We start from the raw sequence: 288358 nt of genomic DNA, 5'->3' as shown, positions 1-288358 counted from the left end.
AGGGGAGTGCCTGCTTTCTTCTGGCTATGGAGGGGCAGCTGTTGGCTCTCTTAAGCACTGTCCCTGCAATAGAGACATTGGGGATGGGTAAGTAATGCCAGGATTTAGGAGAGTTTCCTTTGCCAGTCTCATCAGCCCAGTGCTGTTTCCATATGTTGGCCTGCTGGCTCTGCATTATGAGTGCCCCACAGGGACCTGTTTATTATATTTCCCCCCTTTAAATTGGATCATATAATGTTACAGAATTAGTAGGGGCGGGGGTCATCCGTATGCTTCCAATTGCGCCAGGTTAGTTTTCTTTTACACGGCTTCCTGCACTTGTATCACAACTCTATAAAGGCTGCAATCCAATGCATTGAGCACACTTTGCTCAGAGAAAGCCCTACTGAACACAGGGGGGGGGGCTACTTCTGAGTTACCACGTGTACTGGATTGCACTGTTAACACTTCCTTGATATTAAGTGCACTCCTTGGCAGACTTGCTTGATATTAAAATATTAAACAAAGAATAGTAACCTACTTGGAAGTAAGTTCCACTGAATTCAAGAAATTAAAAATGAAGCCAGCCAGGGGTGGAGCAGGTCTGATTCATTTCACTCAATAATTTACAATAATTGTAAACCCAGCTTTGTGCTTACCAAATATGGGCCTGTTTGGAAACGGAATGTTGGATGAGATGGACATTTGTGATCTAACCGGGCTCTTCCTAAATCAGCTATTTCACAAAACTCTGAGTGGCAGCCAGATCAAAAAGTAATTCAAAGTTGGGATGCAGCTCAGTGACTAGCCTGTGACATTGCAGAAAGACTGAGATGTCAAAGCAATGAAAGCAAGGAGGGATCTTTTTCTTCAGACGACTTCAGTCTGTACTACAAGTGAAATCTTGAAAGGTGGGTTGGGATTGGGAAACACCTGGCCTCGCCTAATAGCCTGCTCTTTGGTAGGATTAATTATAGCCCAGTGACATGTAGTGTCAGGGAATTAGGTATTATCAATGAACCCAAAGCCACTCCTGTGTGATCAGGCCAAGAGAAAGCTGGAACAAGCAGAAGGAGTGTTGGGACCACACCAATATAAAAAGTTTTAAAAGATTTATTGAAAGATGTCCAATTGACACAGCCAGAGGTGCTCTTGTGAGTCACCCATTGCAGAAATGCAAAATTAGATATGCCCAGTGTTGGAAGTGGGGCAAGAGCAACTCCTGTTTTGTTCTTTTGTCTATGTTCCAGAAGGGAGATAGACCTAGGGTCCTCCAGATGGATAGGCTTGTTTACCTTTTACCTGTGATGCTCTGACTGACTTCCTTCCGTGGCTAGACTGATACGTCTTTACAGAAGCTTACCTGCCCCTCCTCCTTCTGCCCTTTCCCTTCCTTTGTCCTTTTCTCCTCCGACTGTCCTGGAGAGGAGACATCCCTTTGTCTCTGCTCTCTGCAAGCCATGAGGCTAACCCCTACGTTATGTCTCCAACTTAGTTAGTTAGTTAGAACTAGGTTTGCTTTTCTATCTATGTATTTCTATAAATAAAGTAGCTTTTCTTATTTTACTAAGTCTCAAGTCTCAGTGATGCTGAAGCAGGGTAAAAGCCTGCTTTCTTAGGTAAACGCACACACACGCTGGCACACTCGCATTTCAACATCTGCTGTTACTCTGCTGCTGTGGTGTTGCTTTAAATTAAGCACACAAATTACACACAGCCAACACCCTGATCTTTCATGCTCACACACTCATACAAGTAGCTGGTGGCCAACCAGTACTGTAGCGAGGACGAAGAGATTTGGAGAAGGAGGCATGTTCACAGGGTCTCACATGGTAGGCTGTGGTAGAAAACTTGTCAAATCTTCTGGTGAAGTTGTGGTGTCTTTATAGTCAGATAATGTTTTGATGTTCTTTTGATATCTTCACTGAGCCCCGGTATCTCATCCATCAATCAGTCAGCTGACACTTGTAGTGATGTCAGTCTCCTGGCACATCTGTGTTCTCAGGATTGCGTCTTCTCTTTCTCATACCAGCTTGGTGCCTATCAAGGGCTCAGGTCACAGGATCTCTTTTAAGATACTCATATTAGAATTATAACATTTGTTTATTCCAGACAGCCCCCAGTTGTAATCCTCTTGATAACCTTCAGTGCTTCCAAGCCTCCAGTTTCAGCCATAAGCCCCAGAAAAAAATTCATTCATACCCACATATCCACTACATTGTTATCATAACACAGACCACTCTGTCATTGGTGACTGGGTACCTAGCTGGTTTCGTAGCACACATGAGCAATGCAACAGACACTGTGCAAACAAGATGGAGAAAGTTATAAACATTCCTGGCTTTATCTCAAACACTATATTTCTGACATTTTCAGTACTAAGAGCATTTCTTATATGTATTTTAAAGACACAATCATAAGTGTGAATACAGTGAGAATATTTATAGCAAATGCATTGTTGGAATGTATGAGGTTCAACTCCAGCTTGGTGGGTTGAGGCTGCATGGGGTTAAAACGGGTAGCTAGGGAGGAGACCTCTTTGTTGCTAGGCTATACCTGTCCCTTGATCCTTGCCGTCTCTCCCCCTCCTGCTAGACTGATATGCAAAGGATGTTGATCCCAGTTCCTTCCTGCCTTCCCAGTTTTCTTCTTCTCTCTCGAGAGGGGAGCAGACATCTTTCCTTTGTCTCTCCCTCTCAACCAGCATGAGGGCTGCTCTGGGACCAGTGCAGACTGCTCCAACATAGTTAGTTAGCTAGATATAGGACTCTTTCCTGTCAAGCATGTACTTCCAGAATAAAGTAGTTGTTTCTTATTTTACAGCTTAAAGTCTCTGTCTGACTAATTTGCAGGGAAGGTAGAATCTTAGCAAAGATTCAAACACACACACGTAAGCTCGCTCAATACTCTCCGCTCTGCTACACAACTCAATAGAATTCCGACATGCATAGCAGTGCAGAAGCATATAGAAATATTCCAATGGCAGTATCAATAATAAATGGCATGAATATATAAGTACATAGAGGTGTGCAGGCATTGATACATATAGGAAGGAGACAATATACAGCAAATATACTTTAATTCATGTTACTAGACCCTTTAGGTGAGATCTTGCCTGAGGCAAAGGGCAAGGGGCACCAAACTGAGGGTGGCTGTAGGGCAGGAAGATTTAATACACCTTTTGTCCCACATGGCTCAAGCAAGTAAGCCACTCTGAGGGAATGGTGACACTCTAGCAGGTTCATCCAACAGCCCTGGCTCCACAGCAGTTAGTGCTCCTGGAGGGCGTGAATGCGCAGCCTAGCCAAATCTCTCTCTTTTTAGCACAAGGCTTTCTCTTTTTTTCAGCTCAACCACTCACCTTCCAGTATTTTTTTCATAGTGAGTAGTGCTGTGCACACTTGATGTTACAAATTAATATGTTTAAAAAAATCTAGGCAAGGTAAAACAAAACGTATTTTGGGTGGCTTGTATAAAGAATGAAACACAAGCCCAGTGGCATCCAATGGCGCAAATGGGCGAGGAGGGGGGAAGAGATGGGAATTTCTGTCAGAGAGGGGGCTAGCTGGGTATATTGTAACATTTCTCCATCAATTCCACAATTGGGGAGCAATTGGAAGAGAAAGTGTATCTGTCTGTTCTAACCAGGGGAAAGTAAACATGTCGATACAACCAGAAGCTGCCCTTTAATATCTGTCTCAGGGCAGGAGCCCACAGTGTATATGAGGGAATATTATTTTCTAGTCTCAAAACATTTCACTTGGATTAAGGATTTAAACCAGTGGATTCAGCCCAGGCAGCTAAAATTCTATTGACACAAAATATCATGTTATCATAGGATGGCCACGGCCATTTTGGCTCCCCAGGCAAAATAACTAAATGCTAAACATTAATGTTTCATTTCTAAAATGAAAGATGATGGGGCAGAAGCTTGTCTAAAAATAAATCACACCCTCTGCCTTGGAAGCTCTTGGGTTCCCCCCCCCACACACACACACCTAGAACAGGGGTGGAGAAGCTGTGCCCCTCCAACTGTTACTTGTCTACAGCTCCCATCAACCCTGACCATTAGCCATGCTGGCTGGGGCTGAAGGGAGCTGGAGTCCAGCAACATCTGGAGGCGCACAGATTCCTCCCTCCGCTCTCAAAGCTTTCTGTTTTTATCTTTAACAGCTACACGAGATGGAGATGAAAAAAATTCCCCAGCGTGAGGATTTAGTCAGAGGGAGATTCAACAATGAACCTCTTTCCCCATCTGCATACTGGAGGAAAAAAGACCTTCACCTGTAGAATGTCTGCATATCATTTTGTTAAAAGGCGTACAGTAGGACCTCAATGTTTACAGCATAGCCCATTAAGTCTGCTCAGAAGTAAATCCCACTGAATTCAATGGAGGCCTACTCACAAGTAAGTGGCTATTATAGGGCTGCAGTTAGATGAAAAACCTGCTCTGCTAAACAGGAATCCCTGACAAACTGGGCAACACAAAACAAAAATGTCTGATTTAAAGAATAAATACTGATCAAAACTGCATATGGTAACCACTATCTTAGAATGTTGTCCTGCTGTGACATACATGCACAGTTTAAGAAGGAAGTATTTTTCTTTACAACTATTTCCTCTTATCCAGATTTATTCAGATTGAATGAACTCATTAATAAAACCAGCACATCACATGAGATCTCCCTTAACTGGCTATGAGCCTCAAGGTAGTATCCCTAACAGCAGCATGGAAAAGTCAGCAATGAAGTCAGGCTCAGCAAATGAAAACTCTTGCCTTGCCTGCACCCTTGGTAGCACTTGATGTGAAACTTAAAAGACAAAAAGTAAAGCATCAAGAGGCGGGTGCAGGCGGGTCGGGGGGGTAACTCTCACGGTGATAACCTTTGTCCAAAGAGGAATCAAAAATCTTGTCACTTCAGCTGAGATGTGTGGCTCAAGACTCCTGAGCCACTGTACAGGATAAGAGAAAGGAATGTCATGTAAGGAAGGTGAAGAGCTGATCTGCTTAGCTAAGCAGGAAGGAAAACGTTTTAGCAGCATTAAACCTCCTGTACTCAGGCAGGGAGTGCCTTCCTCTCTAGAGAGATGGAAATGAATTAGCTTGGTTTGGAGCAGGTGCCCTGCTTTTAGATTTGCTGTTTGTTGTCTTTTTTATTATTATTCTTCTGCTGCTGTGGTAGGAGAAAGCTGACTTGCAGGAATTAAGCACATGAATCTGGTAGAGAGATATGAAAAGAGGAGAGAGCCCCTGCACTTTTACTCGTGTAAAATAAAGGGTTTCAGCAAGGGTGAAAAATGGAAATGGACTGCCTTCAAGTCGATCCCAACTTATGGCTACCCTATGAATGGGGGTTTCATGGTAAGCGGTATTCAGAGGGGGTTTACCATTGCCTCCCTCTGAGACTAGTCCTCCCCAGCTGGCTAGGGCCTGCTCAGCTGCACAAGCCAGCCCCTTCCTTGTCTGCAACTGCCAGCTGGGGGGCAACTGGGCTCCTTGAGACTATGCAGCTTGCCCACGGCTGCACAGGTGGCAGGGCACGTAATCCCTGAGCCACTCACTGTGGAGGTGATCTTTAGCTGGCCCTTGACACCCAGGAGACAGGAGCGGGGATTTGAACTCACAGACTCTGGACTCCCAGCCAGGCTCTCCTCTCCACTGTGGTAGCTTACTATTAAAGGTGCAGAAGCCCTGTCCTAGGTTCATCTGGCCACTCTGTCTGTCAGGTGTGGGGAGCCTTTGGTCCTCCAGATGTTGCTGAACTAAAACTCCCATCAGCTCCAGCAAGCATGGCTAAGGATGATGGGACCTGTAGTTCAGCAACTTCCAAAGGGCCAAAGGTTCCCCACTCCTGCTATACACGAAGCTTTCCCCATCACTTTTATCTCCAGCCTGGGAAAAGATTGGGCTGCAATCCCATGCACACTTACTTGGGAGTGCATCCCATAATACAGTGAGATACTTCCCATAATTACACATAATTCTTCTGCGTAAATGTGTATAGGATTTTGCTGTGACATTGCAGCAGCTTAAGTATGGGCGAGTCCTGGGCAGGTGAAAAATTGTATTCATTGGCTTGTGTCCACACTAAGTGTGCCATGTGGGACTAAAAGTTAGCCATGGCCAACTTGCCCCATTCATTTCAATAGGCCTAAAGCATGTCTGGCTTTGCTGAGAACCCAATGTGGGTGTTTAAGGTTCTATGAAAAAATCAACACAACCTTTCCTGGAACAGCATAATGAATCCATTCACTCTATGCTGCTCCAGTTCAGGAGGACAAAACATCCAGCTCAATCCTATGTGTAACCCTCTACACAGATTGAGTCCCATTGATTTTTACAGGGCTTTCTCTTAGGTGTGTGTAAGATGGCAGCCTTAGTTAGGGTGGCCAGATCAAGAGAGGAGAAGCTTTCTCCAGCTTTAGTTGTTTGCATGACAAGCTATACTTGCTGAAATTCCCTCTTCTCCATAGCTATTAGAGGTGGAGGAGCCCTGTCCTGTTTTGCACCTGGCCAATCTGTCTGTAGATTATGAATAGCAGAATTGGTGGTTTTGGACTTCTGGACCTCTTTTCAAAAATGGTTCAAGCCACATTATATGAAAACTATCAAAAGTCCTATGCATAACTCGGTTAGTTCAAAGCACTTGAATGGAATGTGATTAGTCCTCTTCCTGGCTTTGACAATTTCAGAATAGCTGCATTATGGATCACTCAGGCTCTGCATATGTGACTGTGACCTTGTGGAAGTACAGTCATCGTGCACTGTGAATATTCTCATGATGGAGAGGGTGGCAGCTCTGGATGGTGTCTTTATTTATGTTTAATGAATGGGGGGGGGAAAGGCCAGCTTTTGTGTTAACAATGCTGCATGCATTGGAGAATGAATAATATTTAGACGTAGTAGGGTGTTAATGTGCTAATGCAATACAGTCTGCAACAGATGGTTGCAAGGATACTGCCAAAGCTGTGATGGGCTCGGGGAGCAATGCTGCAGAGTTTCCAGTTTCAAATGAGTCCATCATACCTCCCCGCCACCCCCCTCTCCAAGCAATAGGAACTTTGGCTGCCCTGAAGGAGGCCTAACAAAATCCACTCATACAGGCGTCTACACAGCTTGCTGGTGATTATGACAGGACAGTTTATATAATGGCCTATGCCCTCTTTCCTGGATAGGTTGGATTAAAAAGGAAGACACTGTTCTATCAAAATATTTTTGGGAAAGCACAGCAAATTCAAAATGTCACAAAACCAGCCATGATTAATTATAAGGCTGCGATTCTGTGCACACCTGCCAAGAAGAAACTACACCCTGTCAACTTTGAGTTCTAATGTGGTCAGCTACACAATCATTTAATGTGTATAGTTCTAGGTATATCATAATATGTATACATACACCAATAATGAGACTATACCTAGGATTTGCCTGGCATTGGAACCTCTGGGAGCTGTTCTTGTAATTAGCATTTTAGAAAATTTCATTCAGATACTTAGAGACCAGTCCATGTTAGAGGAACCACTGAGAATATCCTGTTCTTCACTGTTGATGATTTAGGCTGCAATTCTCACCCCACTTACATGGGAGTAAGACCCAGAGAATTCAGTAGAACTTACATCTGAAAAGACATGGTTCAGATTGTGCTGCCTATCTCACAAAAAGATGATGTTTGAAACAGAGCTTTTTATGGAGATCTTGAAAGGTGAAGTGGAATCATACAAGGAGGGTACTTTCCAAGAGATGTTGATCCCAAGCCTCTCAGATTGTGCCTAGAACCTTCCAGGTCACCAGTGCAGTGCATATAGAACTGGCTGAATATGTTCTTACCCTCAACAGCAGGTGGACCACAGCATCCTGCCTTAGCTGCAGCTTCTGAAACATCTTCAAGAGTATCCCATTGCAAAAGAGGACAGGGCTCCTGCACCTTTAATAGCTGTGAAGAAGAGGGCATTTCAGCAGGTGTCAATTGTATGGCAAGTACACCTGCTGAAATGTCCTCTTCTACTATCAAGGAGCCCTATCCTCTTTTGCACCTAGTGACATAATTGTAATAGTAAAACCCTTGAGGTTACAAAAGCATGCACAAATTATTGCCTGTGTGTATATGTAACCAGCAGAAAACACTGCTGGCCACTGCATTGCATGTTGCCCATGGCTTCAGCATCCTATGAGCCAATCAGCATGAAAGGGGAGTGTGTTAGCCACTCAGAAGTGTCTTCCAAAGCAGTATTCAAGCCCGGCTAGATTATTCTATCATTTTAGAAGGTTGTATAATCTTAGAAGGGGGCATGGCTGTGAGGGGGTGTGGCTGTGACTATCATGAAGGGACCCTGCACTTGTCTGGATTCACCTTGAGCTTGTTAACTGTCACCCACCTGACCACAGTTTCCAGCCACTGATTCAGAAGAGTAACACTTGCTCCAGGTCATTTGAGAAGAGAAGACTGAGGGGAGATAATTATAGCACTAATACTTGAAAGGCTGTCACACAGAGGAAGGCCAGGATCTCTTCTCAGTCATCCCAGAGTGCAAGACACTGAACAATGGACTCAAGTTACAGGAAGCCAGATTTCGACTGAACATCAGGAAAAACTTCCTAACTGTTATAGTGGTACAGCAGTGGAGCCAGTTACCTAGGGAGGTGGTGGGCCCTCCAACATTGGAGGCATTCAAGAGGCAGCTACCTGTCAGGAATGCTTTAATATGGATCCCTGCATTGAGCAAGGAGTTGGACTTGATGGCCTTATAGGCCCCTTCCAACTCTACCCTTAGTTAATTAGTGATTTAGTTTAAAAATAAAGCTGGGTGTCATCAGCACACTGAAAATATCTGAATCCAACATTCTTGTGATTATCTCTCCCAGAAGCTGCAGACACACTTATACTTACATACGTGACAAAACAGATCCTTTTTGGAACCCCTTCTCCCATGGGGCAAAGGAGGCTTATGGGATTGTTCAGACAAAAAAGGGCAAAAACTGGCTAATGGTAGTCCACACACCCCTGCCAGATTTACTTCCTTATTAAAATTATTTATATCACACACTTTCTCCCTCAGGAGATGAAAGGAGTGTACACTATAAAAGATAAACAGACTATAGAAAACAGTAAAAATCCCAGGAGCCCCATAGGATGTTTCTGGGGTGCAAGGGTAAGAGACCATGGATCACAGTGTCAAATGCCAGAAGAGGTAGAGGTGAATGGCAGCATCTGCCACTGCCTATCTCCAGACAACAATCATACACCAAAATCAGTACTGTTCACATCAACTCACAGGAAAGTCCTGACAACTTCAGTGGGACTTATTCTCATATAGGTATGCATAGGATTGCAGCTCAATATAGCAACTGGGTAGAGACCTGGATTTTATTCTGGAAAAACTCAGTCATCTCACCACCATCTGATCACCATGTTACTCTATGTTTACTGATTTTATGCATCCCTAAACTGCTTCCTAAAAGCCCGTGTTGTTAGGATGATCTGGTGCCAACATTCTGTCATGTGAAATTAACTTTGAAGCAGAAGCGCCAAATATATACCTTTCAGGAGAATCTGATCCTCCATATTTTACAGAGGCAAAATTCCCCTGACATTAAGTGGGTTTCTCTTTGCATGGTTTGGGATGGTAGAAGAAAGAGGCACCGGATGTTCTGTGGCAAGGCAACGAAGAGCTCTGAAACTCGACAAAATAATGCTGTGCCCATTTAATATGTCATACATGTGTGCTTGGTAGGATGGTGCCAGCTATTGTCTATCTGTGAAGACAAATATTTCATGCATTAGGAAATGTTATGGGCAAGTATTTAATTCTGCTCTTGTAACTCTGACCTTCATTTTATTAAAGTGTGTATAGAATCTACTCTGCAGACAATGTCCACAAATGTCATCTGACTTTTCATATGTCCTCCTGGTGCTTTCCCATAGCCTCATTCTTGTTTGTTTATTTTATTTATAAAATTATTTATATACTGTCCTTTCTTATGTTGTGTTCAGCAACATAAAAAAACCTTTAAAGCAGTACAGAACAATCATTAAAATGGCTGGCTATTAAAGAAAAAATTAAACTGCATAGGCCTGTCCACATGAAAAAAAAGTCTTCAAGAGACACCTGAAAGTCAAAAGCAGGGCTGGCACCATGTCCCGGTCCCCAGCACCCACTGCCTGCCCCACCTACCTTTCCCTTGAAGTGAATGCTGGCCGTGCTGTGTGCACATGCCTGCCATCAGCCAAGATGGCAGCAGGGGCATCAGCCCCTTAGGGAAGCCTTGACTGCCATCTTGGTTGATGGCCAGCATTTACTTCAAGGGAAAGGTAGATGGGGCATGCAGGCAGGTGTCATGGGCCTGCATGATGGTAGGGGGGGGCATGGGTGCTCCCTGTCTGAGATCCAGGGTTGGGAGCCAACACTGCCACAGATTGCAGAAGGGAGTGTTGGCGTGGAAAATTTCCCCTCTTCTGAGGTTTATGCTTGTTATAAAAGAATGTATCTCTCCCTAAATTTTTAGGCTTGTGCTAAGTATGTGTTAATTCTCAGCAAAGCAATGACGTCTATGTTGAAACTGCCTTACTTTATCTAGGACGAAGGCAGAGAATGTTCCTTTTAGAGACGCATTTCAAAGACTCATTTAACCACTGGTCACAAAGTGTCTGTTTGAAGGGGGTGATGACTTTAAGAACAGGAAGACAGGAAGAGTGAAAACGCACCTTTTGTTCCTTTATTACGTCTGTTTACAGCTTTGTTTGATGACTCTGTCTTACTGTTCACCGTGCCCTAGTAGTCTATAAATTGTTGCTTCTTCCTAAATAAAGTTGTCTGTCAGACCAAGGCTGCATCTCGGTTGGACTGGGAGCTTCTTTGTGCGGGTAGAACCTTTGATCAAAGTCACTTCTGTGTTAAATGTGTTTTCCTTCCTAATCCAGATTCAGGGTCCATTCCACTCTGTGCCTTACCTGGGAGAAGGTGGCACAGTGAGATTGATATTGAATCTCACCCAACAGGAGCGCTACCCACCCACCCATCCTAAGGAGGGGCCCTTCAGGGGCCCCTCAGCCACGGCCTGACATTGCCACCCTCTGGTGTCGGCCCTGGTCAAAAGCGAGGATGTCTGCTGAATCTGTATTGGAAGATTGTTCCACAGCCTGGGACCAACAACATAAAATGTCTGACCTGATTGAGGCTGGTTGGGCGTCTGTAACACAAGGGACAACTAACACTGATCCTCCAGATGATCTCAGTAATTGGACTGGGATATAAGAGCTTGTCATGTGAAGGCTTCATAGGTCCCTTCCAGATCCCTTTTTATTGCGCATTCATGATAGTTTGTGCTCATGATATTATCGGGGTGGTTACATGTAATCCCACTTTCAATACTGTTTGCGCTTGCAAAGGTTTTAGCATGGACATACTGCTTTGTTTCCAGTTGGTGTATTCCTGTAGCTTCCTGCTGAAATCCTGTAACTTTTCATACTACAAATGTTCCGGTTTATTTTATTTTTTTGTCTTCCTTTTATTGCACTGTTGTTCCTCCAGATGGCAATAATGTGGTAACGTTGGGGAAGCTATTATGGAACAACTAATTCAGCAGAATTATGTGTGGACAGTCCAGTATAAATCTACCACAAATGCACAATTAGTGCATCTATTATATGTTGCAGAATATACCCACACAGAAAAATCAGTCTGTAGGGGCCCATAAAATGAACAGCATGTTTTGAAAGATTATTTTGGACAATTGCTACTGTTTCTGAGTGTACAATTACCAGTGCCTTTTTAGGTGGAAGATTTTGGGGGCACCAAGTGCTTGGGAAAAAGTCTGTTCCCTATTGTCTGAACATGTTTGGTAATATTCAGAAAAGTTAGTAGAAGATCTGGATAAATAATATAAGAAATATGGGAAAAACTATGGAAAACTGGATGGGACAGCTATTTAAACAGCAGCTGTGACTGGGTAGAGGCCTTTGAGTTTGCCATTTTCTAAAATATATTGAGTGTTGTGTTTAAGTAGTCCTCATTTGATCATCCTGCAAACATTGTCTATAAATTGGTCAGGTCACTACCACAGCTTGTGACTCTCAGCCTTCCTCCTGGAAGTATTGGCCCATCAATCACCCTCCATTGTCATGATTAATTTTTAGGGAAGTGCCATTCTCCAGCTGGCCAAAAGCCACGTCAGCCCAAGAATCTTCACTACAGGGGTGGAGAAGATGTGGCCCTCCAGATGTTGTCGGTCTCCAACTCCCATCAGTCCCAGCCAGCTCTACCAACATTTTTTTACTGGCTTTGGCTACTCTGTCTTTAAGAACAGATAGATCTGTAGACATTTGCAAAAGATCATGTGGATCTCAATACCTGATGAGGTTCACCTGTTGATTTCTGCACAGCAACTGGCTGTTAAAGGCACAGAAATTGGCCAGACCGGTTTTGTCTTTCTGGTCAGTTACCAGACCTAGTGACTTCAGTTGACATAGTAAGAGCAATTAAGAAGGCAATTACATTTTTAGACTTTTGCATTGGTCAAGTCAGCAAGTTAGAGCCATGTTAGGCATATTCCCAAACAGCCTTAAATAACTGTAGCCCTACTGAGAAGTTCTTCCTGCTATGCAATTACTATCATGATTCTAAATTGCAGAGGGAGCCTACATGAGTACAAAAGGCTTCTCACTGCAGAGGTTCAGATCCCAAGAGGTGGAGAGCTGCAGGAGTGGCACTGGTGATGCAATTGGGGGGGCAGGGCCAGTGAGTATAACCCTACTCTTCCTGAAGAGGGCTCATTGTTGACCTAATTGCCTTCTTTTGTATTTTCTCTGATTCTACAAATAAATAAATTCCAAACACATGCTGCCTCCTCAGCTGGCTATTCCCAGATTGTCCCATGTGTACTTTTCTTGTTTTCCAGTTTTTCTTGTTGGAGCTGTCTTACATAAGCAACCCTATCAATCTGGGAAGGAAATTTTTTATTACATCCTCTCTCTTCTTTTAGTGATGGACCAGACCCTTCCAGGAGGTGTGGCACCAGCTTACTACATGGTAACAGTTAAATACACCCCATGTGGCATCTCTGTCCCTGTAGAAAGTCTATTGTCTGTAGATTTTGGCCAGAGCACAGTGATCGACTGGGTATTTAAGGGGTAAGATGGTCTTTCAGGAATCATGGTCCCAAGCTGTATAGGGCTTTGTACACCAAAACCAGAACCTTGAACTTAGCCCAGCAGCTAATGGGCAGCCAGTGCAATTCTTTCAGCAGCGGGGTGACAGTTTCAATATCAGAGAACTTATTGGCATGATATGTAATCTTGCAGCAGACTGACAGCTGTTAAGCTCATTCATCCCCAGAAGCTGGAAGGGCAGGAGAAAAGTGCCTTCACATGATGTCAAAAAACTACCAATGAGAGAAACAACTGTAATTCCAGCAGAAGGGAGTTCCACAAGTAGAGTGGTACAACAGAGAAGGCCCTGCCCTGCAGCACTGCACAGTGGGCCACAGCCATCAGTGGGCAGGCCTCCCCTGACAATCTTACAGCTTGGGTGGCCGGATATTGGAAGAGGCAGACCCTCCTTCATATTCTTGGGTCCCAAGCTTTCCGTATGAACTATATAGTGTGTTTCTTAAATAAACAGCCTTCTAGCCTAAAGGATGATAGAAGCATTCTTTTTTTAAAAAAGAACATTTCTCTGGGGGGAGGGAAACATGAATGTGTGTGGCATAGTATGTAGGTGGACAGATATATAGCAGCAGGCCTCATTATGACCTTTCAAAAGCAACAACTTCTGTTAATGAGGACACTGGAGCCAGAATTTGATTAAATAGATAGCTACATATTTATTCATTCAAAGTTATTTCTTTTTTTACATAGTTCTTCTAAGCTCTAAATACTTTGTAGAACACATTAATATGATATGATATATCTTTTGAAAACTGAGTTCTTTCCAAAGTTTTGATTCCATTCTTCCCCATGTCCTGATCCTCAAAAAAAGATAGTTATAAATGCAAAATAAAGTCCTTCCCCCACATCCCTTCAGAGGAGGGTTTATCCTTAGAAGTTTTGTTCTGCCATTTATCTTAACTTGTTGGAGATGTTTTGACAAACTCTTGAGAATTAATTTCCCATCAACTTTTTGCTGTTTCTTCTTGAACTGGCAGGTCAGAACTTGCCATATGCATTTGAAGGGGCTATCTGGATGGGCCATCCGGTCCCATTGTCCCTTCACACACATGTCCTGACACCAGCAGGAAGCCAGTGGAAAGACCCCTAAGACAAGAGACTCCGACTCTGTGCATAAGCAGACCTCAGCTTCCCAGCCATCATCAATCATTGTATTCCCCTGCCAAAACCAATACAATTGGATCAGGCCCAATACACAAGAGTGCTCCTTGAAAGTAAGAAGTGTGCCTTTTAGTTTAATATATTCTAATTAGATCCTGTTAGAAGAGAAGGAAATCCATCAATGTCACCAGACATTACTGGACTGCAGATTGATCACAGTGTTGGATTGTCTGAGAGTTTTACAGATGCAAAAGCAATTGTCACATTCTTATTTTCAGTAAAATGTACATCTTTAATTGAAAGCATTGTCAGCCATGTCCTTTTGATTTGGTTACAAAGCTTTGCTCATATTCTACTCACAAATGGGGAGAACAGTAGGGCTGTCAACCCATTACATCAATGTTTAGTCAAGTACCTGTCTTGAATCTGATGCATTGATTGATTAACCATTTATAATAAATGTTATACAGTAATATTTCTGTGGCAAAGGCAGATGCCTAAATTAAAGTGTGCCTTTAGATTCTCTACCACAGTGGTATTATTAACATCAAACACAAATCAAATCAATTTTTACTCAGTTGTTAAAATCTGAATTTTAATGTGATTTCCAGGATTATTTTACAGCTCTAGCAGTTGTAGGCTTTCATCATATTAATATCTGTGGGGTTTTCTGTGTTCAGTTTCAGCTATACTACTGACAGGAAACAGTTTCAGTGATCTATATGATTGGCTTCAAATTTATGATCACCAGTTTAGTTATGGCTGGAGATACATAAGGTTGTATAAGGCTAGAAAGAAAGTAGAGATGGTAGCAAATTAGCGTAGCTCCAAATTCAGGTGCTACAGTTGCCATCTCTTCTAAGGGATGTTTCAGGTAGTGGAACTGTGAAAGGAAAACTTGCTGCAGTGATTTACCACATCCCCAGGCAATGCAAGTGATAGGGAACACCCATGCAGATTGAGTGCACTCCTTAGTACAGGGACAAGGAACCTGTGGTCCTCCAGACATTGTTGGGCTCCAACTCCCAACAGCCCCAGGCAGCAATCTGAATGTGGGAACCAGCAATGATGATAGGAGCTGGAATCCAACAACACTGAGAAGACCACAGGTTTCCCATCCTTGCATTAGTCAGTCATAAGAGAGACTGGTGAGGGTAATAAGGTCAGTGCAGTGAAGCAATCCATAGAGAGGGGGAAGACATAAAAACCTTTATCATTCTTGCCTTCATTTTTTCTGTCCCTGCTTTACACCCTCTGAGTTCTGTGCTAAAGTATCACACCGGAAGAAAGGGAGCTCTCCTGAACGCATGCCCATTCTGTCGGTAAGAAGAGCCAGAGAGTTCTAATATAAAATTACTCTTGGTGTAATGCATTGTTTTCCCCATTGTATTCTGGTGAATCTGGGGTTCCTTGGAAGCTTAGCAGGGCTTCCTCAATGAGGTGATTACTAACAGTGGACAACCTTTCCTAAAACCTTCACCATTACTAATCTGCCCATGCAATGTGAAGCCAGAAGGAGAATTTGGGTGTGCACTGACTGAACACCAGGCAGTTGAATGGCAAGGCCTAATTGGCCACAACTACATGAACCAAGTCTTCGCCCAATAACAGTGGTGCAGTTAATTAATTTTAAAATCTGCACTTGGTGGTCTTATGGAGTCTCCTCTGCAGCTGGATGGTAACCAGTATTACTTCAAAACAATGGCTGCATTTGGGGGCTCTCCTGCACATTCTGCTCAGTGAAGCCCTGGACTTCTGCCCTCACATCCTGCCCCAATGGCACCACTATTTAACCTTCATCCAGAGTAGGGATGGGTGTGAGAATTGGATTCAGTTCACATTTCAAGCCAAATTTATCATATCCGCACTTTGTAAAACAATATGAGAACTGAAATACTGCTGTCCTTTCAAATTGACACTCGAATTTTGAGAAGCAGTTCGCCAACTAATAAAAATGCATATATTGGGGGAGAGTGTACATAAAAATGAATATAGAAGTGAAAATAACATGAAAACATGGCATAATATTATGAGAAATGACTTGCAAAAATGTGTACATCAGTCAAAACTCCCTGCAAAAATGTGTTTATGAGGAGAAATACGTATAATTTTCATGAGGATTTTTTAAAACAAAAAATCACAAATTGCTGCAGAAATGTGGAGAACTGAATTCAAGACTGGAAAAATGAGAAACAGAGAACCAAACTTGACAGATCTTTCCATCCCTAATCCAGATTTAAAAAATCACACTGGCTGCCTTTGAGACATATTTGGACCCCAATGAGCTTTCCAATGGAAGGATAGGGTAACTCATCCTTCCATTGAACTCTGAGCTCGAGAATAGCTCAGAGACCATTATTGCCTGTGTTGTCAGCACAAGTGTGCTTGACAATACCAAAGGACCTTGAGCCAAAAAACACTTATTCAGAGGAGGTAGACTTTTTCTGAGCAATAACCACTGGCCCTTTTCCCATGCATATTGATTAAACAAACAATTTCTGGGGTATATTTTGTCCCCAAGTGATTTTTTTGTTTCCAGGAGAACAGTAAGTGGTAACTGGTTGAAATTTGGGGACATTGTACAGGTTAAAATTTGTGACACTGTCCTAGAAGGACAATCCCATAGGTCTACCGATGTATAAATTACACAATAAAAGGCAGAAATGAGCCCCCAGAGCTTTTTGCTGTGGTGTTTTGGACCCCAGTGGGTTTTTTTTCCTGAAGGAAAACAGTAAGCAGTATGTGGCTGAAATTTGGGACATTGTACAGGTGATGGTTTGTGACAATGTCCTGGAAGGACAACCCTGTAGGTCTGCTCATTTACACTTATTTAAGTCTACTAAATTACACAATGAAAAGTGCACCTGGGATCCAAATGGACCCCATAACATTGGATAAAGGGTAAGAATACACCTTGGAATCATAGCAAAGTCCAGGGGGTTCCATTGTAAAGGTTCAGGAGTCCTTCATAAGTTGGTGGATAAGTTGATGAGGGAAATATCTGAACACATTTTATGTAATCCTTTGCTTCTTTTTTAAAGCCAATTCAAAGAAATATTCATTGATGACCATAATAAGAATTACATCATTTGTATTGGTATCATTTAATGCTGGTAATATTTTGTATTGTACTTTGTTTTTAAAGCTGCATTTTTGTTGGCTATTGTGGTCTCTCTTGAGAGGAAGAGTGGGATATAAAAGATGATGATGATATCTCTGTTCTTCACAACTCCAACCATTCAAGTGTACTTTCCTAGTGTGACCTATCTATGGCTCCGGGTTATTTTCTCTCTCTCTCTCTCTCTGTGTGTGTGTGTGTGTGTGTCCCCATATGCAAACCCCAGCCATACTCTAGAATTAAATAAGGAGATTGTTTTGCATCACCACAGAAAATAAAATGTGTCGTCTTGTCTCACAGGAGAAAGAGTACAGGGAAGCATTTGGATACATGAAACAAATCATCATTTGTCATTTCTAAGGTGCTTAACATCTATTATTTTCACAGTTTTTTAAAAATCACAATCCCTGTCCGCAGGTTTACCATTTGTTAAGAACACATTGCTGTCTTCCGTTATGTAATGTGAGGGGGAAAGTTGCATAATGGATCCATGGAGCTTTGGGTCTTCCCACTCATTTCAATGAAGCTTACACAGAAGAAGTATAGGGTGGTTTGTGACCAGACTCATTTGAAAGAAAATTTATACGTTCTTAATTTCAGGGCATTGATTTCAGCCATTGGTTATTATGTTAATATAGTGCCATCAGGGTTCACTTTATAAGCAAAAGATAGATCTTTGCCCCACAGAGCATTTATTTATTTATTTGATTGATTGATTGATTGATTGATTGATGGATATCCCACACTTCCTCCCAGTAGGAGCCCGGGGCAGCAAACAAAAGCACTAAAAACATTTTAAAATATCATAAAAACAGACTTTAAAATATACTAAAACAAAACACATTTAAAAACATTTTAAAAAGGTTTAAAAACATCTTTTTTAAAAAAGAAAAGGTTTAAAAACATTAAAAAGCAATTCTGACACAGACGTAAGGTCTACTCTCAACTTACAAGGTAAGGGTAGGAAATTCCAAAGGGTAGGTGCTACCACACTAAACGTCCTTTTCCTATGTTGTACAGAACGGACCTCCTGATAAGATGGTATCTGCAGGAGGCCCTCACCTGCAGAGCGCAGTGACCGACTGGGTATATAAGGGATAAGACAATCTTTGTCTTTCAGGTATCCTGGTTCCAAACTGTATAGGGCTTTGTACACCAAAACTAGAACCTTGAACTTGGCCTGGTAGCAAATGGGCAGCCAGTGCAATTATTTCAGCAGCGGGGTGACATGTTGGTGATACCCTGCCCCAATGAGCAGCCTTGCCACCGCATTTTGCACCAGCTGCAGCTTCCGGACCAACCTCAAGGGTAGCCCCACATAGAGCACATTATAGTAATCCAGCCTGCAGGTTACCAGCGCATGGACAACAGTAGTCAGGCTATCCCGGTCAGAAACAGCTGCAGCTATCTTACCTGCCAAAGCTGGTAAAAGGCACCCCTAGCTGCTGAGGTCACCTGGACCTCTAGCAACAAAGATGGATCCAGGAGCACCCCCGGACTACAAACCTGCTCTTTCAGAGGGAGTACAATTCCATCCAAAGCAGGCAACTGATGAATTATCTGAACTTGGAAACCAGCAACCCACAGCATCTACGTCTTGCTAGGATTGAGAGTCAGTTTACTGGCCCTCATCCAGTCCACCACTGAGTCCAGGCATCAGTCCAGGGCTTGCATGGCCTATCCCAATTGAGAGAAATAGAGCATGCAATCTATATAATAATATTATTAAGGCTGCAGTCCTATACACTCTTACCTGGGAGTAAGTCCCATGAAGTCAATAAGGCTGAGTAGGCAGGCATGAGATTGCAATCTAAAGCTGTTCTGATTTTCCAAAATACCAAAGAAATAAAGAAATAGCCATGTTCCTTGGTTCTTTCTATCATAAAAAGCAATGTTTTAATAAGAAGAATATGGCAGCGCAGCACAGCACAGCACAGCTTAACAGTTCTTTCACATTTATAAATTAATGCATTGAGAGACTACATTGTTCACAATGTATGAGGTCGGCTTCTTTTTTATTGTACTGTCACTAAGAGAGCGATGATGCCTTGTTTGAAAATGCCCTGGGTATAAGCTATCATTGTGTAACTTAATTGAATATGCTACATGACTGTGTGAAAGACATATGTCTATTCACGATGACAAACATCAAGAGGCTGCCACATGCTTGTGCAATGCTGAAATAAAGGCAGAGCAAGTGCTCATTCTCCCAAGGACCTGTAGCCCCAAGCAGCTTGAACACAATCCGGCAGTATTCACTGATTAGTTACAGTTTATTAACAGCCCATACATTTCTCATCTGCTCACAAAGACTTGTTAGGATTGTCACCTGCAACTGCCAAAAGTAATTTTTCTAGAAATCACACAATTGATCTCCAGCAATAATTATTTTCATAATTATTTTTGTTTGATTCTCTCTAGTAAGTGATGCTGAAGCACTACAAAAAATATTTGGATTATCCTTTTCGTTACCTTAAAAAGAAGTATTTCACTCTTTAGAATTTCATTTAGTTAATATTAAACTGCAGTTCACCGTGACGAAATTATGAATCATGAGATTGCCAAAACACAGCACCAATACCAACCAGGCCTGTTCATTGTGGTGGATCCTTTTTCAATTGGAATTTGTTGTCCCATTTTATGGTCCTCACTAGTATTGAAAGTGGGATGGAGTACCACCTCAATACCATCATGAGCACAAATCATCATGAACATGGGTGTAGTTGTCCAGGGACTCAGGGGGTCTTAGTCCCTTTACTTTTTTGGGAGCAGAGTCCCAGCAGGGTCTCTATATCTTCAGTATCTTACAAGATAATCAGCATAAAAGGGGAGCATATTAGCCACTGAGAAGAACCTTCTAATATGCTTCCTTCTCCTTTCCTGCTGATTGGAATCAATCAGAATGAAAGGAGGCGAGTCAGCCACTGAGAAGACTCTTCTCAGTAGCTAATACTCTTCTTTCATGCTGATTGACTTCTAGGGATGTCTGTTGTTCTGGAAGAAGGCATTAACAAGGATTTCATTCTCAACCCAGCAGCACAACAAAACAAAAGCATAGAAGGGCGTGGTTGTGACTATCATGAAGGGACCCTGCACTTCTGAATTTGCCACTGCACTGCTCATCATGAATGATAAGGATGTCCGGAGCAGTCCTTGGACTACAGCTTGTATAAACTCCAGCCAGCATGGTTGTCCTGTGGAGTTTCTATATGGACTAATATGCTTTTTCCTGTATATGAATTGTTTCAATGTTTCCCTTCTTGTCTGCATCAAAATACATACTACTTTTTTAAAAATGCATGTCTGTGGTCTTATCTTTGTCTCTATTTATTTATTTATTTATTGTATTTATATACCGCCCCATAGCCGAAGCTCTCTGGGTGCTTTACAGTAACTAAAAACATTAAAAACAAATATACAAATTTAAAACACATCTTCTAAAAACAATTTAAAACACAATTTAAAACAATTTAAAACAATTTAAAAGCACATGCTAAAATGCCTGGGAGAAGAGGAAAGTCTATCGAGAGAAAAAACATTGTATGTCAAATAGGTCACAATTTGGATGGAGGAAGAAGGCTCAGCAGACGGCACACAGTCCCCAACTTCTTCGGAGCCACCATCTGCTTCTCCCTGAAGCGGGCAGACATTTCCTCATAGTCGCTCCAACTGAGCAGGCAGGTGCCAGGCATGACTGACAATCTGCACTTCACTGTGACGTTGAGGACTCCTGCCTTTTCCCCATTTTCAAAGAGGTGCTCCTATGATAGGACAGAACTTGGGTCAGCAACGCAGCCATAACAAAAAGTTGCAGTGTAGAATGCTCCTGTTTGGAATTATAACCAATCCTGTCTTCTTCCAGGATGCTCCATTCCATTCCCCCTCCCAGATTTTCCTCCCCCCTTCCCAACAATCAGCCACATTCCATGGCTCCTGACTACGAGATGGAGGAGAAATTTCATTTTGCTTGCATTTTTATTTTTATTTTATTTTTTTATTATTTGATTTATATCCCTCCCTTCCTCTCAGCATGAGCCTAGGGCGGCATTTTTAATGAGAAACTCCCTGATTTGGACTCCCTCAACCAATACATGACCCGAAAGCTATCCTTCAAAATTTACAGTCTTCTGATTTTTGTGATGCAGTTTTTCGACCAAGCAATACATACAGAAATGCATATATTAGGGGCAAATGTGCATCCAAATGCAAACAGCATACAAAAGTGCATTATATTGGGGAACATTATTTGCAAAAATGTGTATATTAGTCAAACAAGCATAGAAAAATGTGTTTATTAGGAGAAATTGGCAGTAAAATGCTGATAAATTTTCCTGAGGATTTAAAAATAAATCACAAATTGCTGCAGAAATGTGGAAAACTGAATTTAAAAATGGGAAAATGAAAAACATAATGAACTGAAACTGACAGATTTGTCCATCCCCACTTCTGAGAATGCCCAGTCCCTGTTGGTCTGTTGGTAGCGGTTCCCCCGCCTCTTTAACTTTTTTTATACTTCTGCAAACCTTGGATTTTTTTCCTGAACCTGTTGATTTGTGTGTGTGTGATAATAATCACAAATAGCTGGCAGAGCAATCCTACATGCTAATTATGTCTGGGGCAAAGGAGAGACGCCACTACAACACCTGCAGAATGGCCATCCATTTCCTGTGCATGCTGAGTCCAGGAGACAAGGGAAAACCACACAAAGCTAGAAAAAGCAGGTAAAAAAATGTTGCCCTGCCCCTAATGTCCCTGCAAACATGGACAGGCAGAGTTTTGTCCCCATCCTCCTCCTCCCTGCTGAGATCTACAATGGCAACTAAGGAGGAGGAGGAGGTTGATAGCCAGAGCCACCCTTTGGACTGGTTGTAAGTAGGAAGACATTTATTTTATTTATTTATTTATTCGATTTCTTAGTCGCTCATCTGGCTGGCTACCCAGCCACTCTGAGCGACGTACAAAGCAAAAAACATATAAAACATCAAAAACACCAAACACTAAGCAAGAAAGCTAAACAATAACATAAAAACTAATTCAGTTACAATAAGGCTTCTCATCTGTATAGTCCAAAATGTGCGCCTTCAGATGGAAACTCGTGATGTGAGTCTTCCCACCCTTGCACAAAGACCAGTGTGGGTGATAGTGTATATGCAAGACCGAAAAACAACATCCCCTCTTGACAGGCAGTGGGTTGGGAGGAATCACCACTGGGGTTGGTGGGACAGTGCCCCATTTGCCCTAATGCACTAGTCTCCACTGCACTAATAACACCCTTTCATCGTAAGCCATTTTTTCATCTAGATTACAAGGTGCTACAAGAAGAGAGACGAAACAGGTAAGGTGAATCGCTGCACAGGAAATGTAATGGATTTACTAAAATACACTTAGATGGTTCTAGCAAGGATGTTTTGGCACCCACTCCAGGGGCAGGTGAAAATCACACAGCATCAAAAGCCAAGCTCACTCAGGAAAATTCCTTCTTGATCACAAATACTGCAACCAGAATGTATTTATCTCAGGACGTAGAGGCCAGAAAATATGGGAATAAAGCAACAAACTTTGGGATGGCATACTAGCATACAGTTCTTTCCCACCATTTTCAGGGGGGAATCACGGGGGAACAGAAGAGTTCATGTGCGGAAAGGGTGCAGAAGTAGCAACAGATGCCCATTAGTGTGAAAGAAATTTAGTGTGACATTGCGGTATATCAGTCAAAAAGCCACAGTTCCATAAGGCAACAGGTGTTGCAGTGTGAAAGGAATGTCAGAAATCAGGACAGAAGCGCTACCATTATAACCAGTGAAACTAACACAATAAACCCAATGTCTGAATGCACCCTTAGCAAGGATAAACACTCCATTTCTAAACATGTTAAATGGAAACAAGTTCAATTGATTCAAGGTTCATATGGGTCCGTTGGTTGTACAATTACAGGGTTTCATCACCTGGCAAACATAGAAGTTTGATTCCAAGCTACTCATGGGCCAAATGACAATACAAATTCCATTCATTATGTATCATCCCCTCTATTTATGAGTGCAATTGCTTATGTAGCCAAGACTGTTGCACGCACACACCGGCCGCACACACATGCACAAAGGGGAGAAATCAGCAGAGCTTCAGAAAGACCCAACGTTTGCAGAAGTATATAAAAGTCTTTAAAAGTCTTATAAAAGACCCAGGGCCTGCAGAAAGAGAACATCGCCGCCCAGGGAAGGAGAGTCTGCTGCTGCTGCTGCTGTGGGATCACCACCTCCACCACCCTTCCCTGTGGGACTTCTGCCTGGCAGACCTGCATCCTGCAGGACCAGGCCCCAGGTACCCAGCCACCTGGGACTGATTGCTACCACCTGTCCCTCTTTGGAGGGATACATAAGCCGGCTGGCTGGGGTGGCCTGGGAGACCCAGGGCCTGCAGGAAGAGAACATCGCCGCCCAGGGAAGGAGAGTCTGCTGCTGCTGCTGTGGGATCACCACCTCCACCACCCTTCCCTGTGGGACTTCTGCCTGGCAGATCTGCATCCTGCAGGACCAGGCCCCAGGTACCCAGCCAGCTGGGACTGATTGCTACCACCTGTTCCTCTTTGGAGGGATACATAAGCCGGCTGGCTGGGGTGGCCTGGGAGACCCAGGGCCTGCAGGAAGAGAACATCGCCGCCCAGGGAAGGAGAGTCTGCTGCTGCTGCTGCTGCTGTGGGATCACCACCTCCACCACCCTTCCCTGTGGGACTTCTGCCTGGCAGATCTGCATCCTGCAGGACCAGGCCCCAGGTACCCAGCCAGCTGGGACTGATTGCTACCACCTGTCCCTCTTTGGAGGGATACATAAGCCGGCTGGCTGGGGTGGCCTGGGTGTTTGTTTGTTTGTTTGTTTTTTGTGTGCTGCTTTTTTTTTTTTTTTGGTGGGATTAAGGAGGATTAATTTTATGATGTTTTAATTGGAAATTGGTTTTAAATTGTTTAGGACTGTGGTTTGTTTTTGTATATGTATATTATGTATAGCTTTTTGTTATTGTAAGTCACCTAGAGTGTCCACTAACCTGGACAGATAGGCGACCAATAAATAAAATATTATTATTATTATTATTTAGAGAAATCCCCTGTGCTATGCTTTGAAGTCTCACTAATCAGCTGATTGGCAGGGCTTTAGAAGCCCCTTTTGGCCAGTCACCTTTTAACTTGCCCACACCTGATGTCATATATGATATCAGGTGATTGGCAGATATGCATGGCTTGGCCAGAATGGGATGGGGAGGCCTGGTGGGCCAAATTAGGCTCAAAGACTGGAGGTACCCCACCCTAGCCCTAATCGGGAGGGGAAACCACAAAACAGTCCAGTGCTCAGTGACCATGGAATGCTGACTGACTGCTGGGGAGAGAAAGGAACTGAGTGGCTGAAAGCCTGAACAGCAGCACTCCACACTGCAACTTCTTGTTGTAGATCCCAATTGTATTTATCCAGTACAGGCTGCAACAGACTGCCACTCATTCCTTTCTGCAGCTTCCATCCTTCTTGTTCTCAGTGGTTAAGCAATTGGTTTGGGGAACTCACTGTCAGCTCAGGCGCTGGAGCAAGGCATCTGAAGGAGTAGCTGAGGGACTATGCAGCGGTTTTCAAATGCTGCAGGGAAAGGTAGTTGGCCCATAATGACAAGCCCCAACCCCTGATTACCCTCCCATTTGGGGGGGCAATCCAAAAAGATTAGCTGGGGGAGATCATGAAAGAGAAATCTGCCGTTAAAAATACCTCAGCCATAGATTGCAATTTACATAGTTTCTTATGGGCATAAACATAGTCTGCTTATTCCATGCCCGAATCGTCTATGCCAGCACTGGGGAGAGTTTCAGATATACACTGAATGCACATTATTTCCCGCAAAGAATCCTGGGAACTGTAGTTTACCCCTCAAAGAGCTGCAATCCCCAGAACCCTTAATAAACTACAGTTCCCAGGATTCTTTGGGGGGGGAATAATGTGCTTTCAGTGTATGATAAATGTGCCACAGCTGGAGCCTGGTGCAAAAAGACAAGCATCTGGAATTAAAGAATCCCGAGTCCAGTTTGTTTCAAGGATCAGAACCGAATGGAGCTCACAGCCCTTCCACACGCAAATCCATTCCTCCTGATACACGTCCCTCCGAGCTTGCGCTTCATTTCAACAGTATAGTTGGGAGGGAGGATTCATTTTTGTTGTTGCCATTGTTAAACTATTGGGAGTCAGAAATCCTTATGGTCTACTTCAGATCACCCAGAGAGACCTACCAGTAGATCCCAGTCTAAACTTCTGCCAAAGCCTCTCCTATGCCACCAGCCCTAAGGAGGTGCCCTGCTCTGGGCAAATAAATGCAGGGTATGTGCCTTAATACTCTCCAGAGGAAAAAGGAGCTGGAGGACAAGGAGAAGAGTGGGCAGAAGAGGCAGCAGCCAGCAACATGGTTATGAGTCATGGAAGATGGTACACCTGGGAGGGTGGTCTGCTCAGAACTAGGCCACATCTTAGAGCTTCCTAATAACCACTTTAGGTGGGTTGATTGGTGGTGGTGAGGAATGTATTGGAACATATCGGGCATGGAATAAACAGTACAGCCTAGGATAAATTCTCATTAGCCATTTGCACTCTTTCTCTCTCTTGCTGATTGAATGGTATTTTATGCAGAAGGGCAACAGGCATAGCTGTTGCATTCATTGATAAAGACTTTGAGCCAATGGCAGAGGGATGATGTGAGATTGGGAACAGTATCCCTCTGTGTCCACTGTAGGCCGTCTGCTTCCAATAAAGAGAGAGCTGCTTGGTCCCTTAAAGCCCCTCTGTCTTTGCAGGTGTCCTAGGAACTTGGCCATGGCACTTCAGCTAGACACATTTATTACCTTTTGGATGTGATAAATTTATCATTCATGCCTTTCCAAGGGCAAAGAATAGAAGCTGAGCATCAAGCTGCCCCTGCCTTCTCTCTCAGGTTCCTCTGCCAGTACATTTGGATGGTTTGTTCTCTTTCAGTCCTCTTCTTCCTGTTGCATTCTGCCTATTCAATGAAGAAAGAGTCAAACCGGATGGCTGGATTCAGTGCAGGGAAATGACTTCAGAGCTACCTTTGTTCTCCCTGTCATTTCTTTGAACACACTTGGCCATGTGTTCTTATGAAAGGGTTTGTTTTAACCATTTGGAACATCCCATAAGCAAAGCTGCATCGGCCAGAATAACTCACATCTTTTGAGGTTGACTGAGACTTCGAGCTAAACTGCCAGGGTTTTGTCACGCAAAAAAACTGACCATGACATTGGGCACTGGGCTATAAATCAGCCACAGCCGTCCAAGCAAACTGTCCCTTTGATGGCATCGGGGAGAGCCCTCTACAGTGTTAGGCTGAAGTTGCCAACTTTAGAATGGCTCAAAGAATATAGTTATTTTTTTCCCTGCAAAGAAAGCCAGCTCTTTGAAATTGATTTTATAGACCTGTGTGTGCAATTTCTCAGCACACTGAATCACACTGTTTTAAGACAGCTTGGCTGTTTTATACACAAGTCCACTTTTAAACCTATTCTGAAGTTTGAAGTGAATACTTGATTGCCTATTTTAAACCCATTTATAAAGAACAGGGAAACAGACATTTTTTCATTGGCATTTCCCCCCATTCTGTATCAACAAAAGTATATTGTAATTTCCCTCTCATTTGAAACAGAAAGGAGGTTCTTCCATGGGCTTAATAGATCAAAGCAAAGGTTTTAAAAAAATAAAAAAAGCTAGAAAACTTGTTGCTCATGATTCAGTATCGTTTTTCTTATGCTTAACAGTTTCAGCCAAAAACATTCATCTGCGATAAAAAAAATTAGCTGTTTGTGGTAATAGTTTTCAACAAGTGTGTTTTAATGTGTTTTGTTTAAAGTGATCAAATCAAAGTCCTTTCTGTTTCTCTGATGGCTGAGCTCTCTCTCAGGCATCTAGTTTGGTAAGCTAAACAGTGCAGTTCACTTTAAAGAACAATAGTTGAAAAGGGACTTTTTGTTTTTTTAAAAAAATACTTTTAAAAAAGTATGTTGCCTTTGAAAACATTGATGTCCTCATTACTAAGATTAAGTACAAACATTCCATCTCATCACAAGAGTGCAGAAAGCCAAGCCACACTGACCGAGGGAGCACCAAAAGCTACTTATTGCAGGAAGATATCCACAGTCAGAGTCCAGGTAGGCTCAACACAGTGGACGGAGAAAGGAAAAGACAAGGAGAGAAAAAGGAGGTGGTAGCCAGGTCCTACAAAAGCAGAACATCCAAGAAGAGCAACCTACTTTTGCCCCTCTTCAGCCACCCAGGTGCCAGTCACCAGTCCCATTGTTTTTAGGCACCAGTGGCTACAGCACACTGGATATTTGCACTCCTATATTTCACCTTACTTATGAATGAGACGAAAGACCAACTTAATATGGTTAAAGGGATCATAAGTGTGTATAGAAGCTTATGAATGTTTAATTTATTCATTTATGTATGGATTCAATTTATATCCTGCCCTTCCTCCCAAAGGAGCCCAGGGCAGCAATATAATGATGTGGATTGCCTAACTCATGTTTAAAACAGGCCAGCCCAGTATTCAGTCTTGTCAAACTGAGAACATACCTTTAGCCCACTCATGCACTTGGGGACACACTTCTTAATATTTTATCCTATATTTGCATGCTGGTTGTGCCGCTGTTGTGACCAACTTTATGTCAGACAGTGACCCAATAGTGTGTCCCGACCCATCAGCTGAAAATGAATTGACTAGCGTTATACACCACATGGAAACAAACCTTCTAAGACACATTCTCTGTATTGGCCTTTGCCCAGCATGGGGATGGACCTATCCCAAGATCTTTCTAGCATCTGGGTGGATGTGGAATTATTTACACAGCTTCAACATTTGTTTATTCCTTATATAATTGTTGGTTTAGCCCTCATATAAATATTCCTCATATTTATATTCCTTCAAGAAGCTCAGAACACAATTCTAAACACATTTGCTTGGGAGTAAGCTCAGTTGAGCTCATTGGGGTATACTTCTGAATGAATATGCATAGGCTTGTGCTGCTAATGACTTGGTTTGCACATAACACTATGGTTTGTCTTGCTCCAGACAAACCACAAACTGGAACCAAACTGTTTATTCTTGGTTTACTGCTTGTGGTTTTTCTGGAAGAGACAAACCATGATTCAAGGTCTGGATGACATGCCAAGCCAAACCATAGTTTAGCTCACAGCAGCACAGTGGCAGGAAGACCAGAAGAGGAGCAAAGTACTTACAATCTTCTCTCCAGGAGTTCACAGATTCATGCTACTCCATGGTTTGGTCTAGTGTTATATGTGAACTGAGCCAGAGTGTCATATAATTTATGACTCATATAACTTGTGACTCATAGTAGATGAGCATAAACACACTGTGTTGCATGGCAAGCTGCATGATTCAAAAAGCAGTTGGTGATGAGTCATGGGGAGCAATTCTTTTACATTTAAAAAGCAAAAAAACCCTATTATGTACACTTCAGCTCTTGGGCATTTCCTAATAAAGCTTCCTGAATTATGGTCTAAATCTATGAGAACATAGGAAGCAGCTATGTCAGCATACCTTTAGCACACAGTTTTTAGGTTCAATGTATATTGTAATCTCAACTTGCTTCTATCCCCAAGCCCTTTTATCTAGTTGTAAACCTAATTTATGAACAGTCACTATTTCAATAAAAGTCTTACTGCTTTTCAGACAAAGTGACCTAGAAATGAATGACTGAATACCAAGATAGTTAATAGCTGCTCCCATAGTAATCTATGGTGAATAAAAATAAACTCCAGGTGACCATGCTGTATAAAGGTTTATTTATTTCAACCACAAATAACTATCATAGGTGTGTACGGGCCTTGACGCCTGTTCAGAAGCTACTGTTGATTCAAAATGCCATGATTAGATTGCTGGCTTGGGTGGGAAAATATATGCCAGTTCTGAAACAACTACACTGCTTTCTGGTTCATTTTCATGCACACTTCAAAGTACTGGTTTTAATGTTTCAATCCCTAAGGAACCTGGCTACTTAAAGGCTCACCTGCTCCCACATGACCCTTTCCAAGTATTCAGACGGCCCTTAGAAGCACTTATCAAGCATTTATTATTTTTAAATTATAAACACTTCACAACAAAAAGTTACCAGAGCAGTGTACAATACAATATAATAAAACAAAGATAAAATACAAAAGATTACAAACAGTACACTAAACAGTAAAAACAAAACAAAAACAGTACACTAAAAACAATAACACAAAAAAGGTAAAGTGGTGGTGACCAGCGATAGGGCTTTTCCAGTTGTGATGCCTTGACTGGAATTCCCTCCCCTTGAAAGTTCACCTGGCATTGTCTCCATTATCTTTTGTGGAGCCAGCTGAAGACTTGAAAAAAAAACCCCACAGGCCTTTGTGGACATGGCCACTTGTGCAAGCATTCTGGACACAAGTCTGTCAAGAAATAAGAGATGTAAGGCAACAAATTTAAATGGACCCTCAGTTGAAATAATGAACATCTTTGCTTAACACAATATGGATTTGATAAGTAAGGACCTAATTGATCACTTCCTAGAGACTGCCAGGTTAATGGTTGCAAGGTTTCGGAGGGACATGACAGGGGCCACAAAGGTGTATTGGTGTTAGAAGGTTTGGAACATTGTGTTGGTAGAGAAATTAACATATACAAACAAAATCTGATAGACTGATCTCATACTGCCATGATTTTATTATCTATGTTAACAAAAAAAGACAATAAGAGAAAGCCACCAATTCAATGTGCTCTCATTGAACTCTTGACTTTTTGTAAATGCAGACATAACTGACACATACTAACTGCTGGGTACATCTAAAAAAAACCCTACAGAATATAATTTTATTTATTTATTAAATTTATATCCTGCCCCTCCCAGAAGGAGCCCAGGGCAGCAAACAAAAACATGAAAAGCACTTTAAAACACCTTAAAAACAAAAGACCTTTAAAACATAGTGAAACAAATCATCTTGAAAACATCTTTTTTCAAAAATAAACCAACTTCAAAAACATCTTAAAAAGCAATTCCAGCACAGACGCAGACTCGGATAAGGTCTCTACTTAAAAAGCTTGTTGAAAGAGGAAGTTCTTCAGTAGGCACTGAAAAGATAACAGAGATAGCACCTGTCTAATATTTAAGGGGAGGGAATTTCAAAGGGTAGGTGCCACCACACTAAAGGTCCGTTTCCTATGTTGTGTGGAAGAGACCTCCTGCAAAGTGCAATGACTGACTGAGAATGTAAGGGGTAAGATGAATTTTCAGGTATCCTGGTCTCAAGCTGCATAGGGCTTTGTACATAAAAAACAGAATGTAATATTATTTTTAATAACTCACACATATACACCACAAGTTATGTGTTTGAAATTCTTTATCTGTTACATTTGGTTATATACAGGTTGCTACTATAAAATCAATTATAAAATAATAATAAAAATACAGGCCTGATCCTGACAGTTTTAATGGGTTTTAATGCTTTAATTGTATTGTATTGTTGTTTTATCATGTTTTATTGCTTTGTATTGTCTTTGATTTTATTGTATTTTTGTATCTGTCTTCTTTAAAAACATTTGGTTATTATGGTACCCTAGACTTTTGGTTTGCAATTCTAAGCACGCTTATTAGGGAGCAACACCCATTGAGCTCAGTGGAGCTTCTGAGTAAAGATGCTTAGGACTGCACTGTTGTTTTTATTGGTATCAAATGTTACATTGTATTATTTCTTGCTGTGAGCTGCCTTGAGAACTCGGTAACAGAACTGGCCTATGAATAATAAATAAATATCTGAATACAAAATAAAACACCTTCAGTGATAAGCACAGCTGAGACTGAGCAAAGCCATTCTTGAAATATGGATGGAGGATCATGGTGAATAGCCATGTTGGTCTTTTGAAGCAAAACCAACAGAGAATCTTGCGACACTAAAGACTAACATGGGCAACAGTCTACTTCATCAGATGCATGAAGTATTATCCTGAATTGTAGGTGAGTTTATACACATAGGGGATTTGGGGGGGTATAAAAATGAGACTAGAAAGAAATAAAATGCAGGAAAGTACAGACAGTGATAATTACATACTTAAAAGTGGTGATTTGCAAAATAGTTCTTGATAACACAGATCTACTAGCATTGGTAAGCCAATCAATACATTCAATGTACTAAAAGTCTTTTGCTTTATTTCAAAGTTTAATATTTGTAAACATGTGTTTGTATAAATGCACACACATACCCTTTAAAATTCCATTTCTCTATGTGATCTGAACTCTCGCCTTTTAAAAAGGCTTGTTTTTAACCAGGGGTGAGGGGACCAGGTTATTCTTTTAAGATATTTTAACGGATGACAAGAACAAGGAAACCAGACACCACTTTGTGGTTTGAAAAATAGAGCAGTTTACAAATCCTAGCCCTTTGACAGGCGTTAATACTCCTGCAAGGAGTCAAAATGCAAGAGGAGAAGGGACTAGAAACATGAGGGACAAATAAGAGTGTTGCAAGGATGAGCGGAAAAGGAGTCCTTGTGGAAGTTTGGGCTCAGGAACCGCAAAAGCAAGCCTTAACAATAAACTTCTCGTTTTGCCAATTGCAACGTCTCCCCTACATGTCATATGACACCCAATGAACGCCTCTCTCTACCTAGATTTGCATTCCCATTGGCTGCCGTCTGTCATGCCTTTGCTCTAACGCCGAGTTGGATTTAAAGGAGTTCCGCAGAATATCCATTTCCTCACATCTCACGACAAATTACGGGAGCGTCTTTTGTTTTTGTTTTTTTAAACATCCCTCCCCCTTACCCTCCAATTTCTGGGCGCCTTTAGCGAAAGTGGAGTTAGAGGAGCTCTTTAAAAACAAACAAACCATTATTATCCTTCTTTAGCTGGCTGCAAAGCCGCCCATGCCCGTGCCTGCTGTTTTACCTTTTTCATGCCTTTTTATACCATGAGAGGTTTTTGCCTGATCTGAAAGCGCAGCCTAAAGCGATAATGTTGAGGCAACAGCCTTTATACGAGCTGGTTGGCTACAGGCAGCCACCCTCCGCTTTACTGCCCAAACAAGCTCCTGACAGGCCAGAATTTGCTCCAGAGCAGCTACAGGGACCGGGGAGTGTTAAGGCAACAGGCAGCAACGCCAACGCCGCTACCAGAAGCGACCCGAAGACAGAGCAACAGCAGCTGCGGAGAAAGATCAACAGCCGGGAGCGTAAGCGGATGCAAGACCTCAACCTGGCCATGGACGCGCTGAGGGAGGTGATCCTGCCCTATTCGGCCGCGCACTGCCAGAGCTCGCCAGGGCGGAAGCTCTCCAAGATCGCCACGCTGCTCTTGGCCAGGAATTACATCCTCTTGCTGGGGAGCTCGCTGCAAGAGCTCCGGCGGATCATCGGGGAGATGAGCGGCTCGGGTCCCAGGCTGCTCCTGGCTGGCTTGCCCCTCTTCGCCGCGGCCCCAGGCCCGGTGCTCTTAACGCCGGGCAACGTGAACCATCACCATCACCACCCGCACCCGGGCGGCAAATACCTCTCGGTGGCCCTGGAGGATCAGCCGTGCGGCCAAGTGCATCTGTCCAGCGGGGCCAGCCTGTGCGGCTGCGCCATTTGCAAATTCCCCCACTTCGTCCCGTCGTCTGGCCTCAGTTTGGCTGCCGTGCAGGCGCAGTTCTCCAAGTAACTGCCCCCTCCGGACCTGCAGAGGAGGAAGCTGCGGCCGGCAGCGAGGGGACCAGGAGGGAGGGGCGAGGAGGACACGTGCACAGGACTGACAATTGAAGTATGAGGTGGGGGGGCAGGTTTATTACAGGTCGAAGCTGGAGGGCAACACTGCGGGCAGCTTTAGCTGAATGAATCTTCGAGCCTTCAAAAGACAACTTTGCATGCTTCTTGTTAGTGTGTCCCTTGCCAATCACAGGCGAAATCGCTGCAGGAAAAAAAGTCGCGTGTGTGTGTAAGAGCGGGAAGAGGGGAAACTTTGCCAGGGAGAAAACATTTTAAAATAAACTTGCTCAGTTGTTCAGAAAACTTGATCTGCTGCAATTTTATAGGGGTCAAACATCCACCAAGCTTAAGTACTGTTAAGATTGCAAACCTATGGCGAATAATTAGGAGTAAGCAGAGACTTGCTTCCAAATAAATGTGCATAAGCTACTTGTGCCATTGATGCCATGCATCAATTAGACAAATTCATGGAGGACAGGGCTATCAATGGCTACTAGCCATGATGGCTGTGCTCTGCCACCCTAGTCAGAGGCAGCATGCTTCTGAAAACCAGTTGCCGGAAGCCTCAGGAGGGGAGAGTGTTCTTGCACTGGGGTCCTGCTTGCGGGCTTCCCCCAGGCACCTGGTAGGCCACTGTGAGAACAGGATGCTGGACTAGATGGGCCACTGGCCTGATCCAGCAGGCTCTTCTTATGTTCTTATGCTCAATTTTCCCATAATGGGGCTTAAGAATGCTTAACTTTAGCGGAATCATGCCTCTGTAACTGTTTGACTTCACACAGTGCTGTAATAAGCAAGTGTTGCAATTACCAATGACCTTGGCAATCTTGAGAGGCTACCCCTTTTCCTGTTATCAAGCTATTTAATTCTAGATTGCATAGTCATTAATCACCAGCATTCTTGTATTATTTGACGATAATACCACCATGGTTATCAAGACGTGTGGAGCCCAATTCTATCCATGTTTACTCAGAAGTAAGACTCATCACTGATTTTAATGGGACTGACTTCCAAGTACAAGTATGCATAGCATTGTAGCCATGCAACACAATCCTAAACTTGCTTACTCAGTAGTAAGTGTGCCTAGGATTCCTGTCTTTCTTTACATAAAAGATTGTGAAGAATTTGTAAAGTTACTCTGAGTATATAATCCACAAACTCTAGAGTGTAATTGTGATAGATTAAACAGGAGAGATATATTGTCTTAGAAACAGAAAAGACAATAAAGAAATGCCTGTAATTTCATTTTATAGCTCCTTCTTGGGTTCTCCTACTGCTGCTTTTAATATTTGATAGATTCTATTTCTATCCTGGGTATAAGAGAATATTTTAGAAAAATATGGAACTCCAAATTATATTCTAATGTGTTAATATCACAATATGTTACGGATTCACGACCACCTGAAGTTTTTCTTCTATATATTTCTAGAAACAATTGTGTTTTAAATGCATTTATGTCTTGAATGGTTTTATTCTCATTTTTGGTGGTCTTATTTTATGTTTCAAATGATTATGAGTTTATCATTTTAATCTGCAAAAATAAACACTAGACTATCACATCTCTTCGCTCACATGCCAGTGACGGAAATATTAGTACATAACAAGCTGATGAGTGTTTGAGGCTTTTCTAAACAACATTGAAAAAGAGAGCCTGATGCATTAGTCACTTTGCCTATTAGAGTGGAGTGATAGTTGGTTTCCTACTTACATTAATGCCACCACCCTCAGCCCACTTATTTAAGTGAAATATTGCTGTCTTAATAGAGTAGTCTGGAGTAAAATAGTGTGTTGTATAATGCAGCTTTTTTCTTTTCTTCTGTAAAAACCATCAGAAAAATGTAGCTGTATCAGTCACGTTAATACAGTAACCTTACCAATTTAAGCTAGTCGACAGTTATGGTGTGTCATACCATGAAGCTACATAACCAAATAACCCTACAGGACATCTGAAATACTTGATGATCCAGTGTCTAGATTTGCAAAATTAAAGAAGAGATTCTATTGCACAGACTACATTTAAAAAGAATAGGGGCTGCATAGAACACAGTTATGTTCTAGATTAGATCCTGGTCATTTCAATGTAACTTGCTCCAAAGCAAAGCAGTTCCTTGGGGATTGTGTCCATTAGATCTCCAGTTAATGGAATGCATTATACTGCAGACAGCTCCTTTGCATGATGCATCTGTATTAATGAGAGGCAGGATATGTTGTCTTCAGGGCTGTGGAGTTGGAGTCGTGGAGTCGGAGTCGGGAGCAATTTTGGGTGGAGTCGGAGTCAGTAGAAATGTACCGACTCCGACTCCAATTCCGACTCCGACTCCTTCATAAATGGCAAATGTATATGAACTAGTAATAACAAATTTACTGTAGTAAAATGGTAGCACAAGGCATTTCATCACCACCACGTGAATCCAGAGCTTGGAAAAGTTACTTTTTTAAACTACAACTCCCATCAGCCCCAGGGATTGGGCTCGTGGGAGTTATAGTTCAAAAAAGTAACTTTTCCAAGCTCTGGATTCACGTAGTGGTGATGAAATGCCTTGTGCTACCATTTTACTACAGTAAATTTGTTATTACTAGTTCATATACATTTGCCATTTATGAAGGAGTCGGAGTCGGACAGTAGAAAAATAGAGAAGTCGGAGTTGAAGGTCTGGCGCACCGACTCCACAGCCCTGGTTGTCTTGTTATAATCCACTTATGCTGGAGAATGTTCTATAATTCACTTCCATCTCAAATGGGTCTAAAATGAATTAAAAGTAGAAGCAATCTAGTATCAAGGAAAAGAGCCCCAGAATAATTAGGGATTCAGGCTTGCCTCGGGCACATAGCAAAATCTTGGGTAGAGTTTGCAATTCGTTGTAACCTCATGGTGATTTCAGAATAACTTCCTAGGACTCATGATGGCTAAAACATGGCAGAATTCTTTAGTGACAGGAATTAAATCTGGAAAGCTAGGTCGGGGGTGGGGGAGAGGAGAGATGGAGAATAAATGGCGCCCTTAGAGCTTGCCTGCTTCTCTTCCACTAAACCTAAAAGGTTGATTGTTGCTGGGGAGTTATCAGATCTTGAAGCATTCACATTCTTTTCTTGCTGCTAGGCTGAAACTGAGAGTATTCTCTGTCTATGGGACTTGGCAGGAGGACTGAGGCTGGTACTTGCCTTGCAGCTCAATCCTATGCCTGCTAACTCAGCAGTAAGACCCCATGTGTTCAGTGGGATATTCCCAGGTAAGTGCACAAACTGCACCTTTGGTGTCCTCTGTTCACTTTTTATTCTCTCCAACCACCAGCATTGGTTTTCCCCATCTTTGAATTCTCAGGTTTGATTCAGAATGAAGGAAAGAGCTCCTAATTCTCCTGCTCAGATGGCAGAATAAACAAGCACCTGGAAGACTGTAAGTGAGATCCACAGTGGAACCCACTTAACAGATTTCATCTGTTTAACCTGAATGCTACATACATCTCTGTGGTTTGAACAAAGGTTTTTGAGAAGTTGGGTGTGCTAATTTAGGTGTGTGGTGTTTTTTTAAGGCTTTGGTTGTCTGTACAAAACAGTTTCAGCAGAACAAGCGCTAGCACAGGGATAGCCATTTTATTCAGAGCTTGTATGAATGAGGATGGCAGGGGGATGCAGAAGAGAGGACTGCACAAAACATATTGAATCTGGAAAACTAGTCTAGAAAAGACCATGAAGAAATCCAGAGGGATCTGGTCAAGGTAGTGAAAGGGACACCTGAAGGCAGATGAAATAATATTGATGAAATGAGGGCAATATATATGAAAACGTAATTACTCCTGTATTTTACAGGGGACATTTTCAAACTGAGGGAAAAAAGTGACTTTCACACATTGTAAAGTACATGCCTCTTCAAACACAAGAAAAAGGAAGGTGAAAAGCAATTCAGAATGGGGGGGGAAGCATACAGATCTGAACTGAAGTAAACAACTGTGAGAGCCATGGATACAAGTTATATACATTTACTTAACTGTGGACAATAAATGATTTAACAAAACAGTAACATAAAATTTATTTATTTATTTATTTTATTAGATTTATATACTGCCCGACTAGCATTAGCTGTCTGGGCGGTGAACAACAAAATATAAAAATACAAAACGTCTCAGATCTCATAATAAATACAGGATAAACATATATAAAACAATAAAATTAGAATGTAGTAGTTCTCAAATTTGGCCAAGAGTTCAGAAAGGTTCTAAGGAATAAATGGAGTGGTCAGAATATTAGTAGTTATCAGCCCAAACTATGAGTAAGTTAAACAATTGCTGTTAATGGGGACAGGAGGGCCATAACATTTGCTTTGCATGCAGAAGGCCCAGGTTCAATCATGGACATCTTCAGATAGGACTGGTAATGGCCCCTGCCTGAAACCCTAGATGAGCTGCTACCAGTCAGTGTGGACCATGCTAAGCTAGATGGATCAGTGGTCTGACTCTGTATAAAGGCAGCTTTCTGTGTTCTCATCCTCCAGGATAGAGCATCAGAGAAGCCATCACTCATTCCCCTTCCTTTGTAGCTCCTCTCTAATAAGTAGGCATTTAGCAGGTGGCTGCTTGCAAAAAAATAATTGTCCTATGAACAGTTTTTTTGTCTGGTTATTTATGGTGTGGTATAAAGCTTTGGTTTGTTTTTTTAAAAAATTGATTAACAGATTTTATGTTAACAATGCCATTTTTCATTTCGTTTGGCCTCTTTTATCCCTCATTTAACTGCTTTAGATTGGGGACAGAAAATCTATGGACATTTTGGGAAATTGCTGTAAGCTGATTGAGTCCATGTGACTGAGCAGGCTATATGTTAAATAAATAAGGGGAAAGCACCGCATGTAAGTCAGATAGTATAATAATGCAAGAAAATTCAATGAAATTACTTCAAAACTTTTGGGATATGGAAGACCCAGAGGAGTGGAAACTGCAAACAAGACAAAATTGGATGGGTGCTATTGTTTACCATGGGACATTAATCTTTTTACTTGACATTTTTGTTTAGAGTTCTCTAAATTCACAGAGGAATCCTTCACTTTCACTTAATGAGAGCCTACCTGCAATAGCAAAGTTTTTAGTGGCTAAGAAACTGCTTACTTTGTTGTAGTGCATAGAGTTGTATTTTTAAAATTATAGTTTACTTAGATTGTTCCATACAAAAATCCTCACAAACAGACACAAGTTATGTCAACACTAGCTTGTCTATAGAAAACACACAGTATGGTTATATACCCAAGTGTGTGATAACAAGGACTGTACTAGAAGAAATATCCTTTCCATAGACCTATATGGGTGGATGGGGGACCTGTCATGGAATAATTTTTGTGGACAGAGCTCGTGAATGGAAACCAAATCTGAATTGTACTTTGAGATGCCATATATATGTCTTCCAGTGTATACAAAGTAAATGTTTGCTGAAAATGCTGGACAGCAACCCACTGGAATCCATTGGAAACGTAGCAGTCTTAATTAGTGAACGAATGAAAGAATGAAAATATTGTTTAGGATCCATGTGATTGCTACCCCCCCCCAAAAAAAAGGACCGAAATGGGAACTGCTGATAATAAATCATCAGGAGCTCACAGCCATTTTTCAAGAACTGGAAATAAAACATCAGGAGCTCACAGCTATTTTTCAAGAACTGGAAATAAAACATTATTAGTTATTTAGCCCCAGTATACTGATGGTCATGGAAAGATTGGCAATTATATAATAACTGCAAGTGCCTCAGATAATAATAGAATATGCAAAACAGAATACAAATTCAGGACAGAAATTTGGCTATATTTTGGACTTCATTAAAAGTTGTTACATTGCATTATTGGAGCTAAAAATGAAAGTGTATATTGCATTATACACAGATCCTTTACAACCCCACAGAGTAGAATCAGAAAGTCACTGTAATCCTATACTTACCTGGGACAAAGTCCCTTTAAACTTAACAGGACTTATTTCTAAGTAGACATGTACAGGATGCCATGTCTCTCCTTCTTCAGAAAATGCAGTATTTTGCAGACAGAGGAATAAGACAGACTGGGAATGTAACAAATGGACAGATGTGAGATGATTTAATGGAACAGTAGGTTGCTAGGCCACTGCTAGGTTGTTGGCTTTTTGTTTGTTTTATAGATGTGTTTTGCCTTGTTTTCATAGCAGTCAAGAATGGGGGTTGTCAGAGTGAGCCTCCACAAGTACAAATTATGCAGTCAAGTTTCCCGCATTTGGGGAAATCGCAAGGGTCAGCACACCTGGAATGCAATGGAAAATACAAAAAAAGTCTCTCTAAATCTAACAAGGGTGAAACAAAGGCAGATAACTCAGATAGTTTTTGCCCCTTCTTATCCCAGACCTGAAGCTGACCAAGAAGTGCCAAGGCACATAGTGAGGCTCAACTAATGTGCTATCCGTTCAATAGCAGCAGATCCATGAAACACAGGGAAACATTATGATGGCCTCAAAACCATAATTCAATGTAAGTGTGGAGAAGTTCATGTCTCCCTTACTAGCTGCTCATGCTGCCTCAGACAAGTCTATGTCAAACTTGGAGAGGCACCAAGTTATGAGGATTACTTCAAGGGTGATTCCTAGCATATGTTTAAAAGGCTTCTGTCAGGTACCACTGAACCCAACTCCAGGGACAAAAGCTTGGATAGAAAGAAACTTGTTTATTTATGTTATGTTTATTTATGTTAGTGTTTATTATCCTTAAATATGATGTTTTATCAATTATCTGTTTCATGGAAATCTACTCAGTTAACCACTAACAGGCCATAATAGTTCAGCTTTGCATTTCTCTTCCTTTTAATAGCTTTGTTAGAATCCCAAGAACTTTGTATCAGCCATCATTGTGGCAATTAAATCAATCGGTTTAGATATCCTTAACTCTGAATTGGTTTGTGGCCATTGTGTGGAATGGTGGGGTTCATGGAGTGCCCATTCATAAAAATGGGTTCTCTGTGCAAGTCCCCCAATATGCCTGGCAAAACTGCTATCAGGTGGGGGAAGTTGCCATGTACATTCACTCACATATACATTAAATAACTGACCAAGAACATAAGCAACCTGGATCTGTGCCATTCATGTTTATGAACCATGAGTGCATTCGGAAGTTTGGGGGGGGGCTGCATTTCAATGGCAATGTGATGAAAAATTATTCAGTTCCTTTCCAACTCCAAAAGGAATGAAGACACATTTTTTAATTTCCTAGCAAGTGTTGTATATGAGAGAATTTCACAACTGACGCATGAAAGATCAATGGAAGAATTGTGTGGCAATGCCATTGATCCATCTGTGGTAATGAAAGTGTAAATAGAAAAAGAGCTGGTGGAAGACCTTGGTCTTTCACATGAAATGCACATTTCTGCCTTTTTTTTCAGTTTTCTGAGTAGAAAAGTAGCCTCAGTTGTCAATCAGCTAACTTGCAGTGCTAATAGATTCTGATGGTTGGGGAAGAAGTGGGGGGAGGGGTCAGTGCAGAATTTAATTTAACAACTTACAATACATCCACATGCCCAGAAAATGTGGACAGCTTGATAGGGTTCACTGAGCCAAAGAAGTAAGACCAAAACAGTGCATTAATGTATAGGGGAAGAATAGTTGCAATCAGTTCTCTTGTGAATTGGAAAGAGAACTTGGAGATGAAGCAATTATCAGCCATCGGGGATTAATAGTAAAGTGTGAATGCCAAGCTGTATATGTTAGGGGCAGAATATGTTGCCTATAGAAAATAACAAAGAGCGTTTCTTACTATTAAGTGAGATTAAACGTAATGGCCTGATTTAATCACAAAGGCAGAATTAAATTCAGATGGTAACTTCAAAGTGGACACATGCACACAAGCTACTGCATACATTTACATATAGCTGGCATAGCTTGGCTTGCATCACAATAGGATAAAGTTTCTTTGGCCACTTAAACAATTTTCCATTCTTTGCATTTCATTAAAATTCACTGTATTTATCTCTAAATTGCTTTTAGTTAATAAGATGGTGCTAACAGTTATATTTATTCATGGAAGTCCATGAATAATTCCTCCAAGTACATTTTTAATTCACCAAGTTAAAAAAAAAGCAGCACGAGGTCAATGAGAATAGAATGGATGTAATCAGGTAGCCACAAAAACCTGCTTGAAGTAACCTACAGTCCTGTTTTTCATCTCCCCTCCCCACCCCAAGGTATCAATATTCCTAAGTATCCATCCAAATTCAATACCTCCCATGAAAAGTGCTTTCTTTTCATCCTACTTGTGGAACACCCATGTTTTAAAGAATGCCAAACTAACTCTAGTGATTTGTTGTTGCTGTTGTTGTTGCTTCTGTTTGAAATCAACTAAATGAACTAGTTTCATCTTGCACCTACGATGCTCTGAGTAATTTTGAAATGCCGTAAGTTATTTGCTTCCAAATGTAACTCCACTTGATGCTATGAGAGTTCCATTCCATAAATACAGAATGTTAAATACCTTGATCCTAAACACATTTACTTGGAAGAAATTCCCACTGATTCTTAGTAAACCTAAGAAACAATACTTAGGTTTGCTGCCCAAGTGTACCAAGGTTCAAGCCATTATATTTGTTCATGAATTGGTTGAGTTGTTTGGTTAATAGCTCATTAACTACTAAATAAACTCCTGAAATGAAGGGTTTATGCAGCACACATTTTCAAATGAATGACAACAGGTTGTGCTATAAAGGGAATTCAACAGATGAAATGCTAAGGCTTTCCCCACTGGATTCCAAATGCTACTTTTAATAGTTTATTTATTTATTACATTTATATACCGCCCTATATTTGAAGAACATAATTTATTAAAAAGATGCTAAAATGACAGCTCCTCTAAGAAACATTTAGATACCTAAAAGACTACTAAAAGCCTTTTAGAACTCATGAAAGGGAGTCCTGACCAAGAAATGCAAATGCAAATGCAGCAAGTGGTATTAAGAGGCATACTGCTATCTCTAATATTGGAGGTAATGGACAGCCATCATGGGGAGTACCCATTGATAGCCTTATTCTCTATGAATTTGTCTAATCCTATGGCACAGCCATAGCCAAGTTGGCAGCCACTACTACATCTTGCAGTAGCAAATTCCATAATTTATCTGTGAGCTGTGTGAAGAAGTATTCCTTTTGTCTGTCCTGAATCCCCCATCACACAGCTTCGTTGGATGAGCCCAGGTTCTAGTATTACAAGAGAGGAAGAAAAACTTGTCTCTGTCCATTTTCTCCACACCTTGCATAATTTTATACACATCTGTTTTTTAAGAAATTTTATATACCGCGTAATCACTAACATTTCCATCATGGCCCGCAGTATTCTGCTGTTTTCTAAACTAAATAGACCCCAACCTAATATTGTAACCTTTCTTGCAGGGCAGTTGTTCCAGCCCCATGATTTGATTAATGGTGGTGTAGCAGTGTTTTAAAGAATTTTTTTTAAGTATGTTAAATTTTGAATTTGAATTTCAAATTTGAAAGAAATTTGAACTGCAAAAATTGAATTTTGATGACATTTAAAATATTTGTAAATCTTCATTTCAGTTCTACCCCTTTCCCATAATTTTCACTTTTGATCATGGATGCAGAAGCTGATTTTCTAAATGGTTTGTACCATGGTACAGTCCATACATACCACCTCCCCTGAGTTTATAGTGTGTTATCATCTTCATAAAATCAGAGAAATCAATTCTATCACAGTCCACAAATTACAACTGATAACTGTAAGACACTCTCACTTTCCTACATTTCTTTATTTTTTAGTTTATGATGAACTGAAAAATCTTTTTTTTACCTCCCTAAGAAGCATGAAGGCCTGTCTCAACCATAATTTAATCTTATTTTAGACTTAATGATGTGCAAAGAGAAGTCTCTCCCCATGAAATGTGTTTTGTTTCAGGGCAAAGAGATGGCTGTAACACTGTCCAAATCCTCTCAAATGAAAAGAGGAAGGCCAGTTTAGAGGACAAAAGATTGAAGTCCTAGTGTCATACTTCACTAAATACTATCAGCCACTGCTATGGGTTAGACCATTGTAGGCAGTCCTACTAACTAGCACAGAACATGTAACAAGGCCTTAGCTATGCTCTGTACCCGAGGACCTTTGATTTAGGAGACCAAAGAATTTCAAGTGAAACAGAAGGCTGGAAGGATGCCTATTTGAAAATGGGAGGCTGGAAGGGTAAGGCCTATTATTCACATTGTTTCTCACGCAACCAAAGGGGAGATGTGTCAGCTATCATAGATGACTTTTGCCTCAGTAGGATGTAACTGTTGGCCAGTGAATTCTATTATTTATTATTTATTTAATTTATATCCCACCTCTCTTCCCAGTAGGAGCCCAGGGCAGCAAACAAAAACCACTAAGAATACTTTAAAACATCTTAAAAACAGAGTTTAAAATATACTAAAACATCTTTAAAAAAAAGCTTTTAAAAAAGCTTTAAAATCTGAATAAGCAATTCCAACACAGATGCAGAGTGGGATAAGGTTTCTACTTAAAATGCTTGTTGAAAGAGAAAGGTCTTCAGTAGGCGCTGAATAGATAACAAAGATGGTGCCTGTCTAATATTTAAGAGGAGGGAATTCCAAATGGTGGGTGCCACAACGGTAAAGATCCACTTCCTATGTTGTGTGGAAGACCTCCTGATAAGATGGTATCTGCAGGAGGCCCTCACCTGCAGAGTGCAGTGATCAACTGGGTATATAAAGGGTAAGATGATCTTTCAGGTATCCTGGTCCCAAGCTGTATAGGGTTTTGTACACCAAAACCAGAACCTTGAACATAGCCTTGTAGCTAATGGGCAGCCAGTGCAATTCTTGCAGCAGCAGAGTGACATGTGAGCGATACTCTGCCCGAGTAAGCAGTTGTGCCACCACATTTTGCACCAGCTGCAGCTTCTGGATCAACCTCAAGGGCAGCCCCATATAGAGCGCATTACAGTAATCCAGCCTGGAGGTTACCAGTGCATGGACCACTGTGGTCAGGCTATCCTGGTCCAGAAACAGACACAGCTGTCTTACCAGCCAAAGCTGGTACAAGACACTCTTAGTCACTGAGATCACTTGGGCCTCTTGCAACAAAGATGAATCCAGGAGCACCCCTATGAACAAGCTCTTTCAGAGGGAGTATGACCCCATCCAAAGTAGGCAACTGACCAATTATCCAAACTCGAGAACCACCAACTCAGAACTCCTCCATCTTGCTAGGATTCAGACTCAGTTTATTGGCTCTCATCTAGCCCACCACCAACTCCAGGCACCAGTACAGAGCTTGCACTGCCTCTCCCAATTCAGATGTTACAAAGAAATAGAGCTGAGTATCATCAGTGTACTGTTGACACCTTGCCCCATATCTCCTGATGACCGTTCCCAAGGGCTTCATATAGGCATTAAACAGCATTGGGGACAAGATGGTACCCTGTGGCACCCCACAGCACAACTGCCAGGGGACCAAAAGACAATCACCCAATGCTATTCTCTGAAAATGACCCTAGAGATAGGATCAGAACCACTGTAAAACAGTGCCTCTGATACCTGTCTCATCAAGTTGGCCCAGAAAGATACCATGATCAATTGTATCAAAAGCTACTGAGAGATCAAGTAAGAATAACAGAGTTGCACTCCGCCTGTTCATCTCCCAATAAAAGTCATCCATCAGGGCAGCCAAGGCCAATTCAGTCCCATAACCAGTCCTGAACGCAGATTGGAATGGGTCAAGATAATCTGTTTCATCCAACAATGCTTACAATTGCTGCCCCACAACCCTCTCAATCACCTTCCCTAAAAAGGGGGTATTTGCAACAAGGTGGAAGTTGTCACAAACCAATGGGTCCAGGGTGTGCTTTTTCAGGAGCAGTTGGATCACCACTTCTTTCAGGGTGGTTGAGACCACTCCCTCCCACAACATCAATCAATCACTCAATCATACCATCTCAGCAAGCTTTAATAAGCCAAGAAGGGCAAGGGTCAAGAGGACACGTTGGTGGCTGCATTGTTGCAAGTACCTTGTCCAAGTCATCAGACTGCATCAACTGAAACTGGTCCCAAGAAGTTGCAGCAGCAGATATTGCACTGGACACCTCATTGGGAACTACAGTAGATGTGGATGGGGCATCAAGATTGCTGTGGAGGCAAGCAACTTTAAAGTGCATTGCAAACAATTCACAGTGGGCCTCTGAGGGGTCTAAAACTCCATTTCCTGGAGCTGATGTCAACAGACCCCTGACAATACAGAAAAGCTCCACTGGATGGCTGCTTGAGGATGATGCAATACAGGCAGAGAAGTGGGCCTTCTTCACCACCCTCACCATCACACAGTAGGCACAGTTATGGTGTTTTATTCGTGCCTGATCAGCCTCATAGCATGTCTTTTGCCACTTGCATTCTAACTGTCATTCAGCTTGTTTCATTGCCCTTAGTTCACTGGTGTACCAAGGTGTAAACCGGACTCCACAATGTCGGAGAGGGCCCTCAGGGGCAACTGTATTAAGAGCCTGATGCATCTGGTTGCTCCACAGTGTGACAAGGGCTTCAACAGGGTCACCTGCTCTATCTACTGGGAACTCCTCCAAGCCATTCAGGAATCCAGTAGATTCCATTAGTCTTTCCATCTTAATCTGTCCACAACCCCTGTAGGGGGAGGACTGGAACTGTAAATCTAAATACTCAGTAATCAAAGCACTGGCATGATTGACTTATTTCTTATATGTATTAAGTTGGATCAAGTAAACAACAGCAGTGATAGCAGTGTATTCACATTTCCATAGAGAAACACACTGAAAACGATAATGAGAAAACAGTCCCCAGATCTTCATGATGTCACCAGCTCTCCTGCCAAAATCTATTACATCCTGTTGAAGGTTTAAATCGGGAGTGGTTAACCTCAGTCACTAGTGGGAGTGCGGGTGTGTGTGCGGACCTCTGGTGCGTGCCCTCCCAGGGGCATAGATAGGGGTGGCTGGTCTTGTGTGTGCACGCCCTGTGCGCACGCGCTACAGGCTGACAGTGGAAGGCCCGTCCAGGCTTCACCGCCAGCGAGCAGGCACCTGCTTTTGGTGCGCACTGGACCGGGTACCAGGGGGCAGCGATGTCACTAGCGGGAGTGCGAGGGGGTGTGGCTCTGGGTGTCACCCCCCTCATGGTGTCACCCGGGTGCAATCTGCACCCCCCGCACCCCGGTAGTGATGCCCCTGGTTAACCTGTGGCCCTTTAGATGTTGTTGGACTCCAACTTCCATCAGCCCTAGTCAGCATAGCCAGAGGTCAGGAATGATGAGAGCTGTAGTCCAATGACATGATTTGGAGGGCCACAGGTTCCTCACCCCTGACTTAAATCCTAAACACACTGATGTAGTTATTACTAATGAAGTCCATTAGTCAACATACTTAAGCACTGTAGTGTGAGGGCTGTTCACAGGAGCTGGGACCTAAAGGCATCAATTCACAGTACTTAAACAGCAAAGCAGTAGAAAATCAGGCAGATTCAGGTTGAAGATAGATGCAACAGAAAAAGAGTCCATGATGTGTCTCTCAGCTGAAAGCCTTGCAGCTGAAAGCATACTAGCAAACCAAAAACTGGCAGTCTTTCCCAGTTCCCTCTTGTGTCTGGTAGGTTGTCAACTCTTTTAAATAATTTTTAAAAGTGCCACATGAACCGTCATACATCTATGTATTTATTGGTAGTATTATTTGTGTGATAAAAAGTTTTTTGAAAAGTGCGTAACCGCTTTGGGAAATAGGGGAGAGGATGACATCATGGAAGTGCAGTAGCACAGCCAGCTTCTGCTTCACGCTTACTATGCCAAGACATTTGTCTTCAAAACATCTAAGAACCAAACTAGGAGTGATTTAGGAGATAGATGGAAAAGATCTCTCCTGCATATCTATCTTATACTCACACACTTCACATTAGCAGCCAGGGCTCCTAACTTTATCAAGGAAGCAGAATTGGTGGAGGGGGTGTTAACTCTTTCTTCTTGAACCATTTCCCCAATCTGAATCACTTCCTGAAGCTGCTTTTAGACTTACGGTGGAAAAAAGACAGAAAGAGCATGCAGGGTTGGCATCAGGGACTGGTGTTTCCACCTTGTACCTGTTGGAATGGGAGACAACACTTGTAATTAGTTATCTGAACCAGTTGAGGGTGATAGACAGAAAAAAGTAATGTGTGTGTTCCTCTCACTGACTTTCTTGCAACTTGTTTGTTTGTCTGGTTTTTTTTAGCCTCTCTTCCTCCTCCTTTTCAGACTGCCTCTCTCCTTTGTTCTCCATTCATGTGTAAGGACATGCCACCCTGAGCTCCCGCTCAGGGATGGCTTTGTACGCTAGAAGTAAAAAAAACTCTAACTGTCTCAGGTTACCTGTGGTCTTAACAGACTGTTTTGTTGCAATTGCTGTGTAACTTTGCTGAGTTCCATTAATTTCTACCTCTGAATTAGGGTTGCCAGGTTCATGGCCTGACTGATCCTGTATCTTTAGGAGAAGAGAAAGTCAGCCAAGTGCAGGTGTTCTTGCAACTCTGTAATGAGAAAAAACACAAGGTGGAATTCTCCCTTCCCCCTGCACAACTTTTAAAGATACAGAAGACCTCTTGGTTGCCAGGCCCAGCCTCCAAGAGGTCTTTTGTATCATTAAAAGTTGTGCAGAGGGAAGGGAGAATTCCACCTTGTGGTTTTTCCCATTACAGAGTTGCAAGAACACCTGCACTTGGCTGACTTTCTCTTCTCCTAAAGATACAGGATCAGTCTCAGGCCATGAACCTGGCAACCCTACATATATCACCTTTGGTAATGGAGAGCAATTTAGATTAGGGAAACTGTGGGAGGAAAGGTTAAACACTTCCCCCTCCCCCCTAGCACTGCTTTCTTGATCAAATCAGAAGATGTTTTGAAGTTTTTTAAAAAACTTAGTAGATACTAGTCAATAGAACCGCTGCATCATGTCCAATTGAGCCTTTAAAATGCCTTCAAGCTTGTCAGGTTTTTAACTGAACTAACCATTTATTTTTAACCATAGTGAAAGAAAAGAAGGCCATTCTGAATTTTCTGTGATACATTGATGATAGAAAATGGCCAGAGAAAAAAAATCCTATCATTTAAGCAGGGGATAGTAGATCTTTGTCCAACTCCTGACATAGTTAAACCATCTATCCTCAGTGTCCTTACATTCAGCCTTTTCTAGGATTCTTGTCAATAAAGCCACTTCCACAATACTCAGATTAAGCTTGCTAAAGAACCTGTTAGACAGGATTGTTGCTTGCATTTCATAATTTTCCCTGCTTCCAAGAACCTCAGGTATTTTCAGAATTGCCTGGCCTGGAATTTATGATCAGTTGAACAATTATGCATGTATTATTATTATTATTATCTAAAATTTATTCGACGCCTATCTGGCAGGACAACCTGTCACTCTAGGCGACATACAAAGGAATAAAAATACAAAAACAACATATCAAAATATAAATCAACAGGTACATAATAAAAATACTGTTCACATAAGACCCCAAAAATCAGACCACCCCCTTTGCCAGCTAACTGTGGCATGTTCATTCATCTGACTGTACAAAAAGCCATGTCTTCAACTGCCTCCGAAAACACAAAAGTGAAGGGGCTAAGCGAGTATCAACTGGTAAAGTGTTCCATAGTGTGGGAGCTGCAATGGAGAAGGCTTTAGATCTAGTACCACTTAATCTGGCCGCTCTGATAGATGGAACCACAAAAAGTCTAGCGGCTGAGGACCTCGTACGCCCATCTGCTCCAAGAGAGAGTTTGTTCTTCAAATAGATTGGACCAGCATCAAAAAAGGACTTATAAGTTAAAGCTAGTATTTTAAACTTCACCCGCAACACTATTGGGAGCCAATGAAGTTCCCGAAGGATTGGGGTGATGTGTTCTCTCCTATGGCAGCCCTTAATGAGTCGTGCCGCCGCATTCTGGACAAGTTGAAGCTTACGCAAAGTTCCCAAAGGGAGACCAGCATATAGAGCATTACAGTAGTCCATTACAGTAGTATATGCTGCTACCAAGCTGGAGACCAGAACACCAAAATCAAAAGGCCCAAGTTTCCACAGAAGGGACTGTGGATGTTCTACCAATCTCTTTAAGTCAATATACTGCAGTCAGAGTGTTGATCACCCAAGCTGTCATTCATGTTCTTGAGCCCAGCCAATAGGAATGCTGAACTAGCATTTTGATGCATTCCCCAGTAACAGCCATTGCATATAAATGAAGGAACAATAAGTAGATCTTTGCACTAGGTCTAGGTGTGGAACCTAACAACTGGATTTAAAAAAAAAATTGCATACCGAAATACAAACATCCAAGGCTGGCACTCAACTAGGAAGAACACATGGACCTGCCGACTGATATACTTAGGTTCTAATTACTTCCCAGAACTTACTCTCAGCTAAAAGGCTTGCACATTGCACAACTAGTACCCTGCCATTGTCTTAAGCCAGGGGTGGGGAACATGTGGCCCTCTAGACATTGTTAGACTGCAGTTCCCATCATCCCTGATCATTGGCTATGTTGGCTGGGGCTGATGGGAGTTAGACTTTGACCTCATCTAGAAGACACACACACACAGAGAATCCTAAACCCAGTCTTGGGAAATTTGTATTTGGTCTCCACTTTTCCTTGTTTTCTCAGCTTTGGAGAAAGTGCTACAGGCCACATAGCTCTGCACCTGCCTGGGGAAGTCTTTTGGATGTGGGAACCAAAGCAGCACATGAACCACTTCTGTGCCTCTGATCCTTTTCTACTCCTAAATAATTATAGAATAAAATGGTTCCAGCTTTCTATTACTGAGCATTCCTAGAGCAACCCTCTTTAGAGGATTGTCAAGGACCCATTAATGTATATTCTTGATGAAGAAAAGACTGCAACCACTATGTCTGTGGATAGATTTAAAGGGGAAATAATACAAGGCTGTTGTTAACAATTGCCTTGCAAAGCAGCAGCAGCAGCAAAGACTCTATTTCACTAATGGTCATAAACACAAAGCAGCACTTTCTGTCCCATCTGGCTTTGTTTCTGTAAATACAGTCCATGCAACATCTTGATGGTTTCTCTCTCCCAATAGGTTGTTTCTGGTGTTTTGCCAAATGTGTCAAACAGAACCATCTGGGTTTGGGAAGGTTCTAAACTTCCCCAGGCTTGGCTCCATATGCACAGCACTGCAGGCATCCCCTGCCCTCTCCAGGCCTGCTGTGAATCAAACTGATTGTTATTCAGGTGGGATGGCCCGGTCATGAACTGCGCTAATCAAAAAACAAACTGCACCAAAACACTGAGGCTCACACGCTAGTGAAGGCCTCCCCCTGACCTCTGTTCACCAGCCCCTTCCAATGGAGGCAATTTAAGTTGTGTTCTCCTTCTGGATTTCTGCACCTTCCACAGTTACCAGACATCTGTGTAAAATCCTCATCTCCATCCAGCCCCTCCCCTTGCCTTGTGCTGGGCAGTAAGGTCAGTTAATGCTCAACAATTCAACGTGGGAAGTCTTCCTGAGGAAGTACCAGGCCATAAATTTCACCCAGCAAGAGCCACTTATCAAGTATGGCCTTGTTAAAGAGCCTCCCAGATATTAATCACAAAAAAGTCTATAGTGCCTGTAGAGTGGTGTGGAAAGACTGAAATGCTCAGAGGACACCAAAAAAGGAGGGTTTTTTTTAAAAAAGAAACCCTCTTACTATTTAATATTGATTGGCTCAAGTGTAATGTTGCCTTTATAGTAGTCTTGATGTGAGACAACACTCCTGCCTTTAAACTAAATATAGTGAGAAAGTGGAATGGACATTATAGGCATACCCTTTTTGTTTACCTACAATAGCTCTGAGTGAATAACAAGACCATACATTGCATCTTTCCTTACTGAATGCTATAGGGATGAATAGTTTTCTGTAGAAACTTGAAATAGTTTGTAAACCCCTCTGAGCAATAGTGAATGGCACCACCAGGACTGTTTTTATTATCTAAAACTGTCCTGGTACCTATTGATTAGAGCAATTAATTCATATATGTGTTTGCAGAATCAAAATCCAAAAACTGTGTTCCTGTTCAGCAACAGAAGGCATAGATATAACATAGTTACATGGGGTGACAACCTTTTTGGGCCATTGGACACATATGGAATTTTGAGGAAATGCGGTCTGTGTCAGTCACAAAATGGCTGCCATGGGGTGTGTGGCATAGGGTTGCCAGGTGTCCGGTATTCGCCTGGAGTCTCCAGATTTTTGGTGTCCTCTCTGGGTGAGTCAGCTTAATCTCTGGACTCTCAGCTTTCATTTTTTTTTATCATTAATTTTTATTCAAATTTTCAAAGACAAGAAACAAAACAAAACAAAAACAACCAAACAATAAAATAAAATGTTGACTTCCGATTTGTCGCAGATCAGTTATAGGTCTACAATATATAACAATCCTATCTCTAAAATTATATTATAAAATCACTTTCCTCCAGTAGTTATCTTAATTAATCATCAAATCTCATAAACATTATTTTATTCTTTCCACAAAAAGTCCAAGAGAGGCTTCAATTCCTTGAGAGATATATCTTTCAATTTTTCTCCAAATAAACATATCGCTTAATCCATCTAATTCAAATCTGTTAGGCCCAATAATTTCAATAGTCATTCTTCCATTATCTATATTAATTCCATCTTCCATCTTCAATAATCCTGTTAAGTCCAGTAATTTCAGTAGCCATTCTTCCGTTATCAGTATCCCATAATAATCTTGTTATCATAGCCATAGTCCAAGTAAACATATCAATTAATCCATCTCGTCAAATCTGTTAAGTCCAATAATTTCCATAACCATTCTTCCATTATCAATATTAATTCCATCTTCCATCTTCAATAGTCCTGTTAAATCCAGTGGTTTCAGTATCCATTCATCCATTATCAGTATCCCATGATGATCTTGCTGTCATAGCCATAGTCATATAACAAGAGTCTGATGGGAATTTCCCCCATCACAAATATGTCCTTGCCATCAATTCTGAATATGTTGTTGAAATATTGTTGTAAAGTCACATCTCTGCTCTGGGTGCATCTCTGCTCTGTCACATATTTGTAGTTAATTCCATAACTTTTTTCTATGTCAAGCCCCATCACATCATTCCAGTCAAGAATTCTGAATATGTTGCTGAAATATTGCTGCAAAGTCATATCTCTGTTCTTCTTTTTTACAAAATGCACTGGCTCATTTCTTAACAGTTTCTCCACTGTCACATATCTGTAGCCAACTCCATAGATTTTTTCTATGTCAAGCTCCATCACATCATTCCAGTCCAGAAAATTATCCAAGACATTGATAACTTTACAACCAAAATCTTCATTAATTTCTTCAGAGACAACGTTGAATTCCAAACAGTAAACTTTATTTCTAACATCCATAAACTCCAAATCTTTTTCCAATTTCACATTTGTTCCAATCTCCAGGGCTTGTAGCTTCCCTATCCCATCAAACTCCTCTCTCACAAAATCCATTGTTTCTTTAAGCTCCTGCGTCATTTTGTTAAATTCAATTTTCATCTCCTGTCTACCCTGTCTCAGGGTTTGTTTCGTTATCTCAATCTCACCCATTATTTTCTGAAACATAATTTCTTCCATGGTCTCAATCACTTTCCTGGTTGTCTTTCTTAAAACCACAGAAACAAAAATTATTTCAGCCACAATTGGGTTAATGTTCCAGGCTTGCTTATATCAGTGTAGACAATACAGCCTGCCTTATCTCTATGTATTCAGGAATACAAAAACAAACTTAGTTTCCAACATCAAAACAATTAGTGGCGTCGTGAATAAGCAGATTCGTCAAAATGAAATAGACCAAAAAAAAAGTTTTTGTTCCCCCCTCCTCGAAATAGAAATCCCTCTTCCGTTGGTATCTTTAGAATGCACCTCCAGGACAGCTTTTTGCAATAAAAACAAAGATAAGCTTTTTCGATTTCTTTCCTCCTTAATTTCGTTAGTGAAAGAGGAAAGCCATAATCTCACCTAGAAGTTCTTCACAGCTGATTAATTGACAAATCTCTTTTTTGCTACACCAATTTAAACCAAGTAAAAAAAGAAAATAGAAAGAAGGATGCTTATCTGCCTGTTGAAGTCCGTTTTTCTTTAAAGAAAAGATAAACGTGTCGCTGTAATCAGCAAGAGCTTGATGAAAGTCCGTCCGGCATTGCAGTTTGAACCTTCTCTCATAAATAAATGAAATCCAGTCCTCCCCACAAAAACAGGCTTTATGGTTAATCTCTACGTTTCTCCCTGACCGGGAGAAAATCTTTATCAGTCAAAAAGAGCGTTGTGACTGATTTTAAAGCTGAAAAAGCTTCTTCTGAGACAAGAGCTCGTCTCAGAGGCAGCACAGGCAAAGCAACCCTTCCCGGAAGTCCAACTCTCAGCTTTCATTTTTTAAAAAATTAAGTTTCTAGGTGGTCTGGTTCACGAGATATACACCAAAACATCAGCCACCGCCCCCTGCAAATGCCATGAAATGATCTCTTAGCTGCTGCTCTAACCCCTCCCTTTCAGGTTTATAGCCAATAAGTGAAGTCAGGGTTGTGGTTGACAAGGGATTTCTGGGCCTCCAGGCAGTACCTAGACTCCATTGCAAAGGTAGAAAACTATTGTTTTTCCTATTTATCTGAAAATCTCATAAATTGAGTAAGTATATAGCTTTCAGCAGTACCAAAAGTCTTTTTTCTCGTGTTCACAAGTCAAACAAGTTTAAATTTTCCTAAGCTGTTGAAGATGGCAGTGTTTTGAAAACCTTCCCAACATGAAGTTTTAATCCAATACTTGCTTTTTTGGGAGTAAAGCTGCAATGCTAATCCCACACACCCGGAGTAAACTCCATCAAATTCAATAGGACTTACTTTTGAGCAGACGCTGTTGGATTGTGCTGTAAATTAATGGGACTTTTGAGTGAACATAGCAAAGGATTGTGTTTGTGTTGTAAATCTTTCTCCTTTCAATCCTATTTTTTAAAGCAATTAGGCAGTCTTACATAGATATCACTGCTTTTATTGTGTAGGAAACTACTACTGATTTAATTTTTTTTAAAAATGTTCTGCAATGACCAAATCATTTTGACAAACTATTTTATGGGGTCTATGTATTTTTACATCTTCAGTGTGTGTGTGTGTGTGTATGGAATCTTCCCAAGAACCCTGTGAGGTAGGATTGCTAATTGGAAACCAAGGCAGCTCACACCAAGAAATAAATTCCTTTAAAATCCAATAACCATAAAAAGCATAAGTTGCAAACAGCTTAAAGTGGCACGATTCTGAATTTTGGGTTCGGTGAGTGTTCCTTACCACTTGTGGCTTCAGTTCTGTGCACACTTCCCTGTTTGAGTACATTTTAAGTGTGCCCTTCTTTTTGGGGGTTGTCATGGTTCCCCTCTGTTGTTTTCATCCTGAGGGGCAGATTAGACTGAAAGATGATAAATAGCCCATAGTCATCTATAGTTATTTTTAAAAAATAATTAAAACAATTTACATGCAGGCAAAGTTTATTAAGTAGATTCACACAATACATTTAAAGCACATTCAACTTGCATTTAAAGCACATGACTTCCCCTAAAGAATCCTGGGTAGTATAGTTTCCCCCTCAGCTATAGTTCCCACCACCCTTAACAAACTACAGTTCCCATGATTCTGTGGTGGGATTCATGTGCTTCCAATGTGCGTTTAGTGTGCTTTAAATGAATGATGTGGATCTGCCCTAGGTATGCAATGCATTCATTAGTGAATTGAAAAGGATAATTTTAAAATAAACTTTTTTAAACAAGGTAAGGGCTGTACCTCAGTGGCAGGGCATATGCTTTGCATGCAAAGGTCCAACATTCAATTTCTGGAAAAGATTATTGCCTTGAATCCTGGAGAACCAATGCTAGTCCATGACATCAGTATTGAGGTAGATGGTATCAAATCAGTATAAGGTAGATTCCTTTGTTCCTAAAAGTGGAAAGAGACCCAAGGGCCACAGTGACTCCAAAATTTATTTATGTATTTTATTTACAACATTTATATACCGCTTTATTGTAAAAAATCTCAAAGTGATTTACAGAAACAATTAAAACAATAAAATTATTGGCAAAAACAATTAAAGACAGGTATTTAAAAACATTCAAAATAATAAAACCAACAATGAGTTAAAAACATAAAAAACACAATAGCCTCTACATGCCTGAGTAGGCTTGCCTAAACAAGAATATTTTAGCAGTTGCTGAAAAGAGTACAATGAAGGTGTCTGCCTAATGGAAATAGGCAGGGAGTTCCAAAGCATAGGTGCTGCCACACTAAAGGACTGATTTCTTACACGAGCAGAACAAGTACTATGTGGCACCCGTAACATGGAAAGCACACCTTGAACTTGGCCTGGGAGCAAATCAGCAACCAGTGTAGATTTCATAGCAGAGGTATTATGTGCTGACAGAGCCTCACTCATGTCAGCAATTGTGCCACAGCATCCTGCACTAACTGCAGCCCCTGGGTCAGGTTGCTGGCAACCCGAGGTTTAGGAGCTGCCAGCCTACATGTTCTGTCACAATCTTATAGTTGTTTGTGAGTGGCCATTGGGCAGTACTTTCTTTTCAGCATGTACATGCAAAGAGACGCATAAATAGATGCATACATACTTTTTTATATATAAAGACAAACACAAAAAGCCAGAAAGGTTTGAATGCAAGCATACAGAATAAAATATCATTTGAAATATAAGACAAATATCTAATGCTGGATTCATTTCATACCCATAATCAGCCACCTGGTACCCCTTTGAAATCCTAATCAAGTGAAGGTTGCTCTACATGGTAGGTGGATCATGTGTCCCATTGGCCAGAAGGATCCATCACTTTTGCCATGTCACTGCATCACTGCCAACCACCTCAGTGCTGGTCCCCAGTAGCATGGCAACATGGTTGGCCCCTACAGCAAGCTGTGCACATGAAGGGCTGATCACCTGGAGCAGCCTCCATTCATGGTGGATTTTTACTGGCTGCATGTTCGTGTGATTTAGGCCTCTCCCCAGGAAAGCCCTCATTCTCTTTTCATTGAAATTAATGAGATACAATCAGACTTGAATATTCCCAATGCTAGATTTGGGTATCTTTATTCATAACAGATTACCATCAGAGTAGTTAGTGAAGTTGGGAGACTTCTCATCCTGTTTAGAGTTTGCAAAATCTAGTCTTTAAAACAAGTTAGTTCTCTACAAACAAAACAGAACAAAACCCTCATAATTCTTTCTTTTTGTTGTTGATGTAGCATCCTAGGCACAAACATGCATCTGCCTGCCTGCACTTGTCTGCTTTGCATTGCCATATAAGGATGGTGTGTTCCCAAGTACCACTGGCCTGTGTAAGTGTCAGCAGCAAATATCCCACACTGGGATTTTCCATGCTGACTCTGGCCCAAGGAGAATGGAGAGAATTAAAAACCTTCCCAGTTTCAAAGAGTTTAAAAATATGTTTGGTCTCCTTAGCGAAATGAAGGGGGGGGAGTGTGTCTGTGTGTGTGTGTGTGTGTGTGTGTGTGTGTGAGAGAGAGAGAGAGAGAGAGAGAGAGAGAATGTGTTATATACTGACAAAGATTTCTCAGGATCATACTAATACCAGTTGTTAAGACATAGGTTGGGGTAAGCTCTTAATTGTGTTTGGTGTGATGTACAAAACAATATGTCTTGATCATCTGAATGGCAAGCTTGTGTTAGAATATTCCTGGCACCGCTATAAAGCAAAGCTTTCCTTTTAGTTAACCGGTTAAGGAATGTGGGTTAATGCAGCCTACCCTTTCTACCCCCACAGCTCTGTTTTTTCTGAGGTTGGCAGTAACTGACACTTTTTCTTTTGCTTAATTAAGTTGTTCAGAAGAAGGCTGGTCAAACAGTTGCATCTATGTGGGGAGTCTTGAAATACAGAGAAAGCCGTGGGCGTTGCCAACATAAAAAGGGGGATTCTGTTATTGTTTGGGTGTAGACGGGTCATTTTTTCAAAGTTACTGCTGCCTGAGTGACCACAGCCCTTCAGCAGCAGCAGCAGTGAAAGCACATTCAGCTGCTGCTTAAATGCAGCTACCTTGGGGGTGGTGAAGGAGAGTCAGCATCCATAAATATTTTCTGTATCTTCTCTCACTCTCTCTCTCTTTTCCTTTTTAAAGACAAACAGGAAGTTCTCTTAAACAGTATTTGTCAATAGATTATGAAGAAATTCAGCAGGTAGGTTAGAGATCCCTCCCAATTCTCAAAATGGAAAAAATCAGTCAAAAATCTTATTTGTTTTTAACTGTGTAACACTTGCATTGATTCAGTCAATTTATACCTGAACTGCTTGATCCCTGACCTGAATAATGCAATCTTTAGAAATTTACAACTTATGTATACTGAATAAGGCAATCTTTAGCATTTTCTTTCTTCACTGTTTGACACAGTGCGGAATTCCAGCGTGGTAGTTGTCTTCTTGCAATCAAAGCAGCAAATTGATAACCACATTTCAAGGAGGAGAGAGAGAGAGAGAGAGAGAGAGAGAGAGAGAGACTGTGCCTGTGCGTTCTTTCAAGATTTTCTTTGTCCCATGGAGCTTCTCAAGAGTCCTGTGAGTCTCAGTGGCCTTCCTGAAATTCTACTGGGCCACTTGTTTGCATAGTGTTAACGTCTGTCATTTGGCCATTCAAAAGGGAGATCCTGAACAGAAGAAAGAAGATTTTACACCACCTTAACATGGAGTTTTATTAATTGAGGGAATGTCCTCCAACTGCTACTAGATAAAGCTATCCAACCTGGCTTCTGTTGACTTAGGACACCACCTAAAATTAATATATTTGCTAATATAAATACTGCCTAGTTTCCCTTGGTGCATGTTTTCCACCCATCAGGGAACTTGTGTGTTTCCCCTAAGGATGGAAGCAGACCCGGGTAACAATCAGTTACTGGATTTTCAAAGATGGGGATGCATCCATTATTATGCTTCTTGTTCCCAGAAAGCCATGGTACAATCTGATATCTCCATGGCACCTAAAGAAACACATTTGAATGTCTGCTACCCTCCCCACATTTTGAGACTGTGACTGGTTACAGACTCCATGGCTTCAGTGTCAGCCAACATTTTCCCTCTTCCCTCCCCTTCATTGCTCTTTATATCATCCAGCTTGATTCAGAGTTCTGGAGAACTAGACAGTTTATACACTATGGGTTGTACCGATAGCTAATTTGAGGGTGAGGAATCGATTTTAACGTGAGTTTATGCTAAGTGTGCTGTGATGTATTGCATCATCTCTGTTTTTTATCTTGTACATTTTTTATTATTATTTTTATGCTGGTCTACGACTGTATTAATAAATTTCAATTCAATTCACTATGGGTTGTATCCGACAGCCATCCCATTACACAAGGACTTCCACCTGCACAACTGGACAACCCCTCCTCCTCTCCCCTCATCCCCTGTGCCCCCTCAAATCTGCTCCAGAGGGTTGGGGGAAAACCCAGAACAGATTTGGGGAGCTCAGGGACATGAAGACAGGAAGTCCTGTTGTGCAGGTGGAAGCTCTTGTGCTAACAGGATGACTTTGTGGGATACATCCTTACTTTGTGATATTTTGGTTAACCTAATCAAAGTATTGCTTTATGGATTTTGGAATCTGTCTGTCAGTTCAATTCAGTTAGGATGAGTATAGCAAAGATGAGAAATACCAACGCATTTAATGTTTTTACTCCCAATTATATCCAAGTAACAGAGTAATGGTACATAACAATAGAGTTCTACTCCTTCAGGACTTCCGTTCTACTGGAAATTCTCAAGCCATTTGCCTAAAAAGATGCCAAAGCACCTTTGATCAGCTGACAATCAAGTATAGAACAATATTCTAAATTAGGAGGGTGTCATGTATTCACCAGAAGCTTACATTTTTTAACAGCCTAAACAAATCATGGGTCAATGGCTGTCAGTAAGTAAGAACATTGTATGGGGTTGTCAAGTTCCTTTCAGTGAGTTCTGTGGACTATGTGGTACATAAACAAGCCTAGAGACCTTATCCTAATCTGTGTCTGTTTTGGAATTGCTTTCTAAGATGTTTTAAAAGATGTTTGTAAGATGTTTTATTTTTAAAATGTTTTTTAGATGTTTTAAGATGTTTTTCGAGTTTTGTCCTTTGTTTACTTCCCCAGGCTCCTTCTGGGTGGAAGCGGGAGTGGGGGAGATAGAAGTTAAATAAATGATAAATAATAAAACAGGCTGCCTCTGAAGCGCAGCAACTGACTTCCAATGAAGAAAGCATTAGATTGGAGGATTCCTTTAGTAAATGCGTGGAGAGAGCCCTAGCCCCAAACGAGACCATTACAAGGTATCTCTCCCTCCGTGCTCATTGGACTTGAGGCTGGTGGTTTGTTTATTGAAGATGGAGGTGGTTTTTCCCCCAACATCTGACTCAAAAAGGTTTCTGTAATTTGGGGTTCGGTTACAAATTATGACCTAGTTTTTTTGCCAGAGACTATTCATAAAACATGTTCTCATGGCTTCTAATGATCTTTTTAAAGCTTATTCTTCCATGTTGATACATTTTTGTCCCATATTCCTCCCCCCTTTCTTTCTTTGTTGTCTTTGGAGAGGTGAAAGGGAAAAGTTGTTGTTTTCAAATTTTTCTGTTTTCCCTCCAGGCCTTCACTTCTCTAGTTGTCTTATCTGAGGCTGTAAGCACACTGGTCATCTACAGCAAAGGGTTTCCATTGGCACATAGTGAGAACAGGTTGATCTGTAGATCAGTTGCAAAATCTGTTTGAAGCTGAATTTTTAAAAAATGCAGTCAAGCTGCTCTCACCAAGTTTTATAGTTAAAAGGGGCAGGGTTCGATTAGTGTCGTGTACCACGTTTTCAGAAAAGAGAGGTGGAAAAGCACTGGAACCGGCAGAACAGTAAGTGTGCCTCTACCATGAGTATTTATATTTAGATGGTAAATTGGTAAATTCCTGGAGTAAAAAAAATGATATTTCTCGCTTAGGGTAAGCACTATAAAGTACCGTGCCCCCTTAGTGGTGCTATGTAATATTACTAATATTACTTATAATAACAATATTAGCCCAACCTTCTTTTATTGCCTTTAGTAACTCCCTAGATATAACATGCAGACATATAGTCAGGCCCAGCATGAATCTCTGGGTATTACAGGCAGAACCCCATATTTTTTGGGGGGAGGAGGGATTATTTGCTATTAACATTTCTAGCTGCCAAGAGGTTCAGGTTAAAATTGTTACTTTTTAAAAAAAGTATTCAAAGTGTTTTGCAATTACAATACATCAGTCTCTTTTGGTTTTTTAAAGTAATGCAAAAGCTTAAAAAAACAGATCTGGACAAAGTATCCTTAGACGACAAATTGCTGAAGATGTAACCTCTGGTACTCTGTATTGTTATAAATTATGTGTCAAACAGTTTAGCTAGCACATCAGCCCCCTGCCTATCTTCCTTGACTAGCTGATGCAAATTGTATGCAGATTTTATGCAGCTCATACAGTGTTCTTAAAAAGCCCCAAAGTTCCAGCTGCTCAATTTGCTCAAATGAGCTCTCTCATTTTGTAACGACTCAGCTGGGAGGATGCCTTTACTCCCAGGAAAACAGAAGGCTTCTCTTGACATGAGTTACCCAGCAAGAGTTCAAACACTGAAATGAAGGTCCAGAAGACAGAAAGTCAGATTCATGAGGGTTGAACAGAAGCCATTTCACCATTCCTGGCACTTGCAGTCCACATGGAGCTTTGTTGCTCATCAGGACAAAGAGGAATGCAGTTTCTTTTCATCTCGTATTTTGCTGACAAATGCATAATAAAACTGACAGAGACCAAGCAAGATTTCAAAAAAACCAGTGACACAGGCGGTATGGTATTGAAGGACTGAGGATGGTCACTTTCTGCAGGTGTTCATCCACTGCCCTGGATTTACATATATTTGCATGCTGTCAAACAGCCAGCTGACAGGATGTCTGAGAAGGTCTGGACTGAGCCCAAACCTGTCAGTGACTTTCTCCTTGCCAGTCAAGGTTGGCTTTGGGTGCAATTAAAGAAAGGAAAGAACTACTTTTGACATTGCACAGAAAGAAAGAGACACAGATGGGGTGAGGCAGGATAGCGTGTGTGCGGGGGAGGGGAACACAGCATTGGCTGCCTAAACGCCAAACGCCTAACAGGAAAGTATAATACAGTAAAAGTTTTTGTTATAACCCTTTCCCTGCAGGTCAGTGGTTGCCAGTGCTGAGAATGTGAGATTGCACATAATCATCGTAAAACAGGTCTTTGAAAAATACCTCAGGGAGAGAGAAGAGAGTTATGTTTTACTGATCCATAGTTTGCTATTGTCCATTTGTACTATCGGCCCATGATGACACACCCAAACTGTGGATAGGAGATATTTATTATTTAAGAATGTATAAGACACTTCCCAAAATGAAAAGTTTCCACCGTGGTGTATGATAAAGGTTTCGAATAACAAAATATATATTAGAAATAAATGCATATACCGCCATTTAAAAGCAGATCTTAAAAATATCAAGTAACACAATTTCAGCATACACTATAAAATAACTGCGGGCACTTCCAGTTTATTGAGCATTCATCCTGATTTGCTTGCAGGGAGATTAGACAATGTTGGCTATGTATTCAGCATTTATCCTGACTTGTTTGTGGGGAGGTTAGATGACATTGCATCAAGCTGCAAGCGTTATTCCTCACCTTCAGTGCATGTTCCCATCACTTTCCTTATCCCCCAAAGTCCAGTCTTTTGAGGAAGCAGGCTTGTTACACATGACCTCCCAATCAACTGTAATTAGGCAACCCAAATTTGCCAGTATGTGATTAACTCCCACCCAAAAATAGTGACAGTCTGGAAGAGCTCTGAGTCACACTTCAAGGATGATCCTCTTGCTATGGAACTGCATTAATGTGTACTTCTAAAATGAGGTGTTGACGTTCAACTTTGTAAGTTATGCTATTTGTCCTGGAAATATTAATAATGATCTCAGTTCTCAGAGTGCCAGTCCTTATATAACTAAGGAGGAAGGTACCAGCTGGCTTGGAAGAACCCCAAGGTCTGCAGAAGTAAAAAATCTTGATAAGAAAAACACGCCCCACAACAGTCTGTGTATGCGCAGTGGGCATGGAATGCTGGCTGACAGTGGGCCTCTCCAAACTGGTGTTTTAGCATGAATTTATTCTGCAACATGTTCTTGACACAACGATAGTGCATTGGGGGTGGATTCTGCTTGATTAGTTGTTCTATGATACTTCTCTCATGCCACCATGATATTGCTGTCTGCAAGGGCTATAGTGAAACCAAACAAAAACTCCCCAGAACATTTGTGGTATGAAAAGTTACAGGATTTCAACAGAAAGTTATAAGGCGTGCACAGTAGAAATGAAGCAGTATGACTGCCCCCAAAATTTTACGAGTCCAAATAGTATTGAATGTGAAATTGTGTGTGACCACCCCAAGAGCATCATGAGCACAAATCCTCAAGAATGAACAATAAAAAGGACATCTGGAGGAGCCATGTGTGTGTAGGGGGTAATAGAATATGGAAGGACAGGGGAGAAAGAATGGAATGAAGTATCTGAAATCCTGAACAGGAGCACTTTGCACTGCAGCATATTGTTGAAGATCTGACACACACAACATCTATGTGAATTGTGGAGGGATGGTCATCTAAGGCTTTGGAGTGCAAGTCTTCTCTTCATCTGAGGGAGACAGCAAAAGTATTAAGTGGGTGTCTTGGAGCAGTAAAGGACAGGATGAGGGTCAAAAATGGATGTTAAGAAAGAGGTATTGTTGGTGGATAGTTTGTCTGCCCAAAGAGGTGTTGTGCCACCTGCTGTTGCCACTAAAGGAGCCAGTTTGCATTCTGGGAGTGGTCATGAGTCTAGCTTTTTCACTAGAGGCTCAAGTAGCCTTTTTGACACAGAACACTTTCAACCAGCTAAGAATGATACATGAGTTGTGACCTCTCCTCGACAGGGATAGTTTGGCCATGGGGACCCATGCTCTGGTTAGATTACTACAATGTATTATATGCAGAACTGCCCTTGAAGATTGTCCAGTACAACAGTTATTTCAAAATATAGTTACTTAGTTGCTAACTAGGACCAGGCAACAGAAACCTATTTTGCTAGTGTCTATATAACTGCATTGCCTCCTGGTCCAATTCTGTGTACAATTCATAATGCCTGGGCTACTGCACCTTAAGGCCTAGATACTTAAAAGTTTGCCTTCTCCAACATGAGCCTTGTATAATCAGAATCACCTCTGGGTGCCATCACCATCTGAGGTGAGTTGGGTGACAACCGGAAGGTGCACGTTTTCAGTTATGGCACACAGTTTATGGCAGCTTTCCCCAACCGGCCGCCCTTCAAATGTTGGAGGGGCTGATTAGAATTATAGCCCCAAACATCTGGAGGGCATCAGGTTGGTGAAGGCTGCTTGATGCCATATGCTCTCCAGGGAAATTTGTGATGCTGACTCTGCTAGCCGTTCAGCACCAGGCAACAAACAACAAATGGACTGCCTTCAAGTTGATCCTGACTAGAGTTGCCAGGCCCGGCCTCCAAGAGGTCTTCTGTATCTTTAAAAGTTGTGCAGGGGAAAGGGAGAATTTCACCTTGTGGTTTTTCCCATTACAGGGTTGCAAGAAAACCTGCACTTGCCTGAATTTTCTCTTCTCTTAAAGATACAGAATCATTCTCAGGCCCTGAGCCTGGCAACCCTAATCCCGATTTATGGCGACCCTGTGAATAGGGTTTTCATGGTAAGCGGTATTCAGAGGTGGTTTACCATTGCTTTCGACTGAGATTGAGAGGCAGTGGCTGGCCCAAGGTCACCCAGTGAGCTTCATGGCTGTGTGCAGATTATTATTTTCTCAGGCTTTTAATGTTTTACATTTTTAATCTACAGTGCAATTACTTTAACTGGTGCTTTTATTTTGCTACACATTATTATTAATTATTAGTTAATTTTATTGTATTTTTAATATGTGTTTTGTAAGCCACTGTGGACATGTTTTTTCATTAAAGGGCAGGGTATAAATGAAATAAACAAACACAGCAGTAAGAAATTATTCTCTCCCAGCCCCTTGTAACATAAACATGGAACAAAGATCCATGAAAGTTGACCATGCTGGTAGGTGTCTGGTAGCTGGATCTTTCTGTAGGCCCAAGAGACCAAGAGTTCATGTACCAGCATGGTTGTTTCAGCCTCTATAGAAAGTTGCTCCTAGGTTCTTGAGAGGTACATCAGCAGCACATTATACAAATAAGGAAGAATGGTGTCCTTACGTGTACTCAGACTGGTGTGGGGGCAACTGCAAAGGTAATGCTGGTAACCACTGGTAGGCTGACCAAAGACATTTTGATGCCTGATGCAAAGGACAAGATGGTGCTCCCTCCCATTCCATGTACAGAAGCTGAGCAGGCTGACAACTGAATCTTACTTCAGCACTAGCAACTGAGTAACCTCCTCCTCTACATCTGAAGGCAGCACGCTGCTTTAGGGGATGTATCATCTCCAAGAGAGAGGAATGGCTAGGTGGTTCAGGAAGAATGGCCACGAGAAGGGATGCCTCCAACATCTGCCACCTAAGGTGATCACTTCATACTGCCTCATGGAAGGGCTGTCCCTGATTACTGGTTGACATCACCTTTGCAGTTTCCTCCAATCTACAACACTGATAAATGGGACATTAGAAACTGCTGGACACTGGGCTTTAACCACAATTAGGGGAGGGGGTCTAGAAATATTTATATTAACAAATTAAAAAATACATATTTTCAAAGCCCACAGCTCTCCCCTGGTAGTTTTGCATATTCTCACCAAGGCACAACAATTTAATAGCTCATGCTTAAACAGTGAGGGGCACTAGAGTTGCATGAGTAAGAGACAATCGGTTCTGTTTATTCCCCAACAATAAAGAGACTGTTTAGCTCTGGACTGCAAGTGACTGAGCCATCTGGCCCATATCTTCACAGTAAAACATTGTCCATGACACAAAAATGATTGCATTCCCAGGACAAACTAATGTGACCTCCAAAGAAAGCCTTACTCTGAAGCTATGATATCATACTGCATAGGAGACACCAGCACAATTGAATCTGGTCACCAAGGGCACAAGTGAGATAGGACTATTGAAATCCAATTTTATAGGAGACTTTTTGTCCTCTGTGGCAAATCATCGAGATCCAACGACAGCATTGAAACATCTTTTTTTATTCACTCGTAAGGCAACAGTGCCGTTCTGTTGTATATTGGCAGGCCTCTTTAGCTTGTGCTCAGTGCAGGAAGTACACATCTATTTGCAGAATTAGCACCTGCAAGCTTGCCTTCCAACAATGTTTTACTGATGGTTCACCACCTGCACCAGCCTTTTTTCTTGCCATCCCAGAAACAAGCAGCCCTTTTTCCTCATTGCCAACTGGGATGTCCAAAGTCTGCCACAGTCTTACAAATAGTTTCTTAGCTGAAGAAGCCGCTTACAATACTCCTTTACCTGAATGGCTCTTCATAAGGAAGGGGAGGGAGGATGGGGCGAAACCTAAAGAAAGGCCCATCTCAATGAAATAAATGTAACTTTCTAAATAAGGCAAATTTCTCTTTCCTGATACAGTGTTGGCTTTACGGTAGCCTTTTAAATAGAAGTTCAGTTAAGAGGAACTGCACATGCCATTGAAGGCTAATCCTTTTAATTAATATGAATCCAAACTGATGTGTGGGAATATGGCTTGTGTTAATTGTTCGAGTTCAACTAACATCTCTTTTATGACACCAGGATCTCTAGTTTATTAGACATGGCTTTGAATTCCACAATTTTAAAGGTATCAGTGTAAGTAGTCTCATTCTAAAAAGATTAGCATTGTGTAAGTGCTAATTATCTCCTGCCTTTGGTACAAAGGACCTCATTAGTTTTCAACCTGAGCTTGATACATTTACAAAGCTTATTAGATGATTAGTTTTGCCCTTTCCTTTGAGATCCCCACAAAGAGGATATTGGGTGGGAAGGGGTGGTCCCTGTTAAGAAAAAAGTCACCTACTCAGCACTAAGAAGATGAGCTCTCCTTCAGAGCTCTCCTTCTCCAGGGCAAACTGATTTACCCACAAAAATATTCCCTAGGTAATCCTGGAAGCTTTTTCCAGGATTCCATTTGGCATACCTATGCTCAGTTCCAGCACCTGTTTTAAATCCCAGGGTTAGCTCAGTTGTAGAGAGTACATGCTTTGCATGCAAGAGGTCCTAGGTTCATTCATTCATTGGCGATCACTCGTGGCCGAGTAAGATTGTCTTCCAAGATAAGGTCTTTAACAGTGCGTCTGTAAGTGACTGTGGAGGTCAATTCTGGATCCACACAGCCTCCCACAGTGAGGACATAGGTTTCCAGATGGATTTGCTTGGAAGACACCTGTGCGTGAATTTGTTTTATGTGGGGAGATAGGCGCACAATGATCAACACACAATCTTGACAGAAAAAGTTTTTGATCCAATGGCATGGATACCATGACGATTGGAAGTCTTTTATCTGCTGCAGCCTTCATCCACCTTCACAGTCGTTGTAATGTACACATTGTTATCCTCTGCCTGTTCTGCCGTTGAGGACTTTCTTGGATTGTTCTTTGTCTGGTTCCTCTCCCTTGACCTTACCGCCATGGGTGACCCTGCTGGGAGTACATGACTCCTGACGGCATCACTCACAGGGTTCATTGGAACACGCAAGCCCACTCACCACTACAAGGTGACGATCCAGTGAGGGGACCTAGGTTCAGTCCCTACTATCTCAGATGTCAAGTGAGGATGGGGAAGGCTCCTGTCTGAAGCCCCATTGGCAGTCAGTGCAGCAGATAATACTGGGCTAATGGTGTGACTTGGAATAACGCAACCTGCATTTACCTTGTTCCTTTGCAAGTTGCACAGAAGGGGGAAATTCCTCTAGATGTGTTTCATCCCCTCATTGCATATTATGGGGATTAAAAAAAGCAGCCTAATGGCAGTCATCCTGTTATGCAATCTGTGCAGCATAATCTTTTCCATGTCTACTCAGAAGCAAGTCCTATTAAGTTCAATGAAACTTATTCCCACCAGTTAAGTGTTTTGAGGATTGCAGCCTTAAAGGTACACAATCCCTTTTAGGGTCTGGAGTTGGCAACTACATTCAGAGGATAGGCCAAGAAGTAATTTCCATAATCCAGAGCATTTTCACGAACTTACTTTGAGGAGTTAGAGAGTGCTCCACATGTGCATTAGGCATGACTATGTTTATGCCATGTTTACATACACACACACACACACACACAAATGCACAATTTGATAAAAGGCCCAGAATTCAGTTTCATTTACTTAAGTGTATTGCTAGCCTTTTATAGCTGCATATTGAAAGAAGTCAGATGTGGGCATTCACTATGTAGTAAAAATCTGAGCACCAACCCTTAACTTGCTTGCAGGTAAAGCCAGTCCCAGGTCTTGGGAATGATTGTGGCTAGAATGATAAAGTAGTACAGTAGTAAGTTTAATCCAGGGCCAAAGGCCAACAGCATTATACAAAAAACAAAAACAGACCAAGATAGAATATTAGTAAAAACACAGTGCTGTCCAACATACAAAGTTAAAATGCTGTCTAGTGGGGAACAATCAAAGTAGAGCTTGAAACTAGACATCTATAATTAGCGAAGATGGCGATCGAGTCAGACGTTATGTCTAGGAGCTCCTTTGTTTTTCTCTGCTAAACTGGTAAAACTTTTGCTTTGCCTCTATAAAGTAGTACAGGCCACATGGCATACCTATATTATATAACCAAAGCTATATTTACAGTAACAGCCCCAGTGTCACCATGTAGTACCCCTGGGCAGCTACCAAGTCTTTAGCACCCTCACAGAACCCATCACTGACACTGCTATGTTATCACCAGAGGAAGGGGTGGGGAAGAACTACCATTCTCATTTTCCACATTGCCCCAGAGCATTTTCCACAATGCCTCTGCTGTCACCTCTAGGTAAGCCTGCTAGGAAAGGCAGAGGCCCACTTGGAGGGAGAGAAAGAATGAGCCTGCTTGGAGGTGGGAGGAAGAGGAAGAAGCCTCCTAGGGATGAAGCAGAGAGGAATCCAGCTGAGAGTCCCCACCAAAGATGGTCTTTGATCTAAGATGGGGCCCATCTTGCTAAGGGCTCCCTTGAACTTGGAGCCAGCCCTGTACTGTAAGATAGACTTACCAATAGAATAAATCCTTCAAGTTATATTTTAAAAAAAACACAATTCAGCATTGACAGATGAAAAATATACATATTATACCCCATGGCAAGACTTAATCTCAGATATGAACTATAAATGTAAGTTTTAAATGCTAACAGCAAGGTATACTTATCACAGGAAGGATTCTAGGAATTATGTCTCTGCAACAAGCTCTCCTTTTTCTTATTTTCTACTTCTCTGTGTGTGGATGATGCACTTGCTTCCTGGTCAAGGGGATTATGCAGTTACCAAATTCTCTGGAGAAGCTACACATCTCCTCAGCGACAAGGATCTTTTCTCTTTTTAAAACTTCACTCATTTTCAATTCCTTTGTTTGGTCCTGTGTTCTTTTCAACGATTTAAATCAAGCCTCCCAAAACAAATCAATTCATTGAAATGCAGCACATTTTGACTTACTTTTACATCAATAAAATTTAGGCTTGAATGTAGGCTAAGTCAGCAAACAAGTATTAGCAAAACAGGAGAATACTACTCTATATCGTTTTTTAGGGGATATGGGTATCTTGCTTCATGCCAAAATAGGCTTCTAGATAGGCTTCAAAATAGATCAAATAAAGGTAGTGATCCTGGATGTTGGAGGTGAGAGTAGAAAAACAACTAGAGTCAGGTTCCCTCACCTGGAACAGTGATAAGCACTGCAAGAGCTGACCTCACTGAGCATTTGCTTGACAGTGAACCTGGAGTTCATATCCAGCAAAAGGCACCATGCCATGTAGCATCCTTTTGCATTGCATGGGTAACCTGAGTCCCTCCAGCTGTTGGTGGACTCCAACTCCCATCAGCCCTGACCATTGGCCATGTTGCATGGACTGATGGGAACAGGAGTCCAACAACACCTGCAGGGCTGCAGATTTCCCATTCCTGAAATAAAAGGTCCAATTTAGAGGGCAATCTGTGCATGGAAGACTTTCTCCATGTTGATCATTTTGGCAAGATCTAGGAGAGGGGGAGCAAGAGGAATGATCTAATTGTCAAAATTGTTTTCCCAATCAGACAATTTCCCCATGAGTTTGGATAAAGTAGACTGAGGGAGCCATGGCAGGGGTCTATGAAACTTAAGTATAATGATGTGGAGATTATAGACAGAAAAATGTCCCCTTCATATTAGAACCTGATATCACTCAGTGAAATTGACTTGCAATAAGCATGGGAGTAGCAAAAGTACCACTTTACAGGACACCTACTTTACCAAGAAAATTCATTATTACAAGAGGTGGTGATGGTCTCTCGTTTAAATGGCTTTTTAGAAAGATTAGACCAATTTATGGAACATAGGAGCATATGAAGCTACTTTTTACCATGTCAGATTATTGGACCATCTAGCTCAGTATTGTCTATACTGAATGGCAGTGCCTCTCCAGGGTTTCATATTGGGGTTTCTCCTAGCCCTACATAGAGATGCCAGGCCCTGTGATCTTATGCATGCAAAACAGATGCTCTACCAATGAGCTATGGCCTTTCCCAAATACATCCTCACATTCAAAGAGTGTATCTCTTATTTCCAGATACTGAGGCAAGCAACAGTGAGTGGTCATCTCCATCGTGCTTGACTTGTGACCTTTTCAGGAGCATCCTGAATGGCTACTGGTGAAGGCAGTATGCTGGCCTAGATGGATCCTTGATCAGATGCAGCATATAAGCTCTTCTTATGTTCTTCACATCCGGTGTGGTAGAGGCAGCCTCACTCCATTACACTCCCTCTGAGCGTGTCACATTTGACGTAAGCCTGAGCCATGACTCCTTCTCAGATGAAGACCCTGAAGACACAAAGTTTGAAGACCTTATGGGGCCACTGGACTCCAACACTCTCCTAAACATCATTACTATCTCCAGAGAATCAACACAAGGCCCATCTGTAGCAAAAGACCCAGAAGGTCAAGGTTCCCAGCTCACCTGTGGTAACTCCCTCACCTACAGAATCAGAGGGCAAGGTTGATCAACTATCCAGCCCCAGGGAATATTGGCTTCAGAAGGTGCAGGGCCAGGTGGCTAACTGTCAATGGACTGCACACCTCCAGGCCTAGAAGAAATGGGCTCCTTGTGAGCAGGGAACATTCAAGGTTGGGCTAATCAATTGCAGCTGGATCTGGGCAGTATCTGCATGGCAGGCTACCTTAGCTTCCAGTTGAAGACTATTAATTGATGGAACAATACATGTCCTTCGCTCTCGGTATCCCATCTTCTTGCTTTGCCTGCCTACCCACCACTAACTGTTTCACTCTGTTTAGCCTTGCCTCACAATTCTGCTATTGGACTTTGCTTATTTGGACTGCCCCACCATGGTTAAGACCCTTAGCATTTCTGGATTGCCCTGCTGCCTGACTGCTACTGTAACCCTCTAGAATTTGGCCAAACTCTGACATAAGGCCTAGCTTCCCCCTTGCCTCTGGCTCAGGGACTGTCCTGTTTCAGGCCAGGTCCTGGCTGGAGAGGACCCACAACCAAGCCTACAAGAGGTCCAGGAACTGGGCACACAGCTAGCAGTTCAAGCAAGTGCAAAGGCAAGGTCAAGAGGCAGTCTGCCATCTGGTCACACTCACACAGAAGCATCAGTTCAGCCAAGGTGTCCACGCTACAGGGCTGGTGGAAAGATGTTGTTCCAAAAGTCTTCCAACATGGTACTGAGACTTTTGAAGTGGAACTACTGGAACCACACATAGGGTCTAGCAGCATTCCATCAGCTGACATCAAAAAGAGGTCTTGTGAGAAGGACCTTACTCATGAGAAGACCTTGATTCCCAAGGAGTCTTTCCATGAAAGCTGGCACTTCTTATGGGGTGGTTTCCACCTGCCATTTAATGTGCCATCACTCACACAGGCTCAGAATCCATTCAGCCTCAGCTTCTGGCCATCTGCCTCAGTGCCTCCAGTCAGCAAAAAAGGTCAAGGACTCTTCTCAGTGGCTAACACACTCCCCTTTCATACTGATTGGATCATACATAGGGACCTGGCTGGGACCCTGCTCCCAAATAAGTAAGGGATCTATGACCTTGTGCCCCCCGATGACTACACTTCTGGACCTGGGGCTTAGCCATCCCTGACCTAATGGGATGGCTGAGGATTTTAGCCGAGGGTTAGTCTCTGCTTTTTTGCCACTTCTCCCTAACCAAAAAACATCTCTCTTCATGCACAATGTTTTAAGGGGGGAAAAGAAAATCAGAACAAGTTCTAAAAGCTGCACAGTTTGCAGGGAAATGTAATGTTTATAGGAGACAATAAAATGTAGAAAGACTGAATTTGCCCTATTTAGCCAATGCTATACTCAATCACTGGCTCACTTCATATTCTTAAAGATAAAGTGCAAAACATTTGTGCAGAACAATACCAGCATTTCCATCACATCACTATTTTTGCATGGCTAAATATCTGTCTCTAGATATTTGCTGTGCTTCTCTCCCCCAAATATCCAGCACAAGCCGGATATATCCATTTAATATGTCCAGCAGAGGCAGCTAGCTACTGCTTTCAAAGGACTATCTGACAGATCCTATTCATTTTCAAAGTAGCTCACTACGGTTTGGATAATTATCTTTCATTTCCCGCTTTCTGACACTTTTCAATGATTTGCTGACATCTGAAGAGATATATACAATCCCATAAGAGGCAGCTGGACTTTCCACCCAAAAGATACAAATACACTTAGAAAGGATTCCCATACCAAATCTGAAATAACCATGTGCTTTGCAAATGGTAAGTTGCATCTGCATTTTAATAGGACTCTTTAAAAAAGGAAGAATTCATGAATCAGTTATGAGTTTTAACTTTTTCATTGCCAGTTTCAAGTCATACTTGCATGCAAACTAGATCCAGGCCAGTTTGACATATTTACAGAACACTTTCCCCCCCTAGGAATATTGCTTTATTCCTAGATTGCTGAAAAATAATTATCCAATTATATCCTAAGCTATGCTTTTTAAATGGCAATATGCATTGCATTATATGCAACATATCCAGCCCTACATGATTGATCTTTCAGAACTGGTAAGCAAAAGGTTCTCTTTGAAGTACCTGTCCAGCTCATTTATTAAGTATTAAGTTGTTCATAGCTAAATTCATCTAGAGCTACATAAAGCAGAACTTTTCATTCCCTCTAGTTCTAGTGTTCAGGTTGTGAGTGTTACTTCTCAGTGTAGCCAAAATGGTACCCCACACACACAAGGCTTGGGGGAACCCCACTGTATGCAGAAATACAAGAAATGGGAGGGTGGGGCTAAAGTGGGGAAAAACTCACAATGAGGACTGTGCTTACTCAGGGACCATGGAATGCTGATTGTGTGCATACACACACCATACATTTAAAGCACATCCCCTCCCCAAAAGGAATCCTGGGAACTGCCGTTTATCCTTCACAGAGCTACCATTCCCATCACCCTTAAAAACGACAGTTCCCCAAAAAATTTGCAGGAGGGAAATGTGCTTTAAATGCATGGTGTTTCTGCAGCCTGACTTTGGCAAGAGAAAAAGGAAAATGGAGGAGGTGGTTTAAACAGTTAATCATACACTGTAATATTTTTTTAACAGTCCCACTTCTATGTACAGTGCGTATGACTATAGTCTCCTCCTCTGTGCAGTGGATGTTCAGGGCCAATTTTACAGGGTAGTTTACTTTGGAAGAAGAGAATTGGACACTGAGGCTGATTCCTGTGCACACTTACTTGGGAAAAAGCTTCCAACTTAGTGAGTAGGTGTGCATAATGCACAGTGTTATTGTATATTTATAATAATCTGTTTGTTTGCAATTTGAAATGAACAGCAACCAATTGAGATTTAGGGAAGCACAGCAACAAGCATATACACATAGAGAGGCATAAGACAAGAGCAACTTTATCTTCTGCTCTGTCTCTTTCTCTCTCTGTGTCTCACTTCCTTCCTCCAAGGAACTTAAGGGACCCATATAATTTAATTTAATTTTTGGAAGTCATTTAAAGATGGCAGCTGTCCTTTTTTGGAACACTTGCTTGTGTGCATTACCAGTTCTGAAATGAGACTGCACACAAACCATCAGAAAATATCTCTTCTTTTGCTCTCATTTCAAATATCATGAACAGAGAGAAAGATTCATTAGAGGAACAAAAATGAAACTCTGGAGGGGGGGGAAGAAATGAGGTTTGATCAGCATTAATACTTAGTGATAAATCAGATCATGAACAACAAAAGAGTCTTGTGATTCTGTCAGTTGCAGGAAGTGTTATCCTTGATGCACAAGTCCATATATACATGCACGTAGAAGAGGGAAATATGGTAAATAGCGGACTCAAATAGTAATGAGACGCGAAAAATACAGTCTCTGACAATTCAATTAAAGTTTAAAGTTTAAATGTATGCAAAGTCAGTACAGTGATAACAAAAATAACTGCTGGTACAAACTTGAGAATATCACACTGCAATTTGAAAATATGTCAGTAACTTATGATTAGATTCCCACAGTTGCAAGAACTGGTATATGTTTTCCATTTTGCAGTTTGAAGAACAGCACCTTATATTTGTGTGTGTGAATCAGTTAGTCCGTGATGAAAACTGGCCCCTCAGTTACTGACTGATTACTGTAGTTCTTGTAATCAACAGTGCCCCTTACTGGTCAGACAGCTGAAAGAAGAAATATTTCTTTTATCTACAATTCTTCCACGCACCCACCCACTCACAAATACAAACAAATAATAAAATCTCCTCATTGTTTTATACCATTTTGACTGTATGAAGGAATAAAAAATGTGTACAAAAATGCATATACTAGTGTAAAATGTGCACTATAAATGCATATATTAGTGAAATAACATACAAAATGCATTATATTAGGGGAAATTGCTTTGTAAAAATGTGTATTTTAGGCAAAATTGCAAACGTAAAGGTGTGTATTAGGAGAAATGTGCACTAAAATGCTGATGAATTTTCATGAGGACTTTAAAAAACTAAATCTCACACTGGTGTGGAAATGTAGAGAACTGAATTTAAAACTGGAAAAACAAGAAACAAAGAGAAACTGAAATGGTCGTAATCACCCATCTCTACCCAGATATTAGGCTCCCTTACAAAATGGATGTGGCAGTTATATCTCTAACTAAAATAAATTGTCCCAAATCAAACATTTCAGGTTGAGAATTTCTAAAGTGATACAGCTGAGAATACCTACTATTAAGGATGGATCCAAATGGTAGGTTCCACAGCTATGCTGGCACTGAACAAGAAGCCGCAGAGAAAGTATCTCACAGAAGGAGTACCAGCTAGCATCATCCACTAAGAGTCAAGGGTCCTGCTTCAGCACTACTCACATTGATCTTCTGACTTCATTCGGGTCAGCAGCAATTAACAGGAATTGGTATTATTCTCATGTGGATTGCATGGAACAAATTGACTGTTATACCACGGGCCTTTTCAGGGCTTTAGCAGCCTTAGTTGATCTTAAAATGTTCCACCTTCATAGTTAAAATGAACAAGTGTCAGTTGCAGTGATGCAGCAGAGCAGGAAGCACAGCTTCAGTACTTTTTTCACAGCAAGAGCAAAAATGACATTATCTGCTGGAGCAGTATTTGCCAGTGTTTTAAGCTTGGGAAATTGGAGGAGAGATCTGGCATGGAACATAATCCTTTTGTTAGGTAGGCTAGACTCAGACAACAATGTCAGACAGAGAACTTCATAGCTGACCAGAGATGGTTCTCCAACCAAAGTAAAACATGCTAATTATTAGAACAGCTTTTGTCAATTCACTATTCTATGAGGGAGAGAGTGGTGGATAGAGTCAATCCAGAAGTCTATATTTCTGGACTCTCCTGAGAGGCCTGGTTATGAGCTTCAGCACTTCAGCACTACCATAACACTGTTCTGTTGTCTGGGCTCCTCAACAAAAATTATTTCTGTTTGAACCATCAAAGCACATAGACATCCTGTTCATCTTGACCTTTCCAAGATGGTTTTTAAAATCATTGTTCATTTTCAGGAAAAAACTCCCAGTCTCTGATACTGAGAGGAATTTGCCCAGAATTAATAAAGTACAAATTTTAAAGCTCATATACATGTTCTCAATTGGAAAAACTGCTATCAAGGAAAAATGGAAACAAAGGCTCCCCCTCTTCCAATTTCTTCCTTAGAACTCCTTAATCATTTCTCTGTCCCAGGAAAAAAAAAATTCAACATGCCAGTACAGTATGCCAGAGATGACTGATGGCACTTCAAGCATCAGGAATCTCTGGAACAGACAAATCCCAGCCCATTGATCTTAAGCCTTGTTTACAGTGGGACTTTGCCCTGATTTCAGCCATCTGTGGCCAGCAGTCAATGCGCTGTGCCAGAGCAAATCTCTTAGGGCAGAACAAGGCAAGCAGCAACTGGCATCAGTGAAACCTGCCCTAGCTTTTTCATTTTTATTCACAAAATATTAGCGATCCACATAGCCTGAATTATCCAGGCAAGCTCTGTATTAGATATAGTTTCAGCTAATCAGTTGCTTAAATGTGCCCATATGGCCATTGAACTATCTAAGCATGAACTATCATAATTTCGCTTTTTTTTTTTTTGCAGACTTCCTAGTAAGATGGAGGTGGAGGATGATTATATTTATTTTGCAAGTGCATTTTTATGAAGAAATCTGTTGAATGCCTAGTCCTAGGATCTAGACTGAAACCAGTACAAAGGAACAGATTCCAGTGGTATACTTACAGTACATTTTTCCTTCAAGTATCATGCTACGGAGGACTGACAGGGCAAGGCAATGCTGGCAGCTATAGTAACTCCACCTCTACATCCTACTACACTGGTGGAAAATCTCTCCAGAAACCCAAATTCCAGTCACAATACCCTCTTCTTTCTTCCCGATCCATCCCTTATTCTTTCCCTTCCCATCTTCTAGACCTCACATGCTACTTAGAAGCTCTGTGTAAGGTCAGTGCATGTATATTTCCCCATGAAATGCTAGAGGAACCTGTCCCTGCACAGTCCAAAGCTAAGGATGGGGGCTGCTAAGGACCATCAAAACCCATTCATTTCACATGAACCAAGTAGGAGAAAGTTTGGCTTGCAGAAAGTGCAGGAATAAATCTATCACTTAAGAGAATGTGATGACATTTTTTTATATGCTTGCTGTTGGAACTACCAATCCAGCTCCTGTTAAGGCCTTCCTTGGCACCCCTCTGGCAGCCAGGGCCAACTGGCATCTATGGATGCCACTGCGCCAATGAGTGGTGGGTTGCCAACCTTCATGTTGTAGATTATGTTATAGATATGTTAGAGCAGTACAGAGCAGTTGCTGGAGCTGGCTGGGCTCATGTGCTTGCACTCTGTTTGTTTTGGAAGGGTTGATGGGGTCAGTAGAAAGGATGGCTTCTTTGCTCATCTCGTGGCCCATCTGATTCGGCTGTTTGATGCACACCAGCCATGTGGAGCTAGTGGCGGGGACTTCACTTCATGGAGGTTTTTTTTAAAAAAAAATGTGGGGGGAGAGGAAGGAGCAATTTGTTTAGATGATTGTTGCCCATCAGCCACATGGAATTGGCAATAGGCACTTCCTTCACCAGAAGATTTTTTCTGAATGGGGGGGGGTCAAGTATGGTGTGTGTGTGTGTTAGGGATGGGATTCAGTAGCTGGTTCCTATCCATTTGAATCCGACAGTCTGGCTTTCAGTACTAATCCGCCATTTTTTGCTCCTGATTGTTTTTGCAATTGCCAATTCATGGTTTTTTTTCAGCGAAAAAAATAACATAGTAACAAAAATGCTAATGAAAATGTTTATCCTGTAGGCACTTGTTCCACTGATTTGCATAAAGGAAAGCTGATTACAAAGACAATAATGTAAAATTCAGAGCAGTTTAAAAAAAACAAAAACCCATGCCAATGACAGCAGCAACACTCTGTAAGAAATTGGTGCTGGTCTGAAAACAAGGCAGATTGTCGATTTATGTCAAAATCCGGTAATAAATCCAATTTAGCAAATATTCTTCCCCATCCCTAGTGTGTGTGTGATTGGGGGGCGGGAAGCCTGTGTGGTCGGGGGGGCAGGAAGCCTGTGTGGTCTGTGTGTGAGAGAGTGGGGAGCTATGTAGATATGTGTGGAGAGAGGGAGAATGTTGCATGTTGTTAGGCAGCAACATTATCTTTATTTATTTACTTACTTACTTACTTACTTATTTATATCCCGCCCTTCCTCCCAGTAGGAGCCCAGGGCAGCAAACAAAAACACTAAAAACACTTTAAAACATCATTAAAAGACTTTAAACTGTATTTAAACAAAACATCTTCAAAAACATTTTTTTTAAAAAAATATGTGTGGGTGTGGTTCATTATTATGTGATTTTTACAGCCAGGACCAGAAGAATATAGCTGACTACCTGTGACAAGTATGAGGTTGTCCAGGAGTGAGTGGGTGGGATGGAAACAGAAATGACTGTACTATCTCTCATTTTGTATCATGCCATACTCCCATAGCAGCCATGTTGTGTGTTATTGCACACACTCCAAGGCAGCCATTTTAAAATGTGACCACTGGTCCAAAAAGGTTGGCCACCCCTGGCTTACTAAAATCAGCATTCTAGAAAAATATAAAACTCACCATGAATATTGTTTTTCTGTTCTGTCAAGAAACTTTTGCTGACAAACTGGATGACAATAAGAGAGCGTTTCTGACAAACAGGAGAAGAAGAAGAAAATCCAACCATTCCCCCCTCCCATGGCTTGAAGAACCAAAAGTTCATTTTCAGGGTTTTTTTTTTATTGTGCCTAATTTTAGCTTCCTGCACCTCATTACTGTGTGGTAGCTTGTTTCATGCAAACAATTGTTGGTTTCCAGAATAACAAGAGGACCTGTGCTGTCTGTGTTAAAGGCATTCCTTAGAGAATACAAAACCTCCAGTGGAGAAAGAGGCGGGTTCTTATTAAGGTTGCAACTGAGCTGAAATGTAAATGTGTATCTCTTTCTTACAACATGCCTAATTACCCATAAATGTCATTAAGTCAAGAAATGTTTTCCACCAAATTAACTTCAACTCGTCTCATCTAATTAGCTGGGGATGCTGAAAGGTAACAACTTAGCAGTCACTGTTGTAGAAAACATGTTTAATGGTTGACTTTTTTGTTAACTGCCATCCTAAACCAGGTATTGCAGCTGTCAAAACTGAACATGATCATAGCAATTATATCCAATACTTCCATGCTGTACAGACAAAGGTAATTTGACAGCTCAATCACAGGCAAAAAACGTGGCTAGCCTATATGTTCTGAAGGCAGTTCCAGATGTTAGGGTGTTTTTTTTTTTAAAAAAAGTTCTGAATATGTTATAATTTGCTTGATCTAATGGTCAGTTTACAGTACTTTTTCCTCTCTGCTACTGTGACCGGCATTTCAGATTTTATGGATTGTCAGAGCACTGCAGAATGGGCCTGTGAAAATTCAATACTGCTATTGAACAATGTTTCATATAACTTTGTATTGTTGCTTCAACCCTGTTAATATTAGGAACTAAATTATAGATCCCATCTCATTCTGCCTACACTGCCTAATCTCTTCCACAGCTATTTGTGAATAGCAGCAACATTTTTTTTAAAAGTGTGTGTGTGTGTGTGTTGGGATTGTTCACATATCCAGAAATCCCCTGAATGAGTGCTTGGGACTATGGTGAACTAGTGGGGGTATGCTGGGGTGCACATCAGCTTGAGGGTGCATAGTTTTAATTTTTTGAAAAAAACCCTACGTTAATTAAAATAAACTAAGGCAAAGGGGAAGAACAAGAGACAGAAATAAAGCACCCAGTTTTGTAGACGTCAACATTAGTGACAGTGACACACTGAGTTTTCTTTTCTAGTGTTTTCTTTTTCCCAGAAATTATTTTCTTTATTTTACTTAAATTAAATCAATTTTTATTTTAATGTGATTTTTATGATTCTTTTCTTCTATAGATTTTCTAGTGTAAATGTATTAATTATGATTTTTTACTATGATATATTGTATTTTATCTTGTTTGTTCACCGCCCTGAGAGCTATTCTGCTAAGGGTGGTATATAAATTGAAATAATAAAATAAATAAATAAATTTAGTGGTTACTGTAAATTGAAACTCATAGAAGGAGAAGTGTATACTAGAAAATTACAATTTAAAAAAATTACTGACACTCTCACAACAAAACAAAAACAACAATTGCCCCTTCCCCCAAATCTATCTATACTTTTCTTGTCAATGGGTGTGAATGGAAAGAGTGTAGCTTGACAAGACATATTTGAATATATGCAGAGCTGCCAAAGCAGTGGGGAGGGAAAGAGCACAATGAAGGCTCCCGACATGTCTGAAGAATGTATTGCATCCTGTACGGGGGGAGGGAGGGGGGAAACTTCCAGCATGTCCATGGCACAAGGAAAAAGACAGAACATCTTTTTCCTGATCATTGTTTAAACATTATATACACAGAGGGTGTTTGGGAGGTTCGAAAATGGCATCCCTTCTGCTATTTGAAGCACCTCTTTAATGTTCTTTCATTGTAAGGCCAGCTTGGGGAAGGGCTACACATGGATGGAACATATTACCACACACACACAAAAAAGAGGAAATGCATCTTCCCAAAAAGAGTGCAAAAGAATGCAGACTTGCATAAAATTTGCATATGCTACTTTAAATGTAGCATTTACACATAATTCTTACAATTTAAACAGAAGTACAATATATATCACCATTGTGGGGAAAATTGTAGATGGTCAAGGCCCCTGACTCTCCCTTCCTTAGGTTTTTAATCTTTAAATGGACATGGACCAGAGAGTCTCTCAATTAAAGGATGTCTTCACATAAAGGATTCTTCTCTGTAAAACAGGACAAATGGCCACTCTAACAGGCAATTTTCAAAATACAATGAATTTTAACTCTTTTGTTCACGTATCTGCTGAAGATTCCCACTGACTTTGAAGCTATTTTGTTGTGTCTACTGGGACTGGTAGGGTGGAAGTCAGGGAGACCAAAAGTAGGCGGAGTCAGAGCCAGCTAGATCAGGCTGAGAAAAAGCTTTGCACCTGCATCCTCCCTCCTCTTCTGTCCTCCCTTCATGCACCCAGTCACAGCAGCACCAATACCCTGACCTGTTGAACCATTACATCCATATTGAGAAGCTGTGCTATAAGTACTGCTCACACAAACCAGGGAACCAGAATCAGCACAATCCTAAGCATGTTTAATTAGTAAGTGAGTAATAGGTTTGCAGGTAAGGGAGCATAGGGTTGCAGCCCAAATCAGATAAATTCAGGAGGGGGGAGAAGCAGAGGGAGAAGATGGGGAAGAGATGTGCATAACCTGTCCCATTCCTCCTGATTCACCCTGACCCTCCTCAGCAATCCACTGGAAGCTTGCCCCCTCCTCCCAAAATTAAGGCTCACTTCCCATTTCAGAGAGCAGCAGGAGGATATTTGCAGAGGGGAAATCAGCAGATGAAAGAAGTGTTAAGCACCTTTGCCCAGCACACCTGGAATTGTTGTTTATAAATATGCACAAACAAACCCTGCACAACTCTGTTGTAACATGAATGATTTTTTTTTAAAAAAATGCATTGATAACCATGTCAATCCATGTTTTAAAAATCCAAAATGTATCATAGGACAGTGGTTCTCAATCTAGGGGTCAGGACCCACAGGGGGGTCATGAAGTCATCCCAGGGAGGTCACAAAGAGACAAGAGACGAATTATTTATTGATTTAAAAAAAAATTAATGGTTGGTCTGTGCACCATCAACTTGTTGCCTCCACCTCTCCTTCCCTTCTGGCTGGCACAGGAAGTTCCCACCACACAGAGAGCTGAGCAGTAGAGCACTTAAGCAAGTGCATCAAGAGAAGCGGCCAGCTGGGCTTATTTCAGCTCCATCACCTCTCCCCCACTTTTTGTCAGCAGCACTGTGGAAGACTGATCAAGCTGATTGGCTCTGGCTATCGAGGCAAAAGGACCTGGGAGGGGGGTAACTGCCAAAAAAGTAACAGGGTGGAGTCCCGGAGTGTCCCTCCACAAATACACATCTGGGCACTCATGAAACATTCACTATATAGTTAACTTATAGTACAATGTATATATGTCTATTGCCTACTCAGAAGTAAGTATCTTCATATTTAATGGGGCTTACCCCCAGGTAAATCAAACTGCAGTAATCAGATGACGATTCTGTTAAAGCTTTGAAGCCGTACTGTTTTTGGAGGGGGGGGGACATGGGATTTTATAGTACAAAGATGCATCATTCTGGTTAAAGGAAGTAAGAATGTATGTACAAGGACTTAGGTGGCAAGCCTAACCAGGTCTACTCAGAAGTAAGTCCCATAGAATTCTATGGAGCAACAGCCATATGAGGTAGGTAAGGCTAAGAGTTAGTGGCTGACCCAAGGCAGTAAGTGAACAAAAAGTATGATGGGTAAAGTAAGTCTTAGAGCCAGTGTGGTGTAGTGGTTAAGGCAGCCTTTCGCAACCTTTGGATCCCCAGATGTTGTTGGACTACAACTCCCATCAGCCTCTGCCAGCATGACCAATAGTCAGGAAGGATGGGAATTGTAGTCCAGCAACATCTGGGGACCCAATGGTTGGGAAAGGCTGGGTTAAGGTGTTGGACTACAACCTGGGAGATCAGGGTTCGAATCTCCACATAGCCATGAAGCTCACTGGGTGACCTTGGGCCATTCACTGCCTCTCATCCTCATGAAAACCCTATTCAGAGGGTTGCCATAAGTCGGAATCGACTTGAAGGCATTACATTTACATTAAGGTAAGTCTTAAAAATGTGAAATTGCATATGCTCAATGTATATTTGTTGCTCTCAAGTCTTTGAGTGTTTTTGTAAAGTTGTTCGTGTTCATTTTAAATATATTTTTAAATATTTTAAAATAAGTTGCCCAAATTTTGTTGTTTTTACTCTTAACTTGAGTTCTTTGCATGGTTTAGGGTTGGCATTGTGGGAGAGCAGGGCTCTTGTGCCTTTAACAGCTGTGTGGCAGGCAGAAATTAAACAGAAATTAAATCAAGCCTTTTCTAGTATGGAAATACAGTTATGGGGAAAGCTTCATCTGTTGACATTTTGACTGTTAGACATATTATTATTGTCATATGGAGCTTCCTGAGCCAAGTGCTAAAGAGGAGGCATTGTTGTATACAGGCAGAACACTTAAAACCAGAGTCCAAATGCCCTGGTATCAACCAGGTTCTGTTTACCACTCTGGATGGTTTACTTTTATCTGCTTCCTTTTATTTCCTTTGTTAAAAGTTGTTTATATTGCTCTAACCTGCCCTGGGACCTTCTGGTGAAGGGCAGGTAATAAATATCATCATCATATTTGTTTTTGTGATGAATAAGAGAGGAATATTTCTAAACTTCAATTTCCTGGAAAGGCCTTTGAAGCCCTCCAAGAGTCCCAGTCCATCTAAAGTTAGTAATGATGCTTAAGAATCATTGACATTAATGGGACAAGTTAGACTGCTTTCACACATGGGGCTGATTGCGTTAGTTTAAGAGATTAAAAAGGTAGCACTTCTGTCCCAATTTCTAAAATCCCTTTCACACTGCAGTACCTGTTGCATTAAGGAAGAGCAGCTTTTTCAGCCAATATACCGGCATTTTGCACAACTGTCTTTCACACTGCTTGTTTTCCTCCATCCCCCAGGAGCATTGTTCCCCACTGTGTAGGAGGTCTAAGATCTCATTCCATTGCCATGCAAGCTCTCTCCCTTTAGAATCTGACTTTTTAAATTGTTTTAGTTGTATCAAGACAGGGGTGTGTGTGGGAAATGCTGCTGCTATCTGCGCCAATGCCGGAATACCAGTACAACATTCATCAGGCAAAAAAAACCTTCACGCGACAAAAGGGTGGGAACGCACTGCATGCTGGGATGCCTGTCATGTGAGTGGCTGCAGCTAGCAAAAAACTCCTGTACTCTCTCGGGTTCCCAGCCTTGCTAATGGATTATTTCTGGTATCATTTATTACGGAAATATGCGCTAAACTTCCACTACATTCCACTAGAATTCTGAAGCTAGCTTGTGAGATGTGTGAAAGATCAAATATAATGTGCAAATTACCAGATAAGAAATCATCAGAATAACAGAATAAAGTGCAGCGTGAAAGCAGCCTTAGTCATGATGACTAGCTTCAGCTCCATTGATTCAAAGGGGCTTACAATGCAATACATAAGAACATAAGAACATAAGAAGAGCCTGCTGGATCAGGCCAGTGGCCCATCTAGTCCATCATCCTGTTCTCACAGTGGCCAACCTACTCATAAATCCTACTAAGTTCAATGGGACTTACTCCCATCCTGGGTAAGTGTGTATAGGATTGCAGCCTTAATCATGGCTAACCTTACCTAGTCCAGTATTTTGCTATCATAGTGGCCAGACAGATGCTTATGGGAAGCCCACAAGCAGGAGAGGAGCACATTGCCCTACTCACGTTTCCTAGCAACTGATATGCAGAGACATACCACCTCCAATACTTGACGTAATGCATAGCCATCATGAGTAGAAGCCACTGATAGCCTTATCCTTCATGAATTTTTTCTAATTTCCTTTTAAGGCTATCCACATTGCTGGCTATGCTGATTGCATTTTGTGGTATTGAATTTAACTATTTATTTACTGTCATTTTGTAGGAAATATAACATGCCAGTGTACAACATAAAAACACAATACTATAAGAATAATATCAATAAAAACATAAATAGCTTATTAATAAACTGGTTGGTAAAAAAATTTAAGTTCCAAAGGTGTGTTGGACTATACCATTTTTAAAAAACAACTGAAAGAAAACACAGATGACTCCTGCCAGACTTCTATTGGCAAAAAGTTCCTCAGGGGAGGACCCTCCACACTAAAGGCTCAGTCCCTGGTAAAGGCTGACCAAACTGCAGTGGCATGGGGAACCACCAAAAGTGCCCTATCTGAAGATCTTAGTGATAAGAAATCAGGTGGTGGTCCTTAAGGTACTTTGGACCCAAGTTGTTTAGAGCATTGTGGTTAACACAGGAACCTTGAGCATGGCCTGGTAATTGATAACCAGTACAGCTCTCTCGCAAAGCAGTAAAATGTTACCAATAGCATGCTGTGTGAAGAAGTACTTCCTTTTGTCTGTTCTGAATCTCCGGCTCACCCCATTCAGATCCACAGGATGAACCTGGATTCTACGATTATAAGAGAGAGGAAAAAACATTTCTCTATCCACTTTCTCTACACCACACCTCTATCATGTGATGTCCTCCCCTTTCTTGCCTTTTCTCCATAAACGAAAAAAGCTCATTTACTCATCGGGGAGTTCCTTCAGCCCTTTGATCATTTGGGTCACCCTTTTCTGCACAACTGCAGAAGGGCCATTTTCACAGCGCTGGTGATACCTGTTGATTAAGTCTCTCTCCCTCTCAGTTTCAGGTCTTCTGTTGCTGTTGGGGACACATGTTTCCTTGCTCATCAGGGCTGGCCCAGCCTCATTAGGAAAGGATTTTGTGCATGTTCATTAATTGAGTCCCATCCTCACCACCTGCCACTCGCAAGTCTCATCTGCACACTAACTGCCTCTAATTGCCATCATACGGCTGGCTCATGGCAACAACTTGAGAACAGATCCCTAGCAGTACGTGTGCCGTAGGGCTCTGCAATCTTCTAGGGACCAAAGGTGTGGTGAGGAGCAGTAACTGTAACAATTTGTCAAGGGACCAGATGTTTTGAGTGGAAAGGCACCCTGTGCTAACATCAGGCACTGAGGTGGCTATGTTTATTACCATGTCAGATGTTAATATAGAAGTCTAGTGCTATCAAGGCTTGCCAAGACTCCAAATGACTAGATAGCGCACATCCTTTGCTTTGTCGCTGACAACATAGATGTAAACAGGGGGACCAACTACAATGATTTCTACATAAGTGCAGTTCTACAGCTCATTAGTCTGCAGTTCAAAAGCTCAGGGGAGCCTCATCGCTGGCAACATTTAGAGCCAGAAATGTGCGGTTAAAATACGCTATAGAGAGAAAATGCAGTGTGGGCAAGCTGGCACGGAAACAAAGGCATGGCCCTTGGACATTTATATTGTCTACAATAAAAACCAGTGCATAACATATAAAGCGAATGCAATCTTTAACCTCAAATTGAAAAAAGATGGCAGGAAAAGTAATGTGAAAAATAAAGTGTTTGAAAATATACAGCTTCTTGTATAGCTTTAGGTGTAATACAGAATGTGGTGTCATGTTGCTTCTTTTTCTCAGTATACATTGACGCAACCTGTGGTCTTTTTGTACTGAATATAATCTAGTATAATTTGTTTGCAAAGAGCTTCTGAAATCTCCTTCTTAACATAATGCATTATCCCTAGCAAAAACATTTTCTTGCTTTTCTTTTTTTCTTTTTGTGCATATCTGGAAGAGTTCTGTGACACTCAAAAGCTAGCTCATTGCTTGTGATTTTTTAAAAATTGGTCCTAAATAAAGGGATTGTGTAACTTTCCCTATTTCAGTTGATAATGTAATTTGTTTATTGTTCTTAAGTGTAGAACCCCAAACCTGCCAGATACTGTCTGTACACATTTGAAGATAAAACTCTGCAGAGCATATATTGGTAAAAGCCAAAATATCGACTTTTTAGAAAAGAAAAGAAAAGAAAAGAAAAGAAAAGAAAAGAAAAAAGGAGGGTTTGTAGCATAATCTGCTCTCGGGGGGAAGATGAAAAATGTTTTCACTTCTAACATCTGGAGATACCCCTCCAGGTATATCTTTCCTACATTATGTGTTACTTCGTTGTTACCCCTTTGAAAGGAATACAGGCTTTGCAGTGATAAGCAAGCACTTAATATCTATCTGTGTTCCAAACAGTAACAATTAAAGAGTGTCCCCGTAGTTGTGTCTCGTAAGCTTTTTTTTTTTTGTCCATTTGACTCATATTTTAGGACTCAAAATATTACATCTCTCATTTTCTTGATGGTTGCTCTCTGCAACCAAACTCTTCCAGTCCCTACAGATTACTGGTACAGTATCTGACTTTCTTTTTCTTTCTGCAATTCTTCTGGGTTCACCTCCCTTTAGGTTACCTCATCAGCTGCATTAACAGCTAGGGAAATGTTCTATTTCTTCTTCTTCTTCTTCTTGACTTTGGAGCAGCTGCCTTCAACCCTCATGACATAGAACTTGTTTGTTTGACCCTGGTCTGGTCTCAAAGAACAGTCTAGGATCTTTCTGCATGGACATCTTCAGGACACCATCATAGTTATATAAATAGATTTTAAGGTAAAGCATCCAATTTATTTTATCGACAAAAGCCTTCTGCACTGTGCTCCTTAGAATGAGAAAAAATACTGTGGGGACAAAGGAAGGTTCAGGTAACTCCTGGAGGTACAAACTCCATCTCACATGTGCACATAGTTAAGGACACGGTGTTCAACAAAGGGACGAATAATTTCAAAATAGCCCCTGCCCCTATGCCAGAGGTAGGGAGCTTCCAACGGAAAGACTAAATGTGGCCTCCCAGGTCATTTTATCGAGCCCATGGGACTTTCCCCAGGTGATGCCCCAAGCTTCCTGAATGCGTGTGCCTGGCTGGAATGTCTCAAACTGTGATATTGTCTTGCCTGGATGAAGACGGGTGTGTGTAGAGAACTTTGGCTCTTTCTGTGGCTGGGATGTAGCCCACCATACAAAGGTAAGAGTCACGTCTGTTGCCCCACTACCTTTTGCTTCTGGCCCTGCTCACTGGCATGTGGTGCTGAGAAGGTCCTCAGGCTGATAAAAGGTTCCCCACCTCTTTCCTGTCCATTTGTTCAGAGAGGGCAGAAAAAGTGATAGGTACTGCCTGTGTATTTCTGGCACTTCCTCCACATGTACTTGAAGTCAGTTGTGAAGAGTTTAGGTTAGGCTAAAAGGATCCTTTTTGCCATTTGAAAGACACAGGTTGAGTGGCAGTCAATCGGTGTAAGTCAGATTTTACTTACAAGCAGTGAGTTGCCGACTACATATACCTGCAAATCAGGTTAATGCTTCATGTGTCTGACAAAAGGGGACTGTAGTCCATGAAAGCTTGTGCCACAATAGTTTCTAAGGAACCCAATGACTTTTTGCTGCAACAGACTAAAGTTGTGAATACACTAGTCCTCTACAGCAAAGCATTTCCATTAGCTTCACATGGAGGGAGAAATGGGTTGATCTGTCGATCAGTTGCAAAATCTCTTTGACCCTAACACAGGGTAGAAACACACTCACTGTTCTGCCAGTTCCACTGTGTCTCCATCTCTCTCTTCTGAAAACAGGGGGCCACAATGATAGTCAAACCCTGCCCTTTTTTACTGTAAAACCTGATGGGAGCAGCTTGAGTGTTGTTTTTTAATTCAGCTTCAAAGAGATTTTGCGGCTGATCAGCAGATCAACCCATTCCCCCTCCAGGAGTGGCTAATGGAAATGCTTTGCTCTGGTGACTAGTGTGTTTACAGCCTTGCTGAGTGGGTGCAATAAGACCTGCGCTAGCAGTTGGAATTTCCAGGAGGCTGGGGAAGAGGATTTACCCGCATTTCCATTTTTTGCTGCTGTTGATCTCCTCTGAGGGAGCCAGCTGTATGTCATCTAGCCTGGGGAGAGGACCCCACCCCTCTGAACTGTATTTAAGCCACACTGCTGAGGTTCCTTGGAGAGCAGCAAGACAAGCACCTGGATCTATTGTTTGTCAGCAGTCTTTCTTTGTTTTGTACTTAGGTATTTAAATCTAGATTTTATAACATTGAATTTATTTTGCTTGTTAAATTGTTGGTTTTTGTCCTATATGAATTGACTGTTATGTTCTGTAAACTGACTTCTGTCCCCGCCCCAATGCTTTGTATTTTGAATGTTTTGTTGTAAAATGCTTTGGTCACAGCTTGCTGTGGAAAGGTGGTATACAAATAAGCTGAATCAATCAATCAATCAATCAATCAATCAGGGCTGGGATTCGGACTGACTACCACTCCCAGCATTCCAAGCAGAAATGGGCTCAAATAGCATCACTGTCCCACTAGGGATGCTATAACGTCTAGTGTTAGCTAGAGATACACTTATTGTTCTACCTGTTCCAGTGCATCTCCACCTCTCATTTCTGAAAACGGGGGCATATGATGATAGTCAAACTCTACCCCTTTTTACTCTAAAACCTGATTGGATCAGCTTGAGTGTTGTTGTTTTTTAAATTCATTTTCAGGCAGATTTTGCAAACTGATTGGTAGATCAATTTGTTTGTCTTCCAGGGCTGCTTTCAGACATGGGGCTTATTGCATTAATGGATTAAAATGATAGCACTTCTGTCCCAATTTCACACAACCTGTTGTGTGAAATGCCTGTATATCAGCTGTAAAAGTGACTGTTCCTTAACACAACTGTCTTTCACACAGCTGCAATGAACGACGTCTTGTTTTAGTCCCTCACCTGTTATACACATGTGCACTGTAGTTCCTCACTGTGTAGGAGGTCTAAGATTTCATCCCATCACTATGCAACCCCTCTTCCTTTAGCATCTGATATATATATATTTACTTGTATAGACACAGAGGAGTGTGTGGGAAATGCTGCTGTTACCAGCACCTATGCTGGAATGCCGGTACAATTTTCATCAGGCAAAAACAAATTTGCACCTAAAGGATGGGAACACACTGCATGCCTGCTGAGATGCAGCTAGCAAAAAACTCCCATGATTTTCCAGGTTCCCAAGTTTGCAAATGAATTATTTCTGGTGTCATTTATCATGAAAATTTGCACTAAACTTGCACTATATTCCACTAGAATGTCGGATGTGGAATGCTGCCCTGGGCTCCTACTGGGAGGAAGGGCGGGATATAAATCAAATAGATAGAATAAACTAAATAAATAATAGAATTCCAGAACTAGCTCGACTGTCATGGGAAAGATCAAACATAATGTGCAAATTACCAGCTAAGAAATCATCAGGATAATGGAATAACGTGCAGTGTGAAAGTAGCCCAGGTGTGGCCAATGGAATTGCTTTGCTGCAGGCTCAGGCAGACAGTAATTCACCAATGCTTTGCAGTAGGTGGTCCTTAAAGGTCTGAAGTCAGCAGTGGAGAATGGAGGTGTGGCAGGCAGAGGGCAGAGTCACTTCAAAAAACAGCCAGAAAAAACATTCTGGCTGCTTTTCGAGTGACTACTGTGCCCACAGTCCCATCGCCAGTAAGAAAGGGACCCTTCACTGGGATACTAGAGCTCCCTCTACTGCCTCCTTCCCCTGCCCTTGGTAAGGTTTCTGGACCATTGGGGGACAGGGAAAGGGGGAAGAGACAGAAGCCATGGTAGGGCTCCAAAACCTCAGAGGGGAGCCCTTTCCTATTCATGCCTCATTAAGGGAGGGAGTGGTCCTGGTTTCCTTGCAGAAGGCAGTCATGGGACCGCTCCTAAAAAAGCCTTCTCTGGACATGAAAGACTATTCCAACTGTCATTTGATCAAAAGAATCTTCTTTGGGGGCCATTCAACTCCAGGAGACCTTGGATGACACTAGATCCATTTTAATATTTGTTCCAACCTGGATACGGTCTTGAGGCTGCCTTGGTCACTTTGATGGGTGACGTTTGCTTGGAGAAGGAAGGGGGAGCTAGAAAATGAAAGCTCTTTCTAGATAACAGAAATTGTCACTAGGCAGTTCATCTGACCTGGGAGATGGCTATGTTCTCCTCTACTATGGGAAGCCATGTGCTTCTGAATATCAGTTGCTAGGAATCAACACTGATGTTGCCATCTTGCTTCCTTTAGTTATTTACAGTGCAATCCTGTATGTATTCACTGGATTACATGGAGCGTATTCCCGCATAGAGATGCAAGAATCTGTCCATTTTAGTTCTCTCCGTTTCTCATTTTTACAATCTTAAATTCAGTTCTGCAGCAATTTGCATTTTTTTAAAAATCCTCGTGAAAATTCTTCAGCATTTTAGTGCAAATTTCTCCTAACAAACAGTTTTGCAGACGGCCCTACAATAAAGGTGAATTAACCAGCTACCTCGGACCTCATGCACTTCCAGGGGCCCCCTACGGAGAAACAAATACGTGGCTCTGGCAAGCGGGCAGGGCAAGGGAGGGAGGTTGGCTGGCTGGTTGGTTGGTTGGTTGGCTGGCTGGCAGGCAAGCAGAAGGGGGGGGGAGGCCAGCCAACAATGACAACTATGCTGTTTCAGCAGAGGCTGAGGAGATGGGAAGCAGTGGGAGAGTCCTGACTGTTTCCCTGCAGCTTGCCTTGGCTGGCCGCCTCCCTCCTCTGCTTCTGTCCTCCTTGTTAGAGAAGTTCTAAAGGGGGAGAGAGGAGAGTCAGCGGCAGGTGAGGCCATGCAGGTCTGCAAGTGGGTGAGGGAGGTTGCCTGTCCGGCAGGCAGGCACACGAGCAAATAAACAGGCAGATGGGGGACAAGTACTCCTCGGGAGAGAAAGGGAGAGAAATATATGCAGGGTGTGGGGGAGATATGCTCTTCGGCAGAGACAGTAAAAGGCAGAAAGATGAGGGAGAGGTGCTCTTGGGGGGGAGAGAGAAAGGGAAAGAAAAATATGTTGGGGGTGAGGTGAGATATGCTCTTGGGTGCAAAGGACACTGGGGATGCAAATGAGAAGTAGAGGGACAATTGCAAAAGATTGAAAAGATCAGCTCAGGGTGGGCTTTGCAAGTCTTCCTGTGCTCCTCCTTTCAACCTGTGATGTTGGGATTTTGACAGGTGGGTGGGGCAACACCTAGAGGGGGAGGGGCAGAGCTTGGAAAAGTTACTTTTTTGAACTACAACTCCCATCAGCCCCAGCCAGCATGGCCACTAGTTTGGCTGATGGGAGTTGTAGTTCAAAAAAGTAACTTTTCCAAGCTCTGCGGAGGGGACAGGGGTCTCCTGAAGTTACACAAGGCACATAGGAACCCGCTGCTTCTGAAGTCAGTATGGCATGAGGTAGTCTTCATGCCTCTCCAGGCACTGAAGGAGGACTGAGGTTTGTGCTCTCAGTACAGCAAAAATAAAAAAATAAGTTTAAAAATAAAAAAATCACTAATTGCTGGCAAAATCATGAATACTTTTGTGGACCCTTTTGTTTCAGAACTTTTTATTTTTTCCAAATACATATTTGATCCATCAACTGATACTATTAACATATGTTTAACCAAGTCACTTTAGTTATACAGTAGTTATAGTTAAAACTAATCTGTAAATCCAGTCTGGCAAGAACATAAAGGTGGATTCTTATACATGCTTGCTGAGGAGCAAGCCCCATAAAAAAAAAAGGGTTTGATTTCTGAGCAAAGGTATATAGGAAAAATTATCCCCGCATCATGGAAATATCTTGTAGGGGAAATAGTCCTGTCTAAGGATTAGTAGATGCCACTTCCAAATGCAATAACCATTGCTCATTTGAATGTGTTACATTAAGGGAGCAATCATGTGCCACATATACTAGAGAGGACATACTTTTGAAAGCAGTGGGACTTGCTACTGAGTAATTCTATTTACATTTTCAATACATTTTGTGATCCTACTATGATGTCTTACTTCACTTTAAAAATCTGCACTTTTCTCCCCATGTCAAAGGGCCCCATGTGTGACTTTTGTCTAGGGACTCACTAACTCTAGAGCCGCCTCTGCATTTTTGTATGTAGTTTTAACCAATGTTCACAAAGCAATTTTTGCTAATATAGTGCCTTTTTGTATGTTATTTTCACGAATATATTTATTTTTAGTCACACTTTAAACCAATATACACATTTTTGTAAACATTGTTTGGTTGGAGAACTACATCACAAAATGCAGGTAAGTGTGAATTTCAGTTTCAGTTCCCATATTGTTTCAGAAAGTGAGGATTCGATCGGTTCAGCTTTAAATGTGAACTGAATCAAATTTCTCATGCTTCCTACTCACATGTAAGTGTACATAGGATTACAGCTTTATTTGTGCACTTTTTTAAACTATTTTTTAGATTTTCTAACTATTTTTTAGATTTTTTAGATTTCCCCCCCTGTTGTGTTAAAGCATTGTTCTTACATTGAAAGCTGCCTTGGAAGTTTTTAAAATGAAATACAGGACAAAAATGTTTAAAACAAACACATATAATATAGTATGGATCTTGGTTGTTTGAAATTATTAACTTATCTTAATATCTGTTCTCTCAACCAACTAGCCTTTTAAATCTGTTTCTATAGACACCTATGCCACCCTGAAGCAATGTTGCTGCAGGTTGCAATATATAATGGCTCACAAATGCTTGCTGCTGATCCCTTAGCAAACAGAACCACAGTCTCTTGAATGAAAAAGATCTATAGAAAATATACTTAAAGTTGCGGTGCTATTGCTTACCCACTGCAATCCTTTTCTGTGATCCCTTTGCTTAGCCTGTCTCTTTATTTTCCATTTGTTCATTTGTGTGTTTGGTTGCTGAAGAAGATTACCATGTCAAAGAAAAAAATTAAGTTCTCATTGTATGGAGCCTTTATAGTGACATTTTAGAGAACTTATAATGTTGCATTGTTATATATACAGTCCCTACCATATGCACACAAGACATTAATGGACACAGAATGACAATCCAAGTTAACCCTCTCCTCTTGGACAAAAACATAAATATCACAGCAGCAAGTCAAATTTGGATTTTAGCCAAACAGAAAGAGATTAAAAAATGTTAGCACTTAACAGTGCAATACTATAAATGTCTACTCAAAAGTAAGTCCTATTAAGTTTGGTGGGGCTTACTCCTAGGTAAGTGAGTATAGGATGGCAGCCTTATCACCCAGGGCTGATCTGACATGTTTTGTTTTTGTAAAGTTCATCTTATTATTTAACCAAGAAGATAGATTTTTCCATCTTGGTTAACAACAGACAAGTTTGCATAAATTGGTTTTCTCTCAGCATTATACTGCTAATTATGGCTGAAAACTAGAGTTTCTATGGCAGACAGTACATTTATAACATTTTAGAATTGCCATTTTGTACAAAATCAGAGCATTGGCATTGTTGAAAGCATTGGGAATACTGAAATAACATGAAGCTAATAATCTTAAATTCAAATACATTGCTTGAAACTTTAGTCCCCATCTAGTTTGATGGACAAGCTTTCAATTATTTGAGTTTGGTATTTGTTACTTAGTATTCTTCATGTAAGTACTCTTAATTGATTCATTCTTACAGAATGAAGAAACTGTTATTTCCAAAAAGTAACTTTGTTCTGTATTATATTTTTGTTTAATTGAAAACAGATAAAAGTAAGTGTTTCTTTTTTAAAACCAGGGCTCTTCCATTTACAATAGATTTAAATTTGAACTGAAATATGTGCTTTTTTATCCCTTATCCTGTGAACTTGAGGCTAGGGGGTTGCTGCTACAAAAATATGACAGATTTAAAAAAAACACAGCAAGAATGGCAGTTTGACAGTGTCCTGTCACAGCTAAAATGGGTTCTTCATGTGACCCAGGCTTGGACGCTGATGCTCTGTACCCATTAACAGCTGAAGCTGCATCTGCCACAGTTCGTGGTCCCGCCACTTCATGCTGTGCAACCAGCTGCTTCTGTTTATGTTAGTCTCATTGTAGCCTTCTGACTGGGCAAGAGAAAGCAAGAGCCTAATATTCCATCACTGGCCTTTTTGTCTCCCTAAAGAAAATGCTGGTTATATTGCTTTGATATGGTGGAATAAAGTCAAGTTATGTCTTCAACCGACAGCCTCTGCTGGTAATTTGCATTCCAAAAACCCAGTAAAGGAAAACTACTTGATGCAAGTAAATTTCATTGGTTCATATCTAGATATAGACACACACACACACACACACACACACACAAGTGAGTGATCAATCAGACATAGGTTTAACAGTGTTTTGTTAAAGTGGAAGTTGACATATTCAGCTAACCTTTATCTCTCTGTGACCATTCACCTAGTTGCATATATCTCAACTTAGGCTGCAATCCAATACACACTTACCTGAGAGTAAGTCCCATTGAACCCAATGGAGCTTACTTCTGATTGGATTGCAGCCTTAGTATTTGACAATGTTGTTCTAAGATCCAAAGCCTACTTGTTTCCAGAGCTGCTCTATTGCTTTTAAGTTCCCCACCGGAACAATAAAACAGGGCAACTGAAGTGTGGAGTTCTAACTGGTTACATTTTATTTTATTCAGAGGACTTATAAACCACCACTTAATCAAATAGTTCTCTAAGTGGTATACAAATAAGACTTTAGATAAAACACAGCTAAAATCCACAAAACAGTTCTTGAAAAGATATACACAAAACCATCTTCATTAAAACACAGTTTAAATCAGTAAAACTTTTAAAACAAATATAGATAATTAAATTATATGTCTGAGTAGGCTTGATGAAGCAAAACATATAGGGCATCTACCTAATGTTAATAGGTGGGGGGGGGTTCCAAAGCACCAAAGGATCAACTCCTTGTATATGCAGAACAGAGTAACTTCATGTGCACTTTTTTTAAAAATGCAATTCTTTTACAAAAATCAGCTTCTGTGCCTTAATGACATTGATTTAATAGTTGTAACAAACTGAAATAAAATCCATGTGACTCTAAACGAAGGAGAGTTTTTGAGGAAAGTTTTTTGAAACCTGTCCACAGGTTTAACATGTATTATATACAGAGTTCTTTTTAATACAACTAATGTCGTTGTAGAAGTACTCATGATCAGGCCACAATCATTGTGTACAAATGGAATTTATAAAACTTTTCTCTGGGTGTTTAACTGTTCAGTGAAGCAATATTTGCATGTGTATATAAAAGCAGAGAGAATAATCCTCTTTTCAGAAAAAGACTTTAGGCACAATCCATCAGTATGGCCCCCAGGGCAATGGGCAAACTCCAAAAAAAATGAATCAGTTTCAGCAGGACTTGTGCAGTAAAACTTCCTGATGGATTGAGTCTTTTTGTGAATGAAGCTGATTACTCAAATCTTTTCCAGTTTAGGCCTGGTTTGGGGACAGAAACAGTCTTGATCACCTTGATGGATGACCAGTGCCAGGAATGAGACAGAGAGTGTCCCTGTTGCTTCTGCTGGACTTCGACTGGCATTTAATATTATCAGTTGTTGTAGCCTACTGAAGTGTTTGGACAGCACAGTACTAGGGGGCATTATTATGATCCTACCTGGCTGAACACTTCCAGAAGCTGATGCTAGGGAGCTATTGTTTGGTTCCTCAGCATATTGGGTTCTTCAGGCTCAATTTTGTCTCCTATGGTTTTCAACATCTACACGAAGCCACTGGGGGAGGTCATCTGGAATTTTAGTACTGGGTGACATTACTATGGTGATGATACTTGGTTCTATCTCTCTTTTTTAACTGATGCCAAGGAGGCTGTTAGGTTTTTGAACCATTGTCTGGACACTCTGAACAGGTTAACAATTTGAGGCTGCTTTTGGACCCAGCATTGCTCCTAGAAGATCAGGTTGCTACTGTGGCCAGGAGTGTTTTTGCATAGCCTTCAGTTCATGCACAAGCTGTGCCCCTTCCTGGAGAAGGCAGATCTGGCACTAATGATCTGTGCCTTAATCACCTCCCATTCAGATTACTGCAATGCACTCTATGTGGGGCTGCCCTGAAGAGTGTTCAGAAACTGTAATAGTGCAAAATGCAGTGGCCTTTTTTCTTTCTGTTGTGTGCTTTTGTTTACCATAAACCAGTCTTGTACCATCTACACTGGCCTCCAGTTTGTTTCCAAGCAAGGGGTTTATTTTTACTTATAAACCTCTGAAACTGCAATATCTGAAAACTGCCTCCCCCCATATGCTTGCAGATTAAGATCTGCTTCAAAGACCCTTCTGTATGTCCCATCACCAAAACAGGTTAGGTTGCCGGGAACTTGAGACAGGGCCTTTCTGTGCTGGCACCCTGACTATTGAAATCCCTCCCTAGGGAGATTACCCCCCTCTTAATGTGAACACACACTTGAAATTATATTCCTCTTTGTTAAGTTTTAGTTGAGCCATTAACACTTTTTTGTTCCTCACAGTTGTTTTGCGGGTGATTTTAGATAGATTTGTTGGTGTTTTTTTCTTTTTTGCTCTTCATCTGTTATGATATTGTTTTTAAAATGTTTGAATTCTGTCATCTTGGGGGCCTGTTTTAGACAGAAAGGCAAGTTCATGCAAGATAAGGCTATGAGTGGCTACAGGCCCTGATGGTTATGTTCTACTTCAACTGGCAAAGGCAGTATGCTTCTGAATTTCCCTTTTGTGCTCAGGTCCTACCTGTGGGCATTACATAGGCATCTGGTTGGCCACTGTGAGAACAGGATGCTGGACTAGATGGGCAACTCACCTGATCCTGCAGGCTCTTCTAATGTATACATAATTTTATAAATAAATAAATGTTGACATTTTATACAACCCTCAATTAAAGAACAATTGAGTTGAGTACTTATATAAGTCCCAAAATTATCTGTCCCATTATCCTCAATAAAATGTTTAACTGTTACCCATTTTTTGTATGATTAAACTAACTGGTTACTAAATGTCCCAGGGTTGGTGTCCCTTATTCCAAACATCATGGTGGTGATTACGTTCTTTATTAAGTGTCATATACTGTAGATTCCTACAGCAATTTACATCCATCAAACAAGAATTAAAATACAAACAAATAAATACAACCATAAATGAAGGGTGATAACATGGTTGTCAAGTGTCCCTTAATTTGGAAATATTGATCTAGCAAGGCAGCAACACAGTCAACATAGTGAATTTTTCCTCTATTTTCTCTCTACCCTCACTGATTACAACTGCCGCCCCCCATGTGAACATATATTTGAAATTCAGGATAACAGCTCATTCATCTGATGAAGTGGATTGTGTAGCCCACAAAAGCTTATGCCATAATAAATTTGTTAGACTTTAAGGTGCCACAAGCTTCTTTGTTGTTTTGTTGCAACAAACTAACATTACTGTCCCTTTTGAAATTATTCAAAATTAGGCCCCATTAAGTTCAACAGGACTTACACCCAGGTAAGGGTATATAGGATTGCAGCTTAAATCACCCAGAGCTCAGCATTTTACAGCAATACGGTAATTCTATAGGCAAGGCCTAAACATCACATAGAAAGTGATGGTGAGAATAACTTTGAAATCAGGATACTGTAGTTAAGCAAACAAAAATTTTCACATCAGATTCCAGGACAGGATAAAACCCAACACCTTTTTCATACAAAATGGCCACTTCTATGTGTAGGCTTCTTGAAACTGCATCCATGTGGAACAGGCTCCTCATGGTAAGCATCTGTGTGCAGTGGCTGGCCTCATAATGGATTGGGTCAGCATCTCATAGTTTGTCTCTGCATTGTTGGAAAGCATTCCTGTCAGCTCTTGACAGTGGCACATCCAAATCTATGTGACTATGGCTGGTCAAAAAAATTAAACATGTAAAATGCTTGACACATGGCTGTAATTTTAAGCAGCCTCTGCTCTCTGTGTTGAAGATTAAGTGAGTATCCACCCATGACATCTTTGGAGAACTAAGAATCTACCGGTAGTCTGATGCAGCATTTTCCTCACAGAAGAATACAGATGGATTTTGAAAGCATGAACAAGAGCTGGCAGGAATCTAGTGTCCTGCTTGATGATTTTCCCTGGGGATGCTCATTCTAACCTCTTGGTTGTATTTTCCATGTGTATTCTTCTGTGGACCAAAAACATCACAAAAGAATCTTGAAGAAAGCCAGATCAGAGTATGGATAAAGGAAGCAAACTGGGCCTGTGGACAGATGGCCCCTGCTAGGCAACTCTCCTTAATTAACCAACAGGATAACTTGAAGGCCTTAAAACTGAGGGGTGCAATGGGGGACTTACCATCCCACTGGAAATGTGTACAGCCTGAGCAGTCAGATGTTCAGGCAAAAGGATCTCTACTCAGCACAGCAACAGGAGAATGGCAAACAATTCAGCCCTATCTCTTGTTTCCACCTTCTCCACTACTTTTTTTGGTCCATTTTGGGCTGCCAACAGAAGAGTCCACTCAGCAGAAAAGATTCCTTTGCAACAGGCCAAGGATATTCCCCCTCAGAATACGAGGCATAAGGCATGCTATGCTGTAGGGCAAATACCATCCACCAAGTTTATAAGCTATCAGTAAACACCCCCTCTCGGCCCATCCAAAATGACAAGCCACCCTTCATCTATTTCCCTAGCTCTCTAGAAGTCAGAGATGAAGAGTTAATTGGAAACTGATCAAAGACAGATCAGTGCAGAGCTTGGAAAAGTTACTTTTTTGAACTACAATTCCCATCAGCCCCAGCCAGCACGGCACTGGTTGGGGCTGATGGGAGTTGTAGTTCAAAAAAGTAACTTGTCCAAGCTCTGGATCAGTGCTTTCCTTGCCTTGTAAAATGCATAAAACGGTCTGTTGGGATTGACCAGTTAATAACTTCTTCAGTCTCAGGCCCACACATGCCTTTCTGTATTAGAGTACTGTAGCATGTAGTAAATTGCCATCACACTGACTACAATGTGAATGTCCACTCCAACCACCCATTGACACATTTGTTTCCCTTTCCATATGTCCTTCATTGCCCCAGTAATCTTCCTTATTGTATGCACTTGCTCCTCTCCGGACTGTGGGCTGGCTGGCTCATTTTTAAAAAAGAAACAATAATTTAATTGAGAACTTTCACCCATGCCCTAGTTCCTGCGCCAAATCACTTTGTTGATAAGCAAAACAGAAGAGGAGACTTTTGCACATCTCTATAAGATAGTAAATTAGGACCAATTTATATGTTAGACAGGCTTTGGGTTTAGCACTGATTCCCCAAGTAAAACCTTCCATGTCTCCACCCCCCATCCTGTTTAAAATGCACTTGACACATGCATCTGACTACTGTAGGGATGAGACTGCGCTGGGACCATCGAGGGGCTGGCTTTTCCACCTGCTTTGCCCCCTCACCCCTGCTCTTAGTGACATTTTTCTGGGGACCGTCCTTTACCAGGAAGATGAATGCTTTTGGTTTTTAGCTGTTGTTGCTTTTTAGAAATGCCAGGATTTTGTCGGCTTGAATTTTTGTAAATCATATTGTTTTTATTTGTATTATGTGTTCTTCTATTTGTGTATAAGTTGCCTTGGGGGCCTTTTTGGCCAAAAGGCGGCCTAGAAATAAACCATAACATAACAGATCATTTTTTAAATTTAGTGTAATTTATCATGCACACTGGTATATTTGTGTCTAGTGTATGCTGATTAGGGGAACAATCTAAAAATGCACCAGGTCCTCTCAGGGTGGCAGTAGGGATGAAAGTAGGAACTGATATCTCTGAAAGGTGTAGTAAGACTTTTAAAGTCTTGGCAGGGGGCACCATTTGGGCTCTGCTTCAAGCATCATTTTGATGTCTTGAGATGGAACAGCTGTCCTCAGCATTTTTTCAACACCACCTCATACAAAAATGAGCTGTAGAGACATATGCCAAGAAGACCCAGTTAGAGAACTGTTTAAGACTAAATATTTTCCAGTTATAGTAGTTTTGGTTGAGATTATGGCCCCATCTGCACTATACATTTAAAGCAGTATTATGCTACTTTATACAATCATGGCTTCCCCCATAGAATTCTGGGAACTGTAGTTTGTTAAGGGTACTGAGAATTGTTAGGAGACCCCTATTCCCCTCACAGAGTTACAATTCCCAGAGTGGTTTAACCATCAATCCCTCTCCCCAGAGTACCCTGGAGATTGCAGGTCTGTGAAGGGACTAGGGGTCTCGTAACAACAGAGTGGGCCACTGCTTAGTGGTAAATCACATCCTCTGAATGATCCCAGGTTCAATCCTTTGCATCTTCTGTGAGGGGAAAAATTAAGGATATATCAGACAGCAAGGCTGAGAAAGACTTTGCCTGTGACCCTGGAGAGCTACTTCCAGTGAGAACAGAAACTATGGAGCTAGCTGGACAGGTGGTCTGGGTCAGGGGGAAGTGGTTTCATGTATTTCAACTTATAAAACTACTCATTCAGACTTACTCTCCTAAGAAGTTTCAGTGTTTCTCAGACATCCTTTATGCTTTAAGATGAAGAAAATTAATAAAGAACATTTAATAATTCATTGTGAGTGCCTTCTGCCAGGTTCCGTTTAATAAGCCTATAACTTTTTTTACGCACTGCTGGTTAACCCACAGCAGGGATAGCCAACATGGCACCCTCCAGATGTTGCTGGGCTACAACTCCCATCAGCTCCCACCAGCATGGCCAATGGTAAGGAATGATGGGAGATGTAGGCTAGCAACATCTAGAGGGCACAATGTTTGCTGCCCCTGACTTATAGCATGGCACTTATGTTGATGAACTCTTTGGCACCAGTTGTGTGATGTCCTTAAATGTGATACAAGATAAGCTGGAATCTGAGGGAAGAGGAGGTGAAGGAGGCCTGATAAAAAGGGGCAGAGGACAGAGACAATAAGAGATAGAGAGGTTTGAAGGACTATGGGCCAGGGAACCACAGGAGCATAAGGTTGCTACAGCTAGAGCTTAGGCCAAGGGTGGAATTTTTTTTTTCCTATGGAAGGCTGTTGATCATAGAAAAAGCCAATCAGAAGCTGCAGCCAAAGGTGGGTGGAGCCAGAGCTTGGAAAAGTTACTTTTTTGAACTACAACTCCCATCAGCCCCAGCCAGCATGGCCACGGGATTGGGCTGATGGGAGTTGTAGTTCAAAAAAGTAACTTTTCCAAGCTCTGGGTGGAGCCATAAACAAAAGTGGGTGGGGCCTAATCCAAAAGGCAGCAGAGCTATAGCCAAAATGGGTTGAGCTGGCAGCAGTGTAGAAAATAATGTTGTGTGTCTTTCTCTCTCTTTTTGCCCCTCAGTCCCTGTCTCTCCCTAACAAGTTACAGCACTTTTAACAGTTGCACAGAAAGAAAATCCTGCCTTTTGCAGCTTCTATTATCCTTGCAGCATTGTAACCTAGCAACCCGAAGGTCACAGGAGGGCAGCAAGGGCCAAGGAGTAGCATGTGTGTGGGAGGGGTGAATTTTACGTAGTGACTTGATCTAATCAGTTATTCTTCAACTTTAGGCTTCTTGTCTTTATAAAGTATTTGAGATGCCTGTTTACTAAGAGTCAATAATGCATATAAAGGAGCACTTTCCAAGGGCCTCACAAATTCCAAGAGTGCTCAAGGGATTTGGACACAGTTGTGTTTGTAATTCTTTGAAAATTAGTTCCAAATGAATGATAACGAGAGCATGCAAGATAAAATGAATTTAATATGCTTTTCTGTTCTTTGATGCCTATCGAGCCTGCTGCTAAAAGAGTAACAGTTTTGGGGATCCACTGTAAGCCCCTGAAGACATATACATTCAACCAAATCAGAGTAATAGAGAAATCACAGGGTTACAAGGGGATTAAAAGGCATGAGAGTTCCACCCCAGCCAAAAATTAGGATGATCCAACCCATGCAAGGAGAGAGTAGGGTATATATAAAAACCTGCCTGTGGCGCAATTGCCTTCAGGTTGCTCAAACACGTAAGTTCATACAATACAGCTAAGCAGGGAAAAAAGGAGGTCACAAAATGAGCTCCTGCAGCACCAGCTGCATCTTCTATGAAGTTATCCAGCAGAGAGCACACGAAGCACATTAGTATAATATTATATTCATGTCACTGTCATATCAATTAGGGCTGTGCCCCAGATTCATCTAAAACCTGAAGTCTGAGCCAAATTGGCCTCAAGGTGGTTCAGCCTGATCCAACGGTAAGGGGCCCAGATTGGACTGTGATGCACAGCTCTAATACCTGTCACTAAATCTGAATCAGACAAAAAGCACAACATCCTTCTTATGGAGCTGGTGTGAACATTGTCCTGTCCTACCAAGAAGCTCACAAGGTACAATAGGACCACACAATCCAGCAGCTGTAGCACTATGGAAAGCTCCATGTGAGCTACTCCAAGGCTAGATCACACACACACCCCGCTCTGCCTCTTCTTCGAGGAGTAGAAGGCCTTAAAGGAGCATATCTCTAGCTCTAGCTGCCACTCTTCCTCCTCTCAGATAACTCCCTCCACTGCCTGTACTGACAGGCCACCACCGGCGGAGCTCTTTAAAATTGTACGAGGGCTTTTACATTCTGGCCCTCGGGATATTATGGATTCATCTGTAGCCCGCTGTGATGAGTTCGCGAGGCACTTCCAGGATAAGATCGCATGCATTCGCCGGGACTTAGACTCCAATGTTATGACAGTGAGTTCCAACGAAGCATCCAGAACGCAGTCTTGTCCTTATTTATTGGATGAGTTTCAGTCTGTACAGCTTGAGGATGTTGACAAGATCCTTGGACTGGTGCAAGCAACCACATCTGTTCTGGACCCTTGCCCCTCTTGGCTGGTGAAAGCTGGCAGGACCGGAACCGCCGGTTGGGCCAAGGAGATAATAAACGCCTCTTTGAGAGAGGGAGTGGTCCCTGACTGCCTAAAAGAGGCATTCCATGACCACTCCTGAAGAAATCCTCTTTGGACCCAGATAACCTGAACAACTATAGACCTGTGGCGAATGTTCCGTTCTTGGGCAAGGTGCTGGAACGGGTGGTTGCCAGCCAGCTCCAGGGGCTCTTGGATGACACTGATTATCTTGATCCATTTCAATCCGGTTTTAGGCCCGGTTTTGGCACCGAAACAGCCTTGGTCGCCCTGTACGATGACCTTTGTCGGGAGAGGGACAGGGGGAGTGTGACTCTGTTGATTCTCCTTGATCTCTCAGCTGCTTTTGATACCATTGACCATGGTATCCTTCTGGGAACACTCACGGAGTTGGGAGTTGGGGGTACTGCTTGGCAGTGGCTCCGCTCCTACTTGGTGGGTCGCCACCAGAAGGTAGTGCTTGGGGAACATTGCTCGATACCCTGGACCCTCCATTGTGGAGTCCCGCAGGCATCGGTACTGTCCCCCATGCTTTTCAACATCTACATGAAGCCGCTGGGTGCGGTCATCAGGAGTTTTGGGGTGCGTTGTCATCAGTACGCTGATGACACGCAGCTCTATTTCTCCTTTTCATCCTCCTCAGGTGAGGCTGTTAACGTGCTAAACCGTTGCCTGACCGCGATAATGGACTAGATGGGAGCTAACAGACTGAAGCTCAATCCAGACAAGACTGAGACGCTGTTGGTGAGTGCCTTCTCTGCTCAGATGGTGGATGTTCATCCTGTTCTTGATGGGGTTACACTCCCCTTGAAGGAACAGGTTCGTAGCTTGGGAGTTCTTTTCGATCCTTCCCTGTCTCTTGAGGCCCAGGTGGCCTCGGTGGCACGGAATGCTTTTTACCATCTTCGATTGGTAGCCCAGCTACGTCCCTATCTGGACAGCGACGACCTCGCTTCAGTTGTTCATGCTCTGGTAACTTCTAGATTGGACTACTGCAACGCACTCTACGTTGGGCTGCCCTTGAAGACTGTTCGGAAACTACAGCTAGTCCAGAATGCAGCGGCCAGATTGTTGACGCGGACCAGAAGGTCCGCTCATATAACACCTGTTCTGGCCCGTCTGCACTGGCTTCCTATTTGTTTCCGGGCTAGATTCAAAGTGCTGGTTTTGACCTATAAAGCCCTACACGGCATGGGACCGCAATACCTGGTGGAACGCCTCTCCCAATATGAACCTACCCGTACACTACGCTCAACATCTAAGGCCCTCCTCCGAGTACCATCCCATCGAGAGGCTCGGAGGGTGATGACTAGAACCAGGGCCTTTTCAGTAGTGGTCCCCGAACTGTGGAACAGTCTCCGTGATGAGGTGCGCCTGGCGCCGACGCTACTATCTTTTCGGCGCCAGGTGAAAACCTTTTTATACTCCCAGGCATTTTAAAGTGTATTTTAAACAGCATTTCCGTATTTTGGATGTTGTTTGGTTCGTTATTGTTTTTTTTATTATTTTATTTATTTATTGTATTTATTGTATTTATATATTGTGCTTGTTTTTATCTTTTTGTACACCGCCCAGAGAGCCTTCGGGCTTAGGGCGGTATATAAATTAAACTAAATAAATAAATAAATTGAGATATGTAAGGTCCCTGGTGTGGAGGTAGATGGTTTCCTGGGAGGTGCTGGCTCCAAGGATACAGACTCTGGAAGTCTCAATTCAGAAATCTCTGGCTCAAGCAGCCTGATCTGATGGGTTCTGATTCAGGCCTGGTCATTATGTTGGGGCCTGGGTCAGTTTCCAATGCTCCTGTCTCCTGTGCTGCTGATGCAAGTGGCTGGTCCCTCCTTGTCTGAGTCAGAATCCAAGCTGCTTCTCAGGGTGGGGGTCTTGACAAAAGTACTCCTGAATGCCTTTATACATGGCCAGTTGCAATGGCTTTATATTTGTTCAGTTGCAATGGTGGATCCATGAACACTGTGAAGTTGAGGACCTGTGAGAACTTTGCAGCTCCCTCAGCTTGAAGTGGATGGGACCTCTTTGGAAAATGAGTTCCTGCCAAATACCAATACCTGCTAGAATGCCTCCCCCAGTGGGGATTCTGGGACAGTTGCTGTATAAGATACACCACCCTTAAACCCTTAAAAGATACACCATCTTTGAACCCTTCCATATCCAGGGATGCAGACATATGCTTCTTGCCACATGCCTAGCTCCCTCTATGCCACCATCACCTTCTGGGCCTCGGGAACAAAACCAGCAGTGAACAGATGAAGGTGACCAGAGCTTGGAAAAGTTACTTTTTTGAACTACAACTCCCATCAGCCCAATCCAGTGGCCATGCTGGATGGGGCTGATGGGAGTTGTAGTTCAAAAAAGTAACTTTTCCAAGCTCTGAAGGTGACCATTATAGGACAGAACATTCTCCTGGCAGCATGAGACCTCTCTTCACTAAGAGCTACTCCTGAGTGCAAGGCCAGATTTAACAGTATCCAGGATAAGAGCCTCATGGGAATAGCTAAACCAGGATGAGGCTGCAAGGCCTAGTAAAAGCCTTGCTGCAGAGCTCACCTGCTGCAGCTGGGAATAATATGTATCCTTTCTTCCGTAGTTCCTTTACAGCCCTGCTATTTCAGTAATTGCATCTGGGATGTGGGCTTCAGTACTATTCTTTTCTCCCAACCAGAGAGCTCATTCATCCCCCTTGCAAATCCTTAACTCCAGGCCTGCCAGCTCCAATGTTTGTTCAAAAAGACAGAACTTGGGGTCTAATTTGCACTTCATATAGCAGTCACATATACATTAGCATTTGTTGTGGTGAATGTTGTAGCGTATAAAGGGAAGACATGAGTATAAAAATAAGTGGGTATACATCGAGCCAAAACAAACATAACTCCCTCATGTCTGTCTATAGCATATCCTGAAGCATGTGTAAACATGAATGTTTACACACTCATCAGAGCAAACAATGCTGTATACACAACAAACATGACTGCCATACGAAGTGTGAATTAGCCCTGAGTGATGGAGAAGAAGATGCGCTTTTGACTTCTTTCAACTGAAGTCAATTAATAATAATAATAATAATAATAATAAATAATAAACTTTTATTTATTAGTCGCCCATCTGTCCGACTTAACGGACACTCTGGGCGACGTACACAATATAAAACACAATATCCACATATACATAACAATCACAATATAATATCAAATCATCTAAACCATCCTACACTAGTACAGTATAAAACCTAACCCACCCCGGAGATCCCATAGGCCTGCCTGAAAAGCCAGGTCTATAGAACTCGGCGAAAAGTCATCAGGGAGGAGGCATGCCGAAGGTCAAAGGGAAGCAAATTCCAAAGGGTGGGGGCCACGATCGAAAAAGCCCTCTCCCTGGTCCGCACCAGCCTAGCTGTTTTTACCGGTGGGACCGAGAGAAGGTCTTGAGAGGCTGATCTTGTCTGGCAGCATATTTGATGATACTGGAGGCGTTCCTTCAGATAAACTGGGCCGGAACCGTATAGGGTTTTAAAGGTTAATACCAACACCTTGAATTGGGCCTGCCAAGAATGAAGCATCTCTCATATGTCCAGCTCACAAATGCTCATGTCCATTTGACAGAAATGGGACATTTGACATAAATAGGATGAGCCACAGGTCCTCTGTATGCTGGTAATATATTGAACTTTGTAGCTCCCAGGACTAGCTGAATCCATGTGGCTTTTGTTGGCAATGGACATGGTAAACTTGTCATAGCAGGCCAGTGATATCTGTGTCAAGGCAACTGTAGATGCTTCCAGACTCTCGCTGTTTTGGGGTGGGATTCAATCACATACCAGAAAAGATCAGGTTGCGAAATTATCGTTGATTGGGAGGTCTTTCACAACAAACCAGCTTTCCCAAAAGACCAGACTTTTTGTAGTAAGGAGAGTGACAGGTAAATGCACTGGAAAGTGTGGGATAACACTTGCTTTGATGCAATGTCATCTGACTTCCCCACAAACAAATAAGAATGAATGCTCATTAAATAGCCAACATCATCGAATATCTCTGTGAAGTAATCAGGACGAATGTTCAATAAACAGGTAATCTGAAAGCACTGTCTAACTCATCAAGCCACTCCTTCACCTACAATAGCTTTCCAGCTCTTAAAAAGCTTTCCAGTCATCACTGTCTTTACTTCTCAAGATTATACTGCTGGATCAGTTAGGAAAATTCACTCCTGCAGTCATGTCAGCTGCATTTAGTTAAATATATTGTATTTCACCAATGTCAACCTAATGTCAACACTTTGTAATTTCAATTATTTTAAAAATGCATCCTTTGGAATAATACTGACTTGTATGCAAATCGGCATCTAATTGTTTAGTGCTCCCCTGAGATTCTCTGCATGCTGTAACTTTACAGATGTTCTCAAATCACTCCATGGATTACATAAAGAAAAGACAACAATTAAGGGTTGTCTTGTTTAAGGTCCACATGCACCATTAGCTCCTGACAGCTTATGTGCCTTCAATCAAACAGAGATTTGATATGCATCTTCTTCTTTCACACCATCCTTCCAAGTGAAACAACAGTATACTTGTTTGCTGTTTCTTTTCAGAATTAAAGGAACACTTGTTCCTTTTGTTCACCAAACAATAATTTCATGGCTGGAGAACTGCCAGTTAGTCCAGCAGCCTGTTGGCTGCCGAGAGATGTATTGCCTGAGTAGGTGTCAGTTGTGGGTTGGATAAGAGTGTGTCTGTTACTCTGCAACTAGCGAGCATTGTGTCTGAAGAGTGCACTGATGGTGTTATCTGGACAACAGCTTCAGTTCTGCCTGTAGTAGAGCAACTTTGCTAATATAACAAATGATTCCATTTATTTTATAGGCGAGTAAACAAAATGCTTCCCATTTTTTTAGTGGGTAGCTGCTGTCAGAATTCTATTGAGTTGTGTAGCAGAGCGGAGCGTATTGAGCGAGCTTATGTGTTTGTGTTTGAATCTTTGCTAAGATTCTACCTTCCCTGCAAATTAGTCAGACAGAGACTTTAAGCTGTAAAATAAGAAAGAACTACTTTATTCTGGAAGTACATGCTTGATAGGAAAGAGTCCTATATCTAGCTAACTAGCTATGTTGGAGCAGTCTGCACTGGTCCCAGTGCAGCTCTCATGCTGGTTGAGAGGGAGAGACAAAGGAAAGATGTCTGCTCCCCTCTCGAGAGAGAAGGAACTGGGAAGGCAGGAAGGAACTGGGATCAACATCCTTTGCATATCAGTCTAGCAGGAGGGGGAGAGACGGCAAGGATCAAAGGACAGGTATAGCCTAGCAACAAAGAGGTCTCCTCCCTAGCTACCCTTTTTAACCCCATGCAGCCTCAACCCACCAAGTTGGAGTTGAACCTCATACATTCCAACAGCTGCTACATCAAAACCTGCATCTCCCTTAACAAGACAGGGAAGAAGGTAATGACTGGCGGATATATTAAATAACAGTGATTGTGGTATGTTGGAAAGAGTGTTATTCAGTATTTTCAAAGTATAAAATAAAAACAAGTAATGAAGTGAGGTCTAATTGTTTTTCTTTGCATAAGCAATACTTGGTCACTACTTGCAAAATATAATTGGACATGTTCTAGATGCTCAGTTTAATTGAGCTAGTTAGAATCAGTCCCTTTGGTAGGGGAGAGGATAGCAATGTGAAGGCCCAGGGAAGAACTGGAAAATTCAGGAAAAAATGAGGAGGGCTTTTTTTTTAACCAATTTTTCTGGTTCTTTTCCTCCCCCCCCCCCAATTTTTCTGAAAAAAATCAGGGGGAACTCAGGGGGAAAAAACTGTGGGTTCCCCCCCAATTTTTCCAGTTTTTTTCTGGGCCTTCATATTTCTAGGAGAGGAATCCAGCAGCCTTTCTTCAAGGAATGAGGCCTGAGCTCCTGTTGGGAGGAAGGGTGGGATATAAATCAAATAATAAATAATAATAAATAAATAATAAGGAATGCTTCTGTTTCAGAGATATTATATTTTCCATCAATCAAGTCAAAATATAGCATTGCTTGGGTAAATGTGATTCTTTCTCAGCAAGTAAAGATAGTGCAATTTGGTGTGTTGTAAAGCGTATTACATGAATGCCATGGACACCTATTGGATAGTGCTTATGACCTCACTTCCACCTACAAACATACTTCTTGTACCATGTTGATCTGGGAGATTTCTCCTTGATGTCACCTTTCCATGCACAGGGACACCTTTCAAATAAAAACAACCCCCTACATTCATGTGCTCGTGGGCTTCCCAAGGAGCATTGTGAGCTTCTGGTTGACCACTGTGATGGGATTCGTTGGCCAGTACCAGTTTGCAAGCATTCCATCAACCTAACAGGCTGGTCTCAATTCAAGTTTGTTCTTTGTCTGCTAACTGCTGCTTTCACTGATCTGGGTTTTTTTACGGAAATATTGACAGTTTTAAAGGAAATATCAATATTTTGAAAGGAAATATTGATAAATAGTGATAAAATTATAATTCTTAATATTGATATTTTAGATATCTATTTTTTTTAAAAAAAAATTTAAAAGAGCCGCAGGAAATTGCTACATAAATTCCAATCTGCAATGATATAGTATAAGTGAATTAATGGGAAATTCAGTACCAAATCTGAACTGGGCAGAATTCTAGCCCATCCCTACCACTGTGAGAACAGGATGCTGAACTAGATGGCTGATCCAGCAGACTCTTCTTACGTTCTTATATTTGAGGTAGTACAGCCATATGAAATTGTACCATGCACCCTATCTGGTCTTCATTTCTTAGCAACTTCTTTCTCCAAATATGTACGAAAGAAGACATGTTTAGAGGAGCGCCTTTAGTTTTTATATTTTCATTTGTGTTCCTAATGTGAGGTTTTTATTTTTAAAAACTTGCTAATTTGGTTGATCATTCAAATGATGACCCTAAAAAAAAAAAGAATGGGTGTTTTGGTTTCATGTTCCCATGTTCCCATGAGTATGCATTTTCTTAAATATGCATCTTATTTGCCACCATGAATCCCATAAAGAAACTCTTTTCCTGGCTCTTCTTGTATTAGAAAATGGGGGTAGGGTTAGGGTGACATTTCTAAGAGTGTCCACATATAATCAAGTTAATGCAACATTATAGTACAGTTACAGGAAATTCATTTCTTTCATAAGCACCAGAAAGCTGCATTCCTATACACACTTACCTGGGAATAAGCCCCATAGACCTCAAAGGTACATATTTCTGAGTAGGCATATATAAGTTTGCACTGTAACAGAGTTTTCATAAGTGACCTAGAGAATGCATGCTCCTATGAATTGGAGGTTAGTGCTCATTGGGGCTGGTAGGGCACAAGGCAGGGAGGCCGACAGTAGGTGGAGCCAGAGCAAATGACTGGCAGAGCCAACCAATTCTGTTTTTCCCCCACCATCTTTGTCCTGACTGAGTTCTACAATGACAACAATTAGACTGAGGATAATGAGGCTGACAGACAGTGCCAGGTAGGCAGGTGGGGGCTGGCTGAGAGCAGACTGAGCTTAGTGGAGCAGTTCCCCATTCATCCTAATGGAGCAACCCCCCACTGCTCCTGAGGGCTGCTTCATACATTTTTTCTATCTCCCAAAGATGTGTGTGGCAGCCTGTGTACTTATGGCAAAAGTTTTCACATTGCATTTCATATGCAATACTGCACATTTTCTTACAACATGTTTATTTCAGTGTATCAACAAAGATCCCTTATTAAGCAGCTGGTTTATGAGTCTGATTGCCATATGGACAGCATACCTTTTCCATTCAAATGAAAGCCTCAGTCATTCAATGATAGTTTGAATTGCCCCATTGGTCCAAACTTTCTACATATTTGTTTGACCTGACCTGACAATGAAAATGAAAAACCTGGGCTCCCTTTTGGGGAGCAAAATGCAACAACTCTGCTGTGTGAACATTTGTAATTCAGGTGCTTCCTTGCACAGTAATCACAGAAATCCAGGAAATGTAAACAGTAAGGACTGCCTGCCATTTAAAACATTTCAGTTTATTAATCAGTGGCTCAGTCAGTTAAATCATGCCAAAACCGTGACATTAATTTCTATGCCACCTGTGAAAATACTATAAGGCTGCAATCTTATGCACATTTACTTAGAGTAAGCCCCATTGAACTATATGGGGTTTACTTCCTCATAATCATGTATAGAAATTGCGCTGTTTGTTTCAGACATACTTGCTTTGATTCATTATTCTGTTTTCTGTGACAACAGCTTTCATGCATCTCCTGCTCCCGCTCTGTATTTGGCAATGAAAAATAAAAGGAAATAATGGTGTCTGCCACCATAACCACTGGTACATAACTGAGTCCCTTCCACATTGATGTGAGCAGTATGAGCACAAGTGTGAGCAGCAGCCTAAGTTCCAGAGAGAAGCATCTAGGTTTGATACAAAACAATGGCTAAAAATTAAAATAATTACCTGAAAACACTGTACATGTTTCTTTCAGCTAATTAGGCAATCTGCCCAGGTGTTTAGCACCAAGGCATCAATGTCTTAATTGGAGCAGCATTAATCAAAAGCAGAAGTCTAACAATAATTAACCATGTATCATTACCATACTCCATCCCCTTTATTATATAAGATTCACAAATTACTTTGTTTCCCAGTAAACCATTAATAATTATTTCCTGATAAAACTGCAAATTAGCTTTTAAATGACATAAAAGCTGACAGACACAACTATCCTATATGTAATGGGGATATGAATAATTCCAGTTCCAAACGATTAAAAACCAAGGGAAAGGTTGCTTGTTTTGTAAATAAATAAGAAAGGAACACGCCTTCTACTATTTCACCCTCTGCGATGTGGCAGACAGGAGGAGAAATTGCTATCCCCTCTCACCCCATACAGATATATACATAAATACACACACCACAGGCACTATCCAGGCAAAGTTAAGCACTTTAAAGTCTCACTGTTTTCAACAGAACAGTTCCTCATATCCCTAAATCTGCATCACTGAAATCAATGGGACTTGAGCTATGGCTGGATCATGCCCATGCTGGCCCCTAAAAAAGGCAGCTTTAGCTTTAAATTGCACAATTCCAGGGTTCTTTTTGAATCTGAAGTCCTTGTAACCCAACCCTAAACATTTGTTTCAATATATATTCCACCTTATCTTGGCTATCTTCTCTGTTCCACAAATCATTGTTTAAAATTATCTTGATGTTTTTATACTTTTGCTCTCTGTTCACATCTGAACTATTTTACGCTCCTCTCCTTTTGTTTTGTGTGGCAGAAAGAAAGAAATCTATTTCTGCAGGGAGCTGAAAATTATTTTCATGTGTAGAAGGGCTGTGATCAGCTCTTGCCAGATGAGCTGTAAATTATGTTATTATAATATTAGCAATTATTTGCAGATTGCTGACACACCATTAAATGATTAGTCACAAGAACATAAAGCAGGACTGAAAGCATTATGACAGTGTGGCCCAATTTTTGGGACCACAGGGATCTAATTCTTCAAACTAATACAACTTGTACAGATGGTTGTTTAAAAAAGTTTTTAAGAACAACTTTCCACATAGCTGTAGCCCTGATTTTACAGGGTTTATATCTGTATATCTATCCAAACATAATGGATTTCAACAGAAACTCCACATCCCTTCCTAAGTGTGGGTAATGGTAACAGGCCAATGCAAAATCTTTTGCATGCATGGTGGTGGATGAATTATCTAGCTAGAAATCCATAGGTAGAATGTTCTCATAGGCACCACATGCTGAAAGAGTTGTGAGGACCAGCCCTTAGATGACATAGCCACTTGAACTCTCTGTCAATTCTGACACGTGTTAACCTACTAGCCCATCTCATTTTCCCTACTAGTCCTCCTGGTATCAGCATCTGGCATACTGGGACAGCTGCCAGGAACCATGAGCTCTGGCAAGGCCTGCTGGGGCTGATGCCTACCCCCAACACCATCCTATCACCACTGGGTTCCCTTCCCATCATCACCACTTGGGGCCACAAACAGCACTGCAGCCAGCAGTCCTTCCTTACTTTATCAGCCGTGTTTGTAGTCTCAGGCCCTTATGAAATTTATTAAACTTATTAGATTTGCAAAAATGCTGAGGTGTTGCCTCTATGACCTTGTCGATCTGTTGTATCCGCGAACCTCCCCCTGTTCCCAAAGGCTGAGATTTAAGAAATGTACATTTATTTCTATTAAAAAGTGTCAGTAGCAGCATCAGTAAGGAGACTATTCTCCAGAATTAGGAAAAGAAAACCTAGTTTTATCGATGTATTGTTTGTTTTAAAAATGCACAAACCCTCTGTTATCCTTTGAAGGAAATGGAGAAATAAAGAAGAACTAGGAAGAGAAAACAGCCATTTCAGTTGGTTTGTGTGCTAAGAATAATTGCCATCAGTATTGATTAGTCCTTCGGGGCCATGCTGATTTTGAAATCTGCAGACGGTGAAATCCCAGCTGATGTGTACACAACTTATTATGGCTCCTATGTTTAAACATCTCAGAAAAATGTGAAACTAATGGCCTCACATCGGGTATAATGTGCTATCATACAGCAAGGCTACTCCTGTCACCAAATAACAAATTCCAGAAGGAGAACCACGCTAGTCTATACAGCAGTAGAAAACAAATCAAAAGAATCAAGCAGCACCTTAAGACTACACAATTTATTGTGGCATGTGCTTTTATACGTTACAGCTTACTTCTTCAGAGGCAAGTAGCAGCCTGGAAAGCTGACAAGCATTTAGTAACGGGTGTCATAAGGAACAAACAGTTTTACATAGCTATGGTAAACCATAAGTGATTTCAGTACATGTACAATCAGGCAAGTTCTAGTGTTAATTATGCCTTACATTGTTATTGCATACTAGGGATGGATTAAAAGTTTGATTCTGTTTGCAATTCAAGACAAATCTATCAAATTCACACTTTCCAAAACATGAGAACTGAAACACAGACATCCTTTGAAATTCACACTTATTTGAATGTTGCAATGCAGTTCGCAACCAAACAATGTTTGCAAAAATGCGTATGTTAGGGGAGTGTGCATAAAAATGAATCCATGAGTGAAAATAACATTCAAAAATGCATTATATGACAAGAAATTGTTTGCAAAACTGTCTACTTTAGTCAAAACTGTCCACAAAACTGTGTTTCTGAGGAGAAATTTGCACTAAAATGCTGGAGAATTTTCATGAGAATTGTTTTAAAAAATTGTAAATTGCTGCGGAAATGCGGAGCACTGAATTTAAGACTGGAAAAATGAGAAACTGAGAGAACCAAAATTGACAGATTTTGCCATCCCTATCCTATACTGACTTATCTAGGAGTAAGCCCTGCTGAACTCAATGAGATTTAATTCTGAGGAGGCACATATAGGATTTCACTGTAAGGGCTAACTTAAAATTCTGAGTAAGGTATATAAAAATGTGACTTTACAATACATGTATGGTGCCTTCAGTGATGTGTGAATGGCATGCATATATCTAAAAGGCACATTTCCTCATAACATACATGGAAGGAATGGTGGGAAAAGGTTCCTACATCAGTGTTTATTGAAGAGAAAAGGCGTGAGATATCCTGTTTTACGTATCAGTGGAAATGTTATCTATAAATGTCAAATTTTAAAACTCTAAGGGTGCCTCCAGACTGTCACTATGTTGCAGAAGGAATTCAAGTGTATAGTGGAACTTTAGATTTGTGCAATTAAAAGTGGATTAAAGTGCTCTGTTGCCCTGTCACAACAAATCTACTTTTTTTTAAAAAAAGATGACTTTTTGCAGGTTGGAAAGTGACAGGGTAATGCATTGAAAAATGTGGGATGAATCATGAATGAATGGTCAACGAAAAGTCATGTAAATACCCTGCAAGCAAATCAGGATGAATGCAAGACAAATACTTAGTGTCATATAACCACCCTGTGAACAAATCAGAATGAATGCTCAATAAAGACCAGATATAATGTAAACTTTGTGCAAGCAAATCAGGATGAATGCTGAATAAGCAAGTTGTCTGGAAGAGCCCTAACTATATGTATGTATTTATAATTATATTTACATGCTGCTTTTCCATCAAAAAATCTTTACAACAAATGGTTTACATGATAATTAAAAATATCAGTAGCATTAAAAAGCATTTAACATGAACTGATGCACTTTAAACAAAAACCTGTGTCTGCAATCCTAAACCTCCTTACTAGGGAGTAGGCCCCATTGAGCACAATGGGGCTTACTTCAGAGTAAACATGACAAGAATTGCACTGCACAAAAGTAGCATGTAGCAGATCCTAGGCATGGTTCCTCAGCAGTAAGGTCCAGTGTGTTCGATGGAGTTTATTCCCAAGTAAGGGTGTGTAGGATGACAGCCTTAATAGGAAATAGAATATAAAATGGAGGTCTCAGACATCCTTGAAAAACATACAGGTCTTTTCTTCAGACATACAGCTTTCAGTGGAATGGACCTTAGGGATTTCTATAGTGGAGTAAGCTTCTTAAAACATGAAAGAGCCTTATTTTTAGTGGAAGATAGTCTTATCACAGACAATGGTGGCACCTGAAGCACTCCACTTCATCTCATTCATGAGGGTGGGGTATACATATCGGACAAGGCACTCCGCAGGTGTCCTAGGACCAGGCTATTTTTGGCTTCAAAGTATGTAAAAACATAAATCATAACCACTTTATTGTGCTAATAAATTAAGGACTTTGTTGTTTCGGTGAATTAGTTTTTTCTGATAATTTCTTCCTAGAGGAAACTAGAGAAACAGCATCCCCTACAGGCCACAGCATGATTTGGAAATCAGTTTTATTAAATAATTTTTAAGGTCTAAACCATATGCAGCTATGTATAACTCACCACAGAAAGCCCTTTTGAGGGGGGAGGGGTGATTTTGGGTGACGAAGCAGCAAGGGGGAGGAATGCTTCGCTGCTCCAAATCTCCTTCCCGAGTCGTTTTTCTGGGATAAAATAAATGGCTAGCGGGGTTTGCTCAGCTAAAACTTGTAGTTAATTCATTGAGCTTATTATTTGCTCCCAACTATAGCCAAAAAAGGATCCAGAGAACTTTGACTATTCATGTCTGATTTTACATATATGTGCAAATTACAGATCAGAATATATCTCCTCTAGCATTATTCACAGTATGTGACACAAGTCTAGCATCTAGTGCATCCTTTACTTACTTTTGAGAATCTTGAGATGCACATTTCATCTCTCCATCTGTGTTTTTATATTTGGGTATTGCCAATTGGTACATCTTCTCAACGCCTTTGAGTTCAGAATTTCAAAACTCTTGTCACTGATCAAACAGTGAACAACTGTGGTTTAGAACTCATTGCCTGCTTTCATTTACCTTCCGCCCAGCAGTCAGTTTTGCAAGTTCAAAATCACATCAAAGCTATTTAAAACTCTTTTTATTTTATTTATTTGGTACACATATATTCTCCCTTTCTTCCATCATGGAACTCAAGGCAGCATAGAGAGTTCTCACCCAGGTGGTCTCTCATCCAGGCCCTAATAAGACCCAAGCCCTACTTAGCTTCAATAAGGTGCTGCATTCCTTTAGACAATGCACTATATTATAAGGGGAAAATGGAAGAAGCAGAGAAAGTAACACTAAGGGCAACTAAATGATAGATCCTCCAAAACAGAAGTAAGGAACCTCGGGCCTGTAGGCTAAATATGGTCCACCAGGCCTTCCCATTTGGCCCACAGGGCTGTTTTCCTCAAACCACACTCACTTGCCCACATCTAGCATTGCTGTCTCCACCCACCCCTGCAGGCCAACTTTGTCAGGTCAGCTGGACAACCCATATGTTAATTATCTAATGTCATGATTGACAAGTAGGTGGTCCCACCCATCTGTCAAGGGTGAGGGAGATAAAGATCTGGATCGCCGGACTAAAAAAGTTCCCCACCCCTGCTCTAAAACAAAAGTCATGAAGAACCTGTGGCCCTCCAGATGTTGATGAACTTTAACTCCCGAAATCCCTGATCATTGGCCATGACTGGGGTTGATTAGAGCTGGAGTCCAACAACATCTGAAGGGTCATAGGTTTCCATTCCCTACTCTAAAAGAATGAAAAAAGATGCAGAGGAGCAATAGTAATGAACTATCTAGAGCAGCCTTCTTTAACCTTGGGTCCCCAAATGCTGTTGGACAACAACTCCCACCATCCCTGACCACTAGCTAAGCTTGCTGAGGATAATAGTAGTTGCATACCAACAACATCTGAAGACCCAAGACTGAAGAACTCTGATCTAGAGAATGAAGGAGGGGGAGAGACCTACTCACTGAGGGGCTTCCCACAGCAAAGTCCAATTCACAGTGATAGGCTAATGAAACAGCTGAGGTGTCTGAATACAGACTGACTCACACGTTGAAAGGGCTGTCCTGATAGTGGTCCTGATATGCATTTCTCTGTTTATCAAACATATTTATTTCCAGTGGAATTCTGGAAAGACAGAGAAAATGTCTCACTATGACTCAGCCATGATTTAACAGCATTTGAGAAAATACTAATGCATAATCTGGATCACCTGCTCCCACAGATGTATAAGCTGTTGCTTAAATATAATACTGAACCTGAACAGGTGAAGAAATTCATGATTCAATGAGAACATAACACTGAAGGAAATATTTCCATGGTGGTATGGGAAAACCTGGGGGGGGGGAATCTCATAGGTTCTCTCCAAGTATGAATTCAAGAAAAAAATTGTTATAAGATTAGAATGTTATACACCTCTATCATGTTCCCTCTTACTGATTGCTGGAAATAAAAAATGGAAATTATTATCATGCTAGGGGTTCCACTCCTGCGTGCTTTGTGCATCAACCCCTCCCCCCTGCCTTGAGCCCAGCATAGCTGGCTCAGTCTTGGCTGACTGACTGCCTTCCTTCCCCCTCACTACCATCCCTTGGCCTTGTGACCAGCATGGGTGGGTAATGCTTGAGCCTAGTGCAGCTGGCATGGCTGGCTCAGTGTTGCTTGGCTGACTCCCTTACTTCCTCCCCTCCCTGCCCTGAGCCCAGCATGGCTGGCTGGGTCTTATCCAGCCACCCATCTTCCTTCCCCTTCTCCACCATCTCTGGTCAGGGTGGCCAGGTTGTTGTTGTTAATTAGTCACTTTCCTTGCACAGCAACCCAAAGTGACTTACAACAATAAGATTAAAGCCAATTATAACAAAACCATTAAAACAACAAACACAACACAACCTAAATACAGATCAGTACCAATAATGCCAGGTCTTGCAAGACCTGCCACATTAAGAGGCCACTGTTCCCTAAAGCTCTTCAAATTCAGGGGTATGCTTGACTGCCCCCCCATGACTCCAGCACAACTGGCTCAGTCTCATCCATTTGCCCACCTTCCTTGCCCCTGCCCCTACCTTGAGTCCAGCATGGCTGGCACACCTGGCTTGGTCCAATCTGGCCACCTGCCTTCCTGCAGCGGAGTCACAATGAAGTTCACAGAGCTGTGGCCAACTGCAGTATGGCGGGTTCAACTGTTACAAAAAAGACAGACAGACAGACAGACAGATAGATAGATAGATGTAGTGAGAACGCCAATTGGTAAAAGAAGAAAAAAGTCAAGAACTTAATAAGAGTTATATACGCTACTTAATAATAAGAGTTATAGGCTATGTGACTATGTTAGATCCAATGTTTTTTAATTAAACAATATAGATGGTTCAGTAATGAATGAACATATATGTTGTCAGCTGCAAGACTGTTATATGCCAGTAAACAGAGAATGCAAATGATACCAATAACAAATGAATGGACTGATAAATGCTGGGATTTTCCTTTAATGGCAAAATTGACCCACTTTAAATCGACACAAGAAAAAGGACAGACACAAGGTAGCTTTTTAAAAGATTAGAAGTCATTTATAGATTGTTGTAGAGTAAATTTGTTACTTTCACAATAAAAGGGAGATTTTTTTAGAATATTTGAATTACTCTATCAAATATGTGAATAATTACAAAGGGCTGAACAAACATCTTATAATTCAAGATGAGTGATAAAGCTTCTTGATTTAAGCAGCAAGATGTATTTTTATATATATTAAAATGCTGACCTAAAGTTGGATGTATATGCATATGTACATGGGTATATGAAGTTTATAAAATAGTTGTGTAAGTATGCACACAAAGTGTAAGGTCAACACTCAACTAAATTCTTGCACTAGCGGAATAACTTCAACTAGTGCAAGGTGATTTCATCCCTCCTCCCCCTGAGCATGCCCGATATGATCCACAGATCTGCTGTGGAGGGTTGGAGGAACTCAGATAACATATTTAGGGGGCATGTGGGGGGAGGAGACGGAGAACATTCCATTGCACAAGGAAAAATCCTTAAGCTGATGGAACGTTCAACATAGCACTATGCTGAACAATCCTTAGTACTTATAGTCACCAAACCAGAAAATATAGAAATTAAAATCTGTGAAATTATTTATGTATACAGTGAAAATATGTCAAAGGAGGTATTAATTTTGATTACTAAGGCAAAGGTTTAAATATCTAATAAGGAGTCTGATGGATTTGAAATAATATGTTTAGATTCCTCTGTTCTTATTTTATATTGCATGCTATATACTCTTGGAAAGTATTGAGCAATATGTAATTTAAAATAAAATTTTAAAAAATGGAAAGCAACTCAACTCACCATGACTCAGCCAAGTTTACAATTTGGTAACTGAAAGCAACACATGAAACTGCAGAATGCCCCTCCCTTCCCTTTTCTCAATTAGCTCGGTTATCTCCCAGACCAGACCAAAAAAGCTCTGACAGCCTCAGCAGCCTGCAATACTTATTTAGCTATTCTGTATTGTGTCCTATAACATACAGTAGATGGCACCATTCCTCAAAGTAAATGTAGGCAGATGCCTTTTAAATGTAGCAGGCTGCCTCATATTTTTATTAGCAGTTCACTTTCTCTGATGATTGCTTAGTTCCCTACAGAATATATTAAGTTATCAGATGAGAGATTTTCTGTGTGCTTTTGAAAGTAACATAGTAAGAACTCTTTGAGTATGAGATTAGAATCGATATCTGTTAATGAGAAAGGATTGATTCCGACATGTTATAAGCAGGGGTGTAGTTGCTCAGGATCTTGGGGGTCTTTGTCCCCCTACCTTTTTGGGAGTAGGATCCCAGCAGGGTCCCTATGTCTCCAGCATCCACCCTACAAACCAATCAGCATGAAAAGGGAGTCACTGAGAAGGGTCTTGCCCTTTCTTGGTGATCGGAGCCAATCAGAGTGAAAGGAGGTGAGGCAGCCACTGAGAAGACTTTTTTCAGTAGCTAACACTCCCCCCTTTCATGCTGATTGGCTTCTAGAGATGTCTGTTGCTGTGGGAGAAGACACTAGCAAGGATCTCATTCTCAATCCAGGAGCAAAAAAGAGTGTATGTGGCTGGGACTGGGACTGCCTTCAAGACAATCCCAATTTATGGCTATCCTTTGTCTGCAACTACCAGCTGGGGAGCAACTGGGCTCCTTGGGACTATGCAGCTTGCCCACGGCTGCACAGGGGACAGGGCATGTAACCCCTGAGCCACTCACTGTGGGGTGATCTTTAGCTGGCCCTTGACACCCAGGAGACATGAGCGGGGATTTGAACTCACAGACTCTGGACTCTCAACCAGGCCCCCTCCTATCGTGAAGGGACCTTGCACTTCTGAATTTGCCACTACACTACTGGATATAAGCCCTTTTCAGACACTAGAACACATGAGCAGTGATGAGTGTACAAGCTCTACCTCTCCTCCATTGCCATCCACTTCCCCCCTCCATGTGTTGGAATGAAAATCTGCTGTGGGGGGTCTACTAGGTTCCCCATGAAATTTATAATCCAGCAAAATCAGGGTTTTAAATCACGTGGGGAGCCCACACAAGTAGAAATGGCTCCCAACTTCAGCAGTTATCCCCAGTTATGGAACAGCCTTCCCAAGAAGCCTCACCTGGCACCATCTTTGTGGTCTTTTTGGCACCAGATGAAGACCTTTCTGTGTTCATCCAGATTTTTTAAATAACTTAGGCTGCAGTCCATCCTGGGTGGTAGCAGTGGTGCTTGATGCAGCTATTCCCACCTCCACAGCACCACCGTTCACGCCTGCCAGTGTGCAATATCATGTCTGTTGAAGGCAGCAGGACCAGCTCAGGATCCAGCAGATTCTGTCCCACCCTCAAAATGCCCCATTCCACAGGATTAGGGTTAGGGTCAGGAATGCTACAGCTGGAAGTTTCTGCTCACTGGCTGCTGTTTGGTTGAGGGGCTTTTCAGGAGGAACTCTTGGAAGTAGATGCTTCACAGTAGTTGGTACAATGAACACCCCTGCTAGGAATACCTAATGGCCCTCCGTGGTGCAGAGTGGTAAGCATTAGCCTTCCATCCATCTGTGGTTGGTAAAATGAGTACCCGGCCTATGCTGGGGGGTAAAGAAAGGCCGGGGAGTAAAGAAAGGCCGGGGAAGGAACTGGCAATCCCACCCCATATATACGGTCTGCCTTGTAAACGACACAAGACGTCACCCTAAGAGTCGGAAACGACTCACACTATAAGTGCGGGGACACCTTTACCTTTTAGGAATACCTTGTCTCTAGTGTCAGGGTTTTTTGCTAATCTGCTGAATATATTTAACAGAGAAAAACTGGAAACCACGTTTCTCTGTCAGTGGTTTTAATAACTAGAAGTCTGCTCTAGAGAGTGAAAAGGGATTTTCCAAACATTGCTCATACAAATCATACACTATAGCAATATGTGCATGGAAAGAAAATAAGCATAGGTCAGCAACAGGGAAAAAGATTAAGTATTCAGCAGACAGATAATAGAGTATCAAACTAGAGACACGCATAAACCAGCCTTCATGTTGCTAAATAACAAAATGTGGTATTTGAAGAAAGCACTCTTCTTAGTGCTGTCAAATTTTCAGTTCAGAGGATTTTCTGCCACTTTGTGCAGGCTTTTGAATGTAACTCTAACAAATAAAGCATGTTTACACAAAAAGAAAATGCACAAGGAGTTATAGTTGTGCGCACTATGCCTATCTTACAGCAGCATGCACCTCACATGTGCATGAGTCAGCAGGATTTCTGAGGTCCCATGAAGACAAAATCCTTGGATGCAGCCCTGATAATGTCTGAACAGGACTCTTCTGTTAACATTTAACGCGTTAAATGGAAACGTCTACCAGGAAGATGGGGGGTGGGGGTGGGGGTGGGAGCCTTCCAAATAATTAATCCTCTCCTTCAAACCAGGGCCCGATCACGCCCTTCTTTGCCCTCCGAGCCTCGCCACCGGCAGCACAGACAAGAGCTACCTACGCCTCCACTCCCGGCCTTTTTGTTTTCGCTTTCGGAACCCACGAAGACGCCACTGCTGCAGAGACGGCCGACATGGCGTCCGCCTTGAGAAGGGGCGCAGATGTGAAGAGAGCAGAAGAGAGAGGGCGCCCGCTTCCAGGTAAGCCAGAGATGAGCGAGGCTGGGAGAAGTTGGCTAGATACAGTACGGGGATCTTTATGCAGATGCACCTTGGCGAATCCCCACCACAACCGGGAGGCTTTCCTTGCCTCGATCGCTGGGACCAGGCTCAGTGTTGTATGTAGACTCAGCCGACTCCCGCCGGGATCAGGCATTCCTCCTTTGCCACCAGCTTGCAGGATGGCACGAAAGGGAAAGGAAGCAAGGGCTGGCCGGGCTGATCGCCGACGATCAGTGCTCTAGTGCCGCCTCGCGAGAGAAAGCAGGCGCCAAATCTAGAGCGTCCCAGATTTGGATGTGGCTTGAACGAAGAAATCATTCAGGAGACCTGTTTCTGAAGGCCAGCAGGGTCATAGCAGGTGAAATAAATAACTAAACGGGCAGAGCTCCTGAGTTAAAGTAGCCCGCGTCAGTTTATGTCGTAACGCTCCATGAGGCTGATTATTTATTGCTACTAATTTTGTTTAAAGCGGTTTTAGGCTATTTTTATCTTGTATTTTATATTGCATATTCTGATTTGTGAGCTGCCCTGTGTTCCTATGTTGGAGGAAAGGCAGGATATAAAAAACTATGTAATATAACTAACTACATAAAGTGTTCTTCCTTAATGTTCCAAAAGGTTCCTTGTTGTTTTTAAACCATTGATTTCAGTGGGCTTGAGTGAGCTGCACTTGCATGGGTTTGGGCTGCAAGAGTGCCAGTGAGTTCATAGTTCTTACTGCTAGGAAGAAGTCACAATCCGGCTGGTCAACTCCCATCAACCCCAGCCAGCGCATGCTGGCTGGGGCTGATGGGAGTTGTAGTTCAAAAAAGTAACTTTTCCAAGCTCTTTGGTATTGGAAGAAAATGTTTCTTTGTCATAAAGCGTGGCTTAGTTTCCAGGCAAGTTCTGGCTCTGCTATCAATCCAAGGGAAAAAAAAAAGACAAAAACTGAAAATAGTAATGACAAATTAATATTTATCCAATAATGACAGTGACCAAGTTCTTTTTGTTGATGACAATCTTCTTCAGGGACATAAGATTAAGGTTCTTCCTACAACAGCAATCTTAGTGAGGCATTTGCCTAAATGTATGTGGGTTGAAAGTGGAGAAGAAACGGGCACACGCACAATCCCTGCCCCAAACATCTCCAAGTGTTCAATTGAATGCGCTTCAAATCTTTGGAAGGTCTGAAGCAGAGTCAGTGCAAGAATGGATTTGGAGGAGAGGCTTCCATATGTACCCCTGCCCTCTCCAATCTTCAAATCCATATGTGTTTGGCCTAAATGCCTGAAAAGGGCTAAAGAGATGGACCTTAATCTTGTGCTGCTGAGGCATTATTATTGCTTTGTAAAAGGCTATTATTGGATAATGTGAAAGGAAGAATAGTGCAATTCTGAACATGTTACTCAAACAGAAGGCTGTGTGATTTTAATGCCTCTCAGTTCCTGTAATATATGCCATCTTGAGCTCCTTTGAGGAAAGGTGGGATATAAATTCAACGTTTTTGTCTTTTCTTGCGAGAAGGAAATTATTGTCACTTGAGTCATTCTTGTCTTTAGGTGCCTGAGCTAAGATGCTTCACAATGCCTCCTTAGGCACAAACCAAGATGTTTTCCTGATATTTAACCTTATGACAAGCACCTGTTCTAGAAGTATTTAAAGGTAAGCTTGGTGTTCAGTTGATTTTATATGTCCTTACATATATTCCCAAATAGGGTGGCCAGATGCAAATAAAGGACAGGACTCTAAACCCTGTAGAAGGAATATCAGCAGATGTAGCTTATTATGCTCAAATTCCCCTCATCTGCTCTTAAAGGGAGTCACCATCTTATCAGACATATAAAGACAATGGGGCTCTGGCTGACTTGGAGGGTGTAAGCGTTGTCAGGGTGCATCCGCAAATGACATTTAAAATTTGGTGCTCACATAGTCCAGGACACTCAGGTTATTAGAAAGTCTGAGAATGAGACACCTGCATGTCAGATAGTCCAACTGCACAGCGAAGAGGCTCCCTCACCATAGCAGGTAGCATTCCAGAAGAGAGCAAGGCAAGTCATGTGACAGCATACAGCAGTGTGGTAGATTCCCCTTCACAGTCTTGGATTAGTCTCAGATTAGAGATTTACAGTGACAGGGAGGGCGCTTGGAACCAGGGCTAGCAACATGTATGAAATAATGGAGGAGCGTGGGAGTTTCCCCTTCTCACATTTTCACAATCTCCAGGGGCGGGTGGAGAGGATTTCTGATGCCAGTTAACATATCTATGTTTGCAGAATGTATTGTGGGAGCAGTGGTGGTTATTCTTCTTCTCATGTCTACTGATTCACATTTTGTGGGTGGCAGGGCCTACAAGGAAACCTGAACTTTATTTATCTCCTCAGACTGGTTAGTATTGGCACGTAGAAAGGGCATTGCATATACCCAAGTCACACCCTAACTCCAGAATTCTAGCCTGAGCCCATCTTATTTTATTTTGAGAGCCACCAAGGAAGGGCTGTATATACACTTATAAGACAAACAAACCTTCCAAGTAATCATTCCGAGGGATAAACACAAGTCATGGGCTTCACTCACTTAAACTCCACCATTTTCCAGGGGACTGTAAAAACCTTCCTCTTCTATAATTAGCAGCCTCCTGCCATTGTGCTATGGGGACATGAACCTTTTTAATCCCATGTGCGCATTTGGATTTTTTTAGACACCACCTTCTCTGGTCACTTCTCTCCTCCCTCCCCTGGATCAGATCTTCCCCCACAGAAAGAGAGCAAGTGTGGGTACACAGGCTTTGTTTTTCCAAGTTATCTGAATAAAGGTTGGATCTAATAGAATTCTTCTGACTAGGGCCTTGTGTTTTCAATAGGACTTGTTCCCAAGGACATGTGCGTATGATTGCACTCTTGAGAGAACTGTGTTTCTGCACAGTTAACATAAAACTGGAGTATGTTTCTCACTAGGAAATTTCTGGGAGAGAGGGGATCATTCATTTTGCCACTCCTGTCTTTAGATTTCTGAGCATGTTCCATGAACTGCATGCTAATGCAGCTGCAGTTAGTTGTAAGTGGGCTGCAGTTATAGCTTGCTATATATATGTCTGCCTGTCAGGGGCATCACCAGGAACTGCATCACTAGCATATTTTGAAAGTGTTTGCAAAACCTGTGTTTCAAACTAAAGAGTTACTCTTTTATCATTCGGATGTATGGTAAGCCATTAACTATGATTAAATAAGTCCTGTGCGCAAGCTCCATGCTGGTGAGTTAGTGCACTCCTGTTCTGCTCCTCCCTTAGTTGAGCAGAGATACAAACCAAGGAGTGGGTGGCTTAGCTTTACATCTGGACCAGCGCTTGAGGTTTGTTTCTCACAAACCAACCACGATTGGGAAGCCAAGAAAAAATCTTGTCTTCAGATCTTGGTGTGTGTGGAGAGAAGCAAAGCTCAAGTGCTGGTTCAAAAGTTACACTAAGCCAGCCACAGGGCTGTGGAGTAGGTACGCAAAACCTTCGACTCTGACTCCTCTATTTTTCTACTGTCCAACTCCGACTCCAACTCCTCTATTTTTCTACTGTCCGACCCCGACTCCACCCAAAATTGCTTCTTGTCAATCAAAATTTATTGGAAGTCGGAGTCAGTACATTTCTACAGACTCTGACTCCGACTCCTCCCAAAATTGCTCATGACTCCGACTCCACGACTCCGACTCCACAGCCCTGGCCAGCCATACCATGGTTTGTTTCCCCACATGACTAAATGAGGAGCAAAGCAGGAGAGCTCAGGCTGGGATAACTCCTGTATGGGATTATTTGTTTAACCATAGTTAATGGCTTAGTGTTGTTTCTGAATGCAGCTATTGTTTCATTTTAACTGATCTTGCTGGCTACGTTTATATGCCGTGTTTCAGGCTATTAACCACCCTGAATCCTACGGTATTGATCTCCCATTTGAAGGATTACCTGTTAAAATAAAATTACAAGTTGTATTGTACAATAACACTCCAAGTCTGACTGTTCCCTTACCTTCTCTGAAGTCACATTACAGAGGTCACATTGTGTGTGAATGTTAGCCATTTGGAATTACTGTTTTTCTGTGAGAACGGTTTCATTTGGTATCATTGCAGATGCAGCAGTAACATCAGCACTTATCCACCAGTAAGGACCACCCAGTAGGATGTGATTTTAAACTATGATGGCACTTTTCAGGGGACCACTGCCTTTCTACAAACTTGGTGAGTTAAAAGAATTTAATCGTTTGGGTCCCTGTCACTGCTTTTTATTCTTGTCTCAGCTACCCTTGGAAAGTTAATAAATCTGATCTTCAACTGCTGCCATTTTCCAACCACAAGCTGCTCTGCTGAAACCAGAGCGGCTGACAGGGAGGTGCACTGTTGTGGAGCTGGCCTGTGCTGCCCCTGAATACTGGGGTGGAACAGGGTGGTGGCAAGGTTGGGGCAGTGGGAATGTCCCAGTGGAGACAATCTGATACTCCTGCTGGGGTCCTTGCTCTGCCCTGCCCTTTCTGCCACTCTGCTCCAGCTCTACACCATCCTGGCATGTGGAAGTGAAGCTGTTGTTGGGAGGCCAAGTCCACCACCACAGACCTCTCCACTTTTCTTGGTTGAAGCTGAATATTAATAAATGAAAATAGTGTACAGGGGAGTGCATTCTTTTTAACAGTTGCAATCATAGCTGACCATGTCAGTGGCATGACTACTGTTTGCTTTTCAAAAAAAATAATTGCCTTTGGGAAAAAAATGTATTGACTAATTTAAAGTGGTTATACCCTCTTTATCCATCCTTCAGGATCTACAAGATGCATTTGATCTGGCTTTTCAAATAAACACATTCTGTAGTCAGAGTTGCAAAAGCTTCCAGTTACCATTCCCGATCTATAGTCTTGAGCTTGTATGAGACTTTGGCTGTCATGTGTAAGAGAACAATTAGAAGGAGGGGAGGAGAAAGGATATAATTACATTTCATCCATTTCCCTCCTCTCCTTTGCAACCCCTGTACCTGCATCTTGAGAAGCCTCGCTGGAGGGTCAGGAGGACTTACCAAACACTGAGGGCCATGTAATCCAGGGCTGTAGTAGGAGAGGGGAATTGACTGCAATGGTTGAAGTAACTTTGAGTGATTTCCCACTCCAGCCCCAGACAACACAGCCCACAATGTGTGGTAGGTTCCCCAAGCCTCTGGAGAGGCTTTTGGGGAGGTATAGGAGTTTGCAGCAGGGTGATGCAGAAGGTAAAGGAGGAAGACAGCTTTTTCAAAGAAATGAAGTTATGCTGCAACTTCATATGACATAAGGAAAATGTGGAATCATGCAGCCAGAAGCTTTTGAAAATCCCGTTTACTTCATGGTGTAAGTAGCTGTAATAGAAACTTAAATGGCACATCCAGCTGTATACAGAGTTCTTTCAATTTTGATTTATTGTTTCTCTGGTATAAATAGAACTGGTCACCTATTGGTTGCAAACTCCCCTGCAAAAAATTGAAACTTGGTCCAAAGCAGCCTAAATTTAAACCTGCAGAATAAATTATGCTAATCTGCATTGGGTTGTAACCAATTTAGTCCTACTCAGAGTAGAGCCATTGGAATTAATGAGTTAGTCATGTCCATTAACTTCAATGGGTCTACTCTGAGCATTAGATACAACCCATTATATTTGTTGGACACACTTTATTTTCATAGCGGTACATAACATTTCTCAAAAAATCTCCAAAACAACCACCCATCCCACCGATTTTGGGTTTCTGTTCTACATGAACTATATTCTACTCAGGATACACATGGTTATTCATGTAAGTTTGGGAGATCAAACAGGTTTTTACATTTTTCTAATATATTATTTAAATTTATAGTGCACATCAGTGCTCTGATTTCTACTCTGTGCAGTTTATTCGGTAAGTATTTTTAAACTATAGATTTTGCTTAGAAAGAACTATTGTTGGAACTAAATCCTATGGACACAATCCATCAGAACACCGCCTGCAGAAGCACCATTAAAAAGAATGAGGGCTGTACCAGTGTCTTGACTAGCATTCATTTCAGTGGTGCTTGCAAAGGGAAGTTCCTTGTGTGTCTTGCCATTCACGTAACTCAAAATGCACAGAAATGCATATCATTGTAGTGACAAGCTTGCTGTGAACATTGTAGTGACAAGCTTGCTTTGCTCTGTATTTTGTTGGGAATGGAGGGCAAGATGCACAGCACCAGTTCAGCCACCGAGCTCTGAAAGCACTCCGGCGACTGCAGGCTTTTGCGGCCATGCCAGGAGGGACCTGACATGACTTCAACCATGTAGCGTGCGTAGCACACGCTACGTTGCTGGAGGGTGGGATTGGGTTGCAGGCCTTTTTAAACCTGCTCTGCCCCTCTTCCAGCCTCTTTTGTATGTGTGGGAACTTGCACAGGTGAGGATATTGGTGAGCACCCTTAGGCACCTTAAAGGTGAAAGGTGATACCCAAGGTTAGACCTCAGGTTTGTGGGGGCCTGGGGGATAGAGAGGGTTCACCTTTGGGGCTAACCTGGGCTACCTGCTTGGAGTTGTGGGGCACCGGGAAAGGGTGAGTCAGGAAGGCCTCCCTACCCACCTCCTGGGTGGGGTTTGGGAAAAGGGGGTGGAGTTAGGGCCACCCCCTTTTATGCAGCAGGGTGGGTCTTGCCTGAGAGATTTAGCTTTGAGGTTACTGCACAGCCACACTGCAGATGGTGGGTTAATTTGAAAAAAGTTTAATGAACATGGCCCAAGTTTTCACCCAGCTTCACTTGTGACATGTCTCTTATTTCCTGCTTATAGATGCAGATTTAACTGTGTATGACTGGTAAACTTTGTACTTTGCATTTCCTGCTAGATTTATAACTGTTCTCTTTTTCTCCCACAAGAAACAATCGGGTTACCACTCAACCTGAAAATGAAGTCACAGGATCTTGAGTACATTTTAACATGGGAAGCTGGAAATAATACAGGGACACCCACATGCTTCAACGTGATGTATATGGCTACAAGGTTTCTGTTTTTTTCATAAAACATATTTACATTTTGTAGAGGATTATGAATGACTGATATGGTACAAGATCATTATCGGTTTGGGTGTATCTACTTCATTCCTGCTATATGAAAAAAAAAGTCTTTTGTAGCACCTTAAAGACTAACAAATTTAATATGGTATGTGCTTTTGCAGACTAGGGTCCACTTCAAATGAGGCATGAACTGTTATCCTCAGGATATACACACGTAATCACAGGGATATTGAAGGGGGAAAGTGTATATATGGGGTCACATGATTATGAAATGCAAGGAGTTCAGTCCATGACAAGTCAATTAAAGCTTAAACGCATGCAAAATAATAATTGGGGATAACAGTAATCAGGGTGCGATCCAAACCCCTGGCTGGCAGCAGTGGGGCTTAACAGAGTAAAGAAGCCAACACCATATCTGGAGCCCTTCTGCTCACACCACCTGGGATGATTGGGGGGAATTCTTGAAAATGTTATCAGACTCCTTATTGTTCTTGCTGCAGCAGACCTGCAGTGCAGTCCTAGACATGCCTAGATATGAATTGAGAGTCCTAAATAAGTGGTTATCTGATTAAAGCCTAAAACAGCCCTCTGAAAGTTGTTACCGTAAAAAATAGAAAAGACAGAGAATTAGACATACACATGAGGCTCTATATTGTGTCTTATTTTGGTATCAGATTGCACCCAGGCCTCAAAGGAAGCAGAAGCGTAAAAAGGCTGTCCCCCTATCTATGCAGATATAAAACCCAACTATTACCCAGGCCCATCTCATAGTTCTCATCAGTACATTCCTATGTATGTTTACTCAGAAGAAAGTTCTACTGAGTTCAGTTGTACTTAATTTCCAGATAAATGCGTATAGGATGAAAGCTTTTTCAGAAGAAGCAGATGCACCTGTCTTTATGAAGAATGGCTCATCTGCTATTAGAGACTTGATTGTTTTTGTTATATGCCTTCAAGTCGATTACGACTTATGGCGACCCTATGAATCAGCGACCTCCAACAGCATCTCTTTTAAGGGGAACTGATTGCCATGTGATTGGCGGCATTTCTATTCAATAATGCTTCAGTGTGTGAATTTATACGTGATCATCACCTCTTGTATCTTGTCTACCCATTGTTACTTGGTAGAATTATAGGGCGATTTCCAACTTGCCAGAAAATATAAGTTCATTCTGGAGGAATTTGGCATCTCCTTGAGAGCCAGTGTGGTGTAGTGGTTAAGGTGTTGGACTATGACCTGGGAGACCAAGGTTCAAATCCCCACATAGCCATGAAGCTCACTGGGTGACCTTGGGCCAGTCACTGCCTCTCGGCCTCATGAAGACCCTATTCATAGGATCGCCATAAGTCAGAATCGACTTGAAGGCAGTACATACACATACATATGATTGAAATAATTGAGTAACATAGGTTTAGGTGTAACAATACGACCAATGTGGATATGTTTCTGGGAAAACCTGCTGAATGTTGGGGAATTCCTACCACAGATGAAAAAAGCTCCTCTCTGGCCATATTCTCTCTGGCAGAATTGGCTGTAATTTGAGCACATTAGATGAGGTCTTTCAGGGGTAATATCCCACCTACTGAGGTGAGCTTCTTTTATATTGGTTCCAATAGATAATATATATTTGTGCTAAGATGGCATAAGGATGTCCTGTAAAATTACCAAATGCCCTCTTGGATTTCATCAATGACAGCCTCCCAAATGTAAACATAGGAGGGATTCTTTTTCCAAGAGATGCTAGAAGCAGCTAAGACCTGTAACTGAGTAAAGTAACAGCATCTGCTAGCAGGAAGCAAACATCTGGCTGTCTGGACAATTAAGGAAGTAACTGATTTGTACATAAACGAACATAAGGGAGAAGTCACATGTTGATTTTTTAAAAAGCTCCTCATAGGACATAGCTACAATAAATTAATCATCCAATATGCTTCTCTTCACTATGACAGTTCGCCTTGTCCTGCATGGCACACTGCAAGAGAAACACAATCAAAGTCAGCAGAGAGAAGCCAGGTACAACATATTTCTTCCAGCAAGTCCAGGTAAGCAAGGTGTCTCTTACAAACTGGTGCTCATGCATATGTTTGTTCTTGTGAAGTTTCTAAATCGGGTGGATAATTTCTGGTCACTTTGCTGTTCTGTATTATCAATTACATTTTTTTGCATCAATGCCCAGTTGGCCACCATGAATTCATACATTAGTTGCCTAGCTAAGCATTATTGTAGTACAATGTGTTTACTTCCTCAGGCTGGTTTTTGTGGCTCAAGATTAAATCAGGAATGGCAACTGGGAAGATTTTTTTAATTCTGCACTGGGGAGGGTATGCACATGCTTTTGTTGAGCAATCCAGATCATTATTACTTTCTGTATTCATCATGAAATACATAGTGGTGTTAATCATAGAATCTTAGAGTTGGAAGGGGCCTTGTAGGCCATCGAGTCCAACCCCCTGCTCACAGCAGCAAATCCACAGCTAGAGCATCTCCCGCAGATAGCTGTCCAGCCTCTGCTTGAAGACATCCAGTGAAGGGGATCCCACCACCTCCCTAGGCAGTCGGTTCCATTGCCGAACTGCCCTTACTGTCAAGAAGTTCCTTCTAATGTCCAATCTGAATCTACGCTCCTGCAACTTAAAACCATTAGACCTAGTCCTACCCTCTGGGGCAGCAGAGAACAAATCTGCACCCTCCTCTATGTAACAGCCCTTCAGGTACTTAAAGAGTGCAATCATGTCACCCCTCAGCCTTCTCTTCACCAGACTGAACATGCCAAGTTCCTTCAACCTTTCCTCATAAGACTTGTTCTCCATACTGGTTATCATCCTCGTCGCCCTCTTCTGAACCCGCTCTAACTTGTCTACATCTTTCTTAAAATGAGGCGCCCATAACTGAACGCAGTATTCCAGATGAGGCCTGACTAATGCAGAATATAGTAGGACTATTACTTCCCTCGACCTGGAAACTATAGCTCTGTTTATGCATCCCAAAACCGCGTTTGCCTTTTTTGCCGCAGCATCACACTGCTGGGTCATGTTCAACTTGCGATTTGCTACAATTCCAAGGTCCTTCTCACACGCACTACTGCTAAGCCGGGTATTTCCCATCCTGTACCCGTGCATTTTGTTTTTGTGGCCTAAATGCAGAATCCTGCATTTGTCTTTATTGAATGTCATTTTATTAATTTCAGCCCAATTTTCTAGTCTATCCAGGTCCCTTTGGATTTTATTCCTGTCTTCCATTGTGTTAGCTATCCCTCCCAGTTTCGTATCATCCGCAAACTTCATAAGGCTTCCCTCCACCCCATCATCTAAGTCATTGATAAAAATGTTGAAGAGTATCGGCCCCAGGACAGAACCCTGTGGCACTCCACTCGAAACCTCCTTCCAGTCCGAAGCAGAGCCACTGACGACCACTCTTTGAGTACGGTTTGCCAGCCAGTTGTGAATCCACCTGACAGTATTTCCATGTAGTCTGCATTTGACGAGTTTGCTAATCAAAAGGTCGTGGGGGACTTTGTCAAACGCTTTGCTGAACTCGAGATAGATGACATCTATAGCATTTCCACCATCTACTAAGCTAGTGACCCGATCAAAAATGTTTATTTATTTATTTATTTCAATCTGAAATGTGAAACGCCTGCTTCTTGGGACAGCCTCAGACATTCTGCCTTTTCTACACACTGATTAAATCAACAACAATTGTCAAAAAGACAGTCCAGGTGTCAAAAGAATTACATCTTTTCAAAAAAGGGTTCCTAGCTGTGAAGCAATTGCCCAGAACATTTCCCTGTACCTGGGCAAACTCCCAGGGGGAGTCAGAAGCATTATGGATGGATGCACAAGTGCTTGAATTCTGGGAGTGATCGTCAGCTCACTGTGGAAAAGAAGTGATGACTGGAGGTTGCTCTTTCTTGGGAACTTGCTTCTCTGACAGACGCTCTCTTCTTTTCTCTGCCAGGTTTCAGCGAAATAAGGCTCCAGACCATCTGGTTCCAGAATCTGAGGAGGTGGCAATGTGTCCAACTGCTGCATGGTCCAAAATAGACAAAGACCGGTGTGTAGTCAAAAGAAGGCAGAGGACAAGATTAGGGGTGTGAAAAGGCATAGTATTCCGTCCCACCAAGTATCTGCTGTGTGCAGTGCTATCTCTGTTCTGCTACAATTCAGGTTCTGCAAAAGCATTATTTGGCTTGCTATTTGCTGTGGCCAAACGTAATAATATAATTGACTACATTATTGTTACATGATTCCACACCATTTGTTTCAAGTGGGGACCGGGAGAGAAACATCATCAATAATGTACTGAAAAAATAATGGCAGCAAATTGTGGACTGGAAAAAAAATAATGACAGCAGATACTGTATTCACCTGCCTGATTTCCATTCCTTTTCGCAGATAAACATGCAAGCTGACACAATTTCCAGTAACATTTCCCATTTCAATGCAATTCTGTGACATCACTTGTCAATATCCAAGGCAACAATCATGGGTGGGGGGGAGTGGAAGAGCAGGAGGTCAGGCACAGTCCTGACACAAGAGATGAGCTGCAGTAGCTGAGGCACAAGCTCTGAGTTAGGGCAGGAATCAGGACCCCAGTGTCCTCCACATGTTGCTGAACTACAAGACCCATCATTCTGTACCATTGGCCATACTGGCTGGGGCTGATGGGAACTGATAATCTACAACTTCTGGAGAGCCACAGGTTCCCCATTCTTTGGCTAAGGTTTGATGTGGCCTTTGGGGTCAGCTGACAACACTCAGGTAGGATAGCACTGTTGTGCCTGTGGTGGAGACAAGGTGCCAGTGGTGCAGTGCCACTAATGGGCAGCCCAATTACACTCCCCTATCACCTGCGAAACAGAGACTTGGTCGTTGGAGGTGTGTGGCAAGGCAGTGGGGTGGAAATGAGATCCTCTGTGGGAACCGATCAAGGAACAGCAGGAGGAAGGAGCTTTGAGGTTCTACGGATGGGCATGACATCTGCAACTCCCTTTGGATTGGCTGGGGATATCCTCCCCAAAACTAGAGAAATCTTCAGCCAGTCCCAGTGCTCAGAGAGGAATTGCCCTTTACTCCACTACTTTCCCACCAACCTCAGAGCCATGCCTGCCACCTTCCCAAATATGTTCTGCCCTCCCCTCCTCACTAGTGGTGGTGACACAAGAGCCTCACTCTGTCACATAGACTAAAGGAGTAACAGGGCATGGTAGATTATGGTATCTGAGGTTTCTATCAGGAACTACATATTCTCAACAACAACAAAAAAAGGTGAATCTTGAAAAGAGAATAAATTAAAAAATGCACCAAATTTGTATTTTCATTGGCATCCTTCTTGCAGAATTTGATTCTTCATTCCAAACTGAGGAGTGGGAACAAGTAAATATCAGCTTGAATGGGACCCAACACTCTGGGCAATTTGCATGTGATTCTTTTGAATTGCTGCTTTAGATCCAGTTGGGAAATTTTGATTGTTTATTGGTGTCTTCTTTTTCCATTTTAAATTTCTCCAAGATCAAATATGAAGATTGTCACAGAATGTTCCAATATCACACGTTCATTCTGTAACTTGACAAAAGAATTTACAGAATTGTGCAAGACATATATAATTGTAGTGGAGCTAGTCACGAAAAGTGAAGTATATTCTTCAAATTATCCATTCCTTCCACACCAGGACAGTAAGTAATTTGTTCATTATTCATATTTATTCTCTTATGTTATTCACTTGCTCTCTGAATCCTATGTTTATGTTAACCACACAGGCTTCTGCATCATCTCTGTGACCTGTCAGAATGCTCTGCCATTAGACAGCGAGGCAGCCATGTCAGGTGGCAGAATTTAGGTACCACTGAAGAACATCAGTAGAGCAACTCAATGGGTGGCTGGGAAGAGCAACGTGGTGAATCTATCACCGCATGCCAACTCTGCACTGCCAACTCAAGCTGGCCAAGGCAGAAGGTGGGGGCAGGTTTTCCTCTCTACCATTCAGTCCTGGGCTGGCTCTAAGGCTGTCACTGACCCAGCCTACCCTAAACATTGCATCTTGAAGCTCTCCGCTTCTTATAATCAGTAAGGAAGCCACTGTTGGTTGCTTTCTGTCCACTGCAGTACTGCTGAGGCGTCCACCATGGTAGAGCACCACCACCAGCAAATACATGCTGTTCTACCCTGCTCTCAAGCCATCCTACTTCATTGTATTATGGTCACTTGCTTACTTTGTTCTGTATTTGCTGTCTTAGGTGCCCCATGCCAAGCCCTGCTGGCTCACGCTGGCCAAGACAGATGGCGGGGGCGGATTTTCCTTTCCACCATGTCAGCTCCAGGCTGGCTGGCTCCAAAGCTGTCAGTGTCCTGCCCTACCTTAAACACCCCATTTTGGAACTTTCCACTTCTTATAATCAGTGGGCAGACCACTGTTAGTTGCTTTCTGTTGACTGGAGTGCTGCTGAGGCTTCCACCATTGTGGAGCATCATTCAAACCCCTCCCCCACCTACATGTGTTCCTTCATCAGTGTATTTTATCTATTATGAAGGCCTGGAGAGAAAAACGGGGGAAATTGTGGGGGTAGTTTTTTCTACTTTTTCTGTTTTTTTCCAGGCCTTTACATCTCTACTGAGATGCCAAGAGGTTTGTCCCTGATAGACTTTATTTCCAGTCCTACATGGGCATCCTCCTCCTTCCTGAGGGACTGAGTAATAAGCTACACCACACAGCTGCCAAGATTAAAAATCTTAGACTAGATGTTAAGACCAGAACACAGGACCATACTCAGAGCTGGCTTTCAGGAGCAGAACTGAGGATGAAAGCTGGTCAAGGATCAATAAGCTCAACAAGTTAAAAGGCTTAAAGGTCAATTGTTGAAAACTTTCAATCAGTACCTGATTAAACCTGTTTAGCCTTGAATCTGAAACAAACATATCTGGAAGAAAGTCAAATCATTTCATTTGAAATGTTATTTCCAAGTAAATTGTGCATTGGATTGTAACATCATAAATATATCTTATGAACATGTAGGGCAGAGATGCCTCAGATACCAATATAATTTATTCCATCTTTTATTAATTTGTCAAACAGCGTGCCTAGCAACACCTCAGTTTAATATTTCTGCTTGCCCAAATTGTGCAAATGTGACAGTGAAACTTTCACCCTCGTTACTTAAAGTATACTACGAACTTGGTTATACAGTCACAGTGGAAACATCAGATCTCAAGGAAAAGGTCAGTAACTTATTATGAAAAGGAAAATGTTAGAAAGTATCAAATGGTCTTCATTGGTAAAAAAAAAAAAAGCTGCTATCTTTTGAGATCTAGTATATCCAAACGTCAATGGTATTGCTCCCTGATCAGTAGTCCTGTTTGTGCTCCAATGCATGCCCTGAGTTCCTCTGTGGGCAGGTTTCCCCCATTCATTTCAATGGAGGGGGCAGCTCAGCATGGCATTCATTGGCACTTAGGTGAATGTTGACATCCAGACTGACAAGGATGGCCTGTATGTATTTCAGAGTTCCTGCAGGAATTGCTGGATTGAGATGGTTATGATTAATATAGTAGGCCAGTTCCTATGCCCAGCATTTTAGTACTGGGCATACAGACAGCTCAACCAGGAGAATGTCAAAAGGCATGATGCTACACTGGCATTACTGTGCAATTGCACCATTGTTATAGTAAGAAATGACAAGCCAAATATTTAGCAAATGAACGGAAATGCTGCTGTTGCTGCAATCTATATACAGCTCTTTGGGTACTCAAAGCACTTCACCTAACATTTTCTCAGGAACCCTTTCAACAGCCCTGTAAGAGAGCAAGGTTGCGCATTGACATCATGGCAAAAGTGAGACTTTCCATCTCACAGTTGAGTATGTGTTATCAGCCCTCAAACCTCTGTCTGCCCCAACCAGTACATGTTAAAGCAATTATCAAATAAAACTATTTTTGTTTTACAGCGTGTTGACAACAAAACCAGACAAGAGAGTTTCCACACCATCATTGGAGATTTGAGTCCAAATACAAATTATTGTATTGCTGTTGATGTGAAATCAAGTGTAAATGAACAGTGCACTCCTTCGGTCCCAAAATGTATTATCATTGGCTCCAAAAATAAATCAGGTACCATGAGTTATTATTGGGGGAGGGGAGCTGGTTGGGCTCTTTTTAATATTATTATTAATTGAAAGAACTAAACATAGATTATGTTTTTTAGTATTTCAGGCAAAAAAGGTTACTTTTTCCTCCTGCATTTTCATAGTATAGTTGCTCTATAAACCCTATAAAACCACAGAACTTTGCCATAACCCCCATGTGTATTGTTGTTTAATCAAATGTCTTTTTAACCTGCAGGTCATATTATATTCCCAGCTTTGGGTGGCATATTTCTGTCATTGGCAGTAGGACTTGCTCTATTTGGCCTATATAACACTGGCTTTATTTGCGTAAGATGGAAAAAGTGGCCCAAAGTCTTGGTATGTAGCCTTGGGAAATATTCTGTTCACTTTTCATGAAACATTCGTTGCTCAGTTGACCTAAAGAATATTGATCACTTCCAGATGACTTGTTTATTGAACATCCATCCTGATTCATTTACAGGGAAATTAGATGATGTTGTGTTGAGCATTATCTCACACTTTGCAGTGCATTTTCCCATCACTTTATTGCAGAAAGCTGATCTTTTGAGGAAGCAGGTTTGTTGTCTGAGAGTTATAATGAGCTTTAATTGAGCAATCTCAGTTTGGTGGTATGCAATTCAATCCCACCTCAAAGTAGCTATAGTCTGGAAGCTCTCTTTTTATCCTTTGCAATAGTGAGAGAGTCTCAGGAAAGAAATCCCTGCCTCCCCTACCTTTTACAGCAGGGCCCCGCTTATACGGCGGGTTAGGGACCAGGCCCCCGCCATAAAGCGGAAATCGCTGTAAAGCGGAACCTATAGACTATAATGGGGCTGTCACGCGAAAATGCCGCAAAATCGGCTTTAAAAGGGGGAATTTCCTGCCGCTGCATTAGCAGAATGCCTGAATGCGAAGCGCTGGTAAGCGGCACCCTACTGTATAGCAAAAGCTACCGTAACTAAAAGATCTTAGCATAACTGTATGAAATAATTGTCACAAGAGCACTTCTAGCTGCTCTGGAAAGTGTGATGCCTTTCCACGCCGATGTTTGCAGGTTCTCCTTCCTTATTGTCAGATAAATTATTATTTTTCTAGAGCCAAAAGGTAAATGTAGAATATGAGGCTGAAAACAGCAAGCATGAAACTCAACAACCATTGCAACACTGGTGGATTGTCCTAAGAATATGTGTATTTACATTTCTGGATTTAACTTTTTTAACGTCAATAGCAAAAAGGAGCACGTTTCTTTCTGTTTTGATTTGGAACTTGCCAAACAACAAGAGACAGTGAGGATGCTATGAACTCTTTCAATTTGTTTTACTTCCACTGCTTGCTTCAGGTCTTTATTCTGAGTTCAGCTAAATAACTTGATCATCATCTCTACCAAAACAGTCCATGTTACAGGGCCAGCATTATGTATCACAAGAGCTGCACCTGTAAATTGGACAAACAGCCCAGAATCTCAAACTGTTGGTCTGGATGAAGAGTTTTGCTCTTGTGTCACAGCTTTTCTTGATAGCCAGTTCCTAGGAAAATGCAGTAGGTGCAACTTAGCGAAACCTTTGTTATTATGCTATTGCTCTTCTCCCTGACATCTAGGTTTCTGTGTCTAAGGTGTTTGTTCTCCATAATAAAAAGATACATTTAGTCTTGGGTCCCCTCCCATTTGCAGTATGAAGTGGTACAGCCCAGTTTTACCCCCTAATCTGCAATTTGTGTGAACCGTCATTCCCTTTCCTGCTTAGTTATAGTGAAAGGAAAAAACAATGAAGTGGTTTCATTCTCTTTGCATTTCTTACTTTCAAAGGAAACTTTGAGGCACAAAGAACTAAAGATGGAAATGCCCAACCAACTGCTTGTAAAAAAAAAATAAAGTTACTGAATATTAAAACAATGTTTTTAGGGCAATACCTAAGAAAGTAATGATTTAAGCAATGGAACATAACTTAAGACTCACATGAAGCAGAAGAGAGAGAGAGAGAGACAAAGAGAGAAACCTCTGTTCCTTTGATACAAAAGATTCCTTTTAAATATATATATATTATACCAAGTTTGTGAAATGTTCGTTTCATTTTCTGTTTTCTCCATGGTTAATGAAATGAGGGGGTTGTATTAGTACTTTTGTTACATTTTGTATAGCTGATGGATGAGTAAACATGCAGGTTGCTATTCTGAAAGCAGGCACACATTTTAGGATGTGGGGGCACTATAGCTCATTGATAGTGGACCTCCTTTCCATGCAAAGGTCATATATAGGATCATATGTCAGGTGATGCGTTCTGCCTGGAAACCTGGAGAGCTGCTGTCAGTGATGAAGAAATCATTTGACCCGGTATAAGGCAGCTTCCTATGTTTCTATCCTATCGATACTTAATAGGACTTATAATACATCACACCATGGCATTCACATTTAGTCCTATGTGCCAGGTACCTGGCCTCAAGAAAATGTAAATGAAGAAAAAAGTAGAATTCTCAGGGTTTTTCAATAAAGTTTTTGAAGTGCAAACAAAATTCCACTGAAATCCATGGAATTTTTCTGTGTGTGGTGGGTTTCAAGATTAGGGCAAAACAACTGACATCAAATGTATTAATTTCAAATTTTGTATCACACAAACATTTTCTCTTAATGGCATCTATTCTATTTTTCCATTTATATATTTCAAACTTGTTTTTCTTTTCAGAATGTCACATCTCAGTCAGCCTATTTAGTCTTTGAATCAGATCCAGAGGAAGTGTGCACTGTCCAGGCCACCCAGGAAAGTAACAAAAAAGTATGGAGATACAATTATGATGACAGTGAAAGTGACGTTGATGATGATTTATATACTGGTCATGTTTTTTTGAGCAAGATTTCAAAATCTTGTTCCCAAGAGGACATTGTAGAGCCACTGTCCAAAGGCTGCTCAACGCTACAAGTACAATAGCTGAACTTCTAGATGCTAAAACAGAAACTCTTTCTAGGTTGCTCATGTACTACAAGTGAGGTGACTGAACCTCTAGATATTGAGGCAGAAAACCTTCAGAATAATATTAACAAAGAAGAAAGCACAAGAAGTCAATTATTTCATCCGTCTGAAGTGAACTCCATTAACACACCTGAGTTGGAGGAGCGTAACAGTTGTTCAAATGTAAACTTAAATACTGCGGTGCTAGGAATATCTGGCAAAAGTTGGGATGTTTCTGCTGCGCTATGCCCTTGCCAAATAGGTGCAACAAACTTGAAAGAGTTGTGTGTTTCTGATGTATTTGAACCAAAACATTTTACTGATGCGCTAGATAAGCACGGGTCTGATATTCTTAACTTTTCATGTGCCTTGCAGAATTCTAATGGGTCTGGAGAAAGTGAGTTGTCAGATTCAGAAACAGATTGTGTTGGTGAATACATGAGAAGATGAATCAATGAAGGCACAAGTTAGCATTTTACAGCTGTCTGTACAACAACATTCCCATGTTAAGTGGCAGGGTGGCATTTGTTGTTTAATACTATTAATATTGGCTACGGCCATACTACCCTGAACACACCCAATCTTGTCTGATCTCGGAAGCTAAGCAGGGTCAGGCCTGGTTAGTACTTGGATGGGAGACTACCTGGGACTACTGCGTGCCATAGGCTTAGAGGAAGGCAATGATAACCCACCTCTGAATACCTCTTGCCATGAAAACCCTATGAATATCAGATTTATAGTGTCACAAGTCGTAATTGACTTGAAGGCATATAACAACAACAAACTATTAATATTATACAAGCATGATTGAAAATGCAGCACTGTTGTGAATTCCCATAACATTGATATGGTTTCCTGTTCAGTTGTTTTTTGTTGCTTTGCTTTGTTTTTTGCTTTTTTTGGCAAGCCATGGACTAGTCATCTTCCAGGATAACTGAGTACCAAGAACAATTTGTGAAAGATGGAAAAATAAATCCAGCTTTCTGTGTCATTAGAATGGACTTAGTTGCAAACATACAGGTTACAATATCTTTAGACCCTATCCTGTGCTGACTGGAGTTCTAAAATCTTACCTCTCTAGGTTGGATCTCTCGCTCACAGCCTCATGGTTGATCATCAGTGTAATGTGATCATGGTGTTCTTAGGCACAATGAAGTTCTTTGCTTGTAATTAATTAATTCAGAATGGATCTCCCATTCTCTGAAATTTTATAGCTAGAGAGTTTTGAGATCCTGAGGGTCATAGCTCTTCATCCATACCTCAGTTTATTTGGGGAACTGGAGAGTTCAGTGCCATCGCAGTTAACTGTATGTGAACTTACACCAGGGCATGCACTTCAGTGTTCCTTGTTTGCTGGTCCAATTTGTACCCATGTCTGTCTGTCTTCTATCAAGATGAAGCAACCCTTTCCTTATCTTGATAAAATTGAAAGGCTTTAAACTGGCTCTTTGAGATGTTTGCATGACAAAGACTGGTCATGTGTTTAGAGAGGAGGCAAAAATATATATAGTGCGTTTGAGCTCTTTTGTGTATGTCACTTTGGAATAATCTTTGATGTGTTTCTCATTCTAGAGAATCTGATTGTAGCAATGCTATGGAATAGCTGTTTGCATCATGCAACATGTAGTTAGCCTCTTAAACTAGACATTACATTCACATATGTACAGCTAAGGCCTGACACACTTTTTTTAAAAAAATGAAGAGGCTTAATCTTAACAGGAGCGAAACGTAACTATCATTTGTCCATTCCAAATTGCTCCTGAAGTGGCCATGAGGTTCACTTAAAAAAAAAAGCACCTTAAGGTATAGTGGGTGCCTCAAAATGTCATTTGATGTCATCATCTTTTAATGATATAGAATTTATACTTTCTCCACTTTAATTCTGTAAACCAGAATATTAGCTACAATGTGCAAAACCATTATGACCACCAATAAGATTTCCTAAGGCCCTGCATGTTGTTTGTGCAACTTTGAGGGACTCTGGTTGGGGCTGATAAGAGCTGGAGTCCAGCAACATCTTAGTGGCCACAGTCCCCCAATCCCTCCTGTACCTGCATACATATTACTAGACTTAACTGCTTCCAATTTGCAGCCATGGCAGATGTTTGTGAAGAGTCATGGTATTGTTACAAAAGGAGCCAGGCCTGGATGAAAGTCCGACTGATAAAGGTTCTCAATTCCTTGAGATGCCAATAAGGAATAGAGACGAGACCAGATCAGTAAAAAGTCTTGCCTTTATTAAAACCTTTGCAAAGGGAGGGCCCCAATCAAGTGGCTCTCCCGAATAGCTGACAGTCGTCATATTTATAGGCTACAGATGCGTCACATACATAGTATCAAAAATGCATAGCTCATTAAGAATACATCATTGTTTAATTTCTCAGCATCTGTCTATTCTGGTCCACTTCTCTGTTCTCATCTTCAGACTTCCTTTATCCTTGACCTTTGGTGCTACAAGCTGGGAATAACATCTTTAATTGCTAGCGAAGCAGATAAGCGAAAAACTCCCATACTTTTCATAAGCAAGGAAAACAAGCATATGTTTCATTTAGCATTATTTGATTTCATTATAACATTTTAATTTTAACTCATTGTAACATTTGCCCCTCAGATACTTTCTTAATTTCAAAAAGTGAGAAAGTATCTTCTTAATTATCTATGGTGGCATAAACATTTTCCTCTCTGGTAGGAACTGCTTGGGGGGCATAAACAGTATGGTTCCATACCTCCTCATGAGATTGTGCCATTTCAGTATACTCTCCCTGTATCTCATGCAAGGCTAGCTGCTGATACATCATCAGTTGGGCCTTTCTTTTCATGACCCGAATAAGCATGCCAGATACACAGGATATGATACATGGTAAGCACATAAGGATAAGGAATATAATACAGCCAATAACAAAGAGATGTTTCAGCCAGGCCCAGTTTGGCAGCCAGCTAGTAAGCCAGTCCCAATTTAGGCCCTTCCACTGCTGATTGCCCACATACGCTGTTATTTCTGCATGGTCTACTAATTGATTAATTACCTGTGATTCATCTCCAATTTCAACACAACACTCACCGCTAGTGTTTAAGGTAGCGCAGAGCCCACCTGAGCTGGCGAGCAAGAGGTCAAGACCCTGTTGGTGAATGACCAATCTCTTACGTATCTGCTCAGTTTCCTGTGTTAAGGTGCGTATTGCCTCGCCAGTAGCATTAGTAACTACTTCTACTACGGCTTGCAATCTCAGCAGGCCATTGGTCATGGACCTGGCTCCAACGATCCCAATAGAGCTCCATGTCAGTGGTTTGTATTCATCAATCAAATCTTGGGGGGTCCAAACCTTACTTCCCCAGTTATGGTCTCCAGCATGTAAGGCATGCCTTTTGTCTCTGGTATTGGTATATAGGGGTCTAAAGATATGTTGCCCTTTGGGTTTAACATTGATGTTAGGTATTAAGTAGGCCACATAACAGCTTCCTCTCCAATCAGGGGGCAAGCATGTATATGCAGTAGTTCCACAAACAAACCAATGATGTTTAAGTGCACATTTACCCAAGGGCCATATCTGTGAATGATGGGCTTGCAGGGTTCCATTCAAATGAGACTGAAAACCATGCTGTGGGGTGAAGTACCAGCTCATAAACAATGGCTCAGTGTATATAGGGCCACTAGCATTGCATCTAGTTACTCCTGGGGCTGTGGGCATGCAGGTATCTATCCCCTTCCGCTCTTTGGCGTACCAAGAGTCGGAGGCTATGTATATTTCAGACCAAGCTTGGGGCTGATCTCCTTTATACCATCTAAGCATAGTGGTTTGGTCTGGGATGTTGGTGGTCCAACTATTGGCACGACATAAGGTTAAACCATACCATTGCCAGTAATCATCTAATCCTGTGTGGCCACAATGACAAGGGGGATTTTTCTGGAATGTGTACTTCATGCCCTGTGGTGTGCAATTACACCTGGTGTTATTTATGTGGGTGTTGTTATGCTGTAAATTAAGACAAGGGATCCGATCTGGCCACTTCTGCCATGGGCCTCTTTTGTGTGTGTAGAAACAAGAGGAGTAGCCCAACTGGGGCCCTATGCCATCATTGTTTTCCCAACACCATAATCCTTTCCTTCTTTTAACCTGTACCTGATCCCTTTGTGGCCAAGTCTGATTTTGTGCTGGATGGTCTACAGCCAATTCGAGTATGGTGAGAGGAAGAGGATATAGTGGAATCTGGCCATGTTGCACCTGTAAAGGGGCACACACCCAACAGCTAGTGAGTTGGAACTGGGTAACTACCTCCTGCACCAGTTTGAGGAAGGTGTTGGTTTGTGACAAGGACCCGTTTTTGGTCAAGGGACGTGTCCATGCCGGAAATAGAATACAAGATAAAGCAACATAATAAAAACCATACATGCTATAATTATGGCTATGCATATGTAATATGGATTAACTATATTCTGAACTGCGGGACTAATAACTAAGTCTGGGGGTCTCTGTGAAGACGTAGTTTCAGTCTCAGACCGGGGACTGTCTGCGAAAGCCACTTTTCTTCAGGGGTCTTCTTCCGTCCCTCACCTGTTGGGGAATCCTTGGCTATTCCCGTCCCTGGCTCCTGCACCTCGATAGGTGCTGATGCTTTCTTGACTCTGGTGTGGTGGATCCACTTGGCCTTGCCGTCAATCTTTAACGCTGCATCTGTTGTTAACAGGACCTGGACCGGTTGGCTCCACTCAGGTTGAAGCGTTTCCTTTTTCCACGTCTTGATCCGGACCCAATCTCCTGGTCTAAAAGGGTGAATGGCGGCGTCCAGTGGCAATCTCTGGAATTCTTGAGAGTATCTATAGAGTTTAGAAAGAACAGACTGCAGGGCAATAACATATTCTTTGATCACAGCATCTCCCACTATTTGATTTATTTCAAGAGGCTGGGTCTTGAGAGCTGCCAGTACTGGCGGTCTCCCAAACAAAACTTCAAATGGGGTCAACTTAGTTTGTCCTCTGGGAGTGCAACGAAAAATTGTCAATGCCATGGGCAGGGCGCTTACCCAATTTTGTCCAGTCTCTTGGCAAAGCTTGGTTAAGGTGGCTTTCAAAGACCTGTTAGCCCTCTCTACCTGCCCAGCTGACTGCGGCCTCCAGGCCGTATGAAGGCGCCATTTAAATCCAAGGGGCCGTTGGAGCTGTTGAACCACTTCCGAAATAAAGTGAGTTCCTCTGTCAGAGTCTATTGTTTCAGGAAGGGAATATCGGGGGAAAATTTCTTTCATCAGTATCTTAGCCACTACCGCCGCAGTGGCTTGCCTAGTGGGGTAGGCCTCTATCCATCCAGACAGCTGGTCTACTATTACAAGAAGGTATTTGTATCCATTCTTCCTAGGAAGCTCTGAAAAGTCAATCTGGAGTCTCTGGAATGGGTAATACGCCCAAGGGCAGCCTCCCATTGGCACAGGTGCGGTTGGCCCTTTTTGATTAGTGGCTGCACATATGGTGCATTGCGCTGCCGCTCGTGCAGTTTCAACATAAAGTCCTGGTGCCATTATTTGCCTGACCAATAAATCTCCTAAGGCGCTCCCCCCTAGGTGCATGTTCTGGTGTGCTGCCAGTACAACTTGTCTCAGAAGGGGCCGTGGCACTATAATTTGTCCCGTTAGCAGCTTCCACCACCCTTCCGGTACACGAGATGCTCCTTTGGCGGCAGCATCCTCTGCTTCAGCGGGTGAGTAGTGAGGCTTTAAAGCATCCAGAGGGATGAGCTGGAGAGCAACTGTAGGGCTTCTTTCAGAGAGAGCTGCTTCCTTTGCCGCTTTATCGGCCAAATTATTCCCTTCTCTTAATCTCTTTTCCTTTTCTCTGCCGTGTGCCAAAATATGCATTACAGCCACTTGTTGCTTTTAAAAGTCTCTTAACAATGTCCAAGTGTTCAATGGTTCTCCCCACACTATTTATGAAACCCCTCTCTTTCCATATCATTGCGAAAGCGTGAATCGCATTGAAAGAGTATTTACTGTCTGTGTAAATATTGACCCTCTGCCCCTCAAACAGAGAGAGTGCTTTCTCAAGTGCAGTCAACTCAGCTTGTTGAGCAGAATAGCTATCTGGCAATCTTCCACTGGATAATATTTGGCTCCCTTCTATTATGGCAAATCCGGTTCTTCTGTGGCCTTCCACTACTCTGCTACTGCCATCAATAAAAACTTCATGGGCATCGGGGGGTGGCAAGTCAGAGAGGTCATCTCGAGGCTTTGTGGCAATTTCAAGGGCATGTTCACAATTGTGCAACAGTTGTCCTGGTTGGGGCATCAGGGTTGCAGGGTTTAGCGTATTGCAGGTGCTAAGAGTGATTCCCTGTCTCCCAAGAAGTTGTTGCTCAAACATGGTTAGTCGGCTAGGGCTTAAAACTCTGGCTGCATCAGCTCCCATTATTTTCCTCAGGTCATGCGGTCCTAGGACTTCAACTGGGCTTCCGACCATAATTTTATCAGCTTTCTTAAGCAGGATGGAGGTGGCTGCCAGGATTTTTAAACAAGCCGGCCATCCTTGGGCTACAGGATCTAATTTTGAGGAATAGTATCCTACAGGTCTCTGTTTAGGCCCCCACTTCTGTGTCAACACTCCAGCTGCCACTCCTTTATTTTCTGAGATATAAAGGCGATATGGTTTATTGCCATCTGGCAATGCAAGTACAGGCGCTTGGGTTAGCAAAGTCTTAAGTGTTTGGAAAGCATGCTGTTGCTCTTTGGTCCAACGCCAAACCTCTTTTAATTGTTCAGTTTCCAATGCTTTATAAAGAGGCAGCACTATCCTGACGTACTCAGGAATCCATGGCCTACAGAAGCCAAACAGTCCCAATATAGTGCGTAACTCTTTCACATTTCTGGGGGGGTCCAGGCTGCATATTGCTTCCTTTCGCTCGGGAGACAGCATTCTGCCATGGTGGGAAATTTTATACCCTAGATATTTAACTTCATCTTGGCACCACTGTATTTTCTGGTGGCTAGCACGATACCCTTTCTCAGCCAAATGGTTGAGCAATGAGACGGAGTCTCGCTCACAGGAAGGCCTATCTTGGCTACATATCAAAAGGCCATCAACGTAAACCAGAAGGACGGTCTCCTTTGGCTGCTGGTGCCACCCCACTAAGTCTTTTCGCAAGGCCTTAGTAAATTCCGAGGGGCTTCCCACATATCCTTGAGGCAAGACCCCCCAAGTCATTTGAGAGGCTTGGCCGGTTCGGGGGTTCTCCCAAGTGAAGGCAAACAAATCTTGGCTCTCAGGGTGTAAGGGAATGCTGAAAAAGGCATCTTTTAAGTCTATCACAGTAAATACTGCTGCCTCAGCTGGAACTCCAGAGAGGAGTGTGTGTGGATTAGGAACTACAGGAACGTCCTCTTGTACTTGCTTGTTGATAATTCACAAGTCTTGTAGGAACCTGTATTTGCCTGGCTGGCCTGGCTTCTTAATTCCGAATATTGGAGTGTTATGGGGAGATGTGGCCGGACGTATCCATCTGTCTTTAAGGAACTGCTGTATGAGCACGGTGACGCCTTCCCACACCTCTCTTCTTAATGGAAACTGTTTAACAGGGGTGGGCTTTGCTCCTGGCTTTAGCCGAACTTTCACAGGTTCAGCAAATTTAGCTCTGGCTGGGTTCCCTTCTGCAGCCCATACTGTAGGGTTTATATTCTTATTTCTCCTTATATCATCACAAATGGGGCGCTCATCTCTCTGGTATAAGATTGCCATCTGGTATGCAGCTTCCATTTCTTTAGGAATGGTAACAAGAAGACAGTGTTTCTTAAAAGAGATGGTGGCTTGCAACTTTGCCAAGACATCCCTGCCTAAAATAGGTAGGGGGCATTGTTCTGAAACAAGGAAGCGATGTTTAAAGACTTGCCTCCCTGCTTGTATTCCTATTGCTTTCGTTAGGGGTAATCTTTGCTTATCCCGTTACTCCTAAAATGGTTCTGTAGTTGGGGCTCAAGTGGTGGGGTGCCGCCCCTGGAAGCATAGAATAGGTAGCTCCGGTGTCAACAAGGGCTTTTAACTTTTGATTGGCCACCGTTATGGGAATAAGCGGCTCTCCCGGATCACTACCTTGCATGCCTGACCACCTTCATTCCGAATCTTCTTCAGCAAAGGCTGGAAGGAGGGGGGCTATGGGTTTCTGTTTTTCTTCACTTTTGCAATCTTTGGCCCAGTGTCCTTTTTTAAGACACTTGGCACACTGATCCTTATCCAACCTTCTTCTGGGACGTTGTCCTCTACCTTCTTCTCCTCTCCTCTTATTCCCTTCTCCTTGCAAGGCAGCAGCCATTACTGCACACTGCCTTTTAAACGTACGCTGATCCTCCCTCTTCTCTCTCTCATCTCTATTCACAAACACTTTGTAAGCAATGTCCATTAATTGACTCATATTCATTCCCATAGCTCCCTCAACTTTCTGCAGTTTCTTACTAATATCTTGGGCGCTCTGTCCTATGAAGAGTGTAACTAAAAGTCTCTGATTGTCAGCAGCAGCTGGGTCAAGGGGGGTGTATTTCCGCATAGTGTCCTGCAGCCGCACAAGAAAGGAAGAAGGGTCTTCCTCTTTGCCTTGTCTAACCTCATACAGTTTGGCCATGTTGGTTGGCTTCGGTATGGCATTTCGTAACCCATAAAGAATGAGGTGGCGATAATTTTCAAGTTCAGTGCTGCCACCGGGTGCGGCATCCCAGCCTAAGTCTCTTTCTGGTAATATGAGAGCCATGGGCTGTGCGCCTGCACCCGCTGCTGCTCTTTCTGTCTCAGCAAGTCTGCGGGCCTGCCCCATAACTAAACTTTTTTCTTCAGAAGTCAGCAAAATGTTCATTAACGTTTGGATATCCGCCCAGCTAGGATGGTGGCTAACAAATATAGATTGCCACAAGTCATAGGCTTTCCCAGGGTCTTCCCTTAAGGGGGGTGTTTGGTTCTTCCAATTGAACAGATCAGAGATCGTGAAGGGGGGACATACACATAAGCTAGACCTCCTTGCCCATCAAGGACTTCTCTCATGGGGGCCTGGAGATAGGTCTTGCCACTTCTATGCTCTCTGCGGTCCTCTCTTTTTACGATGGCCGCTTCAACTGCCTGATCCAACAGGTTCAGTCGTTGCTCTTTAAAGATTTTTTCCTGAGGGGTGGTTGCCGGACTTTGGCGAACTTCATGCAGATATCTATGAAAAAGGGTAGGGCCATTCTTCTTTTGACATGAGGGGCAATCTGGAAGGTCTTCTAACAATGAGCTTGATGAAGATGGGGATGACTGAGGTAGAAAGGGATTACTTCCTGGAGACGCTGGAGGGTATAGGAGGTGTGGTGGGGTTGTCTCTGCAGGTCTGGGTTGCAATGGTGCTGGTAAGCTTGGTGGCGTACTGAGAGGCCTATCTAGATCTATAAGTTGTGGAGGGACAGAAGGTGGGCTGGTGGGCCTTGACCTGTCCCCATCTATCGGTTGCCTATACGGCGGCGGTTGCCTATATGATGGTGGGGCACTAGGCAAAAGTTCATCTTCTTCTGTTTGTGGCAGTACTGGTTGGACTGGCTTGGAGATGGGGCCTCTTTGCATCATGACTCTCATTACGATTGGAGAGGGCGGATCTCGGTCCAATACTTGCCACATTAAGGCATACTGGATGGAATCATGTTGCTTTTGGTCTGTGAGTACTTTTAGGACTTTAACTATTGCTTGAAACTTAAAAGTGCCCTCTGGGGGCCATCCGGTCCCCAAGGTGGGCCATAGTTTCTGGCAATAGAATATTAATTTGTCTCTTTCTAACGGGTATTGAGTTTCTGCCTGTATAATATCAAACCTTTTGAGGACAAGCTGTAGTGGGGTGTCCTGTTGTTGACTCTTCCCTATCCTCTTGTTCCTGGCCTTGGAACCTGCTCCTCCCATCCCGGGGGCTCTAAAGAGGACTGTTAGGGCACAACAACACTCGCGACTTTCGCTTTGTTCGTTTCCCGGCCTTTTCCCTCGCGGGAGAAAGAAAACGCGGTACTAGAACTCCGCTTTCGCTTCGAGGTAATTACCACTGTGGATACGCCTCGTCTCTTGCACACTCACACATACAGCACTCCCCTCCAAGGTTCGATTTATTCTCACCTGTCTTCTGGTGTCCTGTCTGACCCGCTTGCGCTGGCAATCAGAAGATTCTGGTCTCGATTTACTGGAGGTCCGGTAGCGATGCTCTGTTGTCTCGACTGGCTCGCCGCAGGCCTGGATGCAGGCCAAACAACTTGGACCTGGAGCGCTCTCATCCAATGTACTGCAGCTCCGTACGAGACAGCAGAGGTCGTCTAAAGGGACACTCCTGGCTTGGCTACGCCAGTTTTGTTACAAAAGGAGCCAGACCTGGATGAAAGCCCGACTGATAAAGGCTCTCAATTCCTTGAGATGCCAATAAGGAATAGAGATGAGACCAGATCAGTAAAAAGTCTTGCCTTTATTAAAACCTTTGCAAAGGGAGGGCCCCAATCAAGTGGCTCTCCCGAATAGCTGACAGTCATCATATTTATAGGCTATAGATGCGTCACATACATAGTATCAAAAATGCATAGCTCATTAAGAATACATCATTGTTTAATTTCTCAGCATCTGTCTATTCTGGTCCACTTCTCTGTTCTCATCTTCAGACTTCCTTTATCCTTGACCTTTGGTGCTACAAGCTGGGAATAACATCTTTAATTGCTAGCGAAGCAGATAAGCGAAAAACTCCCATACTTTTCATAAGCAAGGAAAACAAGCATATGTTTCATTTAGCATTATTTGATTTCATTATAACATTTTAATTTTAACTCATTGTAACAGTATGCTGGAGAGAAATCTAGAATTTGGTTTCCTCTTGTGGTTCTGGATTGCACTTCACAGCTTGATCAGCTAGTAATAGTTTTGCTGAGAGGCTAAGAGCAGCAAAAGCTCTTTTTACTAACTGGTTAAAATATTAACTTAAACTTGTTCTAGATGCACATAGCAATTCGTGTTTCCCTACTGTAGGTGCAGTAGCAGGCATTGTAGCTTATACCATTAGAGGGAGAAGAGGTTTGCAAACTAGGTCATCCAAGTGCTCCTTTCTGCTTTTATTGTCAGCAATGCAGAATTGGTATGTGGGACCAAGAATTTTCTGGAGGCTTGCATTCAAACCTGCTCTGACCAGAAATTAACACAGAAATTATTGATAGCTCGGGGCCAAAGTAAATGAGATACTTTTTTTGCTACTTCGTTTGAGTTTAGTGATTATACACATTTACCAGAACATGAAAGTTCTCTGCCATCAGACTATGTGAGACAGTGGATTTTGTAAATTGCTTGCTTGTTTTATCCCAAACCTCCCTTCATAGAATATAATTGTATGCGTCCATCACTCGTTTCTCAAACCCGCTTTTCCCTCTCCCCCCCTTTTTTGTTTGTTTTTCTTTTCTTTTCTCCTTCCTTTTTTTCTCTTCTTATTTGTATTGACCTTCAGACTCATTGCCTATTTGTTCATGTATATCTGAAACTTTCTCTCTCTCTCTCTCTCTCTCACACACACACACACACAGAGAGAGAGAGAGAGAGAGAGCTCTGACCACCCAGTCCTATATGTTGACAATTCAACCACATATTAGATAACTGTTTGATGTTCACCGCCCAGAGAGCTATTGCTAGTCGGGCGGTATATAAGTTTAATTAATAAATTAATAAATAATATGGCTGTGGAACAGTTGCATATCTCTACTGTTTAAGTAGAATTCAATAGGAGTCAATTGAATTAGTCCCATCATATACTATGGGCAACATCCAGTGATGCCTATCTGATGGTACAATGGATTTCTCCTCATGAAACAAGCCCCCTCCTGCCTGTCCTCCTCTCTGTAGCCTCTCCATACACAGCCAATATCTCTTCTAGAGGATTCCCCTACCTTCTGTAGCAGATTTGGAGGTGCTTGGGGGTCTGTAGGGGGGAGGAGAGGGTATGGAAGCCCTGTTATGCAAATGAAGTGACATTAGTGTAGCTTAAAAGTCTTGTTGAAAAAGGACTTCCGGGAAGGGTGACTTCGCTTGTGCCTGCTTTTGAGACGGGCTCCCGCCTCAAAAGAAGCTTATTCAGATATAAATCAGTCAGAACATTTTTTTTTGACTGATGAAATTTCTCCCGGGCAGGGAGAAACGTAGAGATCAACCTCAAAAGCCTGTTTTTGTTGGGAGGACTGGATTTCATTAATTTATGAGAAAAGGTCCAGCCAGCAATGCCGGACGGACTTCCGAACAAGCTCTATCTGATTAATGCGATACGTTTATCTTTTCTTCAAACAGGCAAGCACCCTTCTTTCTATTTTTTTTTTTACTTGGTTTAAATTGTTGCAGCAAAAAGAGATTTGTCAAATGAATCAGCTTTAAAGAACTTCTGGGTGAGCTATAACTCTTCTCTGTTATTCACGAAATTAACAGCTTATCTCTGTTTCTATTGCAAAAAGCTGTCCTGGAAGTGCATTCTAAAGATATAAACAGAAGAGGGATTTCTATTCCGAGGAACATTATATTGTCTGGGACTATTCTCTTTTTGGTCTATTTTATTTTGATGAATCTGCTTCTTCACGATGCCACTAACTGTTTTGATGCTGGGAACTAAATTTGTTTTGTATTCTTGAACATAGAGAGATAAGGCAGGCTGCTCTGTTTATACTGTGATGTCATCAAGCCTGGAATATTAACCCAATTGTTGCTGAAATAAGAAGTGGTTCTTCTTTATTTTTGTTTTGTTTTGTTTTCGTGGTTTTAAAAATGGCAATCAAGAAAGTGGCTGAGAATCTGGAAGTAATTATGTTTCAGAAAATAATGGATGAGATTGAGATAACGAAACAAACCCTGCAACAGGGCAGTAAGGAGCTGAAAATTGAACTGAGCAAAATGACGCAGGAGCTTAAAGAAATAGGGGATCCTGTGAGAGAGGAGAATGAGATCAGAGATGAGAAAAGAAAAAATAAAGGGAAGATACAAGCCCTGGAGATTGGAACAAATGTGGAGTTGGAAAAAGATCTGGAGTTTATGGATATTAGAAATAAAATCTACTGTTTGGAATTTAACGTTATCTCTGAAGAAATTAATGAAGATATTAGAGATAAAGTTATCAATGGCTTGGATAATCTTCTGGACTGGAATGACGTGATGGAGCTTGATATAGAGAAAATCTATGGAATTAACTGCAGCCATGTGACAATGGAAAAACTCTCAAGAGATGAGCCAGTGCATTTTGTAAAAAAGAACAGAGATATGACTTTACAACAATATTTCAGCAACTTATTCAGAATTGATGGCAAGAAAATATTTGGGATAGAGGAAATTCCCATCAGACTCTTATTATATGACTATGGCTATGACAGCAAGATTATTATGGAATACTGATAATGGAAGATTGGACACTGAAATTACTGGACTTAACAGGACTATTGAAGATGGAAGATGGAATTAATATGGATAATGGAATAATGGCTATTGAAATTATTGGACCTAACAGATTTTGATTAGATGGATTAATCGATATGTTTATTTGGACTATGGTTATGACAATAAGATTATTATTATTATTAACGAGATGGATTAATCGACATGTTTATTTGGAGAAAAATTGATAGATATATTTCTTAAAGAATTGAAACCTCTCTTTGACTTTTTGTGGAAAGAATAAAGTAATGTTTATGAGATTTGATGATTAATTAAGATAACTACTGGAGGAAAGTGATTTTATAATATAATTTAAGAGACAGGATTGTTATATATTGTAGACCTACAACTGATTTGATCTGCGACAAATGGGAAGTCAACATTTTATTTTTTTGTTTAATCATTTTTGTTTTGTTTTGTTTTTTGTCTTTGAATGTTTTATGATTTTGTTTTGTATGTTTTATGAAAATGTGAATAAAAAATTATTGTAAAAAAAAAAAAGTCTTGTTGAAAAAGGAAGGTTTACAATGTGCCAAAAAGACAATAGAGATGGAGCATGCCTGATACGTAATGAAATGGAATTCCAAAGGGTAGGTGCCACCACGCTAAAGACCTATACATTGTATGGAACATACCTTCCGATGAGCTGGTATCTGCAGGAGGCCCTCTTGGCTTAGTTGGGTGATTGGTTGGGTATATAAGGAGTGAGACAATCTTTTAGGTATCCTGATCCAAAGCTGTGTAGGCCTTTGTACACCAGTACCGGCCCCTTGAACTTAGACTGGTAGCTAATTGGCAGCCAGTGCAATTCTTAAGCTACTGCCAGGGCTGTAGCCACAACAGGGGAATGGTGTTTTCCCTCATGCCTTGCTTGTTAGCTTGCCAGAGGCATTTGGCTTGCCACTGTTGGAAAGTAAATGCTGGATTAGTCAGAGACAAGTGATTTGCCCAAGAAAAACTGAGTTCAAAGCAGAGGGGAAGTAGGATCTGAGCTCCAAATAGCAAGCCCCATAGATTGATTCCCCTTCAACTAATTCACTGTCAGGTTAATATCCACTCTGATATCTCCAAATCAAATCTTGAATTAATCCCAACATTTTTTCCTCTGCTTTCCAAAATAAAGCCTTGCACTCCTGCCTCATTCAGGCCTGCCTAGAGCTCTCCATTGCAGCCCCAGCCTGCTCCTCTGTTCTCTTTCTAGACCACTTTTTATTTTTTTTAAAAATCTCCCATTTCTTCCACCTAACAACTCAACATGTGCCAGCATGGGGCTCTTAGAGAGAAAAGCAAAACAAAGCCGGCAACTCTTTTCATTGCTTCTGAATCAACCCCAAACCTCCATCCGAAGGAAGGGGGGTGGCACTTGGCTGACCTTTTCCCTTTAAGTTTGTGGTTCAGTGTGCCATGTTCTCTCTGCTAAACCTTCCTGACACAATAAGTTATGGGTGGACCTTTTCAATTACCAACATTTTGTAACAGGTTTGATTGAATTTGATGAGTTTCCTCATGTTGTACTATCATTTTATGATATACGTTTTATGTTGCTGTTTTAATTTGGTAATAGTTTTTTATATGTATTTGCTTGCTTTCTGTAAACCACTCTGTGGCCTTAAGTGAAGGCCTGTATATAAATAAATAAATCCCCATTGGTTGCATTACTGCGAAGAAGTTGTTTTCGATCGATGGATATGGGCTACTACAGATTCAAGGTGTTGGTTTTGACCTATAAAGCCTTACACGGTGTGGGACCGCAATACCTTGTGGAACGCCTCTCCCGCTATGAACCTACCCGTTCACTTCGTTCAGTATCTAAGGCCCTCCTCCGGGTACCAAACCATCAAGATGCCCGGAGGATTACTACTAGATCCAGGGCCTTTTCTGTAGTGGCCCCCGAATTGTGGAACAGCTTACCAGAGGAGATACGCCTGGCGCCTACGGTACTTTCTTTCAGGCGCCAGGTTAAGACCTGGCTATGCTCCCAGGCATTTTAATGTTTTAATGTTTTACTGTTTAATGTTAACGTTTAATGTTTCATGTTTAGTTTTAAAATCTTGCTGCTATTTGTTATTGATCTTATTGTAATATTGTATTTTAACCTTGTACACCACCCAGAGAGCTATTAGCTACGGGCGGTTTATAAATTAAATGAAATAAATAAATAAATACTTAAAATAGGCATTTTGGGTAGCAGTATGTGGATCATCTGATATGGAATAAACCAAATCTGTTCTGTTGGTGCCTTTAAAGATGGCTTTAAAAAACTTTTCTTTTGTCCCAGGCATTACATATGTAAGCTTCAGAGACGTATCCTGTTTAGGATACTTGTTTTCCTTTGTAATTATTTGAACGGATTTGTTTTTGGAGACTTCAGTTGAAAAGCACATCAGAAATCTGAGACAAAATAAGAAAAGACTGTTTGGGGCCTTTCATGACTAAATATAGGTGGCGGCATTGAATGTAACATATGCTTTGTGGTTAAACACTTGCATGCAACTTAGAACACAACCACTATCACCCACATGAATTGCTTTAGTATTAGTTTCAGTATTATTAAACTGCTGGACTTGCCAAATTTCATGGGAAGTGTGCATATGCACCTTTTAATTCAGGGTTCATCTAAACCAGTATAATCTTTCACTGCAATTAATTAATTTTATATATATATATACACACACACATTTATATCCTACTTTTTAGGGCAAGTCCTGACAATTAGGCTGCAAGATGTCTGCTTGTTTCAACTATGTGCACTTCCAACTGCCTTTCATTGTGCTTGAGCAACCATTTCAAAGAAAACCTGGGAGATTTTGTGCATATGTTGCAGTACATGGTACAGCATTCCTGTATCCAAACTAGCACCTTGGTCTATGTTATCTTACTGAAGCAAGCACAGGCCCAGCAATGTACGGATGAAGGACATGTGTGGTTTGTCAAGCAAATAGGTAATAACAGCACATCCACACCACTTATTAACTTGCTGAACTTGTCCTTATCTGGGTTCACCAAGCCCCCCAACAACCCAGTCATGATAATTTAGGGAATTTGGACATCTTTCTTTTCAAACCTTTTAACAAAATAGAATATCTAGGCTTGAACCATAATTAGTAAGCAATAATTCAATTTTCATGAGATCTTAAAAATGCAGCATAACCTTATCCGAATGCCTTTGTTTTAAAAAAATTATGGATGTGTAATCTCATAAGGTGTGATACTTACCAATAATGACTGTATTGTATTATGTTGTTTTATTATTTTGTTAATAACTATTTGGAAACTTGGAGCATCGTAACTCTGAAAACCCAGCATAAGATGAGACCTGTATGTCAATGGCGTGGTTCCAATGAAATTAATTCTAGTGTTCCACACACACAATGGGGGTTTCCCACTACAACTCCTGCCCCTCCAGAGCATCGTGATGTCAGAGCAAGAGGGGGAGGGATCACAGAAATTAGCTTCCCTCTTGTGTCGGCAGGAATGCCTTCTAGACACACAAGTGAATTTTTACATCCAGGCCAATGAATTGAGTAAAGCTTTGTCTTCCATCATTGGAATGTCATGTGCCAAGTATAATGTTGCTTCTTTAATATTACTGAAGAGGCTGCAATCCTATACACACTTTTGGGCATAAGCCTCACTGAACTCAATGGGGTTATATCTGAGTTGGTATGTATAGGCTTGTATTGCACAACAAACAAAAACCTGTTACCTGACTATCACTTAGGTTATGTACACCCTATATATTTAAAGCACATGACTTTCCCCAAAGAATCCTGGGAATCGTCGTTTAAGGGTGCTGGGAATTATAGCTCTGTGAGGGGTAAACTACAGTTCCCAGAATTCTTTGGGGGGAATTCATATGCTTTACATTTATTAACTGCATTTATTCATTGCTTACTATAAAAATGTCTCAAAGCAACTTACAATTATAAAAGCATACAGAATGTACAATTTTAAAATAAATAAAAAAATTGCTAGAAGTGCTCATCCTGCAATATAAACACAAGCATATGCATTAAGAATTTCACCTCTGCATTTTTTAAGAGGGTTACGATCACCTATTTCTGGCTGTACAATGTACTGATCATCCACAAGCCCAAAGTGCTCACAAATCCACTTGCTGAGCCCTCTGCATACAAAGAACACATGTCTCCAATATGCAGGAAGCTCAACATGTTGTCTGACATCTCCAGTTTGGTGGTCCTGATTGCGTAAGGAGTGTGGCTTGGCCTGGAGCTAGAGTGAAGTGTTGGTTAAGAGCCGCTTTGTAATCCATGTTCCCAAAGGCAGCCCTTTACTCCTGCTGAGTTCCATTAGGGATGGAGGCTCACTAGCCCCCACTACAGCTTAAATCTCAGCCAAGAGGTAGCTCAGCAGCACATCCATATGGCTACTGCCAATGGTGTGTACTCAACCATAATGTTTTAAAGCATGTTAAAAGTACTTCTAATTCATTTAAAAATTAGTCACATAACCCAATCTTCCCAATAAATTAGTCTACGCCTTCCCTCTGAAAGGCTATGTGACACAAGAAAAAAGCACAAGCGAACAAAGTAATTTCAGATATCTATTTAGTAATACATGTGTAAAGTACAGTTCTGTGCATCAACACATACAAAATTCTTTACAGTTTGAAAAAAGAAACAGAGAAAATACATATAATACCAAGGTAACTGCAAGACATTCCACTGTGTAAGGGAGTCATCTGGCATTATATTTCCTTCGTTCAGCTATTTGAAATGTGTGGACAAACATTGCCTGGGAAGGACTTCCACCTGCTGTTTCAAGGATTGGTCAGCAGGTCTGCTCCAAGGGAAGTGGGCAATTGTTCTCAGAATATTTGTTCAGAAATCACACAGCACGTTGCCAGGAAGTGTGTTCCTCTTCCCCACTGTGAAGGAATGGAACTGTTCTGTCATTTTATGTCCTGTCTCAGATTGGAAAATGGCTGGTTTTAGCTGGTTCTGATGAGGAGGGCTCAGAAGATCACAGAAGGGTCAGATGTTTAGCCCAGGCATTTGACATTTGATAGGAAAATAAAACCTAAAGACTATTCTGGGGGGAGGGGGAACCCCAAGAAATTATAGGAAAGAGAAACCTAAACAGAACTCTATTGCCCTCATTGGTCAAAATGTTGGGATACATTAAAAATAATGTGTACAAGTAAACCTGGCAAACAGAACTAGAGTGCTGTTAGAAGACCTGAAATACAAAGAAAGAAGCCAGAGGGCTGCAGTGGATCTAGATTCCAGGAACAGAAGATGCTGAACACTGAAAGTGCAGGAAACTGCTTTACTGCTATGTAATGGTTTGGACAAGCAAATAAGCTAGGTTAGATTTAGCCAGATGCTTTTTACTAAGTTATTTTCATTTCATCTAATGGCTTTTTGTTCAAGGCATTTAAAATAAGGCCTCTCCCCACCTCCACCCAGAACATCTTCACAACTGTTTAGATACCTGCTTTATAAATACCTTTAGCAAAATCTAAATTTGTTTTGGTCTAACTTTTTCAAAGTCCTTGTTATTCATCCCACACCTAATTGTCTTATAACACCACCCAGTACAGAAAGTTGGCTGACCCAATAAGTAAGTCCCAGATGTTACAGGCTTGTGTGGTGTAGACAGCAAGGAAATAAATATATCCACTTGGTGCAGCAGTGAGGAGCAAAAAAGGAGCAGCTGGGTTACCTAATTTGCCTCAGCTGTACAGGTTTAGGTATTAACATGTGGTGAAGAGGCTAACTACATTTTATATGCAAACATGTATAGAGCCCTGACAACCATGATGGCAACTAACATAAGTTGCATAGAATAGGTGCAACATGTTTTTGAGAACATGGCATAGCAAATGCCCTGTGAATTTATCAACCATCAACTGTTACTTCTGTGTTAAATAAGATCTTGCACAGTACAAAAAATTAAGTATCCTCCTCTTGATTACATGAACGCTGAGGAAGATGTCTTAAAATAAATGTTTTTTAAAAGTTTTCAACTGAAGGACTACTGAAGATGACAACACCCATTTCATATAATTGCTACAATCAGATTCTCAGGAATGAGAAACTGATTAAAGACTATTCCAAGGTGACAGGCAGAAAAGAGCTCCAACCCACTAGTGTATTTTTTACCTCCTCTCTGACCACATCGCCACAGCAAGCGGGGGGATGGACAAAGTCTCTGCCATACAAAGTATCATAAAGAGCCAGTTTAAAGCCTATGAATGATATAAGGTAGGATGAGGATTGCTTCATCTTGATAGAAAGAAAAACAGGCATGGGTACGAATTAGATTAGCAAATGAGGAACACTGAAGTACATGCCCTAGTATAAGTTCAGATATGGTAACTGTGATGGCATTGAACTCTCTAGTTCCCCAAATAAACTGAGGTATACATGCAGGGCTAAGACCCTCAGGATCCCAAAATTTTCTGGCTATAAATTACAGAGAACAGGAGATTGGTTCTGAATCAATTACCAGCAAAGTGCTTCATCATGGTTAACAACACCTGATGATCAAGTGGCTCTGATGATCAGCTGACTAAGATATCTGACCTCAAGACAGGTAAAGTTTCAGTTATACTGGAAGATTAGTCAGCAACTTGCCAAAAAATCCTGAACAGCAAACCGTATCTTAATGCTATGGGAGTTCACAACAGTGTTGCATTTTCATGCATGCTTGTATAATATTGATAGCATTAGACAATATATGCCACCAAGTCAAGTAACATGGGAATAAGTTGTACAGAAAGATAACATGCTAACTTGTGCCTTCATTAATTCAACTTTGATTTATCTTCTCATGTATTCGCTGACGCAGTCCGTTTCTGAATCAGATGAATCGCTTTCTGCAGACCCATTTGAACTTTGCCAGGCACTTGAGAGTTTATGAATATCAGAGCTCTGCATAACTAGTACATCAGTGAAATGTTTTGATTTAAATGCATCAGAAGCACATGACTCTTTCAAGTCTGTTGCATCCCCTTGGTAAGGGTTTAGAATTGCAGAAACATCCCAACTTTTGCCAGATATTCCTAGCACCACAGTATTTAAGTTTACATTTAAACAGCTGCTATGCTCCGACTCAGGTTCATTAATAGAGTTTACCTCAGAAAGATAAAATACTTGACTTCTTGTGCTTTCTTCTTTGCTAATATCATTCTGAAGGTTTTCTGCCTCAGCATCTAGTGGTTCAGTCATTTCGCTTGTAGTACACGAGCAACCCAAAAGTGGAAGGTTCTCTGTTTGAGCACCTAGAGGTTCAGCTATTGTGCTTGTAGTGGATGAGCAGTCTACGGACAGTGGTTCTACGATGTCCTCTTGGGAGCAAGATTTTGAAATCTTGCCCAAAAAAACACGACCAGTATATAAATCATCATTTTCATGGTCACTTTCACTACCATCATCATCATCATATCCCCATATATGTTTTTTAATTTCCTGGGTGACTTGGGCATCAAGCGCTTCTTCCAGATCTGATTCAAAGACTGAATAGGTTAAATGAGGTGTGAAGTTCTGAAAAGAAAAACAAGTTTGAAATATACAAACAGAAAGATTTATTTTATTTTATTTATTAAATTTGTTAGTTGCTTTTCTACACATAAGTGCACTGAAAGCAACTTCCAGTTAATAAAAATAAAAGATTAAAAACATACAGAAAGTTAAAAGCAAAACAGTACATAGGCAGTGGAGCAACGCTTCTTAGGAAGGCTACACAACAGAAGCCCTCCAAAAGCCTTCCAAAGTTAAGAACCAAATGCCTAGGAGATATGTTTTTGCCTGGCGCCTAAAGATGGATAATGATGGCACCAAGCATACCTCCCTGAGGAAGGTTTTCCACAAACAGGGGCCACTACTGAGAAGGCCAGTTTTCATGTTGCCACTCTCCACACCTCCTTCGGAGGGGGCACACAAAGAAGGGCCTCTGATGCCAAGCGCAGGATCCACCATTAAAAAAGTATGGCTGTGTGACACAAAGCTAGACATGAATAGGTTACATCTGATGCCAATCGTTTGGCCCTAATCCTGAAACTAACCACAGAACTGAAAAAAACCTGTGAATTCTTCTTCATTTATTTAACTCAACATTTCATTGTCTTGAGGCCAGGTATCTGACATACAGGGCTAAATGTGAATATTGTGGTGCTGTGTATTATGCGTCCTAATTACGTGTCAATAGGATAGAAACATAGGAAGCTGGTCAGATTATTTCTGCATCACTAATAGCAGCTCTCCAGGACACCAGGCAGAGAGTGAGCTTTCACATCACCTGCGATCTTGATCCCATATAACTGAAATTGATAGGCACTAAACTTGGGATCTTGTGTGGAAAGCAGGTGCTCTGTCACTGAGCTATGGTCCCCCTCCCCCCACAAGCATGCTTGCTTTCAGAATTGCAACCTGCATGTTTACTCAGCTCCTACACAAAATGCAACTTGAAACAAAAATACTAATATAACACATTCATTTAATTAATAATGGAGAAAGTAAAAAATGAAATGAATATAAATTATAAATCTGGAATAATATACATATTTTTAAAGAATCTTTTGCATCAAAGAAGCAGGGGTCTCCCTCTTTCTCTTCGCTTCTTATGAGCCAGTTTCTTATCTTCTGTTGCTTAAATAATTGCTTTCTGAAGTACTGTCTTAAAAACATTATTTAGTAACTTTATTTACTTATTTCAAATAAGTCAGCTGGACATTTCCTACTTTAGTTCTATGTGCCTTTTATTGTTTCCATTTCAAAGTTTCCTTTGAAAGTAAGAAATGCAAAGAGTATGAAACCACTTCATTGTTTTTTCCTTTCACTATAACTAAGCAGTTAAGGGAATGACAGTTCACACAAATGGCAGATTAGGGGGTAAAACTGGACTGTACCACTTCATACTGCAAGGGGGGGGGAACCAAAGACTGAGTATTTCTCTATAATAAAAACAAACAAACTTCTTGGAACACAGGAGCCTAAATGTCAGGGTAAAAATGTATCAATAAAAGCTCTGGTACAAGAGCAAAACCATTCATGCAGACCAACAGATTGAGACTCTGGGCTGTTTGAACAATTCACAGATGTAGATCTTGTGATATATAATGGAGGGCTTGTAATATGGACTGTTTTCGCACAGATCATAAGAGCATGTCTGCTGGATCAGGCCAATGGCTCATCTCATCCAGCATCCTGTACTCACAGCGACCAACACAAGATGCTCATGGCAAACTGAGCCTACATCTCCCAATTGTAATTGCCAGCAATTGGCTTTCAAAGGCATATTGCCTCCAACTGTAAACATAGAACATAGCCATCATAGGTAGTAGCCACTAGGGTTGCCAGGTTCAGGGCCTGAGACTGATCCTGTATCTTTAGGAGAAGAGAAAGTCAGCCAAGTGCAGGTGTTCTTGCAACCCTGTAATGGGGAAACCCACAAGGTGGAATTCTCCCTTCCCCCTGCACAACTTTTAAAGATACAGAAGACCTCTTGGATGCAGGCAACCAAGAGGTCTTCTGTATCTTTAAAAGTTGTGCAGGGGGAAGGGAGAATTCCACCTTGTGGCTTTCCCCATTACAGGGTTGCAAGAACACCTGCACTTGGCTGACTTTCTCTTCTCAAAAAGATACAGGATCAGTCTCAGGCCCTGAACCTAGCAACCCTAGTAGCCACTGATAGTATTATCCTCCATACATTTGCTTAATACATCACTACTTCTTGTGGAAGTAGATTCCATAGTTTAACTATGTGCTGTGCAAAGAACTTTCTTTCGTCTGTCCTGAACTCCGTGATAAAGTTCTGTTGAATCCAGGGAAGTAAATGGAAGCAATCAAAATCCTTTAGGACCGTTGAGCAATAAATGTTTCATAAAATGGGAATAGAATATTTCCCAAGGCTACCTACCAAGACTTTTGGCCATTCCCATCGTAAGCAAATAAAACCACCTTTATACAGGACACATACAGCGAGTCCAGCTATCAGTGACAGAAATACACCACTCAAAATTGAGAATATAATATGACCTGCAGATTAAAAAGACATTTGATGAAACAACAATACACATGGGGGCTATTGCACATATGGCCCACTTGCATTGGCTGCCTGTATGTTTCAGAGCTCGATTCAAAGTGCTGGTTTTAACCTATAAAGCCTTAAACGGCTTGGGACCACAATACCTGATGGAACGCCTCTCCCAGCACGAACCCACCCGTACACTACGTTCAAGATCAAAGGCCCTCCTCTGGGTGCCTACTCTGAGGGAAGCTCGGAAGATGGCAACAAGGGAGAGGGCCTTCTCAGTGGTGGCCCCCAAATTATGGAATGAGTTATGTGACGAGGTGCGCCTGGCGCCAACACTGTTATCTTTTCTGCGCCAGGTCAACACTTTCCTCTTCTCCTCCTATCATGTGTTTTTAAATTGGGTTTTTTTAAAGTGTTTTTAAATTTGTGTATTTAATGTTTTTAATTGTTGTAAACCGCCCAGAGAGCTTCAGCTATGGGGCAGTATACAAATGTAATAACAACAACAACAACAATATTGCAAAGCTCTGTGGTTTTAATGGGCATAGAGAACAACTATACTATGGAAACGCCGAAGGAGGAAAAAGAAACCTTTTTGCCTGAAATACTAAATATAATAATCTATGATTAGTTCTTTCAACTAATAATAATAAAAAAGAGCCCAACCAGCTCCCCTCCCCCAATAATAACTCATGGTACCTGATTTATTTTTGGAGCCAATGATAATACATTTTGGGACCGAAGGAGTGCACTGTTCATTTACACTTGATTTCACATCAACAGCAATACAATAATTTGTATTTGGACTCAAATCTCCAATGATGGTGTGGAAACTCTCTTGTCTGGTTATGTTGTCAACACACTGTAAAACAAAAATAGTTTTGTTTGATAATTGCTTTAATATGTACTGTTTGGGGCAGACAGAGGTTTGAGGGCTGGTAACATGTACTCAGCTACGAGATGGAAAGTCTCAGTTTTGACACGATGTCAGTGCACAACCTTGCTCTGTCTCTCTCCAAGCACTCCATCTGCAACAAGATTATGATACTAGCCTCTCTTACAGGGCTGTTGAAAGGGTTTCTGAGAAAACGCTAGGTGAAGTGCTTTGAGTACCCAAAGAGCTGTATATAGATTGCAGCAACAGCAGCATTTCTGTTCATTTGCTAAATATTTGGCTTGTCATTTCTTACTATAACAATGGTGCAATTGCACAGTAATGCCAGTGTAGCATCATGCCTTTTGACATTCTCCTGGTTGAGCTGTCTGTATGCCCAGTACTAAAATGCTGGGCATAGGAACTGGCCTACTATATTAATCATAACCATCTCAATCCAGCAATTCCTGCAGGAACTCTGAAATACATACAGGCCATCCTTGTCAGTCTGGATGTCAACATTCACCTAAGTGCCAATGAATGCCATGCTGAGCTGCCCCCTCCATTGAAATGAATGGGGGAAACCTGCCCACAGAGGAACTCAGGGCATGCATTGGAGCACAAACAGGACTACTGATCAGGGAGCAATACCATTGACGTTTGGATATACTAGATCTCAAAAGATAGCAGCTTTTTTTTTTTTTTACCAATGAAGACCATTTGATACTTTCTAACATTTTCCTTTTCATAATAAGTTACTGACCTTTTCCTTGAGATCTGATGTTTCCACTGTGACTGTATAGCCAAGTTCGTAGTATACTTTAAGTAACGAGGGTGAAAGTTTCACTGTCACATTTGCACAATTTGGGCAAGCAGAAATATTAAACTGAGGTGTTGCTAGGCACGCTGTTTGACAAATTAATAAAAGATGGAATAAATTATATTGGTATCTGAGTCATCTCTGCCCTACATGTTCATAAGATAAATTAACAACGTTGCAATCCAATGCACAATTTACTTGGAATCCAAAGTGGATATTCAACTAACATGTCCCATCAGTACAAGGATTTCTACTTGTGCAACAGGACTTTCTCTCTGGTTTGATCCTCACTTCTGCTCCTGAAAGGCAGTTCTGAGTATGACACCTAGTCCTGTGTTCTGATCTTAACTTCTAATCATGGGCATGTATCTAGAGCCAAGGCACTCATTCCATTAGTACAAGGATTTCTGCTTACACAACACAGCTTTCCCCACTCTCTTCCCTCCGCATGCCCCCTAAAGCTGTTCTGGGGTTATTCCCAGCCCTTCTGAACAGATTTGAGGAGGGTGCAGGCAGCATGGGGTGTGGAGAAGAAAGTTCTGCTGCACAAGTGTAAATCCTTGCGCTAACGGAACAAGGGCAGTGGATACTATCTTAAGATTTTTTTTATTTTGACAACTTCATGGTAACCTGCCACTCAGTCCCTTGAGAAGTAGGAGGATCCACATGTAGGACTGGAGTTGAAGCCTTTGGGGACTAGATTTTCAATACATTGAAGAAGGAGCACATGTTGATGGCTGGGGGGGGATAGAATGGCATTCAGTTGCTGGTAGTGGTACTGGTGCTCCACCATGATGGAAGCCTCAGCAGCATTGCAGTGGACAGAAAGCAACCAACAGTGGCTTTCCTGCCAATTGTAAGAAGTGGAAAGCTCCAAGGTGGAATATTTAGGGTAGGCTTGAGCAGTGACAGCTTTGGAGCCAGTCCAGAGCTGACACAGTGGAAAAGACAACCTGGCCCCATCTTCTGTCTTGCCAACTTGAGTTGGCAGGGCAGAGCTGGCATGCAGTGATAGATTCACCTCCTTAATGGGAGGTTGCCCTTCCCAGCCTCCCATTAGGATTGCTATACTGATGTTCCTCAGGGGTACCCAAATTTTGCCACCTGACATGGCTGCTTTGCTGTCTAATGGCAGGGCATTCTGACAGGTCACAGAGAAGACTTTGAAGCATGTGAGGTTAACATACATGTAGGACAGAGAGCAAGTGAATAACATGCACGAAAAAACATGAACAAGTAACTAATTACTTACTGTCCTGGTATGGAAGGAACTGTAAACCTGAATGATGTACTTCACTTTCTGTGACTAGCTCCACTAAAATTATATATGTCTTGCAGAAATGTGTAAATTCTTTTGTCAAGTTACAGAATGAACGTGTGATATTGGAACATTCTGTGACAATCTTCATGTTCGGTCTTGGAGAAATTTAAATGGAGAAAGAAAACACCAATAAATAATATTTCCCAACTGGACCTAAAGCACCAACTCCAAAGAATCACATGCAAATTGCTCAGTGTTGGGTCCCAGTCAAGCTGATATTTTCTTGCTCCCACCTCTCAGCTTGGAATGAAGAATCAAATATTGCAAGAAGGATGCCAATGCAAAATTTGGTTCATTTTTGTATTTATTTTCAAGATTCACCTCTTTTTGGTGTTGTTGTTGAGAATTTGTAATTCCCGATAGAAACCTCAGATACCATAATCTACCATGCCCTGTTACTCTTTTAGTCTATCTGTCAGGTGGGAGGGGAGGGCAGAACATATTTGCGAACTGGGAAGGCGGCAAGCATGGCTTTGAGGTTGGTGGGAAAGTAGTGAAGGGCAATTCTTTTCTAAGCACTGGGACTGGCTGAAGATTTCTCTAGTTTTGGGGAGGATTTCCCCAGCCAATCCAAAGTGAGTTGCAGATGTCATGCCTATCCGTAGAACCTCAAAGCTCCTTCCTCCTGCTATTCCTTGCTCAGTTCCCATAGAGGATCTCATTTCTCATTTCCACCCCACTTCATTGCCACACACCTCCAAAGACCAAATCTCTATTTCACAGACAACAGGGGAGTGTAATTGGTCTGGCACAGAGCTTGGAAAAGTTACTTTTTTAAACTACAACTCCCATCAGCCCCAACCAGCATGGCCACTGGATTGGGCTGATGGGAGCTGTAGTTCAAAAAAGTAACTTTTCCAAGCTCTTGTCTGGCATTGCACCACTGGCACCTTGACTCCACCACAGGTACAACAGACTGAAGACTGTGGTTCAGGTTTGCCTTCCAGGCCACAGCACTAGACTTCCTAAGTATTTTCAGCTGACCCCAAAGGCCACTCTCTGTGCACCAGGCCACATCAAACCTTAGCTGAGGAATGGGGAACCTGCGGCCCTCCAGAAGTTGTAGAGCATCAACTCCCATCAGTCCCAGGCAGCATGGCCAATGGTACGGAATGATGGGTCTTGTAGTCCAGCAAGGTGAGGAGGATGTCGGCGCCCTGATTCCTGCCCTAGCCTGAGAGCTTGTATCTCAGCTCCTGCAACTCATCTCTTGTATCAGCACCGTGCCTACTTCCTGTTGTTGTTGTTTTATGATTGTTGCATTGGATTTTGGATGACCTCTGCTTGCTTTGGACTACACACCGGCTTTTGCCTGTTTTGGACCATGCACCAGTTGGACAGATTGCCTGCTCCCTCGATTCTGGAACTGAATAGTCTGGAGCCTCATTTTGCTGAGACCTGGCAGAGAAAAGAGAGAGTGTCTGGTCAAGAAGAAAATTCCCAAGAGGTTTTAGACTTTTCCTAGGAGTTTGCTTCACAATTTGATAGCACAGGCACAAAGGATATATAGAAGGACGTTCTGAGTGGCTACTTCACTGCTAAGAAACTCTCTCCCCCTGAACAGTGAACAAAGCACAAGTATTAGTAAGACTTTTGAAACATAAACTACCTTTGGGGTGATTGTTGTTGATTTAATCAGTGGGTAGAAACAGCATCATGTTTTATGACGGGCTGTCCCAAACCCTCAACATTTTACATTCAATTGTAAATAAAGGCTGTATCCAACAAACATCTACTCAGAATAGAACTACTGAAATTAATGGACCCAAGTTAGTCATGTCCATTAATTTGAATAGGTCTGCTATGAGTATGACTAACACTGGATGCAACCCTAAATAAATAAATATTAACACCACTGCATTTCATGCTGAATGACAAAAATAAGAAGGATAGGTCTTGCTGAATAAAAGTATACACACAGAACCTAGAACAGAATTTAAAAATCGTTGACATCTCAGTTAGGATGAAAGAACAAGGAAATATAAACCCAAACTACAGAGACGGATAGCAATACAAAAATGGATTTATATATCTAAGTCTGAAAAGTATAATGTCAATGCTGAATGCAGAAAGCAGTAACGATTTTGATTGCTTCACAAAAGCATGTGCACCTTCCCCCACAAGAGCAGAATTAAAAAACTGTTGACATCTTCTCTGTCACCATTCCTAATTTAGGTCACAATCCAATTCATATTTCCACTGGGCTGGGAGGAGTTGGATGCAGTGGACCCCTAGCTGAGCTGGCAGGCTCCTGGCACCACGGTGCCATCATGACCCTGCCGGTGCCACTGGAGGACCACTGGGGATGGCAAACCAGCTAAAGCCCTGAAAACAGGGCATTCTGGGGCGTGCCAGGAGAGGACCTGAGGAGAGGGATTTATGTGACTTTCAAGTCCCCTCAGAATGCTCCCCGGATCTCAGTCCTCATGATAAGTCCCCATCTAATAGGCCAGTGCAGTAAAAAAAATTATAGTGCTGTCCTACAGGGATCCCCCTCTAGGATGCACACCTTAACGTAGTGAGGGGGGTTGAGAGTGTTGAAGAAGCTAAGAGCAATGTCGTCAGGAGTCTAGACCAAGAGGCTAGACTCCTAGCAGGGGAACCCAAGGTGGAATGGTCAAAGCTGAGACACCAGACTAACATGCATCCAAACTCAGAGGAAGGCAATGGTAAACCACCTCCAAATACCTCTTACCACGAAAACCCTATGAACAGAGTACCCAAAATGCAACACGAGATAGTGCTAGAAGGTGAGACCTCCAGGTCAGAAGGCACTCACCAAGCTACTGGGGAAGAACAAAGGACAAGTACGAGTAGCGCTGTGACTAATGACACAGCTGGGTCAAAGCCAAAAGGAAGCCCAGAGGCTGATGCGCACAGATGAGAAAGGAGAGTCCCCAGTTGTACGACACACACAATAGGAACATGGAATGTGAGGAGCATGAACCAGGGAAAGTTAGAAATTGTCAAGCAAGAAATGGAATGCGTCAACATTACAATACTTGGTGTGAGCGAACTAAAATGGACGTGAATGGGACACTTTCAATCAGGCAACTACAAAATATTTTATGCAGGAAATGAGAAATTAAGAAATGGGGTTGCTTTAATAGTGAGAAATGACGTAGCAAGAGCAATTAGGAGCTACAATGCAAGGTCTGAGCGAGTGATATCAATGAGATTAAATGGGAAACCTATCAACATAACCATCATCCAAGTCTACGCTCCAACGGCAAACGCAGAAGAAGAGGAATTGGAGAGATTTTATGCAGAAGTACAGGAAGAAATTGATCACACATCAAAACAAGATGTTCTGATAATCAGGGGGAACTGGAATGCAAAAGTAGGGAACAGAGAAGAACTAGAAATTGTGGGGACATGGGGCTTAGGAGACAGATAGAAAGCAGGAGAAAGACTTATTGAATTCTGTGAAGCCAATCATTTGTTTCTTGCAAACACATTTTCTGAGCAACCAAAAAGACGACAGTACACGTGGACATCACCAAATGGTCAATTTAGGAATCAAATTGATTATATAATTGGTAGCAGAAGATGGAGAAGTTCCATACTTTCTGCAAAAACAAGACCAGGAACAGACTGCGGTACAGATCATGCACTGGTCATATCGAAAATCAGAGTAAAGCTAAAGAAGACCAACAAAGCAATCATAATGCCAAAATACAATTTAAATAACATCTCAGAAGCATATAAAGATCAAATAAGGAACAGATTTGAGTCTTTAAACTTAGTTGACAGAGAACCAGAAGAACTATGGTATGAAGTCAGAGACGTTATCAGGGAAGAATGCAAAAAGACAATACCTCTACTTAAAAAGAGAGGAAGACCTCAATGGATGACTGAAGAAACTCTTAAAATGGTTAAAGAGAGAAGGAAAGCAAAAGCAAAAGGAGATAGAAACACAGTCAGAACCCTAAACGCAACAATACAGCAACTAGTACGTAGGGACAAAGAGAACTATTACAATAGTTATTGTATGGAAATAGAAAGTCAGTGTGGTGTAGTGGTAGTGGACTACAACCTGGGAGACCAGGGTTCGAATCCGCATATAGCCATGAAGCTCACTGGGTGACCTTGGGCCAGTCACTGCCTCTCAGTCTCATGAAAACCCTATTCATAGGGTCGCCATAAGTCAGAATCGACTTGAAGGCAGTACATTTACATTTTATTGTATGGAAACAGAAGAGGACAACAAAAAGGGAAGAACAGGAGCCCTATTCCAAAAGATTAGAGAAATTAAAGGGAAATTTAAACCAAGAGTAGGGATGTTGAATAATCAACAGGAGAACACACTGACTGACCGAGATGAAATAAAAGGAAGATGGAAACAATACACTGAAGAACTCCATAAAAGAGATGACAGGATGACAGATTCATTTGTGGAGAAAAGTATGATGAAGAACCAGAAATTTTCGAATGTGAGGAGAAAGCTGTTCTTAAAACACTTGGAAGAAACAAATCACCAGGAACAGATGGCATACCAATAGAGTTGCTACAAGCTACTGATTTTGACAAAAATCTGTCAAGAAATATGGAAAACTAAACAATGGCCCACAGACTGGAAGTGTTCCATATGCATCCCAATTCCAAAGAAAGGGGATCCAGGGGAATGCAGTAATTATTGACCTATTGCCTTAATATCCCATGCAAGTAAAGGAATGCTCAAGATTGTACAACAAAGGCTGTTACCATATTTCAAGCAAGAAATGCCAGATGTCCAAGCTGGATTTAAAAAGGGAAGAGGCACCAGAGATCATATCGCAAACATACGTTGGATAATGGAACGGACCAAGGAATTTCAGAAGAAAATCACCCTGTGCTTTATAGACTACAGCAAAGCCTTTGACTGTGTAGATCATGAAAAAGTATGGAAAGCTTTAAAAGAAATGGGGGTGCCACAGCATCTGATTGTCCTGATGCAAAACCTATACTCTGAACAAGAGGCTACTGTAAGGACAAGAATATGGAGGAACCGATTAGTTCCCAATCGGAAAGTGTGTGAGACAGGGGTGTATTTTATCACCCTATTTGTTTAATCTATACACAGAATATATCATACAGAAAGCAGGATCGGACCAAGATGAAGGAGGTGTGAAAACTGGAGGGAGAAATATCAATAATTTAAGATATGCAGACGATACCATACTACTAGCAGAAACCAGTAATGATTTGAAACGAATGCTGATGAAAGTTAAAAGATGAAAGCACAAAAGCAGGACTACAGCTGAATGTCAAAAAGACTGAAGTAATGACAACAGAAGATTTATGTAACTTTAAAGCTGACAATGAGGACATTGAACTTGTCAAGGATTATCAATACCCTGGCACAGTCATTAACCAAAAGGGAGACAATAGTCAAGAAGGCTAGGACTGGGGAGGGCAGCTATGAGAGAAGTAGAAAAGGTCCTCAAATGCAAAGATGTATCACTGAACACTAAAGTCAGGATCATTCGGACCATGGTATTCCTGATCTCTGTGTATGGATGTGAAAGTTGGACAGTGAAAAAACGGGTAAGAGAAAAATAAACTCATTGGAAATGTGGTGTTGGAGCAGAGCTTTGCACATACCATGGACTGCGAAAAAGTCAAATAATTGGGTGTCAGAACAAATTGGACCAGAACTATCACTAGAAGCTAAAATGATGAAAGTGAGATTATCATACTTTGGACACATCATGAGAAGACCTGAATCACTAGAAAAGACAATAATGCTGGGAAAAACAGAAGGGAGTAGAAAAAGAGGAAGGCCAAACAAGAGATGGATTGATTCCATAAACGAAGCCACAGACCTGAGCTTACAAGTTCTGAACAGGGTGGTTCATGACAGATGCTCTTGGAGGTCACCGATTCATAGGGTCGCCATAAGTAGTTATTGATTTGAAGGCACATAACACCACAACAACAACTAGTCATCATTGCTTAAGATGTAATTGATAACATAGAAGAGCAGATGGCCAAGAATTATCCACTGGATGCTCTCATTTGGAAATGTCACAATAATAATAATAATAATAATAATAATAATAATAATAATAATAATAATAATAATAATAATAATAATAATAATAATAATAATGTTTATTTATAACTCATTTATTACCTGGGCTCCTGCTGGGAGGAAGGGTGGGATATAAATCAACTAATATATAAATAAATAAATCTCCCCTGCCACCAAAGGGTGGCACACCAAACATATACAATTAAAATAACAACAATACATAAAATAATATAAGAACTCATCTCAACCATAACAATAAATAACATATGCATGAGCATCAGTTTCTAAGAGACACCTTGCTTACCTGGACTTGCTGGAAGAAATATGTTGTACCTGGCTTGTCTCTGCTGTCTTTGATTGTGTTTCACTCGCAGCTTGCCATGCAAGACAATTCAAACTTTCATAGTGGAGAGAAGCATATTGAATGATTAATTTATTGTAACTATCTCCTGTGAGAAACTTTTAAAAAGATCAACATGTGACTTCTCCCTTATGTTAGTTCATGTGCAAATCAATTACTTCCGTAATTGTCCAACAGCCAGATGTTTGCTTCCTATTAGCAAATGCTGTTACTTCATCCAGTTGCAGATCTCAGCTGTCCTGCCGATGAGCTACTTCTAGCATCTCTTGTGAAAATAATCCCTCCTGTAGTTACACTTGGAAGGCTGGCACTGGTGAAACCCAAGAGGACATTTGGCAGTTTTACGGGACATCCCTGTGCCACCTTATCTATTACCACAAAAATTGGAACCAATATAAAAGAAGCTCACCTTCTCAATAGGTGGCATATTACCCCTGAAAGACCCCATCTAATGTGCCCATATTACAGCCAATTCTGCCACAGAGAATATGGCCAGAGAGCTTTTTTCATCCGTGGTAGGAATTCCCCAACATTCAGCAGGTTTTCTCAGAAACTTATCCACATTGGTCTTGATGTTACACCTAAACCTATGTTTATGGATGTCATGGTGGGTTTGTTGCTCTGTTAAGCCCCACTGCTGCACACCGGGGGTTGGATTGAACCTGTTTTGCATGTATTAAAGCTTTAATTGACTTATCATGGACTGAACTCCTTGCATTTCATAATCACATGACCCCATATATACACTTTCCCCCTTCAACACCCCTGTGAGTATGTGTGTATATCCTGAGAATAACAGTTCATGCCTCGTTTGAAATGGACCCTCGTCTGCAAAAGCATATACCATATACAATTTGTCAATCTTTAAGGTGTTACAAAAGACTTTCTTCCTGTTTTTCATGTAACAGGAACTTAGGTAGATGTACCTAAGCCAATAATGATCTTGTACCATAACATAACATTTGCAAAATGTGAATCTATTTAATGAAAAACATAGAAACCTTTTCGCCGTATACATCACATTGAAGCATGTAGGTGTCCCTGTATTATTTCCAGCATCCCATGTTAAAATGTACTCAAAATCCTGTGCCTTCATTTTCAGGTCCAATGACAACCCAGATGTTTCTGGGGGGGGGAAGTAATAGTTACAAATCTTAGCAAGAACTGGGAAGTACAGATTTTACCAGTCATACACCGTTAAATATCTGTGCATCTTTCTTTTCATTCCCCCAAAAACATAATGCAAAGCTGGCAGTCAAATGTTATACTAATTTAATTCAGACGGCCTTTATTGAAATCACAAATGCTGGCATACAGGATTTATCTATATATTGATATTGACAGAGAAAAGGTGTGTACACAAACAAATCAGGACTTTCTGCAATTCCTTCTCCCTCAAGTTCTCCCCTTATCTCACCCCCTGGGACCTATTTGACAGACATACTGGCACGCAAATCCAACACTGAGTCATCTGAATTGTCCCTCCCCCCCTTTAATTCAGGCAGGCTATCTCTGCCCCCCCCATTTTTTACATTTTTAGGTGCCGCATATATATGTATTTCATTAAATGTTCATCCCTTTGCCTTTCAAAATGGGGGATTAATTTTAAAAAATGTTGAAAAACTGCTTCAGGGAAAGTGAATACTCTTCACTCTGGTTCCCAGCCAATCAGCAGTCTGCATATGGCTTATGTTGCAAATAGAAAGAATGGGCTGCTCTGGGAGAGAAAATTTGCATTTCTGTGCACCTTGAGTTATGTGAATGGCAAGACACACTTACAAGGAACTTTCCTTTGCAAGCACCATTGAAACGAATGCTAGTCATTGCACTGGAACAGCCGTTTTTCTTTTTAATGAGGCTTCTGCAGGAGCTGTTCTGATGGATTGTGTCCATAGGACTTAGTTCCAACACAAATTATTTCTAAGCTAAATCTATAATTTAAAAATACTTACCAAGTAAACTGCAAACAGTAGAAATCAGAGCGCTGACATACACTATAAATTAAAATAATATATTAGAAAAATGTAAAAAACTGTTTGATCAATAAGACTTACATAAATGCCTGTATACTGAGTGGAATGTACTTTTATGTGGAACAGAACCCAACATCTTAAATTTATGGCTTTCATTCCAAACAGGGTGGGAGAGGATTGTATTTTTTAAAGAAGTTAAAAATGGGTATTAAGTCAGGGAACCTTGGGCAGAGCATCCATTCATGTCCAGGCTGGGGTAGTGAAGAAGCTCTTTTCTCCCTGTTCTCCTCCATGGCTTCTAGTCCTAATTCACCTAAACTGCACCTCTTCCAAGCCCTCAAATCCACACTTCCTCTCTTTCCTAGTTTTTGCACCTCCAATGGTTTCAAAATATTCAGGTTTCCATATATACTAGTATTGATAGAAAACATATCAAGCAAATGTAATGCAAATTAGCATAATTTATTATGCAGGTTCAAATTTAGGCTTCTTTGGACCAAGCTGAGAGTTGCTGTGAGCAGAGTAGATAGATGCCATCTAAATGGAGGTAAGAGTGCTTCTGCATGAGACTCTCCATAGCTGGTTGGAGTGAGACCCTGTACTGCATTTTGTTAAATAATGTGCACACTATACATATCTGGTGTTTTGACTGGCTATTCTTAAAATCAGAAGCCTTAAAAGGTGGTGACATTTCTCTTGCCCCTGTATCACATGCTCTGCTCAGAAGACTTGCTAAATATTGGCCTTTCTGCTATCTTCTAATCAGCTCCATGTTACCAGCTGGTTGTTCCCCAAAAGCTGTTTGGCCTTCCCCATTTTACTATTTCTGTTTAGGCACAAATCTACAGCTCTTGCTTTTATTTTATTTTATTTATTAAATTTATATCCCGCCCCTCTCCTCTCAGAAGGAGCCCAGGGTGGCAAACAAAAATACGAAAAACCTCTTTAAGACATCGTAAAAGCAAAACATCTTTTAAAAAATCTTTAAAACATCTTTAAAAATAAATTAAAAACATCTGAGGAACAATAACTTGAACAAACATTTGAAGAACAATCTCTGTCTCTCATCAGTGTTTTAAAACAAGGCTGGTGTGTTGCCTTTGAGAAAGTTGTTGAGAGGGAATTACAAGGGATGAGATACTCCAAGGATGGTCATACAGTGTGGGAACTCATGGAAAGGTGTTTCAGTATATATCTTAAACAATATAATATATGTGTGTGTGTGTGTGTGTATACATATTGTATATAAGATATATAATATAATATGTATATTATATATAATATATCTTAAACAATACATTGATCCTCTCAGCACTGTCTTTAGAAATGAAACATGGATCATCACAAAACGAAGATTTTGCCCAGCACACTTTAAAAGACTGATTTGACCGCATCCTTCTTCCTCTTTGCTCCTTTTTTGCAAAAAGAAACATCCACCATAAAATTGTGGTGAACAACATTGGCTAAGAAATCTAAGGGAACAGGGAACAGATGTGGTATTAAATGCTAGTCCTGCTCAGAGCAGACCTAGTAAAGTTGATAAATATGACTAACTTAAGTTCATTAATTTCAATAGGACTACTCTGAGCAGGGCTTCACTGACTACAACCCCAGGACTACAGTCCTATTCAAATGGAACTCTCTTTCTTGACACTATCACTTATAGCTAATGGAGCTCTCTCTGCAACACATGGCCAGGTTTACCAACAAGATTAATTATGTAAGTCCATAGAAAAAAGAGGCAGTAAGTGCTGAGGTGCCTTAGAGGCTGAGGCCCAATCCCATAAGCTGCGATATATATTGTGTGTCTGTGCAGAGGAGAACTGTGCATACACCTAGAGGTGCCACTGAAATTTCTACTACAGCTACATGCAAAGATGAACAGGAAAACTGATATGCGTTTGGCTGGGCAGTTCAGCTCTGAAAGCAGCTGCATTAAAACCACAAAATACACCTCTGGAGAGAAGGTCCAGGCAACTAGTTTTCTCACTCATCTGTAGGATTGCAACCTAACTGATTGTGACTTGACAGATAAGTCATTGGATCTGATTCAGCTGATAGAGACTGCTTCTACCTAACATAACTCATACTACAATAAAATCTCTGTTATTTCATTTAAACAAGGGAAAGTCCAAAAACCGGCAAAGAATGACTAAAAAAACTTTCAGAAACAGGAGCTAGAGTGTTATAGGGCTTTTGACACATTTATGTTATGCAACAAGTGTTTTCCTTTTAAGCACTCTTAAGGTTGCAGTCCTTAGCACACTTACCAGGAAGCAAGAACCACACATTTAGTGAAACTTCCTTCTGGGTAATCATACACACGATGTGGCTGCACATTCCATTCCTTACTTGTCTCCCATTGAAGGAAATTGGATTTTAAAATGCTTAGCCTTGGCTGCCAGATTCCATTTCTTTTAGCAGCTGGGCAAGTACATTGTTGAGAGACTCCAGCAGTCACAACCTAATTTCATTTCTTTAAAAAATCTGTCTTCTCTCCAACCAGAGGAGTTTGTGATTAAATACATGGTAGGAGGTTATAATCAAATTCATTTGGCAAAGAAAAAAAATCCCACAAGGGTAGCCGAGACAAGAAGAAAAGGGAATGATAGGGGCCCAAACTATTAAATTCTTCCTAGACTTAATTCATCAAGTTTGTAGAAATGCAGTAATCCCATGAAAAGGGCCATCATAGTATAAAACCGTATCCTACAGAAAGCAAGAGCAGAAACAAGTAGGATGCAGATACAGTTAAGATCAAAAAGGGACACATGCAAAGCTTAGGAGACAAGGATCTGCAAATTAAAATGTAGGCCTTCAAACAATAAATATAGCTTCCTGTTCTGTACACACATTTAGGTATACAGACAAAAGCTCTTTTCTGTTACAATGGGAAACAGCTAATAATATTTTTAATGAATTCTGAGGTTATTCTAAGAGTTTCTGTTTCTCTGGCTTGCTGTCTGGTGCATTAGGAAATCACAAGTCAGGGCTGTGGAGTCAGTACGCCAAACCTTCAACTCTGACTCCTCTATTTTTCTACTGTCCGACTCCAACTCCACCCAAAATTGCTTCCAACTCTACAGCCCTGGAAAGTGCTCTAAATATCTTTTTAAATTGGAAGCTCTCGTAGGAGCATTTTTATCGCTGCCTGAATATGCGCTGATCTTGGCATCGCAGCATTTGTCTTCACCTGGGTCCTGTGTCATACACTGACACACAAAATGTTTTCCATCTTGAGTTATGGTGAAATGTTCAACTACAGCTGACTTCACGGGAAGCTTCTTTGACATTTTGAATTTATATTTTAAAAAATCTGTCAATCAAAATTTATTTTGAAGCCGGAGTCGGAGTCGATACATTTCTACCAACTCCGACTCCACCCAAAATTGCTTCCGACTCCGACTCCACGACTCCAACTCCACAGCCCTGTCACAAGTACAATTCTCTCAAAGAGTTCATACAATATCTACAACAGATGTGTGTGGTGTGACCACGCATTGACTTGCACAGACAACATGTTCATTGATATACTTTCCCTTTCTAAGCTTATTCTAAATATTATTTTCCACAATTGCACACTCCCATCATAGGTTTGTATCCAATGTTGTGTGAGCAGAAGGAAGCTCACGCAATGGATCTTCCTTTCCCCATCTCCCAGCTGCAGCCCCATGTACCACCGCACCGAATGCCCCTCCAGAGACTTTGGGGAACCTACTACACATTGTGAACTGGGTTGTCTGGGGCTGGAGTGGGAGTGGGAAATCACTCAGAAATCACTACAGGCTGAGACGACAAAGACCTCAATGTCTGGTAAGTCCCCCTGAGCCTCTAGAGAGGCTTTTCAGGTTGAGGATCAGGGGACTTCAAGGGGGAGGATGGAAAAGTAATGTATCCTTTGTAATGTAATAATAATGTCTCCTTTCTCTCTCTCTCTCTCTCTCTCTCTCACACACACACACACACACACTTGTAATTCTGCTCTCAGACATGACAGTCAAAGTCCCATACACGCTCAAGAGTACAGATTAGAATTATGAATGGTAACAGGAAACTTTGCAGAAATTGCTTATCTCAAAAGCCAGATCACATGCATCTTGTAGATTCTGAAAGATAGATAGGCAGGATATAACCACTTTAAATCAATCAATACTTTTTTTTACTAAATTTTTTGAAAAGCAACAGCAGTCCACGCCACTGACACAGTCAGCTACGATTGCAACTGTGAAAATGAATGCACATCCCTGTACACGATTTTCATTTATTAACATTCAGCTTCAACCAAGAGGGGCTGGCAGAGAGATCCGTGGCAGTGGACTTGGCCTCCCAACAACAGCATCAATACCACATACCAGGACGGTGTAGAGCTGGTGCAGAGTGGCAGCAAGGGCAGGGCAAGGACTCCAGCAGGAGCATCAGATTGTCTCCACTGGTGTGCTCCCACTGCCCCAGCCTTGCCACCACCCTCTTCCACCCCAGTACCCAGTGGTAGCAAGGATGCTGCCAGCAGGCCAGGTCCAAAGCAGTGCACATCCCTGCCAGCCATTCCTGGCTTTAGTGGAGCAGCTTGTTGTTGGAAAATAGCAGCAGTTGAAAATCAAATTGATCTGGCAAAGAAAAAGACCTTTCAAGGGTAGCTGGGACAAGAAGTAAAAGGCAGTGACAGGGATCCAATCGATTAAGTTATTTTAACTCACCAAGTTTGTAGAAAGGCAGTGGTCCCCTGAAAAGTGCCATCATAGTTTAAAATCACATCCTACTGGGTGGTCCCTACTGGTGGATAAGTGCTGATGTTACTGCTGCATCTGCAATGATACCAAATGAAACCATTCTCAGAGAAAAACAGTGATGCCAAATTAGAACACAATGTAACCTCTGTAATGTGTCTTCTGAGAAGGTAAAGAAACAGTCAGGCTTGGAGTGCTAGAAGTATTATACCTGTTGCTGGGACTCACAAATGGGAAGAGTCGTGTTGCAATGCACTCAGGTCCTGCTTTCGCGTTTCCCAGAGGCATCTGGTTGGTCACTGTGAGAACAGGATGCGGCATTCAATGGGCCTTTGACCTGATCCAGGAGGGCTTTCCTTAAGACTGTTAGTGTACACCATAAATACTCCCGCACCTGCAACCATACCAAACAAAATTGTTCTGTCAAAATACACTGGCTCTCAAACTAAAACAACGTGAGCTCAGGCTAGAATTTTGGTAAGACTCCAGGGGAATTATGGTGCAATCTGTGTATATGAAAAGCCCTTTCTACGGGCTAATTCAAACCAGCCTGAACAAAAATAAAGGTCAAACTTCTTTGAAACGAGCACTGCTACTCACGAGATGTGAATCAGCCAATATTGGAAGCAGAATATCCCCCACTGCTACCTGTAAGCATAGGTAACTGGCATTGCAAATCCTCGCACACACGCACACACTCCTGGTGATTGTGAAGATGTGAGAAAGGCAAACTCCCACGCTCCTCCATTATTTCATACATGTTGCTAGCCCTGGTTCCAAGTGCCCTCCCTGTCACTGTAAATCTCTAATCCGAGACTAATCCAAGTCTGTGAAGGGGAATCTACCACACTGCTGTATCCTGTCACATGACTTGCCTTGCTCTCTTCTGGAATGCTACCTGCTATGGTGAGGGAGCCTCTTCGCTGTGCAGTTGGACTATCTGACATGCAGGTGTCTCATTCTCAGACTTTCTAATAACCTGAGTGTCCTGGACTATGTGAGCATCAAATTTTAAATGTCATTTGTGGATGCACCCTGACAACACCTATGCTCTCTAAGTCAGCCAGAACCCCATTGTCTTTATAAATCTGATAAGATGGTGACTCCCTTTAAGAGCAGAAGAGGGGAATTTGAACATAATAAACTACATTTCCTGATATTCCTTCTTCTACAGGATTTAGGAGTCCTGTTCTTTATTTGTATCTAGCCACCCTATTTGGGAATACATCTAAGGAAACATAAAATCAACTGAACACCAAGCTTACCTTTAAATACTTCTAGAACAGGTGTTTGTCATAAGGGTAAAGGTTAAATATAGGAAAACACCCCAGTTTGTGCTTAAGCAGGCATGGTGAAGCATCTTAGCTTGGGCACCTAAAGATAAGAACAATTCAGTAACAATTTCCCACAAAAAGAAACATAACAGGAAGCGAGCAGCACTGAAACCACAGGGTCTCACTTTTGGGTAAACATGTTCAGAATTGCACTGTACATTTTCCTTTCACATGGTAGGCCAATAGCCCTTTAAGAAAAAAGGAAGACAGAAATTGACTGAAGAAAGCTGTGCTGTGTTTTCAAAATACTCTGTGATGACTTTTAGGATTAAATTAGACGTGATGGTAGCAGCCATGTTTGTTTATTTACATTAAGCAGGGATGAGGAACTGGATCTCACCAACATCCACCTGGCAATCACCTGACATTACCATGATTCAAGCCAATCTGCAAAGGAAAAATTCAAGCCAAGAGGGCAAGATGCCAATTGCGACCCTCACTTCCCAAGGAACAACCTAGAGTGCACTTTAAATATCTTGATTGTTTCTTTGCAGCTGCATCTTTATCTGCACTGCACTTAATGGCATATCTGATCTTAGTTAGGTTTGGGCAGGTGGGTATGAGTTGAGAAAAATGGCCTCATAGGCCTAATGAGGACCCCTGCTACACTAATTAGGCCTGAGGACTGGGGGTCTACATTGCTAACATAAAATTCACACAACATTCATTGATATTTTCCTGTTAGTGGTGGAGGTCCAAAGCAAGGAAAGCAGCACCACGTTCAGAGGAAAGAGGGTCATTCCCAGTCTTTAGCTTAGCTGGAAACGCATTAAAAATCCTGTGGCTGTAAAACTAGCAGTGATGGGGGGAAAGAAAGCATAAAGAAGAGGCAGACATTTTCAGGTATTTGGGACAAATACAAGTGGGCTTAAAGATGGGAGAGTGCCAGGCACATGCATGCTCCAACTCCAAAACCCTGCTCACATCTGTTGCATTTCCAATCTTTCCAAGCTGAGAACGGAAGTCTGAAGGGGGATTCTAAGCATGTCTGAGTCAATATGCTTAGAATCCTCTTTGCAGTCAGGAACCCTGACAAAGCACAGTACCCCAAGAGAATTCTAAGCAGCTTCTGCTGAACATGCAGGGATATTTGGGGCAGGGATATTTGGGGCAGGGATTGTGTTCCCTGTTCCTTCCCTGCTTTCAGCCCACATACATTCAGTCAAATACCTGACCAGGACTGCTGTTGTCAGGAGAACCTTAACGTTATGCCCCTGAAGAAGACTAACATCAATCAATTGGTCTTTAGGCACTATTGTTTTTGGATAAAGATCCATTCTTCATTACTATTTTCAGTTTTTGTCTCTTTTTTTTCTTCCTTTGGATTGCTAGCAGAGCCAAAAAGACCTGGAAACTAACAGGACGTTGTAAAAGCCGGAACGGAACGGAACAGGCAGGAACGGGCCCTTTATAAAAGAAATTGATGCCAAAAACACTGGGATGTGTTAACTTGAGAACAACATTTAGGAACAAAAACCATTCCGATAGCATTTTTGATTAACCCTTTAACAACCAAAATGCCCTCCGGAATGGAATAAAACAGCCCGGAACGGCGACTTCCCAGTGAGCCAGACCTCCCAAATTCACCACTCCCACATGACTACATGGGATGCATGCAATAAGACACAAAACTTCCACAAAAACCACGTTCCGATACCCGTTCCGGGCTGTAATATGCTTTTACATAAAACAGCCCAGAACGGCGACTTCCCAGTGAGCCAGTCCTCCCAAATTCACCAGTCCCACATGACTACATGGGATTCATGCAATAAGACACAAAACGTCCACGAAAACCACGTTCCATGCAATAATACATTTTTCTGAACAGAGCCCAGAACAACATCTGAACCAGCCAAGTCAATCAAATGCACCAGTCATGCAAAACTGTATGAGTCAATGCTCTGGGCCACAACCTCACACAGCAACCACTTTCACTTGTGTACACACAAGCAAAGGTTTGTGTTATGCGCTCCAATTGTTTTCAATGGTATATAGCCAAACATAACTTCAGTTAATTTAACAACAGAGACAAATTTCATTTGATGTCAAATTTAAATTGGTACTTCTGAAAGTTAAGGGCACACTTCTGTATTTTTGTGAATACTTTGAATCTCTTATGTTACTGTAATATATATTGAAGATGACCTTTCATTCCAACGAGCAGTAGTGTTTATTTATAAATTATACAGTCATCTACACAAAACATCCTGAATGAAATGTTGATAGTATGCAAATTTAACTGCAAAACAAATTGCTCCAATAAATATTATTACTTAGTTGGCAGCTCTAGTAATGATTAATGAAGTATGTGTGTGAAAACAATATAGTACATTGTTGTTTTTCTTTCCTAGCAAGGTTTTTGTAGTAAGCTATACTAGTATTGCATGCAACTACAGATAGCTTTTGGTGCTAGAGAATAGCTTCTTCCCACTAGGGGCACTATAAGATCTGCTGGTCTCTGCAGAGACAGGGTGATCCCTTCTTTCTTCAGACCAAAAAGGCAGCAGTCCAGGTATGTTATATTTATGCTGTGGAGGCGGCTCAGTGGCAGTAAGTAGTGTCTTCTCTCATTACCTACAGCAGAAAAGCCATGAGTAAAAGCCAGCCGACTTGCCCCTCCAATCTCTCTTTCTCTCTCTCCCCAATTCACCAGCCATTCGCAACCTGGTAGCAGCACCAATAGTGCTGCTTAGTGGACCTACAAACAGCAAGAAAGGGTATTGCTGATCACCCCAGAGGTTCCTGGGTCATCCTGTGTTATCTCCCATTTCCCAACAAAAGCAGAGGCAGCAACATGTCTGGCTGGTGAATTTGGTAGGTCTGGCTCATTGGGAAGTCACCGTTCTTGGCTGTTTTACGTAAAAGCGTATTATAGCCCGGAACGCGTATTGGAATTTGGTTTTCGTGGATGTTTTGTGTCTTATTGCATGCATCCCATGTAGTCATGTGGGACTGGTGAATTTGGGAGGTCTGGCATTTTGGTTGTTAAAGGGTTAATCAAAAATGCTATCGGAATGGTTTTTGTTCCTAAATGTTGTTCTCAAGTGTCTCTAACACATCCCAGTGTTTTTGGCATCAATTTCTTTTATAAAGGGCCCGTTCCGGCCTGTTCCGGCTTTTACACCGTCCCGAAACGAATACACACTTTGTGACAAAGAGACCTTTTCTTCCAATGCCAAATGTATTACCAGCCGGATTGTGACTTCTTCCTAGCAATAAGAGCTATACACTCACTGGCACTCTTGTAGCCCAAACCCATGCAAGTGCAGCTCACTCAAGCCCGCCGAAATCAATGGTTCTAAAAATAACAAAGAATCTTCTGCGACCCTAAGGAAGAATACTTACTTACTTTATTTATATTACATAGCTTTTATATCCTGCCTTTCCTCCAACATAGGAACACACGGCAGCTCACAAATCGGAATATGCAATATAAAATACAAGATAAAAATAATCTAAAACCGCTTTAAACAAAATTAATAGCAATAAATAATCAGCCTCATGGCTCATCAGCGTTACGACATAAACTGACGCGGGCCACTTTAAATCAGGAGCTCTGCCCGTTTAGTCATTTATTTCACGGGCTATGACCCTGTCGGCCTTCAGAAACAGGTCTCCTGAATGACTTTTTCGTTCAAGCCACGTCCAAATCTGGGACGCCCCAAATTTGGCGCCTGCTTTCTCTCGCGAGGCGGCACTAGAGAACTGATTGTCGGCGATCAGCCCGTCCCAGCCATCCTTCCTTTCCCTTCCCTTCCTTTCCCTTCCATGCCATCCTGCAAACTGGTGGCAAAGGAGGAATGTCTGATCCCGGCGATAGTCGGCTGAGCCTACACAGACTGAGGCCTCAGAGATCGCCGCAAGGAAAAGCTCCTATTCCGGCTGTGCAGAGGATAGAAGCATCCGCAAGGCGCGCGCACACACACACACACCGTTTCTCACAAAAATCCCCGTATCTAGTCAGCTCCTTCCGGTCTCGCATCTCTGTTTCTCATTCTGCCTTTCTCCTTTGAAGGCACCGCTCCCAGCCTCAGTCCCAGATTACCTGGAAGTGGGCGTCCTCTCTTCAGTTCTCATCCCCGCCGTCTCTGCTGCGCCCCTCCTCGAAGCGAACGCCATATCCCTCGCTTCGCAGCTGCGTCGGTTCCAAAAGCGAAAGCAAAGAAGCCCAGGGGGAAGTGGGGAGGCGGATGTTGTCTGTGCTGCGAGTAGCCAGGCTCAGGGAGGGCGAAGAAGGGGTTTGGTTGGAAGAAGGAGGGGATCAGGGCCGGATTTACGTACAAGCTAAGCAAGCTACCGCTTAGGGCCTTGCTTTACAAGGGGCCTCGCGTTAGAAAGAAAGAAAAAACGTTTACAATGTTGCCACTGGAAACCATAAACATCACACAAAATGAAGATAATTTTTGGTAGGCATTGAATATCATTGTTGCAGCTTGCTGACAACAATAAACAGTAAACTATTCTATAGAACGTCCTACACATGCGGCCTTTTGGATTCTTGCAGAAAACAGCCCAGGTGTTGGCATCGACCGCGCCAACCCTATAACTAATGCACATACTTGTTGAAGAGGAAAGGGCCTCGCTTGAGATATAGCTTAGGGCCACAACAAGTTTAAATCTGGCCCTGGAAAGGATTATTTAATTACTCGAAAGACGCCCCCCGTCCACTGCGTCCATCTGCTTGATAGAAACAAGCTTAGGTTATGGGTGTTCATACTGGCGTACTAGTTTAATTGGACTGCCTTCAAGTCAATCCCAACTTATGGCTACCTGGGTTTTCATGGTAAGTGGTATTCAGAGGGGGTTTACCATTGCCTCCCCCTGAGGCTAGTCCTCCCCCGCTGGCTAGGGCCTGCTCAGCTTGCCACGGCTGCACAAGCCTGCCCCTTCCGTGTCCTAGATGCGAGCTGGGGGGCAACTGGGCTCCTTGGGACTATGCAGCTTGCCCACAGCTGCACAGGAGCCTGCCTGCGAGTCCAGAGTCTGTGAGTTCAAATCCCCGCTCTTGTCTCTTGGATGTAAAGGGCCAGCTAAAGATCACCCCCACAGTGAGTGGCTCGGGTTACATGCCCTGCCACCTGTGCAGCAAGCTGCATAGTCCCAAGGAGCCCAGTTGCCCCCCAGCTGACAGTTGCAGACAAGGAAGGGGCTGGCTTGTGCAGCTGTGGCAAGCTGAGCAGGCCCTAGGTATCTGGGGAGGACTAGCCTCAGAGGGAGGCAATGGTAAACCCCCTCTTAATACTGTTTACCATGAAAACTCTATTTATAGGGTTGCCATAAGTTGGGATCGAGTTGAAAGCAGTCCATTTCCATTTTTTTCCACACACCGCTTGTGACTAATGTGTGAACTAGGTGCTATTTCTTGCAGGTTTGTATCCTAGTGTGTATGTCATCCTATACAAGGATTCCTGACTGCGCTTGGGGAATTGGAACCTGCTGAAGGCTGCTCGGTTGACTCCCTGGTGTTAGAGTGGAATGAAGGGATCCCCAGGGCTGTGGACCGGGTGGCACCGAAACGTCCTCTCCCCCTGAACAGAACTCAGTTAGCACCATGGTACACACCAGTGTTGCGTAATCTGAGACAGGAGGTGAGACGACTAGAGCGCCGGTGGCGGAAATCCCGTTCCGAAGATGTCCGGACACAGGTTAGAGCAGCAGTAACTGCCTACCAAGTGACAATAAAGGCAGAAAAGAAGAAGTTCTTTGCTGCCTCTATTGCGTCAGCAGAGTGCTGTCCCAGGAGGTTGTTCCAGGTGGTCCGAAGCCTGGTCGGTCCAGTTGGTCAGGAACCCTTGGAGCAGTCCAAAACCTCCTGTGACAAGTTAGCAAAGCACTTTGCTGACAAAATCGAACATTTACGGAGCTCGATCCCGTACGCCGTGGATGCAGTGAGTGAATCAGAGTTGGCCAGTTGCAAGCCAGTCAAGTGGGATCGGTTTCGGCCTCTCCCTTCTGAGGATGTGGACAAGGTGCTCTCAACTGTGAAGCCTACCACCTGTCTAAATGATCCTTGTCCATCGTGGCTCCTGGTGAGCTGCAAAGAGAAACTGGGCGAGGGGATCAAGGCGGTGGTCAATGCATCCTTGAAGGAGGGTGTAATGCCATTAGCCCTCAAGGAGGCAATTGTAAAGCCCATCTTAAAGAAGCCCTCCTTGGATCCCCAGGTTTTGAATAACTTTTGCCCAATTTCGAATTTACCATTCTTGGGCAAGGTCATTGAGCAAGTGGTGGCTAATCAGCTGTCGACACACTTGGATGAAACAGATTATTTGGATCCATACCAATCGGGTTTCAGGACTGGACATGGAACTGAAACAGCCTTGGTCGCTCTGGTTGATGATATGAGGAGGGCATTAGATAGGGGAGAATTCACCTTTCTTGTCCTCCTTGATCTTTCAGCAGCTTTTGATACTGTTGACCACAGTATCCTTTTACATCGCCTGGAGGGATTGGGAATAGGAGGCACTGTATTATGGTGGTTCCATTCCTTTCTCTCCGATAGGCATCAGCAGGTAGCATTGGGGGAAGAGGTTTCAGACCCTTGGCCTCTCAATTGTGGTGTGCCACAGGGCTCTATCCTCTCTCCCATGCTATTTAATATCTATATGAAGCCGCTGGGGACAATCATTAGGAGATTTGGGCTGCAGTGTCACCAATATGCGGATGACACTCAGCTCTATCTCTCGTTTAAATCTTTGCCAGAGTTGGCTGTGGAGACCATGTCCAAGTGCCTGGAATCCGTGAGTGGATGGATGGGAAGGAACAGGTTGAAGTTGAATCCCGATAAGACTGAGGTGCTGCTTGTGGGAGACAAGGGAAGGTTGGGAGATGTTGACCTGATGTTCAATGGGGTAAAATTGCCCCTAAAGGACCAGGTCCGCAGCCTTGGGGTTGTTCTTGATTCCAGGCTGTCCATGGAGGCTCAGATTTCGGCAGTGAGCCGGGCAGCCTGGTATCAATTACACCTCATTCGTAGGCTGCAACCCTACCTCCCTGTTCATCAGCTCCCACTGGTAGTACATGCCCTGGTCACCTCTCGTTTAGACTACTGCAATGCGCTCTACGTGGGGTTACCCTTGAAAACGGTCCGGAAATTACAATTTATACAAAATGCTGTGGCTCGACTACTTACAAATTGTCGCTGCCGGGAACACATCACTCCAGTGTTATTCGATCTACACTGGCTTCCAGTTATTTTCCGGGCTCAATTCAAGGTGTTGGTACTAACCTTTAAATCCCTACACGGTTTCGGACCAGTTTACCTGATGGAGCGCCTCCAGCGTCACCAATTATGCCGCCCGACAAGATCGGCCACTCAGGGCCTTCTCTCAGTCCCACCAACTAAAACAGCTAGGTTGGTGGGGACTAGAGAGAGGGCATTTTCAGTGGCGGCCCCCACTCTCTGGAACTCCCTCCCGTATAATCTTCGGCATGCCCCTTCCCTGAATGTATCCCGCAAAGCCTTGAAGACCTGGCTTTTCAGACAGGCCTTTGGGACATCCGGGGAGGGTTAATTTTCAGGACTAACTGCCTATTACTCTGAACTGTTATCATTCCTATTTATAGTTTCCTTGTTATATTGTATTTTATGTGTATTTTATTGTGCTGCATTTACTGCAACTGATTTGTACGTCGCCTAGAGTGGCCATTGGCCAGATAGGCGACACATAAATTAAATTATTATTATTATTACAAGTTTATTTATTTTATTTATTTTAATTATTTATTGCCCTTGTATACCACCCCATAGCCGAAGCTCTCTGGGCGGTTTACAGCAATCAATGGGTCTTACTCTTAGTCCTAGGTAAGTGATCTAATGCTGGAATTAAGCCTTGTTAACTTCAGTATGGGGCTTACCTCTGAGTAGACATGCATAGGATTGCTCTGTTAAGTCACTGGTTCTTTCCAGTTCTGCCATTGTGGTCCCACACATATTTTCTCAGGAGTAAACTTAATCAGGTTGAATGAAATAATCTTTCAAGAAACCCAATTAACATGGCATTTCTATACAGAATTGCTTTCTGTTAATGGTGAAAAGAAGAATCCTATTCTGAAATTTTCAGTGCCCTACCCAGGAATTTTGTCATTACAAGACCTCAGAAATTCTACTGGAATTTATTATAATGCCTGTGTGAGGTCATGTCACTATAAAAATGTTGCAGTCCATATGCATAGCGCATGCTGCTACAATACTTTTGTGCATTTTCTTTTTGTGTTTGCACGTGCTTTGTTCTTTAGAGTCACATTTCGAAGCCTAGTGAGAGTGGCAGAAAATCCTCAGAAATGGAAATTTGACAGCCCTAAGGCAGAAGAGTGTTTTATTAAAGCGTCACATTTGTGGCTGGTTTATGTATTTCACTGTTTTGGTAATGTATTACCTCTTATATGACAGATCAGACTGAGCTATGTTTGTCCCTACCAGGGGCACCTATCTGCTCACTACTTAATGTCTTTCTCTGTTGGTGACCCATGTTTACGAGTACACACATTCCACAGGTGCCAAGGTTGACAGAGTGCTTTTAACACCTTCGCTATGGTAGGATTGCTTCAAATGTTTCTCACTTGTCTCATTCTGGTAAATAGCTCCATGTTCTTTTGTAAGGGGGGTGCAGTTCAATAATAGCTGGAAAAGTTGTACAAGTTGTACTTGTACAAGTTCAAGGTTCTGGTTTTGGTGTACAAAGTCCTATACAGCTTAGGACCAGGATACCTGAAAGATTGTCTTACCCCTTGCATACCCAGTCGATCACTGTGTTCTGCATGTGTGGGCCTCCTGCCGATGCCATCTTACCAGGAACTCCGTTCTGCACAACATAGGAAGCAGACCTTTAATGTAGTAGCACCTACCCTTTGGAATTCCCTCCCCTTAAATATTAGATAGGTGCTATATCTGTTATCTTTTTGGCACCTACTGAAGACTTTCCTTTTACGTAGAGACCTTATCGCAATCTGCGTCCGTGTTGGAATTGCTTTTTAAGATGTTTTTTAAAGATTTTTTTAAAAAAAGATGTTTGTTTTAATTTGTTTTTAAAAATGTTTTGTTTTAATATATTTTAAAGTCTGTTCTTAAGATGCTTTAGAGTGTTTTTAGTGTTTTGTTTGCCGCCCTGGGCTCCTTCTGGGAGGAAAGGCAGGATATAAATTTAATAAATAAATCATAAATCATAATAATATTTCTGGAAATCTAATACACCTAATGTCAAAGCAGGTATTACTGAAGTAAAAAAGTGGGCATGGTCAAAATATAAAAGTGGGTGTGACCAATTGTTTTTTCAAATGACACATTTTATATCACAGCAGGGGACCTGCGGAAGTGATCAGTTAATGTTCTTCATTATTTAAGAAAATATGTAAGGACAATCAGTGACACTGTGACAGGACAGTGAGGTGCATATGGGAACAGTCAGTTAAATTAAAAAAAACTATCCCTTTTAAAATGATATCCGTATTCAAGAAGGTTCAATTCAACCCAGTCTCTTCAGCAGGCAACATCAGATTCCAAGACTGAAACAAGATCTCAGCTGGGCCCCATAGACTGCATGGTCTTACAGACTGAACTAGGCAAGGCCAAGCCTCAAAAGCCCTCCAGACAAATTTAAGTTTGTGCCCTGAATCTTACTTAGTTATACATTCATTCCTTATTGCAGGCAACAACTATACATTTTATTTAGCAGGAACTAAGGGCTCTGCTCCTGCATGCCTTATGCGCCAACACCAGGTTGCCAAGACACCTCTCCCTCGGGTCTCCAAGGCATCTTTCTGGTGAGGTAGCTGGTGGGGGCGGTGGCAGCCTTTTAAGTAGAGACCTTATCCCAGTCTGTGTCTGTGTTAGACTTGCTTTTAAAAATGTTTTTAAAGCTGTTTTTAACAAGATTTTAGGATGTTTTGTTTTAATATGTTTTTAACATATAGTGGTTAAGGTGTTGGACTACAACCTGGGAGACCAGGGTTTGAATCCCCACACAGCCATGAAGCTCACTGGGTGACCTTGGGCCAGTCACTGCCTCTCAGCCTCAGAGGAAGGCAATGGTAAACCACCTCTGAATACCGCTTACTGTGAAAACCCTGTTCATAGGGTCACCATAAGTCGGAATCGACTTGAAGGTAGTACGTATATAAAGATGTTCTGTTTTAATATATTTTAAAGTCTTTTATTTTTAAGATGCTTTAGAGTGCTTTTAGTGTTTTTGTTTGCCTCCCCAGGCTCCTTCTGGGAGGAAGGGTGGGTTATTCATCAATTAATTAAATGATAGAATTTTCATGTTCAGAGGCAGTATGCACTAAATACCAGTTGCTGGGTTGTTATTTTCTAGTCCTGATTGTGGACTTCCTGGAATCATTAGATTGCCCACTGTGAGAAACAAGGTGCATGATTAGATGGTGCTTTTGTCTGACCCAGCAGGGCTTCTCTTATGTTCTGTATGCCTAGCACTGAATATTCAGTCTCTGGACAGTGATTAATTTTACTTTCCTGGCTGCCAATATGGGGGACTTCCATTGACAGTGCTAGGGTACAGCAGGTAGAAGGAGTTCTAGGTAGAAAGGCAAAGGAAAATGTCATGAGAGTGGTTGACAGTGTTGAACACTACTTTTTTGAGTCGTTAGCCATCCCTAGAGCCTTGCTATAAAACACTAGAAGTTTAAGATTGGTAACTGACAATCTTAGGGGGATGTTTTAATCTAAACTGTTCCTTCCCTTGTTCTTTGTGAGAATATAGGTATTTGCATCACGTGAGTTTTTCCCTAATCTACTGAAAGGGAACTTCTTGTGTTGCCTTTGTTTCTGCTTCAACAAAGCTGTCTTTGTTTCTTTTCCTGTTTTGTTTTTTGATAATTTGTACTGAGAAGAAGCAGTCAGATACCCACCTGCTTCACTGCCTCCTATGTGAAGCATCAAGAAGAAAGTGTGGCACAAATATACACTGGCATAGTTCTTACATAATGATAAGCCAAAGCATGGTTGCACTCCTTCCTCGGCTCTCCTGTTTCCACACTACCTAAGGCTAAACCATGGTTTGGCTTAGCATGTTGTCTGACCCCAGATTTGTGGTTTATCACCTCCAGACAAATCAAGAGTTGTAAGCCAAAAACAAACTTTAGTTACAGCTTGTGATTTGTCTGGAGCAAGATAAACTACAAGCCTGAGTTCAGACAACATGCCAAGCCAAACCATGGCATAGTCCTGGGTAGCATAGCAGTAGCGGGACCAGGGAAGGAGTGCAGTAGCTGCAGTCTCCTCTCTGGGATCCCACACACTCATGCATTTGTGCTAAGCCATAGTTTAGCTTAATATTACATGTGAACAAGGCAAAGCTGAACCAATTTTCTTTATGTCTGCTACACAGTTTTTAAAGGCATAGATCCCATTTATTTATTTATTTATTGTATTTAATTTATATACCGCCCTAAGCCCGAAGGCTCTCTGGGCGGTGTACATAAAAAATAAAACAAGCACAGTGTATAAGTACAATAAATACAATAAATCAAGAACCAAAAACAAACAAACAATAAAAGAACCAAACAACGTCCAAAATACAAGATAATAGTGAAATACTGTTAAAATACACTTTAAAATGCCTGGGAGTATAAAAAGATTTTCACCTGGCGCCGAAAAGATAGTAGCGTCGGCGCCAGGCGCACCTCATCAGAAAAACTGTTCCACAGTTCGGGGGCCACCACTGAAAAGGCCCTAGTTCTAGTCACCACCCTCCGAGCTTCTCGATGGGATGGCACTCGGAGGAGGGCCTTAGATGTTGAGTGCAGTGTACGGGTAGGTTCATATTGGGAGAGGCGTTCCACCAGGTATTGCAGTCCCATGCCGTGTAGGGCTTTATAGGTCAAAACCAGCACTTTGAATCTAGCCCGGAAACAAATAGGAAGCCAGTGCAGACGGGCCAGAACAGGTGTTATATGAGCGGACCTTCTGGTCCGCGTCAGCAATCTGGCCGCTGCATTCTGGACTAGCTGTAGTTTCCGAACAGTCTTCAAGGGCAGCCCAACGTAGAGCGCATTGCAGTAGTCCAATCTAGAAGTTACCAGAGCATGAACAACTGAGGCGAGGTCATCACTGTCCAGATAGGGACGTAGCTGGGCTACCAATCGAAGATGGTAAAAAGCATTCCGTGCCACCGAGGCCACCTGGGCCTCAAGAGACAAGGAAGGATCGAAAAGAACTCCCAAGCTACGAACCTGTTCCTTCAAGGGGAGTGTAACCCCATCAAGAACAGGATGAACATCCATCATCTGGGCAGAGAAGGCACTCACCAACAGCATCTCAGTCTTGTCTGGATTGAGCTTCAGTCTGTTAGCTCCCATCCAGTCCATTATCGCGGCCAGGCAACGGTTTAGCACATTAACAGCCTCACCTGAAGAAGATGAAAAGGAGAAATAGAGCTGCGTGTCATCAGCGTACTGATGACAACGCACCCCAAAACTCCTGATGACCGCACCCAGTGGCTTCATGTAGATGTTAAAAAGCATGGGGGACAGTACCGATCCCTGCGGGACTCCACAATGGAGGGTCCAGGGTATCGAGCAATGTTCCCCAAGCACTACCTTCTGGTGGCGACCCACCAAGTAGGAGCGGAGCCACTGCCAAGCAGTACCCCCAACTCCCAACTCCGTGAGTCTTCCCAGAAGGATACCATGGTCGATGGTATCAAAAGCAGCTGAGAGATCAAGGAGAATCAACAGAGTCACACTCCCCCTGTCCCTCTCCCGACAAAGGTCATCATACAGGGTGACCAAGGCTGTTTCAGTGCCAAAACCGGGCCTAAAACCGGATTGAAATGGATCAAGATAATCAGTGTCATCCAAGAGCCCCTGGAGCTGGCTGGCAACCACCCGTTCCAGCACCTTGCCCAAGAACGGAACATTCGCCACAGGTCTATAGTTGTTCAGGTTATCTGGGTCCAAAGAGGGTTTCTTCAGGAGCGGTCTCACTACCGCCTCTTTTAGGCAGTCAGGGACCACTCCCTCTCTCAAAGAGGCGTTTATTATCTCCTTGGCCCAGCCGGCGGTTCCGGTCCTGCCAGCTTTCACCAGCCAAGAGGGGCAAGGGTCCAGCACAGATGTGGTCAACCGCACCAGTCCAAGGATCTTGTCAACATCCTCAAGCTGCACAGACTGAAACTCATCCAATAAATAAGGACAAGACCGTGTTCTGGATGCTTCATTAGATCCCACTGCCATAATATTGGAGTCTAAGTCCCGGCGAATGCATGCGATCTTATCCTGGAAGTGCCTCGCGAACTCATCACAGCGGGCTACAGATGAATCTATAATATCCCGAGGGCCAGAATGTAAAAGCCCTCGTACAATTTTAAAGAGCTCCGCTGTGCGGGAGAGAGATGCCTTAATTGTGGCAGCAAAATATCTCTTTTTTGCTGCCCTCACCGCTACTATATACCGCTTAGAACAGGCACTTACCAAGCCATAATTGCATTCGTCGGGAGTTCGCCTCCATCTGCACTCAAGCCTCCTCCTCTCTTGCTTCATCACTCTCAGCTCCGAGGTATACCATGGAGCTGTATGAGCTCTACATAGGAGGGGGCGCATGGGAGCGATCGTGTCAACCGCCCGGGTCATCTCCGTATTCCACAATTCAACCAGGGCTTCGACAGGAGCGCCAGTCTTCTCAGTCGGAAAAGTCCCATGTTGTAGAGAAAGATGGCAACCCTAAGGAACAGCAGTCCTGTTCTTCAAATTAGTGTTCTCAAAGGAAACACTCTGCAGACATTCAGAAGCAGTTTGCCCATCGGTATATTTTTTCTCCTCAAGTATAAAGCATGCCACAAATGCACACGTACTGTATTAAATTTGTTAAGATGCCTGTTGGGTGAGGGACTAGAGAGACCCAAGTTTAAATTCCCAATCACCCATGAACTCAATGGGTAACTTTAGTCCAGTAATTCTATCTCAGTTTAATCTACCTCACAGGGTTGTTGTGATGGTAAAATCAGCGAGAACAATGAGCTCCTTGGAATAAGGGTTCGATAAAAATGGAAATAAGTAAATGTAAGCATGGTGTAGTTATATACTTAAGGTATGGTCAGAAGGCACATGAGGTCACCACCTTGATGAAGCTAAGCAGATACAGGTCTGGTCAGTGTTTGGATGGGTGACTGCCTAGGAACTACATGTACACTGCTTTGGCCCCATGATGAAAAAAAAAGTGGGATATAAATGTTGTTATTTGTAAGAGAATCAAATAAAGAATTGACGGAGCAAAAGTAGAGATATATTTGCAGCGAAGTCACCCAACAATGGGCTGAATGTGCCAAGTGCCAAATCAGCTTCTTATTCAGCTGTTATATATACAGAGAGAGCAGTAGCAGAAGCAAGTAATCAGTGTATTTGCCTGTTGTTGTTGTTATGTGCCTTCAAGTTGTTTATGACTTATGGCGACCCTATGAATCAGTGACCTCCAAGAGCATCTGTCGTGAACCACCCTGTTCAGATCTTGTAAGTTCAGGTCTGTGGCTTCCTTTATGGAATAATGTTGATACGTTCCATTTCTTGCTTCACAATTTCTAACTTTCCCTGGTTCATGCTTCTCACATTCCATGTTCCTATTGTGTGCATGGTACAACTCCAGACTCTCCTTTCGCATCTGTGTGCATCAGCCCCTGGGCTTCCTTTCAGCTTTGGCTCAGCTGCGTCATTAGTCACAGTGCTACTTGTACTTGTCCTTTGTTCTTCCCCAGTAGCTGGGGGTCTCATCTTCCAGCACTATCTCGTGTTGCATTTTGGATACTCTTTTCGTAGGGTTTTCGTGGTAAGAGGTATTCAGAGGTGGTTTACCATTGCCTTCCTCTGAGTTTGGATGCATCTTAGTCCGGTGTCTCAGCTTTGACCATTCCGCTTTGGGTGCCCCTGCTAGGAGTCTAGCCTCTTGGTCTAGACTCCTGATGGCTTTGCTCTCAGCTCTTCAACACTCTCAAACCCCTTCCCCACCCCTTGAATGAAAACAAATTAGTGAGATGGGCATATACTTTTATGGATTGGCAGTAGTACGTTTGACATTTTCCCTGCTGAGTGGTCATAGTATCCATAGGCCAGAGATTGTATGCCTCTGAATACCAGTGGCTAAGAATCACAAGTGAGGAAACCATTATTGCACTAAAGTCCTGTTTGCAGGCTTCCCATAGGAAGCTGGCTGACCAGTGTGAGAACAAGATGTTGGACTAGATGGGCTCTTATATTCTTGGTTGAGAGCAAATTGATTTTATTTTGCTTTGTTTCGTATCTGTCTGACCATGTAGCAGTCTCTGATTATGATGAGTTTGTGATAGGTTGGCTATTAAAAATAGTTCCCCTGAATATTTTGGTACCTGTGTTCAGAGAATGTGAGTGCTTAAGGCAAGAGATTCAGAGAGCAATTATTCTTTTAATGACTCCTGTTGTGAAAAACAGCACCCCATCAGTTCTTGGTACCTGTGTATTCGAAGAGATTTACTTTTTTCAACAGTTTGACACCACACAGATAAGAATGAAAATAATAATTAAAAATCATATTTATTTACAAGGCATCAATACAGAAGTTATTCTTGTTTTTGTGAAGACTGAATAGTTCCTATTAAATACAGAAGTGTAGAAGCAGCTTGAGTAAAAGAACTATTGTATACCTGTGCTCCTCAAAATAGGATTTAGGCTATGCAAACTGTATACCCTTGCCTGTCACCAGGAGATTGTAGCCTATGAGATGCTGCACCCTCATTCCAGTTATGCCCACACCTCACACCAAACAAATAAAAGATGTTGTCTCATCAGTGACAAAGCTACTATTGTGGCCCTCAGTTACTTATAGGGCAGACTGTTCTTCATCTCATAAGGAATAAGAATAAGACGTAATTCACTTTAATACGTTTGCTATCCCTGTCTGCCTCTGTGGGATCAAAGGCTCCACATTACACTGTTTGTTATGAGGATTTTCTATATGAGATTGTATGAGCCATGTTTGGGGTTTGTGTTTGGATGGAAGTGCAGAGATCACATGGAATATGGAATGTTAAGGAAAGTAGGAGGTGAAGGAGGAAGGGAGCATTGCATATCAGTTGCGGGATTTTTTATGGTTGATAGTTGGAAGAGAGGGTGGGTGGGCAGAGGAAATTAGTTGTTTGGGAATCAGTTTAGGAAATCTCATTAAGTCCAAACTTCAGTTATTGTTTTCATTGTTCCCCAAATAAACATGATGCCTGTTGTTCACTCTGGGTCATTGTTAATGAAACCCATGTTTAAAGAGTTTAAACACCTTTCCCAAAACCTATACAGTAGGGCCCCACTCATACGGTGGGTTATGTTCCGGACCCCTGCTGTAAAGCGAAAACCACTGTAAAGCGGAACTCATTGAATAGAATGGCGCACGATGCCCAAAAACCACCGTAAAAGCGGAACAAGCGCCGTATGAGTGGGGCTTTGGTCTAATTGTGTCTAATTGAGACCGCTGTATTAGCGAATCACTGTAAAGCGAAGCGCCGTAAAGCGGGGCCCTACTGTACATGTTTCCTGAAACCTGTAGTATACCAACTGTGACAAAATGTTATTAGAGATCAATACCCTGTGTGGGATCACAAGTCATTCCCGCACACACACTTGCCTTGTGTCATGATGCTGAAGTTGGTTACTAGTTCCCAATTCCTTATTTGCTCAAAAGTTTGAAATGCTAATAAAATTCACATGTCCCTAAATTCCAAAATAAGCATTGGGATACCCCATATCATATATCTCCATAATCAGGGGATTCTCCCCTTCAAGCCCAACAGCAAATTTCTTTAATCAAAATTATCATGCTTTGGAAAAACTCATAAATACATGATGGCATCATAAGACTATAAAAAATGGGCCACCACAAATCATCTCATAGAGGACACACAAAACCATCTCACAGAAAACACTCTTCTGGATGGATGGATGCATTATTTATTGTGGCCCAAAGCATATTTTGGGGTGGACACCCCAAGTTACTTTTTTCTACATGTTTTAGCTATTGTTGGTGTGCATAAAAGCACTTGACTGTGCCTTGTACCTGGAGAAAGCTGTGGGTGGTGTGGATGCAATGGCATCTCACTGAAGACACTCCCCCAGCTGGGTCGCTGCATGTTATGACGTGGTCCAAAGCATATTTTGGGGTAGGAACCGCTAGTTACTTATTTTTTCCTACATATTTTGGCTATTGTTGGTGTGCACAGACACACTTGACTGTACCATGAGCCCACAGGAAGTACCGGGCTGGATCCATGTGGTGGCCCAAAGCATATTTTGTGGTGGGCAGCCCCTCTTCCTTTTTTATATATAGATTATGATGTTATCACACATTTAAGAGTGTTTTGCAAGCATGATCGTTTCGACTGAAGAAAATAATTGTTGGGCTCAAAGTGGAGAGCTCCTGATCGTGGACATATATGATATGGAGTATCCCAAAGCTTATTTGGGGGTTCAGTATTTACTTCTTTTTTAGTGTTTTGAACTTTCAAGCAAATAAGGAACTGGAAATTTGTAACCAACTTCATCATTGTCCTTGTGTCAGATAAGAGAAATTTCAAATTGCATCATTTGTAGGGAAAAAGTAAGAGAATTGATATGGAAATGCCCATGCTGTAGACCCTCTTGTGCCCAAGCTTTGCAACAAAGTGCCCTCATCCGATTAATGCAATACTCAATTCCTTTATTCACAAAAGTTAGGAAATGCTTTGGCTTGTACAGTTGGTGGCTCTAACATGAAAAAGTCCACCTTGTACATAGAATAGAATCCTTCCCCCCCCCCCGCAGACATTGGGGCAAAAGTGGTCAAACTTACTCCCCTACGGAGCAATTTCCAGGTTGCCCCTCTGTGCTTTCCATCTCTCCCATCCCAAGGAGAATGCTCCCTTTTCAAATCTTGATATGGTATCTGTAGGTGTTTGTCCTTTCCTGGTAGAAATAAAAGGACAGGACAACAAGCTAGGACACCTGCTCTTTAGGGGAAGGAAGTGGCTGAATTGTAAATGTGCTCATTTGACCCCTGTGCAGTCACATAATAAGCACTTGCATTTTCTTACTGGAATGAGGTCACATCCCTCCTAGTTATGCTTTTGACAAAGGTACTCTCCCCTTTTACTGACACCTTACAAGTAGGGTAAGGGCAGAGACAGAACATGCACTAATCTTACGCTCTCTTAGAGCATTTTTGCACCATTTCACAATGGTGCAAGGGGCAAGGCAGTATGAACCCTCACCCATTTTCCTCATTCCTTGGCTGTGTGTGCATGAGTGTTATAAAACCAGAGAGACGGAGGATTGGGCCTCTTCCTTCAAGGAGGGTTTTCTTTGGTTATATTAAGGCTTAAGAAGAAGGAAAGAGAAAAGATTGCTCTCCAAGCACGGTCTTCAGCCTTGTTCCAGGGCGTTGTGTGCGTTGTGGCTGGATTGCACAGAGCATGGCTTCACAACGTCACATCTGCTTCATGGAATTAGTACAGGGATGGGGAGCCTGCGGCACTCCAGGTGTTAGTGGAACCCTATCCTCTGTGACCGTTGGCCGCGCTCCAGAACCACAAGTTGTCTGTTTCTGAGGCAGGCCACATGTGTTAAATGCAAATAACCACAGTTGCTTTCAGCAACCCACAAGTGCTGCCAAATGGAGTTTGTCTGGTGTAGGCTGATCCTCTGCTCAATGGTGGGCTATATTGTTTTCAAAGTCTTGTAAATTGCCTTAGAAGGCTGTGTATCTGCCAAAAGTGACATTCAAATGAAGCAAATAAGACATATTGTAGTTTTCCCATGGGGAAAAAATAGTTTTGCTTGGGTGTCAAATCATACAGTAGTACAATTTCTAAGCGCCTTCCACTAGTTTACGTGTTTTTGTCTGAGCTGGCTGGGACTGATTGGACTTGTAGTCTAAAGCATCCGGAGGTTTGGGAAAAGCATTACCAGGTTGGGAAAGGGCTTTTCCACCAAGACTACTGACACTGAATTTCAGTTGTGGCAAAGAAAACAGCAGCACACGACTCCAGTTGTGTTGGAATATATGGGGTTCAACTCCAACTTGTGGGTTGAGGCTGCATGGGGCTAAAGGCATAGCTAGAGAGACCTCTTGCTTGCTAGGCTATACCTATCCCTTTGATCTCCTGCTGTCTCTTCCTTCCTCCTAGACTGATATGCAAGGAATGTTGAGCCCAGTTCCTTCCCCCCTTCCCAGTTTCGTCTTCTTTCTGGAGAGGGGAGCAGACATCTTTCCTTTGTCTCTCCTCTCAACCAGCATGAGGGCTAGCACTGGGACCAGTGCTGGTTGCTCCTGCATAGCTAGTTAGCTAGATATAGAATTCTTTCCTATCAAGCATGTACTTCCAGAATAAAGTAGTTCTTTCTTATTTTAAAGTTTAAAGTCTCTGTCTGACTAATTTGCAGGGAAGGTAGAATCTTAGCAAAGATTCAAACACACACACACACGCTTGCTCAAAACTCTCAGTTCCGCTACGCAACTCTGCAGGGTCCTATAATTTATTGGGCCCAGCCTCCTATAAATTGTTGGTACTGAGCAGGGTCCATATTGTAAAAAGGGACAAGCAGTGCATGTAAAAGTTGCTGCTCCAGCGAGACGGCGAGGCTTTGCTCTGTGCTGTTTGTTGGCTTGGTTAGACGTGCCGTGTTTGCGAGAGGAGCAAGGTCACCACCTCTCCTCCTTAGAGCCGCCGACTGCGGGAGTTTTCGGGCCAGGTGCCAGAGCGGCGTGGTTAGTCAGTCATGGGACAAACGTTCACCTGGCTGCTTTGAGAAAGTAGAAGGAAGTGGCTGCGTTGGCCTGAGAGCGCGCGTCGCGCTGAGGTTTTGCGCTATGAGGGACGCTAAGGAGAAGGGAGTGCTCGAAGGAGGCGTGAGAGCGGGACCACGCGTTGCTAAGCAAGCGGTCTAGGCGTGTTACAGAGGACTTTCGTAAGGCTGGACCCCGAGGGGCTGGGGGCTTCGAAAGCCCCCACGGGCAGGCCGGCAGCCGCAGAGAACCGAGCGCCTCGGTCTGGTGTTGGCGGGAAATGGCCCCCAGAGGCTGGTCGTGTCTGATTTGCATCTGCCTCTTCTGGTCAGGTAAGGGAGGGGCAGTACCTCGCGTCTGCGGCTTTCCCTGGCTACTTCTAAGAGAGGTGCCGGGGTGGTAGCTCTTCTCTGGATTGGGGCAGCGTTACTTCGCGCCCTCCCCCGCTCTCCCACTCTTGTGCCCGACGGCCGTTCTTGGTCGGGAAGCCTACAAAGGTGGGCGGGGGCGAGATTGGAGGCGGAGGGCGGCGCCCCAGCAAGGTAAACAACTGCGGGGGTGCTGATGGCATGGCGCTTAGTCACAGGCAGGATAGAATAAAATTGGTGATTTCAAAATAAATAAGACGGATATTTAAGACTGAAAAGTAATGTTTCTTTGTTTTGTTTTTAAATAGTAAATGCTATGTTTCTCTTAAAGAATAATTCGGTTACTATAAATAATGTGGATATAAACATGTTCGCCTTGCAGCCAATTTCTCAACTGCCTCTATCACAGTGGTTCTTAACCTTTTCCACTGCCAGCACCCCCTGAAAAGATACTGTTCATTTTTTAATTTTATTTAAATAGATGTTTTAGCCTAACTTAGCTAAGATAAATGAGTTTTCCAAAATCTTTGGTTGTATGGTTAATTTGTGTCTCGCACCCCTGGGGGGGTGTACCCCAGGTTAAGAACCACTGCTCTATCGGATACATTGAGTTAAAGGAGACTTTCTAAGCCAGTGAAGAACCAATCTAGTCATTTCTCAGATATGAGATACCTACCAAACACAGCATTTCATTTTCACCTGATGAAAGTAAACTGCTCTTTCCTACCCTTTTTGCTACTTTTGTTTTTGTGAGGAAGGTGCCTGTACCAAGGCAGAGCGAAGTAGAAAGGAGCAACACAGGAAAGATGATACAATTATCCAGTGTGCAGATTCCTTTATTCTCATACTTCATCTCACAAGCTTCCATAGCTGCTAGTTAAAAGAATATTTTAAGGACATTCCCTGCAAAGTGTTTACAGTGGTCTGATTCATGCATCACTTTAAACAATAGTTAAACTAAATTATGAGTTAAATGTGAATATGCAGCATGCTACTAAAACTACAAGCACTTCACTCTATTACTGTGTGCTAAGCCATGGTCTGGCATAGTATTGTCTCTGAACTCGTGGTTTGTTTTTCACTTACTGCTCATGAATTGTTGGAGGAAACAAACCATGAGCCTGGGTTTGGTAGTAATGGTTTGTTTCCCGGCAGTGCAGGAAGAGCAGGGAAGGAGCAAAGCATCTGTTGTTTCAGTAGTGTTTACCAGCACACTGTGCAATCACATTTAAACTATAATGTAAGTTGCTTGAGAACCAGGTCATTGAGTCAAATAGATGCAAAACCTGGTTGTAAAAATGAATCAACAGTATAATAATTCAGTTTTATATCAATAGCCACCACGAATTTCATACATGTAAGTAAGTGGAATGACAGAAAAGGGACAGGTTGTGAGCATAGAAACCAAGCGGGCTGCTAGAGGAGGAAGTCACCTTGCATGCCCAGCATAAAAACACTTTCCATCCCTTTGCCAGCTCTCAGCAAGCTAGTACCTTAATTGCATGTCAGTAACTTTGGTTGACCTTTTTTACAAGCAGCTCAACAGCTGTGAATTAACATGGCTTAGTGGTCAAATTTGCACCGTTGTTTAGGAAATTGTTTAGAAAATTAGGCTGCTACTGGGAGGAAGGGCGGGATATAAATCTAATAAATAAATACTTCATTATATATTTTTATCAATGGGAAACTGATTTAAATCAGTTTTTCTTATTTTCCTTATAGGTTTAAGTCATTGGTTTCAATTGCTTTTAATTTAAATCAATCCAAATATGCCATAGGACTAGACCTCCAGTTCCTTTCATAGTTGTGTAGAAGAACTGTAACTTCTGAATCATAGGTGAAACTACACCTTTCGTTAAACACACTTTTTAAGGCACATGCTTAACACTGAAAAGCAGTCAATTAGCAGCTAATGCAGAGAGGTAATCAAATAGTAAATAAGAATCTCTCCTCCCTTTCCCTGAATTGCACTGGAGTCTGGAAAGAAGCAAGGGTGGGTGGGAAGGAAGACCTCCACCCCCAACCATGGAAACAAACACACACACACACACACACGAGAGAGAGAGAGAGAGAGAGAGAGAGAGAGAGAGAGAGAGAGAGACTCTCCACCTCCTCTGAACTCTGTTGCTTGGAAGGGAAGGAAGCATGACAAGGCATCACCTAAATCCTCTCTCTTACTCATCCTCTCTGGACACAGCAGCAGGGAGGGTGGGGTCCATGGCTCTGCCTGAAGAAAGAGTGCAAATTGCTGCCTCTACCCAATTGCTTGTCGTCGTCCCCTTCAGTAGTGCAGCGTAGGGGGTTGGTTGTAGGAGGAGCAGCATCTCATTGTCTCTTGCTCCCCTGTGGTTCCACTATTAACAGTCTAAATCTTAATGAGCCCAGTCCTCTTCCCTATCCTCTTGCTGCCAAGAGAGAGCAGGCAAGTGAGCGAGTACAGCCATCTGCACTACACATTTAAAGCAGTATCACACCATTCCTGGGAACTGTAGGTTGTTGAGGATGCTGAGAATTGTTAGAAGGCCCCTATTCCCCCCATAGTGCTATAATTCCCAGGGTTCCCTCGGAAGAGGGATTGATTCTTAAACCTCTGTGAGAATTGTAGCTCTGTGAGGGGAATAGGGGTCTCTCAGCACTCTAACCAGCTACAGTTCCCAGGATTCTCTGGGGAAAGCCATGACTTTATAAAGTGGTATGATACTGCTTTCAATGTATGGTGCAGATTGTGCCTAATTCTCTTTTTGAGAGTAACTGCTGCCTCCTCACAGTTGCTCAGCCTTCCTCTCTTTTAACAGCTGATGCAGCCTCTGAGGCCTCGACTGGCTTCTCCCACAGGCATGCTGTACCTTGATCACACAGGTAGCTCAGCAGCAAGCAAGCAAAGCAAAAGGAGGTGGTGCTCCTTAGAGAAGCAGCCATCTCATAGGCTTACTCACCCAGTCTCTCTCTGTTACAGGGTGGCCTGGTAGGGAGTGTTCACTGGACTTTGGGGGAGGTACAGGCGGCAGGATAGACTAGGAAATCTGTTTTCTGCAAGTGGCCTACTGCCACTCATGCAAGTCTGGCTCCAAGCCATGGTCCAGAGTATCTCATAAAGCTAGAAGGACAAAACATCAAAAATATGTAAAAGAACACCGAGACTAACTTAAATAATAGAAAGCTGTGATTGATACTTTCAGCACAGAAATGGTACTATAGCCAAGTACCTTTTACAGTTACCGTACCAATATAACTGTAGGTGCACAGCTCACAGTTCAATAGCAGAGTCAGCAGTTAGAATGTATTTTTTCATGGCATTATTTGGGACAATGTAGACCTACAGAGGCTTCATAGAAAACATGGAATTTAACACCGTACTGGCTTGTTTTATACAATCAGGATTCAGATATTATATGGGCTTTATCTCAGGTTTTGTATGGGTTTATTTTTTGTTTCTCTCCCCCAACATGTGTCCATGTTATTTTAGGCACTAAAACTGAACTGAGAACTGAAATAATGAAATCAGCATTAAAATATCTGTTGAAGGCCATTTTGATGCACTGTGAAAATAATGAAACCTTTTCTAGTTTCGGTTTTGTAGCAACTAAGATGCATTTAAAAAAAAAGTACAGAGAATAGGGAAGGACAGCTGGTGATCCTGAACAGACTGATGGGTGTAATGTAATAGTTTGATTCATTCTTGATTCATAACACACTAACATTCATGGTATTTTACAAGATTGAGTAAAGTGATTCTCACTGAAACTTCACTGCTGATCAAATGCATTTTCAGACTGTAGTGGAAATATTTCACAACATATTTTCCCATGTGATATTCTTGTATGTTTTCTCCTTTTAAAAAAAACCCTCCATCATCTGCCTTCCAGTTAAAAAAAAATTAAGTAAACAACTGACAGAAACACAGCTAGTAAATCAGAAAATAATAGAGTTAGAAGGAAAACTTCTATTGCAGCCCTTGGTTCTAAGACAGCATGCTAAAGCAGCAGAAACAGATGACTGTCCAGCACATTCTGGATAATCACTTTCACGGTGAAAGAAAGATTTCCTAATTCCATTTTCCTCGAAATTTAAATTGTTCCATTCCCAATTCATTGAGCTTCTCTGAGGTTGAACGTTCCAGTGTGTAGATCTCCATACGTACATTGGCTGCCTGATAAAGGGGGCATCACTGTGCGCGTGCAGAGGAGCTTCATATGTCCACTTGTGCATATACAAAGTTTTAGATGTTTCAGGAGTTGAGATTGAAAATCCTAATTGCGCCCTCCTCTTGTTGGAAAATATAATTAGTAAAGACTAGTTGTGTTCTAAAGCCATAATTCAGATTTATTTGTCTGTATTTATAGATCACCTTTCAGCCATAACTGCTCCCAAGACAATTTGGAATAAAAATAAATTTAAACAACTTGAAACTTAAAATGATATTGCATTACAATCCGTTTTGCATCTTCTCTCTCCCCTGACCCCTTGAAAATGGGCACAGAGGGAGTACAAGAACAGTGATGTTGTAAACATGCATATAAAATTTAATTATGGTATCTCAGTATTCAGAGGTGGAATCACATTCCAGTTTTTTTACATTTTTCCTAATCCCCTTGAACCACAGCTCCCACTTCATTGTCAATCTTGAAAGGTGTCCTGAATGTGTGCACCAGCTTGCATTCTGATTTTTCATATTCAAGGTTGACATAACATTGTGCTGTATGTTACATTTTTCTCGTTCCTCTGCTACGGACAAGCTGGGATTCAAACTTGAAATGTAGAATTATGTCCTGAATATATATAACAAATTTCATTTTGATATCACATTACTAACAAACGGAATACCAAATGGGAGAATTGAAGCCAAAGTTTCACTTTACCATGCCATCTAAATAATGGACAATATGCTGTCTTTTAATGCTATCAAATCTGCCAAGCGAGTCAACCAATTACTTCCCTCTGCCTAATAGGGCTGACTAGTCTGGGTTCTGTATTCAGTAGTCTTGGTGAACTGCTTTCCTACTCTTCTATCTTTCTTCTGTCTATCTGTGGCTCCTGTCTGTGAAATGTTTCCCCCAGCAAATTCTGCGTAGCACCTTCACTGACATATTTTCAGTGCCAGGTAGTCTTTTTCCCCAGGCTTTTTATAAACTGAGATGATGTTGTTTTGTTAGCAGTGTGCTGCCAAAGCTTCTTGTGGCTGTTATGAGACTTGTTTTGTTCTGGGTTTTTTTAATGGTGTAATGTATTTATATTTGTTTTAAATGTGTTATACGTTGCTTGGAGATGTTTTGGTAACAAGCAACTAACAATAATAATAATTTTTAAATTATGACATCCTTAATATTTGAAATTTTTGTGCCCTGCTTTCTTCCAGCTTCCCATATTTAAATTCTTTTGATCCTTCTGAGATTTAAAAATGTTTTTCCCTTCCAAACCTTCATTTTTTACATTAACGTCTTGTGCTGTAACTCTAAGAACTAAAATAATACATCTGGTGAGGTACAAATGAGGCTGTATCTTAGTAAAGAGGTAGCAACAGTGACAAAAGATTATGATGATTATGATTTTGACAGTCTTCCCCAACCTGATACCCTCCAGATGTTTTGTATTATAACCCCATCATCTGATGGGAGTGTAGACCCAATCATCTGGAGGGACTAGTTTGGGGATCTAAGAGTATGAGGACTAAGCAAGAATACTGAAAGAGCTGACCACATTTATATGTCAAAATATTTCAATGTATTTTTCCAACCAGTGAAAGAACTTCACGGATACATATTAAACAGTATGTTCTGTTTGTATTTTACAGTACATGGGATGGTACCAGAACCTCAAAATGTGAGACTTCATTCAGTCATGTTCAACAGTGTTCTTCAGTGGGATCCACCTAGTTTTTACAAAGAAAATGTGACTTATACAGTTCAGTATAAAGAGTAAGTGTGAGTGAAATGGCTTATAATTTTAATAATTTATTTATAAGGTACAGTTGTATGATCTCTGGGAGGTGTCCCAGAGGCCATAGGATAAAGCGAATCTCCTTTTTTGACCACAGAGAGGGAGCTCTACCGTTGAAGGCTTGCTTCATCCCGCTGTAGAAACTTCCACAGCTAGCTACCCCCACCCCATGGTCACTGGTGCTTTGGTGCAAGGGAAAAAAGGAGTGTGCACAAGAGAGATGAAGGGAGTCTTGAATCCACAGGATCCAACGCTCCCTCATTCTTCCCAGTGCTCCCTTAAACCAGGAAGTACGCTATGCTAGCTCTGGCGCTGATATCGTGAATTTACCTCCCATAGGGACCAATGGGAAAGAAACTGAAGCGGGATAAGGGGAGCACTGGAATTGCCAGGGAAAAAGCTGTCTCTCCCCACCCTCTGCCTTGACTGGCATAAGCCCAACAGGGTGTGAATATGATTTTGTAAGCACAACAATTTTGATTGGAGAAAATTACTATGGATCTCAAAGGGGACAGTCATAATATGAGGTATACTAAAGCTTATGTCATGGTTCAAGGATATAGAAACTTTAGCTCATTTTTAAGTTTTCTGATTGTATTTTGAACATCTGTGCAAAGAAACAACTTAGAGTGCTTAGAGTAAACCCACTTAAATAAATGGCACTTATGACTCATAAGTCTTAATTGGTTTCACTAGGTCTGCTCTAAGCATGGCAGTCTGGATCCAGCTCATAAATTCTAGTGGTGGTTTTTAGGTGATTTGAGGGTAAGCTCCAGGTTTGAGGGGGACCTGACCAAAATGTCCTCTGGTGGTTCCTTTCTCTGTCAGGTGCCCTGGTAGGTCTTATCTAGCTGCAGAGGCAGCACTCTTAAGTAATGCAGGATGGCTGGGTCTTGCCACCCTTTTAATTTCTCACAGTGTCCCAGAGTGATGCAAGGTCAGGAGTATTATGGGAAATTAAAAGGGTGGCTTGAATGAGCCACCCAGCAATGCTCAGCTGGCTGGGGGGGGATTAAGGGGAGGGGGCAGGGCACGAATCAGCTGTGGGCTCTGTAAGGGTACTGGGAGCTGTCCAAGGATGCTACATGCTAGTCAGCCTTTCTCAACCTTTGGGTCCACAGATATTGCTGGACTACAGTTCCCATTATTCATGACCATTGGCAATGCTGGCTGGGGCTGGTGAGAGTTGTAGTCCAACAACATCTGGAGAACCAAAGGTTGGGAAAGGCTGTGCTGGATGTTTCAAGTAAGGTATTGAGTAAGCATGAAAAGTGAATAAAAGGTGTGATTTATTGCCTGAAATGAGAGAAAACTCTTAGTTCCTAGATAATACATTCTCTTTGTCCCCCCCCTTTTTTTTTACAGATATGTGAATGGATTCACTGATTTGTGCCAAAGAACTGACTTCACAGAATGTGATATTTCGAGTATCCCCTTATATGGTACTATCATTATAAGAGTCAGAACTGAGTTTGAGAAGGAATGGTCAAACTGGGTAAACATCTCTTTCACACCATTCAATGACAGTAAGCAATTCTAATACACTGGAAGAGTCTTTAAAATGTTGTCTGGCTTAAAAATACAGTACTCCAGTGTTCGTTTGTTTTTAAAAAGTATCATAGTGATGAGTTACAGTAAAGACAAATTATAACAAAGAAAAAGACATTGGACAATATCCATCTAAGTAGGCTCAGGTTTGCTCCTAGTATCACTAGCATTAGATATTGTCCATAAGTTCTAAGATAATGTTCAACTTAGTAAAATGTCAGTGCTCTTCATGGACTGTTAGTGAGTTTCCCCTGGGCAACCTTTAGTCTGATTTGGCATACTCCCAGGAATCCACTCCTTTGTTTATTCAGCTTCTTTGACAGTTGTGCCCTTTGGAATCCTTTCAGTTTTTGTTTTGTTTCGTTTCCATTTATCTGACTTGTTTGGTTTGCCTCATCAAAGTACTCTTTTAGCTCTTCTAGCTAGTTTTCTGAGCTCACATTTACAGGTTCCCAATGGATTTGTAATTGTATCCCATTTATTTACTCTGATTTCTCCATTTACACAGTTGTATACTATCTGCAGACTTTCTCTAGATCTTTCTGTGAAGGCACTCCCACACTCATCCACACTCTTGGAATCAAAAAGAAAGGTGTTTCCCTACTGAGTTTAAACAATGCACTGAGAAACAGTCTTGAGAAAGCTATGTCAAAACACAGTGAATGCTTGATCTTGCAGTCATTTTCAAATTCTCTTTCTAAAACTAGTGATACTAGTGAATCACAATATTATAATTGCTAGTTTGTTGGTATGCATACATGGGTTCATAAAATATGACAGTAATTTGGGTCTTTTTAAAACCAATATAAATACTTTTGAAACTGCTTCATTTTAATGAAATACTATTATTTATATTTCTATATTTTATTCCATAGTTTATGTTTTTAGTCTGACTGTTAAATCAATTGTATATTGCATCTATGACCGCATAATAAAATTTGATTTGATTGATTTGATTTGACTTTTGAAACTGTTTAAATGCCAGAGAATGAGTAAACCTATATACATATGTTTTACTTTGTTTCTGAATCAGAAAAGTAGTTGCTGACTTTGCTTCTTGGTAATCGTAAGCCATCTATTAAGCAATGTCTACAGGTGGGTGAGATGCTTTAAGAGAAAAGTGCAGCTCGGTTCTAATATAATGAGAAAGATGATACGCCTAATCATATTCTGTAATAAGTCTTAAAAACAACAACACACATACAGATTATGATCCATGCAGCTGGGTCAAAGCCAAAAGGAAGCCCGGAGGCTGATGCGCACAGATGTAAAAGGAGAGTCTGAAGTTGTACGATGTACACAATAGGAACATGGAATGTGAGAATCATAGAATCACAGAATAGTGGAGTTGGAAGGGGCCTATAAGACCATCAAATCCAACCCCCTGCTCAATGCAGGAATCCAAATCAAAGCATTCCCGACAGATGGCTGGCCAGCTGCCTCTTGAATACCTCCAGTGTTGGAGAGCCCACTACCTCTCTAGGTAATTGGTTCCATTGTTGTATGACTCTTAACAGTTAGGACGTTTTTCCTGATGTCCAGGGAAAAAGAACCAGGGAAAATTAGACATTGTCAAGCAAGAAATGGAACGTATCAACATTACAATACTTGGCATGAATGAATTAAAATGCATGGGAATGGGACATTTCCAATCAGGCAACTACAAAATATGTTATGCAGGAAATGAGAAATTAAGAAGAAAAGGGGTTGCTTTAATAGTGGGAAGTGATGTAGCAAAAGCAATTACGAGCTACAACGCAAGGTCTGAGCGAGTGATATCACTGAGATTTAACAGGAAACCTATTAACCATCATCCAAGTCTATGCTGCAACGGCAAACGCAGAAGGAGAGGAATTGGAAAGATTTTATACAGAAGTACAGGAAGAAATTGATCACACACCAAAACAAGATGTGCTGATAATCATGGGGGACTGGAATGCAAAGTAGGGAACAGAGAAGAACTAGGAATTGTGGGGAAATGGGACTTAGGCGATAGAAATGAAGCAGGAGAAAGACTTATTGAATTCTGTGAAGCCAATAATTTGTTTCTTGCGAACACATTTTTTGAGCAATCGAAAAACGACTGTACACGTGGACATCACCAAATGGTCAATATAGGAATCAAATTGATTATATAATTGGTAGCAGAAGATGGAGAAGTTCCATACTTTCTGTGAAAACAAGACCAGGACCAGACTGCGGTACAGATCATGAACTGGTCGTATCGAAAATCAGAGTGAAGCTAAAGAAGAACAACAAAACAATCATAATAACAAAATACAATTTAAATAACATCCCAGAAGAATATAAAGATCAAATAAAGAACAGATATGAGGCTTTAAAAGATTTAAAAGCGGATAAGAGAAAAATCAACTGATATGAAATGTGGTGTTGGGGGAGAGCTTTGCACGTATCATGGACTACGAAAAAGACAAATAATTGGGTGTGAGAACAAATTAAACCAGAACTATCACTAGAAGCTAAAATGATGAAATTGAGGTTATCATACTTCAGACACTTAATGAGAAGACATGATTCACTAGAAAAGACAATAATGCTGGGAAAAACAGAAGGGAGTAAAAAAAGAGGAAGACCAAACAAGAGATGGATTGATTCCATAAAGGCAGCCACAGACCTGAACTTACAGGATCTGAACAGGGTGGTTTATAACAGATGCTACTTGAGGTCTCAAGAGAGCCAGTGTGGCATAGTAGACTATGAACTGGGAGACCAGGGTTCGAATCCCCACACAGCCATGAAGCCCACTGGATGACCTTGGGCTAGTCACTGCCTCTCAGCCTCAGAGGAAGGGAATAGTAAACCACTTCTGAATACTGCTTACCATGAAAACCCTAAGTCAGAATCGACTTGAAGGCAGTCCATTTCCATTGGAGTTCCCTGATTCATAGGGTCGTCATAAGTCATAATCGACTTGAAGGCATATAACAATAGAATCATAGCAGAAAAGCTGCTTATACACAGAGAGATGCTTCAGGGAACACAGTCAACGTATAAGCCAGCAATCCCTCAAAATTCAGAACCATTCTCATGCATGTTTAAGAAAATGAAATATTTGGTACAGTGTTCCATCTGTTCTGTGTCAGCAGAGATGACAGTGCAACATATGTAACTTCAAAAGAGGTTGAAAAGGTAAAGCAATGAAAGTGTTTGAAATTCCTGCTTTTGTTCTTAGCAAAACCACAAATAACATGGTGTCCTGTGGTGCCAGAACTATTTGAAAATTTAGAATTTAATACCTAATTTTCACTATTCAGGTGGCATTTCCTGCCCTCATCCATGGCCTTCCCTGAGTTTTAATCCATATAAAAGAGGTTCATTGACTCTTGTGTTTTAATGTGAAAAAAACACACACCAAACTTATTACATATTGTGATGTATGTTTTAGTGGATTTAAGGGTAGAGTAAAAAAACACAAAGGAATTGTTTTTCTCCTTTTAATTTAGCAAAAATTGGACCACCTGTTCTTCAAGCTGAAGCCATAAGATCTGGGGTCTTGAATGTACAAATCACAGATCCCCTTGCTACACGTGATGGTGGCAAATATCCCATAAAACATTTTTATGGGCATAATTCTGTGGTTTACAGGATGCTGATACGGAAGAAAGACTATGGTAGTGAACAGGTAATGTTTGCTGGCATTTGTGAATCTGTGACTTCCTGTTATGGTGATTAAACCAGATATAACCTTGCTACATAAACAAGTTCAGGAAAGCTATACTAAGTTCTGTGTTTCTGAAAAGGTTAGACCTGATCACTAGAAAGCTCTCACAGCCAGATTATCGTTTCTAGCAAGTTTCCAGCAAGAGTCTAGTTTAATCGAATAATATTCTGTTAACAACATAGAGGTGTGCTAGTAGTGGTTTTTTGTAGTGAAGTAATGTAGGTCCCCAGGATGGGGGGTATCAGATCAGGGCTCCTCAAGATCAGGATTTTAATACCTTGTTTCTGCATTACTGGGAGGGGTTGAAAGAGGACAACATCCTTTCCCCTATGTTTTTTGACCCATAAAAGTCTGGGGCTGTGGAACAAAACAAAAAGAGGCTTTCTAGGTAATGGATCAGAACTAGCTGGCTCCATCCAGCTCCTGGGCATAGGGGAGTGTGATTTCAGGTGAAAGACAAGACCTAGAAAGGAGAATAGGATTGTGCTATTAAGTTACTAATTTGTCAGTATGCTGCTGTGATTTTGTATTCTTTCATACTAGGTTAAATATATGAATATAACACACTCTTCCCAGATGATACCAGACCTGGATCCTGGAACAACATATTGCCTTCAGGCTCAAGCATTTATTCATGGATTTAATAAAAGTGGACAGTGGAGTGAAGCTTTTTGTATCGGAACAACTGACAAAGGTAATATGTAATGGGTGAAATAATGTCCTTTGTTAACAGGCATTAAAAAATCTGTACTCTTCTTCCCTGTCCCTGATTGAATTAAATAGAAGCATCACTGCTTATAAGCTTCGATTTAGATAAAACATTTAGGTTAGTCCTATGCATGTTCACTCACAAGTAAATTTACTCTCAAATAAGTGAGCATGGGATTACAGCCTTGGTTTTGTGTTCCCTGTTATTGCTGAGCACATCCAAACTAAAAAAAAGTATAAGATCTTCATATCCAAAAAACAAAGGCCTGATTTAAACAGTATGTGGACTGTGGGGGCAGCACTTGCCCATGTGAGTTTTCGGCCCAGGCATGTTTGAATACATTTATTTATTTATTATTTATTTATTTATTTATTTACGCTTTTAAACCGCCCTATAGCGATGAGCTCTCAGGGCGGTGTACAGCAAGATAAAACCACATTTAAAAACGAACAAGTGTGGAGTACAACATACAATATAAAAACATATTTAAAAACAAAATGGAATACAAATAGAATAAAAATACAATTACAGTTAAATTTAAAATAAAATTAAATTTAAGCTTAAAATGCCTGGGCGAAGAGGCAGATGCTATTGGAGGTTGCTGATTCATAGGGTCACCATAAGTCATATAATCGACTTGAAGGCACATAACAACAAAGTGAATGCACCAGGGGAGCAGGAGACCTGACTTCCTCGCTGAGATATTGGACTGCCCTACAAATTGGTCAAAATGCAAACACAATTTGGGTTGGTCTTTCACAGTCCAATCCACTTGCTGTGTAGCTTGGAAGAATTTGGTAACATGTGCCTCTGAGCATATGGTGAGTGGTGGCAACACCTGCCATCTCCAAAGATGGAGAATTATATTTTTGTATGTTTGTTGGTGTTCTTACTTTGCTACTTTGCTACTTTGCTGTGTTACTAATGTTTCTTTCCCTCATTATCCTAGAAATCTGTGTCAAATTTATTTTTATTAATTTCAAAGCTTTTTTATTGGTCAATGTCATATGTTGGTGAAGACAGCCTTTTGTGTTTCAAACTGGAGGTTATGTTCTATTTCTATTTTGGGTGCATTAACAGTTGAATCTGAAACTGCAGTTTGATGTAAAATCAGAGTGATTACAATATGTTGCTACTTCAGCAATGACTCTAGCAGTTGGAAAAAAAAGGGTGCATGTTTTCAGCCTGCTATGTTTAACTACTTCATTTAAGGCAAGGTGGGCATGGTAAATTAAAAACATAGAGCACACCTAGAATTTTGCTAGAATATATTTCACCTCCCACTGTTTTATCTTGTGCAAACTGAAACACTCCTGATGTCTACTGGAGACTATTCTGCAGAATAGTCAGTGCCATTACTCTACAATTATTTTTGGAGTTTTTTTAGTGCAGATTTTACAAAATGTTGCTGTATTTCACATATTCACAGAAATAGAAACAAAAGAAAATGATTTACTATAGGAAACTTCATTAAAATTGCAAAGTAAATCAGACATATTTAAAATGACCATCTGAACTATATCAACTGTCTTAATAATGTTGCTGCCTCCCAGCTAAAACAAGAGCAGCACAGCTCATGTCTTCTTTCTATTATTTGGGCTGATTGAAGGTGTTGCCACCACTCGCCATATGCTCAGAGGCACGTTACCAAATTCTTCCAAGCTACACAGCAAGTAGATTGGACTGTGAAAGACCAACCCAAACTGTGTTTGCATTTTGACAAATTGGTAGGGCAGTCCAATATCTCAGAAAGAAGGTCAGGTCTCCTGCTCCCCTGGTGCATTCACTATAGCTGCCCATTTTCCCTGCTTTTTAAAGTTTGATAGAAATATCTGTGGGCTATAGGTACGTTCTTAAACCACAAGGTTTTTTGCCTATTAGTGAATTTACCATCTGCTTTTTAATATGGGAGGTAAGAAATGGGATCCTGTGCAAGTTTGCTGAGAATTGATTGATCATTTGCATGCTTATTGAGTTCAGTGGGATTTACTCCCCTGCAATCATGCTTAGGATTGGTGAAACTGACCACAAGGGATGGGGAGGGGAGGGGGAGGAGGGAGGGGAGGAAGGGCAGAGGGGAGGAGGGGGAGGAGAGCAGACAGGAGGGGGAGGGGAGGAGAAGGACAGGTTTGATCATTTGCATGTTTATTCAGTGGGATTTACTTCCGTGCAATCATGCTTAGGATAGGTAAAACTGACTGGGGGGAGGGGGGAGGGAGGGAGTGGGCAGGGGAGGAGGAAGGGAGAGGAGAGGGGAAGGAGGGGAAAGGCAGGTCTGATCATTTGCATGCTTATTGAGTTTAGTGGGATTTACTCCTATGCGAACACGGTTAGGATAGGTAAAACTGACCATGGGGGAGGAGGGGGGAGGGGAAGGAGCGGATTGGAGGGGAGCAAGGGAAGGGGGAGGGGAGGTTTGATCATTTGCATGCTTATAGAGTTCAGTGGTATTTACTCCCATGCAATCGTGCTTAAGATAGGTCAACTGACCATGGGGAGGAGGAGGGGGAGGAGGGGATTGGAAGGGGATGGGGATGGGGAGGGAGGGGCAAAGGAAGGGGGAGGGAAGGGGCAAGAGGGAGGAGGGTGGGTTTGATCATTTGCATACTTTTTGAGTTGAATGGGATTTATTTCTGTACAATCATGTTTGAAAATGGAAATGGATTGCCTTCAAGTCAATCCCGACTTATGGCGACCCTATGAATAGGGTTTTCATGGTCAGTGGTATTCAGAGGTGGTTTACCATTGCCTTCCTCTGAGGCTGAGATGCAGTGACTGGCCCAAGGTCACCCAGTGAGCTTCATAGCTGTGTGAGGATTCAAACCCTGGTCTCCCAGGTCGTAGTCCAACACTGACCTGGAGAAGGGCCAGTGAGGGGAGGAGGAGGAAGGGAGGGAGGAGATTGGGTGGGTGGGTACTGGGCAGAGGGGAAGCCCCTTTCCTTTCCAAAAGGAAAACACTGTGAACAGTATCATTGCTTTTCAGCATTTCCCCTATCTTTTCAGTCTATAGCAGGCACATGTAGCCTCCCACCCAAATTTAAACCCTGGCCACATCCACACCAGGCCTTTATTTCACTTTGGACAGTCATAGCTTCTCTCAAAGAATCCTGGGAAGCGTAGTTAGTGAAGGGTGCTGAGAGTTGCTAGGAGACACCCTGTTCCCCTCACAGAGCTTCAATCAGAGTGGCTGACTGTTAAACCAGTCTGGTCACTGGAACTCTGTCAGTGGAATAGGAGTCTCCTCTCAGCACTCTTCAGAAACTACATTTCCCAGGATTCTCTGGGGGAAGCCATGACTGTCTCACGTGAAATCAGAGTCTGGTGTGGGTGTGTTCCCCTGATAAGGCAAGCCCAGCAACTGTGAGTCTGGCTTTTAGAACACTGATAGCTGATTCTTACCGAGCGTGCCCGACACTATCATTGAGTTCAAGGGAAAATTTCTTAAATTAATTAAAAATCAGCCAGGCATTTTTTTAACGTTTAAACTGCAGAAGATGAAGGTCAGAGTATGGGCAAGGTCAGTAATAGGATTACAGGTACTCTGTGAACATGGCTGATTTTTAATGAATTTCAACAGATTATGAGAACTCTGATAGAAAAAAGTCCGAAAGGGCACTGGGTTTTTTTCTGTCTTTTTAGACTTTGAACCCTCTATTCTCTCTGACTGTTTTGTGTATTGCCATGGAAATTTAGGGGGTTGTTAAGCAAGCATTTCTGAGTTCAGGACTATAAGTTTTGTAAGGTTTTGTTTTGAAATGAGCTTATGGGAAGCACCAGAATGGCATGGGGGACTATTTTCAATTTAACATTGCGGAATGTGAAAAATCCATGCTGGCTATAGTATGCAGCCACTCTTGTGGCTGTATAATGTCTCTAGGCACACATTAAAAGCTTATATGGATAAAGGCTTTCCCCATAGGCCTGTAATAAGTCAGGCCTAGCAGACTTTTATTTGAAGGTACAATACATTTTTATACATACAAAAATTGTAAAGTAAAATGGAGCTCCTACTCTGTGTCTAAATGGCTGGCTAAAATTGTTTTTATGGGACTAAAGCACTTGGATTTTGCACTAGAATGAGGCACTCTTACAATGGTCCATATTTTATTTTCATTTCTTCTGTGCAGCTATCATCATTCTAACTTTTGTACGAAATGTCTGATGAAGTATTTACATTTTCAAACAACAAAAAGGGTGGCTGGAGAAATATATGCCTCTGTTTAAAAGATATGTCCGTTGTATACTCCATAATGAATAAAGGGTTTCATTTTCTCTTCTAGGTATAAATACAGTGCAGCTGCCTGTTATCCTACTACTAGTGTTGGTATTGTTCACTTTCTGTTGCTTCATGATTTTACATGCTTACCGCCGGGTCAAATATGTCTTCTTTCCTTCATATTCTTTACCACAGCATTTCAAAGAGGTTTGTTCCTTTGTACCTTGTAAATATAGTCTTTTGGCCTCTGCCAAATACTGATATTACTGTTTATTGAAGAATATATGCTGTATATAAAAACTGTTTACTAAAACTAAATAAAAATACAACAAACCTTCCCCTGACCAAATGTTCTCCCCAGAGTCCCAATGTAAGTGAATATAAGTAGAACCCTCTGATTCTATTTTTCAGTTTAAGTCCAATTCTGATTTTTTTTAAAATGTCATGGAAAAGCTGCAATAAGGTAGTCATTTTTACTCCTTTGGGTTAATCTTTTATCTAAATGTGCCCTCAGATCATGAGACTCCCTGAAGTTCTCTACAGTGTCAAAAATATCATTATCTCATGAAATTGCTCTATGCAAGGCACAAGCAAGCTTCATTTCAGATATGACTGAATGCATTACAGTGCACTTGGTCTACATGCATGCCCCTGAGGGCCAGCGAGGAATGGGGCTCAAAAGGCTCCATAAAGCCCTGTGAGGATCTTCTTCCATGTATGGATGAATAATACTTGTTATTTATTTGCCTTAGGGAGGCCTGTTATGGTGCAGTTCAAGCATTCTTTCCATGATTCAGGGAAACGTGGCTTATAGCACAGTCTCTGTAGCATGAGGGCAAGAAAAAATATTGAAAAACTGAGATTCTTAGGTCTGTGACCGACAGTTAGTCACCTAGCTCAGTGTTTTAGGCCTCTATGGCAGCCAGACAACAGAAGATTTGCATGGTCTGATTTAAAATGTATCTTAAAAGCAGCAGGAATTATGAACAAATAAAAGCACCTTCATATTTCTTTTCTTTCCTCCCCTATAGTTTTTAAGCAAGCCTTTTTACAGTTCACAGTTTCTTGCATCTCAGTCGCAAGGAGAAGAACATGCCTATGACAAAATAATTGTCCTTTCAGAAGAGTCAAAAACTGATGATAAGGAATCTGATGAACAAGTGAGAAATGCAAAGCAGCAGCTCCAAGGATCCCTAAAAGAAATCTCTAGGCCTAAAGACATTTCAGACTCCATGCCTCTGGTACACTCTTAAAAGTGGAAGGAATAGAATTGAAAGGCTACATTTTGAGGGGACTTAGTGGCACTTTCAAAGAAGCTATTTATACTTTGCACATTACAAATTTCAAAATAGTTAACTTTATGAACATTATATTTCAAACCTATATTTATTCTGTTATGATACTCGATAAGAAACTTGTATATACAAATTCTCTATTTTAAAAATGTATATATATTGAAGCTTTAATTTTAGAACAAAATATAGATGAAGTATTAAGTAAGTTCCACTCATATAAATAACAGTGTAAGGTTCCAAGTATTATTTATATTTATATTTATATTACAGCAATTTGTATAGAATAATTCATTATGAGAACTATATTAGGATCTATAAAATTATGCTACTCACATAGTGTTATATTTCCTGATCCACATTTGCTTTTAACTACATTTTACTTCAGTAAAACATATTTAAGAACATAAGCATACATAGGATCTGGGTAAGGATATCTGTCCATATAAGCAGGCTTCTGCATGCATCTCATTTGCTGGATCAGGAACCTTGTGTGAATGTGATGCACATCTGGTATGGATGGCATCTGTCTACACAGCATTTCTTTCAATGCAATTTGCATGTCAACACCCTTTCCAAACCATATTCTAGAGCATCTAGTTGCATCTTTTAATTTAAAAGCACAAATAGAGTTGGGTTGGGATTAATGCAGCAGAGCCATATGTACACAGTAGCAGGTTTCCATATGTTCTGGATGTTTATATAATGAACAATATACACACATATTAGGGTGCACATGTTTCACCAATCTGGAAAGCCCTCTCCAGGAACTGAGAAGAGGCAAGACTGAAGCCCAGACATCTGCTGTCCCCTCTCATGTTGCCCCTGAATAGATAATTCAGCTGAGCTGACACAGGTGGTCTCGAGTGTACTGTTGAGATCCTCCAGACTGTCGGTTCTGGGGGATGTCAACATCCATGCTGAGGCCGCCTTATCTGGGGCAGCTCAGGATTTCATGGTCTCCATGACAACCATGGGACTGTCCCAATATGCCACTGGCCCAAGAAATGTAGCAGGGCATACTCTAGACTTGGTTTTTGCAACTGGACAGGGAGATGGTGATCTGAAAATGGGGGGCCTTACATCAGTCCCTTTGTCATGAACAGATCACTGCTTGCTGAAGTTTAGACTTACAGCAGATTTTCCCCTCTGCAAGGGTGGGGGACCTATTAAGTTGGTCCGTCCCCAGAGACTAATGGATCTGGATGGTTTCCAAAGGGCTCTGGGAAGTTTTCCAGCTGATAGGGTTGGAGCTCCTGTTGAAACCCTGGTTGAACTGTGGAATACAGAAATGACCCGGGCAGTTGACATGATTGCTCCTGAGCGCCCTCTCCTGTATAGAGCTCATACGGCTCTATGGTTTACCCCAGAGCTGAGAGCGATGAGACAATATAGGAGACGGCTTGAGTGCAGATGGAGACAAACTCCTGATGGATGCAATTATACACTGGTAAGTGCCTATGGTAAGCTGTATTTAGGGGCAGTGAGGGCAGCAAAACAACAATACTTTGCTGCCACTATCAAATCATCACTCTGCCACCCAGTGGAGCTCTTCAGAATTTTCTGGGGTCTATTACATGCTGGCCCCAGGGACATGGTAGAACCATCTGAGGCCCACTGTAATAAATTTGCTACGCACTTCCAGGATAAAATCTTTGACATCCACCAGGACGTAGACTCCAGTGTTATAGTAGGTGAATCAAGCAAGGTATCCAGAGCACAGCCTTGTCTTGATTTCTTGGATGAGTTTGAGTTGGTACAGCTTGAGGACGTTGACAAGGTGCTTGAAGGTTTGTGAAACCACTTCTGTATTGGATCCTTGCCCTTCTTGGCTAATAAAAGCTAGCAGGGATGGAACAGCTGGCTGAGCCAGGAAAGTGATCAATGCCTCTCTGGGAGAGGGAGTGGTCCCTGGCCACCTGAAAGAGGCGGTAGTGAGACCACTCCTAAAGAGAGGACCCAGAAAATCTTAACTATAGGCCAGTGGCAAATGTTCCATTCCTGGGCAAAGTCCTTGAACAAGTGGTTGCAGGCCAGCTCCACACACTTGATGAGGCCGATTATCTGGATCCATTTCAGTCGGGTTTCAGGCCTGGTTTTGGCACAGAAACAGCCTTGGTCACCCTGTATGATGACCTTTGTTGGAAGAGAGACGGGGGGAGTGTGACTGTTGATTTTCCTTGATATCTCAGCAGCTTTTGATACCATCGACCATGGTATCCTGGGACGACTGGCTGAGTTAGGACTGGGAGGTACCACATGGCAGTGGTTCCACTCCTACTTAGCAGGTCGGCTCCAGAAGGTGGTGCGTGGGGAACATTGCTCGGCCCCGTGGATTCTCCAGTATGGGGTTCCACAGGGGTCAGTTCTGTCCCCCATGCTGTTCAACATCTACATGAAACCATTGGGTGCGAGTTTTGGAGTGCATTGCCATCAGTATGCTGATGACACACAGCTCTATTTCTCCTTTTCATCTTCAGGTGAGGCTGTCAATGTGCTGAACCAGTGCCTCACTGCGACAATGGACTGGATGAGGGTTAATAAACTGAGGCTCAATCCAGACAAGACTGAGATGCTGTTAGCAGGTGGTTCTTCTGACCGGATGGTGGATGTCCAACCTGTACTGGATGGGGTCACACTCCCCCTCCAGGAGCAGGTTCATAGCTTGGGGGTTCTCCTAGAACCATCTTTGTCACTTGAGGCTCAGGTAGCCTCAGTGGCTTGGAGTGCCTTCTACCAACTCCGGTTGCTGGCTCAGCTATGCTGCTATCTGGACAGGGATAACCTGGCTTCAGTTGTCCATGCTCTGGTAACCTTCAAGCTAGATTACTGCAATGCGCTCTACATGGGCCTGCCTTTGAAGATGGTTCAGAAACTGCAGCTTGTGCAAAATGCAGTGGCCAGATTGGTAACGGGGACCAGACATATAAAACCGATTCTGGCCCTCTTGAATTGGCTGCCTGTCTGTTTCCACGCCCGATTCAAGATGCTGGTTTTAACCTATAAAGCCTTACATGGCTTGGGACCACAATACCTGATGGAACGCACCTCCCGACACAAACCTACCCATACACTATGCTCAGCATCAAAGGTCCTCCTCCAGGTGCCTATTGCAAGGGTAGCTCAGAGGATGGCAACAAGGGAAAGGGCCTTCTCAGTGGTGTCCCCCAAATTATGAAATGATTATTTTGATGAGGTGCGCCTGGCGCCAACCTTGTTATCTGTTTGGTGCCAGGTCAAGACTTTCCTCTTCTCCCAGGCATTTTAACAGCATTTGAATAACATGTTTTTAACTTATTTATGGGTTTTAATGGTTTAAATTTGTATACTTATTTTTAATGTTCTTAATTGTTGTAAAACGCCCAGAGAGCTTTGGCTATGGGGTGGTATATAAATGCAATAAATAATTGGACATGTTAGTCCAGTAACTTAATTTGAGCAGCTCAAATGGAAGTTAGAGGGAATAGATAGGATGTGTTAACAGCAGTTTCCCTTCTGCCTTATATAAAGGGAAGTTACATGGGTTTATCAGGAGAACTCTTGGAGTTCCACAGGAACAGCTGTTGAAATTATAATGAAGACACAGATGGTACAGGAGTGTGCATTGAATTACATTTTGGGTGAATAAAACTATTTTGTATAGGGGTATTTGTGTAACAGTCACATACCTATATCTAAAGTTTGTTTTTCCACTGATACATTATTCTCTGGTTATTGGGGGGGGATAGGAAATGCAGGGGGTGAAAACTCAATTTATTAGGCACAATGGGAATTCTATCATTCTCTTCAATGGGATAAGAAATAAAGCCATCTGGATCTGCATTTTATAGTATTATATAAATGCTAGAGAATCATAGAAGAATAGAGTTGGAAGAGCCTATAAGGCCATTGAGTTCAGCCTAAAGCATACCCGACAAGTGGCTATCCAGCTGCCTCTTGAATGCCTCCACTTTTGGAGAGCCCACCACCTCCCTTGGTAATTGGTTCCATTGTTATACCACTCTAATAATTAGGAAGTTTTTCCTGATGTTCATCCAAAATCTGGTTTCCTGTAACTTGAGCCTATTATGTAGTGTCCTGCATTCTTGGATGATCAAGAAGAGATCCTGGCCCTTCTCTATGTGACAACTGTTCACGTACTTGAAGAGTGCTATCGTATCTCCCCTTAGTCTTCTCGAGGCTAAACATGCACAGTTCTTTCAGTCTCTCCTCTCCTTTATTTCCAGCCCCCCAATCACCCTTGTTTGCCCTCCTTTGAAACTATTTCAGTTTGTCTCCACCCTTCTTGAAGTGCGGTGTCCAGAACTGGACACAATACTCAAGATGAGGCTTCACCAGTGCTGAATAGAGGGGAACTAGTATGTCACATGATTTGGAAACTATACTTCTGTTAATGTAGCCTAAAATAGCATTTGCCTTTTTTGCAGCCACATTGCACTGTTGGCTCATATTCAGTTTGTGATCAACAATAATTCAAAGATCCTTCTTGCATGTAGTATTGCTGAGCCAAGTATCCCCCATCTTACAATACTGCACTTATCCCTGTTGAATTTCATTGTGTTTCAGCCCAATGCGCCAGCCTATCAAGATCACTTTGAATTTTGTTTCTGTACTGCAGGGTATTAGCTATCCTTCCAAATTTTATATCATCTGCCAGTCTGATAAGTATTCCCTACACCTCCTCATCTAAGTCATTAATAAAAATGTTGAAGATCACTGGGCCCAGGATTGAGCCCTGTGGTACCCCGCTCATTACCTCTCTCCACTTTGAGACAAAATCACCAATAAACACTCTTTGAGTATGATTCTGTAGCGATCTGTGGATTGGAGATGGGAAATAATTTTGATTCAGTTTGCATTTCAAGCCAATTCTGTCACATTTGCACTTTCCAAAACAATATGAGAACTGAAACAGCCATCCTTTGAAATTTGCACTTAATTGAATTTTGCAGTGTAGTTCACCAACCAACCAGTATTTATAAAAATGCATATATTAGGGGAAAGTATGAATAAAAATGAATATATGAGTGAAAATAACGTGCAAATCTACAATATGTGATGAGACATGGCTTGCAAAAATGTACATCAATCACAACTGTCTACAAAAATGTGTTTATTCAGAGAAATTCACACTAAAATGCTGGAGAATGTTCATGAGGATTTTTTTTTAATTGCAAATTGCTGCAGATATGCGGAGAACTGAATTTAAGATGAGAAAAATGAGAAACTGAGAGAACTGAAATTGACAATCTTTCTATCCCTACTGTGGATCCACCTGATAGTTGTCCCATCCAGCTCATGTTTAGCTAGCTTGCTACTTAGAATATCATGGAGCACTTTGTCAAAAGCTTTTCTGAAGTTGAGATATACTATATCCACAGCATTCCCACAGTCTACCAGGGAAATTACCCAATTAAAAATGAAATAAGATTAGTCTGGCAGGATTTGTTCTTGACAAATCCATGTTGGCTTCTAGAAATCATTGCATTGTTTTCAAGGTGCTTATAAATTGACTGCTTTACCATCTGGTCCAGATTTTTTCCAGGGATTGATGTCAGACTGTCTGGTTTGTAGTTCCCAGGTTACTAACACTTTTTCAGAGACCAAAGTATTCTACATTTCACATCTCAGTAATACCAGTTCAAGTTTTATTTGTTTATAGCCAATGGCCATTACATTTTGACTTGTATTTATATCATATCTCAGTAATATCAGTAGGTTAGTAGTAACTTTAGACATGGTATGATGATTATAGCTTCCATGAGATAGGTTTGTATAGATAATACTTCTGCAGAGACAAAGCAATGCTTTTATGATATTGTGCACATGAGGACATGTATCTACTTTAAAGTATTTGGATTTCAATTTATGATGGTGATACTTGTCTTGCTATATTGAATGAGTACAAGTATGTAAGGCTTTCAGATGTTTTGTCCAGTTCCTTCCTGATGCTGGTTGAAAGTTACAAGTTCAAAATTTTGAAGATTTAGCAACTCGTACCCTTTCTCATATTAATGAGTAAAGTACAATGAACATAATCTTCCTCCTGGTGCAGAGAACTACCTATATTTGTAAGTTATTAATAACTGTCTTTGAAATTAAATCAGCTACTTGCTCTGCCTGTACTAGAGACTAATTTCTGAAGCCCACATTGATTTTTCAGTTGTACTGTCATCACTACAGAGGAACTATAGGCAGGCAAAGACAATTGGTGCAAGAAAATTATTCTTTATTAAATGTATATCACACCCTTCCTTCCAAAAGGAGCCCAGGGTGCCAAACAACAAGTGAGAAAAATATTTTAAAAACAAAACTTCTTAAAAACAATTCCAATACAGATGCAGACTGGGATAAAGGTATCTCCTTTAAAATGCTTGTTGAAAGAGAAAGATCTTCAGTAGGCACTGAAAAGACAACAGCGATGGTGCCTAGCATTTAAGGGAAGTGAATTCCAAAGGGTAGGTGCTGCAACACTAAAGGCCCAATTCTTACATTGTGAGGAATGGGCCTCCTGATGAGATGGTATCTGCAGGGAGCCCTCACCTGCAGAGCTCAGTGATTGATTCTGTAAATAAGGGTATACTTGTATATAGAACAGGTATCTTAAAACTTCCCACATTTCTTAGCAAGTTTCAAATGTCTGTTTTTCCTCATAGAAAGCAAAATTATATTTAATATTAATATTGTATGCCACTTTCCCATAAAATATGCTCAAAGCCCCAGAACATTCGTGTATTTAGCTTCTATTTGGGGGGTCCTGTTACTTGGCATTTGGAGCAAACTTTCTTCCTGAAACCATTGTCAGTCACAATGCAATGAGTTCTTTTCTAGAAATGCTAATATAGGCCTCCTTTACCCACCCACCCTGAGTTCTCAAGCTATGGTCAGTGGGGAGAAAATTTGCTGGCTAGCAATCTTGCACACTAAGCCATAGAGTAGGAGCTACAACCAAGATATACACTAAGATAAGAACCTTGCCAATTAGATCAAGGCCTATCTAGTTCATCATCCTGTTTTCACACGGACAGCAAGATGGCTATGAGAAACCCAAAAGCAGGACATGAATGGAACAGCACTCTCCCCACTTGTGTTCCCAGAAACTGATATCCAGAGACATTTATCATCAGATACTGGAGATAATGTAGCCATTGTAACTAGTAGCCATTTATAGCAGTCTTATCCTCAGTGAATGTGTCCAATTCTCTTTTAAAGCTGTCTGCGTTGGCAGCCATCACAAAATAAATAAATAAATAAACATCTTGTGGTAGTAAAATCTACCACTTCTATGGGAAGAATTGCTTGCTTTTTATATCCTGAATCTCCCACCATTCAGCTTCCTTGGATTACCCCAGGTTTTAGTGTTATGAGGAAGAAAACTTTCTGTCAACTTTATGATATTTTAAAGTGTTTTTAGTGTTTCTGTTGCCGCCCTGGGCTCCTGCTGGGAGGAAGGGCGGGATAGAAATCAAATAATAAATAAATAAAACTTTCTCTAGCCCATGCACCATTTTAAATATTTCAGTCACACACACCCAAGGACAGAGAACTGTATTTCCTTCAGTCCAGCCAGCCAGCCTAGCTCTAGCAGTGCTACTGATGGGTTTAAGGTCTATGGCCACTGCACCCTCCAGATGACCCCAGATTGACACACCATAGTGGTGTTACAGAGTCCGAGTATGCAGCGATCACTGAGTGAGCTTTGTGTGCGAATCTTAATTAAGCAGCCCACCTTGTCTGGAAGTTACACAAAGATTTTAAGCTTGAAAGCAAGAAAGCTACTTTAATTAAGGAAATACATCCAGTACTTGGATAGGAAACAAATTCTATTTGTCTCTAATCAAGTTGGAGGCCCATGGCACTGATCCCAGTGCATGCCCTCATGCTGGAGGACTGAGGAGCAAATATGTCTCCTTTCTTCCAAGAGAGCAAAGAGAAGAGAGAGAAAGGGGAGAGACCAGATATCGTGGTCAGCAACCTTAGGGTGTCATCTTACAGACAGGAAAAGTGAGTCAGCAGAGGTAAAGGATAGACACATAGCCTAAGCATCTCCTCTTAAACCTTTCAGAACAAGTTGAGCTGCCCCCACATAGGGCCGCCATAAGTAGGAATCGACTTGAAGGCAGTACATCTCCAACAAGTGGCACCTCAGCAGTAAGTAGGAACTGAACACAGGAACTGAATGGCTGCACTGGTAGCCAAGGCTTCAGATATCTGCAATTTTAATAACTACTAACCCCAGGACAAGAATGACAATGAGCCTAGCCAATCAGACACTGCCTATGGGGGCTTAGAGCCAATGAGAGCAGCAATTGGGTTGGCTAAAAGGCTTTACTCCCCCCTTGCTACTCCAGTGTGACTAGAGGGGGGAAGAGACTGGAGTGAGTCAGGGATGGAGGTGGGGAAACCAGAATATGAGTTCTGGGGCCTTGAGACATTTCTTCTGGATCAATAAAGTAGAACCAGATTCAGCAACTACATTGTCAAATCTCCACCATCTTAGCACTAGAAATGGAAAAGTTTAAGTTTTCCCTTGGGTCTTCTCTACATAGTAAAGAACTATATTATAATAGCTTCTGAAACCATTAAAGTTGTTGAATATCTGCTGTGAACTGTGAAGAGATGATAATGGCAGCAACAATAAATTACATTTCCATTAGATTAAATTAGATATTACATATTGGTGACCCACCATTTCTCTGTAGGCAGAGACATTCTCAAGCAATTTATTGGTATTAATTAGATTACCAAACCATTGGCAGAAGTGGTTGTTCATGGTTCAAAGCTTTTAGTATTGGTGGTTCAACAATTCTTCCAAATCATTAGTTTCTCCATTCTAGGCTCATCAAACTAAACTAAAACCAGCTAGACTCTGTTGTTTTGTGGATGTGATTATATTCCACAGCATTTTACCCGTTCTGAGTCACATGATTGCCTTCTTAAGTAACTAGTTGTACCATAGGTCAATGTGTAAAATAAGGCTGATTTGATTCCTCTTTTGATTTTTGTTGTCGTTGCACCAGAAAGGAAGTTCTTACAATTAGTGTAATGCATTTGGTCACATTACAAGAGTTCAGAGTGGTGTATAGGAAATGATATATGTGTTACAGACAGATTCCATATTATTCAACTACAACAATTATTTTTAAATAACCAGAGTATGGTCTGAAGGCATATGAGGCCACCACCTTGTTGAAGTGAAGCAGGTCTGGGTCTGGTCAGTGCCTGGATTAGCGAAAGACAGTGAGTGGTTTCAGTTACTGAGTGAGCTTCAAGACTGAGTGAGGAACTGAACCAGTAGCGAGACAAATAAAAAACCACTGGATACACCCTGAGGTGGTGAAATTCAATAATGTGACAAAAATGCTAGCCCAGCCACACCCATAAGATCTGGCCACAATGTTTCATTCAGCGCTTTAAATGGAAAGTGTAGCTTCTAGCACAGTTGTCTGTGTGTGTTGCTTGTAGCTATGTTGGAGAAAATCCAAGGAATCTTCAATGACTATTTGAATAAACACATGTAAGCCTCGTATCCCTTTCAACAATAGTCATAGAATCATAGAATAGTCACTTGGTTCAAAAGGCTCTGTCCAGAACACAGATATAACTTCTGATGAAGCCACTGGATTCACTTCTTAGTCCTCAACCCCAACTAAATAAAGTTATTTATTTATTACATTTATATACCGCCCCATAGCCGAAGCTCTCTGGGCGGTTTACAGCAATTAAAATAATAAAAAGAAATATATAAATTTTAAAACACAAAAAACATTTAAAAACACAATTTTTAAAAAATTAAACAATAAAATACTGCATGCACTATTTAATAGTAGTTTAATGCTAGAGCTTTAGTGAGATATTTCTGTTAGACATGCATTAGTATATTATATTTAGCATTTAAAGGTTATTTATACCATTCTCCACATGTTTCTACAGTCCAGTATTTTTGTGCTATGTTAGGTGGTACTCTCTTCTTCCCCTTTTAATAACTAACGAAAGACCATACAAAAGAAATGGTGAAGTAAGACCAAGATTTGCTCTAATCTCATTTTGTGATTTTCATTTTACTCTGCTTTAAAACATTTTGGTGAAAACTGGTTATATCCCTCTATTTATATATTTATATAATAAATTAAATAATGGTGTTTGTTGTTATGTGCCTTCAAGTCGATTACAACTTAGGGCAATCCTATGAATCAGTGACCTCCAATAGCATCTGTCATGAAGCACCCTGTTCAGATCTTGTAAATTCAGGTCTGTGGCTTCCTTTATGGAATCAATCCATCTCTTGTTTGGCCTTCCTCTTTTTCTACTTCCTTCTGGCAACCAAGAGGTCTTCTGTATCTTTAGAAGTTGTGCAAGGGGAAGGGAGAATTCCACCTTGTGGTTTTTCTCATTACAGGGTTGCAAGAACACCTGCACTTGGCTGACTTTCCCTTCTCCTAAACATACAGGATCAGTCTCAGGCCATGAACCTGGCAACCCTAATTGTGAACCACCCTGTTCAGCTCTTGTAAGTTCAGGTCTGTGGCTTCCTTTATGGAATCAATCCATCTCTTGTTTGGCCTTCCTCTTTTTCTACTCCCTCCTGTTTTTCCCAGCATTATTGTCTTTTCTAGTGAATCATGACTTCTCATTATGTGTCCAAAGTATGATAACCTCAGTTTCATCATTTTAGTTTCTAGAGATAGTTCTGGTTTAATTTGTTTACTCTTAAGTAATTGCCTATAGGATCTTAGTTTCAGTCTATGACACACACATACATACTGCCAAGAATCTCATCAGTTAATCACAACATACAATAACAGAAACCATGACCAAAGAGTCTGAAACTTTTTGGCTACAACACAGAGGAAGTGTTGAGAAGGTCACCCCAGATTTGGGGATGTGGCTGTTCTTTGCAGGTTGACTGAAATATTCTGACATATAGTTCTTGAATCTATGGTTGCTGCTGATTGCTGATGAAGTTTGTCGTATTTTACATTATGCACTGAACCAGTATAATTACAAGGCATGCATAGGATAAGATGCACAGCAAGCAAGCAAGTTTACCCCACTTTCACCAAAAGGTCCCAGGGCAGATTACAATAATATAACCATAGAGTTATAATAAAAAGTAAAACAGTAAATGTTAGGTGAGAATGGATATACAACCAAGCTGCATGAGACAAGAAATGGGATGTCCTTTTAGATTTTATTGAGGGGAAAGGAAAATATAATTTCAATGAGAGGGCAAGATAAGCTTAGATTTATGCATGTTCTATTTATTTTAATTCATTCTCTTTCATTTATATCTCACCTTCATTCATCGCATACATGTGGTTTCCAGGTGGTCATCCATCCAGGCACTGGAAGGTAGTACCCTCAGGTGCCTTCAGAGTCTACACCCTGGGCAGTAGTGTAGTGGTAAATGCAGAAGTGCAGAAGTCCCTTCATGATAGTCATGCCACAGCCACACCCCTCACTTGCTTAATCTCCATTGTCATCTCCACACACTTCAGTCCTTCCCCTGCATGCCTTCTTCCACAGCAACAGATGTTCCTAGGAGCCAATCAGTATGAAAGGGGAGTGTGTTAGTTACTGAGAAGAGTCTTGGCTCAAATCAACAGGAAAGGACAAGGAAACATGATAGAAGATTCTTCTCAGTGGCTAACACAGTCCCCTTTCAGGCTGATTGGCTCACAGGATGCTGGAGACATAGGGGCCTGGCTGGAACCCTGCTCCCAAAAATGGAAGGGGTCTAAGACCCACCCCCCAAGTCCCTGAATAACTACATCCCTGACTCTGAGACATCCCCCTAGATACATATGCACAAGATTACATTCTCTTGCAGTATCCTCCTAGATGAGAAAATTGAACTAGAAGCAGTACAGAACCACAAAGGATCCAATCCAGAGTAACTTCATTGCAATTATACATTTGGATATATATATTGTGCCTGTCTACTTTATTTCTAAAGCATGCAAGGCAGTATATTTAATTTTAAAAGTCATAAATAATCAAAATAAATGGGATTCAATTACTCAGCATTAGCTTATCCCACTGGTTTCATGATACATCTAATTTTCTCTAGTTAGGGCCCAATTTGCCTCTCAGATTATTGTTAGTATTGTTGTTGTTTATGCAGCCCTAATGAAATACACAAAAATTGTGCGTAATCATGTTGATCTGTGTGTGGGGGGGTGGAACCCCAAAACCACAGGAGAGTAATATCTTTATTAGGACCAGCAGCCAAAATGTCAAAAGACTAGCTAAAGTGTCAAAGTAGCGAGCAAGCTTTCTTCATCTGCAAAATAACAGGGGAGAAAGTTGGAAACTATGTCAAAGCCCCAAAGTCTGCAGTTTTAAACAGTCTTAAGACAGAGTGCTGGAAATGTTAGGCATACTTTTAACTATATTAGATTAGGCTGGGTGTGAAACATATTTCAGGTTGAAACAAGAGCTCCTGGGACATTTATTTTTATTTAAAAAATAATAATTAACAGTTACTGATTTGTCTCCAACAGTAAGTAGATTTAAGTGTCCTTGTGAGGCAGAGAACACAAGTAAAGAGAAAAACTGCATGTAGTATGTATATGATCAAAGCGTGATATGAATTTTAGGTAATGTACTAAGAAACATTGCACATTTAGATAAGCCATTTATTCCCATCCCGTGTATTCTCTGTGGAGGAAACCAGCTTGGATTCCCCCCTCCCAATTACTGTGTTAGATGGGAACATAGAAAACTGTGTTATATCAAGTCACCATTGTCCATCTAGTTCACTATCCATACTGACTAGCATGTAAAGCAGATGCTCTACTACTGAGGCATGACCCTTCCCCCCATAAAGTAGTAAAACCTCATTTTCCATCCCACAAGCGACTTAATGCTCTTGCTGATTTTCTTGCTAATTTTAATCCTCTTGGTAATTTTCCTAAGAGGGAACATGTTAAATTGTTCCTCATTGCAGACTGGGCCAAAGAGACGGGGAGGGGATCACGCAAATAAATATTATATCGATATTGCACTTTAGATATAGCCCAGAATTGCTATCCCTCATATTTTGTTTATTTATTACATTTCTACCCCGCCTTTCTTTCCATGATAGAAACCCAAAGCGGCTTACATATGGTTCCCAGGCGGTCTTGCATCCAGGCACTGACCAGACTTGACCCTGCTGCAGGGAGCTGGCCTTATGTGCCTTCAGACCATAGCCTAGGCCATAGCCTATTGCAGTTTGGGAGATGAGGATAAGGGCTAAGAGATAGTAAGGGTGGTACAACAGCCTTGTAATGTAGTGTGCTACCTTCCATTACAGACTGGAATGGGAATTACGCTGTATTATGATGTCTCATTTTCACTGAAGGCTTACAAAAACTCTCTAACATAAACTGTCACATACTCAACAGTTTTTTGAGAAATACAACATCACAGACACAGGTCTACACTGTAACACAGTGCACACATTATCAAGACAATAGTATTATCAAGACTATAAGAACAATTATATAGTATAACCAGAGATATTTCACCTCATTTAACTACTGACTGAAATCACCAGAAATAATCACTCAAACATGTTAAAACAGTACCTCCCCACACAAAAAACATGTATCAGATTGCATCAAAGGTAGATTTTGGCTAAATTGCCATCTCCATTCCTCGTGCTAGTGCTCAATCAAATGCATTGTATTTCTATTCACTTCCACACAGCTTATACTGTACTCTTGCCACTTAAACAGGAAACCAGAGGATGTGCTATTTTGCTCTTTCCTGCAGCCTTAAATAGAAAAGTGATAGACTGACAAGTTCATTACCTAAAGAGCTGATCTCCTGATTACTTTTGAAGCTATTTACTGCCCTCACCTGTAAATAGAAGTGGCAACTGCTGCCCATTGGAAACAATAGCAAATCCAAGGAAGTTATATGGCTTAGCTGCTTCTGACAGACCTGCAGCATAATCCAACATTATCATAATCACCATATTTTCAGGCGGTGGGGACTTTGAGACTGAGAGAGTAGCTTACAACAACCCTTCAATGTGTCCAGAGAGAGTGGCTGTATATTATAGCCAGCATGGATTTTTCACATATTGCCATGTTAAATTGAAAATACCCCCATGCCATCTGCTGCTTCCCATAAGCTAATTTCAAAACAATACCTTACAAAAATTATAGTCCTGAACTCAGAAATGTGTGCTTAACAACTCTCTATGTTTTCATGGTGATATGCAAAACAGTCAGAGAGAAACTAGAGTTCAAAGTGTAAAATAAGGGGGGAAATCTAGACTCCTGTTGGACTTCTTTCTGTCAGCGGTGTCATAATTTGTTGAAATTAATTAAAAATCAGCCATGTTCACAGAATACCTGTAATCCTATTACTGACCTTGCCCCATACTCTGACCTGCTGCTGCTGCTGTTTAAAAGTTTTTTTTAAAGGCATATATGATTCTTAATTAATTTAATAAATTTAACATTGGAGTCTATGATAACACAGGGATAGTCAGTAAGAACCATCTGTCAGTGTTCTAAAAGCCAGACTCACAGCTGTTTGGCTTGGCTAATCAAGGGGCCACATCCACACCAGAACTTGATTTCACTTTAAACAGTCCTGGCTTCCCCCAAAGAAATCTGGGCAGTGTAGGAAGTGAAGGTTGTTGAGAGTCAATCAATTAATCATATTACAGTTGCAGACTAGCATTCAAGAAATACAGGATAAAAGTAAAAGAGATAAAAAATATTCAAAAATTCAACTAGACATCCTTCCACCACAAACCAAACAGCAATACCCAGGGAAGTTCAATTTAAAACCTGTACTAGATCTTTAGTAAGTTACTCATTTGTGAGCTTCCTTCTGCAGCGTATGGCAGCAGCACAAAAGCTAGCTACCTTAGCTGATATTTGCGGAGAATGGTCAGATAAAAGAAATTTCACATAAAACATCTCATCCTTACCAGGTATATTTTGTAAAATAGGAATAATTAAAACAGAGTGAAGATCACGGTAGAACGTGCAGTGCAATAAAATGTGACCCACGGACTCAACTTCCCCTCCATCACATGAACACAACCGCTCAGCGTATGGGATTTTTTTAAATCTACCGTCCAAAAGTGCCGAGGGTAAGATATTAAACTTGGCACATGTGAAGGCTTTCCTATACTTAGGGATGGTCAGGGAAGCCAGATAGTAAGCAGGGTCAGATGGCCTAGAATTAAAATTAAGGTCAGAATAAAATGCCACCAGAGCTAAATGATTTTGGAAATCTATATCCAAAATTCTTTGGAGGATACTTGCTTTTGCTCTGGCATGGCCTAAAGTGAGAATAGCAGAGGTGGAGAAGCCTAAGGTTAATAATTTCAAGTTTAATGATTGTTTCCACTTAGACTGGAAAGCATCAAGGAGCATAAGAGGTGCCAATCCCACAGGAACAAACATCATTTTTAACCAGAATTTTATTCTAGACGTCCAAATACGAGTTTCTATTTTAGTAACCCCGGCTTCTAATCGCACAATGGTATTGGGTACGCAAGCCAGGATACTAAAGATGGATCAAAGGAATTTTGTTTGGACAGATTCCAAAGGGGCGTAAATGTCGTAGGCACATATTTGTGACCCATAGAGCAGCTGGGCAAGAACTTTGGCAGCAAAAATCTGGAGCGCTGACCCCCTCTGGAATAGAAAAAGGAAAGGAGCGCCTTCATGCTTTTCTGAGCAGTTACAATGGCGCTCTTTGCTTGGGGTCGCCACGATCCAGACGAATGCAATATTATCCCAAGATACTTAAAGGAAGCTACCTGATCTATTGGATGTCCATTCATCTGCCAGCGATGCTTAACTCTTTTTCTGGAAAAGACTAAGACCTTCGACTTGTCATAATTAATTGTCAAGAGTTCTTCTTTACAGTAACAAGCGAAGGCACTTAACAACCATCTTAACCCAATGCATGTTAGTGATAAGAGAACTACATCGTCAGCGTACAGGAGGATGGATAGAGGTCTCTGGGCCAATCTAGGCTGGTGAAAGTGGGCCAGAGTCAGGTTTTTAACCAGGGAGTTGATATAAAAGGTAAACAAGGTGGGGGCTAGAATGCATCCTTGCTTGACTCCCCTAAAGGTAGAAATTGGATTAGATAACTGACCCGCGCTGTTACATCTTATTCAAGCACAGGTGTTATCATATAAACTGCAGATAAGTAGGAGAAGATGCCTATCAATACCAGTGGACTCAAGCTTTGCCCAGAGCCTGTCTCTAGGGATAAGATTGAACACTGATTTGAGGTCTGTAAAGGCCAAGTACAGGGCTCCCCGTCTTAGTCATGTATTTTTCTGCCAAGTGCTAGAGTACTAAGCCATGGTCCATAGTCGAGCAGTCTGCTCTAAAGCCTGCCTGTTCATTGGCCAGGATACAGTCTTGTTCTAACCAGACTAGCAGTTTCTCAAATAAGTGGCAGGCATACAGATTGCTGACGATGTTAAGGAGGCTGATAGGCTTATAGTTGGACGAGTCAGATCGTGAACCTTTTTTATAAATAGGAATAATTGTGGTGAGATCCCAGTCCTCCAGAATACAGGCCAAGCGGTCGATGATTGTGAATAGAGCAGCGAGAGTTGGTGCCCACCAATCTGCATTGGATTTAAACACCTCTGTAGGTATGTTATCAGCCCCTGGGGCCTTACCCACCTTGAGATTGTCAATAAGGTTGGAAACTTCCCTCGCGGTGACTGGTGGCCACTTTGGGTATCCATGTATATCAAAATTAGGCCTTTGGTGCCCTGACTGTTCGCAGGCGTATATTGTTCTAAAGTGAGATTCCCAGGTGTTGGCTGAGATATAATAGTCCAAGTTAATTGGCGATTTATGCCATTCTCTGGCCACCAGTTTCCAAAAAGTGCCTGAGTTCTTTAGTCTGGAGGCTTCTAACAGACACTGCCAGCTTTCTTTGTGGGCTAGAGTTTTTTTCCTTGCTATTAAGTGCTTGTAGGATTTCTTCAGTTCCAGGCATTCTGTAAGCAGGGACTGAGCATTCTTTTCTCTGTATATTTTATATTTTGCAAGAATCCGTTTTTTTAAATCAACACATTCCTGGTCAAACCAGGTTTTAGATTTACAACCAGGGAAAGAAGTTTTGCTCCATGGTTTAGGAATTAAATCATTCTGTAGAGCCGAGATCAGTTGGTGAAAGGACTCGAGGGCAACTTTTGGCGAAGTCGCAGTTGTTATGGCCTTGAGAAGATCAAGACATCTATCCAAGTTTAGTGTGCCTTTCAAGTCCTTGTCTAACCCACACAACCACTTAATGCAGGTTGAACGTAGTTCGAACACTTCGTTCAGAGTTAGTTCCTGTTTGAGGTGTGTTGGATGATTGCCACAGTGCAGACAGAGGGCTAAAGGAAGATGATCACTTTCAGGGCGAATATCAAATGTACACGATAAAACTGCATGATATAGGTCGTAAGAAACCGCAAAATAGTCAATGGTAGATGTTCTGACGCCCAATAAGAACATAAATTCACCATAGCTATCTCCTGTTGCGCGACCATTAGCCAAGACCAAGTTCGTGTTATTCAACATCTGCATAAGGCATAAACCAGCATAATTGTAGCCTCTGTCTTTCGAGTATCTATTTGGTATACCCAAGGGGAGCTCATCTGACGGCTGTGTCAGTGTTGAGAGTTGTTAGGAGATTTCCTATTTCCCTCACAGAGCTCCAGTAGCCAGAGTGGTTTAACAGTCAGCCCCTCAATCTTGGGATTGTCGCTCTGTGAGGGAACATCTCCTAACAACTCTCAGTACCCTTCACAAACAGCCATGCCTGTTTAAAATGGAATAAATGTCTGGTGTGGATGTGGCCAGGGACAGTTTTGATTTAAATTTGGGTGGGAGACTACATGTGTCTGTGGTAGAAAATAAGGTGGGGGAAACCCCGGAAAACAATGATACTGTTCAAAATGTTTTCCTTTTGGAAAGGAAAGGGGCTTTCCAGCTGCCCAGTGCCCACCTACCCATCCAATCCCCTCCCCCATGTCAGTTTCACCTATCCTAAGCATGATTGCAGGGGAGTAAATCCAACTGAATTCAATAAGCATGCAAATACCTTCTCCCTCCCCCCCTCAAGCTACACAGGAAGTAGATTGGACTGTGAAAGACCAACCCAAATTGTGTTTGCATTTTTACAAATTTGTAGGGCAGTACAATATCTCAGAGAGGAGGTCAGGTCTCCTGCTCCCCTGGTGCATTCACTTTGTTGTTATGTGCCTTCAAGTCGATTATATGACTTATGGTGACCCTATGAATCAGCAACCTCCAATAGCATCTGTCGTGAATAGGGTTGCCAGGTTCATGGCCTGATCCTGATCCTGTATCTTTAGAAGATAAAGTCAGCCAAGTGCAGGTGTTCTTGCAACCCTGTAATGGGGAAAACCACAAGGTGGAATTCTCCCTTTCCCCTGCACAACTTTTAAAGATACAGAAGACCTCTTGGAGGCCGGGCCTGGCAACCAAGAGGTCTTCCATATCTTTAAAAGTTGTGCAAGGGGAAGGGAGAATGCCACCTTGTGGTTTTCCCCATTACAGGGTTGCAAGGACACCTGCACTTGGCTGACTTTCCCTTCTCCTAAAGATACAGGATTTATTTATTTATTTTATTTTATTAGATTTATATACCGCCCAACTAGCATTAGCTCTCTGGGCGGTGAACAACAGAATATAAAAATACAAAACATCTCAGATCTCATAATAAATACAGCATAAACATATATAAAACAAGAAATCAAAAACAATTACAACAAAATTTAAAACTAAAACGAGTTACATATTAAAACGCCATAGCAAAGAGGCAAGTCTTAACCTGGCGCCGGCCATGAACCTGGCAACCCTAGTTGTGAACCACCCTGTTCAGCTCTTGTAAGTTCAGGTCTGTGGCTTCCTTTATGGAATCAATCCATCTCTTGTTTGGCCTTCCTCTTTTTCTACTCCCTCCTGTTTTTCCCAGCATTATTGTCTTTTCTAGTGAATCACGTCTTCTCATTATGTGTCCAAAGGATGATAACCTCAGTTTCATCATTTTAGCTTCTAGTGATAGTTCTGGTTTAATTTGTTCTCACACCCAATTATTTATCTTTTTTGCAGTCCATGGTATGCGCAAAGCTCTCCTCCAACACCTCATTTCAAATGAGTGCATTCACTATAGCTGCCCAATTTCCCTGCTTTTTAAAGTTTGATAGAAATATCTTTTGGCTGTATGTACCTTCTTAAACCGCAAGGGTTTTTTTCCTATTAGTGAATTTTAGCTTAGCGGTATCTAAACAAATGCAGTTGCTCTTCAGGCCCCACTCACTTTCTGTGATATGACTTTCCACCTCTCACAATAAACGTGCCTTTGCTGCTGCAAAGATAATTCAAGTTAAATGATCGCCCCCTGAAACCCAAAGCCGGCGTTCATTTAAAGGCAGACACCTTTTCCTCTGTCGTTCTACTTTCGCAGAAAAGAGCTGCACTTTCAATTCCTCGCCCTGTAAATTGGAGATCCCAAGTCATACAGAAAATTAGGAGGTATCTACTCTACTCTACTGTTTCTGTCTCTATGAGGAGAAAGACTTCTTGCGCATGCTCCGTGAGAACAGTGGTTAGAAGCGACGGTGCCGGAGGCAATCCTTCTCCTTGTTGTCAGTGTCACAGTCACGTGGTGAGGCTGGCGTGGGGTAGCGGCGGCGGCGGCGGCGGCGGCATCAACAACATCCTGGGGCAGCTCTGTTAGTCTGGCAACTCACCCGTCTCCCGGGCGTGCTATGAAACCGGCGGGCGCTCTGCTTGTGGTCGTCGCGGCGCTGGGAATTGCGCCTCCCTGTACAGGTGAGTTCGGAGAGCCGGTATTTGTGCGTTGAGAGTCCGCCTTTCCTTGGGACTGAGAACAGGACGGGCCGTTTGTGGCTTTGTCTAAGGTGGGTGGCAAGAACCGAGGGTGGGCACGTCTGTGCATATCTTAACCTATGCTCGCCGTTGTTCGCTGGTAACCCTCAGCTACGGGTTAGGTGAGCCAATAACAAAGAAAAAAGGGCGGAGTCCCAAGGCTTCGCTTTGAACCCTGAGTAGTCAAAGCTAACAGGTCTCGCCTACTAGAATACCAAGATAGGCTTCCGATAAAGTCGCTCTGAAGTTGCATTCCCAGCACTGGCATCTGTTGACAAGGCAGCCCTTCCAGGAATCGGGCTCGCTTTCTGCCTCTCCTGCGTGGTTTTACTGCTGGTGGCTTTCGAGGTGGGCATCTGTTAAGTAGCTTGGATGGGTGTGTAAGGGAGAACTGTTTCATCAGGCACGCAAAAATGCACAAATAATGGGGAAGGAAAATGGGGGCTGAAAATAGTGGACAGACCATTGGGTATGTTTGGACGCACCCTGCTGACCTTAAATTGCACTTTCCCTTTACTATAGTTATCAATGTTTTTCTTGTTTTCTTTTCTTTTTTTCCTTCTGTCACAAACACAAGATATGAACACGTGTAAGTTAATCTATGAAGAAAAGGGCATTCTGTATTTACTCAAATATAAATCCAAATGTATCCCCCTTTTTTTCCATGCAAAATATCTTGCACCCTACATGCGTACATAAGAAGAGCTTAGTAGATCAGACCAAAGGACCATCAACTTCAGCTTCCTATTTCCTACAGTGGCCAACTACATGGCTATGGGAAGCCTACAAGCACAACTTCTGGGCTTCCCACTGGTGTTCCCCAGTAATTGGTGTGCTGCCTCTGATCTTGGAAGTAGTATGTAGAACTTTGAATTTTGTTTAAAAGGACAGGCAACAATCTCTTGTTCCATGCAGTATTGCTCTTGTGTATGCACCTCTTGTTGGCAGCGTTTGCTATGTGGCGTATGACCTTTGTGCGTGTGAATGAGAGAGTGTGTATCATAAGACTCTCAAGGAAGAGACACTTGAAGCGATTAATCTTTTACTGGCTTAACTCTATACAGAAGCAATACAGAGACAACACATCTCCTATGTTAGCTACGTTCGCCCCCCACACCTTCACATTCCTTTACAACAGTTTTTATAGCTTGCTAGCTGCTTATCTCTGAGCTAATGACATACAGCTGTGGGTACTTTCTGTTTAGCTCCTCTTTGTTTAACCCGTTCTTAGTCACATCTTCTACAGAAAAAACAATATACTACCGTTTGGTCCAACAACCCCCTCCTTTTTTCTTTTGAAGAATGTTCCTTTCTTTCTTGTACACAGTTACATTTACTTCAAACATTTACTTCAAACACGTTGTTATATATATTACACATACCAAGTATTTTAACACGTTTGTTATATGCTTCTTCACATAGTGGTTTCGTCAATACATCTGCAATCATGCAATCAGGTAGATCGATTTCTTACGTTTTAACACATTCAATGTATAATGTATCACCCTCTGTTTTTCCTTCTAAGCGTGACTCATATCTCTCATCGTCTTGTATACGTATTGCACTGATCTGGAATCTATCAGGTGGTCTTCCTATGTTTGCCCTTTCGGACCTTCTCAGTGCTATCTGAGTTTCAGCTTCCTGTGTTTCATTTGTATCTACACCTGTAAGCGCTGGTTCTTTTTCCTCTTGTTTTATGTCATGTTTCTGTTCTATTTCATTCTCATCCCCTCTCTTTGAGTGTTCTAATTCTACTTGTATAGTCTTTTCCCAGTCTTGTTCCTGGGCTTTAATGCTCCTGCTGAGAGTCACTTTCCTTTGTGTTGGTAGCCATACACGATAGTAGGTGTTTTGGAAACCCAATATATATCCTTTCTGTGCTCTGGGTGCTAGTTTACCATACTGTTTACCCTTAGGAACATGCACCCAGCATTGTGCACCAAATCTTAAAATATGCTGCAGTCTGGGTTTCCTGCCATGTAGCCTTTCGTATGGCGCCATGTGTATTGCACTGTGATATAGCCTATTTTGTATGTGAGTGGCATATAACATACATTCTCCCCAAAACGCATTTGGTAGGTCGGAGTCCCTTAACATGGCCCTTGCGGCATCCTGAAGGGTCCTATTTTTTCTCTCTGCCAATCCGTTCTGAAACGGAGAAAACGGGGCTGTTAATGCGTGTTTTATTCCCTTTGTTATCATGTACTGTTCTAGTGATTTACTGGTGAATTCCCCACCTTGGTCGGATCGTATTTGGCGAATAGTTATGCCATGTTGCACTTCCACCCTTTTCACAAAGAGTTTCAATTTCCCTTCTGCTTCATCCTTTGTGTTCAGTAAAAATATGGTACAAAACCTAGTGTAATCATCTACTATTACGAGGAAATATCTTGCACCACCCAGGGACCTTTGAAATGGTCCTGCAAGGTCTATATGTATAGTTTGATATGGTTTGTCTGTGTTACTTATAGCCTCTTTACATATGGGAATTACAGTAGCCTTGGTTTGTTTGCAAATGTCACAATCTACGTGCCTGTTGCAGTCTGTAAATGTAACATCAGCACTATTCTCAGGCGTTCTTAATATTGTCTCAAAATTGGCATGCCCTAATTTTCTGTGCCAAAGATGTATACAGCGTTCATGAGGCTTCCTATTAGCTGTCACAGCTGTTCGTCCTTTGGGACTCAGTGTTATGTAGAACAGAGAGTTCCTGAGAACCCCTGCCAAACAAACTTCATTTTCTCTTCTTATTTCACATGTCCTATTTTTAAATGTAACCTCATATCCCATGGAATTTAGTTTTGTTACAGACATGATATTTCTTTCCAATGTAGGAACATACAACACATCAGTCATTACAGTATTTAGTACACATATGTTTACAGTTCCCCTTCCCAGTACCTGTCTGTTATTGCCATCTGCTAATACCACATCTTCTTTCGTAGGACACATAGTTCTGAATAAAGTTTTGTCCTTTATCATGCTGTGTGTAGCACCTGAGTCTACGACCCAGTCCGTGCTGTCTTGATCGCCTCTTCCCTTGGCAGTCCTTACTAATTGCACATGTGACGTCTTTCTCCCTTGTCCTTTACGCATAGACTCACAGTCCTTCTTAAGATGCGAAGTTGAACCACAGGTATAGCATGCCTTTATACCAAAAGATCTGGTACCTGTGTCCTTAAAGTCAGGCCTTCTTTCTCTCCTTTCTCTTTTCTCCTCTTGCTCTCTTCCTTCCACGTCTTTTCGTCTCTCCCATTCCTGGAGCAGCTTTCCCGAAACATACTGGACAGTAAGACCTTCATCCGGCATAGCTTCCAGCGAACTTATTATCGGATCCCAGGAAGAGTTTAATGAGGATAAGATTATGTACACCTGTTGTAATTGTGTGTGTACTACTTCTCTCTCTTGTAGTTCCGCAAACAGTTTCTTTATCTCTAATAAGTGTGTAGACATTGGTACGTCATCCACCAGCCTCATTTGGTGCACTTTCCGTGCCAGGTATATTTTACTGCTTGCTGTTTTTCTGACATACATGTCTTTCAATGATTGCCAAATGGCTCTAGCCATGGGTTTGTACTGTATATGTAGCAGTTGTGCATCATCTACTGCTAATATTAAGTATGAACGTGCTCTTTCCTCCAAACGTTTCCATGGAGCTGGTGGTGGGTCTGCTGGTGGGTCGTTTTCAATCACCTGCCATAAATCCTCTTTGGTCAGGAATGCCTGCATCCGTAAACGCCAGCTGGAATAGAGATCAATAAGTCGTTCCAACGGCATGCCTGCTGATAAGGAGACTGCCATTCCCTTAGACATGTCCTCCTTGTTTAGTATGTCGTGTCATATCTGTCCGCTCTCCGGGTACTTTTCTCTCCGAAGATTCTTCCTTCCTTGCTCACGCCACACTGGGTACCGCTGGGCCCATAACCCTTGTTGGCAGCGTTTGCTATGTGGCGTATGCCCTTTGTGCGTGTGAATGAGAGTGTGTGTATCATAAGACTCTCAAGGAAGAGACACTTGAAGCGATTAATCTTTTACTGGCTTAACTCTATACAGAAGCAATACAGAGACAACACATCTCCTATGTTAGCTACGTTCACCCCCCACACCTTCACATTCCTTTACAACAGTTTTTATAGCTTGTTAGCTTGCTAGCTGCTTATCTCTGAGCTAATGACATACAGCTGTGGGTACTTTCTGTTTAGCTCCTCTTTGTTTAACCCATTCTTAGTCACATCTTCTACAGAAAAAACAATATGCTACCGTTTGGTCCAACTCCTCTCTCCCTAAATGTGTGATGTACTACCTCTCCCCTTCAAAACCCTCCTCAAAACCCACATGGCCTTTGCTGTATTCACTTAATCCTAATTACAATGTAAACCAAATTTTTAGTGTGTAGAACTGCATTTGCTCACATTCACCTTTGCTACCCTTGTCTGTCCCTCCCTCCCATTGTTCCCCCTCTTTTCTATTTTAAGTTGTTACCTCCTGGGGTGATGACCTGCCTATTTTACTTATGATCATCTGTAAGGTGCCATGTACACCCAAAAACACTTTAGACCAGACTAAGTTTTCTCTGACCAAGTCATTTTTCTATTTTTATGACAGGTTTCCTTAACCTGGTGTCCTACAGAGGTTTTGGATTTTAAAGATTGTTTTATTATGTTAATAATATTGAAAAGTTGTTTTTGCTTGGCTGTTACATTTGTTGTTACTGTTTTGTTATTTTTTGTTATTAGGAAATTGTTTTTGAAATGTATTTCTGTTCACCTTGTTGTAAGCCTCCTTGAGCACAAACTTTTGTGGAAAGTTGGCATACAAATAAAATGATGAACGATGAATGAACTTCCATTATCCTTTATCCTTGTCCATGTTGGCTAGAACTGATAGGAATTGTAGTCTGAAACATCTAGTTGGGGAGGGCTGTTTTATGTGTTGGCATGGTCATCTGTAGAACTGTACAATAATTCCCTCATTTGTAAAACAATATCCTACAAGGCAGACATAATATGCTGCAAGGCAGGGTTAACAAATAAGGAACAATACAGCTTTTAAACAGCACTGTGTTCTTTATTGGTTGTTGTGGTCCTAGTTTATATATAGGAGCACAAGAATGTCTGTCTCTTTTTCTTATAGCTATTACTGAAAAAGTTATTAGTACATGGAGGACAAGTTCCCCCTAGATCTCTTTTTGGCACCGTTGATGCCTTCACAGTGTCAAGAACTTCAGTGTGTGCTTCCTTCCTTCCTTGTACTTTTTGGCTTTTTTACTGTCTGTGCCTACTTGTCCTGTAACTAAGGCCTACTTGAGCTGTTGCGCTTTGTCCATGACACATTCCTCTTCTGGATACACTTCCCCTTTTCCATGTGTGACACTAAACAACTGTTGCTTGTCAATGGTGGCCCTCATTTATGGAATGCTGTCCCATAGGAGGCATGCATCCTGTCATAGGTGCCAGGCAAAAACATTTCTCCCGAAAAAGGTTGTGTTTTGTTCACAAGTACATCGTGCTCATCTGTTCATGTGGCTACTATTGTGAGCAGTTTACTACATGGGGAATGTCCTTCTGAAAAACGCTCCTTCCAGTGTGTGCTGCCTGCCAGAAGTGAGATCACTTGGGAGTATTATTTTATTTATTAGGTTTATATCCTGCCCTTCCTCCGAGTAGGAGCCCAGTAAGAAGGCAGTAGACAGAAAAGTTGAGCTAAGTAAAGTGACTGGGGAAAACCTCAAAACTCAGCCAAAGTAGAACTTGTGTATGTTGCTGGCATTGGAGGACAGGACAGGAGGCAAGGAAGTAAGCTGAGGAAAGCAAGAGAGAAAAATTGGGGGCCGAGTAGAACTGATGGCTGCATTAGAGGGGAGGTCTGGAGGCACAAAAATACAATTGAATGAAGCTAGGAAAATGCAGCAACAGCCACCACCTGTCTATTCTTACCAGCATAACCCTGTGCATGTTTACTAAGAAGTACTTACGTTATGCAACACCCTAATGCTATTGCAGCAAGTGTTTTGAGCTGCTGTTCATTTTATTGATTCTATCTAAGCAGAGATGCCTAGATGTTCTGTACATGTAACTCCACAGAGTAAATAAAGCCAAAATATTTCTTACAAAGCTCAGAATGGGATGTTAGATAAAACTGAAACAAAGACCAGAGCCTGTAGCCAAAGAGCACTGTCTTTTAACCCAAATCAATATTTTGATATTTCAGTAAACACTGCTGGAACTTCCTTATTCTGACATTTGGAGATCAAAGCAGCCACTTAAAATTGTGAGGAGCCTATCACAGTAACACCATATGTTTGCAGGTGGTACATCTGTTGTCTCAAATGGAAATGTTTAGGCAAAACAATTTCTTCTTGCTTCCTGTTGAGTCACCTGTCAATACAATTTGGTTATTTCTTAGGACTACAGAGCTGTTGTCTGTTCTGATAGTTTCTTTAATTTTTTTCAGGTTCTGACTAATTTTTAGCTTTCTACTCTAATATGGGTTTTTCAGGGTTCCTGACTAAACTGTACTGTTTCACTGCTGAATCATTTATTTTTACATGATGTTTTGTTTTAATATATTTTAAAGTCTGTTTTTATGATGTTTTAGAGTGCTTTTGTTTGCCACCCTGGGCTCCTACTGGAAGGAAAGGCGGGATATAATCTAATCAATAATTGTTATTTGTAATACAACTTTATGCCAAAATAGCTTCTAAAATGCAGGTAGCTTTGGAGTGAGAAATCTTAAAACTCTGATACATGATGACATAGATAGGAAGCACTGGTAGTTTTGTTTCTTGTAAATTACCTTGAAGACTCTTGTTAGGGCTGAAAGGTGATACATGTTTTAATAAATATAGTGTATTAAATATAGTGTATAGGATGGGCAGGGACAGGGCTCCTGCATCTTTAATAGTTGGGTAGAAGAGGGAATTTCAGCAGGATCACACAACTATTAAAAGTGCAGGACCCCTGTTGAGTATATAAGAAGTAAGACTATACTTCAGGTATCCTCATCCCAAGCCGTATAGGGCTTTATATACCAGCACCTTGAACTTAGTCTGGTAGCTAACTGACAGCCAGTGGAATACTGTGTGCTGGGGTAGGGAAACCTTTTTGGTTACACATGCCAGATCTTTATCTAGTCCTAGCCTAGTGAGCCAAATTTAACAGATAGGTAAGGCTGCCCACTTGTCAATCACTAGATGTCACAATGACATCAGAGGATTGGGTGCTTTGAACTGCTTTGAAGTCCTGAAGTTGGGACTTCAGTGTGCCACACAGGGCTTGCAGTGCCCCTGCGTGGTGCTTTAAAACATCTGAGGCTTGGTCTCAGAAGGGGAAGGGCCGTACCTTAGTGGAAGAGCATTTCTTTTGCATGCGGAAGGACCTAGGTTCAATCCCTGGCACTCCAGGTAGGGGTGGGAAAAACTTCTATCTGAAACCCTGGAGAGTTGCTGCCAGTTAGTGTAGATAATACTGAGCTAGACGAACCAAGAGTCTGACTCGGTATAAGGCAGCTTCCTATGAAGCCTGCTTTTTGTAGGCTTCAGCTGCACAAACAATTTTCCCCAAACCGTGCATGTAAAATTATGGTCTTCAAATTACACAATACTGCTAAAAAACCAAGTTCATATTGGCATGGTCCTCCTCCTGATGACTCTTGCTGGAGAAAACATTAAAAACTGACTACTTCTTCTTCTCAAGACTTGAACATGTGGAGGAAACATATGAATCAGAAATGTTAATTTGATACCACCTCAACAAGAGTTTACCTTTTTCTCAACTAGAAAAGCAGCTGAAGTCAAATTAGTTTAAAGTTGACTTGAGAAGTGTAAATATACCATACAGAACACTCAAAGAAGCTAAGGGAATCTCCATATTTCATTTCTTTTTCTGCATACTTTTGCGATCTGTCTACCTCTGCATTTCATATCTGTTTCCTGATGCTTTCTCATCAAGTTCCCTAGGAAAGTGCACAAGTGTGCTAATAACACACTGCATGCAGTTGTGTCTATTACAGCCTTGGCACCATTCTTTTTAGTTTTGAAAAGCTGCTTTGGGAGGAAAGAATGTACGGTGAAGGAGGATTGTGTGCGTGTGTATGGAGACCCTATTTCTGTCTGCAGCTGCCTATAATGTGCTATAATAGCACTCCTGCTTCCAGGCTTCTCATAGGCATCTGGTTGGCCACTGTGAGAGCAATGGCCCTTTGATGTGATCCAGCAGGGCTGCTTTTATGTGGTTTTTCAGTTGCCTTATTTTAACCTTTCTTCTTTGTCAGATGCACATTGCTTTCATTTTATTCCCTCTTTTTCTCTGTCCCTGGCATTTTTTGTCACTTATTTCATTCCGCTATGTCTCCCCCACATTCAGAAATTGAACTGTGATTCAGTGCATAACCCTCCTTTTCTCTCTCAAAGTCTACAAGGATGTGATCTACTAGGTGCAATTTTTCAGACTAAATGTCTCCAATTGGCATTCGCTTTGATTACTTTGCTCTGTCCCGCAAGTTAAATTGATGGTGAGTGGAAGGCAAGCAATGCTTCTATTCCATTCACAGTCTGTTTTCACCACCACCATGCTGAGGCCAACTAATTTTCCCCATTTTTGAGTTGACTATATCATCATGGCAGTACTTTTTTTTTTTTTTAATGCGGCAGTGAGACTGCTCCCTGGGTCAGGGTATCACCAGCATGTCACTCCACTTCTGAAAGAATTGCACTGGCTACCTATTAGCTACCGGACTAAATTCAAGGTTCTAGTTTTGGTGTACAAAACCCTATACAGCTTGGGACCAGGATACCTGAAAGACAAAGATTGTCTTATCCCTTATATACCCAGTCGGTCACTGCGCTCTGCAGGTGAGGGCCTCCTGCAGATACCATCTTATCAGGAGGTCTGTTCTGCACAATATAGGGAACGGACCTTTAGTGTAATGGCACCTGCCTTTTGGAATTCCCTCCCCTTAAATATTAGGCAGGTGCCATCTCTGTAATCTTTTTGGTGCCTACTGAAGACCTTTCTCTTTCAACAAGCCTTTTAAGTTGAGACCTTATCCCAGTCAGCATCTGTGTTGGAACTGCTTTTTAATGTAATTTTAAACTTTTTTTAAAAAAATATGTTTTTAAAGCTTTAAAAATATTTTTAAAAATGTTTTTAAATATGTTTTTGATGGTTGTTTTGTTTTAATATATGTTAAAGTCTGTTTTAATGTTTTCTTTGCCACCCTAGGCTCCTACTGGGAAAAAGGGCAGAAACAAATCTAATAAACAAACAAATAAATAAATACATGATTTTGCTGCACATCTCCAAGTTCTCTCATGTTCATCCACATGTGGGACACCTACTTTACTACAGGAGGAAGTGATAAACTATATGTGCTATTTTAATTTTTATGTCATTCTTTTTTCCTAACACACATTTTTGCTAAAGGCCTGAAGTTTACTGTGTTTTGCAGAGTCACAGTATCACAGCTGTGTGTGTTCCATGTGCTAGTCATAAATGTCTTAAAAGAATTGAATGTCTCCTACTGCTTTATACCTGAAAATCTATCCTGGTTATACCCGGATCAATCATTTTATATGCCCTTTTCACTTTGGACCAGACTTTTGGTGACTGCTTTTCATTTTATACATGAAAAACACAGATGCATACTTGTCCGACTCTCATTTTGCTTAACAGATAGCTAATGGTTGCAGAAAATGCAGTTTGAATTGTGATCTTGTTTTACTGTAAAGAATAGTCATTTATGAACCCTGTCTATAATAAAGTTTGAACATAACATTGTCTTTGCTCTTCTCCATAATATCTATAGGGTTAACATGCTTGGAGCAACCTCGGAATGTTACTGTCTACGTTGTAAATACAAACATCACTCTGAAATGGGTCTGGGATAATCCATGTGACCTCAATGTGACCTTTTCAGTTCAGTACCAAGAGTAAGTTCCCAGTTTTACTGTGACTCATAACAGACCTTTGAAACATTGCCAGGACTTTTCTTCAATATGTGAGTTCAGTCCTAGTCCTTGGGTTAATGTATGCTCCAAAGAAAATGTTTATAAGATGTTGCAGGTATGGAACTATACTCTAATTAAAATTACATATATGGAGCTTACAGCAAAAATTGCTGAAGGTGTAATACATGGCTTGTATTACTTTTAGGATATGTTAGTGATATAGTAAAAAAGAAGCAATCTCCTAATTGCATGCATATCAGATGAATCTGAAACATGTTAACATGCAAGTGTGTACCCTGACAAGCAACTTAAACATGTGAAAGATTTTTTAGACTGGAATCACTGAGTGCTTCCTGATCAATGAGCACAATGAGAATAAAAATGAGAATAAAAGTTCTGTTACCAGGGTTCGAATCCACAAACAGCCATGAAGCTCACTGGGTGACCTTGGGCCAGTTACTGCCTCTCAGCCTTGGAGGAAGGCAATGGTAACCCCCCTCTGAATACAGCTTACCATGAAAACCCTATTTATAGGGTTGCCATAACTTGGGATCAACTTGAAGGCAGTCCATTTCCATTTCCCCCCAAAAGTGTCAGAATCAAGGTTGTTCCAGAATGAATACAATGTATTTAGATCTCAAGATAAAATTATTAAAGTTCATCCAAGCTGTTTAATGTTAAACAGTAAACTGTGTAAAATGAACAAAATTAGTGAGTAGCTGATTCCTACCTTACTTCCTTGTGAGGGTCTAATGCCTTCAGCACTCCAGTGTGTCTCTGCTGCTCAGAGCCACCTGGCTGAGACCCTCCCCTTTTCAAAGTACTGTAAGGACTCTTTTCATCAGCAGGCACACAAGTAGGTTTGTTTATTTATACTACTGTTACTTAGCCCACCATTGGGGTATGCTTCCCCAGGCTTTACCAAGCTCCTTCCTCTCTTATCTGTTTTCTCCCTCCTTGGTAATGCTTGCCATCCACGTTTTTTCAGCTGCATTCCATTCTCTCTTAATTCATCACAGGTTATGGTCTTTTTCTTTATTCTTGCTTCAATCAGTATCTTACTCCTATAGGTTGTTACTTCCTCTTGTTTTTACCTTTTTACTACCTGGCACTCCTCCTCTTCCATTTTATGCTCACTGACCACATTCACATTTCTTCCTGTCCTCCAGTCCAGTGTGCTCACTCTCACTTTCTCACCTTCATTCTCTCCTTCATGCCAGGCTCCCATCCTACCTTCATGCACCTATCACTCTCCCTCATTGGCTTCCATTCACCTACACTTTCTCTGTTGCCACCCCTTTCACTCCCTTTCCTTTCCTGTCACTCTGCCAGCTCCCGTTTTCCCTTCTCTTTTCCAGTGACTCAGACTAACACCTTATGCATCTCTCTCCCCAGATTTATCCTCTTTCAGGCTGAGTGGCACTGCTCTGCCCAGTTTTGCCTCTGGCCCTGCCCATCACTGGCATGTGGCCGCCAGAAGATTGCCCAGAATGGAATGTAGCAGCCCGTGGGCTGAAAAAAGTTCCCCTCCCTGGCCTATGTTAGTACAGTCTGTATACTTCCAGAGACCATACAGATGGCCTACTAAATGCACATAAATTGCAAGGTAGGGCTTCCCTGCCCCTCCATAATCTGGGCACTGCACACCATTCCTTCTAGTCTTACATTTTTATATGGTTGGCTTGATTCAAAAAAGCAATAAAATGGCATTAGCTCTTAAGACAAGTCACTATTTAGTGGGGGAATATGGTGTTGATCAGCAATTAACGTGGTTTGGAAAACAGGTAATACAACGACAGGATACTAAAGGGCTATTATCTGAATTGTACTGGAGCTTAACAATGGAGGGGGAAAAACCCGTACTAAAATTCAAAATCTGAAAGCAAAGGGTCTAATTACTGTGGAGTAGAAATCAAGTTCTTGTTGTACATTGTCTCAATAGTTTCTAGCTGTGAAGCAGTTTAGAAATCTGTAGAATTAATAATAATAACAACAACAAGAAGAATGTGGAAATCTATCCTCACATATGAATTTAAAACAGCAATTTCAATAGCTTTAAGAGAACCATTTTCATAAGGTTTTATATAATTGCTAGTTGACATCTGTAAAGCTAAACAAATAATTTAGGGATGCATATGTGTTGAAGATGTGCTTTACCAACAGCAGACAATTTTCATAAGTGGTAGGCATCTGTAAATCTTCGAGTGTATTGGAAAAAATTGTTAAAACTATAAAAAGAAAAACCATGTTATAGTACCACTAATATTACTCCTTGGATATATTGAAGATATAATAATAAAAAAACCAAGAATGTAAGGAACCTGCTGGATCAGGCCAGTGGCCCATTTAGTCTAGCATCCTGTTCTCACAGTGGCCAGCCATGTGCGTATAGGAAGCCCACAAGCCTAATAACAGCAGGAAATGGTGTCCAATTTTATTTATTTAATCAACAAAAATTATATACCACTTGATTGTAGAAAACCCTTAAGCAGTTTACAAAAAAGTTATAAATAAAAAGTTAAAAATAAGTAAAAACATTTTTAAACAATTAAAACAGTAATAGACTGAAAAAGATTATAAGTATATGTTAATAAAAACATATTTTAAACATAAGAGAAGGGGTGGACATTGTCTAAGCAAGATTAAGTAATATCAAAGGCAAGCTAACATTTTTCCACTTCATATTTTAATTTTTCCAGTTCATATTTTAATAGAAAAGTATGCACTTTTTCTACCTTATATTTTATTTTTGTACACCAGGTATGTGGAATGAGAGTGCCCTCGATAGTTTAGAACAGAAGTGAACAATCTGCAGCTCTAAGGCCACCTCAGCCTAGTTCAAAAAACCCTCTGCAAACAATTAATTCAGACCTATGGAAAAAATGTCTCTCCTCCCCCCCCCACAAAGCAGCCTACTAGAGAGAAGAGAGAGAAGGGGTGCCCCCCACAAGTTGGCATGCAGCTCCTAACAGATTACCCCCAAGAGAATTCAGGCCTCAGTCTAAAAAAGGTTGTGTGTGTTATATGCCTTCAAGTGGATTACAACTTATAGTGACCCTATGAATCGGCGACCTCCAATAGCATCTGTTGTAAACCACCCTGTTCAGATCTTATAAGTTCAGGTCTGTGGCTGCCTTTATGGAGTCAATCCATCTCTTGTTTGCTCTTCCTCTCTTTCTACTCCCTTCTGTTTTTCCCAGCATTATTGTCTTTTCTAGTGAATCATGTCGTCTTATTATGTGTCCAAAGTATGATAACTTCAGTTTAATCATTTTAGCTTCTTGTGATAGTTCTGGTTTAATTTGTTCTAACACTCGATTATTTGTCTTTTTTCTGATCCATGGTATCTGCAAAACTCTCCTCCAACACCACATTTCAAATGAGTTGACTTTTCTCTTATCCACCAACTTTCACAACTGTATATAGAGATCGGGAATACCATGGTCTGAATGATCCTGTCTTTGGTGTTCAGTGATACATCTTTGCATTTGAGGATTTTTTTCTAGTTCTCTCATAGCTGCCCTCCCCAGTCCTAGCCTTCTTCTGATTTCTTGACTATTGTCTCCCTTTTGGTTAATGACTGTGCCAAGGTATTGATAATCCTTGACAAGTTCAATGTCCTCATTGTCAACTTTAAAGTTACTTATCTTATTACTTTAGTCTTCTTGATGTTCAGCAGTAGTCCTGCTTTTGTACTTTCCTCTTTAACTTTCAACAGCATTCATTTCATATCATTACTAGTTTCTGCTAGCAGTATGGTATCATCTGCATATCTTAAATTGATATTTCTCCCTCCAATGTTCACACCTCCTTCATCTTGTTCCAAACCCGCTTTCCATATGATATATTCTGCATATAGGTTAAACAAATAAGGTGATAAAATACACCTCTATCTCACACCCTTCCCAATAGGGAACCAATCGGTTTCTCCATATTCTGTTGTTACAGTAACCTCTTGTCCAGAGTACAGGTTGCGCATCAAGACAATCAGATGCTGTGGCACCCCCATTTCTTTTGAAGCATTCCATAATTTTTCATGATCTACACATCCAAAGGTTTTACTGTAATCTGTAAAACACAGGATGATTTCTTTGGTCCATTCCATTACCCAACATATGTTTGCAATATGATCTCTGGTACTTCTTCCCTTCCTAAATCCACCTTGGACATCTGGCATTTCTCTCTGCATATATGGTAAGTTTGTTGTAGTATCTTGAGCATTACTTTACTTGCATGGGATATTAAGGCAATAGTTCAATAATTACTGCATTCCCTGTCATCCCCTTTCTTTGGAATTGGATGTATATTGAACTCTTCCAGTCTGTAGGCTATTGTTTTATTTCCATATTTTTGTCAAATTTTGAACAGATTCAGTCTCAGTAACTTGTAGTGATTCTATTGGTATGCCATCTATTCCTGGTGATGTGTTTCTTCCAAGTATTTTAAGAGCAGCTTCCACCTCACATTCTAAAATTTCTGGTTGTTTTTCATACGGTTCCTCCATGAATGGATCTATCATCCTTGTATCTTTTTTATATAATTCTTCAGTGTTTTGCTTACCATCTTCCTTTTATCTTGGTCAGTAAGTGTGTTCCCCTGTTGATTATTCAACATCCCTACTCTTGTTTTGAATTTCCCTTTAATTTCTCTAATCTTTTGGAATAGGGTTCTTGTTCTACGTTTTTTATTATCCTCTTCTATTTCTGTACGATAATTGTAGTAGTTCTTTGTTCTTGGATGCTAGTCACTGTTACTGCATTTAAGGTTCTAGCCGTGGTTCTCTCTCCTTCTGCTTTTACTTCCCTTCTATCTTTAACCTTTTTAAGAGTTTTGTCAGTCATCCATTGAGGTCTTTCTTTCTTTTTAATTAGACATATTGTCTTTTTGCATTCTTCCCTGATAATGTCTCTGACTTCACTCCATAGTTCTCTTGGTTCTCTATCAGCTAGGTTTAAAGTCTCAAATCTGTTCCTTATTTGATCTTTAAATTCTTCTGGGGTGTTATTTAGATTATATTTGGCATTATGATTGCTTTGTTGTTCTTCTTTAGCTTTACTCTGATTTTCGATATTACCAGTTCATGATCTGTACCTCAATCTGCTCCCAGTCTTATTTTCGCAGAAAGCATGGAACTTCTCCATCTTCTGCTTCCAATTATATAATCGATTTGATTCCTATATTGACCATTTGGTGATGTCCACATGTACAGTCGTCTTTTCCGTTGCTCAAAAAATGTGTTTGCAAGAAACAAATTATTGGCTTCACAGAATTCAATGTCTTTCTCCTGCTTTATTTCTATCTCCTAAGCCTCATTTTCCCACAATTTCTAGTTCTTCTCTGTTCCCTACTTTTGCATTCCAGTCCCCCCTGATTATCAGCACATCCTGTTTTGGTGTGTGATCAATTTCTTCCTGTACTCCTGTGTAAAATCTCTCCATTTCTTCTTCTGCTGCATTTGCTGTTGGAGCATAGACTTGGATGGTTATGTTGACAGGTTTCCCATTAAGTCTAATTCACGTCACTCGCTCAGACCTTGCATTATAGCTTCTAATTGTTTTTGTTACATCACTTCTCACAATTAGAGCAACCCCATTTCTTCTTAATTTTTCATTTCCTGCATAAAATATTTTGTAGTTGCTTGATTGAAAATGTCCCATTCCCATCCATTTTTCATTCACTCACTCCAAGTATTGTAATATTGACATGTTCTATTTCTTGCTTGACAATTTCTAACTGTTCTAACTCTAATTTAGAACAATGTGGTCCTTGACCAAAAGAGCTTCTCTCTGTTTTGGTAGTATGTTGCCCTGCGGAGCTAGACAGCTGGCAGCAGACATGTACCACAAAAGCTGTGATTTACAAGACGAACTGGCAACAACTGCTTGTCCTCTGCAGCCACCCTTTACCTACCAGTTTCCACCATGATGCAATAAACACCTAGGGGACAGCATTGGAGGGGAACAATGGCTGGCAGGGAGAAGACTGAGCACCTACATTCAGATTGCCATGACTTCCTTATAAATTGTGACTCTTCTCCCCTGCTTTGCAACTGCTGAGTGGTATTTCATGCCTGTTGCCAAATGTCTTTTGCTAGGTAACAAAACCAGTAACTAGTAACAAAAACAAGAGTTTAGCTTGACTACTAGGTGGTGCAAATCAAAATTGAATTTTGCACAAAGATAATGCTTACTGATCCAAACTGTCTGTGAACTTGTTTGCTTTTTCTTTCAGAGAATCAGGCAGTAAAGAGAGAAACCGTGAAAGTTGGTCACTTATTTCTGAGTGTCAAAATGTAAGAATCACAGAATGTGACCTTTCGTCAGCATTATCAGAAGATCGTGATTATAATGTGAGCATAAGAGCATCTACAGGAGAAGATCAGTCTCCCTGGGCCTCCTTAATATTTTGTCCTTATTTGGAAGGTATGAATCTGCCTAGTTTATTCAAGTTTTATGCAGTTATATTAACCAGTTGGGGCAGATAACCATTGCAAATGTCTAGCTGCTTTATCATCTGGCTTCTAGTTACCAAACTCTTGCCACAGGCTCCTCTCTGAGGCTAACAGAGGATTTTAAAACACTGTAGCACTGTGATGGGAGGAGCTGTACTTGGTAAAACTCTCAGTTCTATGCAACGCTTGTCAAATAGGGTTCCTGCATTTTTAAAAGTTGCATTTAAGGTAAAACAGCTTTTCCTTCGGGGCAGGGAAATGAATTGAAGTAGAGGCCAACCTCTATTTTCCTCAGTAGGCAATCCAGCACCCCTTGTTTCCCTTCTTGGCAAATAACTTCATTCTTGTGACAAATGATAGCACTCCCTTTGGAACTTCCACCTACCCTTTTCCCATCTTTTTAATAAGCAAAGATAGAATTTATATGCTTTCCTGTTTCCTTGCAGTTACAACCATTTCTCTGTCTACCTATCTGCCACCTAGATGGCTGAACAGAATACACCTCAAAGGTGTGCAAAACTTCGCATAAAACTAAAGACAAATACACTCATACTGGGAAATGGTCATCAGTTCTCCATTGGTTTAATCAACTTCCTTGTTTTTCCAGGTTCTAATGTCAAGTTCTCCTTGTTATATGGCCAGCCTCAAGCATCTTCCTCAGTCTGAGTCCCCATGCTGACCCTTCATGACAAAGTTCTTACAGAGATCCTGACACTCTTCAGGCATGCAGGAATTGTGTTCTATAGCTATTAAATACTGGGTTGCATTTCATATATTCTTTATAGCCCATTATATTTTTACATTTGTCTACCCAAGCAATATTCTTCTTCTCCAAAAACCTTATGAAATGGAGTGCTCTGTCACAGCTTGCCACGTCTCAGTTCAGTTGCTGTTTATAGCTAAATATGACTTAGTAGCATAGTTTATCCTTCCTATAGTTATTACAGATTTCCCTTAAGCAGGAATGGGGAACTTCAGGCCCAGAAGCCAAATGGGCCTCTTTGTCCAGCCCATGGACCACTTTACAAGCTATAACCCCTCCCCATGTTACAGCCATCACCAATCTTGCTTTGCACCATCCTTGATTGTTTTTGTCTGACTGGAATGTGTCCTTGAACTCTGATAATACTTCTTGCTTTGTGAGTGTGTGTAGCAATTTACCTACGGTAAAATTCACATACTCTGAATTTTTGCCTCTGACTCTGTCCACTGCTAGCATGTGGCCTCCAGATGATTTCCCAGGAAGGAGTGTGGCCCTTGAGCTAAAAAAGATTTCCCACCCCTGCCCTAATGGTAGGAACTAATAAGGCCATGTTTCTTGTATATTTGCTTTTCTTTGGCATCTTGGTTCTGGTTCACTCTAAAGTTTTTGCATAGGTTTAACATTTTACAAAACAACCCTATACATCAAAGTCAGTACTACTGGGGTCAAAGTCCTTATTCCTTAGTAAGTCTTTTAGGATATAGCCTCCATCTATTGAAGGTGGTAGACAATGGTGGTTCAAAATTATGGACTGATTTTTAAAGTGATGGAATCTTTTCTCATAGTGGAGGATGGTACGCTATTGTGTTGTGTTTTTTAAGTCCATGGTGGGTCACTGCTCCCAAAAATGTTGGGAAACATGGTGTTATATTATTTTTCTATTCAAATGATAACTGAGGTGAGTTTGATTTCACAGTATTGGTTACTGCATGGTTAATTAAATAGAATATTAGTTGCTATTACCTCCTATGGTGCTGTAATTCCAAGCAGTGGTGGGTGGCAGTATCTAGCCACCCTTTTAATTCCCCACAATGCCCAGGGTAGAACTAGGACAGGGGCATTGTGGGAAATTAAAAGGCTAGGTCCAATTACCACCTGATGCTACTCAGAGTGCTGGGGACCTGGCAACTGCCAAAGGATGCCAGGTTCTGATTCCAGTCCTGCTCTTGCCCTCCTTTCCTGTTTTTGTGCTAATGCTGGCTACAGCAAATTGGAGTGAAAGGTGAGCAATGGGCGCTGGTGGAGGAATGGAGCACAAGCTACAGAGGCTGCTTCCTGTCTTGGTCTCTCAAAGCATTCCAAGATAGAGGCATTTTTCCAGGTAAGGGCCTGGCAATTCTATCTGATCAGTGGCTTAGCTCTACAAAGTTTCCTTTAATAAATTCAGTTTAGATGGCCAAGTGCAATTTGTGCATGAGTATATTGGTTATTTCATAGAATCACAGAACAGTAGAGTTGGAAGGGGCCTATAAGGCCATCAAGTCCAACCCGCTGCTCAATGCAGGAATCCAAATCAAAGCATTCCCGACAAATGACTGTCCAGCTTCCTCTTGAATGCCTCCAGTGTTGGAGAGCCCACTACCTCTCTAGGTAATTGGTTCCATTGTCATGTGGCTCTCACAGTTAGGACGTTTTTCCTTATGTTCAGTTGAAATCTGGCTTCCTGCAACTTGAGCCCATTATTCCGTGTCCTGCACTGTGGGATGATCGAGAAGAGATCCCGCCCCTCTTCTGTGTGACAACCTTTCGTGTACTTGAAGAGTGCTGTCATATCTCCCCTCAGTCTTCTCTTCTCCAGGCTAAACATGCCCAGTTCTTTCAGTCTCTCCTCATAGAGCTTTGTTTCCAGTCCCCTGATCATCCTTGTTGCACTCCTCTGAAGCTGTTCCAGTTTGTCTGCATCCTTCTTGAAGTGCGGAGACCAGAACTGGATGCAGTACTCAAGATGAGGCCTAACCAGTGCTGAATAGAGGGGAACTAATACTTCACGCAGTTTGGAAACTATACTTCTGTTAATGCAGCCTAATATAGCATTTGCCTTTTTTGCAGCCACATCACGCTGTTGGCTCATATTCAGCTTGTGATCAACGACTAGTCCAGACTAATCATGCAAGGGAAAAAACTGAATATCTGAATTGGCCCAATAGTTCAGAAATGATAGATATGTATGTATAAAATCTCATAGATTTAGGTGCAACTTTTGAATTAAAATGTTCAAATAGCAACTAAATAATAAAGTACACTCTGATCTGAACAAACTGAACATATAACATCCGCCCAGCTATGCCCTCCATTTTTGTATCATCTGCAAGTTTGATAAGCATGCTCTGTACCTCCTCATCCAAGTAGTTAATAAAAATGTTGAAAAGCACTGGGCCCAGGACCGAGTTCTGTGGTACCCCACTCGTTATTTCCACCCAGTTTGAGAAGGAACCATTGATAAGCACTCTTTGAGTACGATTCTGGAGCAAACTGTGGATCCACCTGATAGTTGTTCTATCTAGCCCACATTTAGCTAGCTTGCTAATCAGAATATCATGGGGCGCTTTGTCAAAAGCTTTGCTGAAGTCGAGATGCATTATGTCCGCAGCATTCCCACTGTCTACAAGGGAGGTTACCTGATCAAAAAACGAGGTAAGATTAGTTTGGCAGGAATTGTTCTTAATAAATCCATGTTGGCTCTAGTAATCACTGCATTGTTTTCAAGGTGCTTACAGATTGACTGCTTTATAATCTGCTCTAGAGTTTTTCCAGGGATTGATGTTAGGCTGACTGGCCTGTAGTTGCCCGGTTCCTCCTTTTTGCCCTTTTTGAAGATCGGGACAACATTAGCTGTCCTCCAGTCCTCCGGCACTTCACTAGTCCTCCATGATTTCACAAAGATAATAGACAGCAGTTCTGAGAGTTCTTCAGCCAGTTCCTTCAATACTCTAGGATGCAGTTTATTGGGCCCTGCTGATTTGAACTTGTTCAAAGTGATTAGGTATTTCTTGACCATTTGTCTATCAATCTCAAGCTCCAATCCTGCCCCTTCTACTTCATGTTTCCCAGGAGGGTCATAGACCCTTTTTTGGGAGAAGACTGAGCCGAAGTAGGAATTGATCAGCTCTGCCTTTGCTTTGTCATCTGTGGTCATTTTGCCATCCTCATTGAGTAGCTGTGCCACCATTTCTTTTCTCTCTTTTACTATGGACATACCTGAAGAAAGCTTTTTTGTTGCTTTTAGCATCCCTCGCTAGCCTCAGCTTATTCTCAGTTTTAGCCTTCCTGACACCATCCCGGCAATTCCGTGATAGCTGCCTGTACTCTTCCTTTGTGGCCTGGCCTTCTTTCCACTTCTTGTATGTGTCCTTTTTTGTTTTCAGGTCATCTCTAAGCTTTTTGTGAAGCCACATTGGCTTCTTCTGCTGGTTACCTTCATTTACTTTCATAGGGCCGAACTAGATATTTGCCATGTAGCTTCCTCTTGTGTAATCATTGGGGGGGGGACAGATTGGATCCCTGGCATGCAGGGAGGGGACTTTAATTCTTTGTCCCTACCATGGTCCCTATCAGAAGCAGACACACATACCTCACACCTGCTCTTCACAATGGGAGGAAAGTCCCATTGTCAATAACCAGCATGGAAGGGTCATGTTTCAACTGGAACCATGGCAAGGGCGAAGAGTTAAAAGTCCTGATCTAGCTCTCCTCTCCCCCTGCATCAACTAATGTTTTAAAATGAGATGCAAGGGTGAACTATATGACAAATATCGCATGTAGTTTGGCCCATAGTCTCCATAATCAAAGTACATGTTATTTCATCAAAAGCACTCTAATTATGAATAATATTAACTTTAAGTGTACTTGTTGTGTTGTTATCTTGTTCTACAGCCCAGATTGGTCCTCCGGGAGTTCAGTTAGAATCAATATATGGTGGAGATGTGAAAATCACTATCTTTCATCCTGAAGCAAACCAGCAAAGAAGAATGTGGGAACTCAGTTCTTTAAGATACAAGCTAACACTCTGGAAAAACTCGTCCTATCCTGAGGTGCCAAATTTCTCTCCATGAACGATTTAAGATTTGCTTTGTTGCAGGAATATTCCTTCACATATAAATCATATACCTTAAATGTATTCACTTCAAAATAAAAAATGCCAAACCTCTAAATCTGCACTTCTATACCCATTTCTTTAGAAATCTCATTGAACTCTGTAGTGTGTGTTAGCATCAAAAAGGTAGTGGTTAAATATGGACTGGCAGCTATTTGCAAGTGTCTCGAGTTACTTATGATGATGCAGATTGTGTGAAATGCTTTGTTGCTTGTATTCCTTCCCTCCCCATCTTTCCTACCAAAGTCAGTTACAGAGAGAGCAGTCTTCAGTAGATAAAAAACTCTTTCATGTCTTTCTACACATCCTGTTTGGTTAAACTTTGCTCCTCAGAGGGAATTATATATTTTTTATTTATTTATTAGAGTTATATCCCGCCCTTCCTCCCAGTAGCATTGGTATCTCATTTTCCCCCTGCAGTTGAAAATGCAGCCTGAGGGATGGATCTCTTCCTTCACCACCTTTCTTCCTGCTTTAATTGTAATTTGAATAACTTGTGTTTTGAGCTTTTACATCATGAGTCCTGCAACTGGGCTCCTTCTGGGAAGAAGCGAGGGATTGAAATTTAATAAATAAATAGGAACAGCGTTGCCATAAGTCGTAATCGACTTGAAGGCACATAACAACAAATAAATAAATAAATAAAATTGAGCATGTTTTGTCCAGATTTACAAAGACCACTTGCTATTCTAAACAGTTAACAACTAATTCACAAATTCAGATATTCAAAATATTTTCCATGTTAAATCTTGTATATTTAATATTGTGTAAACGTAAGCTATGTTCTCATCCTTCCATCAATATAGCTTTCCTGAAGTGATTTCTGCAGATATGACATCTGAAGAACATGTCATTGGCCTCATGGAAACTGGGGAAAGATGTATATAACTGGGTGGCTTGGAATTGTATTCTCTGATTGCATTCCTAGGGACTAGAATAGTAGAGCTGGAAGGGGCCTATAAGGCCATCAAGTCCAACACCCTGCTCAATGCAGGAATCCAAATCAAAGCATTCCTAACCGATGGCTCGTCCAGCTTCCTCTTGAATAATAATAATAATAATAAATTTAATTTCTGTGTCGCCTATCTGGCCAAAGGCCACTCTAGGCGACGTATAAAACAGTTAAAACAGTTAAATGCCTCCAGTGTCAGAGAGCCCACTACCTCTCTAGGTAATTGGTTCCATTGTCATATGGCTCTCACAGTTAGGACGTTTTTCCTAATGTTCAATTGAAATCTGGCTTCCTGCAACTGGAGCCCATTATTCTGTGTCCTGCACTCTGAGATTATCGAGAAAAGATCCCGGCCCTCCTCTGTGTGACAAACTTTTATGTACTTGAAGAGTGCTATCATATCTCCCCTCAGTCTTCTCTTCTCCAGGCTAAACATGCCCAATTCTTTCAGTCTCTCCTCATAGAGCTTTGTTTCCAGTCCCCTGATCATCCTTGTTGCACTCCTCTGAAGCTGTTCCAGTTTGTCTGCATCCTTCTTGAAGTGCGGAGACCAGAACTGGATGCAGTACTCAAGATGAGGCCTAACCAGTGCTGAATAGAGGGGAACTAATACTTCACGCAGTTTGGAAACTATACTTCTGTTAATGCAGCCTAATATAGCATTTGCCTTTTTTGCAGCCACATCACGCTGTTGGCTCATATTCAGCTTGTGATCAACGACTAGTCCAGACTAATCATGCAAGGGAAAAAACTGAATATCTGAATTGGCCCAATAGTTCAGAAATGATAGATATGTATGTATAAAATCTCATAGATTTAGGTGCGACTTTTGAATTAAAATGTTCAAATAGCAACTAAATAATAAAGTACACTCTGATCTGAACAAACTGAACATATAACATCTGCCTTCCTGCAATGATGATGCCCATTATTATTTTTGCTGGCCCAATAAAAGATTGACCTACCTTAACATTTTTCTGCAGCAGTGTACAGCAGTGCAACTGTCTGTAGCAGTCACCAAAATCATAATAAGTTATATGCAACTGTCTTTGTGTGCAGGAAAAAAAACAGGATGTTTTTTCAGGAGAAACCATTCCGGACCTTGAGCCAGAGACAATTTACTGCTTGAAAGTTAAGGCACATCAGTTTGATCGCATTGCTTTATATAGTCCAAACACCTGTATACAGACACAGAAAGGTATTCATTTTCTATTGATTTTAACAATTCAAATCACTTAAAGCTTGCTTGGGGGCAGGGGAATGTATCTCTGTGAAACAGAAATTCTATGGCCAGAATCAGTCAGAATGCCTCTTGTGCTCTTGCAAGTGCTTCAGTGCACCTTCTCTCCCCCTTTTTTATTTCTAAACAGAGCATCTTGCGTAATATTGGAAGCCAATTCTATAATATTGTGCAAATAGTTTGTTGGGAACCTACTGGGGCACTGGTTTCAGAGGCTCCCTGACCTTTTGTTTGAAACATTTGCCATTGCTGCTGAAACAAAATGGATGGATTGTTTGTGGATTTTTTTTATTTCTCTTTATAGCTTGGGCTGGTCTGCCTCGTCCTAAAAATCTTCGACTTCATGCCTTGAATATGAACTTCATTTTGCATTGGGATAATATATATGATGTAAATGTGAGCTTCGTGGTACAGTGGCTCAGGTAAGAATCCTTGTCATGTATATTTTCAGTCTTAATTTTTACATTCTATCTAATTTCTACTATTTAAGTCTTTGAAGCTCAGTACTGTGAAACTTTGAGCAGGAGCACTTGCAAAAATGAGTAACGCACTTGGGCAGCAGCACTTGCAAGAGTGAGTAGCTCCTTGTTAATTCATTGACCTTCTCAGTTGTTATATAGTTGCCAATCTTTTTGGACCAGCAGGCACATTTCAAATTTTAAGAGAGTGCTGTGGGTGCCTGACACAGAAGTGCTGCCATTGGGGGGGGGGGACACAAAATTAGAGAGATTACAGTAATTGCTCCTTCTTTCTCTCCCCTCCTCCTCCTCATGGGACAACCTGATACATGGGAGTTAGCTATGTCTTCCTGCCTCCTGGTCCTGATTGTGGTGATATAGCCAACCTTAAGCCTAAGCTGCCATCCTGCTCCCACTTACCTGGGAGTAAGCCACATTAAACTCAAAGATTTACTTCTGAGTAGAGATAAATACCATTGTAGTGTAAATTAACTATGCAGTGAATTCTTAATGAGTGCCTGGCTTTAGGACTTACACAGCAGGAGAAATGGCTACGCTTATTTGCAAAGTTTTCCCATTTCCCATTTGGGGAGGGGATTATTTAACATCCATCTGCACTGATTGTGTAGTAGTATTTGCAGAAAATAATATATAACCTGATCTCAGATGAACCCACCACAGGAAAGATGCCTCCTGGTTGCTAGGAAAAAAAGAAGGGCAAACTATGGAGCTTCTAAGGACTACTAGAAAATAAGATCAGAAGCAGGAAAGGTGCTTGGGGAGAGGAAAACAGCAGCTATTTGGGACCCCAGGGATTCATATTGCTTGATTCACTTATCAGTCACAGCTCTGACTGTACTTATTAGCTAAAAACACTGACAGGCAGAGCAGCCAGGCTCATTTCACAGAAATTTCTTAGAAGGATAACTGCACATTTTGCTTCATAACTTACTTTCTAGGAGGGCTAGAGACCTACTTTTTTTCCTAGTGAAAACACAGCCTGAAGCCCCTGCTCAGTGTTGCATTAAATGGCCTTCACGGGCACCATGGCCCTTGCAGGTGCTGTATTGGCACCCCCAACCCCAGTTCTAAGTAATTTCCCATAAGTCTGCAAATTTTGTCCTAGTTTTTCTGTTTCCTCCAAAGAACCCACTTGAAAGCTGCCAGTGTCAGTGGTCCTGAACTTACTGGTCCTTATCTGGGGACTGCTTTGATTTCCAGTGTTGAAGTGTTAGGTGTTTAGTTACCAAGCTACAAAACTATACAGTGGTGGGGCTCTCCATCAGCAGTTTCTTGACTGTTAAAGTACACAGCCAATTTCCTTCTTTTATAGTACTGACTAATGGGATCTACCAGAATTCATTTACCTAGTTGTATTTGTGATAGGTGATATAAAAAGGCCTAGTGTTAAATAAAATAAAAAATAGCACCAAAGCCACAGCTTCATTTGGATCTCATGCCAAAGTTCCCTGCTGCTTTCTGATGTGGCGTGCCTTGGAAGTTTTTGTCTCAGAGCAGTCTGTGTAATGGTGACAAGAAACAATCTTTCCACCACCAGGTTTACCTATATACCTTTCTGAATCTGAGCACTAGATTTTTTTAAAAAAACAATAGCAGCTATTAAATGGACCAAAAGCTGCTGCTTAGCTTTAATTGCTGGAGAATAATAACTGTAGACACTGAATCATGTTCAGTTGTGCTTTCCTTGGCACATATAATTTTTATTTTATTTTATTTATTTATTTTATTATTTGATTTATATCCCACCCTTCCTCCCAGCAGGAGCCCAGGGCGGCAAAATAATTTTTCAACTTTATATCCTGTTTGTTTAGGAAGCATGAGCCTGTCTACTTTGTCCACATAGAAACTGAGAACTGAAACTGATCAGAACTGTTAGTGGAAGTAGTAGCAGGGCTATTCCTCACTAATCTGCTTCACAGTGAAAGAAGACTGCACAAAGAAAGCAGCTTGTTTGATTGGGGAACAAATTTATTTCAATGAATATGGTGAAAAATGTAATCCATTCCTATAAGGAAACTGAAAAAGAGGGAAAAGTGAACAGAGTAATGAATGTGAATTTTACCTTTCTACAGTAGGCTAGTTTTGACACACATTCACACAGCAAGAAAGAAGCATAATAAAAGTTCAAGTACACATTTCAGTCAGGCAAAAACAGGTTTAAGATTCCCCGTTCCTGCTCTATGGAAAAGCAACTTGGTGTGTACCAAGGCCAGCTATAATTATAGGCTCAGAGAAATAGAGGCAGCACTTAATGGGATGGAGAAGGGGTGGGGAACCTCTGGCCCATGGGCAGAACTTGGGCCCACAAGACCATTTTCCTGAAACCATGTCCACCTGCTCCACACCTGATGTCATTTGGGACATGAGGTACAAAGCAGGTAGAGATATGCTGTAGACAGTAGGATTGAACTCATAAGTATAAGAAGAGCCTGCTGGATCAGGCCAGTGGCCCATCTAGTCCAGCATCCTGTTCTCACAGTGGCCAACCAGGTGCCTGGGGGAAGCCCGCAAGCAGGACCCGAGTGCAAGAACACTCTCCCCTCCTGAGGCTTCCGGCAACTGGTTTTCAGAAGCATGCTGCCTCTGACTAGGGTGGCACAGCACAGCCATCACGGCTAGTAGCCATTGATAGCCCTGTCCTCCATGAATTTGTCTAATCTTCTTTTAAAGCCATCCAAGCTGGTGGCCATTACTGCATCTTGTGGGAGCAAATTCCATAGTTTAACTATGCGCTGAGTAAAGAAGTACTTCCTTTTGTCTGTCCTGAACCAACATTCAGCTTCTTTGAATGTCCACGAGTTCTAGTATTATGAGAGAGGGAGAAGAACTTTTCTCTATCCACTTTCTCAATGCCATGCATAATTTTATACACTTCTATCATGTCTCCTCTGACCCGTCTTTTCTCTAAACTAAAAAGCCCCAAATGCTGCAACCTTTCCTCGTAAGGGAGTCGCTCCATCCCCTTGATCATTCTGGTTGCCCTCTTCTGAACCTTTTCCAACTCTATAATATCCTTTTTGAGATGAGGCAACCAGAACTGTACACAGTATTCCAAATGCGGCCACACCATAGATTTATACAACGGCATTATGATATCGGCTGTTTTATTTTCAATACCTTTCCTAATTATCATTAGCATGGAATTTGCCTTTTTCACAGCTGCCGCACACTGGGTCGACATTTTCATCGTGCTGTCCACTACAACCCCGAGGTCTCTCTCCTGGTCGGTCACCGCCAGTTCAGACCCCATGAGCGTATATGTGAGATTAAGATTTTTTGCTCCAATATGCATAATTTTACACTTATTTATATTGAATTGCATTTGCCATTTTTCCGCCCATTCACTCAGTTTGGAGAGGTCTTTTTGGAGCTCTTCGCAATCCTTCTTTGTTTTAACAACCCTGAACAATTTAGTGTCATCAGCAAACTTGGCCACTTCACTGCTCACTCCTAATTCTAGGTCATTAATGAACAAGTTGAAAAGTACAGGTCCCAATACCGATCCTTGAGGGACTCCACTTTCTACAGCCCTCCATTGGGAGAACTGTCTGTTTATTCCTACTCTGCTTTCTGCTTCTTAACCAATTCCTTATCCACAAGAGGACCTCTCCTCTTATTCCATGACTGCTAAGCTTCCTCAGAAGCCTTTGGTGAGGTACCTTGTCAAACGCTTTTTGAAAGTCTAAGTACACTATGTCCACTGGATCACCTCTATCTATATGCTTGTTGACACTCTCAAAGAATTCTAATAGGTTACTGAGACAGGACTTTCCCTTGCAGAAGCCATGCTGGCTCTGCTTCAGCAAGGCTTGTTCTTCTATGTGCTTAGTTAATCTAGCTTTAATCATACTTTCTACCAGTTTTCCAGGGACAGATGTTAAGCTAACTGGCCTGTAATTTCCAGGATCCCCTCTGGATCCCTTTTTGAATATTGGCGTTACATTTGCCACTTTCCAGTCCTCAGGCACGGAGGAGGACCCGAGGGACAAGTTACATATTTTAGTTAGCAGATCAGCAATTTCACCTTTGAGTTCTTTGAGAACTCTCGGGTGGATGCCATCCGGGCCCGGTGATTTGTCAGTTTTTATATTGTCCATTAAGCCTAGAACTTCCTCTCTCGTTACCACTATTTGTCTCAGTTCCTCAGAATCCCTTCCTGCAAATGTTAGTTCAGGTTCAGGGATCTCCCCTATATCTTCCACTGTGAAGACAGATGCAAAGAATTCATGTAGCTTCTCTGCAATCTCCTTATCGTTCTTTAGTACTCCTTTGACTCCCTTATCATCCAAGGGTCCAATCGCCTCCCTAGATGGTCTCCTGCTTTGAATGTATTTATAGAATTTTTTGTTGTTGGTTTTTATGTTCTTAGCAATGTGCTCCTCAAATTCTTTTTTAGCATCCCTTATTGTCTTCTTGCATTTCTTTTGCCAGAGTTTGTGTTCTTTTTTATTTTCTTCATTCGGACAAGACTTCCATTTTCTGAAGGAAGACTTTTTGCCTCTAAGAGCTTCCTTGACTTTGCTCATTAACCATGCTGGCATCTTCTTGGCCCTGGCGGTACCTTTTCTGATCTGCGGTATGCACTCCAGTTGAGCTTCTAAGATAGTGTTTTTAAACAACTTCCAAGCATTTTCGAGTGATGTGACCTTCTGGACTTTGTTTTTCAGCTTTCTTTTTACCAATCCCCTCATTTTTGTGAAGTTTCCTCTTTTGAAGTCAAATGTGACCGTGTTGGATTTTCTTGGCAATTGGCCAGTTACATGTATGTTTAATTTAATAGCACTGTGGTCACTGCTCCCAATCAGTTCAACAACACTTACATCTCGCACCAGGTCCCTGTTCCCACTGAGGATTAAGTCCAGGGTTGCCGTCCCTCTGGTCAGTTCCATGACCAACTGGTCTAGGGAATAGTCATTTAGAATATCTAGAAACGTTGCTTCTTTGTCATGACTGGAACACATATGCGGCCAGTCTATGTCCGGGTAGTTGAAGTCACCCATTACTACCACATTTCCTAGTTTGGATGCTTCCTCAATTTCATATCTCATCTCAAGGTCTCCCTGAGCATTTTGATCAGGGGGACAATAGATCGTTCCCAGTATTAAGTCCCTCCTGGGGCATGGTATCACCACCCACAATGATTCTGTGGAGGAGTCTGCCTCTTTTGGGGTTTCGAGCTTGCTGGATTCAATGCCTTCTTTCACGTATAGAGCGACTCCGCCACCAATACGTCCTTCCCTGTCCTTCCGATATAGTTTATATCCAGGGATAACCGTATCCCACTGGTTTTCTCCATTCCACCAGGTCTCCGTTATGCTCACTATATCAATGCTCTCCTCTAAGACCAAGCACTCCAGTTCTCCCATCTTGGTTTGGAGACTCCTAGCATTAGTGTACAGGCACTTGTAAGCAGTGTCTGTCTTCAAGTGTCTTTGGCACTTGTGGTTTGGCCTGTGGTAATTTTGCTGTTCTGAATTTATATCCTGTGCCCCTGCTCTCACAATGCCTACTTCTAGGCCTACCCCTTTTAAAATTTCATCATTTCTTTGGTTTTTATCCCAGGGGGGAGGTTTATTCCAAACCGGACCTTCCTCAGCTCCTGTCGGGTTTCCCCCCTCAGTCAGTTTAAAAGCTGCTCTGCTACCTTTTTAATTTTAAGTTTAACTGCCTGTGCATCAGTATCTCCCTCCACCCCTAAAGCCTAACTTTGACAAATAGGCTGGTGGGGGGGGGGAGATAAAAATCTGGCCCACTGAGCCAAGAAAACACAACCCACTCCTGGGTTATATTTCTGAGGGGTTACTCCTCCTTTGTAGGGGCTGAAGTACCACAAACCTGAAGATTCAAACAGATCATTCATCTTGCAAGGGGAGAAGTGTGTGGTGGATACTTTGTCTCCCTTGTCTAAAAGGATGACCTTTTCAATATTAGATGATTTTGCCAGTGACAAATCAAATCTATTTGACTGCCAAATCTGATTAAAGTTGCGACCATATGTACACTCAATTGAGACTCAGTGGGGCTAACATTCAAAGAAACATGAACAGAGTCAGGGCTGGCACCAGAGGGTGACCAGGTTGGGCCCTAGCCGAGGACCCCTGAAGGGGCCCTCCTAACGGTGGGGGGGGTCCTGTTCCACGATCCATGGCAGCGTTGGCTCCCCACCCTGCTGCTAATTGCAGAGAGGGAGATCCCAGGCACCCCGCAATGCCCACCTGCACGCCCCATCTACCTCTCCCGTTGTGGTAAATGCTACGCACAGTGTGTGTGCATACCTGTCATCAACCAAGATGGCGGCCAAGGCTTCCCTAAGGGGCTGATGTCCCTACCACCATCTTGGTTGATGGCAGGCACGTGCACACACACAGCGCGCTTGCGTGCCATCAACCCAGATGGCGGCAGAGGCATTAGCCCCTTCACGAAGCCCCCACCGCCATCTTGGTTGATGGCACACACAGTGTGGCCATGATCCACTGCAGCAGGAGAGGTAGGTGGTACATGTGGGCAGGTGCCGTGGGCCCAGAACAGGCTGGTGCACAAGGACCTAGTCATCCCTGGCCCTGAACAGACTTGGGAACTAATTTTGGCTCATTTATTTATTTATTTGATTTATATCCAGCCCTTCCAGCAGGAGCCCAGGGCACTAAAAACACTTTAAACATCATAAAAACAGACTTTAAAATACATTAAAACAAAACATCTTTAAAAACATTTTTTTTAAAAGCTTTCAAGACTTTTTTTAAAAAAAGGTTAAAAACTTTGGTTTTAAAAAAAGTTTTTAAAGTTTTATTGTGTTTACTTAATCAGCCTTCTGTTGTTTAACAGCAAATATGAAGCAGAGAGGTCTCCAGACATCTCGGAGAACTGGCTCAATGTATCTGGATGTGAAAACATTCCAACCACATACTGTGATGTCTCACGTTCCATCTCCTTCATTGGAATTTACTATCTTCGGGTACAGGCTCTGAATAGCCATAATAAATCACCTTGGTCTAAAATGCTAAAATTTGAGCCTAGAGAAGACAGTAAGTGTCACCTTCTTCTAATATATACTGCCATTATACATACTGTGTTTTGTGCATTTAATTTGTATTGTTAAATTGAACCGTTTCTATACAGCAGTCTGTACATCATCAAGTGATTACATTTCTTTTATATTTAAAAAAACCTAAAGAGATTCACATCTTATAGAACACAACAGTTTGAAAGTTCAAGAAGCTCTACTGCTGTGCAACCTCTTGTTAATTATAATGGCGCAAGTACCATTGAACTGAATAGGAGTTGCCCAACAATAGTTTCTAATGAACTGCTTACTAAAACTTCTAGACATCCTCAAACAGTATACAGCCACAAAAGTGGCTGTATACTATAATCAGCATGGATTTTTCACATTCCACAGTGTTAAATTGAAAATACCGCCCATGCCATTCTGATGCTTCCCATAAGCTCATTTCAAAACAAACCTTACAACTCCTATAGTCCTGAACTCAGAAATGCTCGCTTAACAACCCTCTAAGTTTTCATGGGTGTAAAAAGAGAGAGAAAAACAGACCCCTTTTGGACTCATAATCTGTTGAAATTAATTAAAAATCAGCCATGTTCACAGAGGTCCTGTAATCCTACTACTGACCTTGCCCCATACTCTGATCTTCATCTTCTGCTGTTTAAAAGATAAAATAATGCCTGGCTGATTTCTAATTAATTTAAGAAATTTAGCATTGAACTCAATGATAAGGTTGGGCATGCTCAGTAAGAACCAACAGTCAGTGCTCTAAAAGCCAGACTCGCAGCTTCTGGGCTTGCCTAATCAGGGAGCCACACCCACACCAGACCTTGACTTCACTTTAGACAGTCATGGCTTCCTCCAAAGATCCTGGGAAATGTAGTTTGTGAAGGATGCTGAGAGGAGACACTTATTCCCCTGATAGAGCTCCAGTAACAGTGATTGAAGCTCTGTGAGCAGGGCATCTCCTAGCAACTCTTAGCAGCCTTCACTAACTACTCTTCCCAGGATTCTTTGGGAGAAGCCATGACTATCCAAAGTGAAATAACTGTCTGGTGTGGATGTGGCCAGGGACAGCTTTGGTTTAAATTTGGATGGGAGGCTACATGTGCCTGCTGTAAAATAAAAAGGTGGGGGAAACCCCGAAAAAGAATGATACTGTTCACAGTGTTTTCCTTTTGGAAAGGGAAGGGGCTTCCCTTCTGCCCAGTGCCCACTAATCCAATCTCCTCCCCCTTCCTCCCCCTCCCATTCTTGCCCGTTCCTCCCTGCCCCTCCCCCAGGTCAGTTTCACATATCCTAAGCATGATTGCACGGGAGTAAATCCCACTGAACTCAATAAGCATGCAAATGATCAGACCTGCCTTTCCCCTCCTTCCCCTCTCCCCTCCCTTCCTCCTCCCTTCTTCCCTCCCCTCTTCCTTTTCCTCCTCCCCTGCCCACTGCAGGCCTCCCTCCCCATGGTCAGTTTTACCTATTCTAAGGATGATTGCACAGGAGTAAATCCCACTGAACTCAATAAGCATGCATATAATCCATCCCTCCTCAGCAAACTTGCACAGGATCCCATTTCTTACCCTCCGGATTAAAAACAGAGAAATTCACTAATAGGCAAAAAACCTTGCGGTTTAAGAATGTACCTATAGCCAACAGATATTTCTATCAAACTTTAAAAAGCAGGGAAATTGGGCAGTATATTGAATGCACCAGGGGAACAGGAGACCTGACCTCCTCTCTGAGATACTGTACTGCTCTACAAGTTTCTAAAAAGGCAAACACAATTTGGGTTGGTCTTTCACAGTCCAATCCACTTGCTGTGTAGCTTGGAAAAATTTGGTAACATGTGCCTCTGAGCAATATGTTGAGTGGTGGCTGTACCTGCAATCAGCCCAGATAATACAAACAAGACATGTGCTGTGCTGATATTGTTTTAGCAGGGAGGAAGTAACAATATTAAAACAGTTGATATATGTAGTTCAGATAGTCACTTTAAATATGTTTGATTTACTTTGCAATGTTGGTGAAGTTTCCTATAGGAAATCATTCTCTTTTGTTTCTGTTTCTGTGAATATGTGAAGTACAGCAACACTTTGCAACACTTAAAAAAGCTCCTAAAACAATTGTGGAATAATGGCACTGACTGTTCTACAGAATAGTTTCCAATGTCTCAGTTTGCACAAGATAAAACAGTGGGAGGTGAAATATATTCTAGCAGAATTCTAGGAGTGCTCTATGTTTTTAATTGACCATGCCCACCTTTCCTTAAATGGGGTAGTTTAAGAATAGCAGGGTGAAAACATGCATCTTAGGCAGGCCAAGCTTGTTTTTTCCAACAGTTAGAGTCATTTTCAGATTTAACTGTTAATGCGCCCAAAATAGAAATAGAACAAAGCCTCCGGTTTGGAACACAAAAGGCTGTCTTCACTATCATATGACACTGACCAATAAAAAGGCTTTGAAATTAATAAAAATAAATTTGACACAGATTTCTAGGATGAATAGTGAGAGAAATATAATTTTCTAGAGTAGATTCTCTGTAGAAATAGTAGTAACACAGAAAAGAAGCAAAGTAAGAAGAACACAAACAAACATACACAAATGTAATTCTCCATCTTTGGAGATGGCAGGTGTTGCCACCATTCACCATATGCTCAGAGGCACATGTTACCAAATTCTTCCAAGCTACACAGCAAGTGGATTGGACTGTGAAAGACCAACCCAAATGGTGTTTGCATTTTGACCAATTTGTAGGGCAGTCCAATATCTCAGAGAGGAGGTCACGTCTCCTTCTCCACTGGTGCATTCACTATGGCTGCCCAATTTCCCTGCTTTTTAAAGTTTGATAGAAATATCTGTTGGCTATAGGTACGTTCTTAAACTGCAAGGTTTTTTGCCTATTAGTGAATATGTATTTAGATTTAAAATTTCATGTAGTTAGATCCAAACTTGCCCTTGGACACAGAACTGACAATAGAGTCACAAAAAACAAAAAAGATAGATATGGGACCATTGTGCATATATGTTGCAACTTAACATGGTATCACAATTTCCATCATCTCGTCCTGTGATCTGTCTTGAAGCAGACTTTTGCCTTATGTTTGGGGCGTTTCTTACAGCATTGTATTTCAACCTGTTGTGTTGAATTGAAATGATTAATGATTTGTATAAAATTATATTTAGTTGAACTGGGTCCACCAAGCGTCAAGGTTAACGCCACTGAAAATTCACTTAATATTTTCATTGCTTCTCCTGGAGAATCTGAAAATACTCCAATGAGTAAAGAGTATTCATTGACATACCGAGTTTGGTACTGGACAAATTCTTCATATGCCAAGGTAATGCCATTTTAAAAAAATAAGTTAGATAAAAGCATGTATGCAAAATATTGGCTTATTATGTAGGCCTGCTGCCCTTTCTCCAGGTCATCTATAACCCCTTCAGGTAAAGAGGCTCGTATTCTTACAATCTAGCTTGGCCACATGATTGGCAAGCTGCATTAACAGGAATGTTGCAATGCAACTTTTTTCCTTTTAAAATAATTTAAATATTAAGCCTTATACAGAACAATATTTCATGTCATTAGAGTAATTAAATAATTTTATTGCTAAGATTTTGCAGTACTTTTCTGCTGCAAAAATTACTGTTGTCATAAGTTTATAACACCACATGAAGGTTCCTTTGCTTAATGATTATGTGCATTTATTTACTCGAATGTCCTATAAGTTTATGTGGGAGTATGCCAGTATATAGGCACTAAGCAAAGATTTTTTGTCCCTGGGGCACATTTATCAGAAAATAACTTTGTATTTCTCTCTGCCTCAGTATTGCAGATTTTTGTTGTATATCAGTGGAGACATTAAAGCAGACTGCACAGTGCTTTACAAATATAGATCCTGCTCCTGCTGTTTTTTGTGGGGTTTTTTTGGTAAGATTAAATAATTTAGGATAACTTGCTATTTCCAATTCAGTACCTTCAATCTAGAAAGTGAACATACATTTAAATGCTGAATATAGTTTCTGTTGCAACTAATTCCATGGCAAATGTGAAGTGCTTTCTTCAACATCAAGCAAAATGCTAGGCACACTATGCCCCAAATGCACTGAGGCTTCCCTAATCTGACATAGACAGCTCATCCCTGGCTAGCACCACAAATGCCTGGGGTTAGAAAAACGCATAGCCCAGCAGTATGCAACAATCACTAGGGCTGCTGTAACTGGTTGGAGTAGTCTTAGACACTGCTGTCCAAGGATCAGTGTCCATCAGTTGTTACCAAGCTTTGAGCTATGCATTCCCCTACTCAAGTATATGCCTGGAATTTGCAGAGCCATTACAGTTTACACCCCCAGTCAGAAAGTCAGTCTCCAAGCTTTATCTTGAATACATTTTTGCTCTGGTTTACATTTTTATTTTTTACTTTTGATGTACAGAAGAAACGTGAAGATAAACCAATGCAATTTACAATATCAGGCCTGAACCCTTCCACTTTATACTGCCTGCAAGTACAAGCATTTGCTCAAGCGTATAATAAAAATAGTGAGTTTAGCAATGTGACATGCATTGAAACCACCAAAGGTATGACATATTTATTTATTTTAATTTTTAAACTGATTTTTTAAAGAAATTATATACCATTGTATATATAGAAAAAATCTAAAATGGTGTACAACATAGAATTATAAAAAAAACATAATAAATTATATAAAACCATGAAACAGTAATTCAGCCTGAGTGTGCAGGCTATTATTATTATTATTATTATTATTATTATTATTATTATTATTATTATTACTACTACTACTACTACTACTACTACTACTACTACTATTATTATTATTATTATTATTATTATTATTATTATTATTATTATTACTACTACTACTACTACTATTATTATTATTATTATTATTATTACTACTACTACTACTACTACTACTATTATTATTATTATTATTATTATTATTATTAACAGCAGCCACAGCACAATTTATACCCTGCCCTTCAGACACACTATCAGATTATCACATTTTTTATGCAGGTTATATACAGTGCCTTGCAAAAGTAATCAGACCCTTGACCAATGCTCTCACATTACTGAATTACGAATGGTACATTGTAATTTCATGCTGTATGATATGTTATTTTGAAACACTGAAATTCAAAATCAATTATTGTAAGGTGACATTGGTTTTATGTTGGGAAATGTTTTTGAGAAACATAAAATACTGAAACATGTTGCTTGCATAAGTATTCAACCCCTGTGCTGTGGAAGCTCCCAGTTTACATAGATGAAAGAAATTGCCCTATCGAGGACACAGTTACCTTACCATTGGCCTCCACCTGTGAACCATTAAAGTTGCTGTCAGATTGTCAGGATAAAAAACCCTCTATTGAAGGATCATTGGTCAGGCTGTGGATCAGAAGGAAAATGAAGATCAAACAGCATTCTATAGAAGTGAGAGATAATGCAGTAGACTGCATAGATTAGGAAAAGGGTACAAACTAATATCCAACTGTTTGGATATCTCAGTAAGCACAGTTGGATCGATAATTAGGAAGTGGAAGCTGCATCACACCACCCAGGAACTGCCAAGAAAAGGACGTCCCTCAAAACTCAGTGCTTGAACAAGAGGGAGACTTGTGAGAGAAGCCACAGAGAGGCCAACAATCACTTTGAAGGAGCTACAGAGTTCAGTGGCTGGGAGTGGAGTAATGGTGCACCAGTCAACCATAGAGCTCTGCATAACACTGGCCTGTATGGGAGGGTGGCAAGAAAGAAGCCGTTACTCAAAAAGTACCATCTGAAAGCATGTCTGCAGTTTGCCAGAAAGCATGAAAGTGCCCCATTTGTGATGTGGGAAACAGTTTTGTGGTCAGATGAGACCAAGATAGAGCTTTTTGGCCAAAACTCAAAGAACTATGTGTGGTGCAAACCTAACACTGCCCATGCCTCAAGACACACCATCCCTACAGTGAAGTATGGTGGTGGGAGCATCATGCTGTGGGGGTGCTTCTCATCAGCAGGGACTGGGCATCTTGTTAAAATTGAAGGAAGAACGGATGGAGCAAAATACAGGGAAATACTGCAAGAGAATCTGCTTCAGTCATTTGGGAGGAAATTCACTTTTCAGCAGGACAATGATCCCAAGCACAAGGCCAAAGCAGCATTGGAGTGGCTCAAGAACAAAAAGGTGAATGTCCTACAGTGGCCCAGTAAAAGTCCTGATCTCAATCCCATTGAGAATCTGTGCCACTATAGTACGGCCCACTTATACGGCAGGTTAGGGACCAGACCCCCGCCGAAAAACTGAACATCGACCAGCTGTAGTGCGGGGAGCTCCAGCTGACAGCACTTGGCCCCTGAAGCTCCCCCTGCAACAGCTGATCGATGTTTCACTTTTCCATGCATCGCCCTCTTCCCCCCCCCCACTTGCTCACCCTCATTATGGTGGGGGAGTCGTACTCATAAGAACATAAGAACATAAGAAGAGCCTGCTGGATCAGGCCAGTGGCCCATCTAGTCCAGCATCCTGTTGTCACAGTGGCCAACCAGGTGCCTGGGGGAAGCCCGCAAGCAGGACCCGAGTGCAAGAACACTCTCCCCTCCTGAGGCTTCCGGCAACTGGTTTTCAGAAGCATGCTGCCTCTGACTAGGGTGGCACAGCACAGCCATCACGGCTAGTAGCCATTGATAGCCCTGTCCTCCATGAATTTGTCTAATCTTCTTTTAAAGCCATCCAAGCTGGTGGCCATTACTGCATCTTGTGGGAGCAAATTCCATAGTTTAACTATGCGCTGAGTAAAGAAGTACTTCCTTTTGTCTGTCCTGAATCTTCCAACATTCAGCTTCTTTGAATGTCCACAAGTTCTAGTATTATGAGAGAGGGAGAAGAACTTTTCTCTATCCACTTTCTCAATGCCATGCATAATTTTATACACTTCTATCATGTCTCCTCTGACCCGTCTTTTCTCTAAACTAAAAAGCCCCAAATGCTGCAACCTTTCCTCGTAAGGGAGTCGCTCCATCCCCTTGATCTTTCTGGTTGCCCTCTTCTGAACCTTTTCCAACTCTATAATATCCTTTTTGAGATGAGGCGACCAGAACTGTACACAGTATTCCAAATGCGGCCACACCATAGATTTATACAACGGCATTATGATATCGGCTGTTTTATTTTCAATACCTTTCCTAATTATCATTAGCATGGAATTTGCCTTTTTCACAGCTGCCGCACACTGGGTCGACATTTTCATCGTGCTGTCCACTACAACCCCGAGGTCTCTCTCCTGGTCGGTCACCGCCAGTTCAGACCCCATGAGCGTATATGTGAAATTCAGATTTTTTGCTCCAATATGCATAATTTTACACTTGTTTATATTGAATTGCATTTGCCATTTTTCCGCCCATTCACTCAGTTTGGAGAGGTCTTTTTGGAGCTCTTCGCAATCCCTTTTTGTTTTAACAACCCTGAACAATTTAGTGTCGTCAGCAAACTTGGCCACTTCACTGCTCACTCCTAATTCTAGGTCATTAATGAACAAGTTGAAAAGTACAGGTCCCAATACCGATCCTTGAGGGACTCCACTTTCTACAGCCCTCCATTGGGAGAACTGTCCGTTTATTCCTACTCTCTGCTTTCTGCTTCTTAACCAATTCCTTATCCACAAGAGGACCTCTCCTCTTATTCCATGACTGCTAAGCTTCCTCAGAAGCCTTTGGTGAGGTACCTTGTCAAACGCTTTTTGAAAGTCTAAGTACGCTATGTCCACTGGATCACCTCTATCTATATGCTTGTTGACACTCTCAAAGAATTCTAATAGGTTACTGAGACAGGACTTTCCCTTGCAGAAGCCATGCTGGCTCTGCTTCAGCAAGGCTTGTTCTTCTATGTGCTTAGTTAATCTAGCTTTAATCATACTTTCTACCAGTTTTCCAGGGACAGAAGTTAAGCTAACTGGCCTGTAATTTCTGGGATCCCCTCTGGATCCCTTTTTGAAGATTGGTGTTACATTTGCCACTTTCCAGTCCTCAGGCACGGAGGAGGACCCGAGGGACAAGTTACATATTTTAGTTAGCAGATCAGCAATTTCACCTTTGAGTTCTTTGAGAACTCTCGGGTGGATGCCATCCGGGCCCGGTGATTTGTCAGTTTTTATATTGTCCATTAAGCTTAGAACTTCCTCTCTCGTTACCACTATTTGTCTTAGTTCCTCAGAATCCCTTCCTGCAAATGTTAGTTCAGGTTCAGGGATCTGCCCTATATCTTCCACTGTGAAGACAGATGCAAAGAATTCATGTAGCTTCTCTGCAATCTCCTTATCGTTCTTTAGTACACCTTTGACTCCCTTATCATCCAAGGGTCCAATCATCTCCCCAGATGGTCTCCTGCTTTGAATGTATTTATAGAATTTTTTGTTGTTGGTTTTTATGTTCTTAGCAATGTGCTCCTCAAATTCTTTTTTAGCATCCCTTATTGTCTTCTTGCATTTCTTTTGCCAGAGTTTGTGTTCTTTTTTATTTTCTTCATTCCACGGCAGGCTCCCTGCCGCAGATCGCAGGGAGGGAGCTGCCCACCTGCCCACACCTGCTCGCTAGCCCTCCACCGCCTCCCTCGCTCGTCCCCCCTTGCCCACTTGCCCTGCCCCTGCCTGTTCTCTCACCCTCCACCGACTCCCTCACTCATCCTGCCCTTGCCTGCTCGCCCTCCCCTTGCCTGTTTGCTCAAGTGCTCGCTCACCCTCCTCTGCATCCCTTGTTCATCCCCCTTGCCTGCTCGCCCTCCCCCCTGCCTGTTTGTGCACTCGCTTGCTCTCCGCCGCCTCCCTTGCTCATCCCCCCTTGCCCGCTCGCCCTTCCCCTGCCTGTTTGCTTAAGCGCTCGCTCGTCCTCTGTCACCTCCCTTGCTCATCTCCCCTTGCTCGCTCCCCCTCCCCCTGCCTGTTCGCTCAAGCGCTCGCTCGCCCTCTGCCGCCTCCCTTGCTTGTCCCCCCTTGCCCGCTCACCCTCCCTCCACCCCCCCTTGCTCGTCCCCCCTTGCCCGCTCACCCTCCCTCCACCCCCCCTTGCTCGATGTGTACACACACATTACTTACCTTGGCTGCAGCGCTTCTGTCTTTGCCGGGTCTCCTGGCACGGCACTGAGGAGCGGGTTGGCCTAGTCTGCCCTTTCATCCTTTAGGACTGTGAGGCCGGCTGGCTCTCTGTTGCGTGGCAAGCCTTTGCCATTGCCCCTGGGGCTGGCACACTTTCATCATCTGACTCGAAGTCATTCAAGTCTCCATCATCTGACTCATCTGACTCATCATCAAGTCTTATTCGTTTTGATGGTGGAGACTTGGATGAAGCTCTTGCTGTTGATGTTGATGTTGAAGTTGAAGGTTGTTCAAGGCTAGCTGTAGCTGTTGCTGTCGAAGGTTGCGATGGTACTTTCTTAAAGTAGGAAAGCAATGAACTTTGCCTGGTGAATTCCCATCTCCTTTCCCTTAGAATTTCTTTATAGCATGCAATATCGTTTAGAAGGCTTGCATTCACTTTAGAACTTCTTTTGAAATTTGGATCAATCTCTCAAAAGCTGCCATCCCCATTTCTATACAGTTGATAGCTTCTTCCAATTCCTTGGTTGTCATTTCTCTAGGCACAGCAGGACTGTCATCATGATGGGTCTCCTCTTCGCGAAACATCTTTCTTTGCTCTTCACTCAGAAGAAGATCTTCATGTGTTAGGGTCTCGTCATGACAGACAAGCAATTCTGCCACATCCTCAGGCTCGACTTCCAATTCTAATTCCCTTGCCATTTCCACAACATTTGTTTCAGTTCATGTTTCTCACAAACATTTCCCAACATAAAACCAGTGTCACCTTACAGTAATTGATTTTGAGTTTCAGTGTTTCAAAATAAAATATTATACGGAACGAAATTACAATGTACAATTTGTAATTCAGTAATATGAGAGCATTGGTCAGGGGTGTGATTACTTTTGCAAGGTACTGTAACTTTCTATAAAGAATGAAACAAATTTACCGGTTGTATGCTGTAGTTCAACTAATTGAATAGAAATTACTTACAAACAAAGCTTGGCATTTTGGGAGGATTATGAAAAAAGACCTAATCAGTGTGTGCTTCTTTAACATGGAATGTTCAGAAAGAAAGCTCTCTTATACTTAAATGTAACGTTTATTAGTATGCATAAAACTATTTTACCTTACTGAGATTTTATATAGGGAAGGCAGACAAGCTGTATGTATCTCTCTCCCCTTCACAAAATATTTTCTGAGCCACAACAGCTTTCCAAGTGCCAGACATTTAAGCTGCTGACAATGCAGACAATATGTTCTTAAAAGTTAAGCTTAAGAACTTCATTAATGTAGAACTATTTTGGCATTTAAATAATTTTAATTCCTTTTTCTTTCTAGGAGAATCTTCATATCAGCTCATTATTGTAGTATTGGGAATTATTCTGGCTGTTGGTGCTTTTGTAGCAATCTTAGCTGGCAGCATTTATTGTATCTGGAGGCAGATCAAATATGCATTCTTTCCATCATGCCATCCTCCAATGATCATAGAGGTATTCATTCATGTTTTTTATTACGATCATTTACAGTAGTAAAATCATGATACAAGTATTCTGGAAATCACATAATGGCTGCTCTATGTTATATGCAAAGCTTATAATAAGCATGCATTTACCAATTCTACAGGGATAATTTGTGCATGATTCCCGTAAGTTAGATAAGTCATTGCATTTGCATACCTGGAATTCCCATTCATGTAAGGAGCTCTGGGCTGGGGTGTAATAATGAAATATTATCCCAAACGTACCATGTGGTGAACCTGCTTGACATACTACTTGGTACATTCCATAAATCTAATAAAGGGTATAGACATGGCATTTTTACTGTAATAATGCCATATAACAACTTAATGCCATATAACTCCCCTGCTACAATGCACCAACCTAATAACTGATAGTAAGAGGTTAACTTCAAAGGCTCTCTTACTTTCTCACTTTTCACTTCCTCATGTGTTGCACCTGGACTGACACTGCATATTACCAAAAATACAATGGTAAAACACCTGCCAGATCTGTTATCTACAACAATCTCTGTTTGTTACACACAGAAAAGGCATGTATGTCTTCTGGGTGATATCCAGCATTAGTCATACTCAGAGCATACGCATTGAAATAAGTGGACGTAAGTTACTTAAGTCTATTGATTGCAATGGGTCTAAACAGCCTTGGTCGCCCTGTATGATGACCTTTGTCGGGAGAGGGACAGAGGGAGTGTGACTCTGTTGATTCTCCTTGATCTCTCAGCGGCGTTTGATACCATCGACCATGGTATCCTTCTGGGGAGACTCGCGGAGTTGGGAGTTGGGGGCACTGCTTGGCAGTGGCTCCGCTCCTACTTGGCGGATCGTCACCAGAAGGTAGTACTTGGGGAACATTGCTCGACACCCTGGACTCTCCATTGTGGAGTCCCTCAGGGGTCGGTTTTGTCCCCCATGCTTTTTAACATCTACATGCAGCCTCTGGGTGCGGTCATCAAGAGTTTTGGAGTGCGTTGTCATCAGTATGCTGATGACACGCAGCTCTATTTCTCCTTTTCATCTTCTTCAGATGAGGCTGTTGATGTGCTGAATTGTTGCCTGACTGCGATAACGGACTGGATGAGAGCTAATAAACTGAGACTCAATCCAGACAAGACTGAGACACTGTTGGTGAGTGCCTTCCCTGCCCAGATGGTGGATGTTTATCCTGTTCTGGATGGGGTTACACTCCCCTTGAAGGAACAGGTTCGTAGTTTGGGGGTTCTTTTCGATCCTTCCTTGTCTCTCGAGGCTCAAGTGGCCTCGGTGGCACGGAACGCGTTCTACCACCTTCGGCTGGTAGCCCAGCTACGCCCCTATCTGGACAGGGACAACCTCGCCTCAGTTGTTCATGCTCTGGTAACTTCTAGATTGGATTACTGTAATGCGCTCTACGTAGGGCTGCCCTTGAAGACAGTTCGGAAACTTCAGCTAGTGCAAAATGCAGCAGCCAGACTATTGACTAGGACCAGCCGGTCCGTGCATATAACACCTGTTCTGGCCCGTTTGCACTGGCTACCTTTCTGTTTCCGGGCCAGATTCAAGGTGCTGGTTTTGACCTATAAAGCCTTATATGACGTGGGACCGCAATACCTTGTGGAACGCCTCTCCCGCTATGAACCTACCCAGTCACTTCGCTCAGCATCTAAGGCCCTCCTCCGGGTACCAACTCACCAAGAAGCCCGGAGGACAGTTACTAGATCTAGGGCCTTTTCTGTAGTGGCCCCCGAATTGTGGAACAGCCTCCCCGAAGAGGTACGCCTGGTGCCTACGTTACTATCATTCCGGCGCCAGGTTAAGACCTGGCTATGCTCCCAGGCATTTTAATGTTTAATGTTCATGACTTTTAAACTTTTATGTTTTGTTTAATATATTATTTTGTTTTGTTGCTTGTATTATCGTTTGTAATCTGATTTTACTGTGTTATTTTTGTATTTTAACCTTTTTGTACACCGCCCAGAGAGCTACTTGCTATGGGCGGTTTATAAATGAAACAAAATAAATAAAATAAAATAAATAAATGAGTTTAGTGAGTTTGACTAGTATCGGATATTGCATGTATTTACAACGGAAGGGGGGACCCTTCAGCCCATGGGCCCCATTTTGGCCTGTGACAGTTTCCCCCAAACCACACCCAGCTGCTCTATACCTTATGTTGTATGTGACATCGGGAACCTTAAATGCATTCCCAATTGCACATTGGCAAGAGAGACTTGCTTTTACTGCCAAACAGCTGAAAGACACTGACTTCAAGCTCCCAGAGATTAGCTGTGCCAGTCTTTGAAGGAGTTTCCAGACAGCCAAGCAGAGCTCTTTGCAAGCCTCTTGCAAATAGCCATGCTCAGCACTTTGAATCACCAATGTTCAGGAATAATTGTTGGGACTTCAAAGCTGCCAATGTTGCAGTGATGTCAGGTGATTGACAGTTGGGTGGCTCTGCCTACTTGTCAATTTGGCCCACAAAGGGTAAGGAAAATAAAGATCTGTTCTCCCAGGCAGATCCACTTACCCACCCCTGATTTACATGAATAACAGTTTATTTACATAAATAACAGCTTTTCAGAAATAAACTAGATTTTTCTGTCATATATATTTTTCAATCTTCACTGCAAAATTTTAAATGTTGTGGCATAGTGGTTAGAGTGTTGGACTACAACCTGGGAGATCAGGGTTCGAATCCCCACACAGCCATGAAGCTCACTGGGTGACCTTGGGCCAGTCACTGCCTTTCAGAGGAAAGCAACCTCTGAATACCGCTTACCATGAACACCATATTCATAGGGTCGCCATGAGTCGGAATCAACTTGAAGGCAGTCCATTTCCATTTTTCAATTGCAAACTAGGACTGGGGATGTGTATTAAATTTTGTTTGCCGCTGTCAGACAACTTTTCCAAAGAATCAGCACTTGAGTAATAATCTGGAGGCTGTGAGAGATTGGATGAGCAGGAGTAAACTTAGACTGAATCCCGATAAAACTGAGGTTCTGTTGGTGGGTGATAAAGTGAAGCTGGGGATTATGGATTTGGTGCTTAATGGGATACAACTGCCCCTAAGAGACCACGTCTGGAGTTTGGGGGTCATTCTTGACTCCCAGCTATCCATGGAGGCACAGGTAGCAGCTGTTAGTAGGGCGGCACTTTACCAACTTCACCTCATTCGTAGGATACGCCCTTACCTCCTGAACCACCTGCTCCCTAATGTGGTACATGCTCTGGTTCTGTCCCGGCTGGACTATTGTAATGTGTTATATGTGGGTCTTTCCTGGAGAATGGTCCGTAAGCTGCAGCTAGTGCAGAATGCGGCGGCTCGCCTGATTAAGGGCTGCCGCTGCCATGATCATATTACCCCAGTACTTAAGGAACTGCACTGGCTACCGGTGGTTGCTAGGGCCAAATTTAAGATTCTGGCTTTAACTTTCAAGGTGCTCCACGAGGCTGGCCCACTTTACCTAAAGAGTCACCTCCACTCGCACCAGGCGCGCCGGCTTACAAGATCATCCTTGAATGGTTCGCTTCTTATTCCCCCAACAAAAGCAGCGAGATTGGGGAGGACACGGTCCAGAGCTTTTTCAGTAGTGGCTCCCTCACTTTGGAATTCTTTGCCAACTGACCTCCGTCAGGCCCCTTCCTTGTTATGCTTTTGTCGGGCCTTGAAAACCTGGCTCTTTAACCAGGCTTGGGAAGGGGGTTAGGGTGGCAGAGGGTAGTTCTGTGGGGATTTATTCAGTTTTTAAGTTTTATACTGTTTGCTTTTTGAATTGTTTTTACATGGATTGTATTGTATTTTGTTGTACGTCGCCCAGAGTGCCAGATTAACCTCTGCCAGATGGACGTCTAACAAATCTAATAAATAAATAAATAAATTGCATCTGGTTGTTGCCAATTTATTTAGTGGACTACAAGTTAAAACCAGATTTTTTCTTTACCAGTTTGCAGTCAGCATGTATAATCTTGTATTGCAGTCTGCACCCAGCTCTCTCCCGTATTATTTCATTTTGGCTCAGAGATGCTGTGACGTCCTTCCCCTGGCACCACCTGTGACACTCTCACTCGTGGCTACCAGCAGTCACGATCGTCGTGTTTATTTTTACCTCTCTCCGCTCTAGCACAGATCTCAAAAGATCCCTCTGCTAGGCCACAGTACCCAACACTCTGTGTACTCAATATAGCGTCTAGACTGTGCCTTAGTCTCTTCCTGGCTATATGATACCTTGTGTCTGTGTGTATCGGTAATTCCCAACCCCCCTGAAGCCTCTTGCCTATGAAGCTCACAGCTCTGGGTTGTTCTGTGGTACTGAATGCTGATACAATATCTCCTCCTTTACCACTGCCACCATTAGATACAATTTCTTCTCCATCCTTGGTTACCCTGCCTTCCCTCCTGGTCTGTACACTCCAGCTCAGGAATCAGGCTTTAAGTAAACCAAGAAAACATTTAGTGTTCACACTAGGAATAACAAGATTATTTATATGTTTTGTTGACAAGCGTATGGTTTCATATATGATTCTCTTATGTTCTTACTTCTTAATTGCCTCAGAACTCCTAAGCCAATCTCTCTACAACAACCTTCAACATCCACCAAACACCACCCAGACTTAACTGTCATTCTCCCTTTTATACCTTCAGCCATTCAAACACACAGCCAATCATCATCCAACATTCTACAGCCCATGTACTCCCCCTCCTCACTCACTCCACTTACCATATTTCCTATAATAAACCTGCACTTACCATATATACATTATATTCACATACAGGAACATCACAGATGCCTCCTTACCACTATCCCTTTCTCTCCTCAAATTCTCCAAAGTGCCATTGAAACAAACAGCTGTTACCAAAAACAGCATCAGTGCAGTTAACTCCCCCATCTCCCTCTGTGACATCTAGGAGAACTTAACTGTCCTGATTTCAGAACATTCTACATATCACCTCCCTTCACCTAACTGATTGTCCACATCTTTACTCGTGTCATATCAGCGGTTAGAGGGGAATGGGAAATGTCAGATATTGTCAAATCAGGGCATGTTATGGATGGGGAAGAAGCAGCTAAATACACAGGTATAATTCTAATGCATGGCTGCTGTGGGGCATCATGACTGCTTTGGCTTCAAGTTGCAACTCCCCAGATATCAGACTATATTCTAGTGATTGACATTGTCTATTTAATGCTTCAGAGCAGGAGGTTTATTATCATTTTCAGTGTTTTATATGCCAACCATATCCTCATCCTTAATAAACATTAATAACATATTATTCTGACCATACACAATAACTTTTTATAGTGCCTTTATATAGAAATCAGTCATAAATGTTTTCTTGCAACATCTTAAGCAAACTTGAATGCTACTGTAAACGTACTTATTAAACAATTCAAAAGCTTTGTAGAACTTTAATTCTCATTATTTTGTGTTCTTTCCCCCCTGCAGAGCATTGGAGGAAAGTATTTGAACAGTTCCTACCTGTTAACTTCAGAAGAGCCAACAGAAGACTGTGTAGTCATCACCGACAATAGTATTCCAAATGGAGTTGACTTGCCTGACTTTAAAGACCCCAAAGAATTGGAAGAGATCAGCCAAGACTCGGGAAACTATTCCAATGAGGATGGTATCTCTAGAACTAAAGAGTACCATATAACCCAAGAACAGAAAGCAGTATGACTCTGTAAAATAATGGGTAGAAGCCATAAGATGAGAGGCAGAATAACTGACTCCTTGCAATTTATTACTGCTGTTACCTTCCATATAAGAGAGACTTTGTGCCAAGAAGTGACCTGCCAATGGCTCTTGCTCCATAGGTTGTTTTGTGTATTGCTATTGGAAAAATACTTCAAGTATAGACAATAAATCTTACTTGATTTCTCTATCTAAAACATCATGGGAAAATGTTTGTCATCATTTTGACTGGAAATTGGTGCTTAAATGGCAGTTTACATGTGTGTGTGTCCATCCTGAGACAACTGTAAATCTAGGCTTTACTAGCATGGATGCTCTGTTGTTAAAGTATTAAATATTTCAACAAGCCTTTTAAGTAGAGATCTTATCCCAGTCTGCACCTGTGTTTGAATTGCTTTTCAATAAGTTTTAAAAGATTTTTTTTAAAAAATATAATTTTAAAGATGTTTTGTTTTACTATATTTCACAGTTGTTTTTATGATGTTTCAGAGTGTTTTTAGTGCTTTTGTTTGCTGCCCAGGGCTCCTACTGGGAGAAGGGGCAGGATATAAATCTAATAAATAAAGTACAGTGAAGATTACTGATTTCCGATAGGGTACATCCAAGTATAACATAGGCCAACACTGACTGCAACAGCTTCCAAAAAGAACTGACAGAAAGGTCTCTGCAGCTTTTCACAAGGAGGAAAGAACTTATAGACTAACCAAATGTATACCAGCATTGATTGTGCTTTTCTGACAGTGTTGATGGTTTTAAGTGATTGACAGAGTTCAGTTTTATCACAATGTCATAGATGTCTTCTGTGTGTTGTCTTTCATTGTTAATGGAACTTTATGCAAGACCGCATACAGTTCAGCCAAGATTAGTTTATACCAAGTCTTAGAGATGGATAAAGGGTTTCATCCAAATTGAATGCTTTGGAGATCTTAAATAAGTGAAAGCTGATATAAGCAAAGGCTTGGTTAGTTTTTCTCTCAGTGGTGGTGGCACCTACTATACTGAATAGCCTCCACTCAGAAATAGGCATTCACCCACATGTATTATGTGTCTGACATGTTAAAAACCTATTTTGCTCCCTGGCTATTAATACTGATTTGGCACACCGAATGTATCATATTGAATTTCTGTGGTTTGGGGTTTTTTATTGTGTTTTACTATTTTTGTACATTGCATTGGATTTATTTTAGTATAAAGCAGTATATAAGCATTTTAAAATAAATAAAAATTATTACTGACAAATGGGGCACAGTTTATGATTAAAAATATAACTTTTATTGGTACAGTCAGTCATAGGATGCTTCCATTACTTTTATTTGTCTTGGCACAGTGTTTAGTGCATTTCAATTTTAATGTTAGTAAAACAAACTCATCCCAAACAAAATAGTGTTGTTGTTTTAAGTACTACCTGTAATGCAGTTGTAATCAAAAACACAACAAATTATGGAAACCAAATATTGGAAACTCAAAAAAGACAAATATGAGGTTTGTAATGTTTAGGGAGTCCCCAATAAACAGTTTGGGGTGTGTAAGAAAAGTTCATCAGGAAAAACATCCTAACTGTTAGAGCAGTACGACAATGGAACCAACTACCCTACGGAGGTGGTTGGCTTCCAACACTGGAGGCATTCAAGCAGCAGCTGGACAGGCGCCTGTTGGGTATGCTTTAAGTTAGATTCCTGCATTGAGCAGCAGGTTTGACTCAATGGCCTTAAAGGCCTATTCCAACTCTACTGTTTTATGATTCTATGAAAATCACTAACCAGCTGTCAAAAAATCAGACTTGGTTTTAGAGATAGCAAAGGGAAAATTCTAGTTATTTTTTCAGAAACTGGTATAGTCTTTACTGTGCGTTCTTCGTTTAGTCCTTGCCAACCAGAGAATCACACTATAGCTACTGATCAAGTTTTCAGTATTTCTCAGAACATTGATAGGATCAGCATTAAGATGTGCCTTAAATGGGAACACTTAACATTTATATGTGCTTACAAGATAGAGTGAATCTGTTAATTCTTCACTAGCACCACCTTACTGCAGTATAAGAGATCAAATCATTTTCACTCCCATTAAAGGGTTTAGTTGGTATGTATAGATCCCTACCAGTGAGTGGGTTCATGCTGGCTGCAATTATTGCAATCCATTGCTTCTGTTATTTCAATTAGCTAGTGCAGTTCAATCTACCCTTTTCACAATCCATTATCCCTTTTTAGAGATGTCCAAGGGGTAGTATAGTGTAGTTTAAAACCATAAGAGCCTGCTGGATCAGGCCAATGGCCCATTTAGTCCAGCATCCTGTTCTCACAGTAGCCAACCAGTTGTCCATTGGAAGCCTGCAAGCAGGACCTAAGTGCAGGAGCACTCTCCCCTCCTGTGGTTTTCACCAACTGATATTCAAAAGCATACCGCCTCCAACTATGGAGGCCAAACATAGCCATCATGGCTTGTAGCCACTGATAGCCTGATGCATTTGTCTAATCTTCTTTTAAAGCCATCCAATTTGGTGGCCATCATTGCCTCATGTGGGAGAGAATTCCATAGTTTTAAGTATGCACTTTGTGAAGAAGTACTTTCTTTGGTCTGTCCTGAATCTTCCAACATTCAGCTTCATCGGATGTTCATGAGTTCTAGTGCTATGAGAGGGAGAAAAACTTTTCTCTATCCACTTTCTCCATGCCATGCATAATTTTATACACTTCTGTCATGCCTTACTCGCCTTTTCTCTAAACTAAAAAGCTCCAAATGCTGCAACCTTTCCTCATAGGGGATTCACTCCATCCC

General features: G+C 41.7%; 6 protein-coding genes, 1 long non-coding RNA gene and 1 pseudogene across 19 annotated transcripts; 5 read left to right on the top strand and 3 right to left on the bottom strand.

Moving 5' to 3' along the window:
* Window positions 1-32087: 32087 nt before the first annotated feature.
* Window positions 32088-33415, top strand: OLIG1 (oligodendrocyte transcription factor 1). Its single transcript, XM_061629477.1, has one exon. The coding sequence runs from the start codon at window positions 32385-32387 to the stop codon at window positions 33066-33068; it is 684 nt and encodes a 227-aa protein (XP_061485461.1). The 5' UTR covers window positions 32088-32384; the 3' UTR covers window positions 33069-33415.
* A 34162-nt stretch (window positions 33416-67577) lies between these two features.
* On the bottom strand, window positions 67578-122590 carry LOC133385216 (uncharacterized). Of its 2 annotated transcripts, none has more exons than XR_009762817.1 (3): window positions 120620-122590; window positions 118041-118157; window positions 67578-70129 (listed from the first exon to the last, which is right to left on the bottom strand). It is a non-coding gene; the product is annotated as an uncharacterized LOC133385216 (long non-coding RNA). The 2 variants fall into 2 exon arrangements; XR_009762818.1 differs by lacking the exon at window positions 120620-122590 and adding an exon at window positions 119323-119366.
* Window positions 121865-140263, top strand: LOC133385214 (interferon alpha/beta receptor 2-like). 3 transcript variants are annotated; one of them, XM_061627787.1, is made up of 12 exons: window positions 121865-122121; window positions 123684-123786; window positions 126238-126345; window positions 127979-128020; window positions 129004-129127; window positions 131092-131184; window positions 133100-133195; window positions 134653-134816; window positions 136214-136356; window positions 137082-137244; window positions 137476-137597; window positions 139922-140263. In XM_061627787.1, the coding sequence occupies exons 3-12, from the start codon at window positions 126303-126305 to the stop codon at window positions 140162-140164; spliced, it is 1233 nt and encodes a 410-aa protein (XP_061483771.1). In that variant the 5' UTR covers window positions 121865-122121; window positions 123684-123786; window positions 126238-126302; the 3' UTR covers window positions 140165-140263. The 3 variants fall into 3 exon arrangements, with proteins under 3 accessions (XP_061483771.1, XP_061483773.1, XP_061483772.1); XM_061627788.1 differs by lacking the exon at window positions 121865-122121 and adding an exon at window positions 122259-122500; XM_061627789.1 differs by lacking the exon at window positions 127979-128020.
* Window positions 140264-140734: 471 nt separating this feature from the next.
* Window positions 140735-140853, top strand: LOC133386325 (5S ribosomal RNA; annotated as a pseudogene).
* Window positions 140854-142423: 1570 nt separating this feature from the next.
* LOC133385213 (uncharacterized) lies at window positions 142424-150590 on the bottom strand. Of its 2 annotated transcripts, none has more exons than XM_061627785.1 (2): window positions 150285-150590; window positions 142424-145001 (listed from the first exon to the last, which is right to left on the bottom strand). In XM_061627785.1, exon 2 carries the CDS (start codon window positions 144595-144597, stop codon window positions 142834-142836), a length of 1764 nt encoding a protein of 587 aa, XP_061483769.1. In that variant the 5' UTR covers window positions 144598-145001; window positions 150285-150590; the 3' UTR covers window positions 142424-142833. Both variants share the same exon structure in this region, with proteins under 2 accessions (XP_061483769.1, XP_061483770.1).
* Window positions 150591-158153: 7563 nt separating this feature from the next.
* On the bottom strand, window positions 158154-185187 carry IFNAR2 (interferon alpha and beta receptor subunit 2). Of its 3 annotated transcripts, none has more exons than XM_061627774.1 (13): window positions 185070-185187; window positions 180956-181064; window positions 179902-180084; window positions 179661-179768; window positions 174943-174984; window positions 173992-174115; window positions 172934-173026; window positions 167919-168014; window positions 166548-166711; window positions 165239-165381; window positions 164301-164463; window positions 163485-163603; window positions 158154-161110 (listed from the first exon to the last, which is right to left on the bottom strand). In XM_061627774.1, exons 4-13 carry the CDS (start codon window positions 179701-179703, stop codon window positions 160388-160390), a joined length of 1710 nt encoding a protein of 569 aa, XP_061483758.1. In that variant the 5' UTR covers window positions 179704-179768; window positions 179902-180084; window positions 180956-181064; window positions 185070-185187; the 3' UTR covers window positions 158154-160387. The 3 variants fall into 3 exon arrangements, with proteins under 3 accessions (XP_061483758.1, XP_061483759.1, XP_061483760.1); XM_061627775.1 differs by lacking the exon at window positions 185070-185187 and adding an exon at window positions 184957-185059; XM_061627776.1 differs by lacking the exon at window positions 185070-185187 and adding an exon at window positions 184374-184937.
* Window positions 183501-220682, top strand: IL10RB (interleukin 10 receptor subunit beta). Of its 7 annotated transcripts, none has more exons than XM_061627782.1 (7): window positions 183501-183536; window positions 206913-207036; window positions 208424-208584; window positions 212071-212249; window positions 212832-212982; window positions 217280-217422; window positions 218247-218797. In XM_061627782.1, the coding sequence occupies exons 2-7, from the start codon at window positions 206921-206923 to the stop codon at window positions 218466-218468; spliced, it is 972 nt and encodes a 323-aa protein (XP_061483766.1). In that variant the 5' UTR covers window positions 183501-183536; window positions 206913-206920; the 3' UTR covers window positions 218469-218797. The 7 variants fall into 7 exon arrangements, with proteins under 7 accessions (XP_061483766.1, XP_061483762.1, XP_061483768.1 ...); XM_061627778.1 differs by having other exon boundaries at window positions 183536-183574; window positions 218247-220682; XM_061627784.1 differs by lacking the exon at window positions 183501-183536 and adding an exon at window positions 183751-183838.
* A 17419-nt stretch (window positions 220683-238101) lies between these two features.
* Window positions 238102-286818, top strand: IFNAR1 (interferon alpha and beta receptor subunit 1). The gene is made up of 11 exons (XM_061627764.1): window positions 238102-238336; window positions 248198-248321; window positions 254571-254761; window positions 259427-259584; window positions 261658-261796; window positions 262143-262260; window positions 269143-269342; window positions 272501-272655; window positions 273749-273893; window positions 279733-279884; window positions 285338-286818. The coding sequence occupies exons 1-11, from the start codon at window positions 238273-238275 to the stop codon at window positions 285566-285568; spliced, it is 1677 nt and encodes a 558-aa protein (XP_061483748.1). The 5' UTR covers window positions 238102-238272; the 3' UTR covers window positions 285569-286818.
* The last annotated feature ends 1540 nt before the right edge of the window (window positions 286819-288358 follow it).

Source organism: Rhineura floridana, chromosome 5 (assembly GCF_030035675.1).
Source record: "Rhineura floridana isolate rRhiFlo1 chromosome 5, rRhiFlo1.hap2, whole genome shotgun sequence".
In the NCBI taxonomy this organism is placed as follows: Eukaryota; Metazoa; Chordata; class Lepidosauria; order Squamata; family Rhineuridae; genus Rhineura; species Rhineura floridana.
Note: the sequence above shows the minus strand (reverse complement) of the source record. Positions and strands in the feature narration are given on the sequence as shown.

Excerpts from the sequence above, each read along its gene's own strand:
- OLIG1 (XM_061629477.1), top strand. The coding sequence starts at position 32,385 with ATGTTGAGGCAACAGCCTTTATACGAGCTGGTTGGCTACAGGCAGCCA.
- LOC133385214 (XM_061627787.1), top strand. The coding sequence starts at position 126,303 with ATGATGGCACTTTTCAGGGGACCACTGCCTTTCTACAAACTTG. Across the intron at positions 136,357-137,081 it reads CATCAGATCTCAAGGAAAAG|CGTGTTGACAACAAAACCAG; the intron begins GTCAGTAACTTA and ends TTTGTTTTACAG. Across the intron at positions 137,245-137,475 it reads TGGCTCCAAAAATAAATCAG|GTCATATTATATTCCCAGCT; the intron begins GTACCATGAGTT and ends TTTAACCTGCAG.
- LOC133385213 (XM_061627785.1), bottom strand. The coding sequence starts at position 144,597 with ATGCATAGCCATAATTATAGCATGTATGGTTTTTATTATGTTGCTTTA.
- IFNAR2 (XM_061627774.1), bottom strand. The coding sequence starts at position 179,703 with ATGATGGCACTTTTCAGGGGACCACTGCCTTTCTACAAACTTG. Across the intron at positions 165,382-166,547 it reads GTTCCTTCCATACCAGGACA|CGTGCCTAGCAACACCTCAG; the intron begins GTAAGTAATTAG and ends TTTGTCAAACAG. Across the intron at positions 164,464-165,238 it reads CATCAGATCTCAAGGAAAAG|TGTGTTGACAACATAACCAG; the intron begins GTCAGTAACTTA and ends TTTGTTTTACAG.
- IL10RB (XM_061627777.1), top strand. The coding sequence starts at position 201,034 with ATGGCCCCCAGAGGCTGGTCGTGTCTGATTTGCATCTGCCTCTTCTGG. Across the intron at positions 201,086-206,912 it reads CATCTGCCTCTTCTGGTCAG|TACATGGGATGGTACCAGAA; the intron begins GTAAGGGAGGGG and ends TGTATTTTACAG. Across the intron at positions 212,983-217,279 it reads TATCGGAACAACTGACAAAG|GTATAAATACAGTGCAGCTG; the intron begins GTAATATGTAAT and ends TTTCTCTTCTAG.
- IFNAR1 (XM_061627764.1), top strand. The coding sequence starts at position 238,273 with ATGAAACCGGCGGGCGCTCTGCTTGTGGTCGTCGCGGCGCTGGGAATT. Across the intron at positions 259,585-261,657 it reads AAAACTCGTCCTATCCTGAG|GAAAAAAAACAGGATGTTTT; the intron begins GTGCCAAATTTC and ends CTTTGTGTGCAG. Across the intron at positions 269,343-272,500 it reads ATTTGAGCCTAGAGAAGACA|TTGAACTGGGTCCACCAAGC; the intron begins GTAAGTGTCACC and ends AATTATATTTAG.